The sequence below is a fragment of the Nycticebus coucang genome, chromosome 4 (genome assembly GCF_027406575.1).
Source record: "Nycticebus coucang isolate mNycCou1 chromosome 4, mNycCou1.pri, whole genome shotgun sequence".
Lineage (NCBI taxonomy): Eukaryota > Metazoa > Chordata > Mammalia > Primates > Lorisidae > Nycticebus > Nycticebus coucang.
In genome coordinates, this window is record NC_069783.1 from 40,971,207 (window position 1) to 41,259,564 (window position 288,358).

The following is a 288,358-nucleotide window of genomic DNA, read 5'->3' on the forward strand; positions in this document are numbered from 1 at the left end:
CTACTCCTTTGAGCCACAGACACTGCCCAGTGTTTTAGTTTTCATCATGTTTCTTTTTTTTTTTCCCATCATGTTTCTTATTTTGCCTCAGCTATGAGAAAAAATTTTTAACCCCAATAATGTGCATAAAGGACCATCACAAATGGTATCATTAGACAATCAAATCACAACTTTTTTTCTGAGGACACTTCCTACTCCTTCATAGACCTCAAACAGGGATCAGCAGTCCATAGCCATATTATCACAGACACTCTAAACAACCCACAACAGTAAGGAATCATCTTTGTGTTTATTATGCAGTGATAACTGGGAGTAGTTTGGAATGGATTGGCTTATTTATTTATTTATTTTTAGAGACAGAGTCTCACTTTATCGTCCTCAGTAGAGTACTGTAGCGTCACAGCTCACAGCAACCTCTAACTCCTGGGCTTAGGTGATTCTCTTGTCTCAGCCTCCCGAGTAGCTGGGACTATAGGCACCTGCTACAATGCCCAGCTATTTTTTTTTTTTTTTTTTTGTGATTTTTGGCCGGGGCTGGGTTTGAACCCGCCACCTCCGGCATATGGGACCGGCGCCCTACTCCTTGAGCCACAGGTGCCGCCCATGCCCAGCTATTTTTTGTTGCAGTTTGTCCGGGGCCAGGTTGGAACCTGTCACCCTCTGTATATGGGGTCGGTGCCCTACTCACTGAGCTACCAGTGCCGCTCAGATTGGCTTCTTTTTTTTTTTTTTTTTTTTTGTAGAGACAGAGTTTCACTTTATGGCCCTCGGTAGAGTGCCGTGGCCTCACACAGCTCACAGCAACCTCCAACTCCCGGGCCCAAGCGATTCTCCTGCCTCAGCCTCCCGAGTAGCTGGGACTACAGGCGCCCACCACAACACCCGGCTATTTTTTGGTTGCAGTTTGGCCGGGGTTGGGTTTGAACCCGTCACCCTCGGTATATGGGGCCGGCGCCTTACCGACTGAGCCACAGGCGCCGCCCTCAGATTGGCTTCTTTAAAGAAAATTATTGCGTTGTGGTGGGCGCCTGTAGTCCCAGCTACTAGGGAGGCTGAGGCAAGAGAATAGCTTGAGCCCAGGAGTTGGAGGTTGCTGTGAGCTGTGTGAGGCCACGGCACTCTATCGAGGGCCATAAAGTGAGACTCTGTCCCTACAAAAAAAAAAAAGAAAATTATTTGTGTCCGGGTGTGGTGGCTCACACCTGTAATCCTAGCACTCTGGGAGGCTGAGGTGGGTAGATTGCTTGAGCTCATGAGTTGAAGACCAGGCTGAGCAAAAGCGAGACCCCGCCTTTACTAAAAATAGAAAAACTGAGGCAAGAGGATCGCTTGAGCCCAAGAGTTAGAGGTTGCTCTTATGAGCTATAATGCCAGGGCACTCTACCCAGGGACAGCTTGAGACCGTCTCACTAAAAAAGAAAAAAAAAGTTATTTGTGTTCATTTAGGTGATAGACAGCTAAGATTTAACTTTATTGTTGTTTTTGTTTCTGTGAGGGTATGAAGGCCATGAAAGAGGTTGCATAGGGAATTAGCTTGGGAAAATAACCATTTTAAGACTTTAGGTAAGCAAGGCAGTGCTCTTGGCTCAAGCCTATAATCCTAGCACTCTGGGAGGCGGAGGTAGGAGGATCTCTTGAGCTCAGACCAGCCTGAGCAACAGGGAAAATTAGGTGGGCATTATGGTGGGTGTCTGTGGTCCCAGCTACAGGTGAGGCTGAGGTAAGGAGGAATGTTTATACCTAGCAGTTTGAGGTTGCTGTGAGTTAGGCTGATGTCAGGGAACTCCAGCCTGGGGCAAGAGACTGAGACTGTCTCAAGACAAAAAAAAGCTTTAGGCACTTAACTAGTTAATCGTCCATCAACACTAAGCCCATTGACAGTAACTCCTCTGGAGGTGGGGGTGGTGGTAGATGTGAAGGGTAAGGCCATGTTCCTCCGTGGACAAAGCAAGCCTCCCTCCTCCTGAAGGTCTTTTCCCATAAAAGCAGTGTATGTAAGGGCTGTCTAAAGGGAAGGCCTTTGTCTTGGTGCAGGGAAGTTGGTTCCCCTCAGCCCAGGTTTGGGGTGAAAAATAGTGCAGTTGGAAGGGAGCCATTTTTTCTAACTCTTAACTCCAGCTGGATCCCTGACGGGGTGGGGGGGGCGGGGGCGGAGGGAAGGAAAGCACTTAGAATCTTCCTGCAGGATCTGGGGCCGTCACATTAGCCTCCCCAGAGCAATGTTTCCTCCTGCCTGCGCGTGCATCCCACAGTTTGCAAAGGGACTGGCGCTGGCATACTTGGGGTCACAAACACTGCAGTTCCCCAGGGACATAAGCAAGGAGCGAGGACCTGTCTCAGGGCGGGCAGGTGATGGGGTGCCCTGGGAGGCGCTCCAGAGAGGCTGAGCCCTAACTCCCATCCCACTTTTTTTTTTTTTACTAACCATTATACTAGCAAGGACATCCCACTTGTTTAGGAGCCGCAGGTCCGCATTTGCAAGTGCAGGCCTCCAATTAGAACAGGACCCTATTCCCAAGACCCTCTACTTCCCGCAAGGCCCCACAACCTGCACCCCTCTTCCCCTCAATTCCTGCTGGCCCAGCGGCGCTCCGGTCCCCCGCGAAGCCCACTTCGCTCGCCCAGCTGGGGGCAGCACCAGCCCCCACCCGTTGGTTTCCCCTCCCCTTCAATTCCCCTCCCCTCGTCCCCTCCTTTCCCTCCCCTCCCCCCCGTGGCGAGGTGGCGGTGGCGGCGGCGGCGGCGGCAGCGGCAGCGGGAGCGGCGGTCGAGGCTGAGGCTGAGGAGGCGGCGGCGGGCGGGGCTCGACTCGGGCTCCGCGGGCGGGCGGGCGGACATGGCGGCCAACATGTACCGGGTCGGAGGTAGGAAGGCTTAGCCCGACCCGGCCCGTGGGGGAGCGGGCTCCGGGAGCTGGGGGTCGGGGCGAGCGCACGCCAACTGCCCGGAGCCGCGGGCGCCCGAGATGAGGGCGCAGGGGGCGGGGGCGCCGGGGCCCGCAGAGGGGCCGGGACTCCCCACCCCCACCCTTCCCCCTCCCCCGCGGTGGCCCGCAAGGGGCCGGGGCCCACCGACGCCCTCACACCCAGCCCAGTTTCCAAGGCCAGGCCTGTACTTGGGGGTATGAATTATTAGATGCCCCCCTCCATGAAACCCCTGTGGGGGTAGGGCCCGTCGAGACGCTCTAACTGGGTGGCCTTTCCCTTGCGTGACTTCTAGGCAGTGGGGGCTGGAGAGGCTGGGGGGACATCCCCCTCTACTCCTCCCCTCAGTGGGACTGTGGGGTGGGGGTGGGGGCGGGGGCGATGGGGGCCTTGCCTAGGCCAGCTGGCGAGGCCAGTTCTTAGGGCCAGGGCCCTGCACCTCCCTTCCTCGCCCCCTTCCGTGTCTTGTCCAGCCCCCCCCAAGAATTGGGCTTAGGAAGGTCAGGGAAACGCAGCCAGAGGTGGGGAGTTGAGCTCTGCCTGGACGTTTGCTCTCCTGTCTGCCTCCTTCCCAGCCTTCTGCAGAAGAGAAATAAGGTCAAACAAACTTTCTCCCTACTCACGACGCCCTCCTCCCTCTTTCCTGGTAAAATAATAATTCAGATAAGTGGCGTGTTTGTGTGTGAGACTGGCTCTTCCTTCTCTGCTCATTAGCCGAGCTTCTGATGGAAGGTGGTAGGAATGGCCTGGCTAAATGAGGCCACTTTGCGGGAGAGAGCCGGGAATGAGCCACTAAGATCTAGACAACAACAATGCAGTCCAGCCTCTCCAATAAACACACAGTGGGAAGTTTCCAGTGATCCTGTTTGAGAAGAGGAAGTACAACACTTGGAAAATTTTTATCCTTTTTGTTGAAAGCCTGAAGCAATTGCTTTATAATAAATGAGACCCACAGTTGATCTGGATTAAATATGGTAGTTAAAAGGGTAAAAAAGATCTACTATCACCCCTAGAGCACTTTGTCTCAGAAAGTGACCGCTCCCCTCCTTTTCCTTCATCTTCCCAGATAGACTGTGCAAAAGTATGTCTGCCTTCTTCCTGTCACCTGCTCTGTTCACCTGATATATTTTTTTAACCTAGTGATTGAAATGGAGTTTGAGCTGTTAAGCCTTATATGCTTTGAATTTGTCTTAGGTCAATCATTTTGTGGGAGAGGCACACTCTAGGGCAAATTGGATTGGAGGGAAAAGATGTAGGAGTAGTTAAAGTACAGAAGACACATGTTCAGTGAGCCCTGATTACTTGATATGAGAACTGTTGTTTTGTTACTAAACAAATGGCATATTGGGACAAAAGTCTAGGAGAACTTGATAAAACATTAATTGAAATGAAAATGTCAGGAAAATAAAGGTCTGTGAATAGCAGGCATATGAGAGAATATATTGTTTGCTTTTACCAGTGAATGAATTATAAGCTTAATTTTGAAAGTGAACCGCCTAGCATACAAAGTCGTAGATTGACAAATGTGAACTTTTTGTTGAACAAAAAGTTGAAAAGATTAAATTCTGTATTTTAATTATAGATTATGTCTACTTTGAGAATTCCTCCAGCAACCCCTACCTAATCAGAAGGATAGAAGAACTCAACAAGGTATACAAATTATAAAATAATTTGTTTTCCATTGAAGGGTAATTTGGTAAAGGCATAAGAAGTGATTTAACTTTAAGCCCCAGGCTCTCTGAAAGTAGAGATTTCAGATTAGAGAGCTATCCAAGAATCTGAGTATTTTTCTGTGTTTTATAATTATATTTTACTCTCTGATATTAAATATTATTGTTGAATTTATTTATTTATTTATGCATTTGTTTTTAGAAAGAGTCTCATTCTGTTGCTCTGGGTAGAGTGCCCTGGCATCATAGATCACAGCAACCTCAAACTCTTGAGCTCAAGCGATCCTTTTGCCTCATTCGCCCAAGAAGCTGCGAGTACAGGCGCCCTCCATCCACGATGCCTAGTAATTTTTTTTTTTTTTTTGTAGCGACAGAGTTTCACTTTATGGCCCTCGGTAGAGTGCCATGCCATGGTTCACAGCAACCTCCAGCTCCTGGGCTTAAGCGATTCTCTTGCCTCAGCCTCCCAAGTAGCTGGGACTACAGGCGCCCACCACAGCGCCCGGCTATTTTTTTGTTGCAGTTCAGCCGGGGCTGGGTTTGAACCTGCCACCCTCAGTATATGGGGCCGGCACCTTACCAACTGAGCCACAGGTGCCGTCCGATGCCTAGCAATTTTTATGGGGGGGTCTCACTCTTGCTCAGGCTGGTCTTGAGCTCCTTTTTTTTTGAGACAGAGTCTTACTATGTTGCCCTCGGTAGAGTGCTGTGACATCACAGCTCACAGCAATCTCAAACTCTTGGGCTTAAGTGATTCTCTTGCCTCAGCCTCCTAAGTAGCTGGGACTACATGTGCCTGTCACAATGCCTAGCTATTTTTTCTTGTTGCAGTTGTCATTTTTTTCTTTTTTTAATTTCACCAACATCAGCAAAGATGAGAGTGCAGTTCTCATTGTTTTGCAGGCCTGGTCTAGGTTTGAACCCACCAGCTCAGGTGTATTCGGCTGGCACCCTAGCTGCTGAGCTATAGGCGCAGAGCCATGGTCTTGAACTCTTGCGCTCAAGCAATCCATCTGTCTTGGCCTCCCAGAGTGCTAGGATTACAGGCCCGAACCACCGCCCCTAGCCTGTTTTTTTTTTTTGAGACAGAATTTCACTTTGTTGACTTGGGTAGAGTGTCTGGTGTCATAGCTCATAGCAACCTCAAACTCCTGGGCTTAAGCGATTCACTTGTCTCAGCCTCCGGAATAGCTGGGAGTATAGGCATCTGCCACAGTGTCTGGCTACTTTTTAGAAATGGGGTCTTGCTTTTGCTCAGGCCGGTCTTGAACTCAAGCAATTCACCCACCTCCTGCTCCCAGAGTGTTAGGATTATAGGCGTGAGCCACTGTGCCCCACCCCCTGGCTTGTTATTGAATATTTTTATTTTATTTTATTATTTTTTTTCTTTTTAGAGACAGAGTCTCATTTTATTGCCCTTGGTAGAGTGGTGTGGTGTTACAGCTCACAGCAACCTCCAACTCCTGGGCTTAGGCGGTTCTCTTGCCTTAGCCTCCTGAGTAGCTGGGACTATATTGAATATATTTTATTTATTTATTTTTGCAGTTTTTGGCCGGAGCTGGGTATGAACCTGCCACCTTGGCATATGGGTCCCGCGCCCTACTCCTTTGAGCCACAGGTGCCGCCCTATATTGAATATATTTTAAAGTGCGGATTTCTTCAAATTGCTCTGAGCCTCTCAAAGAGTAGGTCAGGTCACTTCTGTAACTCAGTTTCTTTTTACATTTAGAGTCATAATGTATATTTTTCCCTTTCTAGTTAATATTTTCTTTTTTTTTTTTTTTTTTTTTGTGTTTTTTGGCCGAGGCTGGGTTTGAAACCACCACCTCCAGCATATGGGACTGGTGCCCTATCCCTTTGAGCCACAGGCGCCACCCTCTAGTTAATATTTTCATCTTCTAGCTTTAGAAGGAGTAAGCTGGGTTTAAACCCACCTATAACCTGTTAGCAAAAAAAAAGTAAGCCGGGGAATATAACCTTTTTGAGGAGATAGCATCTCACTCTGCCACCCTGGGAAGAGTGCTCTGGTGTGTCCTATCTCATAGCAACCTCAAACTCTTGGGCTTGAGCAGTCCTCCTGCCTCAGACCCCAGAAGAGCGGAGACCACAGGTACCTGTCACTGTGCCCAGCTGGTTTTTCTATTTTTAATAGAGATGGAGTCCTGCTCTTGTTCAGGCCTGTCTTAAACTCCTAAGCGCAAGCTATCCACTTGCCTTATCCATTTATCCTCCCAAAGTGCTAGGATTATAGCATAAGGCACCTCGGCCACCCAATCCTTTTTTTGTTAAGAGACAGGTTTTGTTCTGTCACCCAAGACTACAATGGTGCGATTATAGCTCACTATAACCTTGAACTCCTAGTCTCAAGCAGTCCTCCCACCTTAATCTCTCAAATAGCTGCCACAGGCATGTGGCACCACCACAGGCTAATTTAAAATTTCTTTGTAGAGATGGTGTCTCACTGTGTTTCCCAGGTCAGTCTTAAACTCTTGGCAGCAAGTGATCTTCCTACCTTGGCTTCCCAAGGTGCTGAGATAACAGGTGTGAGCCATTAGATCAGACCAAGAATATAGTAATGAAGGGAATTTGTAAAATTCAGGACCAGGCTTACTAAGAAGGATACAGTTTAGTAAAATGTAGATTTGTATCATTGGTTCAAGTAAAATAAAACTTTTTTTTTTTTGGTGAGAGTCTCACTCTATTGGGGGTTACTGTCCCATGTCATCAACCTAGTTCACAGCAACTTCCAACTCCTAGGTTCAAGCAGTCCTCTTGCCTCAGCCTCAGGAGTAGTATTTGGGACTATAGGCTCCCACCATAATGCCCAGTTATTTTTTCTATTTTTTTTTTTTTTTAGAGACAAAGTCTCACTTTATGGCCCTCGGTAGAGTGCCGTGGCCTCACCCAGCTCACAGCAACCTCCAACTCCTGGGCTTAAGCGATTCTCTTGCCTCAGCCTCCCGAGTAGCTGTGACTACAGGTGCCCGCCACAACGCCCGGCTATTTTTTTGTTGCAGTTTGGCCAGGGCTGGGTTTGAACCCGCCACCCTCGGCATGTGGGGCCAGCACCCTACTCACTGAGCCACAGGTGCCGCCCTCAAGTGATTCTCTTGACTCAGCTTCCTCAGTAGCTAGAATTACAGGAACCTGCCACAACACAGCTGATTTTTCTATTTTTAGTAAAGACAGGGTCTTGTTCTTGCTAAGTCTGGTCTTGAACTGCTGAGTTCAACCAGTTCACTTGCCTCAGCCTCCTGGAGTGCTAGGATTACAGACATGAGCCACTATACCCAGTCCCTATTCATTTTTTTTTTTTTTTTTTAAGTATTTCACCAGGGTAAGCCTGGGTATATGTAGTAAATAACACACTTTCTAAGTCTGGGGTAGAAACAGACATGAATATGAGGTTGACTGATAAGGATCTAGAACTTAAGAAAAACTCATTATTGGGCTCGGTGCCATGGCTAACGCCTGTAATCCTATCACTTTTTTTTTTTTTTTTGGTAGAGACAGAGTCTCACTTTATCACCCTTGGTAGATGCCATGGTGTTACACAGCTCACAGCAGCCTCCAACTCCTGGACTTAGGTGGATTCTCTTGCCTCAGCCTCCTGAGTAGCTGGGACTACAGGCACCCACCACAACACCCGGCTATTTTTTTGTTGCAGTTTGGCTGGGCTGGGTTTGAACCTACGACCCTCAGTATATGGGGCTGGCACCCTACCCACTGAGCCACAGGCACTGCCCAATCCTATCACTATTATGGGAGGTTGAGGCGGGTGGATTGCCTGAGCTCATGAGTTCGAGACCAGCCTGAGCCAGAGCGAGACCCCATCTCTGAAAAATAGCTGGGCGTTGTGGCAGTCACCTATAGTCCTAGCTACTCAGGAGGCTGAGGTAAGAGAATTGTTAAAACCCAGGAGTTTGAGGTTGCTGTGAGCTGTGACACCATGGTACTCTACTGAGGGTGACAAAATGAGACTGTGTCTCAAAAAAAAAAAAAAAAAGAGAAACTCAGTATTGGGATATTTTAGTAAATGTGTTGACAGAATAGAATAATTTTTTTTTTTTTTTTTTTTTTGTAGAGACAGAGTCTCACTTTATGGCCCTCGGTTGAGTGCCGTGGCCTCACACAGCTCACAGCATCCTCCAACTCCTGGGCTCAAGCGACTCTCTTGCCTCAGCCTCCCGAGCAGCTGGGACCATAGGCGCCCGCCACAACGCCCGGCTATTTTTTGGTTGCAGTTTGGCCGGGGCCGGGTTTGAACCTGCCACCCTCGGTATATGGGGCCGGCACCCCACCGACTGAGCCACAGGCGCCGCCCAGAATAGAATAATTTTTTTATATATTTATAGACAGTCTGACTTTATTGCCCTCGATAGAGTACTGTAGCGTCACATCTCACAGCAACCTCCAACTTCTGGGTTTAGGCGATCCTCTTATCTCAGCTTCCGGAGTAGCTGGGACTACAGGTGCCTGCCACAATGCCCGGCTATTTTTTTGTTGCAGTTTGGCTGGGGCTGGGTTCAAACCCACCACCCTTGGTATATGGGGCCTCTGCCCTACTCACTGAGCACAGGCGCTGGCCCAGAACAGGTATTTTATTTTATTTTATTTTATTTTTTTTGGCCGGGGCTGGGCTTGAACCCGCCACCTCCGGCATATGGGACCGGCGCCCTACCCGTTGAGCCACAGGCGCCGCCCAGGTATTTTATTTTATTTATTTATTTATTTATTTATTTATTTTCAGACAGAGTCTTATTATGTCGCCCTTGGTAGAGTGCTGTGGCATCACAGCTCTTAGCAACCTCAAACTCCTGGGCTCAAGCGGATTCTCTTGCCTCATCCTCCCAAGTAGCTGGGACTACAGGCGCTCTCCACAATGCCTGGCCATTTTTTTGTTGTAGCTGTCACTGTTGTCTGGCAGGCCTGGGTTGGGTTTGAACCTCCTAGCTCCGGTGTATGTGGCTGGCACCCTAGCCGCTGAGCTATAGGCTCTGAGCCAGAATAGATATTTTAGAGCAGTGCTTCTCAACCTGTGGGTTGAGACCCACAGGAACTGTATTAAAGGGTTGTGGCAATTAGGAAGGTTGAGGACTACTGTGTTAGAGGGTGCACCTTAAATAGAGAAAAGACCAAAGGAAAGAAATTAATGTTCATTGTGGCTCTTCATACCTTTCCAACTTTTCCCTCTAGCACCGCAGACAGGTCTGTGTGTCTTTGGGGCTAGAACTCCATAACGTCAGCATAGCTCACAGCAACCTCTCCTGAGCTCAAGAGATACTCCCCTCTTGGCCTCCTAGAGGGCTGGGATTAAAGACATGAATGAACCACTGCACCTGACCTCTTGTATATTGTTAAAAAAAAATGAGGGTTCTCACCTGTAATCCTAGCACTCATGGAGGCTGACACAGAAGGATCGCTTGAGCTCAGGATTTCAAGATCAGAGATGAGCCTGAGAAAGAGTGAGACCCCTGTCTCTGCTAAAAATAGAAAAATTAGCCAGGCCTTGTGGCAGGCCCTATAGTCCTAGTTCTACCTACTTGGGAAGCAGAGGCATTAGGATCACTCAAGCCCAAGGGTTTTTTTTTTTGTTTTTTTTGGGACAGAGCCTAAAGCTGTCGCCCTGGGTAGAGTACCGTGGCATCACAGCTCACAGCAACCTCCAACTCCTGGGCTCAAGTGATTCTCCTGTCTCCACCTCCCAAGTAGCTGGGACTACAGGTGCCCGCCACAACACCCGGCTATTTTTTTTGGTTGCAGCTATCATTGTTGTTTGGCAGGCCTGGGCTGGATTCAAACCCGCCAGCTCAGGTATATGTGGCTGGCACCTTAGCCGCTTGAGCCACAGGCGCCAAACCAAGCCCAAGAGTTTGAATTGCTGTTAGCTATGACACCAGGACACTACCCAGGTTGACAGAATGACACATTGTCTTGAAAAAAAAAAAAGAGGTGGTGCCTGTGGCCCAAAGGAGTAGGGCGCTGGCTCCATATACTGGAGGTGGTGGGTTCAAATCCAGCCCCGGCCAAAAACTGCAAAAGAAAAAAACAAAAAACAAAGAAAAAATAGAATTTAATTAGTTTGTGGAGCATTCTTATTGGAGGAACTTACTAGTGAGGCAGAAAAATGTCTCAAAACTCTTGCTTTGGTTTTTTCTTTGTTTGTTTATATATATATTTTTTTTTTTTTTGTAGAGACAGAGTCTCATTGTACCGCCCTCGGGTAGAGTGCCGTGGCGTCACAGGGCTCACAGCAACCTCCAGCTCTTGGGCTTATGTGATTCTCTTGCCTCAGCCTCCCGAGCAGCTGGGACTACAGGCACCCACCACAACGCCTGGCTATTTTTTTGTTGTTGCGGTTTGGCCAGGGCTGGGTTTGAACCCACCACCCTTGGCATATGGGGCCGGCGCCCTACTCACTGAGCCACAGGCGCTGCCCTGTTTATATATATTTTTTATTAATATTAAATCTTAGCTGCGTACATCAATGCGATCATGGGGCACCATACACTGGTTTTATAAACAGTTTGACACATTTTCATCACACTGGTTAACATAGCCTTCCTGGCATTTTCTTAGTTATTGTGTTAAGACAATTATATTCTACATTTACTAAGTTTCACATGTACCCTTGTAAGATGCACCACAGGTGTAATTTTGCTTTGGATTTTTAATGTCATTTTGTCTAAACATGATATGATAACAAACTTAAAGTCATTGATTGATTTCATGTAAATGGAAGGAAATATTGGCTTGTTCATTTAGCAGATTGTTGGATCTTTACTTCTGGAGGATGTATTTGATCACAATATTATGAAATATAGAAGCTTTTTGGTTAGGAATTTAATATGACTTCAATTTTAAGGGACAATATTTTTACAGGACTATTTCTATAGAATACTGCTGCTGAACATCATAAAATTGACTAATTTCTTGCGGCCCATATATATTCTTATTTTTTTATATTTGAATATACCTGTAAGCCCAGAAAAATTCTGAACTCATTCTCAGCTTTGTTTGAATATGGAAATCACAATAGCATTTTATTGTAATCTGTGTGTTTTTACAAAGAACTTTGTAGTGAATGATTGACCTTCTTGAAAGCCCTTAGAATTCTTAGGAAATAGGAGAGTATGAGCCTGGGCCTAGCTGCAATAAATTACAATCTAACTGAATATTGATTGTATTCTATTTTTTTTTTTTTTTTGAGATAGAGTCTTAAGCTGTTGCACTGGGTAGAGTGCTGTGGCCTCATAGCTCACAGCAACCTCAAACTCCTGGGCTTAAGCGATTCTCTTGCCTTAGCCTTCCAAGTAGCTGGGGCTACAGGTGTTTACCACAATGCCTATTAGCTAAGGCTATTTTTTGGTTATAGTTTTCCTTGTTGTATGGCGGGCCTGGGCTGCATTCGAACCCGCCAGCTCCCGTGTATGTGGCTAGCGCCCTAGCCACTGAGCTGCAGGCACCGAGCCTATTGATTGTAGACGGTACTCAAATAGGTGGTTCTGCGTTCATAACTCAAGCCTTTTAATACTTTTTTAGATGTGGATGTAAACTAAGTGCTACTAAGAATATTGACTGTTATGGATTTGTAGACACCCTTGGGATGGGGAGTGCTTTTCCAGGTCATCTGGTACATTCTGCATGATAGCTGTTCTGCAGTACAGAGCTTCACCATCAACCGAACATAGGATGTTTAGAGGAAGACTGGGTAATTTCACAGTTAGTCTGTGATTTTTAGGAATGGGTTTGGAGAATGTATGTTTAAGTGTCTTAAGTAAATCATGTTTGTTTTTAACAGTTTTAGGGATTAGTTTCCTCCTTTTCTTTTTTTTTTTGAGATAAAATTTCACTCTGTGGCCCTGAGTACGGTGGAATCATGGTAGCTCACAGCAACCTCTAGCTCTTGGGCTCAAGCTATCCTTTTGCCTCAGTTTTTCTGTTTTTAGTAGAGACAGGGTCTCACTCTTTTTTTTTTTTTGTAGAGACGGAGTCTTACTTTACTGCCCTCGGTAGAGTGCCATGGTGTCACACGGCTCACAGAAACCTCCAGCTCTTGGGATTACGTGATTCTCTTGCCTCAGCCTCCCAAGCCTCTGGGACTACAGGCGCCCGCCACAGTGCCCGGCTATTTTTTTGTTGCAGTTTGGTCGGGGCTGGGTTTGAACCCGCCACCCTCAGTATATGGGGCTGGCGCCCTACTCACTGAGCCACAGGCGCCACCCAGAGTCTCACTCTTGATCAGGCTGGACTTGAACTCCTGAGCTCAAGCAATCCACCTGCCTGGGCCTCCCAGAGTTGCTAGGATTATAGGCCTGAGATGCCACATGTGATCAAGGGATTAATTTCTTAAAGTTAATCAGAGTTGGCTTGGTGCCTGTGGCTTAAGCCGCTAAGGCGCCAGCCACATACACCTGAGCTGGCGGGTTTGAATCCAGCCTGGCCCACCAAACAGTTATAGCTGCAAAAAAAAAAAAAAAAAAAAAATAGCCTGGCATTGTGGCTGGCACCCATGGTTCCAGCTACTCCGGAGGCTGAGGCAGGAGAATTGCCTAAGCCCAAGAGCTGGAGGTTGCTGTGAATGAGACGCCTCGGCGCTCTACCGAGGGCGACAAAATGAAACTCTGTCTCTAAAAAAAAAAAAGAATGACCTTATAATTATGTTGCATCTAGTTTTGCTTTATGAACTATTTGACTTCAAAATTCAGTACCAATGACATTATTTTTCCTATTTCATAGACTGCAAGTGGCAACGTGGAAGCAAAAGTGGTGTGCTTTTATAGAAGACGTGATATTTCCAACACGCTTATAATGCTTGCAGACAAGCATGCTAGTAAGTTTTCCTTTTCTTGGATTAAAATATGTTTGTCTTGTGTTTTTTTTTTTTTTTTTTTTAGGGACAGAGTCTCACTTTATTGCCCTTGGTAGAGTGCTGTGGCGTCACAGCTCACAACCTCCTCCTGTGCTTAGGCGATTCTCTTGCCTCAGCCTCCCAAGTAGCTGGGACCACAGGTGCCTGCCACAACACCCGGCTGTCTTGTGTTTTTTACGATGAGGAAAAATACTTTTTGTTACCCAAAGCTTTTTGCTTGTCCAGTTATCTTTTTCTTTTTTTTTTTTCAATTTATCTTTTTCATATTTATTTATTTATTTATTTACTTTTTGAGCAGTGTCTCATCTCACTCTGTTGCCCAGGCTAGGGTGCTGTGTAGCAACTGCAGACTCCTCAGTTCAAGTGATTTTGTTTCAGCCTCTTGAGTATCTGGGACTAAAGGTGCCAGCCAGAATGCCCTGCTAATTTTTTTATTTTTAGTAGAGATAGGGTTTACTATAGCTTGGGGTGGTCTAAAATTCCTAAACTGAAATGATTCTCCAGCCTTATCTTTTCAGAGTACTAGGATTAGAGGTACAAGCCACCATGTCTGGCATAGTAGGCGAATTTTAAAGAATTTGCAATTCTCCTATCAATTAAAAAAAAAAAAATAAGGCTCAGTGCCTGTTCAGTGGCTAGGGCACCAGCCACATACACCAGAGCTGGCAGGTTCAGACCAACCCAGGCCTGCCAAGCAACAGTGCCAATTATAACCAAAAAAATAACCAGGCATTGTGGCGGGCGCCTGTAGTCCCAGCTACTTGGGAGGCTAAGGCAAGAAAGTCGCTTAAGCCCAAGAGTTTGAGGTTGCTGTGAGCTGTGAGGCAAGGGCACTCTATTAATAGAGGGTGACATAGTAACACTCTGTCGCAAAAAAAAAAAAAAAAAAAAGGCTGGGTGTAGTGACTTATCTCTGTAGTCCCACCAATTTGAGAGGTTTATTATGGAGGATCTTATTTTATTTTTTATTTTATTTTTGTAGATTTTGGCTGGGGCCGGGTTTGAACCTGCCACCTCCAGTATATGGAGATAGCACCCAACTCCTTGAGCCACAGGTGCTGCCCCTATTATGGAGGATCCTGAGCCCAGGAGACCAGTCTGGGCAACATAGCAAGACCTTGTCTTTATAAAAAAATTAAAAAATTGACCGGGTGTGGTGGCTCACACCTACAATCTAGCATTCTGGGTTGCCGAGGTGGGTGGATTGCTTGAACTCACAGGTTCGAGACCAGCCTGAGCAAAAATTGAGACCCTGTCTCTACTAAAAATAGAAAAACTGAGGCAAGAGGATCGCTTGAGTCCAAGAGTTTGAGGTTGCTATGAACTATGTTGCCATGGCACTCCTACCGAGGCCAACAGCTTGAGACTCTTGTCTCAGAAGAAAAAAAAAAAATAAAAAAATAAAAAAATTTAGCCAGGCATAGTGGCATGCCTGTAGTCCTAGCAACTCTGGAGGCTCAGGCAGGAGGATTGTTTAATCCTGGGTGTTTCAGGTTACAGTGACCTGTGATTCTACACTCTGGCCTGGGTAACAGATCAAGACCCTCTGTCAATAATAACAGCAAAAGGGTGGTGCCTGTGGCTCAACGGAGTAGGGCGCCAGCCCCATATGCAAGAGGTGGCGGGTTCAAACCCAGCCCTGGCCAAAAACTGCAAAAAAAATAAAATAAAATAAAAAATAATAATAACAACGATAGGGTGGCACCTGTGGCTCAGTGAGTAGGGCGCTGGCCCCATATACTGAGGGTGGTAGGTTTGAACCGGTCCCAGCCAAATTGTACCAAAAAAATAGCGGGGCGTTGTGGCAGGTGCCTGTAGTCCCAGCTACTCGGGAGACTGAGGCAAGAGAATCGCCTAAGCCCCAAAGCTAGAGGTTGCTGTGAGCTGTGATGCCACAGTGCTCAACTGAGGGCGACAAAGCGTGTTCTGTCTCTAAAAAAAAAAAAAAATACACATAGCAAAATACCCAATATACTCACATACATATAGAAAAGAAAGCTGTTTTGCAGGTGGGAGGACTGCTTGAGCTCAGGAGTTTGAGACTAGCCTGCAGAAGAGCAAGATTCTGTCTCTACTAAAAGTAGAAAAAATTAGCTGGGCATGGTGATGCAGGCCTATAGTTCAGCTACTCGGGAGGCTGATACAGGAGGTCCGCTGGATCCCAGGAGTTAGAGGTTGCTGTGAGCTATTATGCCATGGCACTCTACCAGGACAACTGAATGAGACTCTGTCTCAGGAAAAAAAAGAAAAGATGATGGCCTTTTTCAAATCAGAGAAAAGTGCCAAAAATATACAAGTAAATACCTTTATTCAGGTTCAAGGATTGTTAACATTTTGTCCCATTGGCTTTACCATTCTCTACATCATATATTCATAAGCTATATAGGGTGCCAAACTAATGTATGTACATTTCATTTTATTTTATTTATTTATTTATTTTGAGACAGAATCTCAGGCTGTCTCTCTGGGTAGAGTACTGTCGCATCATAGCTCACAGCAGCCTCCACTTCGGGCTCAAGCAATCCTCTTGCCTCAGTTTCTCTATTTTTAGCAGAGACGGGGTCTTGCTTTTGCTCAGGCTGGTCTCGAACTCATGAGCTCAAGCAATCCACCCACCTTGCTTCCCAGAGTGCTGGGATTATAGGTGTGAGGCAGTGCACCTGGTCATATATATACATTTTAAAAAAGGAAACTATTAAAATTATACTAATACATACTGATAATAAAAGATAAATACAAGTCATGTTTGGCTCTTGCAATTACAAAGGATACTTAAAGTTGTTACCATCAGCATCCAGACATTTCTGATTACGGCAAACTACTACTTGAGCACCGTTAACCAAAGTGTAGACTAGTATTGTGGCTGCAATCTGTTTCAATTTTTTTGTGAAGAACTACTTGTGTAACCAGTTTTCTATGGTACACCACATTTCTTTTTTTTTTGAGACACAGTCTTACTTTGTCACCCTCGGTAGAGTGCCATGACATCAGCTCACAGCAGCCTGCAGCTCTTGGAAGTAGGCAGTTCTCTTGCCTCAGCCTCCCAAATAGCTGGGACCACAGGTGCCCGCCACAACGCCTGGCTATTTTTTGTTGCAGTTTGTCCAGGGTCGGGCTCAAACTCGCCACCCTCAGTATATGTGGCCGGTGCCCTACTCACTGAGCCACAGGCGCCTCTTGGTATGCCAAATCTTTAAGGTCCTCCATAGATAGAAGTTAAGGGGTATTAAATCAGGAGAACATGGGGGAGACTCAGCCACACTTCTGTCTGTTTCTTATCCCTTGTCCTGGCAAATTCTCATCAAGGTAAGCTCTCACATCTCAGCAGTGTACATAATAATCTTGGGATGAAAATTTTTTTTTTTTTTTTTTAAGAATGTGTCCTATGCTTATTCTGGTAGCTCCTGTCTCAGGTGCACATTGTTTGATAGACTTCTGTAGTGAGTGTGTAAACTGTTCCAATACTGTACTAGAAGAAACAGCATTGTGGCGGCGCCTGTGGCTCAGTCGGTAAGGCGCCGGCTCCATATACCGAGGGTGGCGGGTTCAAACCCGGCCCCGGCTGAACTGCAACCAAAAAATAGCCGGGCGTTGTGGCAGGCGCCTATAGTCCCAGCTACTCGGGAGGCTGAGGCAGGAGAATCGCTTGGGCCCAGGAGTTGGAGGTTGCTGTGAGCTGTATGATGCCGTGGCACTCTACCAAGGGCCATAAAGTGAAACTCTGTCTCTAAAAAAAAAAAAGAAACAGCATTGTGGTTTTTTTTTTTTTTTTTTTTTTTTTTTTTTTGCAGTTTTTGGCTGGGGCCTGGTTTGAACCCACCACCTCCAGTATATGGGGCTGGCGCCCTACTCCTTTGAGCCACAGGCACCGCACAACAGTATTGTTTTCTTTTTGCTGTGAGAAGCCCCCATGTGTCTCAAACTTAACGTGAATACATGCAGTTAGGCATGTTGGAGGTTCTCTCGCATTCTCCTCTGTTGTTAACATTTCCACAATATTCTCAAATTTCTTTTTTTTTTTTTGTTTTTTTTTGTAGAGACAGAATCTCACTTTATGGCCCTTGGTAGAGTGCCGTGGCCTCACACAGCTCACAGCAACCTCCAACTCCTGGGCTTAAGCGATTCTCCTGCCTCAGCCTCCCGAGCAGCTGGGACTACAGGCGCCCGCCACAACACCCGGCTATTTTTTGGTTGCAGTTCAGCCGGGGCCGGGTTTGAACCCGCCACCCTCGGTATATGGGGCCGGCGCCTTACCGACTGAGCCACAGGCGCCGCCCAATAGTCTCAAATTTCAAATAGCACATCAAAATGATTTTATGTTCCTCCAATGACAATTGTGCTTCTGCCATTTTCTTTGATTATTTGTGGCATGGTGATGCTAATATTCATTTGATTAATATCAACTTTTGAGTGAATGTCATACTACACATTGTTACTATAATTGAATTCAACTTTAAAAAGTAATACATATTGGCTCAGCACCTGTAGTGCAGTGGTTATGGTGCCAGCCACATGCATCAAGGGTGGCGGGTTCGAACCCAGCCCTGGCCAAGCTAAACAACAATGACAACTGCAACCAAAAAGGAAAAGGAATAGCCGGGCATTGTGGTGGGCACCTGTAATCCTAGCTGCTTGGAAGGCTGAAGCAAGATCGCTTAAGCCTAAGAGTTTGAGGTTGCTATGAGCTGTGATGCCACGGCACTCTACCTACCATGACAGCTTGAGACTCTGTCTCAAAAAAAAAAAAAAAAAGAGAAGTAATACATAGATAACATTGCTTAAAATGTGTATACATTTTTTTGGTACCTCTTGCACATATACATATTTATTTATTTATTTATTTATTTATTTTTTGTGGTTTTTGGCCGGGGCTGGGTTTGAACCTGCTACCTCCGGCATATGGGACTGGCGCCCTACTCCTTGAGCCACAGGCACCGCCCTACATATTTATTTTTTCTGAATGATTTGAGACCGAGTTGGAGTCTTGTGTGATTTTTCTCTAAATGGAAAAGGAAATTCTATTCCATAACCACAATACACTAAACTAGTCAGGAAATTTAATGCTTACAAAAAACTATTATCTTTTGCACATTCTGTATTCAAATTTCATCAGTTGTCTCCCAACAGTGCTCTTTTTCTTCCACGCTTTTTTTTTTTTTTTTTTGAGAAAGAGTCTCACTTTGTCATCCTTGGTAGAGTGCCGTGGTGTCATACAGGTCACAGCAACCTCAAACTCTTGGACTTAAGCGATTCTCTTGCCTCAGCCTCCCAAGTAGCTGGGACTACAGGTGCCCGCCAGCATGTCCGGCTATTTTTGATGATGTTGTTGCCATTGTTGTTTAGCAGGCCTGGGCTGGATTTGAGCCCACCAGCCTGGGTTTATGTGGCCGGCACCCTACCCACTGAGCTATGGACCCCACCCTTTTTTTTTTTTTTTTTAATATTACTTTTTTCTTTCTGGAACAACCCCTTCCAAATGCACTAACAGTGTTCTTTATTGCTGTATATCTTTTCAGACACTATCAGATCAAATCCAGGCTCATGTATTGCATTTAATTGTCATATCTCAAGTGGGCAAGGTGGTTCATTCATGTAATCCCAGCACTCTGGGAGGTCCAGGTGGGAGGGTTGCTCGAGGCCAGGAGTTCAAGACCAGCTTGAGCAAGAGCAAGACTGTTTTTCAAAAAAATAGCTGGGTTGGGCAAGCTGGTGCTCACCTATAGTCCTGGCTACTCTGGAGGCTGAAGGAGGATAATTGCTTGAGCTCAGGAGTTTGAGGTAGCAAGGAGCTATTATGGTGCCACTGCACTTTAGCCTGGGTGATGGATGATGGAGGGAGATCTTATTTTAAAAATGGAAACAAAACAAAAAACTCAAAGCAACCTCAAATAATTTTGCTATCTCCTTTATATGGAGCAGTCCTCAGGCTTTGTGTTTCTTTTTGTTTGTTTTTTTTTAGGCAGAGTCTCAAGCTGTCACCTTGGGTAGCTATGGTGTCATAGCTCACAGCATCCTCTAACTCTTGGGCTTAAGTGATCCTCTTACTCAGTTTTTCTATTTTTAGTAGAAACGGGGTTGCTTTTTGCTCAGCTGGTCTGAAACTCATGAGCTCAAGCAATCTGCTCACCTTGGCCTCCCAGAGTGCTAGGATTACAGGCGTGAGCCACCTTACCTGGCCAGCCTTTGTGATTTTTGACCTTGACCTTTGAAGAAAACAGGTCATTTTCATGAATTTATCTCAGTTTGGTTTTATGTAATGTTTCTCATGATTAGATTCAGTTTAATATTTTTTTGTGGTGATGGCAGAGATGTTGACGTTGGAATGTTAGTGTATTTTATATGAGCACATAATTGGGTCTGTCCTAATATTGGTGATGTTCGATTTGAAGAGGTGGGGTTAAGGTGGGGTCCCTTTGTAGTTGATAGTTATTTTGGGGGAGATACTTGCTAACTATGTATATACCTTTTTCTTGGCCGAATATTAACCCATGTATTTTAGCATCTATTGATCACTATGTATTTTAGTATCTATTGATCACCTATTTATTTTTGAGACAGAGTCTCACTACGTCACCCTTGAGAATGCCTTGATGTCACAGCTCACAGCAATCTCAAACTCTTGGGTTGAAGTGATTCTCTTGCCTCAGCCTCCCAAATAGCTGGGGACTATAGGCACCCACTACAATGCCTGGCTATTTTTTTTGTTGCAGTTGTCATTCGCCACCTCAGGTGTATGTGGCTGTCGCCTTAGCTGCTTGAGCCACAGGTGCCGAGCCACTGATACTCAGTTCTTATCACATCCTGGTCTGAGTCATTATGCTCTTATAAAATGACATTCCTTCCTATTAGAAGTTTTTTCTTGGGTGGCGCCTGTGGCTCAAGGAGTAGGGCGCCGGTCCCATATGCCAGAGGTGGTGGGTTCAAACCCAGCCTTGGCCAAAAACCACAAAAAAAAAAAAAAAAAAAAAGAAGTTTTTTCTTTTTTTAGAGACAGAGTCTCATTTTGTCGCCCTTGGTAGAGTACCATGGCTACTTGGGAGGCTGAGACAAGATGATTGCTGAGCCCAAGGGTTTGAGGCTGCTGTGAGCTATGATACCATGGCACTCTAGCCAGGGTGACAGTGAGACTCTATCTTAAAAAAAAAAGAAAGAAAGAAAGAAAAAAGCTTTGATGTGAAAGAGCATGTTGAGAACTTCAGATTTTGAAATTTATGTAATATATAGAGTGTTTAATATGTTAATGGGTCTTTTGACTGAAAGGGGATTTTTATGAAAGAACTTGTACCTTTTTGAAGAATAGAACTAGGAATCGTATCCAATGTACTCAGCCCTACTATGAAACTAATTTATAGTTTTCATATGAAAGCTATAACCCAACTATAACCTAAGAATATGGGGAAATGGGAAAGGGAGAGAAGGGAGGATGGGCGGAGGGAGGGTAATTGGTGGGACCACATCTAGGGTGCATCTTACAAGGGTACATGTGAAACTTACTTACTAAATGTAGCATATAAATGTCTTAACACAATAACTAAGAAAAAGCCAGGAAAGCTATGTTAACCAGGGTGATGAAAATTTGTCAAATGGTATATAAAACCAGTGTATGGTGGAAAAAAAAAAAGAAATAGGAATCGTGATTGTTGCTTTGAAGTACTGAAATTGTACATTTTGAGAATTGGATGTTTTGAATACATCTGCTCTGTTCTTTCTGGCTTTCATTCCTGGTTTTGGCACTGAGTACATTCAGAGTGCTCTGTGTTCTTTAATTTTGGGGACATGGTGTTGATCATCCTTCTAGACACCCTGCATCTTGTTTATGGTTGTTGTGCCTAGCCTTAAATTTCCTAGGGAACTCTGAAGAGTAGTCAGACTACCAGTTGTTTTGTTTAATAATTTGGTTGATTGAAAAGAACCTGTAGTGGTTATAAAACATGATCCCCTAAATAATTGGCATTCCTTCTAATGAGAGGTAAGGTCTCTGTCTTTTCCACTTGGTTCTGGGTAGGGTTGTAATCAACAGTGAGGTGGGAAGTAAAGGGGATGTGGCTTCCAAGGCTAAGTCATAGTAGACTGTAGAGTTTATTATGCCTGATTTTGTAAGGTTAGCTCCCATGGTGTCCCTGTTTAGGATTTAGCCACCATGCTGTGAGAAGACCAGGCAATATGGAGGGACCATGTGTATGTGCTATGTATGGTTGGTAGACCTGGCTGAGCCCAGGTGCCAGACATGTGGATGAAGGAGCTGCCAAATGATCCAACCCTAGCTCTTTGAGACTTTGGTTGAGAACACAGGGGTCCTCAAACTGTGGCCCGTGGGCCACATGCGGTGGTGTGATTGTATTTGTTCCCCTTTTGTTTTTTTACTTCAAAATAAGATGTGTGCAGTGTGCATAGGAATTTGTTCATAGTTTTTTTTTTTTGTAGAGACAGAGTCTCACTTTATAGCCCTCGGCAGAGTGCCGTGGCGTCACACAACTCACAGCAACCTCCAACTCCTGGGCTTCAGCGATTCTCTTGCCTCAGCCTCCCAAGTAGCTGGGACTACAGGCACCCGCCACAATGCCCGGCTATTTTTTGGTTGCAGTTCAGCCGGGGCCAGGTTTGAACCCGCCACCCTCGGTATATGGGGCTGGCGCCTTACCGACTGAGCCACAGGCGCCACCCCATAGTTTTTTTTTTTAAACTATAGTCTAGTCCTCCAACGGTCTGAGGGACAGTGAACAGGCCCCCTGTTTAAAAAGTTTGAGGACCCCTGTATTAAGGAGTAAAGACAAGACTTACAGGCAGCGCCTGTGGCTTAGTGGGTAGTGGCCAGCCCCATATACCCAGGGTGGCTGGTTCGGACCCAGCCTGGGCCAAACTTCAACAAAAAAATAGCCAGGCACTGTGGCAGGTGCCTGTAGTCCCAGCTATTCGGGAGGCTGAGGCAGGAGAATCGCTTGGCCCCAGGAGTTAGAGGTTGCTGTGAGCTGTGTGATGCCACGGCACTCTACCGAGGGCGATAAACTGAGACTCTGTCTCTAAAAAAAAAAAAAAAAAAAAAAAAGACTTGAGTTCGAGTGACCTTGCCTCCGTCTCCCAAGTAGCTCCCAACTAACCAGCAGGTACCATGAGACCAAGCTAGATTTTTTTTGTTGTTGTTTAGTAGGCTCGGACCAAGTTCCAATTCAATAGTGCTTCAGTGTATGTGGCTGGTGCCCTAATCACCGAGCTACAAGCGCCCAGCCCACCATCCCTTTTTTTTTTTGGCAGTTTTTTTGACCAGGGCTGGGTTTGAACCCGCCACCTCCGACATATGGGGCCTGGGGCTGGCGCCCTACTCCTTTGAGCTACAGGTGCCACCCCACCAAGCTAGTTTTTTTTTTTTTTTTCTGCTTTTAGTAGAGATGGAGTCTTTATTTTAACTCCTGAGGTCAGGCAATACAGCTGGCTCAGCCTCCCCAGAGTGCTAGGATTACAGATATGAGCCAGCTTGCCTGGTCTGTGTCTCTGTTTTCATATTGCATGGCTGGATACTTTTGGGACAGCCTTCATATATGTCAGTATATACTGAAGGCTCAATGTATAGTTGACAACACAATTATGAAATATGCAAGATAAAACCCTAATTTTGAAACAAATATATGAAAATAACATTTCATAGATATTTATGTGTATTTATATATATATGTGCTTGTGGTATGCAGGTATGGATTCTACAAAATGAGAGCTGTTAAAAATAAAGAGTAAATGGGTGGCGGCTGTGGCTCAAGGAGTAGGGTGCTGGCCCCATACACTGGAGGTGGTGGGTTCAAACCTGGCCCTGGCCAAAAACTGCAAAAAAAAAAAAAAAAAGTAATTAGAATAAGAAAGTGTTTTTGATAATTTAAAAAAAATGTACAGTAAAATAAAACAATGAATAGAAGGGCTGAATAATAATGACACTAATATGAAAATTTAAAAATTTTGGAAATATCTCATAGTATAGAACAAGAAGACAAGTAAGAAGTATGGTAGGCCAGGTGCAGTGACTCACACCTATAATCCTAGCACTCTGGGAGGATGAGGCAGTTGGATTGCCTGAGCTCACAGGTTTGTGACCTGCCTGAGCAAGTGCCATACCCCCGTCTCTAAAAATAGCAGGGCATTGTGCAGGTGCCTGTAGTACCAGTTACTCAGGAGGTGGGTTGCTTGAGCCCAAGAGTTTGAGGTTGCTGTGAGCTATGATGCCACGGCACTCCACTGAGGGCAACACAGAGAGACTCTGTCTCATTCAAAAAAAACACAGAGGCATAAAGCACTTACCTGCAATGATCACCCCTGTGTAATAAGAAGGAGGTCTTAGCATAGGGCAGGTGAAAGACAGCTCCAAGGCAGTCTTGCCTCAGGATTACACCTGTAATCCTAGCACTCTGGAAGGCCAAGGTAGGTGGATTGCCCCTGAGCTCAGAGATTCGAGACCAGGTCTGCCACTACAAAAAAAAAAAAAAAAAAAAAAGCCGGGCGCAGTGGTGGGTGTCTGTAGTCCCAGCTTCAGCAGGAGGCTGAAGTGTGAGGATTGCTTGAGCCCAGGAGTCTAAGGTTGCTGTGAGCTATGATGTCATAGCACTCTGCAGGGGTGACGAAGTAAGACTCAGTCTTGGAAAAAAAACAAAAGAAATGGGCGGCACCTGTGGCTCAAAGTGATAGGGTGCCGATCCCATATGCTGGAGGTGTGGTGGGTTCAAACCCAGCCCTGGCCAAAAACCACACACACATACATTAAATACATAAATAAATAATCAATTAAAAAACAACAACAACAAAAATTAAAAAAAAAAACCCCAAACAAAAGAAATATGATAGATAGAGGGCTGCCCATTGTTCAGTGGTTAGGGGGCCGGCCACATAATCCAGTGCTGGTGGGTTCGAACCTGGCCTGGGCCGCTAAACAAAAACCAGGCATTGTGGTGGGTGCCTGTAGTCCCAGCTACCAGGGAGGCTGAGCCAAGAGAATGACTTGAGCCCAAGAGTTTGAGGTTGCTGTGAGCTATGAGACTACAGCACTCTACCGAGGGTGACAAAGTGAGACAATTAAAAAAAAAAAAGAAATATGATCGATAAGACTCTTAGGTAGATGGTGCAAGGTGCCTCATGCCTGTAATCCTAGCACTTTGGGAGGCCAAGGCAAATGGATTGCTTGAGCTCAGTAGCTCTAGAACAGCCTAAACAAGAACGAGACCCTTGTTCCTATTAAAAATAGAAAAACTAATTGGGTGTGGTAGCAGGCACCTGTAGTCCCAGCTACTTGGGAGGCTGAGGCAAGAGAATTGCCTAAGCTTAGGAGCTGGAGGTTGCTGTGAGCTATGATGATGTAGGATTACAGGCATGACCCACCATGCTCGGCCAGAAACTCTTGTCTTAAGAAAAAAACAGCATTTGGCTTCTGGACATATCTTCTAAAACTTTTTTTTTTAAAAAACAAAATCTTTAATCTCAGGTAGTTTTATTTTATTCTTAATTTTTTTGTACTCATGGTAGCGTGCCCACACGGATCACAGCAATGTCCAACTCCTGGGCTTGGGTGATTCTCTTGCCTCAGCCTCCCGAGTAGCTGGGACTACAGACGCTGGCCACAACACCTGGGTATTATTTTGTTGCAGTACTGTGGGGCTGGCGCCCTACCGACTGAGCCACAGGCACCCCCCAGTTTTATTTTATTTTTTTAAATTAAAAAAAATTATTTTTGCAGTTTTGGCCTGGGCTGGGTTTGAACGCGCCACCTGCAGCATATGGGGCCAGCGCACTACTCCTTTGAGCCACAGGCACCGCCCTCAGATAGTTTTAAAAGATAGGTCCAGAAGCCATAAGCTGTTTGGGCTTTTTTGTTTGTTTTTTATTTTTGAAAAAGAGTGCCATAGTCTCAGCCTAGGTCACAGCAACCTCAGACTCCTGGACTCAAGCTATCCTCCTGCCTCAGCAGCTACCCAGGTAGCTGTGATTACATCTGGCTAATTTTTCTATTTTTAGTAGGGAATGCATCTTGAGTTTTGTTTAGGCTTGTCTTGAACTCCTGAGCTCAAGCAATCCTCAGTCCTTGGCCTCCCAGAGTGCTAGATTATAGGTATGAGTGGTGGCACCCTGAATTCTTTTTTTTTTTTTTTTTTGGTAGAGACAGAGTCTCACTGTACCACCCTTGGGTAGAGTGCCGTGGCGTCACACGGCTCACAGCAACCTCTAACTCTTGGGCTTACGCGATTCTCTTGCCTCAGCCTCCCGAGCAGCTGGGACTACAGGCGCCCGCCACAACGCCCAGCTATTTTTTTTGTTGTTGTTGTTGCAGTTTGGCCGGGGCTGGGTTTGAACCTGCCACCCTCGGCATATGGGGCCGGCGCCCTATATGGCCCTATACTGAGCCATAGGCGCCGCCTGCACCCTGAATTCTTTTGAAATTTGTATATATAGTTGTGTATATTTTTATAATAGTTTATTCCTTTTTATGACTGACTAGGATCCTGCTATATGACTACATCAGAAATTTTCCATTTACCTGTTGATGGAGATTTTAGTCATTTCCATTTTGGGCTATTATGAATAAACCTTATACTTTTTTTTTTTTTGTAGAGACAGAGTCTCACTTTATCGCCCTTGGTAGAGTGCTCTGGCGTCACAGCTCACAGCAACCTCCAACTCCTGGGCTTAGGCGATTCTCTTGCCTCAGCCTCTGAATAGCTGGGATTATAGGCACCCACCACAACGTCCGGCTACTTTTTTTTTTTTTTGAGACAGAGTCTCACTTTATTACCCTGGGTAGAGTGCTGTGGCATCACAGTTCACAGCAACCTCTACCTCTTGGGCTTAGGCAATTCTCTTGCCTCAGCCTCCTACGTAGCTGGGACTACCGGTGCCTGCCATAACACCTGGCTATTTTTTGTTGCAGTTTGGTTGGGCTGGGTCTGAACCTGACGCCCTTGGTATGTGGGGCCGGCGCCCTACTCAGTGAGCCACAAGTATCACCTAACCTTTGGATTTCTGCAGTATCAGTTGTAATGTCTCCTCGTTTATCTCTGATTTTGCCTATTTTGGTCTTTTTTTGATTGTTCTTAGTGTAGCTTAGAGATTTGTCATTTTGCTTATCTTTTCAAAGTTCCCACTTTTTGTTTTGTGGCTCTTTTGTATCATTTTTGTTTCATTTCCATTTAATTTGGTTGTGATTTTTATTATTTCTTTTCTTTTTTTTTTTTTGTAGAGACAGAGTCTCACTTTATGGCCCTCGGTAGAGTGCCGTGGCCTCACACAGCTCACAGCAACCTCCAACTCCTGGGCTTAAGCGATTCTCTTGCCTCAGCCTCCCGAGCAGCTGGGACTACAGGCGCCCGCCACAATGCCCGGCTATGTTTTGGTTGCAGTTTGGCCGGGGCCGGGTTTGAACCCGCCACCCTCGGTATATGGGGCCGGCGCCTTACCGACTGAGCCACAGGCGCCACCCTATTATTTCTTTTCTAATTATTTTGGGTTTGTTCTTGTTTTTCTAGTTCTTTGACCATAATTAGATTGTTTACTTGAAGGTTTTCTACTTTTTGTATTTCGGCACTTAATTGCTATAAATTGTTCCTCTTGCTACTGCCTTTTCTGTTTCCTGTAGGTTGTGATAACTTGTTTTCATTTTCATTTGTTCTGAGAATTTTTTTTTTTTTTTTTTTGAGACAGACCCTCAAGCTGTGGCCCTGGGTAGTGTGCTGTGCCATCACAGCTCACAGCAACTTCCAACTCCTGGGTTCAAGCGATTCTCCTGCCTCTGCCTCTCTGACTACAGGTTCCCACCACAACACCTGGCTATTTTTTGGTTGCAGCCGTCATTGTTTGGCGGGCCAAGCTAGATTTGAACCCTAGATTTGAACCCGCCACCTCAGGTGTATGTGGCTGGCACCTTAGCCCCTTGAACCACAGGCACCAAGCCTTTTTTTTTTTTTTTTTTTTTTTGAGAGAAAGTCTCATTTTGTTGGCCAGGCTAGAGTACCATGGTGTTGTCCTAGCTAATAGCAACCTTAAACTCCAGGATTCAAGTCATCCTCCTGTCTTAGCCTCCCAAGTATCTGGGACTTCAGGTGCCCATCACAATTCTTGGCTTATTTTTCTGTTTTTAGTAGACATGGGGTTCTCACTCTTGCTCAGGTAGGTCTTTCCTTTTTTTTTTGGTTTTTGGCCGGGGCTAGGTTTGAACCCGCCACCTCCGGCATATGGGACCGGCGCCCTACTCCTTGAGCCACAGGCACCGCCCAGATCTTTCCTTCTGAGCTCAAGGGATCCTCCCACCTTGGACTCCCAGAGTGCTAGGATTATAGGTGTGAGCCGTTGCTCCCAGCCTGTTCTTAGAAATTTTAAATTTTGTCTTTAATATCTTCATTGACCCACTAGTCATGCAGGAATATATTGTTTAATTGCCATATGTTTATATAGTTTCTAGTGTTCCTGTTATTAATGTCTAGGTTTATTTTGTTGTAGTCAGGGAAAATTCTTGATATGATTTCACGTTACTTTTTTATTTTTTATTTTTTTTGACACAGAGTTTCACTTTTTCACCCTCTGTAGAGTGCTTGGCTTCATAGCTCACAGCAACCTCCAGCTGTGAGCTATGACTATAGGCACCCTCCACAACGCCCAGCTATTTTTTGTTATAGTTTGACGGGGGCCAGGTTTGAACCTGCCACCCTCAGTATATGGGGCCAGTGTCCTACTCAGCCATGGGCGCCACCCTTTTTTTTTTTTTTTTAATTTGGCCGGGGCTGGGTTTGAACCCGCCACCTCCGGCATATGGGACCGGCGCCCTACCCACTGAGCCACAGGCGCCGCCCTTTTTTTTTTTTTTTTAATTTGGAAATCTAGGTTTGATCTTTTTTTTTTTTTTGTTTTGTTTTGTTTTTTTTTGGCCGGGGCTGGGTTTGAACCCGCCACCTCCGGCATATGGGACCGGCGCCCTACCCACTGAGCCACAGGCGCCGCCCTTTTTTTTTTTTTTTAATTTGGAAATCTAGGTTTGATCTTTTTTTTGTTTGTTGTTTTTTGTTTTTTTTTGGCCGGGGCTGGGTTTGAACCCACCACCTTCGGCATACGGGACTGGCGCTCTACCCCTTTGAGCCACAGGCGCCACCCTTTTTTTTTTTAATTTTTAAAGACTTTTTGTGGTGGCTCAGGCCTGTAATCCCAGCACTCTGGGAGGCTGAGGTGGGTGGATTGCCTGAGCTCATAGGTTCAAGCCAAGGTTCAAGACCAGCCTGAACCAAAGCAAGTCCTCATCTCTAGAAATAGCTGGGTGTGGCTTGGAGTTCATAGCACAGTGGTTACAGTGCCAGCCACAATCACCAAGAGTGGCGGGTTCAACCCGGCCGGGCCAGCTAAACAACTGCAACAAAAAGTAGCTGGTGGCGTTGTGGCAGGCACCTGAAGTCCCAAGCAGCTTGGGAGGCTGAGGCAAGAGAATTGCTTAAGCCCGAGAGTTTGAGGTTGCTGTCAGTTACAATGTCACAGCACTCTGCTGAGGGCCACAAAGTGAGATTCAGTCTCAAAAAAAAGACTTGTTTTTCCTTTTTTTGGCCTTTATTCAAATTGATATGAGGGTACAATATTTAGGTTACATTGTTCTCACTTCTAGGGTAAAGTTCCATTTGTAGAAGAGCCCTTCACCCAGGTGGCATATTATACGCTCTCCCAGTGTGCACAGTAGGTGAGATCCCGCCTCCTGCCCTCCCTCCTTCCGCCATACGTCTTCCCCTGCCCTCCCGCTTCCCTCTACTCCTGACCTGGACTATCATATTGCTTTATTGTTCTTGGGAATATGTAATTGTTTATATATTGATTTCATATTAGTATGGAGTGCATTGAATATTTATCTTTCCATTCTGGTGATAATTTACTAAGAAGAATGTATTTCTGGGCGGTGCCTGTGGCTCAGTGAGCAGGGCGCTGGCCCCATATGCCGAGGGTGGCGGGTTCAAACCCAGCCCCGGCCAAAACTGCAACAACAAAAAAAAATAGCCGGGCGTTGTGGCGGGCGCCTGTAGTCCCAGCTACTCAGGAGGCTGAGGCAAGAGAATCGTCTGAGCCCAGGAGTTGGAGGTTGCTGTGAGCTGTGTGATGCCACCGCACTCTACCGAGGGCAATAAAGTGAAACTCTGTCTCTACAAAAAAAAAAAAAAAAAAAAAGAATGTATTTCTATTTTATTTATTTATTTATTGCTCTCAGTAGAGTGTTGTGGCATCATAGCTCACAGCAACCTCAGACTCTTGTGCTTAAGCATTCTCCTGCGTCATCTTCCCAAATAGCTGGGACTACAGGCACCCACCTGGGCTGTGTTCAAACCCACCAGCCCTGGTGTATGTTGGCAGCACCATAGCTGCTGTGCTACTATGTATTTAAACTCCATCCAGGTAAATGAAAAAGATGTAAAGTCTTCCTCTTATTTAATGGCTAAATAATATTCCATGATATACATATACCACAGTTTGTTGATCATTCATGGGTTGATGGGCCCTTAGGTTGCTTCCACAGCTTGGCAGTTATGAATTGAGCCACAATAAACATTCTAGTGCAAAAGTCTTCGTTGTAAAATGATTTTTGTTATTCTCGGTAGATACCTAATAATGGGATAACAGGGTCAAATGGAAGGTGGTCTATATTTAGGATTCTTTGAGGATTCTTCATACTTCTGTCTGGAAGGGCTGTATTAGAAGTGTTCCCTTCTCTCCACATTCACGCCAGCATCTCGTGTTTTGGGACTTTTTTTTTTTGAGACAGAGTCTAATTATGTCACCCTCAGTAGAGTGCTATGGTATCACAGCTCACATCAACCTGAAACTCTTTGGCTTGAGCAATTGATTCTCTCTCTCTCTGTTTTTTTTTTTGTAGAGACAGAGTCTCACTGTACTGCCCTCGGTAGAGTGCCTTGGCGTCACACGGCTCACAGCAACCTCTAACTCCTGGGCTTAAGCGATTCTCTTGCCTCAGCCTCCCAAGCAGCTGGGACTACAGGTGCCCGCCACAACGCCCGGCTATTTTTTTTTCCTTTTTCTTTGTTGCAGTTCGGCTGGGGCTGGGTTTGAACCCACCACCCTCGGCATGTGGGGCCGGCGCCCTACTCACTGAGCCACAGGCGCCACCTGTGATTGATTCTCTTGCCTCAGCTTCGCAAGAACCTGGGACTACAGGCGCCCGCCAGAGCACCTAGCTAGTTTTTTTTCTTTTTTTTAGACAGAGTCTCACTTCATTACCCTCGGTAGAGTGCTGTGCTGTCACAGCTCACAGCAACCTCCAGCTCTTGGGCTTAGGCAATTCTCTTGCCTCAATCTCCCAGGAAGCTGGGACTATAGGTGCCCTACACAATGCCCTGCTATTTTTTTGTTGCAGCTTGGCCGGGGCCGGGTTTGAAACCACCACCCTCGGTATATGAGGCCGGCGCCCTACTCACTGAGCCACAGGTGCCGCCCTGGCTATTTTTTTTTTTGTTGTTGTTGTTGTTGTAGTTGTCATTGTTGTTTAACAGACCTGGGCCAGGTTTGAACCCTTCAGCTCTGGTGTATGTGGCCAGCACCCTAACCACTGAGCTATGTGTGCCAAGACATGTTTTGTGACTTTGTGATGTGGGCTAATCTTGCTGGGGTTAGGTGATATCTTAGAATGGTTTTGATTTGCTTAAAGACTTGTTTTGTGGCCTAATATATGGTCTAGAGAATGATCAATGGGCTGAAAAAAAGAATGTGCATTTTTAATTTTTTTTGTAGAGACAGAATCTCATTTTATTGCCCTCTGTAGAGTGCTGTGTTATCACCCTGCTCACAGCAACCTCCAACTCCTGGGCTTAGGCGATTCTCTTGCCTCAGCCTCCTGAGTAGCTGGGACTACAGGTGCATGCCACAATGCCCGGCTATTTTTTTATTTTATTATTTTATTTTGTTGTTGCAGTTTGGCCCAACCTGCCACTAGGGCATATGGGGCCTGCACCTTACCCACTGAGCCATAGGCACTGCCCGCATTTTTTCTGTTTTTGAGACAGTCTTACTTTGTCGTCCTCGGTAGAGTGCTATAGTGTCACAGCTCACAGCAACCTCTAAGTCTTGGGCTTAATCTACCCTATTGCTTCAGCCTCCCAAGTAGCTGGGATTATAGGCGCCCACCACAACGCCTGGCTGTTTTTTGTTGCAGTTGCCACTGCTGTTTTAGCTGTCCGAGGCTGGGCTTGAACCCGCCACCCTCGGTATATGGGGCCAGCACTCTACCTTCTGAGCCACAGGCGCTGCCCATTTTGTTTTTTTTTTTTGTGCCAGAGTTTCACTTTGTCACCCTTGTCCCTGGGTAGGGTGCGCTGGACTCATAACTAATAGCAACTTCAAACTCCTGGGCTCAAATTATTCTCCTGCCTTGGCCTCTCCTGTAGCTAGGACTATCGGCACCCGCCACAATGCTCGGCTAGTTTATCTATTTTTAGTAGAGACGGTCTGGATCTTGCTCAGGTGGTCTTGAACCCTTGAGTTCAAGCAGTCCACCCACCTTGGCCTCTCAGAGTGCTAGGATTGTAGGTGTGAGCCACTGTTCCTGGCCAAGAATGTGTATTGTACAACTGTTGGGTGCAGCAGTCTGTAAATCTCTGTTAGGTCGTTGAGGTCTTTTGCAAAAATTAAGTCCTTTTTTTTTTTTAAATGTAAGATGGGGAGTGAGAAGGTTTAGGTTTTCTTTTTTTGTTTTTGGAGAAATATTCTTTGTTTCTGTGGGTAGAGTGTAATGTTATCGAAGCTTGTAACCTCAAATTCCTCGCTAAAGCTAATGTCTTGTCTTAGCTTCCTGGTAGCTAGAACGACAGGCACATGCTGGCTAATTTTTCTATTTTTAGTAGAGAAAGGGTGAAGCTTTTGCTCAGACTGGTTTCAACCTCCTGAGCTCAAGCAATGCTCTTGCCTTGGCCTCTCAGAGTGCTAGAATTACAGGGATAAGCCACTATGCCTGGCCTTAAGTCTTTATTTCTTTGCTGGTTTTCTGTGTGGATGATGTGTCCCATACTGAAAATGGAATGTTGAGTTCTCCACTGATTATTGTATTGGGGTGTCTCTCTCTTTTGAGCTTTGATAATTCAGAGTCTTCAGAATTGATCACCTTCCTACACTGACCACCTTCTTAAATTGACCTAATTTGACCAGACATGCACCCTTCCATACACCGTTAAGTTTGTTACAATCCCTATGTTGTAGACTTATGTAAGTTCTACTGTATTTGCTTTATAGTATATCGGGTTGTTCCAGTGCTGGGTGCATATCTACTTAGAATTGTTATAGCCTCTGAGAGAATTAATGCCTTTATTGCTATAAAAAGATCTTTTTGTCTTTTTTTGTTGTTGTGACAGAGACACACAGCTGTTGCCCTGGGTAGAGTGCTGTGACGCCATGGCACTCACAGCAACCTCAAACTCTTAGGCTCAAACAATTCTCTTGCCCCAGCCTCCCAGGTAGCTGGGACTACAGGCGCCGGTGACAACGCCCAGCTATTTTTTTGTTGTTGTTGCAGTTTGGCCGGGGCTGGGTTCAAACCCACCACGCTCAGCATATGGGGCTGGCGCCTACTCACTGAACCACAGGCGCTGCCCAGATCTTTTTGTCCTTTTTTACAGTTTCTGTCTGGAAGTCTGTTTTATCTGATAGAAACATAGCTATTCCTGATTTTTGCTGGTTTTCATTTGCATGGGATATCTTTTTCCATTCTTTTCTTTTCAGTCCGTGTGTGTACAAAGGGCCTGGCATTTTCCCCATCTCTTGCTTCCTTTCTTGACATGTCTTCTCTGCACTCTCTGGCTCCCCTTTGCCTTCCACCACAAGCAGAAGCAGCCTGAGGCCTCCACCAGACTGGGATATCAATTTTGAACTTTCCACCCATTAAAATTGAGAGCCAAATCTTTTTTCTTTATAAATTATCCACCCTTGGGTATTCCTTTATAACAGCACAAAATGGACTAAGACACAGGATCTTGCTTTTTTCATGTTTATCTTGGCTATCCTGCCAAACCCATACGTGCTTTTCTTTTTTTTTGAGACAGAGTTTCACTAAGTCTCCCTCGGTAGTGTGCCATGGTGTCACAGCTCACAGCAACCTCAAACTCTTGGGCTTAAGCCATTCTCTAGCCTCATCCTTCCAATTAGCTGGAACTACAGGCACCCACCACAACGCCCGGCTATTTTTGTTGTTGTTGGTGTTGTAGTAGTTGTCATTGTTGTTTAGTGGGCCCAGGCTGGGTTCCAACCTGCCAGCCCCTGTGTATGTGGCCAGCGCCCTAACCACTGAGCTGTGGGTGTTGAGCCCCCCTACGTTATTTTCATGGCTGCAAGGTATTTCACATATTGATGTCCTGCAATTTGACTGTTATGTTTTGGTAGAGGAATAGATTGTTTTTCCCTTTCAGGAAAAGAGGAATATTAGGATCCTCCTCTCCCTTCCCCTTCCTTCCCCTTCTTTTTTTTGAAGCAGAGTCTTGCTCTGTTGCTATGGACAGCATGGATTGGCATCACTGTATCTCACTGCAACCTAAAACTCCTGGGCTTAAGTGATCCTCCTCCCTCAGCCTCTGAATGTTTGGGACTACAGGTGTGCTCACATAATTTTTCTATTTTTAATAGAGATGGCATCTCATTCTTGCTCAGACTGGTCCCGAACTCCTGAGCTCAAGGGATCCTCCCACCTTGGCCTCCCATAGTGCTAGGGTTATAGGCATGAATGAACCACTGTGCCTACCCTGGGATTAGGATCTTCTGCTGTCAAATAAGTTCTATAGAGTACCGTCATTTATCACAAATGATGTAGAAATCTACATATATCTAAACATAAAAAGGTTGCCGTGAAAATACTATAAAAGATGAAAATGAAACACTTGTAAGGTCACTTACCATGAAAGAAGTTTGCAGGACTCAATGTTCATGAGTCATCAAGTGATGAGTAAATGTCTAGTCCTGGGACATTACTGTATACCACCGTAGACTTTATAAAAAACTATACACTCACACACTCAGGCTACACTAAATGAATACTTTTTTTTTTTTTTTTGTAGAGACAGAGTCTCACTGTACCGCCCTCAGGTAGAGTGCCGTGGCGTCACACGGCTCACAGCAACCTCTAACTCTCGGGCTTATGCGATTCTCTTGCCTCAGCCTCCCGAGTAGCTGGGACTACAGGTGCCCACCACAATGCCCGGCTATTTTTTTTTTTTGTTACAGTTTGGCCGGGGCCGGGTTTGAACCTGCCACCCTCGGCATATGGGGCCGGCGCCCTACTCACTGAGCCACAGGCGCCGCCCACATTTTTGTTTTTTCAATAATAAATTCCCTTTAGCTTACTATGACTTTTTTACTTTGTAAACTTTTTATTTTTTACTTTTTATTTTTTTCGAGACAGTCTCCTTCAATCACCCTGTTGTTGAATGCTGTCTGATGTCATAGCTCACAGCTTCTTCAAACTCTTGGGCTCAAGCAGTCTTCTCTTGTCTCAGCCTCCCAAGTAGCTAAGACTACAGGCACCCGCCACTATGCCTGGCTAGTTTGTCTGTTTTGCAGACAAGGGGTGTTGCTTTGCTCAGGCAATCCACCTGCCTTAGCCTAGGATTACAGGTAAATTACTGTGCCCGGTCAACTTCAATATTTTTTTTTTTTTGGCCGGGGCTGGGTTTGAACCCGCCACCTCCGGCATATGGGACCGGCGCCCTACCCGCTGAGCCACAGGCGCCGCCCAACTTCAATATTTTTTAATAACTTTTTTGCTCTCTTTAAATAACAACTTAAAATAGAAATACATTATATAGCTATACAAAAATATTTTCTTTTTATCTATATTTTGTGTGTTTTTTATTTTGAGACAGAGCCTCAAGCTGTTGCCCTGGGTAGAGTGCTGTGGCCTCACAGCTCACAGCAACTTCCAACTCCTGGGCTCAAGTGATTCTCCTGCCTCTGCCTCCCAAGTAGCTGGGACCACAGGCACCCGCCACAACGCCCAGCTATTTTTTGGTTGCAGCCGTCATTGTTGTTTGGTGGGCCTGGGCTGGATTCCAACCCGCCAGCTCAGGTGTATGTGGCTGGTGCCTTAGCTGCTTGAGCCACAGGCGCCGAGCCTGATTCTTACTTTCATTCTGTCCTTGGTAAACAATTTTTATGACTTTCAGTTTTCAAGCAGGCTAAAGCTTTGAAAAACATTATGTCCTGTAGTATGATATGGCCCATTTTTCTTATTTAATAATTCATACACCATATAACTCAACAACTGTACAGTTGTAGATTTGAGATCAGTTAGTAGTTTGAATATCTGAAAAATGCTTTAGTGAATATCGTAGTAGATACTGTATACTGTCTCATGTACTTTTCTCCTTTGGTGGAATGAACAGATCATAAAGCATGTATAGTTTTGCAGTTTTTGGCCAGGGCTGGGTTTGAACCCTCTACCTCCAGTATATGGGGCCCGCACCCTTCTCCTTTGGGCCACAGGCACCGTCCCGAACATGTATAGTTTTTAAAGATTTTAAAATGCAGGTTGCCAAAGAACCTTCTAGAAAGTGTGTGTCAATTTTCCTTTCTTACTTTGCTATAATTTACTTTTCTCCTGTATTTCCTTTTGTTTTTTTTATAGTTTTAGATTTAACATTTATTTATTTTTAGTTTTTTTATTTAACTATTTAAATACATGAGAGTTACAGATCCTTTCCTCCTCCCCCCCCTTTTTTGGTGGTGTATGTATTTACAGTTGTTATAGCCATATTTGTTGAAAAGGCTATTCCTTAGCCGGGCGTTGTGGTGGGCGCCTGTAGTCCCAGCTACACGGGAGGCTGAGGCAGGAGAATCTCTTGAGCCCGGGAGTTGGAGGTTGCTGTGAGCTGTGTAAGGCCTTGGCACTCTACCGGAGGGCCGTAAAGTGAGACTCTTATCTCTACAAAAAAAAGAAAAAAAAGAAAAGGCTATTCCTCCTCCTGTTGCTATAGTGCCTGTGTCAAATCAGTTGATCAAATATGTGTGAGTTTATACTGACTTTCTGTTCTGTTCTATTGATTCATTTGTCTTTTTGCCAGTGGCATACTTTATTATAGTTTTCTGATACTTAAAGCCAAGTCATGTTAGTGCTGTAAGAGTCTTGCTCTGTCGCCCAGGCTCCTCCTGGATTCCTGGCCTTGAATGATCCTCCTGCCTTGTCTTCCCCAAATTCTAGGATTACCACCATTCTTAGCCAGCCTTGAACTTTGTTTTTCAGGTTTTTCTGGTTGTTGCAGGTCGTTTGCATTTCTGTGTGAATTTTACAAAAGCTTTCCACTTTCTTTGTTTTTTTTTTATTTTTTTGAGATAGAGTCTCACTTTGTTGTCCCCTGGTAGAGCACTCTGGTGTCATAGCTCACAGCAGCCTCAGACTCTTGGGATCTGGGACTTCAGGTGTATACCACAATGCCTGGGTTTTTTTTTTTTTTTTTTTTTGAGGTAGAGGTTCTTTGTCGCCCTTGGTAGAGTGCCATGATGTCACAGCTCACAGCAACCTCGAACTCTTGGGCTTAAGCGATTCTCTCTCTGTCTCTCTCTCTTTTTTTTTTTTTTTTAAGAGACAGAGTCTTACTTTATTGCCCTCGGTAGAGTGCTGTGGTGTCACAGCTCACAGCAACCTCCAACTCCTGGGCTTAGGCGATTCTCTTGCCTCAGGCTCCCGAGGAGCTGGGACTACAGGTGCCCACTACAACGCCTGAATATTTTTTGATTATAGTTGTCATTGTTGTTTAGCCAGCTCCAGTGTGTGTGGCCGGCACCTTAACCACTGAATATGGGCATCCAGCCACACCTGGCTATTTTTAGAGACAGGGTTTTGTTCTGGCTCAGGTTGGTCTCAATCTCATGAGCTCAGGCAGTCCACCCTCTTCAGCCTCCTAGAGTGCTGGGATTACTGGCGTTAGCTACCCTTCCCAGCCCTGCTTGTCACTTTCTATTTTTTTTTTTTTTTTGAGACAGAGTAAGACTCTCTCTCAGGCTAGAGTATAGTGGCATCATCATAGGTCCCTGAAACCTGAAATAGTGATTTTCCTGCCTCAGTCTTCCAAGTGAACCACCAATCCCAGCTCATTTTTTATTTAAAGAAAAGCCTGTTGGAATTTGGATTGAGATTTTGTATAATCCATTGTTCAACATCTTTTTTTTAATTTTTGGGACAGCGTCTTATGCTGTTGCCCCAGGCTAGAGTGCCTTTTTCTCAGCCTCGCGCACAGCAACTTCAAACTCTTGAGTTCAAGCAATCCTTCTGCCTCAGCCTCCCAAGTAGCTGGGACCACAAATATCTGCCACACCACCTGGCTAATTTTTAGTGGAGACAGGGTCTGGCTCTTGCTCAGGCTGGTCTTGAATTCCTGAGCTCAAGGAATCATCCCTCCTTGGCCTCCCACAATACTAGGATTACCAGTGTGAGCCACTGCATCTGGCTGAGAATTGACGTGTTAACAATATTGAATCTTTAGCTGGTCATGTTGATGTATGACTATAGTCCAAGTTGTTACTCAGGAGGCTGAAGGCAGAGGATTGCTTGCACACAGGAATTCTGGGCTATAGCACGTTTTACCAGTTGGGTTTCTGCACTAAGTTCCTCATCAATGTGGTGACCTCATGTGTGTGTGGGGGGGACACTAGTTTCCCTAAGGAGGCGTAGAAAGGCCCAGGTCAAAAACAGAACAGGTATAAATTCAATTGCTGATTACTAATGGAATTCTGCCTGTGAACAGCCTGGGCCACATAGTCAGATTGTGTATCTCTAAAATAAAATAGGGTATGGTGGCTAATGCCTATAGTCCTAGCATTCTGGGGGGCCAAGGCAAGAGGATCACTTGAGCTTAGGAATTCCTTATCAGCTGAGTAGGAGTGAGACTCCACCTCTACTAAAACTTGCAAAATTAGCGGGGTATTGGTGAGAGGCACCTGTTGTCCCACCTACTCAGGAGGCAGGGGAGGCCTCCTTCCTAGGAGGATCACTTGAACCCAGAAATTTGAATTGTCATGAGGTAGGCTGATGCTTATGGCACTCTAACCTGGGCAACAGAGTGAGACTCTGTCTAAAAATAGTAAGCAAGAAAAATAAAAAATAAAATGGAAAATGAATCAACAAAACCCCAATTTTGAGCCACCCGACCCAAGAACGCAGTATATCTTTCAATGACTTATTTAATACATGAACTCAATGATAACATCCTTTTTTTCTCTTCCTTTCTTTCTTTCTGTCTTTTTTTTTTTGCAGTTTTGGCTGGGGCTGGGTTTGAACCCATCACCTCCGGCATATCGGCATATGGGGCCAGCACCCTACTCCTTTGAGCCAGAGGCGCCGCCCCATTTTTTTTTTTTTTTTTTTGAGACAGAATCTCAAGCTGTCACCCAGGGTAGAATACTATGATGTCAAAGCTCACAGCAACCTCAATCTCTTGGGAGTAAGTGATTCACTTGCCTCAGCCTCCCAAGTAGCTGGGACTACAGGCGCCCACCACAACGTCCGGCTATTTTTGTTGCAGTTGTCATTGTTGGTTAGCTGTCCCAGGCCGGGGTTCAAACCTGCCAACTTTAGTGTATGTGGCTGGCGCCATAACCACTGTGCTACAGGCACCGAGCCATAAAATCCTTTTTTATTGCTAAGTAGGAGAACTCCCAATGATTTATTCCTTTTTATTACTGAGTAGCATTCCATTGTTGGATATACTAATTTGTTTATACAATTATCTGTTGCTGAACATTTCTGTTATGTCCAGGTTTTGGCTGTTACTACTACATTGCTGTGAATATATATATATTTTTTTTTGTGGTTTTTTTTTTTGGCTGGGGCTGGGTTTGAACCCGCCACCTCCGGCATATGGGACCGGCGCCCTACCCGCTGAGCCACAGGCGCCGCCCTGCTGTGAATATTTAATAAGACTTTGTATGGACATACATTTCTTCTCTATTCTGTTTGAGTGGAAACTGTCAGGATGGTTTTATCATTTTACATTCCTGTCATCAGTGTAGGATAGTTCAGGTTTCTTCAAATCTTGGCACAAACTTAGTATGATCTGTCTTTTTAATTTTAGGCATTCTAATGGTGTATACCAGACGTTGTAAACTTTTTTTTTTGAATCCTGTGTATTTTTGTGTTTTTATAAATCAACTTGAACTTTGTTCTGGGATGCAGTTAAGTTACTTAGAAACAGCCGGATCTATGGTTGTTGGATCCATGATTTGTTAAGTGAGTGTGGAACAGCACTTACTCCAGGGCTTAATTATTCTCTGGTGCTGAGGCAAGACTTTTCTGTGTACTCTACCTAGTATACCATGACTGTGAGTTTTCCCACTGTGGCTGTTGGAGAACAAGTAGTGTTCACAGTCCTGTGTGAACACTGGGCACTGTGTATTCCAATTATTTCCAGTGATTATTTCTCTGGCCTCTTGTAGTTTCTTACCTGGCACATGCATTCCCCTCCTGTGTGTGAGAAGCACCTTCCGCACGTTTCCTGGTGTCCTCTCCATCCGCTCTTTGTTCTCTGGTCTCTATCTTCTGACCTCTACTGGCTTTCATTTCTCTGTTTTGTCAGCTTTATTTCCTCAACTCAGGAATTCTAGGCACTGCCTCAGTTTCTGCTCCCTGCACTGTTAGCTGGAAATTTTTTCAAGGTAGTAAGCCGAGCTGGTATTAGGGCTTGCCTCATTTGTTTTCCATTTTTCAAGGATCACTGTTCTTCATTGCCTGGTGTCCAGTAGTCTAGTAGCATTCCAATGTTGAGAAAATTGATATTTCATGTATTTTGCCTGCTTTTAAATTATCTACATATCTACATAATTTTGGTTGTTTTAGATAGGAGAGTATATCTTGTCCTGTTACTTCATTTGGCTGACACAGAAATCCATCGTGTTTAAAAATTTTTACATCAAAAAAAGTTTTTATATGAAAATATAGTGGGATGGCTAAAAGTGGTCAGTAACTGTTCTCATATATACACATTTATGTTGTTGGTGGCAGTGAGTTTTTTTTTTTTTTGAGACAAGATCTGTCTCTGTCATGCTGGGGGTAAATGCCATAGCATCAGCCTAGCTCACAGCAACCTTCAAGTCCTGGGTTCAAGTTGATCGATCCTCTTGTCTCAGCTTCCTGAGTAGCTGGGACTATAGATGCCCACCAGAGTGCCTGGCTAACTTTTCTTTTTTTTTTTTTTTTTTTTGAGACAGAGTCACTTTGTCCCTTTTGGTAGAGTGCTGTGGCATCATAGCAACCTCATACTTTTGGGCTCAAGCAATCCTCTTCCCTTAGTTTTTTATTTTTAGTAGAGACAGGGGCTCACTCCTTTTTTTTTTTTTTTGTAGAGACAGAGTCTCACTTTATTACCCTTGGTAGAGTGCCGTTCTTTTGCCTCAGCCTCCCGAGTAGCTGGGACTACAGGCGCCCACCACACCACCTGGCTAATTTTTGTTGCAATTTGGCCCAGGCCTGGTTTGAAGCAGCCACCTTTGGTATATGGGGCCGGCGCCCTATCCACTGAGCCACAGGTGCTGCCCAGGGGCTCACTCTTGATCAGGCTGGTCTTGAACTCGTGAGCTCAAGCAATCCACCTGCCTCAGTCTCCAATTTTTCTATTTTTAGTAGAGACGTTGTCTTGCTCTTGTTCAGGCTGGTCTTGAACTCCTGAGCTCAAGCAGTCTACCTGACTTGGCCACCCAGAGTGCTGGGATTACAGGTGTGAGCCACTGTACCTGGCTGTGTTTATATTTATATTGCTTTCACTCAGATCGAGATGGAGAAACCTTCTAATATGCGTATAGTTTTCCTTGTGTCCCTTCCTGCTCCTTACCACTCTCTTCTTCCCGTGGCAATCACTATTCTCATACCTCTTTCCCTTTATTACTTTTTCCTCGTCTTTAACATTATGTGGATGGAGTACTTGGAGTATTTGTGTTTTCTCACCTGACCTTTCTCCAGTCAGCATGCATGTCTGTGGGATTCATGTTTCCTATGTATCACTTGTTGTTCTCTTTTCTTTTCTTTTTTTTTTTTTGAGACAGAGCCTCACTTTGTGGCCCTCGGTAGATGCTGTGGCATCACAGCTCACAGCAACCTCAAACTCCTGGGCTTAGGTGATTCTCTTGCCTCAGCCTCCTGAGTAGCTGGGACTAGAGGTGCCCGCGCCAACACCTGGCTATTTTTAGAGATGGGGTCCTGCTCTTGTTCAGGCTGGTCTTGAACCTGTGAGCTCAGGCAATCTATCCACCTCGGTTGACCTCTCAGAGTGCTAGGATTACATGTGTGAGCCACCATGCCCCGCCCTCTTTAAAAAATTTTTAATAGGGCGGCATCTGTGGCTCAAGGAGTAGGGTGCTGGCCCAATATGCCAGAGGTGGTGGGTTTAAACCCAGCCCCAGCCAGAAACTGGAAAAAAAAAATTAAAAAATATAATAATTGAGCCTGATGAATGTTGGCTTTAAAAAAATTTTTTTTTTTTTTTAAATAGATGAACAAATACATGCGCACACAAGAGAAAAACTCAAACTCAAGTTGGAGGGAGAAGAGAGAGAGGAAGAGGGAGGGAGATTGGTGTGCACTCTCCTAGCAGGTACAATGTAAGGGTACATGGCACACCTCCTGGGTAAGGGACACACCTGTAAGAAACGCTCTACCTAACAGATGCAAGCAATGTAACCTAATTGTTTGTACCCGCCTCTTTTTTTTTTTTTTTTTTTTGAGACAGAGCCTCAAGCTGTTGCCCTGGGTTGAGTGCTGTGGCATCACAGCTGACAGCAATCTTTAACTTCTGGGCTTATAGGCGCCCGCCACAACGCCCAGCTATTTTTTGGTTGTAGTTGTCATTGTTGTTTGGCGGGCCTGGGCTGGATTCGAACCCGCCAGTTCTGCTGTATGTGGCTGGTGCCTTAGCTGCTTAAGCTACAGGCACTGAACCTGTTTCCTCTTTTTAGTCTGAAATTAATAAAAATAATTTTTTTTTTACTCAGGACTTCATTGTTTTAGATCAGTTTGAGGTCCACAGGAAAATTCAGAGTAAAATATAGAACTATACCACCTTCCCTACTCCGTTCTCTGTTTCCTTTCTGGTATCAGCAGACATAACCGTTGTTTCCTCAGATAAGCCTCTGATGGTTCACTGTCAAGCTGGGCTGGTATTCTCAGTCATACTTTTGGAGCACCCCAGGTAATTTTTTTTTTTTTGAGACAGAGCCTCAAGCTGTTGCCCTGGGTAGAGTGCCATGGCGTCACAGCTCACAGCAACGTCTAGCTCCTAGGCTCAAGCGATTCTCCTGCCTCCACCTCCCAAGTAGCTGGGACTACAGGCACCTGCCACAACGCCGGGCTATTTTTTGGTTGCTGCCATTATTGTTGTTTGGCCGGCCCAGGCTGGATTCAAACCCACCAGCTCTGGTGTATGTGGCTGGTGCCTTAGCCTCTTGAGCCACAGGAGCTGAGCCCCCAGGTAGTTGTTTTTTTTTTTTTTTTTTGAGACAGAGCCTCAACCTGTTGTCCTGGGTAGAGTGCTCTGGCATCACAGCTCACGGCAAACTCCAACTCCTGGGCTTAAGTGATTCTCTTGCCTCAGCCTCCCAAGTAGCTGGGACTATAGGCGCTTGCCACAACACCTGGCCCTTTTTTTTTGGTTGCAGTTGTCATTGTTGTTTGGCAGGCCCGGGCTGGATTTGAACCTGCCAGCTCTGGTGTATGTGGCTGGCACCTTAGCTGCTTGAGCCACAGGCGCCAAGTCCCCTAGGTAGTTTTACAGTACTTATTACACTTGAAAGTATATATTCTTCTCTGGAGTCCAGGATGAACTGTGATCACAATCAGGGCAGGACCTTTATGTCTTCCTTTTTTTTTTGCAGTTTTTGGCCAGGGCTGGGTTTGAACCTGCCACTTCCGGCATATGGGGCTGGCGCCCTATTCTGTTGAGCCACAGGCACCGCCCTATGTCTTTCTTTTAAATTGCCCCAGAACTCATGGCAGGACAGATTGCTAGGAGATACATAATCCATGAATGTTTACTTTTTATGTGAATAGGGTTCGGGGGTGTTTATCAAAGCTGAGGAGTAATCTAAGTTGTATTTTAGGAAGATGTGACTACTGTGTTAAATGAATTTGAGAAGATGGTGCTCTGTTAGTGCTAGATAATATTGGTTATATTCTTTTATTTTGTTTCTTAAGTTTTGACATTTTTTTTCTTGTTTCTTAAGTTTTAAAATTAATAGGAAATGGTAATTTGCATGGTGGCACATTGAGATTGTTTAAAATTCCAGATGGACTTCAAATTTATTATAAGACTGGGCAGCTTTTGCCAGATGCAGTGTTATTTGAATAAGTGTAAAGCAGAAATAGCTTAAATTTCTGATGGGACCTTAACTTGTCATAGAATAACGTATGAGTTATTGTATCTCACAATGTGAAAATAATATTTCTGTGACCATTTCTTTCTTTTTTCCTTTTTGAAATACATAGACCACATTTTATTTATTCATTGATCAGTTATTAGGTTTTTCCACTTTTTTTGGCTATCATGAATATTGCTGCTATGTTTTGTATGAACATATGTCCTTAATTCTCTTGGGTATATACCTAGAACTGTGACCATTTCTTTTTTTTTTTTTTTGTGACCATTTCTTAAAGCCAATAAAGTAAAAACTCTTGCTTTCAGCCAATTTTTGTTTTCTTGTTTGTGGCAGATTTTCAGTGGAAGTTTCTTCTGCGTATGTCAGTGGTTCCTTAAATCTTTTCAAGAAGTCTTTTTCAAGAAGTCTGTGAGGTCAAAACAATTATATTAATAATACGAAGCTATCATTTAATTGTTTTACAGCTGATTCTTTCATGAGTATATTGCAGTTTTCCAGAGGCTGCATGACTTTCGATGACGTTTTTGCTCTCTGAGCTAATGTGTAATGTATGTTTGTTGTTTTCTGTAGACCTCATTTTTCTAGTTTCCTCTCCCCTCTTCTTTTTGGGAAGACAAGGCAACTGTTGCCCAGGCTAGAGTGCAGTGGCATGATGATAGCTCACAATAGGCTCCTTGACTCAAGTGATCCTCCTGCCTTAGCCTCCTGAGTAACTGGGACTACAGGTGTGTCCACCACACCTGATTAAATTTTCTTTCTTTCCTTTTTTTTATTGGAAAGAGTCTCACTCTGTTGTTCTAGGCCGAGTGCTGTGGTATCATTATAGCTCACAGCAACCTCAAACTTTTGGGCTTAAGCGATTCTCTTGTCTCAGCCTCCAGAGTAGCTGGGATTACAGGCATCTGTCACAACACTGAGCTAATTTTTCTATTTTTTAGTAGAGATGGGGTCTTGTTCTTTTTTTATTTTGAAACAGAGTCTCACTTTGTTGCCCCCAGTAGAGTGCTGTGGCATCATAGCTTACAGCAGCTACTGATTCTTGGGCTCAAGTAATTATTATTATTATTATTGTTTTTTTGAACAGACTCCCTATGTCACTCTGGGTAGAGTGCTGTGGCGTCACAGCTCACAGCAACCTCAAACTCTTGGGCTTAAGTGATTCTTTTGCGTCAGCCTCCCCAATAGTTGGAACTACAGGCACCTACCACAATGCCTGGCTATTTTTTTTTGTTGCAGTTGTCATTGTTGATCGTTGTTTAGCAGGCCCTGGGCCGGGTTGGTACCTGCCTGCCTTGGTGTGTGTGGCTGGCGCCCTAACCACTGAGCATGGGTGCCGAGCTGTGCTCAAGCAATTCTCTTCCCTCAGCCTTCCCCAGTCCCCTTACCTGGGACTATAGGTGCCTGCTACAATGCCTATTTTTTTTTTTGAAACAGAGTCTCACTATGTCACCCTCCGTAGAGTGCCATGGCGTTATACCTCATAGCAACCTCAAACTCTTGGGCTTAAGGGATTCTATTGCCTCAGCCTCCCAAGTAGCCGGGACTATAGGCTGCTGCAACGTCCTGCAGTTTTTTTGTTGTTGTTGTTGTAGTTGTCATTATTGTTTGGCAGGCCCGGGCCAGGTTCAGACCTGCCAGCTCCGGTGTATGTGGCCGCTACCCTAGCTGCTGAGTACAGGTGCTGAGCCTCTTTCTTTCTTACGAGGTAGAGTTGCGTTACATCAATACTGAGCTATTTTCAGCATGATACTATGCCTTCAGATATTTGGATACTTGTTATATTCATCTATAGACAAATATTTTTACCACCTGCTTTTCTGTATGGGCTGTATCAGCTATCATTTGATGTCTGGGAGTGATATTTCATTAAAATTCAGACCTAAAGGTGCTTGAAGACTTTCCTCCTCCCTACTGCTTCCCTTCCCCAAACTAACTCATGGGAACTATCATTTTGATCTGTTATGAAAAATACAGTACAATCTCTGTAAGTTGACCATCCAAGGATCTTTAACAAACTGGTCAACATATGGAGGTGGTCAACATAAGGAACTGAGCTTACTATACTGAATGAACATACACACGGTGTATGTCTGGTCTCTGAAAATTAGGTCGCATAAGGAGGTGATCAGTGCAGAGGTCATCAGCTATGGAGGTTCTCCGCTACCCGTTTCTAAGTACCTAGAATGAGCAATAGTGATTCTTTCTTTTTTCCTTTTTTTTTTTTTAGAGACAGAGTCTCACTTTATCAACCTCAGTAGGAGTGTCGTGGCATCACAGCTCATAGTAACCTCCAGCTCTGGTCTAAGCCGATTCTCTTGCCTCAGCCTCCTGAGGAGCTGGGACTACAGGCGCCTGCCACAACACCCGGCTATTTTTTTCTTGTTGCTGTTTGGCGGGGGCCGGGTTCAAACCACCACCCTCTGTATATGGGGCTGGTGCCTGACTCACTGAGCCACAGATGCCGCCCAATAGTGACTCTTTTCATGGCTCCTGTCTCCATGGGTTGCCAACTCTGACGTTGTCATCACATACTCAATTTCTACAACTCTGACTGAGTCCCTCATTGTGACCTACTTCTGAGACTAATCTCCCATATCTCACAGATGGATACTCAGGTGTTCCAGACTGCTCAGCTAGTTGGATTTCTACTCTAACCCTGTTTCCTGTACATCGTTACTGCTAGCCTTATCATATCTCTTCCCAGCCTGCATATGCAAGGTGTTCACTGTGTTTTGAGGGCCGTGGCTTCTTTCTTATCCTGCATTCGATAACTTTGAAATATGTAGAAGCCTTGTGGGTCATGCATTATATGTCATGTAGAACTAAAACAGAAGATACAAGTATAGTGATACATCTCTGTTTAAAATTTCAAATAATGGTGGTGCCTGTGGCTCAAAGGAGTAGGGCCTGGCCCCATATGCCGGAGGTGGTAGGTTCAAACCCAGCCCTGGCCAAAAACTGCAAAAAAAAAAAAAAAAATTCAAATAATGCCTTTGTACAGTTTCCTTCTGTATTCTTTCTCCCCTTTCTGACCCGAGTGCCTTTATCATTAATAAACTATGTGTACTGAACCTTTTCCAACTGCAGAGAATACGCAGAAAGTAATTTGTTGGTGTTCAATATCTTCTTCACTATGTAGCACTCAACTTCTACTTAATAACTTTAGAAGATTAAAAAAAAAAAAACTTCAGAAGATAGCAATGTGGTGTTCCATGCAGCTTGGTAAATGGTTTATAAACATTCTGGAAGACTTCTGTGGTGGCATGTGCCTACTGTAGTCTCAGCTACTCAGGAGGCTGAGGTGGGAGGATTATTTGAGCTCAGGAGTTTAAAGCTATCCCGGGCAACATATGAACACCCTGATTCTTAAAAAATTATAAAGGAATTATGATGTATGTGGGGTTTTTTCGTTTGTTTGTTTTTGGCCAGGGCTGCCACCTCCGGTATATGGGGCCGGCACCCTACTCCTTTGAGCGACAGGCGCTGCCCAATGTATGTGACTTTTGATGATGATAGTTTTATTTGGTCTTTTACAAATTTTCCATGTCTAAATACTATTTTTTTCACTGTCGTTTAATTTTTGTTTTTCTTTTTGCAGTTTTTTGCCGGGGCTGGATTGAACCTGCCACCTCCGGCATATGGGGCCAGCACCCTACTCTTTTGAGCACAGGTGCTGCCCTGTTTAATGTTTTTAGGACATTAGTGGAGTGGAACTCAGTGATTCCTGCTTAGAAGCCAGTGTAAATTTATAGAAATGTGTAAATGACATTTAACTAGTGAATTTAAAAACCTGGGATATTTGTAGTGATCTTGATAATGACAGATGTTATTGTGGTGATTTCTACCTTTGGTTAGGTTGGACTTCTGAAACCAAGGCATTGTACAAGAAAGTAGGATTTACTGTTGTTACCATTACTTACAGTTTGTTGCTGCTTTAGCTCTGTAGGATGTGCCTTAGAATTCAGTTAGCTGTGTCTTACAGACTAACAATTTGTCATCTCCTAATTAGGTAAAGAGCATAATTTTATAGGTGGTATTTTTCTAGTGCTGATATTGCCAATACAGCTATAACTTTATTGATTTCTACTGGTGAAATGTTATTAAACCTGCAAGTAAATGGCTCTGTTAGTGCCATATTTCTCTTTGAGTAGTTCATTAAAGAGAACATTCAAAGAATTTTAAATTGCTTCTTCTTTCCTTGAGCTAGTCTTTTTTCTAAATTACTTTTTAAAGGTTTGTTTTTAATTTAGGTTTAAAACTTTTTTTTTTTTTTTTTGAGACAGAGTCTCATTATTTCACCTCAGTAGAGGTGTCACAGCTCACAGCAACCTCAAACTCTTGAACTTAGGAGTTTAAGACCAGCCTGAGCAAAAGCGAGACCCCGTCTCCTAAAAATAAATAGCCAGGCATGTGGCAAGTGCCCGTAGTCCCGGTTACCTGGAAGGCTGAGGCATGAAAGATCACTTGAACCCAAAAGTTTAAGGTTCTATGAGTTATGATGCCACAGCACTCTAGCGACTAAATAAGACTCTTGTCTCAAAAAAAAAAAAGATATTTTCAAATTTGATAACAAATGAAAAGCTAATAGAACTGGAGTCTCATTATGTTGCCCTCGGTAGAGTGCTGTGGCGTCACAGCTCACACCAACCTCAAAACTCCTCAGCCTCCCAAGTAGCTGGGACTACAGGTGCCCGGCACAATGTCCAGCTATTTTTTGTTGCAGTTGTCATTGTTGTTTAGCTGGCCTGGTCTGGGTTTGAACCAACCAGTCTCGGTGCTTGTGGTGTGACTGGTGCTGTAACTACTGTGCACGGTGCCAGCCTAGTTTTAAAACTTTGAAAGTAGAAAATATCTACTCATTACCCACATACAATTAAAAAAGAAATGCTGAGCGGTGCCTGTGGCTCAGTGAGTAGGGCGCCGGCCCCATATGCCGAGGGTGGCGGTTCAAACCCAGCCCCGGCCAAACTGCAACAACAACAACAAAAAATAGCCGGGTATTGTGGCGGGCGCCTGTAGTCCCAGCTACTCGGGAGGCTTAGGCAAGAGAATCGCGTAAGCCCAAGAGTTAGAGGTTGCTGTGAGCCGGTGACGCCACGGCACTCTACCGAGGGCAGTACAGTGAGACTGTCTCTACAAAAAAAAAAAAAAAAAGAAATGCTATTATGAGGGGGATTATATTTGATAAAATCTCTTATGTGATCCTAGGTCCTGAAATAAGAAAATATAGAATTTGTGGCTGGGTGCCAGTGACCCATACCTGTAATCCTAGCACTTTGGGAGGCCAGTGTGGGAGGATTTCTTGAGCCTGGAGTTGAGGTTACTGTGGACTATGATCACACCACTGTATTCCAGCCTGGGTAACAGACTAAGACCCTATCTCAAAAAAAAGAAAAAAAAAATCTTCCAACTTTGTCTCCTGACTTTTCCATTTCTTCTTCCAGCCCTGCTCCCAAAGGCAGACACTTTGAATTGTTTCTTCTTAGTAACTCTCTTCTTCATTTCTGTTTCCAGCTCTGTGGATAGTGCCTGATTTGGTGGTCTAATAAATACTGTTTGAATGAGGAAAAGATGTTCTTTGTTCTCAGACTTGTTTACTATACAGTTTTAGGTTGAACGTCATTTTTGCTTTTTGCATTTTGTGTGTTGCTATTCATAGATTCCATTCTGATTCTAGTTTCTTTGCATATGGCTTATTTTTTGTTTCTGTAAACTGTTCCTCTCCCCTGCCAGTAGCAAGGTGGAGTTAGGAAGTAACATTATGTAAACTTTTGTGATCTTCTTTTTTTTGTTTTTAATTTTTATTTATTTACTTATTTTTGCAGTTTTTGACCAGGGTCGGGTTTGAACCTGCCACCCTGGGTACATGGGACCAGTGCCCTACTCCCTGAGCCACAGGCGCCACCCGTGATCTTCTTATGTTATCACTTTTTTTTTTTTTTTAATGAGAAAGTCTAGGATATCCATCTCTTGCTCTTTTTTTTGTTGTTGTTGCAGTTTTAGTCAGGGCTGGGTTTAAACCCACCACCCTTAGTATATGGGGCTGGTGCCCTACCCACTGAGCCTATCACTTTTTATTTAATTAATTAATTTATTATTTTGGAGATAATCTCTCTTTGTTACTCTCGATAGAGTGCAGTGTGTCATAGCTCACAGCAACCTCAAACTTTTGGGCTCAAGAGTTTTTTTTTCTTTGCAGTTTGGTCAGGACCGGATTTGAACCTGTCACCCTCAGTATATGAGGCTGACGCTCACTGAGCCACAGGCGCCGCTCATGTTATCACTTTTTATTTAATGAACTTATTATTTTGGAGATACAACCTCAAACTTTTGGGCTCAACAGATTTTTTTTTTTTTTTTTTTTGTAGATACAGAGTCTCATTTTATCGCCCTCGGAAGAGTGCCTTAGCGTCAAAGCTCACAGCAACCTCCAGCTCTTGGGCTTAGGCGATTCTCTTGCCTCAGCCTCCCGAGTAGCTGGGACTACAGGCACCCGCCACAATGCCCGGCTATTTTTTTTGTTGTAGTTTGGCTGGGGCCGGGTTTGAACCTGTCATCCTTCGTATAAGGGGCTTGTGCCCTACCCACTGAGGCACAGGCGCTGCCTGGGCTCACGAGTTTATTGCCTCAACCTCCTGAGTAGGCTGGGGCTATAAGCACCTGCCACAATGTCCAGCTACTTTTAGTGGTAGGGTCTTACTCTTGCTCAGACTGGTGTCTGTGGGCTCAGACAATCCACCTGCCTTGGCCTCCCAGAGTGTTAGGATTATAGGTACAAGCCACTGCGCCAGTCTGTTACCACTTTTTAAAAAATTTAGTATCTTGGGGGATTTGTGGAGACTAATCTCATTCAGTGAAGGGGTATTTTCTTGAAATTTCTCAATCAGTGAGGGGGAATTTTCTTGAGACTTTTTTGTTCGTTTTTTTTTTTTGCAGTTTTTGGCCGGGGCTGGGTTTGAACCCGCCACCTCTGGCATATGGGGCCAGCGCCCTACTCCTTTGAGCCACAGGCGCCGCCCGAGACTTTTCTTTGATAAGTCTTTGCTTCTCACCTTTCCATTCCGATAAAAATGAAGGGAATCTGTTTTCTCTGTGCTTCATTCTGAAACTTTTATTACTGGTATGTTAGACTTCATGAATTATTATTTGATTTTTTTTTTTTAATCTCTTGATTTCAACTATTACACTTTTGCTTTGTGTTGTAATTTCTGGGAGATTTCCTTACCATTACCTTTCAGTCTCTACCAGTTCTATTAGTTTTTTATTTGTGTTATCAAATTTGAAAATTCCCTTTTTTTGAGACAGAGTCTTATTTAGTCGCTAGAGTGCTGTGGCATGATAACTCACAGAACCTAACTCTTGGGCTAAGGTGATCCTCTTGCCTCAGCCTTCCAGGTAACTGGGACTATAGGCACCTGCCACATGCCTGACTATTTATTTTTAAGAGATGGGGTCTCGCTTTTGCTCAGGCTGGTCTTAAACTCCTGAGCTCAAGCAGTCTATCCGCATTGGCTTCCCAGAGTGTTATTACAAGGCGTGAGCCACCATACCTGGCCCAAATTTGAAAATACCTTATTTCTTGTTTTTTACTATTTCTTTGTTAAATGTACAGGGTGTTCTCAAGGTTGCCCATGAAGTAGCCATATATAGGAAAAATGGGAAATTGTGGCTAAATGTATCTTTAATTACAAAATATTCATTACAGGGCGGCGCCTGTGGCTGAGTGAGTAGGGTGCTTGCCCCATATGCCGAGGGTGGCGGGTTCAAACCCAGCCCCGGCCAAACTGCAACAAAAAAATAGCTGGGCGTTATGGCGGGCGCCTGTAGTCCCAGCTACTTGGGAGGCTGAGGCAAGAGAATCGCGTAAGCCCAAGAGCTAGAGGTTGCTGTGAGCCGTGTGACGCCACGGCACTCTACCCTAGGGCGGTACAGTGACACTCTGTCTCTACAAAAACAAACAAACAAACAAAAAAACAAAATATTCGTTACAAACTTTTACAAAAAGGTGGCCAACAAGTAGATTATATATATATATATATTTTTTAAGACAGTCTCATTCTGTCACCCTGGGTAGAGTGCCATGGTGTCATAGCTCACAGCAACCTAAAATTCTTGGGCTCAAGTGATCCTCCTGCCCTAGCCTCCCCAGTAGCTGGGACTACCGGCACCTGCCACAACAGGTTGGCTATTTTTAGAGGTAGATTCTCGCTCTGGTTCAGGCTGGTCTCAAACTTGTGAGCACAGGCAATCCACCCACCTGACCCTCTCAGAGTGCTAGGATTCCTGGCTTACGTAGACAATATTTCATGAATATTTTGTAAAATTTCTCATTTTCCCTATGTATGGCTACTTCTTGGGCAACCTTTGGGACACCCTGTAATATTTTGGGATTCATTTATTCTGTTGTGTATATATAGGTTTTTAACCCTTTTCAAATTCTTCACCTTATTCATCTTTTTCTGGTAGTACTTGGTACCTTCAAGGGCTAAATTAGTAGAGGTTTTGTGCCTGCCTTCTTGATGGAGTTCCTCTCTGGACACATAGGTTATCTCTTCTCTTTGTTAAGTGTTTTTCTTTTTTTTCTGAACATTTACTTTTGATCTTCTAAACTTTTAGGGTGACAGGTTGAAATTATTTCTTTGTGGCTTTGATTTTTGTTGTCATTGAAATGTTGATACCTTTTTTTTGAGACAGAGTCTCAAGCTGTCGCCCTAGGTAGAGTGCTGTGGTGTCACAGCTCACAGCAACCTCCAAATCTTGGGCTTAAGAGAGTCTCTTGCTTCAGTCTCCCAAGTAGCTGAGACTACAGGCGGCTGCCACAACACCTGGTTATTTTTTGGTTGTAATTGTCATTGTTGTTTGGCAGGCCCGGGCTGGATTCCAGTCTGCCAGCTCTGGTGTATGTGGCTGGTGCCCTAGCCACTTGAACTACAGCCACTGAGCCGATACTTTCTTTTTTTTTTTTATAGAGATTGAGTTTCACTTTATTGCCCTTGGTAGAGTGCCGTGGAGTCACACAGCTCACAGCAACCTCCAACTCCTGGGCTTAAGCGATTCTCCTGCCTCAGCCTCCGGAGCAGCCGGGACTACAGGCGCCCGCCACAACGCCCGGCTATTTTTTGGTTGCAGTTTGGCCGGGGCCGGGTCTGAACCCGCCACTCTCGGCATATGGGGCCGGCGCCCCACCGACTGAGCCACAGGCGCCGCCCTAGATACTTTTTTTTAAAAATAAAGGTAGAGTCTGGCTCTGTTGCCCCAAGTGGTCCATTCATACACATATCTGCAATCTCAAACTTGTGGGCTCAGGTGATCCTTCTGCCTCCGTGTCTTGTGCAGGTGTGTGCCATTGTGCCTGGCTAATTTTTTTAAAGATGGGGGTTTTGCTATGTTCCTCAGGCTGGTCTTGAACTCCTGGCCTGAAGCAGTCCTCCCAGCTGGGCATCCCAAAGTGTTGGGATTATAGGCGTCAGCCTCTGTACCTGGCAATTTAATACACTTTGACATCTTGGGATGCTTTTATTGGAAGAAGAAAAATATATACATACACTCTATCTGCCATTTAAGAAATAAATTTTTTTATGTCTTTGTATTGTTTGTGGTAAATCTATTTTTCTAACGTTTAGAGCAATTTTATTTTATCAATATTATTATTTTTTGGAGACAGAGTCTCACTTTGTCGCCCCTGGTAGAGTACCTTGGTGTCATAGCTCATAGCAACCTCAGATTCTTGGGCTCAAGTGATTCTCTTCTTCATCCTCCCAAGTAATGGGACTATACGCGTCTACCACAGTGCCAGGGTATTTTTTAGAGATGGGGGTCTTGCTCATGCTTAGGCAGGTCTTGAACCTGTGAGCTCATAGCAATCTACCCATCTCGGCCTCAGAATGCTAGGATTACAGGCGTGAGCCACCACACCCAGCCCTATTATTATTATTTTAATCTAGGCAAGGTCTTGCTCTGTCACTCAGGCTAGAATGCAGTGGCATCATTGTAACTTACTGCAACTTCAAACTCTTGGACTTAAGCGGTCCTCCTGCTTCAGTCTCATTCTGAATAGCTGGGACTGCAGGTACATGCCATATCTGGCTAATTTTTTTGTTACGTATCTTTTTTCCTTCCTTCCTCCCTCCCTCCCTTCCTTCCTTTCTTCCTTCCTTTTTTTTTTTTTGAGACAGAGTCTCATTTTCTTGCCCTGGGTAGAGTGCTGTGACATCATAGCTCACAGACATCTCAAACTCTTGGGGGTGAAGCAATTCTCTTGCCTCAGCCTCCCGAGTAGCTGAAACTATAGGCATGTGCCACAACGCCCAGCTTTTTTTAGAGATAGGGTCTAGTTCTTCTCTCTCTTGCGCAGGCTGGTCTCTAACTCCTGAGCTCAGGCAATCTACTCGCCTCGGCCTCTCAGAGTTCTGGGATTACATATGGCCTCCCAGAGTTCTGGGATTACAGATGAGCCACCATGCCTGGCCAGGTCTCAGTGTTTTTTTTCTTTTTTTGAAGTTTTTGGCCGGGAGCCAGGTTTGAACTCGCCATCTCTGGCATATGGGGCTGGCACTCTACTCACTGAGCCACAGGCACTGTCCCCAGGTTTCACTCTTGACTTGTGCTCAGGTTGGTCTGCAGCTACTGAGCTCAAGTTATCCATCCATCAGTCTCGGCCTCCCAGAGTGCTAGCTAGGATTAAAGGCTTGAGCCAATGTATTCGACCTTTTATTGCGTATCATGTTAAGTTGGAGTTTTTCTTCTTCTTTTTTTTTTTTTTTGTAGAGACAGAGTTTCACTTTATTGCCCTCCAGTAGAGTGCCGTGGCGTCACACGGCTCACAACAACCTCCAACTCCTGGGCTTAGGAGATTCTCCTGCCTCAGCCTCCCGAGCAGCTGGGACTACAGGCGCCCACCACAACGCCCGGCTATTTTTTGGTTGCAGTTTGGTCGGGGCTGGGTTTGAACCCGCCACCCTCGGCATATGGGGCCGGCGCCCTACTCACTGAGCCACAGGCGCCGCCCGTTTTTCTTCTTCTTTTGAGACCCTGATAAATTTATGGTTGTAATTGATTCGATGACCATAATATGTAAATTTAAATTTGATTAGTTTGAAGAAAATAATGAAATGATGATTTGGTATAACTTAATGTTCAATAAATAATGTGCTTTATAATAAAGAATTCTTTCAATCTCATTTATATAGAAGAAATTGAGGAAGAATCTGAAACAACAGTTGAGCCGGACTTGACTGATAAACAGAAACATCAATTGAAACACAGGGAACTCTTTTTGTCACGCCAATATGAATCTTTGCCTGCAACACATATCAGGTAAGAAGTTTTTAGATGTTTTTTTTTTTTGGCCGGGGATGGGTTTGAACCTGCCACCTCCGGCATATGGGACCGGCGCCCTACTCCTTGAGCCACAGGCGCCGCCCAGAAGTTTTTAGATGTTAATGTAAAGTCAGTAATAGTGTGACCAAAAAGTTAAAATTAAATGAACATTTTCTCTTGAAGCATTTTCCAAACTTTCCTCAGGTTCTTGCTTAGATTAGTTTACTAAAGGCTTCATAATAGAATTTTATCCTGGACATTTATTTATTTATTTTTTATCCTGGACATTTATAATGTATGTTAGTATATTAAAGCTCTGCAAAAGTTCTCCAATATATTTCAACAGGTGACTTCTGAGGGCCAATGGAAAAAAAAAACCTGCAGTAAAGTAACCTTTTTCTTCTTCTTCTTCTTTTTTTTGAGACAGAGTTTCACTTTGTCACCCTTGGTGTAGAGTGCTGTGGCATCACAGCTCACAGCAATCTCCAACTCTTGGGTTTAAGCAACTCTCTTGCTTCAGCCTCCCAAGTAGCAGGGACTACAGGTCTCCTCCACAACACCCGGCTATTTTTAGAGAGGAGGTTCCTTTCTGGCTCAAGCTGGGCACTCTCCTGAGCTCAGGCAATCCACCCGCCTTAGCCTGGCCTCCCAGAGTGCTAGGATTATAGGTGTGAGCCGCTGCACCCGGCCTCTAAAGTAACCATTTTAACTTTGTTTTATTCTTTTTTTTTTTTGTAGAGACAGAGTTTCACTTTATGGCTCTAGGTAGAGTGCCATGGCATCACACAGCTCACAGCAACCTCCAACTCTTGGGCTTAAGCGATTCTCTTGCCTCAGCCTCCCGAGTAGCTAGGACTACAGGCGCCCGCCACAACACCCGGCTATTTTTTTGTTGCAGTTCGGCCTGGGCCGGGTTTGAACCCGCCACCCTTGGTATATGGGGCTGGCACCTTACCGACTGAGCCACAGGTGCCGCCCCTGTGTTATTCTTAACATTCCCAGTTTATTTGAATATCTGTTAGCATCCTATAGAGTAGTGTCCAGAAGATACCATTTTGGGAAATGCTGCATTTTTAGAGAGTCTGAGAAAATGATATAGTCATTAATAATAATTGAAAGGTTAGAACCCAAAGTATGGTTCCCACGCACTAGTGGTGCTTGATGTCATAGCATATATGGCTTTTTAGTTTTGAGGATTTCTGGGACAAAAACTTCACGTTCTTTATTATTCTATTGATATTGGACCTATGCATTGATAGGATACAAAAGTGAAAAAAACTAGCCCCTAGTTTGTTGTTTTGGGGATTGTGAAGGTAAAGTGATGGTTTTTTATGATCTATTGGTGGTGATAAACTTAAGCATAAGTACGGTTGAAGTATTTTTCAGTGCAGTCTATAATAGGTGTAGCATCTTGGAGATACAATAACGTTTGAGCTCAAAGACAGGTGGATTCTCACCTTGGTCAGGAAAGCTTCAGAAAGGAGTTGACATTTACACAGCCTTGATGCCAGTGTGGGGCACAGGTCAGGTGAAGGTTAACAGGGGAGCATTGGGTGTTTTCAGGGAAAAGCATGTGACCAGGGTAGTGTTTGTGTATGGGTGAAAGCGATGTTTCAGTCCTCTCAGGTTTAAGAAAGCTCCTCAGCTTTTGTGCATAATCTCTATCTCTTTTATCCACCTCTCTACTGGTCATAATGTTTGTAAAAACTGTTTATATGTATACAGAAATAAAATGTACCAACAGTTTGCTCCCTCCTCTTTAGTTCACAGTGTTGGGATTGATGCTAGCCTGCCTTTCTGCATACAGACACATTCATTTCTACTTCCATTCCACCCCCACTCCCAGAACCTTTAGACATAACTTCTTTTTCTCAGAAATGGACCCAGAGTTCTTCCATGGCAGGAAGTATAATGACAAAGCTACTGGAAATAATTTTTCTCCAAATCTTTCTAGAATTAACTTGATCTTGTTCTTTTTGAATAGTTAATATCACTTGCCTTAGTTTTTTTTATACTGTGCTAGAGTTAGCATATTCTATGTGCCTTAAGTCCTTTTCTAGAAGAAAATAATAGGACCGGGCGGCACCTGTGGCTCAAGGAGTAGGGTGCCGGTCCCATATGCTGGAGGAGGCAGGTTCAAACCCAGCCCCGGCCAAAAAAAAAAAAAAAAAAAAGAAAATAATAGGACCAGGTAATGGGGGGACAGTCGTTTTACCCATTAAAAGAAAGAAACAGTCTTTTCACCCACTTCTCCAGAAAGAAAACAAAAAGAAAATTATGGTACATTAATAATTTTTGCTCAAAGAAATAGAACATATGGGCTTGGCGCCTGTGGCTCAAGTAGTTAAGGCGCCAGCCACATACACCTGGGCTGGCGGGTTTGAATCTAGCCCGGGCCCACCAAACAACAATGACGGCTGCAACCAAAAAATAGCTGGGCGTTGTCGGTGAGTGCCTGTAGTCCGAGCTACTTGGGAGGCAGAGCCAGGAGAATCACTTGAGCCCAAGAGTTGGAGGTTGCTGTGAGCTGTGATGCCACAGCACTCTATCTAGGGCGACAGCTTGAGGCTCTGTCTCAAAAAAAAAAAAAAAAAGAAATAGAACATATGAAAGCATATTTTGGATTTTTCTTTTTTTTTTTTTTGTTTTAGAGACAGAGTTTTACTTTGTTACCCTCGGTAGAGTGCCACGGCATCACAGCTCACAGCAACGTCCAGCTCTTGGGCTTAGGCTAGCAGTTCTCAGACTGTGGGTCTTGACCTACAGGAACTGTATTAAAAGACCCGTGGCATTAGGAAGGTTGAGAACCACTGGCTTAGGCGATTCTCTTGGCCTCAGCCTCCTGAGTAGCTGGGACCACAGGCACCCTCCACAACGCCTAGCTATTTTTTTGTTGCAGTTTGACTGGGGGTTTGAACCTGCCACCCTTGGTATATGGGGCTGGCACCCTACTCACTGAGCCACAGGTGCTGCCTGAGATTTTTCTTAAAGTTATGTGTAACTAATAAATGCTAAAGAGCCAGATGCATTTATTATTTAATTGGGAGTTCTAGAATATAAAGATTCATTTTAAGCTCAAGAAGTTATGTGGCTAATCACAAGAACCTTGCCAGAAGAAGAATCTGACAAATGGTTTTAAAAATGCATCCAAAACATGCAAGTATATTTTTAATTTACCCTTCTGATAGCTTGGAATCTGTTTACAACTAACGTTGGTTTCCTTTAACAGATTGCCCAGAATGGAAAAACTCCTGGTATATTTTTTATCTTCCATAAGGATTGAGAAAGTATATTAAAATATAATTATCAAGGCACTCCTGTGTTCAACATAGAAATTACATAGTATCCATGATCATTCAGTTGCTTTTGAATATACTTCCTGTATATATGTGTATTCTAGTTTAGGGGGCTTACTAAATACTTGATAAGAACATAAGGCCCCAATTTATAAATTTAAGGAATTTACCAGGTGGTAATTCTTTTGAATTATGATGAAGAGACATAGACATGTGGGGCTTTTTGTTTTTGTTTTTCCCAGGTTGAGAGGGAATAGTGCAGAGCCCCATTTTTTTCATCTCTGCTCTCAGTTTTAAACAGCTGAATGGAGTTAGGGGCAGTCTCTGGCCAAGGCACGGAGCTGTGCTAACCAGCCCACATGCTGATGTAGAACAAGTGCACATTGGAGTGGTCTTGACATTTTGCTAATGTTAAAGTCATGCCCTGTCTGTTTCTGCTTTAAGAGGAGAAAATTACTGAAGCCCCATTGTTCTTTGGCAGCAACGAGGGATAATTTGGTGAATACTGACTTTTTCAACTCAGGGACCATTATCAAGTGCCCAGAATTTCCTTGGTGCTACACGGAACATGGGAGAAAAGTGACTGGGGCATTCTTGAAGTCCTTTGTAGTCTGTGAACTGTAATATTCAACTGGATGCTTCTGATTGTAGTGGGGGTAGAGAGGAGAGAGAGAGATAGATTTGACAATACCCGAGACTATTCTGTGTAATTAGTGATTCACCTTTTTGAGTTAAACAGGGCTTTAGCAGTGAGAATCTCTTTGGGACCTTTTTTGGGGGAAAGGAGAGAGACAGCGTGTTTCATTCATGAAATGAATGAAAACACGTTCAGAATGAGATGGGTCATTTAGTAATATACTATATCCTACAAACAGTACAAAGCACTGGTAAAATTTATATATATATATATTTATTTTTTGAGGCAGAGTCTCACTACTGTTTTTGGTAGAGTGCTGTGGCATCACAGCTCACAGTAACCTCAAACACTTGGGCTCAAGTGATTCTCTTGCCTCAGCCTTGCATGTAGCTGGGACTGTAGCGTCTCACTACGTCACTTTGGGTAGAGTGCTGTGACGTCACAGCTCACAGCAACCTCAAACACTTGGGCTCAAGTGATTCTCTTGCCTCAGCCTCTCGAGTAACTGGGACTCAGCCCCAAGTAGCTGAGACTATAGGGGCCTGCGAGATGTCTTGCTCTGTTTCAGGCTGGTCTCAAACCTGTGAGCTTAGGCAATCCACCTGCTTAGGCCTTCCTGAGTGCTAGGATTACAGGCCTGAGCCATCCTTGCCTGGCCCTATTTACATTCATTGTTATCCCTTCTTTGCCTGACAATATGATTTGTTCAGATGAAAAGGTGATTGGTGGAAATCTGAAAACTCCTACATTAATTATTAATATCATTGATAGCAGACCCTTTTCTAAGTTAGGGGAATATAGATGAAATATTTTCGTTATGAAATACTAAATGATCTTCAAGAATTATTGTCTTTATATTCCCCACATAGCATATTCTTATATGCCCATTTTGCTGTTTTCTTAGCATTAGTACATATTTATTTATTTATTTTTTTGAGACCGAGTCTCACTATGTCACCTTCGGTAGAATGCCATGGCACCACAGCTCACAGCAACCTCGAACTCTCAGGCTTAGGCGATTTTCTTGCCTCAGCCTCCCAAGTAGCTGGGACTATAGGTGACCACCACAACACCAAATATTTTTTGGTTATAGTTGTCATTGTTGTTTAGCTGGCCCAGGCTGGATTCGAATCTTCCAGCCTCCGTGTATGTGGCTGACACCATAACCACTGTTCTACAGGCACCAAACCAGCATTAGTACACATTAAAATTTATTTTCTGAGGCCGGGTGCAGTGGCTTATGGCAGTAATCCTAGCACTCTGGGAGGCTGAGGCAGGTGGATTACTTGAGCTCAGGAGTTCAAGATCAGCCTGAATAAGAGGGAGACACCATCTGTACTGAAAACAGAAAAACTTACCTGGGCATTGTGACAGGTGTCTGTTGTCCCAACTACTTGGGAGGCTGAGACAAGAGGAATGCTTGAGCCCAAGAGTTTGAGGTTGCTGTGAGTTATCCCGCTACAGCACTCAACCCCAAGCTGACAAAGTAAGACTGTGTCTCAAAAATAAAAAATAAAAAAATTATTTTCTGATAATGAAAGCAATATGTTCTCTCTCTCTCACATATGTTCACACAGTTAAAAGCCGTATGTCCAGCTGCTTTTTTCTTTTCTAATCACAGATACGATTAGATTTTTGGCTATGTGTTGCTGGCCACATGTAGAGTGGTGAAGGAGCTAGATATTTACGTGTAGTCTGTAATGTTAAATAATGTTTATTCTTCAGTGCAACTGTTGCCAACTTTGCTCTTTCTAGGTTAGTTCATCAACATTTAAATATGTTAGGAATATTATTGCAAAATGAATGCATTAGAATGGTAAGAGAAGAGAAGAGTTAAATAAATGCTGCAGAAATTTCATTCTTTAGGAGTTGACAACCCAGCCTGATAGATTTGATACAGATGAAGGAGCAGAATGAAATTTGAGTAAGAATAGTTACAGAGAAAGAACACCCAGGCAAAAAACGAACCCATTGTCATTGTCTTTGGATAGACAAAGATTTATTATTATTATTTTTTTGAGTCAAGAGTCTTACTATGTTGCCCTCGGTAGAGTGCTATGGCATCATAGCTCACAGCAATCTCAAACTCTTGGGCTCAATAAATCCTCTTGACTTAAGTCTCCTGAGTAGCTGGGACTATCGGTGCTTCCCACCATGCCTGGCTATATTTTAGAGACAGGGTCTCGCTCTTGCTCAGGCTAGTCTCTAACTCCTAGGCTCAGCTAATCCACCCACCTCAGCCTCCCAAGTAGCTGGGACTCCCAAACTCTTCAGTTTAAGTGATTCTCTTGCCTCAGCCTCCCAAGTAGCTGGGACTACAGGCGCCAGCCACAACACCCGGCTATTTTTATTTTGGTTGTAGTTGTCATTGTTGTTTGGCAGGCCTGGGCTGGATTCAAACCTGCTAGCTCTGGTGTATGTGGCTGGCACCCTAGATGCTGAGCTACAGGTGCCGAGTCAGACAAAGATTTCTTAAGATTATAAAGATATTCCTCTGTGTTTTCTTCTAGAAGCTTTACTGTTCTACTTTTTATATCTGTTTTGTGTATATGGTGTATATATTTCAGTTAGAAAACAGAATTTAAAAAGATATCATTTATGTTATCATTCAACATCAAACACTTAGGAATGAATCTAAAGAAAGATATGTGGGCGGCGCCTGTGGTTCAGTCGGTAGGGCGCTGGCCCCATATACCGAGGGTGGTGGGTTCAAACCCGGCCCCGGCCAAACTGCAACCAAGAGATGGCCGGGCGTGTGGCGGGCGCCTGTAGTCCCAGCTACTCGGGAGGCTGAGGCAAGAGAATCGCTTAAGCCCAGGAGTTGGAGGTTGCTGTGAGCTGTGTGACGCCATGGCACTCTACCGAGGGCCATAAAGTGAGACTCTGTCTCTACAAAAAAAAAAAAAAAAAAGAAAGATATGTAAAACTTCCACATACCAACTGTAAAGGGCTGCTGAAAGGATTAAAAGCTTTCTTAAATGCAGGATATGTTATGCCAATATATTAATTCCCCCCAAATTGACCCAAAGATTGAATATAGTTCAAAATAAAATGTCAGCAGAGTTGTATGTGTGTAAATTGAGTAGCTGGTTCTAGAATTTATGGAAATGGGAAGGATAAACAGCAATGAAAAGAAATGTTTCTCAAAGTAATGTATACCTGGGTATCCCCCCAGATTCTTTCAGTGGGTTTGTGAAATCAGGGCTGTTTTCGTAATAGTAAGATGCTGTTTCCTCTTTTCCAGAGTTGATTTGGCACTACTGATCCCACAGCACAGATCGCTGTCAGTGCTGCTATTCTGTGCTGGTAGCTGTTTTGCTCTACAGTGCTGCACAGTCACAGTTTAAAATAAAAAATATTCCACTTAAGTATGTTCTTGACAAAGCAGTGTAATTTATTAATTTTAATAAATCTTTCTTTTTTATTTTGATTTAGCGTCTCACTTTGTCACCCTCGGTAGAGTGCTATGACATCATAACTTACAGCAACCTCAAACTCTTGGGCTGAAGCGATTCTCTTGCCTCAGCCTCCCGAGTAGCTGGGACTACAGGCACCTGCCACAATGTCCGACTATTTTTGGCCATGGGGTTTTGCTCTTGCTCAAGCTGGTTTGGAACCCGTGAGCTCAGGCAGTCCACTCGCCTCAGCCTCCTAGATTGCTAAGATTCCAGGCGTGAGCCACCACGCCCACCAATTTCAATAAAACTTGATCCTTCTTTTTAATTTGAGATAAAATCCTTATAACTCTAAATTAACCATTAACCATCATAAGTGTATAATTTAGTGGCATTCAGTACATCAACAGTGTGCACAACCATTGCCCCTGTCTTTACTACCTTCTTTCAAGAGATCACACATCTTGGCTGTGCGGGTTAGCTTGTACCTGTAATTCCAGCACACTGGGAGTCTGAGGCGGGTGGATTGCCTGAGCCTAGGAGTTAGAGACTAGCCTGAGCAAGAGCGAGACCCCGTCTCTAAAATATAGCCAGGCATGGTGGGGGGTCGCCTATAGTCCCAGCTACTCAGGAAACTTGAGTCAAGAGGATTTATTGAGCCCAAGAGTTTGAGGTTTGCTGTGAGCTATGATGCCACAGCACTCTACCCAGGGCAACAGAGTAAACTCTGTCTCACAAAAAAATAAAAACATCAGCCAGTTACTGTTATGAAAGGAGATAGTGGTATCAAGTGAAAGATTTTTCCCTTTTTTATTCTTCTTTGATAGTTGCTTTCATATTTGTTATTAAATCTTCAAAATCATAGTCTCTTTAGTGCTTTCCATATTCAGAAGCAGAATGAGCTTCCTAAAACACTGCTTGTCAATCATTTTTCTTCCCCAAATCTATTCATCTATCACATTAAGCCCAAACATCTTTTTCTTTGTTTTCATTTCCCTACCTACTCGAACAGATGTTACAGTTTTTTGTGTGTGTCTCCTTTTAATTTTTATTAAACATCTGTTAAAGCAGTTTTAACAATAGAAAAATAAATCTTTGAATAAAAATGTTTAAAGATTTTCCGGTTTCTTTATACTCTTTCTCCTTCTCCGTTTTATAATTTAAAGACCAATAAAATCATATCCTTTCATTTATGTAGGCAATCTTTTTGTTTTGTTTGTTTCTTAAAGAGAGAATCTTGCTTAGGCTAGAGCACAATGGCCACATCATAACTCACTGCAGTCTCTTAACTCCCGAGCTAAAGCAATCTTCCCACCTTTGCCTCTGCGAGTGCTAGGATTACATGCGTGAATCACCCAGGCCCAGCCTTATGTAGATAATCTTAAATGCTTGTTGTTGCCAACATTTATTTAAGAAAATTGTAGTTCATTAATTCCACAATGTAGAGTGATGGTTCTCAACTAGGGATGATTTTGTATCATAGTTTTCATTAGAACGATTGAATATGGGGGTGGTGGTGCTATTATTATCTTGTGGGCAGAGGCCAGGGCTGCTGCTATACATCCACCGTGCCGAGGACAGCCTCCACAGCAAACAATTACCTGGCCTAAAACGTCAGTGTTGGCAAAATTGAGAAGACCTGTTGTCGGGTCATCATTAGTAATCCTTGCTCCCTTGGTGTAGTATTCATACACATTTGTGCACGGTATCTCGTTAGATGACAGTGAGGTACAGTGCACAAATGACTACTTTGCTTAGGCATATGATGTTTGTTAGGCATATGATGTTGGTTTATTTTATTTTAAAAATAAAATAAATTTTTGGGGCGGCGCCTGTGGCTCAGTCGGTAAGGCGCCGGCCCCATATACCGAGGGTGGCGGGTTCAAACCTGGCCCCGGCCAAACTGCAACCAAAAAACAGCCGGGCGTTGTGGCGGTTGCCTGTAGTCCCAGCTGCTCGGGAGGCTGAGGCAAGAGAATCGCTTAAGCCCAGGAGTTGGAGGCTGCTGTGAGCTGTGTGAGGCCACGGCACTCTACTGAGGGCCATAAAGTGAGACTCTTGTCTCTACAAAAAAAAAAATAAATAAAATAAAATTTATTTTTATTATTTATCTTTCTGGGACAGTCTCACTCTGTTGCCCTTGGTAGAGTGCTGTGGAGTCCTAACTTACAGCAACATCAAACTCCTGGGCTCAAGGGATTAATTCTCTTGTTTCAGCCTTTTGAGTACCTGGATCTATAGGTACCTGCCACAGCACCCAGCTAGACAGAGTCTCGCTCTTGGTCAGGCTGGTCTCAAATTCCTGAGCTCAGTCAATCCACTGGGTCAGCCTCGCAAAGTGCTAGGATTACAGGCGTGAGCTACCACACCTGGCCTTCTCTCTCTTTTTTTTTCTTTTTGAGGCAGTCTCACTTTGTCACCCTCGGTAGAGTGCTGTGGTGTCACAACTCATAGCAACCTCCAACTCTTGGGCTTAAGCAATTCTCTTGCCTCAGCCTCCCAAGTAGCTGGACTACAGGAACCCACCACAACGTCCGGCTATTTTTTTTTTTTGCAATTGTCATTGTTGTTTAGCCAGCCAGGCCCTGTTTTGAACCAGCCAGTCTCAGTGTATGTGGCCGGCGCTGTAAGAACTGTGCTATAGGCTCTGAACCCTATTATTTTTTATTAATAACACCAAGTATATGTATATATAGCTTTCTAATAATATCCAAAGCAATCATAGGCTTGATTCCTCCTCTGTACTCATTCTGAACCCCTGTGATAGTGGTTTCTGCATTTATATCATTCTTATTTTGCTACTTTTTTTTAAGTTTTAGAAATTTCTCTTTGCTTCCTCTGCCTTCCGTATTTCCTTTGCCTTGTGTTTTCAGTATTATCACAGCTTTAATTTACTTAATAACCAACCTTTGTGTTTGAGAAACATGCAGTTGTTCCCCATATATCCTTTCTTGTATAACTTTTTGTTTTCTTTGGAGTTAATAATTGTTTTGCCTTTTTATTAGTCTTTTAAAATGTAAAAATTTTTAATCATTGCATATCTGAAAATGTTTCTGACATTTAGCTGATACTTTGTTAGGCATGTGATGTTGTTTTAGAAATTATATACCATCAAAATTTGGACTGTTTCTCCAAACAGTTGGAGGTTGCTGTGAGCTATGATGCCCCAGCACTCTACCGAGAGCAACATGGTGAGACTGTGTCTCAAAAAAAAAAAGATCTAATACTCTGGAATCATTTTATTTTATTTTTATTTTTTATTTTTTCGAGACTGAGTCCTACTATGTCATCTTTGATAGAGTGCTATGGTGTCACAGCTCACAGCAACCTCCAACTCTTGGGCTTAAGTGATTCTCTTGCCTCAGCCTCCCAAGTAGCTGGGACTACAGGCACCTGCCACAACACCCGGCTATTTTTGGTTGTAATTGTCATTGTTGTTCAGCAAGCCTGGGCCTGGTTCAAACCCACCATCTTCAATGTATGTTGCCAGTACCCTACTCATGAGCTATAGGTGCCAAGCCATCAAAAACTTTTTTTTTTTGTAGAGACAAAGAGTCTTACTTTATCACCCTCTGTAGAGTGCTGTGCTGTCACAGCTCACAGCAACCTCCAATTCCTGGGCTTAAGCAATTCTCTTGCCTCAGCCTCCCGACTAGGTGGGACTACAGGTGCCTGCCACAACGCCTGGCTATTTTTTGGTTGCAGTTTGGCCGGGGCTAGGTTTGAACCCACCACCCTGGGTATATGGGGCCAGCACCCCACCCACTGAGCCATAGGTGCTGCCCCAATCAAAAACTTTTTGAAAGAATTGTGAGAAAGTCTATTTTCCTTACATCAATTCTGTATTTCTTTGTTGTTCTGTGTATAAAAGCAGTATGAATGGACTGGAGGTTATCTTTTTTTGGGTTGTAGTCTGTTATATGCTTCGTATCATGTTTGGGTATCTTTATTCGTTAAGGTTTAAGAGACACAATTAGGTCCATTGGAAGAGACACAATTAGGTCCATTGCTTGAGGCTCAGTATAAATCAATGGGGATATCTATATTTAGAATTTGATAATAGTTCCTTTAGGTTGGGGTTAGCTTAAAATTCATCACGTTTTTGTCTTTTAGCCAAGATTTGTTTGGCATAAAGGAAACCAAGGCTTTAAATCTCTTTTAAAAACACTTTTTTTAAAAAAAGGTTTTTTTTTTTTTTGTTTGTTTGTTTGTTTGTTTTTTTGCAGTTTTTGGCCTGGGCTGGGTTTGAACCTGCCACCTCCGGCATATGGAGCCAGCGCTCTACTGTTGAGCCATAGGCGCCACCCTAAAAACACTTTTTATCAACAACTCTTGGCATGGCAGTACATATGTTAATTACATATTCATATTTACTTCACAAAATAACCTCTTACTTTGTTAGCTGCTAATATATGTACATGAAAATTTTTTTTTTTTTTTTTTTGTAGAGACAGAGTCTCACTTTACTGCCCTCGGTAGAGTGCCATGGCCTCACACAGCTCACAGCAACCTCCAACTCCTGGGCTTAAGCGATTCTCTTGCCTCAGCCTCCCGAGTAGCTGGAACTACAGGCGCCCGCCACAACGCCCGGCTATTTTTTTTTTTGGTTGCAGTTTGGCCGGGGCTGGGTTTGAACCCACCACCCTCGGTATATGGGGCCGGCGCCTTACTGACTGAGCCACAGGCGCCGCCCTGTACATGAAAATTTTAAGCATTAGCTTTTCCTTTTTTATTTGGGTAAAAGTACAATATAGCCATGTTAAGGAAAATTTAAAAATTAAAGTCACCTATTTATTATCCTCTCATGTTTGCATAAAAACTACATTCCCCCAAACAATTTAAATTTCAGTGTAACCAGCATTTCCTTATCTCTTAATATAATTATGAAAATGAGGATTTGATATTTTAGTTTAAATCTTTTTGTCCTTTAAAATCATTTGGGGGGGGCGGCGCCTGTGGCTCAGTCGGTGGGGCGCCGGCCCCATATACCGAGGGTGGCGGGTTCAGGCCCAGCCCCGGCCAAACTGCAACCAAAAAAAAAATAGCCGGGCGTTGTGGCGGGCGCCTGTGGTCCCAGCTGCTCGGGAGGCTGAGGCAAGAGAATCGCTTGAGCCCAGGAGTTGGAGGTTGCTGTGAGCTGTGTGAGGCCACGGCACTCTACCGAGGGCCATAAAGTGAGACTCTGTCTCTACAAAAAAAAAAAAAAAAAAAAAAAAAAAAAAAAAAATCATTTGGGGGAGACTATGTTACTTGTTTATATGAATTTTCACTGTCTGTTAATCCTTAATATTCAAGCGGCTTTTAAAGACAGTGGTATCTGCAAGTTTGTGTACAGTGGTGTTTACAATGAGTTGATCAAAACCAGTTACAGATTTCTTTGTTTCCTCTTCAGTTTCACTGCTTCGCTTGACTAGCCTTGAAAAAAGAAACAGTGGTCTCTGCAAAAGGTTTTGTTTCAGGTGGCGCCTGTGGCTCAAGGAGTAGGGCGCTGGCCCCATATACCAGGGGTGGCGGGTTCAAGCCCAGCTCAACCAAAACTAAAAAAAAAAAGAAGAGTTTTGTTTCTTCTAGGTGATTAAGTATTGAAAATATTGCTTTGTCAGCTCTGATTGAAGGGAAAAAAAGTAAATGAAAACTATTTTTAGCAACCCCACTTATTACTTAAGCATGTTTCATATGTGAGCACGTGGTCATGGCAGTGATAGATGTATGTGCTAATGGCAACAGCAATTTCCCTGCTTGTAGGTCTGTCCTTTGTAAGAGCACATTAGGTAACTGTTGACTTTGAATGTTGTTATGTGTGCTAAAGTAATGGTAATTTTTCTGCTTCATTAATATACATGAATAAAATATATTAGCAAAACAGAAAACCTTTATAACTCCTGGTAACCAAATTAGAAATATGTTAGAATAATATGGAAATAGGGCGGCGCCTGTGGCTCAAGGATTCGGGCTCCAGTTCCATATGCCGAAGGTGGCGGGTTCAAACCTAGCCCTGGCCAAAAACCACAAAAAAAAAAAAAATAATAATAATAATAATATGGAAATAGCAAATGTTTATGAGAAAGCATTCTTAAGTGAAAACCTATTGTAATTATGAGAAGATGTTTTTATGAGGAGAATTTTTAAAATTTAAGGGGTATGGAGTTGTAAAATGGTTAGAAAAACTAATTTTTGACCTATGTGTTACCATTCTTTCTTTGGTATTTTATTTTGCTTTTGGTAATTATTTCCTATGAATTATATTTCACTATGGTAATTCAGACTTTTCCAGCTTTGTATGTATTTGTTTTCACATACTGGCTTTTTGAGGCATATTGTGACTTTTGTTTAGAAAATCAAATGTTTTTATTTTTATTTATGTTTTTGTGGAAGACCCATTTCATGTGAATGCTGAAGGCCTGGACAGGGTGGGGAGTGTCCAGGAGTTGGGGAGGCAGGCAGGTGGCTGCGTTACAGGCCCACACCTGGCCTCAGGAGGGGTGCCGGGCTGTAGAGGCTGGCCCAAGCAGGCAGATCTACCAACAGCCAACCTTTGAGAATGTGTCTAAGCCAGCGGGTGAGTGCCTATGCTAGAGCCTGACCCAGGGAGGCAGAGTGGAGGCCTGGTTGAGGACTCCTGGGACCTAGAGCCTGGCATCACTGTGGGGGCCTTTTGAGCTGCTGCTGGAACTCAAGGTGTGTCTGCTCCTGGAGGTGGGAGTGCAGGTGGTCCTTCTTCCCCTCCAGGTGGTCCAGACAGGAATTGATCTGGTCCAACATGGAGTTGATGATGGCATATTTTGCTTCCCCTAAGCCAGTGGTGTTCTTAACCTTCCTAGTGCTATGATGTATTTTCACAAGTCACGGGTTGAGAACTGCTGCCCTAAACCATCTTCCTCGGTTTCCACCACCGTCAGCATGCCCATGTCCCCTTGGGTCCTAGCATTGCAAGCTCGGGTGCTACAAAGTCCGCACGCTGATGGAACATGATGACTGTTGCCCCGAAAGGTTGATGGAACGTGGGGTCAGAAGCCAGAAAATCAAATGTTTTTATGATACTGTGATCTTACCGGTATCTATAGTCTGAATAATCTGTCATAATTCTCCTGTCACGTTTGTAGCTGTATTAAATTTTTCAAGCTGATGAGGATCATTTTGAAAGTGCTTGTCATAAATTTCTCTACCTGAATAACTTTAATTTTTTTCAGAGTCTAGTTAAGCTTTCATAAAATAGACATTTGTTTCCAAACTCAGATTCAAGGCAAATGCTGTCAGACTTTAAGCCCATGAATCGTAGATCTTTAATTTTGCCCCTTGCTCTATAGAAGTTCCTTGTGTTTAAATTTTAATTAGTCCCTTTTACCTCTCTTTTTGGAGACAGTCTTGCCCCATTGCCTGACCTAAGAATGCAGCAGCTTCTTCGTAGCTCACTGAAGCCCTGAGTTTCTGGGCTGATGCAATCCTCCTGCCTCAACCTCCTAAATACCTGGAACTATAGTTGTGTGCCATCCTCTTCACTAATTTTATTTTTTCATAGAAATGGGCCTTTACCTAATTCTATATGCAATCAGCACATTGTACCCCATAAATGCATTAATGTATACATGATCTATGTGTTTATTATTTAATAAAAAAAAAAAAAAAGAAAGAAATGGTGCTTTGCTATGATTCCCAGGCTGGTCTCAAACTCCTAACCTCAACTGATCCTTCTTATCCTCCCCTAAGTGCTAGGAAAACAGGTGTCAGCTACTGCACCTAGCCATTAACTAGTCTTTAGCGTAATTTCATTAAAGGTAAATTAGTTGCGGGTGGCGCCTGTGGCTCAGTCGGTAGGGCGCCGGCCCCATATACCGAGGGTGGTGGGTTCAAACCCGGCCCCGGCCAAACTGCAACCAAAAAATAGCCGGGCGTTGTGGCGGGCGCCTGTAGTCCCAGCTACTCGGGAGGCTGAGGCAAGAGAATCGCTTAAGCCCAGGAGTTGGAGGTTGCTGTGAGCTGTGTGAGGCCACGGCACTCTACCGAGGGCCATAAAGTGAGACTCTGTCTCTACAAAAAAAAAAAAAAAAAAAAAAAAGGTAAATTAGTTGCATCCTCATAATTCATACATATCCAGCAATGGCTACTTAAAAATTCTGGACACTATATTATTTACTAGTTTGTATAGTTTGTTGTCATCTGAAGATCCCTTGTATAATGTAAAATTACTTTGTAATATCTGTTTATAGATTCAGAAACTGATTCTTAGCCTGCAGGTCTTATTGCACTTTTTTTTTCCCTTGAATAATTAGGAAATACATAGACGTGTTCTATGTTATACAGATTTATTATTGACACAATTCCTCCCAATAGGCTAGCGTATTAATAAGTAAATTTGTAGGTTACTCAATACCAGCGTTATAAAGCAGATCTAATTAGTCTTAATATATGCATTTAAATGTTTTCCCAACTGCTATCTCGTTTCTTTTCTTTTTTTTTTTTGAGACAGAGTCTTATTTTGTCGCCTTTGGTAGAGTGCGGTGGCATCACTGCTCATAGCAACCTCCATCTCTTGGGCTTAAGTGATTCTCTTGCCTCAGCCTCCCAAGTGGCTGGGACTACAGGCACCTGCCACAATGCCCGGCTGTGTTTTGTTGCAGTTGTCATTGTTATTTAGCAGGCCCAGGCTGGATTTGAACCCACCAGCCTCAGTGTATGTGGCTGGCACCATAACCACAGTGCTACGGTGCTGCGTCCTGCCATCTACTTTCTTAGCACCACTTCCATGTTTTGAGTATGCCAACACTGGGAAGATGAAAGTAGTCTTTCTTACCTTTTTTTTTTTTTTCTCTTTCTACAGGGGAAAATGCAGTGTTGCTCTTCTGAATGAGACAGAATCAGTATTATCGTATCTTGATAAAGAGGTAATTCACAACCATACTTGTCTTCCATTTATTTCACATGAAGCCTGTTCCTTCAAATTTAATTCTTTTGTATCAAAGTATTATTGCACCATTATAGCAGTATTCTACCAAAACGACAGTGACTAGAATGAACTTGGGTAATTTTATTTTTCTGGTTAACTGAGACAAGATTTAACAGAAACTTCTGGGTCTGTTTTTCATTTGGTAATGAAAGACTTTATAACGTCTTTGTATATATAACTTTATACTTTATATATATATATATATATATATATATTTTTTTTTTTTTTTTTTGTAGAGACAGAGTCTCACTGTACCGCCCTGGGGTAGAGTGCCGTGGCATCACACGGCTCACAGCAACCTCTAACTCTTGGGCTTACGCAATTCTCTGGCCTCAGCCTCCCGAGCAGCTGGGATTACAGGCGCCCGCCACAACGCCCGGCTATATATATATTTTTTTTAAGACAGAGTCTTACTTTGTCACCCTCGGTAGAGTGCTGTGGTGTCACAGCTCACAAAAACTTCCAGCTTTTGGGTTTAGGCGATTTTCTTGCCTCAACCTCCTGAGTAGCTGGGGCTATAGGTACCTGCCACAGTGCCCGGCTATTTTTTGTTGTTGTTGCAGTTTGGCTGGGGTCAGGTATGAACCTGCCACCTTCGGTATGTGGGGCTGGCGCCCTATTTACTGAGCCACAGGTGCCGCCATAGCACATGATTTTTTTGATAATTAATAAATATTTTCAGCTTTATGAGATTAATATTTTAGTATAATTGGTTCCCTTTTTGTTTTTGTTCTTTAAATAAATGGTTTCCAGATGAGATTTTTCCATTGGCTATTTGCTTTCTTTTCTGGACTCTTAGCTTTTTTTTTTTTTTTTTTTGTCATTTAAAAATGTTTTTCTTGAAACCTCAATTAACATATGTAACAGGTTGATGGGCGGCGCCTGTGGCTCAGTGAGTAGGGCGCTGGCCCCATATGCCGAGAGTGGCGGGTTCAAACCCAGCCCCGGCCAAACTGCAACAAAAAAATAGCCGGGCATTGTGGCGGGCGCCTGTGGTCCCAGCTGCTTGGGAGGCTGAGGCAGGAGAATCGCGTAAGCCCAAGAGTTAGAGGTTGCTGTGAGCCGTGTGACGCCACGGCACTCTACCCGAGGGCGGTACAGTGAGACTCTGTCTCTACAAAAAAAAAAAAAAAAAACATATGTAACAGGTTGAATTACAGGACATATTTCACTGAAAGGAGGAAAGTCTTATTAATAGAATATTACATGTTGTGCATAGTTTTAGGTGACCTTTAAAGCATTATCATTTGTATTACATGAAAAATATTTAATTTATTTTATATTTGAGACAGAGTTGCCCTCAACTAGAGTGCTGTAACATCACAGCTTACAGCAACCTCAAACTCTTGGTTCCAGTGATTCTGTTGCCTTAGCCTCTGAAGTAGCTAGGATTACAGGCGCCTGCTACAATGCCCAGCTGTTTTTAGAGATGGGGTCTCACACTGGCTCAGGCTGGTCTCGACCTTGTGAGCTCGGGCAATCCACTCTCCTTGGCCTCCCAAGTGTTGACATTATTTGCATGAGGCAATGTACCCGGCCCTAAGTATTTTTTTTTTTTTTTTTTAAGAATTAAAGGGATACATTTCTTTTTAAAAATACAGTTCGTACTATGCCCAAGGATCATCCTTTTATCTCTAGTGAGGAAAACATTAGAAAACCTAATGAAGAAAGCCAAAAGGAAAATAATATATCTAAGGCAGAAAAAAGGTTAATAGTCTTTTTTTTTTTTTTTTTTTTTTTGAGAGTCTCACTTTGTCACCCTGGGTAGAGTGCCGTTGCATCATAGCCCACAGCAACCTCAAACTCTTGGGCTCAAGTGATTCTCTTGCCTCAGCCTCCTGAGTAGCTAGAACTACAGACACCCTCCACAATGTCCAGCTATTTTTTTTAGAGACGGGGTCTTACTCGTGCTCAGGTTAGTCTTGAATCTGTGAGCTCAGGCAATCCACCCGCCTCAGCCTCCCAGAGTGCTAGGATTATAGGCGTGAGCCACCACACCCGGCAAGGTTGGTAGTTTCTACTTATTTTTGTGAAAGTTAGAAGCTAGGTCTTTGTAATTAGTCTGTACAACAGACTATGAATAATTATAATATGTAGAAATTAGTGTTAGTTCACAGAAGCAGAAATAAAAAGGTAAAACATTCAGTTTCATTGTATCTTCTCCATGTATTTGACCTTTTTTTTTTTTTTTTTTTGAGACAGCCTTAAGCTGTTGCCCTGGGTACAGTACCATGGCATTATAGCTCACAGCAACCTCCAACTCCTGGGCTTAAGAGATTTTCTTCCCTCAGCCTCCCAAGTAGCTGGGACTACAGGTGCCCACCACAACGCCCGACTATTTTTTGGTTGCAGTTGTCATTGTTATTTGGCAGGCCTGGGCTGGATTCGAACCTACCACCTCTGATATATGTGGCTGGTGCCTTAGCCACTTGAGCTACAGGCACTAAGCCAGTATCTTTGACTGTAAAAGAGGAATTCAGGAAAAAAAAATCATTTTCTTCTAAATTGTTGTTAGCAATTTGTATATGCTAAGACCTTCAGTAGGTGAAGATCTATAGAATTTTTCAAGTGCCAGTAAATCTTAACCACTTGATTTTTAACCTCTTCAATTTTTGGTATGAATATTGATTTTTGCCAGCATATTTAAGGATACGTGTATGCACTGAAGGACCAGTTTAGGAAAAATAAAACTGTATTATATACTTCATTCAATTTGAAAAACTTTTTTGTGATTTGCTATCTGTTGATTTTTTTTTTTTTTTGAGCTGGAGTCTCACTGTTGCTGGGGCCAGAATGCGGTGGAGTATCATAGTTCATTGCAACCTCAAACTCCTCGGCTCAAGTAATTCTGCTGCCTCAACTTCCAGAGAGCTGGAACTATAGGCACTGGCCACCACACCTAAGCTAGGGGTTCTCACTCTTGCTCAGGCTGCTCTCAAACTCCTGATCTCTAGTAATCTTCCTCCCTTAGCCTCCCAACTTTCTGGGATTACAGACAGGAGCCACCCCTGTAGGCCCCTGTTAGCTACATTATTATAAGAACATTGTTGAGAACTCTGTTCTGGCTTGGTACATTGGAGCCGGTGGGTTCGAATCCAGCCTAGACCTGCCAAACAACAATGACAGCTACAACAGCAAAAAAAAAAAAAAAAGCCGGGCATTGGGGTAGGCGCCTGTAGTCCCAGCTACTTGGGAGGCTGAGGCAAGAGAATCACTTAAGCTCAAGAGTTGGAGGTTGTTGTGAGCTGTGACACTAGGGCACTCTACCCAGGGTGACAGCTTGAGACTCTGTCTCAAAAAAAAAGAGAAATCTGCTCTGTTTTTTAGTTATTGAAATGTTGAATTGGCATAGTTGAAGAGATAACCCAAAGAGCCACTCTAAGGATTATCCTTAATTTTCAACTCTCTGTGTTCTTGAAATTGGCCTATCTAACCATTTATGGAACTTTTTCTTCTTCTTTTTTTTTTTTTAATTTAATTTTTTATTTTTTTGAGACAGAGTCTCAACTTTGTCGCCCTCGGTAGAGTGCTGTGGCATCTCAGCTCACAACAATTTGTAATTCCTGGGCTTAGACCACAGGTGGCTGGCACAACGCCTGGCTTTTTTTTGTTGCAGTTTGGCCGGGGCCGGGTTTCAACCCACCGCTCTTGGTATATGGGGCCGGCACCCTACTCACTGAACCACAGGCGCTGCCCTTTCTTCTGCTTTTTTAAACTTCTCTTATAAAGTACATATTTTGAATTTTTCCACATCAGTACGTACAGATCTAAGGATTTAAAGCAAATTGTGTGGCCTAATCAATCATCTCATTTCATTTTGCTATAGAGTATGGCAAAGTCTTATTTTTATTAAAGTACCACACTATGGTCTGTTTTATAGATTAAAAGTGACCCAGTGTAATTCTACTGGTTAAATCTGATGGTGAGCCAGTGCAGCGGTAGTACACTTTAGTGTTCATATCTACAAAGCAAAATAGACAAGAAAACCAAACAATTTTGATTATATAGTGATCACCCCCTATAACTTTGTTGAGCAGGTTAGGTAATACATATTTACAGATTTTTTTATTTTCTTTAGATAACATTTCCTTAGATAAATTGTCATACATTGGTAGACTTTTTAATAGTTTTACTTTTAAAACTTTTCTCCTGACAGGGACCAATGATTAAAATAAGGCATATAATTTCTCAGTGGATGGAATAACTTTTTCCCCCTTTCTCCCATCACAGTATGTAGGAACTCCCAAAAGGAGAGAGCTTTATTGTTTGAAACATTATCTCTTTTTTGCCTCTTGCTTGGCTGGGTCTAGGTAACGTGCTGATGAATAGGCCCTTCCAGGATATAGTAGAGGATTTTATGGTAGGTAACCTTTGGGAACATCGTGGAAACAGAAGAAAGGGTTTTTCTGGTTGAAATGGCCTTCTGAGGTTACATAGAATTTAACAAAGGACTAGTGGCCAAGTCATTTTATCCAGTAGGCTTTGCAACTAGAGAATTTAAACTTCTTATGGACCATTAGAACGTTTGGTGTGTGTGCTGCTGGTGGCAGTGGATATAGGTAAATTTATATATTTGTCTATATACACATGTATGCTTCAGAATGTAAAGGAAAACTATAGAATTATAATTAATAAATGGTTAATTCTGTACATAGTGATATTATTAAACTGCATGTAAGTTCAACTCTTGCATGGTATAATGTGAGATGTGTGTATCTTTTAATATTTTGAATAAAATATGTGATGAATACTTTAAAAGTAAGAGTGCCTGGTATCCATGCAGGTACCTTTACTGTTTGGTGTGGAGATTTGAAATTTAGAAGATGACTTGATATTACAAGTCTTATCTCTGAGTTATGGTTTCATTTTGCTTGCTTTTAGAAATTCTGTTTTAGAGAGTAAGTTTTCTTTTAGACTAAAACACATAATAAAACTTTATAATCTACTTTATTTGAAGATTATTTCTTTTGGCTTGATTTTATTGTGTGCTGTTTTACATGATGACAATAACATAATGCTCTCATTAAAGTTTTATAAATTTATTTACCAGAATGAAATTTCATATACTGTCTGAAGCTTTAATGTTTCATTATTGTGACATCAACTTTATTGCTTTATAAAAATCAGAAAGAATTAAAATTTACCTAGATTTTTTCCCCATTTTTTTCAGGATACCTTTTTCTACTCATTGGTCTATGACCCCTCATTGAAAACACTGTTAGCTGACAAAGGTGAAATCAGAGTAGGACCAAGATATCAAGCAGACATTCCAGAAATGCTCGTGGAAGGTACGTTTCTCTTTGGGTTTGTAGTCCTTTGAAAACAAATGTATCTTGAAAGTCAAATATTCTTATACTTATGTGGAAGAAGCAACTTTGAGGGGAAATTTTAAAAGTTATAAGCACGTCCAATTTTAGTATAGGCATACCCCATTTTATTGTATTTCACTGTATTGTACTTTACAGATCTTTAGTTTTTTTGAAAATGGAAGGGTGTGGCAACCTTGGGTCAAGCAAGTCTGTTAGAGCTATTTTTCTACCAGCATGTGCTCACATGTGTTTTTTGTCACATTTCAGGTGATTTCAGTCTTTTTCACTATTTGGGTATCTGTTACAGTAGTCTTTGATGTTGCTGTGATAATTATTTTGTGGCACAAATGAACCATGTCCATATAAGATGGCAAACATAATTGATACAGATTTTGTGTGTTCTGACTATTCCACCAACCAGCCATTCCCCGTATTCCTCCTTTGCCTTGGGCCTCCCTGTTTCCTGAGACACAACAGTATTGAGATTAGGCCAGTAACAACGCTGAAGTGGGACTCTTTAAGTCAGCAGTTCTCAATCTGTGAGTTGCGACCCACAGCAAGTGTATTAAAGGGTTGCCGCATTAGGAAGGTTGAGAACCACTGCTTTAAGTGTTCAGTTGAACTGAAGAGTCACATGTCTCTCACTTGAAATCAAAAACTAGAAATGAAGAAATAGTGAAGAAGACATGTTGAAAGCCAATGTAGGCTGAGAGGTAGGCCTCTTACACCAAATAGCCAAGTCGTGAATGCAAAGGAAAAATTTTTTTTTGCTTTGTTTTCTTTTGTTGAGACATAGTCTCACTATGTCGCCTTTGGTAGAGTGCTGTAGCATCACAGCTCACAGCAACCTCAAACTCTTGGGCTTAGTGATTCTCTTGCCTCAGCCTCCCAAGTAGCTGGGACTACAGGTGCCTGCCACAACCTCTGGCTAGTTTTTTAGAAATGAGGATGTCGCTCTTGCTCAGGCTTGTCTCGAACGTGTGAGCTTGGGTCAATCCACTCACCTCGGCTTCCCTGAGGGCTGGGATTATAAGTGTGAGGTATGTCCCCCACCCTTCTTCCCTCTCCCCGTTTGCTCATTTCCCTACCCCATCCCTCTTGTATTAGTTCATCTGCTGCATTCATTTTAGAATAGAGTACATTAGATTCTTGCTTTTCTATTCTTGTGATGCCTTACTAAGAAGAATGTGTTCCACCTCCATCCAGGTTAATACAAAAGATGTAAAAGTCTCCATCTTTTTTAATGGCTGAATGGTATTCCATGTGGCTGGGCTAAGTGGTTAGGGCGCCAACCACCACATGCTCCAGAGCTGGTGGGTTCAGACCCGCCCCGGGCCTGCTAACCAAAAAAAACCCAGCCAGGCAAGGTGGTGGGTGCCTGTCTGTATTCTCAGCTACTTGGAAGGCTGAGGAATCGCTTAAGCGCAAGAGTTTGAGGTTGCTGTGAGCTGTGACGCCAGGGCACTCTACTGAGTGTGACAAAGTGAAACTCTGTCTCAAAAAAAAAAGTATTCCATGGTATACACATACCACAACTTGTTAATCCATTCCTGGTTGGTGGGTATTTAGGCTGTTTCCACATTTTGGCAGTTGTAAATTGAGCGGCGATAATTTAGTGCAAATGTCCCTATGATAAAATGACTTTTTTTCTTCTGGGTAGATGCCTAGTTATGGGATTACAGAATCAAATGGGAGATCTAATTTGAGTTCTTTGAGGTTTCAACATGCTTCCTTTGAAAAAGGTTGTATTAGTTTGCATTCCCACCAGCAGTTTAAAAGTGTCCCTTCTCTCCACATCCACGCCAGTGTCTGCAGCTTTGAGACTTTATGATATGGGCCATTCTCACTGGGGTTAGATGATACCTCAGGGTAGTTTTGAATTTTTTTTTTTTTGCAGTTTTTGGCCATGGCCAGGTTTGAACCCACCACCTCCAGCATATGGGGCCGGTGCCCTACTCCTTTGAGCCCACAGGCACCACCCAGGGTAGTTTTGATTTGCATTTCTCTGATGATTAGGGATGATGAGCATTTTTTCATGTTTGTTAGCCTTCGTGTGTCTTCTTTAGGGAAGGTTCTATTCATCTTTCTTGCCCAGTGACATATGGGATTATTTGGTCTTTTTTTGTTGATTAATTAGAGTTCTGTATAAGTCCTTGTTAATCAAGTTTTTGTCTGATTCATAATATGCAAATATCTTTTCTCATTCTCAAAGTTGTCTGTTTGCTTTGGTTGTTGTTTCCTTAGCTGTTCAGAAGCTTTTCAGTTTAAGTCCCATTTGTTTCTTTTTGTTGTTGTTGCAATTGCCACAGTAATCTTCATAAAATCTTTCCGCAGGCCAATATCTTCAAGTTTTTCCTAACACTTTCTTTGAGGATTTTTGTTGTTTCATGCCTTAGATTTAAATATTTTATCCATCTTGAATCAATTTTTGTAGGTGGTGAAAGGTGCAGGTCCAGTTTTAGTCATTATACATGTGGTTATCCACTTCTCCCAGCACCAATTATTAAATAGGAATTCTTTTCCCCAGTGTATTTTCTTCTTTGGTTTATCAAAGATCAGGTGCTGTAAGATGTTAGTTTCATTTCATGGTTTTTCTATTGGGTTTCATCTGTCAATGGCTCTGTTTTTGTGTCATGCTGTTTTGATTACCGTAGTATAGTGGAAAGTCTGGTAGAGTGATACCCCCCGGCTTTGTTTGTATTACCAAGAATTGTCTTGGCTGTATGGGGTTTCTTCTGGTTCCATACAAAACAAAGAATTATTTTTTTCAATGCTTGAAAGTATGATGATGTTATTTTAATGGGGATTGCATTGAATCTGTAGATTACTCTGGGTAGTGTAGACATTTTCACAATGTTGGTTCTTCCCAGCCATGAGCATGGTATGTTCTTCCATTTGTTAATATCTTCTGCTTTCTTTTCTTAGGCTTTCCTAATTTTCTTTGTAGAGGTCCTTCACTTCTTTTGTTAGATATATTCCAGGTATTTTATATTTTTTGAAGCTACTTTGAAGGGAATTGTGTCCTCAGATAGCTTCTCATCTTGGCTGTTACTGGCATATACAAAGGCAACTGATTTTATATACTGAGACCTTGCTGTATTTTTTGATCACTTCCAGGAGCCTTGTGGTTGAGTCTTTGGGGTTCCGTAAGTATAAGATCATATCAACAGAAAAGAGCAAGAGTTTGACCTCCTCTGCACCCATTTGGATTCCCTTTATTTCCTTGTCTTCCCTGATTGTATTGGCTAGAAGTTCCAACACTACATTGAATAGAAATGGCGTTAGAGGACAACCTTGTCTGGTCCCAGTTCTAAGTGGAAAATCTTTCAGTTTTACTCCATTCAGTATAATATTCGCTGTGGGTTTGTCCTAGATGTTTTCCATCAGATTAAGAAATGTGTTGCTTATGCTTATATTCTTAATTGTTCTAATTAGAAAAGGATGCTGAATTTTATCAAATGCTTTTTTTGCATCTATTGGGAGGATCATAAGGTCTTTGTTTTTGCCTTTGTTGATATGGTGAATTAAGTTTATGGTCTTGTGTATTTTTTTATTATTTATTTATTTATTTGCAGTTTTTGGCTGGGGTTGGGTTTGAACCTGTTACCTTCGGTATATGGGGCCGGTGCCCTCGGGTTTGAACCTGCTACCTCCGGTATATGGGGCCTGTGCCCCTACTCCTTTGAGCCACAGGAGCCACCCAGTGGATTATTATTTTTTTTAATGTGTTACTGTAATCTATTGGCTAGGATTTTGTTCAGAATTTTTACATCTATATTCATTAGTGAGATTGATCTGAAATTCTCCTTTTTAGTTGGGTCTTTTCCTGATTTTGTTATCCCGGTGATGTTAGCTTCATAGAATGTGTTGGGCAAGATTCCTTCCTTCTCAATTTTTTGGGAATAATTTCTGCAGTATAGGTATAAGCTCTTTGAAGGTTTGATAGAATTCTGGTGTGAAGACATCTGGACCAGGGCTTTTTTCCTTTGGGAGATTTTTCATTGTTTCTTCGATCTCAGTTCTTGAAATTGGTCTGTTCAAGATATCTATTTCTTCTCAATTAAGTCTAGGGAGAGGGTTTGAGTTCAGGTATTGATCCATTTCCTCCACATTGTCAAATTTCTGGGCATAGAGTTTCTTGTAGACTCAGAGATGATCTCTTGCATGTCTGTGACATCTGTTGTTATTTCCCCTTTATTGTTTCTGATTGAGATTATTAGAAATTTTACTTCACTGTTTCTGGTTAATCTGGCCAAAGTTTTTTTTTTTTATTTTGTAGTGACAGTCTTATTTTATCGCCTTTGGTAGAGTGCTGTGGCATCACAACTCACAGCAACCTCCAGCTCCTGGACTTAGGTGATTCTCTTGCCTCAGCCTCCCAAGTAGCTGGGACTACAGGCCCCTGCCACAGCGCCTGGCTACTTTTTTGTTGTAATTTGGGCGGGGCTGGGTTTGAACCTGCCACCCTCAGTATATGGGGCCAGCACCCTTCCCACTGAGCCACAGGCACCACCCAAATCTGGCCAAAGTTTTATCAATTTTTATTTATTATTTCACAAAACCAACTTTTTGTTTTGTTAATTTTCTGGATGATAACTTTTGTTTTTAATTTCCTTAATCTCGGATTGAATTTTGGTTATTTCTGTCCTTGTGCTGGGTTTGGAATTTTGGTTACTTCTGTCCTTGTGCTGGGTTTGGAATTAGATTAGATTGTTTTTCTTTTTCCAATTCTGTAAGATGGTTTGTGAGTTTGTTGATACACTCTCTTTCTGTTTTTCTAATGTAGGCCTCTAGTGTGATAAATTTCCCTCTTCAGACTGCTTTTGCTATATCCTACAGGTTTTGCTAACTTGTCTCTTCATTATTGTTATAAACGATTTTCACTTTTATTTCTTCCTGAACCCAAATGTCACTCAACGTAAGATTGTTTAATTTTCAAGTCTTTGTGTGGGGATGAACATTTTTGTTGGAGTCAAGTTCCACCTTTATTGCCTTGTGGTCTGAGAAGATCCAAGGTATAATTTCTATTCTTTTAATTTTGCTGAGGTTCAATTTGTATTTTAGGATGTGGTTGATTTTGGAGTACCTACCGTGGACTGATGAGAAAAGTGTATTTTCCTTAGTTTTGGGATTATGGGGGTCTGTATAAGTCTCTACTCCCATTTGTTCTAGGGTCACTTTTAAGTCCTTTGTATGTTTAGTTTCTGTTTAGAGGATCTGTCCAGTTCTGTCAGAAGGGCGTTAAAGTCCCGAGCTATTATGGTGTTATGGGATATCATATTGCTTAGACCCATCAAGTTCTATTTCATAAATAGGGGAGCATTTAAGTTGGGTGCATAAATATTTAAAATTGAAATGTCTTCTTGTTGTATTGTTCCTTTGCCCAGTATAAAGTCATCTTTATCTTTCTCTCTCTTCACATTAGTTGCTTTAAATTCACTTGTATGTGAAAATTAGATTGCAATCCTTCCTTTCTTCTGATTTTCATTTGCTTGAAATATTATTTTCCATTCCTTAACCCTGAGTCTTGATTTGTCCTTCAAAGCTAGATATGTCTCCTGGACACAGCATATGGATGGCTTATGTGTTTTTAATCATTCGGTGAGTCTGTGCCTCTTCAGTTCTTCCGTGGGGAATTCAGTCTATTGACTTTTTTTTTTTTTTTTTGACTGGGGCTGGGTTTGAACCCACCACCTCTGGTATTTGGTGCCGATGCCTTACTCCTTGAGCCACAGGCACCGCGCATTCCATTGACTTTTACTGAGAGAATTGTTAAGTGTGGCAGAGTTCTATGTATCTTATTTTGTGAAAGTTCAATGTGTAGTTTTAACCTTCGTGCCATTGTGGAAGCTATGTTTTCACCTTTAGCTTCTGGGTGTTTACTTTGTTGGTGGTCCATTGTGGTGGTCAGTGTTGAGAATAGGTCTAAGTATTTCCTGTAGATCTGTTCTTGTTGTGGTAAATTTCCTCAGTGCTTGTACATCTGCAAAAGATTTGATTTCTCCATCAATTTTGATGCTTAGTTTAGCAGGATACAGAATTCTGGGCTGAAAATTGTTTTGTTAAAGAATGTTGAAGTGGATGACCATGCTCTTCTGGCTTGGAAAGTTTCAGTTGCAAAGTCTGCTGTGATCCTAATGGCTCTGCCTCTGTACGTCAGCTGGCGCTTACTCCTGGCTGCTTGGAGAATTTTTTCTTTTATCTTGATTTTGGACAGGTTTATTATAATGTGTCTTTGAGAGGCTCTGTTTGAGTTGAGATGACCCGGAGTTCGATATCCATCTGAAAGGAGTTTGTCGGGGTCTTTGAATCGGGTAAAACTTAGGAAGTTTTCTTTTATGATGGTCTCCAGTAGGGCTTGCATTTGGGAATCCCTATTATTGGTACATTTGAACATTTCATGGAGTCTCATGGTTCTTAAAGTTCCTTCCTTAATCATGTGGACCTGGTGGCATATCCTTCTGTCTCCTTACACCTGGAAATAGCTAGGATATAAATGGCTTTCTGCTTTCTGTCTTTTCTTTTCTCCTTCTTAAACTACCTGGGTCAACTCAAAAACTTTATCTTCTAGTTCTGAGATTCTTTATTCTCCTTGGTGTAACCTATTTTTCATACTTTCTACTTCATCTTTACATTCCATGATTGTCTCCTTCATTTCCTTATGCTCTGCCATATCCTTTCTATATTCTCCATATCTCTTGTCTGATTTTTGGTTTTGTTTTCCTGTTTTCTTGTCCATTCCTTTTATTGTCTTTATCATCCATATTTTAAATTCCCTTTCTGTCAAGTTCATTAATTCTTTTTATTTTTTATTTATTTTTTATTTTTATTTTTTCCAGTTTCTGGCCAGGGCTAGGTTTGAACCCACCACCTCCGGCATATGGGGCCGGCGCCTCACTCCCTTGAGCCACAGGTGCTGCCAGTTCATTAATTCTTTATAGGTGGAGTCTTTTGCAGTAGCTACCCCATGGTACCTTGGGAGAGTTACTCTGTTTTGGTTTCTCCGGTTGCCTGAAGTTTTCTGTTGGTTCCTCCTCATATTTTCTTTCCTCTGTTCACCTCCTTATCCTCCTTTTCCCTTCTCACTGCCTCCTTGTTTCAACCACAAGTCTTTGTTGTTGATGATAGTATGTTGAAATATGTTGCCAGACACCAGGTGGCGTTGTGAGTTTTTTAGGAGACAGAGAGCACAGCCAACAACCTCTATGGTTCTTATTCCAAACTTAGTTGTCTTCAGTGATTCCCTTATTGTTTTCTCAGAATTCAGACCTTTCCTGGTTGGGATCTGAAAGCTCACAAGAATCATTCAGGGACAGGTATGACGTGCTTGCTGACACTAGCTCCTGTTGGGTATGGGTGTCCCTCAGCCTGTCCCAAGAGTGGTATTCTGATCCTGGCAGGCGAAATTAAGATAGTGGTGCTTTGGGTTCCTGCTGAGACCATCTCACGACCTTCCCACAGTGGCAGACCTTCTCAGTATGGTTGCCTCACCAGCCACCAAAGATCTGGTTGGTGTATACTGTTCAAGTCTGCCCACTGTGCCAAGCTTTCCACTCAATGTGTAGCTTCCCTCAAGTACTGAAAACTCCAGAAAGGCTTCCTCCCATCCAGGACCTCTGTGAGGGGTGGGGCATCCGATTTCAGCTGATTGCATTCACTTGCCTAATTCTTCAGATTTCCACTGCTCTGAATCATACACTGTATCCAGCTCACCACCACCTCACTGCACTCTCTGAGCTTTGACTCTGGGTAAGGTCTCTGCGCCAGGTGATATTGGCTTCTCTCTTTTCCTCCAGTCATTCTAGGAGAGTTCAGCTGAGTGATCCGTCTTGATCCATCCCTGTGTTTTTGAAGTTTTTGTTCTATTCTATTGCTCTGATACCTCACTTTTAATTATACAAGAATGGTAGTATGTGTTAATTAATGTCTGGGAAGCCTAGTGCCTTCTCATAGTTCTTACTTTTCAGTGTTTTCCCACCTATTGCTGCATGATATTTTTTTCCAAATGAACTTTACAAACAACTTGACTAGGACCTGGAAAAAGCCTCCTTTGTATTTTAGGGTTGCACTTACTTTTTAAGCTAATCTTATAGAGAACAGGCATTTTGATGATGGTGGAGGGTCCTAACCAGAAATTAGGAATGTCATTCCCTTTCTTCAAGATTACTTTGGGTATTGTGGGAGTGGGTGTTGTCTTTAAATGTGGTTTCAGTCATATAGTTTATAAATGTTTCTTATTTCTTTTTATATTTTATGACTTGTTAGCCTTTGGGGTAACTGTTCATCTTCAGTAACAAAAAACACCAGATTTATAGATTTTAGAGAAAACTACCAATTTTTCATCATAAATCTACAAGTTGTTTTAGACACTTATTTCATCCTGAAGCATGTAGGATATTCATCCTTCTCTTCCATCCTTTTTGTTTATTCCTGCTTTTCTTTTTCCGTCCCTCCCTCCCTTCCTTTTTTTTTGACAGTCTATCATTTTGTCACCTTCAGTAGAGTACTGTGGAATCATAGCTCACAGAAACCTTACTCTTGGGCTCAAGTGATCCTCTTGCCTCAGCCTTCTAAGTATCTGAGACTACAGGCGCCTGCCACAATACCCACCTATTTTTAGAGATGGGGTTTCGATTTTGCTCAGGCTGGTCTTGAACTCATGAGCTCAGAAAGTCTACCAGATGCTGCCTCCCAGAGTTGCTTACAGGCATGACCCACTATGCCTGGCCCTCCTCTTCATTTTTCTAAATAATTTTTTTTGGGGAGTGTAACAGGGAGGCCAACACGTAAAAGTAGACTTGAAAAATATGGACACTCTCATCACAGAAACTTCCATACATTTCCATGTAGAAAAAGTATCATATCCAAGAACAGATGTTTAGGGCAGCCATCGTGGCTTATGCATATAATCCCAGCACTCTGGGAGGCTGAGGTGGGTGCATTGTTTGAGTTCAGGAGTTTCAGATCAGCCTGAGCAAGAGCAAGACCCCGTCTCTGCTAAAAATAAAAACTAGCTAGGCATTGTGACAGGTGCCTGTAGTCCCAACTATTTGGGAAGCTGAGTCATGAGGATCATTTGAAGTCAGGAGTTTTGAGGTTGCTGTAAACTAGGCTGATGCCACAGCACTCTACTGAGGGCGATAGAGTGAGACTCAGTCTCAACAAAAGAAAAAAACAAAGAACAGGTGTTTAGGACTTACTAACTCTTTGAAACTCTTGAGTGGGCATATTTTGACAGTGGTCAGATTCTAATTTGCATTGGCAGGTGATGTGGAGCTGGAGTTAATATCTTGGGTGTTGGTGGCGGAAGCAGTTTCGTGCAGATATGTTACAGGCTTGTTTTCTTTGTGAACATATCTTGGTGTATTCTAGGAGATTGTTGTGGCATTTGTCTCACTAGAAAATAAATCTTTTTGTGTCCTTTGCATTTTTAAACCTATTTATGTCTACTTACCACCCAACAAACCCTACACATCTGAAAAAATGAGTTTGTAAATGAAGTCAAGTTTTGAAATTTTTTTGAGATTTTAATTTTTTTATGGTTAGCATTTTAATAAGTGTATTTCAATTTACAATATTTTTTCAATATAAAAAATATTAAGACTGGGGCGACGCCTGTGGCTCTGTGGGTAGGGCTCTGGCTCCATATACTGAGGGTGGTGGTTTCAAACCCGGCCCCAGACAAACTGCAACAAAAAATAGCTGGGCATTGTGGAGGGCGCCTATAGTCCCAGCTACTTGGGAGGCTGAGGCAAGAGAATCACCTAAGCCCAGGAGTTGGAGGTTGCTGTGAGCTGTGATGCCACGGCACTCTTCCAAGGGCGATAAAATGAGACTCTGTCTCTAAAAATATATATATGTATATTAAGGCTGTTCATGAGATTGGACATTTAAATCAATAGAACAGAGTAGAGAATGCAGAAATACATCAGCATGTATTTAAGCAAAAAGCGATGGAACAATTGGCTATCTGTATATTTTAAACAAAGAACCTTTGCCCTTATCTCACATCATACACAAAAATGAACTTGAAATGAATCACCTATCTAAATGTAAAAGCTTAGGCCAGGCGTAGTGGCTCATGCCTATAATCCTAGCACACTCAGAGGCCAAGGCGAGAGGATCCCTTATGCTCAGGAGTTCAAGAACAGCCTGAGCAAGAGTCAGACCCTGCTTCTACAAAAAAAAAAAAAAAAAAAATTTAGCCTGTTGTGGGAGTTTGTACCTGTAGTCTCAGTTACTCAAGAGGCTGAGGCAGGATGATTGCTTGAACGCAGGAATATAAGGTTGCTGTGAGCTGTGATGCTGCTACAGAGTGAGACTATGTCTAAAACAACAAAAAAAAGCTTAAATTATAAAATCTTCTACATGAAAATTTAGGGGAATATCTATCTTCATGACCCCAGAGTAGGCAGATTTCTTAGGAAGAACACAAAAAGCATGGACCATTAGAAACAATCTTTGATGAACTGACCTTTATCAAAATTAAAATGTTTGCTCTTGAAAAGACACTGATACAGCAATGCGAAGACAAGCCACAACTGGGGGAAAGTATTTGTAGCACATACATTTGACAAATGATTTGTATCCAGACTATGTAAGTATTTACACAGCTTCATAATTAGAAAGTACTCAATCTAGTACTATTTAGTACTATTTGTAAAAATAGGCAAAGGTAGCTGGGCGTTGTGGCAGGTGCCTGTAGTCCTAGCTACTTGGGAGGACGAGGCAAGAGAATTGCTTAAGTTCAAGAGTTTGAGGTTGCTGTGAGCTGTGATGCCATGACACTCTACCGAGGGCAATATAATGAGACTTTGATTGCTGAAGTTCAAGATTTTGAGGTTGCTGTGAGCTGTGACGCCATGACACTCTACCGAGGGCAATATAATGAGACTTTGTCTCACCAAAAAAAAAAAAAAAAAAAAAGATAGGCAAAGGATTTCTTTTTTTTTTTCCCTGAGACAGAGCTTCAAGCTGTCGCCCTGCGTAGAGTGCTATGGCATCACAGCTCATAGCAACCTCCAATTCCTGTGCTCAAGAGATTCTCCTGCCTCCGCTTCCCAAGTAGCTGGTACGACAGGCGCCTGCCACAATACCCGACTATTTTTTTTTTTTTTTTTTGCAGTTTTTGGTCGGGGCTGGGTTTGAACATGCCACCTCTGGCATAGGGGGCTGGTGCCCTACTCCTTTGAGCCACAGGCGCTGCCCCCTGGCTATTTTTTGGTTGCAGCCATCATTGTTGTTTGGTGGGCTCGGGCTGGATTCAAGCCCACCAGCTCAGGTGTATGTGGCTGGCACCTTAGCCACTTGAGTCACAGGCGCCGTGCTAGGCAAATAATTTGTTTTTTTTTGGCCGGGGCTGGGTTTGAACCCACCACCTCCGGCATATGGGACCGGCGCCCTACCCGCTGAGCCACAGGCGCCGCCCGGCAAAGAATTTCTTAACAGAGCTTCACAGAAGATATACAAAGGGCTGATAGCACATACAAATATTTTTTAATATCGTAAGTCATCGGGGAAATGCACATTGAAACTCTGATGAGATACCACTAGCTAAAAATTAAAAACCTCATAATATTAATTTAAATACTGGCAAAGATGTTGAGCAACTGGAATTCTTATTTAGTGCTGGTAGAAATGTCATATGGTACAGGTACTTCGGAAGACTATTTGACAATTTCTTATAACATTAAACGTGTATTCACTACATGTATATGATCTAGCAGTTCCACTCCTAGATTTTTATCCAAAGACTTATACAAAAATATATGTTTTATTCATAATAGCCCAAAATGGAAATGTCTAAAATATCCGTCGACAGATCGATGGAAATATTGTGATATAGTGGTTTGATAGGTTACCAGTTAGTCATAAAAAGGAATAAACTTTTACAATAGTACACACAACCACATGAATGAATTTCAAAAGCATCATTCTAAAGCAAAGGAAGCAGACAAGACAAGGCACGGTGACTCATGTGTAATCTAGCACTCTGAAAAACGGAAGCAGAAGGATTGCTTGAGCTCAGGAGTCTGAGACCAGCCTGCACAAGAGCGAGACCATTCTCTACTAGAAGTTATCCAAGCCTCGTGGTACTCACATATAGTCCCAGCTACTTGAGAGGCTAAGGCAGGAGGCTGGTTGGAATACAGGAGTTGAGGTATCGGTGAGCTGTGGTGATGCCAGTAGGTGTTACCGGGGGCGACACAGCGAGACTCTCATTTAACAAAAAAGATGTGGGCAAAGGGTTTACAAATGTCTTTCCTTTTCTGCTTGAGAATTTGACTTTTAGTTAACTCTGTAGTTATATTTCCAGGTAAGCAGATAAAGGTAGAATGTCATTCTAAAGGTAGAATGTCAAGTATGTGACCAGGCAGTAGTGCTTATGATGACAGTTACTTTTGTTGATAGGGTGTGTGTGGTCAGGAAGAATTGTAATTGAACTATGAATGCTTGACAGGATGCTGCCACTCTGGGCTTCCTGGGGGGGCAGTGGCTCTTAAGATGGAAGACTCTGGAAGCTACACCTATGGAATTGTCATCAGACACAGCGGCTTCTGTGAAACATAAGATTTGGAAACCAGGGTGACTCCTGCCCTGCCTGAGAGGGATCTTATCTCCTTGTTGGTAGCTATCATCTAGGGTCCAAAGCTGTAACATTATGAGGGGCTTGTGCATTAGATAGACTAGTACAAGAAAATGAGAACCTTATTTTGCTGTGGGTCATTTGGGGGAATCCCAAGCTCAGTTTGGCGATCAAGACTTAGGTGGGCCTCCACATTGCGAGGTTTACCACAGGCTTGGCAAGGCAGCAGCCACTGTGAAAGGCTGGTCTCACCTCCCACTCCTTCCTCTGGGTGTTCAGCTTCCTGCCCCAAAGCTCTGTCCCTAGCCCATCAGGATCCACACCCCAAACTTTTGAGATTTTAAAATCTTTCATTGACTTTGAGTAAACCACCTAGAGAATTTTTCCATAGAAAAAGGCATTGTATATGGGAAGTTTTGAATTACTATTTAAATATATTTTATATAATACTGGAAGTTTTTTTTTTAGAGACAAAGAGTCTCACTTTGTTGCCCTTGGTAGAGTGCTGTGGCGTTACAGCTCACAGCAACCTCCAGCTCTTGGGCTTAGGTGATTCTCTTGCCTCAGCCTCCCAAGTAGCTGGAACTACAGGCAACTGCCACAATGCTTGGCTATTTTTGTTGCAGTTTGGCCAGGGCTGGGTTCGAACCCGCCACCCTCAAGTGTATGGGGCTGGCGCCCTACTCACTGAGTCACAGGTGCTGCCCATAATACTGGAATTTAATAAAGCTATTTTATATGTTGCATTTAAAATTTTAACTGTTAAAAAAGTATTGTATTATTAAATTAAAATTACTCTGAATTCACAGATTTGGATGCACAACTTGGCTGTAATGATTTTTTTTTTTTTTTTTGGAGACAGTCTCACTTTGTCGCCCTCTGTAGAGTGCGGTGGCATCCTCACAGCTCATAGCAACTGCAAACTCTTTGAACTCAAGTGATTCTCTTGCCCCAGCTTCTGGAGTAGCTGGGACTACAGTCACCCACCACAATGCCCTGCTGTTTTTTAGAGATGGAGTCTTACTCTTGCTCAGGCTGATCTTGAACTCCTGAGCTCAGGCAATCGACCCATCTCTGGCCTCTCAGCGTGCTGGGACTATAGGCGTGAGCCACAGTTCAGGGCTTGTTCTGTTTTTTTTTTTTTTTGTAGAGACAGAGTCTCACTGTACTGCCCTCAGGTAGAGTGCTGTGGCGTCACACAGCTCACAGCAACCTCCAGCTCTTGGGCTTACGCGATTCTCTTGCCTCAGCCTCCCGAGCAGCTGGGACTACAGGCGCCCGCCACAATGCCCGGCTAGTTTTTTGTTGCAGTTTGGCCAGGGCTGGGTTTGAACCCGCCACCCTCGGCATATGGGGCCGGCACCCTACTCACTGAGCCACAGGCGCCGCCGTGTTCTGTTTTTTTTAAGGGACAGAATTTTGCTCTGTCCCCTGACTGGAGTGCAATAGTTTGGATTGCAACTCTCTGCAGCCTGGAACTGCTGGGCTCCATTGATCTTCCTGCTTCAGCCTCTTCATTAGCTAGGATTACAGGCACGTGCTACCATGCCTGGCTAATTTTCTTCTCCTTTCCTCCTCTCCCCTCTCTCTCCTTCCCTCCCCTCCTTTTCCCTTCTTTTTTTGGTATAGAAAGAGTCTCTTTATGTTGCCCAGGCTGATCTTGAACTCCTGGGCTCAAGTGATCCTCCTATCTCAGCCCTCCTAGTAGCTGGGACTACAGGTTCATGCTATCATGGCTGTCTTTTTTTTTTTTTTTTTTTTTTGTTTTGTGTAGAGGTAGGTTTTTACTGTCTTACCCAGGCTGGTCTTAACCCTCTGACCTCCAGCTATCCTCCAGTCTCTACCTCTCAAAATGCTGGAATTACAGACATGATCTGTAACTAGCCTGATTTTTCTTTTTTTTTTTTTTTTTTTTGTTGCAGTTTGGCCAGGGCTGCGTTTGAACCTGCCACCCTCGGTACATGGGGCCGGCGCCCTGCTCACTGAGCCACAGGCGCTGCCCCTTAGCCTGATTTTTTAATAACATGATGGATGCTAATCAATTTGAGATCATCAGCCAGTAACAATTGTATAAATAAATACCAATTGCAATCATGTAGAATAGTAATTCTCAAATACTCTCTGGCTATTTTGCACCTCCCTCCCCCCCCCCCCCGCCCCGGGACATAAGATAATGTGTAGACATTTTTGCTTGTCACAACTGTTAGAGGAAGTAGAGGCAGGAAGCAGAGGGGGACATGCTACCAACCTCTGGTTGGTAGAGAGTGGGGATGCTGCCAAGGAGCTTATAATACACAGGAAATATTTAACCCAAAGTGCCAATAGTGCTTAGATTGAGAAACCCTGCTGAAAAGGGTTCCTTAGGACAAAGTATCCAATAAATGTTAGTTAATATTTATATAACTATAAGACTATTTAAATTTTCAGATATAAATTTTTTTTTTTTTTTTTTTTGTAGAGACAGAGTTTCACTTTATTGCCCTCGGTAGAGTGCCGTGGCATCACACAGCTCACAGCAACCTCCAACTCCTGGGCTTAGGTGATTCTCCTGCCTCAGCCTCCCGAGTAGCTGGGGCTACAGGCGCCCGCCACAACACCCGGCTATTTTTTTTTTGTTGTTGTTGTTGTTGCAGTTTGGCTGGGGCTGGGTTTGAACCCGCCACCCTCGGTATATGGGGCCGGTGCCCTGCTCACTAAGCCACAGGCGCCGCCCCAGATATAAATTTTTATATGATCTAATCTCTTTCTAGGTTTTTTTTTTTTTTTTTGTAGAGACAGAGTCTCACTGTACCGCCCTCGGGTAGAGTGCCGTGGCATCACATGGCTCACAGCAACCTCTAATTCTTGGGCTTACGTGATTCTCCTGCCTCAGCCTCCCGAGCAGCTGGGACTACAGGCGCCCGCCACAACGCCCGGCTATTTTTTTGTTGCAGTTTGGCCGGGGCTGGGTTTGAACCCGCCACCCTCGGCATATGGGGCCGGCGCCCTACTCACTGAGCCACAGGCACTGCCCTCTTTCTAGGTTTTTGATAGTGTTTGTTCTTTTTTTTATTGAGACAGTCTTATTTTGTCGCTCTCAGTTGACTGCTGTGCGTCATAGCTCACAGCAACCTCAAACTCTTGGGCTGAAGTGATCCTCTTGTTTTAGCCTCCCAAGTAGCTGGGACTACAGGTGTCTGCCACAATGCCCAGCTCTTTCTTTTTTTAGAGATGGGGGCTCACTCTAGCTCAGGCTGGTCTCAAACTCCTGAGTTCCAGCAAATCTTCCTGTCTTGGCTTCCCCTAATGCTCAGATTATAGACTAGAGCCACCACGCCCCACCTAAAGAGCATCTTTTTTTTTTTGTAGAGACAGAGTCTCACTTTGTTGTCCTCAGTAGAGTGTCATGGCATCACACAGCTCACAGCAACCTCCAGCTCTTGGGCCCAGGCAATTTTCCTGACTCAGCCTCCCGAGTAGCTGGGACTACACGCGCCTGCCACAATGCCCGGCTATTTTTTGTTATTGTTGCAGTTCGGCCAGTCTGAACCTGCCACCCTTGGTATATGGGGCCGGCATCCTACCCACTGAGCCACAGGCACCGCCCTAAAGAGCATCCTTTTTAAAACTCAAAATAGAAACTTCACAGTCTCTTAAGAGCAATACATTTAATACAAATTCACAAGATTTTAAATGAAAAACATAAATTATTCATGTTACAGGTTTTCGGTCTTCCTTAGACAACAGAAAAAACATGGTACTTGTGTTGCATGTTTTAACAAGAAGAATGTGAAATCTCATTTTGACAAGGACAGGTTAAAAAAAATAAAACCAACTTGGAAATACTCCAGCATCAGTAAACTTCCTTAAGTACAAACTATTGGTTGGGCTTAGGGACATGTGAAAACAAACTGTCCCTGACCCACCCCCCCTTCATTTTATGTTCGACTGTTTTAAATTCCCTGCTCTCTTCTACTCTGGGACTCATGCAGCTGCCTTCCCTTTCAAATACATGAAACGCTACAGTTCTTCTCTACCTAAAATTTCAACAAAAATTGTAAATATTTAGAGATGTATCACTGAACAGTAACTAGTACGACATGCTAACAACAGCAGCAACCAAAAGCCAACTTATTCTATGAATGTTCTGAAAGGGGGGGGCTAGGATTAGGTGAAATTTATTTTCACTTTCATCCTTTCATTCGTGCATGTGTACCTCTTCTTTAAAACTAGTTGAAATTTACAGGGTAGTGGGAAAACAGAGAATACGTGTCATTCACCTCACTTTAGTTTTAGCACACAGGCATTGTGCCCAGATGTTAGGATAAGGAATAAAGACTCCAAGAAATGCCCCAAACATTAATTATAAATGGATGACTATATTATTGAGGACTGTATGATAGCATGGAAAATATTTAAGTTATAAAGTTAAAAGAAAAAGTATATATATATCAATGTATACTTTAAAAGAATAATGCCTCCGTGTTGCATGAAACCTAGTCAGGCCTGAGAATTAGAACAAATTTTATTTCTAATTTTCTAGGAAAGGGCCTCTGGGATGACAGTTTCAGAGAACCTTAGTTTTTCAGAGGATTTTTTTTTTTTCTTTTTTGGAGACAGAGTCTCACTATGTTGCCCTTGGTAGAGTACTATGGCATCACAGCTCACAGCAACCTCAAACTCTTGGTCTTAAGTGATTCTATTGCCTGTGTCTCCCAAGTAGCTGGGACCACAACGCCCACCTATTTTTGTTGTTGTTGTTGAATTGTCATTGTTGTTTAGCTGGACTGGGCCGGGTTCTGACCCGCCACTCTCAGTGTATGTGGCTGGTTCCACAACCACTGTGCTACCAGCGCTGAGCCATTTTCAGAACATTTGAACATTTTGTAGTAAAGGTACTTATTATTTTCTAGAAATTTTAAAATATGGTTGGAGGGTTAGGGCTAATAACCTTTAAAATCATTGCTGGTTTGCATGCGTGCACTACCATGTCCAGCTAGTTTTCCTACTTTTAGTAGAGATGCTCTACTCTTGCTCTTTTTTTAAATTTATTTTTTATTTTTATTTTTATTTATTTTTTATTGTTGGGGATTCATTAATGTAAAAGAAACCAGGTTACACTGATTGCATTTGCTAGGTGAAGTCCCTCTTACTATTGTGTCTTGCCCCCAAAAGGTATGGCACACACCAAGGCCCCACCCCCTTTCTCCTTCCCTCTCTCTGCTCTTCCTTTTCCAACCCCTCCCCCCTTCTCTCTCTCTCTGCTCTCCCCTTCCCCCACCATGTCCTTAATTGTCCTCATATTAAAATTGAATACATAGGATTCATGCTTCTCCATTCTTGTGAAGCTTTACTAAGAATCATGTGTTCCACTTCCACCCAGGTTAATACAAAGGATGTAAAGTCTCCATTTTTTTTAATGGCTGAATAGTATTCCATGGTATACATATACCACACCTTGTTAATCCATTCCTGGGTTGGTGGGCATTTTGGCTGTTTCCACATTTTGGCGATTGTAAATTGAGCTGTAATAAACAGTCTAATGCAAGTGTCCTTATGATAAAAGGAGTTTTTTCCTTCTGGGTAGATGCCCAGTAATGGGATTGCAGGATCAAATGGGAGGTCTAGCTTGAGTTTTTTGAGGGTTCTCCATACTTCCTTCCAAAAGGGTTGTACTAGTTTGCAGTCCCACCAGCAGTGTAAAAGTGTTCCCTTTTCTCCACATCCACACCAGCATCTGCAGTTTTGAGATTTTGTGATGTGGGCCATTCTCATTGGGGTTAGATGGTATCTGAGGGTGATTTTGATTTGCATTTCTCTAATAAATAGGGATGATGAGCATTTTTTCATATGTTTGCTAGCCATTTGTCTGTCTTCTTTAGAGAAGGTTCTATTCGTGTCTCTTGCCCATTGATATATGGGATTGTTGGCTTTTTTCATGTGGATTAATTTGAGTTCTCTATAGATCCTAGTTATCAAGCTTTTGTCTGATTGAAAATATGCAAATATCCTTTCCCATTGTGTAGGTTGTCTATTTGCTTTGGTTGTTGTCTCCTTAGCTGTACAGAAGCTTTTCAGTTTAATGAAGTCCCATTTGTTTATTTTTGTTGTTGTTACAATTGCCATGGCAGTCTTCTCCATGAAGTCTTTCCCCAGGCCAAATATCTTCCAGTGATTTTCCTATGCTTTCTTCGAGGATTTTTATTTTATGCCTTAAATTTAAGTCCTTTATCCATGTTGACTCAATTTTTGTGAGTGGAGAAAGGTGTGGGTCCAGTTTCAGTCTTTTACATGTGGATATCCAGTTCTCCCAGCACCATTTATTGAATAGGGAGTGTTTCCCCCAAGGTCTGATCTTGTTTGGTTTATCGAAGATTAGATGGTTGTAAGATGTTAGTTTCATTTCCTGGTTTTCTATTCGATTCCACATGTCTATGTGTCTGTTTTTGTGTCAGTACCATGCTGTCTTGACCACTATGGCTTTGTAGTACAGCCTAACATTTGGTATGGTGATGCCCCAGCTTTATTTTTATTATCAAGAACTGCCTTACCTATACGGGGTTTGTTTGTTTTGGTTCCATACAAAACGCAGAATCATTTTTTCCAAATCTTGAAAGCACAATGTTGGTATTTTAATAGGAATGGCATTGAATAGGTAGATTGCTTTGGGAAGTATAGACATTTTAACAATGTTGACTCTTCCCAGCCATGATCATGGTATGCTCTTCCATTTGTTAATATCGTCTGCTATTTCCTTTGTGAAGATTTCATAATTTCTTTATAGAGGTCCTTCACCTCCTTTGTTAGGTATATTCTTAGGTATTTCATTTTTATTGAAGCTATGGTGAAGGTAGTCATGCCCTTAATTAGCCTCTCATCTTGACTGTTATTGACATATATAAAGGCAACTGATTTGTGGACCTCGATTTTATTTCCTGAGACAGTACTGTGCTTTTTTTATGACTTCTAGGACTCTTGTGGTTGAGTCTTTGGGGTTCTCTAAGTATAAGGTCATGTCATCAGCAAAGAGGGAGAGTTTGACCTCCTCTGATCCTAATTTGGATTCCCTTTATTTCCTTGTCTTGCCTAATTGTATTGGCTAAAACTTCTAGCACTATGTTGAAAAGTAATGGTGACAGAGGACAACCTTGTCTGGTTCCAGTTCTTTTTTTTTTTTTTTGGCCGGGGCTGGGCTTGAACCCGCCACCTCCGGCATATGGGACCGGCGCCCTACACGTTGAGCCACAGGCGCCGCCCTGGTTCCAGTTCTAAGAGGAAAAGCTTTCAGTTTTACTCCATTCAATAAAATATTAGCTGTGGGTTTGTCATAGATAGCTTTGATCAGTTTGAAAAATGTGCCACCTATGCCTATACTCTTCAGTGTTCTAACTAGAAAAGGATGTGGGTTCGAATGCTTTTTCTGCATCTATTGCAAGGATCATATGGTATTTATTTTTCCTTCTGTTAATATGGTGAATAACGTTTATGGATTTGCGTATGTTAAACCAGCCTTGCATCCCTGGGATGAAATCTCCTTGATCATGATGAATGACTTTTTTGAGATAAGCTGTAATCTGTTGGCTAGGATTTCGTTGAGAATTTTTGCATCTATATTCATTAAGGAATTTGGTCTGAAATTCTCCTTTTTAGTTGGGTCTTTTCCTGGTTTTGTTATCAGAGTGATGTTTGCTTCGTAGAACGTGTTGGGGAAGATTCCTTTCGCCTCAATTTTTAGGAATAATTTCTGCAGTATGGGAATAAGCTCTTCCTTGAAGGTTTGATAGAATTCTAGTGTTGAAGCCATCCGGATCAGGGCATTTTTTTTGTTGGAAGCTTTTTTATTGTTTCTTTAATCTCAGTGCATGAAATTGGTCTGTTCAGAGCTCTATTTCTTCCTGGCTAAGTCTAGGGAGAGAGTGTGATTCCAAATATTGATCCATTTCCTTCACATTGTCAAATTTCTGGGCATAGAGTTTCTGGTAGTATTCAGAGATGATCTTTTGTATATTTGTGGCATCAGTTGTTATTTCCCCTTTATCATTTCTTTTTCTTTTTTTTTTTTTTTTTTTTTTTTTTGTGGTTTTTGGCCGGGGCTGGGTTTGAACCCGCCACCTCCGGCTTATGGGACTGGCGCCCTACTCCTTGAGCCACACGCGCTGCCCAAATTTTTTTTTTGTGCCCTTTATCATTTCTGATTGAGGTTACTAGAGATTTTACTTTTCTATTTCTAGTTAGTCTGGCCAAGGGTTTATATCTATTTTATTTATTTTTTTAAAAAACCAACTCTTTGTTTCATTAATTTTCTGAGTGATTCTTTTGTTTTCAATTTCATTCATCTCTGATTTAAATTTGGAGGTTTATTTTCTTCTGCTGAGTTTAGGCTTAGATTGTTCTTCTTTTTACAATTCCATAAGATGGCTTGTGAGTTTTTGATGTGCTCTCTTTCTGTTTTTCGAATGTAGGCATCTAAAGCAGTAAATTTTCCTCAAAACTGGTTTTGCAGTATCCCACAGGTTTTAGTAGCTTGTATTGTCATTGTTCTTTGCTCAAGGAAGTTAGCGATTTCCTGTTTTATTTCTTCCTGCACCCATCTGTTATTCAACAGAAGGTTGTTTAATTTCCATGCCTTTGTGTAGGGTTGAACGTTTTTGTTGGAGTTGAATTCCACCTTTAGTGCCTTGTGGTCTGAGAAGATACAAGGTAAAATTTCAATTCTTTTGATTCTATTGATGTTTGTTTTGTGTCCTGGGATGTGATCAATTTTGGAGAATGTTCCATGGGGCGATGAGAAGAATGTATATTCTTTTTTTTTTTTTTTACTGTTATTTGCATTTATTTTATGTTGCATCTATTCCCGTGCCATAAGTTTTTGTTTCTTCAGTTTCTTCTGGGATATCTTTTTCTTCTGTGCTATCTCTTCTTCTGGTTTGGGAACAATCTGTTCCTTTTCAGTAAGGATCATCTCAATGTGGCAGGGGGAGCTCATGTATGGGTTAATGTGACCATGAGCTCTGTAAGTTCGGCGACGCATCTTGGGTGCTTTGTTCACTTGGATATGCTCAATGACCAGAGAATCTACATCTAAACCCTTAAGTTCAGCATTACTCTCTGCATTTTTAAGCATATGCAGCAAAAATTCAGCACTCTTTTTGGGCCACCGACCCTGTGTCCAGCCCCACTGTTTGGCCTGGGCACACCTACCAACTCCACCATTATAACGTCGGAATGGTACACATTGTTTCTTTAAGGTGACATCCTTCAGATACTTGGTGGCTTTTCGTATATGCATACCCTTGATGGCCTGGGCAGTTTCACGTGTGTTCTTAAAGTGAACACGAAGATTTGAGCCTCTTGACTTGCATGACTTTGTGGGGTTTTCTGGGTCAAGTGAATAGCGAACCATTTTCACAGATCACCTCAGGCCGCTTAGGGGAAGAGCAAGAATGTATATTCTTTATCTTTGGGATGGAGTGTTCTATACACATCAAGCACAGTTGTTCTAGGGTCTCATTTAAGTCCTTTATATCTTTGTTTAATTTCTGTTTAGAGGATCTGTCCAGCTCCATAAGAGGAGTGTTGAAGTCCCCTGTTATTATGGTATTATAGGATATCATATGGCTCAGACTGAGTAAGGTCTGTTTCAAAAATCTGGGAGCGGGCGGCGCCTGTGGCTCAGTCAGTAAGGCGCCGGCCATATACCAAGGGTGGTGGGTTGAAACCCTGCCCCAGCCAAACTACAACCAAAATATAGCCGGGCGTTGTGGTGGGCGCCTGTAGTCCCAGCTACTCGGGAGGCTGAGGCAAGAGAATCGCTTAAGCCCAGGAGTTGGAGGTTGCTGTGAGCTGTGTGAGGCCACAGCACTCTACCGAGGGCCATAAAGTGAGACTCTGTCTCTACAAAAAAAAAAAAAAATCTGGGAGCATTTAAATTGGGTGTATAAATATTCAGATTTGAAACGTCGTCTTGTTGTATTTTTCCCTTGACCAATATAAAGTGACCATCTTTGTCTTTTTTGACTTGCTTTAAATCCACATGTATCTTCAACTCTTCTTTTCTTCTGAGTTCCGTTTGCCTGAAAAATTGTCTTTCAACCCTTAACTCAGAGTTTTAATTTGTCTTTTGAAGCCAGGTGTGTTTCCTGCAGACAGCAAATGGATGGCTTGTGTTTTTTAATCCAGTCAGCCAGTCTCTGCCTCTTCAGTGGGGAATTCTAGCTATTAACATTTATTGATATAATTGATAAGTATGGTAGTGTTCTATTCATCTTATTTTGTGAGAGTCCATTGCTTAGTTTTATCTTTTTCATCACTGTGGAAGCTAGGTTCTGTCCATTAATTGCTGAGTTCTTACTTTGCTGTTGATCCATTTTGATGGTCAGTGTGCAGAGCAGGTTGAAGTATTTCCTGTAGAGCTGGTCTTGTTGTGGCGAATTTCCTCAATGTTTGTATTTCTGTAAATGATTTGATTTCTCTGTCAATTTTAAAGCTTAACTTAGCAGGATAGAGAATTCTGGGCTGGAAATTGTTCTGTTTAAGTGGATTAAAGGTAGATGACTATTGTCTTCTTGCTTGGAAAGGTTCTTTAGAGAAGTCTGCAGTCACCCTCATGGATTTGCCCCTGTAGGTCAACTGGCGCTTATTCCTGGCAGCTTGAAGAGTCTTTTCTTTTGTCTTGACTTTGGACAGGTTCATCACAATGTGTCTTGGAGTAGCTCTGTTAGAGTTGAGGCAACCTGGGGTCCGATATCCTTCTGAAAGGAGTGTGTCCGAATCTTTGGTGATATTTGGGAAATTTTCATTTATAATATTTTCTTGTATGGCTTCCATTCCCCTGGGGCATTCTTCTTCCCCTTCTGGGATTCCTATAACTTGTATGTTTGAATGCTTCATAAAGTCCCATAATTCTGTCAGTGAACGTTCTGCTTTCTCTCTTTTGCTTTCTGCCTCTTTAACTGAGTTAACTCATGAGCTTTGTCCTCTACCTCTGAAATTCTTTCTTCTGCATGGTCTAACCTGTTGCTGATACTTTCCATTGCATCTTTAAGTTCTCTAATTAACTGCTTCAGTTCCTTTAGCTCGCTATATCCTTTCTATATTCTTCATATCGTTCATCTCTTATTTGATTCTGTTTTTGGATTTCCTTTTGGTTATTTTCCACTTTATCAGCTGTTTCCTTCATTGTTTCCATCATTTACTTCATTATTTTCATCATGTGTATTCTAAATTCCCTTTCTGTCATTCCTAACATTTTTTTATAGGTGGAATCCTCTGCAGTAGCTACCTCATGGTCCCTTGAGGGGGTTGCTGTGGACTGGTTTTTCATGTTGCCAGGAATTTTCTACTGATTCTTCCTCATGAGTGATTTCTTTTATCTATTTCCTTGCCCTAATTTTCCTTTCACTTTCTCTTGGTCTTTAGGTTGCCATGCCTCTGGAGTAGTGTTTCGATGAGTCCTTTTGGTACAGGACTCATCAGAAGGATGAGAAGGTTGAAGAGCAAGAAGGGAAAAAAGAAAGAAAAAAAAAAAAAGGAAAAAGGAGAAAGGGAGAAGGGGTGGGAAAAAGGGAATATTGACAAAAAGAAGAGGGGCACAGAAAGAGGGAGACAGAGCAATATAGGTGTAGAGTAGGGTACTTTGACCCAACCTTAAAAAGCCTCCAACCTCTGGGGGTGCTGGGTTGGGTAGTTCCCTTGAGGTCAGCAGCTCTTTGCTAGCCTGTTCGGACACAGTACTCCACCTCCACCAAGTAGAGAAAAAGACTAAAATGCTATAAATTAAACCAAAACAATCAAAAAGAAAACTTTACGGGATACAATTGGGGGGGAAAACCAAAAAAATTGGGGTAGAAACACTAGCAAAAAAGAAGTTCTAATTGTTGAAAAAGGCAACAATGGGAAATTATATTTAAACTAGAAAAATGAAGAAAGGAAAGGAAAAGAAGAAAAGAAAAATCTATAGGGAAAATGTTGAAATTAAAAAAATACAACAACAACAACAATAATAACAACCAAAAAAAAAAAAAAAACCCCAAAACAAAGCAGTATATATCTCTTGCCGAATATCGTCTGGGCAACAGGTGATCTTCTGTGGTATGAGATTTTAATCGTGATGCTGATATGCCTGTACGAGATGAAGACTGGAGGCTTCTGCTGATTCTCAAACCCGGCAGGGTGGAGAGCCTAAAGTGCAGACCCTAAATCTCTTCTCAGCCCACGTAAAAGGCACATTAAGCTGGTAAACTTGGCTAAGCAGAAGCTTTCACAGGAAAGTGCTTGTCACTGGGATCACTCCTGAAGTGGCTTTGTACTTAACCAGTGTGCCAAAATCTATCTCGTTTATGCCCCTGAGGGCTAAGGCTGCAAGGGGTGTCAGGCCCTGCCTTCAGGTTGCTCAGTCACTAGATTACTAGCTCCGGCCCAATCCTTGCTCTGTGACCCTGAGAGTGGAACTTGCCAGAGCACTTCTCGCACAATGGCTCCATGCAGCCCACAGCTGAATGCTATTAGTTCCATCTGCTCAGTGGCTCAGTCTCGGGCCCTAGACAATGCTTAAAGTTCTCCGCTCTCTTGCCCAGGTTCTCCCAAGGTAGTTCAACTGAGTGCCAAGTCCAAGAAACCAAAGCAGCTCACGCGTAAGGCCTTACCAGTTTGCAATCTCACTGCCGCTGTACTTACAGCTGCCAGTGGGATTAGACCGAACAAACGCAAGCAACCACTTGCCAGTTTTCCACTGCTTTTGTCTTCCTCCTGGCATCTAGAAGTCTCTCGCTGACTCCCTGTGTCCTCATAGGGATGTTTATGGGCAGATCCTACCAGAGATGCCTGAAGTCTTGTCTCCAGACTCACCATGATCAGTTGCAAGGAAGCTGTTACTCGGCCACTGTCTTGCTCCTCCTCGGGGTCTTGCTTATGCTCAGGCTTGTCTTGAACTCCTGAGCTCAGGCAATGTACCTGCCTGGGCTTTCCAGAGTGCTGGGATTATATGCATGAGCCACCGTCACTGGCCATGCCTCATTACTTCTGAGTAGACTTTTAGAGAAGTTTGGTATATTTCTCTGTCACCATCAGGTATCTCTTCAGAGCAATGATATAGCATTGCTATGGTATATACGGAATTTGAAGCTTGGTTTTGGTCTTGTCGTTCCCTTACTTAAAACCCAGGGTTACTCATTAACCTCCAGATAAATTCTGTTCAGAAAATCTATGGAGGATCTTCAGTAATACAGTCATAACCCACTTGTCTTAGCTATCTTCTCTCATTTTCCTTGAAGTATTCCAGACAGAATGAGCTACTTTTCTTCATCACACTTTAATTCTCCCAGGGACTAGGTTTGTGTTCTCATTTCTTTCTTTTTTTTTTTTTTTTTTTGTAGAGACAGAGTCTGAGCTTATCGCCCTCGGTAGAGTGCCGTGGCGTCACACAGCTCACAGCAACCTCCAAATCCTTGGGCTTAGGCGATTCTCTTGACTCAGCCTCCCAAGTAGCTGGGACTACAGGCACCCGCCACAACGCCCGGCTATTTTTTGGTTGTTGCTGTTTGGCCGGGGCTGGGTTTGAACCCGCCACCCTCGGCATATGGGGCCGGCACCCTACCTGCTGAGCCACAGGCGCCGCCCCTCATTTCTTTTTTTTTTGGCCAGGGCTGGGTTTGAACCCGCCACCTCTGGTATATGGGGCCGGCGCCCTACTCCTTTGAGCCACAAAGTCCTTTCTCCTGCCAGCACTTTCCTACCCTTCAATTCTCAGCAGAAATGCCACTTCCTTCATGTTGCTGTTTCCTGGATAGCCTGAAATGATTTCCCCGATCCTTGGATTCTTACAGCTATCTTTGTCTTTTGTGACATTTGTTTCTTTTGTTTACATCATTAGATATTTATGCGTAAGTTTTATCATAGTTTAAGGGTCTGTGGCAGTGGTGCTTTATTTTCATCTTTGTGTCGCTTAACAGAGGGCATAGTGCCCTCACACATAGAAGTACGCTGAGAAAAATGTTAATAACTAAATGAAGATACCATACAGTTGCTTTTGTTCTGTTATCATTAGTGTTCATGTTACAAGGTGTTGGATATCTGCCTCGAAAGAATGTTCCAAAACTATGAACATTTATCTTACATTCAAACATTTCTAATGCTCAGGTGACCGATTGTTATTAACCATATGAGGCAGTATGCCTTGTGAGTAACAGGACTCCATTTCATTTGTTTTTGGACAGGAGAATCAGATGAGAGGGAACAGTCAAAATTAGAAGTGAAAGTTTGGGACCCAAATAGCCCACTTACGGATCGACAGATTGACCAGTTTTTAGTTGTAGCACGGTGAGTATATCCATTTAGTAAGAAATGTCTTTTCTATGTATAAAAGAATTTATAGGTATTTGCACATTCCTTTCCTTGTATTCTGCTTTTCCACCATTGCTTGTATTATTCTTTTTCTAGTTATGTGAGAAAACTTAATATATAATACCACTTTCTAAATAATATGGTTTACTATCATTAATTTCTGTTCTAAGTGAACAGAAACCTATTTCTGATAAAGAAAATGGAAGAAATTTCATTTCTGAAATCTCATATATTTAATGGAAGCAGTCCTCTCCTTTACTTTAGACATGAATTATTCAGGTATCATTAAGTATAGGGAGTCCTAAAAGTTGCCATATAGACATAATGAAAATGGGAAATTATAGTCAAATGTACCTTTATTTACAAAATATTTTTTCTTTTTTACTTTTTTTTTTTATTTGTGATTTTTTTTGGCTGGGGCTGGGTTTGAACCCACCACCCCCAGCATATGGGACCGGCGCCCTACTCCTCGAGCCACAGGCGCCGCCCCTTTTTTACCTTTTTTTTTTGATAGCATCTCCTGAGTCACCCTTGGTAGAGTGCTGTGATGTCACAGCTCACAGCAACCTCAACTTCTTGGACTTAAGCAATTCTCTTATCTCAGCCTCCCAAGTAGTTGGGACAGGCACCTGCTATAACCCTGGCTATTTTTGTTGTTGGTGTAGTTGTCATTGTTGTTTGTCAGGCCCAGGCCGGGTTTGAGCCCACCAGCCCCAGTGTGTGTGGCCAGCGCCCTAGCCACTGAGTAACAGGCACCGAGCCCACAAAATATTCTTATAAAACTTTATAAAACATTTCTCTACATGTTGCTATATAAATATAAAGTATATACAATAAAATATATGAGTTTGTTTATTTTTTATATTTATGGCAACCTTTGGGACACCTTGTTTATGCTGCTTGAATCTCTCACTGTGTCCATGTGTGTGAAAGGCCTGTTGCTAAGCGCAGAGCTTTCCTTTGCCATCTTTCAGCTTGGCTGCCTGGCTGCCTTCCTTCTTTCCTCTTCTTCTTTTCTGAGAAAATGAATGGGGCATAATTTTATTTTTATTTTTTCAATGTAATAGTAAATGATACTCATGGGGAAAGTGACCACGAAACAGAAAGTAATTGAAATTACCATAGCATTGTAATAGTGGACAAATTGAAAAAGACCTAAGGTCTTCATTTAATAGAGTATTTACTTTATAACAATTAAATGAATGAATTAGAACTATATGTAGTAAGCAGATAATTTGAAAAGATAATATCTTGAGGGTAGGCTCACCACTATAGCACAGTGGTTACAGCATCAGCCACATGTACCAAGGTTGGTTGGTTTGAACCCAGCCTGGGCCAGCTAAACAACAATGATAACTGCAACAACAACAGCAAAAAAATAGCTGGGCATTGTAGCAGGTGCCTGTAGTCCCTGCTACTTGGGAGGCTGAGACAAGAGAATTGCTTAAGCCCAAGAGTTGGAGGTTGCTGTGAGCAGTGATGGCATGACACTCTACCAAGGATGACATCGTGAAACTCTGTCTCCAAAAAAAAAAAAAAGTATATGTGTATATATATTTTGAGGGTATATACAGTATGATAATTTGTGTTTACAGAGCAGTCATTTATGAAAAATTCTACAATGCACAAAACAATGCTTTATTTCATTATTGGATTTTTTAAAGTTACATTAATGGATATATAGATATATAGGGGACTTTAACCAAATTTGCATATTTCTTTTTGGCAAAATGTTAAAATCAGTAGATCTGGACAGTATATACGTGGGCCTTCAGTATGTTATTCTCTGATTTCTTTTTCTTCCTTTTCTTTCTTTCTTTTTTTTTTTTTTAAGACAAAGGGAGTCTTGCTCTTTTGCCCTGGGTTAGAGTGTCATGGCATCAGCCTAGCTCACAGCAACCCCAAACTCCTGGGTTCAAGCTATCCTCTTGCCTCAGCTTCCCGAGTAGCTGGGTCTACTACAGGTGCCCACCACAATGCCAGGCTAATTTTTTCTTTTTCTTGTTTTTTTTGAGGCAGAGTCTCACTCTGCCACCCTGGGGTTGAGTGCCGTGGTGTTGTACCTCCCAGCAATCTCAAACTCTTTGGCTCAAACTCTTTGGCTCAAGCAAACCTCATGCCTCAGCTTCAAAAGTAGCTGTGACTACAGGCATCTGCCACAACGCTCAGCTAATTTTCTATTTTTAGTAGAGACAGGGTCTTGCTCTTGCACAGGATTGTGTTGAACTCCAGAGCTCAAGCAATCTGCCTGCCTCGGCCTCCCACAGTGCTAGGATTGCAGGTGTGAGCCACCACCCCCAGCCTTAATTTTTGGTAATTTTAGTAAGTAGGGGGGTGGGTGTCTCTCTCTTGCTCAGGCTTGTCTTCAGCTCCTGAGCTGAAGGGATCCTCTACCATGGCCTCACAGAGTGATAGGATTTCAGGCGTGAGCCACCTCAACTGGATGATTCTCTGATTTTCTCTTGAATTATTTTTATAATACAATGGAAAAAATAGTTTTAGCTTATTCTTACATGACACTCTGAATTGTCATACTTTCAGTGGGTGGCCAGACACTGGGACTCTAGAGCCCTCACTCAGCAAGCACTAAGCAACTGGACGCATACCCTCGATGTACATTGTTGGGGAGTGGCCATTCACTTGAGTAGAGGAGACTGAAGATTGAGCAGTGAAATGAATTGTTGGAACTCTTGGCCTAGATGCCTCAGATGGGTTTTTCGATTGCGGATTATTTAGGAGACATTTCAGTTTTCAAGTCTGATTTGCATTCTACTTTTTCTTTTCCTTGATTTTGAAAGGCTATATGTTTTCTTTTCCCTTGAAACCAACATGAGGGATACCAAGGAATTGATCCCTGGTTTATTTCTATTTTCAATGTTTGCTTTAAAAAAACCTAAAAACATATTAAGGCCGTAGTCAAATGCTGCTGACTGTCCTGCAGAATGGCTAAAAAAGACAGTTCTGTGAATTGGTGAAGATGTGGAACAACTAGCAGACTCGTATCCTGCTGGTGTGAGTGTAAATTGGTACGGCTTCTTTGGAAAATGATTTGATATCCCAGTCTGACATATACATCTCCTAAGTTTCACTCCTAAATTTATACCTGGCAGAAATGTATACACCATTGGGCCAAATGGTATGTATACAAATGGCATTCGTGGCATTGTTCATAGCAGCCCCAGACTAGAAGCAACATGAAATGTCAGTCAACAGTAGATGTAACGGTGGGGAATTGTACGAAGGAATGCTCCGTAGCGGGTTAGACGAGTGAACACAGCTGTGTTCACCAACATGGATGAGTATACAAGCATCATTTCGAATAGAGGAAACTGATCCTAAAGAAAGGGTGTCTGTACTGTGATCCTATTTGAGCACCACTCATCTGTGGGGGTAGAATCCAGGATGGCATCTCCCTCTGGGAATGAGTATGAGGAGCCTCCTGGGAGGCTGGTCATGTTCTTTCTTGGCTTGGATGTTGGTGACATGAATGTGTTCACTTTGTGATAACTAAATCACTATACATTGTATGCTTTTCTGCAAGTGTGTTATATTTTCAGTGAAATGCTTTTAAAGATGTCTTCCTCGGCCAATGTATAAAATAGGAGCAGTAAGCAATAAATCTTATCTTCATTTTTTGCTATACCTCTTGGGTTAGGGATCCTTACATAGAGGAAGACCTTCTAAATCATGAAAGAAAAATCAGCATTGTGATAATTTTTCTTAAATGGGATTTTAGTAGAAGTCTGTCTTGTTTTGAATCATCACATGAAGGGTAGTTAATAATATTTCATAGAAAAATGTTGCTGAGATTTCATAATTTGGGCTAGAACTTGCTAAGACAAGCTACAGCTGACTGACTTTTTATTTTTTTTGAGCCAATTTGGATACAAATGGTTTATTCCATGGCATTTTATATTAGATCTTCCTTTTCCTTCTTTTTGCCCACATGAACTATTTTTTCCTTGATTTAATTACAAGGACCGATTTATGGTATACTGACTTGTCAATTATTAAATCTTCTGGAAAGAAAATACTTTTTATTTGATATTTGATTCCCAATCATCCAATAGCTTGTTTTGCTTTTTCTTTTATGGTTTTTCACTCCTTACGCAAATATGTTTTTTTAATATAAAAAAAACAGGCTTAATTTTTTCTTACTGTGTTTATTCAGTGCTGTTGGAACATTTGCTAGAGCCCTTGACTGCAGCAGTTCTGTGAGGCAGCCTAGTTTGCATATGAGTGCCGCTGCCGCTTCCCGGGACATCACCTTGGTAAGACACTCTTTGGAATTTTGGAATTATTTACCTTTCTACTACTTTTTAATTATTAAGCCATTGTAGCAATACTGTAGACCTAGGATCTTTCTTGCTATTAGCCCTATTGACTGCTAGATTTATTTGACTTGACTATAATTGGCTAACTGGGTTCCTGAGTCACTTTTCTGTTTGTGTGCTAAGGGAAGAACCATTGTTCCTTGGAGCAGATGTGAAATGGCAAAACGATATTTTGTGGAGGATATGATTTACCATACTGGTTGATCTATTTTTAATCTTTGTTTTTTTTTTTTTTTAAAGACAAAATCTCACTCTGTTGCCCAGGCTAGAGTACCATGGTATTAGGCTAGCTCACAGTAACCTCAAAGTCCTGGGTTCAAGCAATCCACTTGCCTCAGCCATAGGTGAGACTACAGGCCCCACCATGATACCCGGCTAATTTTTCTATTTTTAATAGAGATGGGGTATTGCTCTTGCTTAGGGTGGTCTCAAACTCCTGAGATCAAGCAACCCTCCTGACTCTGCTTCCCAGGATACAAGGATTACAGATGTAAACCGCTGTGCTCAGATCCACAGATGCTTGTGCTAGCAAAATCCCTATCTCCCTACCTTGTGGTGTTCCTTTCAGGGGGTAGTGAGGACTGTGTTTGCTTATCTATGGTGGCGGATATTATGAAAAGTATGCATTGGACATGCCTCCCCTTCCCTCCATCAACTTTTTGCTACTGCTGTGTATTTGATGTCTGGCCCAGATCAACTCTTCTTTCAGTGTGCAGCAGAGAAAGAAAAAGGTTGGGCACTCTGCGAATTAACTCTGTCCCGTGAGTAATGGAAAATTTGTGTGTTATGTCTTTGCATGTTCATGGTGAAGCAGTTGCTCTGGCACAGTACTGTCATCTACTGTCATGCAACCCGTATTGTGTTAATAGTATTACACTTTCCCACTAGGCGGACATTTTAGTATTACAGTTAGCTAAGGGCACTATAGTATAACCAAAGCAGCTCTAAAGCAGTCAGGGGCCACTTTGAGTGGTGGTTTTAAGACAAGAAAGTGCTGAGGCACCCAAGGAAGTGCATAACACTCCTCCCCCACACTTCTGGGTACCTGCTTAATTTATTTTGGAATGATGTTACTGAACACTCAAGGCTAGCACAATGTTTCTTTTATGTGGTGGGAAACCTGCACTTTTCCCTCACCAGCTTGGGGAACATGGCATGACCTTTTCTCTATAGAAAATTAAGAAATTAGGCCAGGCATGGTGGTTCACTCCTGTAACCCAGCACTCTGGGAGGCCAAGGCAAGTGGATTGCTTGAGCTCATGAGTTCAAGATCAGCCTGAGCAAGAGTGAGATGCCATCTCTACTAAAAATAGAAAAACTGAGGCAAGAGGATCTCTTGAGCCCAAGAGTTGGAGGTTGCTGTGAGCTATGATGATGCCATGGCACTCAACCAAGGGCCAGACTCTTTCTCAAGAAAAAAAAAAAGAAAATTAAGAAATTAGCTGGTTATTGTGGTATATACCTGTATTCCCAGCTACTTGGGAGGCTGAGGCAAGAGGATTACTTGAGCTCAGGAGTTTGAGGAGGAGTTTGTGATGATGTAATTGCAGCAAGGCTCTGCCTCAAATGAGTATTTTACTACAGCAGCAAGAGTATAGATCTATAGATGTCATGTTTATAAGAACTTCCCAGAACTCAGTGGAATCTAATTAACTACCTACTTTTGTATAGTTTTCTCTCTTATTTTTTCATTTTTGAGATAGAGTTTCACTTTGTCATCCTTCGTAGTGTGCCATGACATCATAGCAATTTAAAATTCTTGGGCTCAAGTGATTCTTATGCCTCAGCCTCCCAAGTAGCTGGGACTAGAAGGCACCTGCCATGATCCCTGAGTATTTTTAGGATTGAGGTCTTGCTCTAGCTCAGGTTGGTCTCAAACTTCTGAGCTTAAGCAATCCACCTGCCTCAGCCTTCCAGAGTAAGTTTTTCCTTTGTAAAGAGATTTTTTTTTCCTAATTCTAATACTAATGTATGCTTATTATGAAAAACTGAAAAATAGTTACAGCAATAGTCTCCTTCCCACCCAAGCTTTGTTCTCTATACCCAGAGCAGAATGTTCTTACTATTTCATTGTTTCTACTTAGTGTTTTTGGTGCACTGTAAACAATAGCAAATTACAGAGTAGTACAGAAGATAATGTAATATTCCACATAACGCCACCTAAAGAAAATGTTAATATTTTATTTCTTCAGATTTAAATACTTCAACCATTAAAGCCAATGTTGAAGTCACTAATATTCTCTGTGGCACTCTATTCTTCTTTACCTCTGCCTTCTGTCCAGAGACAGCTAATATAATAATGAATCTAGTCTGTGTTTTTATAGTTCTCCTATGTATTTATGTATCCAGAAACAACATAAACATTGTTTTAAATATGCTTAACTTTACTGTGTAGCATTTGCCATTTGCCTGTTACTGAGATCCAGCCATGTTAGTAAGTACCCCTAGTCTCAGCACCTGTAGCTCAGCAGCTAGGGTGCCAGCCACATACACCAGGGCTGGTGGGTTTGAACCCAGCCCCAGCCTGCCAAACAAGAATGACGACGACGACAACAACAACAAAAAATAGCCGTGCACTGTGGTGGGCACCCATAGTCCCAGCTACTTGGGAGGCTGAGGTAAGAGAATTGCTTAAACCCAAGAGTTTGAGATTGCTGTGAGCTATGATGCCACAGCGCTCTACCAAGGGTGATATAGTGAGACTCTGTCTCAAAAAATAAATAAATAAAAATAAGTACCCCTAGTTCATTCATTTCAACTGTTTTTTGTTTTTCTTTAAATCATAGCTGTGTATATTGATATGATCATGGGGCATCATTCACTAGCTTCACAGACCATTTACCAAGTTTCACATATACCCTTGTAAGATGCACCACTGGTGTAATCCCACCAATCCCCTTCCCACTACCCACCTCCTCCCTCCCCTCCCTTTCCCCCTTCCCCCTATTCTTTTTTTTTTTTATTATTATTTTTTTTGTAGAGACAGAGTCTCACTTTATGGCCCTCGGTAGAGTGCCGTGGCCTCACACAGCTCACAGCAACCTCCAACTCCTGGGCTTCAGCGATTCTCTTGCCTCAGCCTCCGAAGTAGCTGGGACTACAGGTGCCCGCCACAACGCCCGGCTATTTTTTGGTTGCAGTTTGGCCGGGGCCGGGTTTGAACCCGTCACCCTAGGTGTATGGGGCTGGCACCCTACCGACTGAGCCACAGGCGCCGCCCACCCTTCCCCCTATTCTTAGGTTGTAACTGGGTTATAGCTTTCATGTGAAAACACTAGTTTCATAGTATTTCAACTGTTTTGTAGTATTTGTAATACTCTTGCACATTAACACCACATTATTTGTATATTCTGTTACCAGTGAACATCTGTAATGCTTTAAACAGTTTTCTTTTGCTAGTACCCATAACGCTGCATTGGAAGTTCCAGCATATGTCCCTTTGTGAGCATATGTGTGAGTTTTTTAGGGTATAACTGTAGTGGTAATACTCATTCATAGGGTAGGGCTCATTTAGAATTAGACTACATGTAGCCATATTTTTCTGTACACTATGGTAGAAGTGTGTAGTCCCAGAAGCAGTTACTGAGGGTTCTCTTTTCTTCATTTCTTTACATTATCCTCAACACTTGGTATTTTTAGACTTTTTAATGTTTGCCAGTCTGATGCTTTTTCATTTTAATTAATATTTTCCCAGTTACTTAGAGTGGTTGAGCATAAAGCATATTTTCATGTGTTTACTACCTCTTCAGGTTTTCTCTTCTTTGGATTTTAGATTAGCCTTTGTCCTTCACTTGTATTATTATTTTCTTTTCTTTTCTTTTTCTTTCTTTTTTTTTTGATGAAAACATTTCATTTTTTTTTTAGTAAGTCTTTTGTACATAGATCATAAATACATTTATACCATTTTCAATGTGTTGATTATTTGTACAAATTGGAGTGCTTACATCATACTAATCAACATAGCTTTCCCCTCATTTACCCAATTATAGCATTAGGACATTTGTGTTCTACCCATGATACATCCAACTTGCACTTGCAATGTGCTCCATGGGTGTGGTCCCCCTACTATCCCCTACTACCTCTCCCACTCCCTCCCCTCCCCCTCCCTCTCCTTCCCTCCTTCATATGAGGCTAAAGTTGTATTTCATTTTTCATATGCAAGTGTGAGTGATTATAAATTGGCTTCACAGTAGTACTGAGTACATTGGATACTTTTTTTTTGTGTTATTATTTTCTTAAAATTGAGTTTTCTTTTTTTCTTCCTGGCTTAAAACAATAGAGATTTATTGTCTCACAGTTCTGGAGACCAAAAGTCCAAATTCCAAGTGTCAGCAGGACCTTGTTACCTCTGAAACTTTCCGGGGTGGATCCTCCCCATGCTGCCTTTGGTGGTTTGCTGGCATCTTGTGTTCATAGTGCTGCACAACTCTAGTCACTCTGTTTTACACAGTGTTTTCCCACATCCTATTTTTTTCTAGTAGCTTTTACATTTTATTCATATTTAAAATCTGAAGATCTATCTGGAATTTTGTGAGTAGAGTAAGATAGGGATCCAATTTTTATATGTGTAATTGTTTCAATTCCTTATAATGAATTTGTTCTTCATGATTTGTAATGCCCTACTAGCATGTTGTAAGGCCCTTGATAATTAATTAATACTTAGGTCTGCTATTGGGCTTTTTTTTTTTTTTTTTTTTTTGTAGAGGCAGAGTCTTACTTTATCACCCTCGGTAGAGTGCCGTGGCATCACACAGCTCACAGCAACCTTCAACTCCTGGGCTTAGGCGATTCTCTTGCCTCAGCCTCCCGTGTAGCTTGCTATTGGGCTTTGAATCTGTTCTCCTCTGTATCGTTAATCTGTTTATTCCCCCTTTGAGCACCATATTTTGATCGCTGATAAGACAAGTCTCTTGAGAACTTTCTTTTTAACATGGTTAAGGTCATTTAAAACAAGTTTTATACCCTTTCGCCTGCAATGTTTTCTTTAACTATATAAGGAAAACATTTATAGGAAGCTGGAAAGTTTTTTCATAATACTAGGTCATCTTCCTTTGTTTAGATCAGTGGTTCTCAACCTTCCTAATGCTGCGACCCTTTAATACAGTTCCTGTGGGTTGCGACTCAGAGGTTGAGACGTGCTGGTTTAGATAAATTTATTTAACCAGTCCCTTTAACACTGTTCAGAAGGGAGATAATGCTTCCCAGATTGAAACTCTGGACGTGATCCTTGTTGTAGTAGCAGATTCCCTCTGACCTGTCTAAGGAGTGAGAGTGGACAAGCTTGTCCTGATATGGTACAGAGCTCTTGTATCAACTCAGGATCTCACGCAGCTGGGCTGACTTCCGGAAGGTGGGTTTTTGGTTGGAGAGCATACGTGTGGGCTGTTGGTTACCTGCTGCAACAACTCTCTGCTTCCCACTGCTGGTGCTTGTGTGAGACAGCAAGTGAATTTCATTTGGGCAGACTTAAAGACTGGCTATTTCTTTTGTGAGGGAAGGCTATTTACACAAAAAGAATTTTAAAAGAAAAAAAAAGAATTTTAAAGAGGGTACCAGTATACCCCAATATATTAAATACATTTTATGTGTATTTTCCATAATACTTGGCTATTGTGCTGCTTCTAGGAAAAATTACCTCTATACCTTCTAGCGTTTTTATCTCTACTATTTGTTCCTAGTAGTGTTTAGTGATTTGGAAGTCACTTTTGTATCACATGTATTATTTTAAGTTATTTATTATTAACTATTTTTTTTTAAGCAGAAGTTGTTTCAAAGGCTCAAGAAATTATACTTTGTTATCTTTGTGTAGCTGGCTTCAGAAATAGGATTGAAATCTTCTCTGGGTTTTTACTGAGAAGTTCTCTCTCCTCTACCAGGTTACCACCCATCTGCTTCAATCTTGTTAAAATGGCTTGGATTTAAATATCATTATTGTTGTCTTTCTTTGATTAGGTAGCACTAAAGACAATACTTTTGTCTGCAACGTTTAGTTAGATGTCTTGGTTTCTTATTCAAACTACTCTCAATTCAGCTTTACTTAGACCAGCGGTTCTCAACCTGTGGGTCACAACCCCGTTGGGGGTCGAATGACCGTTTCACAGGAGTCACCTAAATAATCCTGCATATCAGATATTTACATTATGATTCATAATAGTAGCAAAATTGCAGTTATGAAGTAGCAACAAAAATAATTTTATGTCACCACAACATGAGCAACTATCTTAAAGGGTCACAGCATTAGGAAGGTTGAGGACCACTGACTTAGACTTTAAGATCCTGAGGCATTTCTGTGAATATGAGTGGGTATGGTTAAAATCAATTATTAATAATTTGAATATGCAAGATTTGTGGATTATTTACCAAAAAGAACATATGAAAGGTCGACAGGTTGTTTTGTGCCATTAAGTGCAAACAGATTCACATTCGATTGAATTTGACAAGTCACGTTCCTACCTTTCCTTTAGTGTTTATGATCTTGTATTGATCACTTTAGTGCCTTTCTCCTTAGGTGGCCAACCATGAATCTGAAGCCCTCATACTGCAGAGGACAGAGAGGGCAGGGTTGTGGAACTTTGGGAAACTCATAGCACTTCCTAGGTGATTTTTTTTTTTTTTTTTACTTTCCTCTGAAAGTGCTGAAAAGGCTTTCACCACTCATAATCGGACATCTGTTTATCCAAGATAACATATGCCATTTATTAAATCACTAGTAATATTTCAGAAGCAAGTAGACCATTGCTAGCTCTGGCATCTTTTTGAATTTTTTTTTTTTTTTTTTTTATTGTTGGGGATTCATTGAGGGTACAATAAGCCAGGTTACACTGATTGCAATTGTTAGGTAAAGTCCCTCTTGCAATCATGTCTTGCCCCCATAAAGTGTGACACACACCATCTTTTTGAAATTTGTTATGAATAAAGCCAAATGGTGAATTTCCAACACTGCTAATCTAACATGTATAAGTTTCATCATTGTTTAAAACATTGAAGCCATGAAAGCTTTGTAGATTTCACCCTTGTTTTATTAAAATGTAAAGTATATTTTGCTTGGGTGTGGTGGCTCATGTCTATAATCCCAGCCCTTTGGGAGGCAGAGCTGGAAGGAATGCTTGAGGCCCAGAATTCAAGACCAGCCTGGGCAACAGGGCAAGATATTGACCTTGTCCTTAACCAAAAAAAAAAAAAAAGAAAGAAAGAAAAGAAAAGTATATTTTGAACAATATGCAAAGAAAAAAGTCAATGTACAATACTTACATTGATTCTCTCCTCCCTTCCATGGGAACACAATTCCTCAGAACAGTGGAAATCCTGAATTGGTTAATAAGTGGAAGTATGTGGAAACTCTAGCCTGTGATTCCCTGTCTGGTGGTGTTGGCCAGAATAAGATCTGCACCCTCCTGGCTTGTATAGCAGTGTCATGAGCATTATTAGGGAGTTCTTGCTGGAAAAAAGCCTCAGTCCTGGAAAAATATAGGTACTGGCTTTTCTCTTTTGCCTAGACTCAGAGGACTAATTAATTGGGGGAGGGGGTAAGAATAAAAGAAAAGGAGGTTTTTGAGTTGTTTGTGGTGTTAGATATCTTCTAGGATAGATTATTTTACAGGTAATGAGCCCAAGGCACAGAAAGTAAGGTAACTGTGTAAGGACTCCCGTTTAATTAGTGACAGAATCAGGACTAGAAACCTAGGTTTCCTGATGCCAAGTCTGATTCTAAGGAAGGTCAGACCGTGTTGATTTGGTAGGGAGGAAACTGCATCCCGGAACACCTCTCATTTCTGTATCAGATCCCGTTTTGCTGTCTCCCACCTTCTATCTTAGTGGCTTTTAATTGCATGTAGGTAAAATCCCAGATCATTACTGTAGTCAGCAAGACCATGGAGTTTTAACTGGCCTCTGTCTATTATCCCTTTGCCCACACACTCTTCTCTGTGCCCTCTCGGCTCCAGCCAGGCTGACCCTTCCTTTGGCTCCACAGTCTGTGTCCTACCACAGGACTTCTGCAGGTTTATTAGCTCCCTGTGCCCACATCTTCTCATGGGCCCACATAGTTAATTCTGATTTTTTTTCTTCAAATCATGGCATCAGGTTAGGGCAGGTTACTTTGTGATGTGCTTATGCAGAGAGCCAGGTGTGTAATTAAACATTCATTTTGTGATTATACTAATTCTCTCCCCTCTTCACTCTCTTCTTAGCAGCTTGTAACATGCATTAGTATAGTAACTTTGTATCTGTTTTTCTTCATCATTGAATCTCCATCACCAACCATAGTACCTCACAACACACACACACACACATACAAACACTCGCCAAATATCTGGAAATGAATAAGTTAGTTTCTTCTGGGAAATAGGTTCTTATTGTAGTACAATGGTTCTCAACCTGTGGGTCACGACCCACAGAAACTGTATTGAAGGGCCACAGCATTAGGAAGGTTGAGAACCACTGTAATGTAGTAGGTCTTTGGAGTATGTTTTTTTCTATTCCTTTGTTTTAACATTCTAATACATTTCATCATAGAGATTGAAGTATATTTGAATTCTAATTTCATTGTCTCACCACAACTGTACACACACACATTCTGAAGACTGTGAACTGTAGAAAGGTTTAAACATATGATGCACCTTTTAAAAGAGAGAGAGGCAGAGACAGAGTTTCGCAGGTTATGGCTGTGTAGCCCAGGCTAGACTTTAACTCCTAGTCTCAAGTGATCCTCCCAAGTAGGTGAGACTACAGGTATATGCCACTGTGCCCAGCTATGATGCATTGTTTTTTATTTTTATTTATTTATTTGTTTGTTTGTTTTTTGAGACAGAGTCTCAAGCTGTCGCCCTGGGTACTGTGGCGTCACAGCTCACAGCAACCTCAGACTCTTGGGCTTTAAGTGGTTCTCTTGCCTCAGCCTCCCAAGTAGCTGGAACTGCAGGCACCTGCCACAATGCCCAGCTATTTTTTTTGTTGTTGCAATTGTCATTGTTGTTTTCACAGGCCCGGACTGGGTTTGAACCTGCCAGCCCTCATGTATGTGGCAGGCACCCTACCCACTGAGTTATGGGCACTACCTGATGAATTATTTTTCAATGTAGTAAAATATACTTAACATAAAATTTACTATTTTAACCATTTTAAAGTTTTTAAAGTAGATTCACTCCTTACTACGCTCTCAACCTTCCTAATGCCACAACCCTTTAATACAGTCCAAAGGGTTTGTGACCCACAGGTTGAGAACCGCTGCCTTAGTATTATTAAGTAGATTCAGTCTACTTAATTTACCAGATTTAGTAAATTCACATTGTTACATAACCATCACCACCATCCATCTCTAGAACTTTTTGTCTTCCTATATGGAAAACTCAATACCCATTAAACTCTAACTCCTCATTTCCCCTTGGCCTCTAGTATCTGGCAAATATCCTTCTACTTTCTCTGAGTTTGCCTACTCTGCATCATGTAAGTAGAACGAATGTCCTTTTGTCTGTGGCTTATTTTCACTTAGCATATCTTCAAGGTTTATTCATTTTGGACTTTGTGTCAAAATTTTCTTCCCTGTTAATGCTGAGTAATAGACCATTGTACGTATATACCATGTTTTATCTATCAGTAGACATTTGAATTGCTGCTATCTTTTGGCTATTGTGAATAATGCTGCTATGCACAAGGGTATACAAATGGATGTTTTTGATTCTTTAGTTTTCTTCCCTCTAGATTTTTAGCTTATATATGATTGATGTAGCTTTATGCAAGTTCCTTAACATGCTGATGTCTGAGTCTCCTCATCTACAGTGGAAATAGTAATAAAACATACTTGGTTTGCTTCAGGAGGGTTATGAATGGAAAAGGAGGAAAGGCAGGAATAGAAGAAGGAACTCTGTGAGTTGCTGATGCATGCAACCAAGGATGGGAACTTGGTGGGACTACAGTGGCTCCCCAGAACAGGGACTGTTGGAGCATGCCTTGGGGCTCTTTCTTAGGCTCTTGGGTCCTGTGAGGGTCTTAGAGCTCTCTGCCATTGGCAGCCCAGTTTGGCTGGAAAACAGTTGACTTACTCAGCAGTTTAGGTACCTTAATTTAAGGTGGTGTTCACAAACACTGGGCTCCTTTGGCTTGTGTAGCCCCGTGGAGACCCTCTCATCACTGGAAGAGAAAGCAGGCAGCACCTCTGAGTCCTGAGCAAGACTTCTGGCCCCCCCTTTCCAGCCTTGAGAAGGTCTGCTTCTGAGTTCCCACAGGACATCAACTTGAGGATTGAATGAGATGAAACTGTAAAGTGTTCAGAGTAGCGTCTGCCTCAGTGCCAGAGCTGAGTATTAGTTATTATTGTGGATGATGATGATGCATTTGTCTTCTCTCACCCCAGTCGCGATTGAGTTTCATTTACTTATGATTTTATAGCTTTATTGATTGTCTGAAAGGAGTTTTATCCTGCCACATTTACTGTCATTTTAGCAGATTATCAAATTTGAATATGGTCATTAGTCTGTGATTAAACATACTTTTTAATATTATTACAAGGAAGTCACTGTAATATTTAAAGTAGTTGAACAAAGGATGTTTCCTTTTAGATGATAATTTCCTTAAACCATGCTATAATTTTTACAGTACAATTTTTCCCATCAAGAATAACATAGACAAAACAATTTATTTTCCAGATTAAAGAAAGTTGATTTAAAATAGCCGGGCATTGTGGCGGGCGCCTGTAGTCCCAGCTCCTCGGGAGGCTGAGGCAAGAGAATCGCGTAAGCCCAAGAGTTAGAGTTGCTGTGAGCCGTGTGACGCCACGGCACTCTACCCGAGGGCGGTACAGTGAGACTCTGTCTCTACCAAAAAAAAAAAAAGAAAGTTGATTTAATCCAAAATAATTTTATTCTTCAGATATCAACTCTTTGTAATCATGTATTTCATTCTTTTCACTTGTGAGTTTCAGGGCCTTGTGAGTACCGGGAATTTGAGAATAGTTTAGAAGCCACAGCAGAAATCTCTTGATTAACATTTTTGGTATCAACTTATATTAGAATTCTAGCCTTCAAAATTAACCTAAAGTTGATGGGAATTCATATAACTTAAACTCAATCTTACAAAACCTATATGATTTATGGGTACCATTTGTATTTCTAAGACTATAAAATCAGAATAAGTACTAATGGACTACCACTGCGGTAAAAAATACAAAACATGAAATTTTCTTTCCTGCTAAATGCATCGTGAAGGCAATAGTCTACATCAGGCACACTTGTTTTTGTCTGATGATCTATATTACAGATGAGCGTAGAGAGGTTGTGAACTGCCCTAAGATAATTGTGTGTGTTTCTTTTTATCCATCTTGTTCTTTGAAATCAAAGCTTTAATGAGTATCTTTTTTTTTTCTCTTTTTGGTAAGTACAGTCTGTTAAGTTTGTCTCCTATGAATTTAATACTAATGTAGGAAACAACATTAAAAGCACTGTAAATTTGAACTTGGAGGGGATCTGAAAAAAATTTTAATAACTTTATCTAGGTTTATTGGTGAAGAGACTTAGATTTGCAAGTGTGTATTAATGAAGGCTTGTGGTTATGATTTCTTAAAAATTATCTTTGTAATTTGACATACTACTGAAATGGTACAAAGACTTCTTGAGTTCCCTTCATCCAGATTCCTCAGTTGTTAGTATTTTACCACATACACATTTTTTCTCTTGAAAATTATAAGGCAAAATTATAACAAATTTAGCTTTAAAATCTAATTGGCTTCTACTTATTCTATCTGTAAAATAGAATGAGTATTCCAGTGAGCTGAGCAGAGGAGGTTGACCTTATAGACAGAAAAGGGATGAAAAAAAGCAGGAAGTTGTTCATTGTTTCGAAGTTACTTTCCTTATAGGGTTGGGAGGACTTCCTTATCATGCCTGCTCAGGCAAACTGGACCCTTTCCATTAGGTTGTTGTGAATTCCCTTTTAATTTCGATTGCAGTTACTTAGCACTGAGCACAAATGATTGCATTCTGGTCTGGTCTTTCTGGTCTGGTCTGTTGGGGCCTACCATAGGACCTCAGTCCAAAATAATGTCATTTGGCTGAGTGCCATAGCTTATGCCTAGAATCCTAATATAGGATTAGGGAGGCCAAGGCAGAAGGACCCCTTGAGCTCAGGAGTTGGAGACTACTCTGAGGTAGATCAAGACCCTGTTTTTACTAAAAATAGAAAAGTTGCCTGGGTGTCATGGTGGGGCTGTAGTCCCAGCTACTTGGAAGGCTGAGGCAGGAGGATTGCTTGAGACCAGGAGTTTGAGGTTGCTATGAGCTGAGCTGACTCCATGGCATTCTAGGCTGGGGCAATAAAGTGAGATTCTATTGGGTGTGGGGTGGGAAATCACCCCAAAATAATCATCCCATAAATAATATATATTATAATTTCTGAATAATTAGAGAGTAAGTTTCAGAATGGAGGTCCATCTACTGCTAAATATTTGTGGGCATATTTCCTAAAAACAAACAAAAAACAAAAAACAAGGCTGTTCTCTTTTATAACCATAGCTCAATAGTTAGACTCAGGATGTTAACATTGCTATGGTACTATTATCTAATATAGAGGCTTTATTCAGATTTGCTAGTTGGCCCAATATTGTCCTTTATTGCAAAAGAAAATAATTCTTCTGGCCCATGATCTCCATGTGAGTCACTTATGTACGACATTTGGTGGTTATTTATCCTTTAACCTCGAACAGTCCCTAAATCTATGATTGTCTTTCATGACTATGGCATTTTGAAAGAATACAGGCCATTTATTTCATAGAATATTCTTCAATTTGGTTTGCAGTAATAATTTGATTTGTAATTAGAATGGGTTTTTTGGGGCAGCGCCTGTGGCTCAAAGGAGTAAGGTGCCGGCTCCATATGCTGGAGGTGGTGGGTTCAAACCCAGCCTGGGCCAAAAATTGCGAAAAAATAAAATAAATAAATAAATAGAATGGATTTTTCGTACACTAAGACCATTTGGTTGGTTATGTGAGTCTAGGAGATTATACATTTCCCTGTAAGTTTCAAATTTATTAACATTAACTTTATATATATATTTTTTTTTTCTTTTTTTTTTTAAGAGATAGAGTCTCACTTTATCACCTTCGATACAGTGTTGTGGCATCATAGCTCACAGCAACCTCCAACTCCTGGGCCTAGGCGATTCTCTTGCCTCAGCCTCCTGAGTAGCTGGGACTACAGGCGCCTGCCACAATGCCTGGCTATTTTTTGTTGCAGTTTGGCTGGGGCTGGGTTTGAACCCGCTACCCTCGGTATATGGGGCTGGCATCCTACCCACTGAGCCACAGGTACCACCCAACTTTTTATACTTTTTACTTTTTTATACTTTTTAATTGAACAATTGTTACAAATAGCTTTTCTTTACTATTCTTATTTGTACATACGATTTCTCATTTTTTTCTTGATAGTTTTGCCTAAGATTTCTTTCTCATTAGTTGTCTAAAAGAATGAGATTGAGGGCCATGTGTAGTGGCTCACACCTGTAATCCTAGCACTCTGGGAGGCTGAGTTGGGTGGATTGCTTGAGTTCAAGAGTGAGACCCCTGTCTCTACTAAAAAAATAGAGAAACTAAGCAGGCATTGTGTCAGGAGCCTGTGGTTCCAGCTCTTTGAGCAGCTGAGGTTGCTGTGAGCTATAATGCCATAGCACTCTACCTAGGCCAACAGAGTGAGACTGTCTCAAAAAAAAGAAAGAGACTGAAATTTTTCTTTACTTTTATGTTTTCTAGAGTACTTGTTTACTCTGTATTTACTTTTCTTCTGATTTTTCCCTGTTTTTTTTTTTTTTTTTTGCAGTTTTTGGCTGGGGCTGGGTTTGAACCCACCACCTCCAGCATATATGGGGTTAGTGCCCTACTCCTTTGAGCCACAGGCGCTGCCCACCTGATGTTCTTTTTCCAGCTTTTTACGACTTTTTTCTTTCATTCATCAGTTTTCACTTCTGCTCTTTTTATTTTATTTTATTTATTTTTTGTGGAAACAGAGTCTCACTCAGTTGCCCTGGAGTTGAATGCACTGGCATCATAGCTCACAGCAACCTCAAACTCCTGGGCTCAAGTGGTTCTCTTGAGTCAGCTTCCTGAGTGACTGGGACTGGGGCATCCACCACAATGCCCGGCTATATTTTAGAGACCGGGTCTCACTCTTGGTCAGGCTGGATTCTGCTCTTTTTAATTATACATGTTTAAGATTGTAAATGACCCTCTAATTACCTTCTTGGCTATAACTCTTACATTCTGCTATATATTATTTTCATTATCATTTTGTTCTAAGTATTTTCTTATTTACTTTGTAATTTTTAGTTCTACCTGTGAGTCAATTTCTAAGGAAATGAAGTTCATATGCTTTTTTTTTTGGAGACAGTCTCACTCTCTTATCTTAGGCTAGAGTGCCATGGCATCACCCTAGCTCAGAGCATCTTCAAACTTTCGGGCTCAAGCAATCCGCTTGCCCCAGCTTCCTGAGTAGCTGAGACTAAAGACACTCGCTACAATGCCCAGCTAATTTTTCTACTTTTTTTTTTTTTTTTTTTGAGACAGTCTCATTATGTTACCCTGGGTAGAATGCTGTAGCATCACAGCTCACAGCAACCTCAAACTCTTGGGCTTAAGCGATTCTCTTGCCTCAGCCTCCCAAGTAGCTGGGACTACAAATGCTTGCCACAACGCCTGGCTATTTTTGTTGTAGTTGTTACTGTTGTTTGGCAGGCCTGGGCTGGATTTAAGCCTGCCAGCTCCAGTGTATGTGGCTGGTGCCCTAGCCGCTGATCTACAGGCGCTAAGCCTATACCTTCTTTTTTCTTTTTTTTGAGACAGAGTCTTACTATGGTGCCCTCAGTAGAGTGCTTTGGCATCACAGCTCACAGCGACCTCAAACTCTTGGGCTTAAGTGATTCTCTTGCCTCAGCCTCCCAAGTGGCTGGGACTACAGGTGTCCACCACAACACCCAGCTACTTTTTTTGTTGCTTTGTTGTATAGTTGTCATTGTTGTTTGGCAGGCCTGGGCCGGGTTCGAACCTAGCAGCCCCAGTGTATGTGGCCAGCACCCTAACCGCTGAGCTACAGGCACCCAGCCAACCTCTCATACTTTCTTTCCAGAGATGATAGCCTCTCCTCGCTATATTGGTTGTTCTTTACTGTCTTCATATAGTGATTTTTTTTTTTTTTTTTTGTAGAGACAGAGTCTCACTTTATCACCCTCGGTAGAGTGCCGTGGCCTCACACAGCTCACAGCAACCTCCAACTCCTGGGCTTAAGCGATTCTCTTGCCTCAGCCTCCCGAGTAGCTGGGACTACAGGCACCCGCCACAACGCCCAGCTATTTTTTGGTTTGCAGTTCAGCCGGGGCCGGGTTTGAACCCGCCACCCTCGGTATATGGGGCCGGCGCCCTACCAACTGAGCCACAGGCGCCGCCCCATATAGTGATTTTTATGTGTTTTTGTGGTTTGTGACTAGAATCACAACCAGGGAGCAAGACATCTAGGGCCACAAGGTCCATTACCTATATTCTTGAGCTTTCTTGAGCTAATAAACAAAAGGTATGACATGTACATACAGGAATATGGCTCATGCTGTCATGTAGGTTAATTTGAGTGAATGACAACTTGTCTTAACTAATTCGTTGAAGATGAATGGTTTTGTTTTTGGTATGTATTCAACAAAAATTGAGGTTGATTCATGAGAGTTTATATTCACCTTCTGATTGGAAAAAGCCACATGTTTATTAATTTTTAAATAAGTGTGATGTTCTGTATGGCATAAGTTGTACAGGAGGTATACATGTGAAGTTTGTATAAAGTGGTAGCAGCTGATTAGTACAGATTGTCACTGACTTATGATGGTTCCACTTAAAATTTTTTGACAGAGTTGATCAGAATATTCTCTATATTTTCAGCTTATGATCTTCCACAGATTTTTTTTTTTTTTTCTTTTGGCCGGGGCTGGGTTTGAACCTGCCACCTCCGGCATATGGGACCGGCGCCCTACTCCTTGAGCCACAGGCGCCGCCCTTCAGCTTATGATCTTATGGTCAGCCTCCAGTGTATCTATTTGAATGTATCCCATTATAAGTTAAGAAGCATCTGTAGTTTGTATTGAATATAGTATGTTGTATCAGTTAGCTGTTGTCATAATAATGTTGCGTGTTGCAGGTTGGGTTCTCTAAGAACCAGATTCTTTTTTGAAACAATTTTGTTGTTGATAGCAGTGAGCTAGCATCATAGCTCACTGCATCCTCAAACTTCTGGGTGCAAGCCATACTCCTGCTCCAGCCTCTGGAGCAGCTGCAAGTACAGGCACCCACCATAACACCCAGCTGATTTTTCTGTTTTTTTTTTTTTTTTTTGTGGAGTTAGGGTCTCGCTGCTTTCAGACTAAAGGATCCTCCTGCCTTGCCCTATAGAATGCTAGGATTACAGGTGTGTACCACTGCTCCCAGCTTTAAGAACCAGATTCTGATGGTGATTTTCATGCAGGAAGCTCATTAGGGAGTATCCTTGGTATCAACACCTATGCAAGAGAAGAGAAGGAAGTAGGAAGTTAGTGGGAGAAGGTGGGCTATGACACTGTCTGAATAAATGCCTCAGTTGATTCAATGCAGTACATAGAGAGTTGTCCCAAATCAAGATGGAAGGTCAGCCTTCAGACCCCTGCATGATTTGGTGCAGGCTGTCTGATGAACTTTGGGTAATAAACCTTTGTTAAATTGAGATAACACTATAGACAACCAACAACTGAGGACTATCTGCGCATAGCACTTTTGACCAACCACCAGGTGAATTAAGTTGATTATTCTTATAGAGAACGACACAATAGCCATTACATTGCCCCAAATTTCAGTGACTTATAACGACAAGCATTAATTTCTCATCAGAGGGTTGTCTAGGATTCTGCTGAACTAGTCTGGACTTATGTAGGTTGCCAAGCTACAGATCTGTTTATTTTTCATCCTCTCTGGACAAAAGTCAGTAGCACAAGACAGCAAGGCCAGAATGTTTAAACACATGTCAAGGCTTGGTTATGTCATATGCCTTAATATCCTATTGGCCAACTAAGTCACATGGCCAAACCCAGCATCACAGGGTAGAACACCTGTGGAGGTCCAGAGGAGGGAGTGAATACTTGCCTAACAATAGTCCCATCCCCTGTAGTGTGACTCTGTTTAATGAACCAAAGATGAGAATTCCGCTGCCAAGATTTCCTTGTCAGTCTTTCTCCTAAAATATTTCTATTTGTCATCTCCATCTGTTATGAATAAGATGAAATGTGACAACACCTTCACTGCTTTTTGGCAGAGAGAACAGCTTGTGCTGCTGGGTTCTTAGGATTTTTAAAATTTAGATTTGAATGGATTTTGCAGTGTGTATCTGTATCTCAATTGCAAAGATGCTATCTTTGCACAGTATTTATCTGGAGGGAAGACTTTTAAGTTTTTTGTACTTAGTTTAAAATTTTTTTTTCTTATTTTAAATTGAAATATACATGCAGTAATGCATATAGAGTGCCCTGTACTTTGTACACAGCTTATAATTTTTTATGTGTGTGTATATCTATGTAACTACAATCAGATCTACATGAAGAACATTCCCAGTGCTTCAGAAGCTTCCCTTAGTTGTACTCCTCCTCCTGAGGTAATCACTATTCTGATTCCTCTCACAATTGATCAGTTGTTTCTTATGCAGAGAGAATGGGGACCAAAGACTCCATTCTTGGTGAAGGAAAGCACCCCCAGAAAAAGAAGAAAATTAAAAAATGTCATTGGGTACCAAATATCAGGGTCCTGCCCCAGGAACAGGGTCTGCTAAGGCCTCTGGAACTGGCGGTGACCAACTGAAGAAATATAGAGTTAGAAACAATGGTAAAGAAAGAGACCAGAGACAGAGAGTAGAATTAAAAGTGGGAGCTCAGGGTCCATTGCCTATTTGTGGGATTCTGGCAGTTGCACCGAGAGTTTGCTCCACTCTGCTCTTATTGAAGTCTATTTGCTCAGAGGGTAAGTTGAGGGAGGGAACAAAGATGCCAGCAGTTTCTCTGATTGAGCATATCAACTCCCATTATTATTATTAACCTTAAGGGTAGCCTAGAGAAATCTGAAATCTGAGCCTCGTATTGGGAGAGCCTCCCCTTGAGATCATACGCACAGATTTCTGGGGAGGTGTTAAACTCTGCTAATTCCCTGTGGAGTAAAACGTCACTGGTGTTAATCTCCTCTGAGGAATTGATGGGAGGGAGGAATTTTCCTCCCATCACCACCACAGAGGATCTTCCTCTGCAATCAGGGATTAGCTCTTCTGCCCTTATCTCAGGGCTTGAGCTACTCCCTTGATCTCTGCCCCAGGCAAATGCAAATTTCCACAATGGGTATCTGCTTTGCCTGTTTACTAGGCAGGAGATGACCTAGTTAATGTGTTTTTCTAGACCTTGTCGTAGCCTCTTCTATGACCATTTTTTCCTCAGAGTGTTCACAGACCCAGCAGGGGTATTTGTAGGCTATGTCCCCAACAGGCTAGAATTTCAGAAAAGGCAGAAAGCTTGCTAGCGATGGCTAGCTTAAATGTAAACTAGCTGACTTTTCTTTGTTCCAACTCACTCAGCTTACTTTTTAATTTTCCTCTTATTCTGGGTTGCTTTCCTTTGCCAAGAATGGGGTCTTCAGTCCCCATTCTCCCTGCATCTTTTATCTAACTTGTCTGGATTTTCAAGTTTTTATTATGTGACTGGTAAACCATAAATCATTGGTTATATGTCAAAGTACTGCGTTCTTTCTTAGCTTATTTCCTTTATTTAGCTACATTTTTAAATTGGATTTTATCTCTTCTATTGTAAAAACCATTTTATGTTTTACTTAAAGCTTTCAAGGGTGGGTTAGACTATGTATTAATAAAAGTCCATTCAAAAGAAACTTCTGTGTGTGTCAGAAAGATGGGATTAATATAGACTTCTAGCTCATAGTGTGATCTGATTTCCTTTGTGAAGTTGATCGTCAATTTTAGCAGAACTGTTTCCCGGGAATTGTACAGTATACACACTTGATGGTATGTTTACTTTCTACACATACTGATTGGTACTGTGCTGTCATCTGGGCTGTGGTATACAAGTGGGCTTTAGAGGTTTCATGTCTCCTGGTCAGCTATAAGTCTGATCTTTTCTTTCCCATTTGGGGCACAATACAAGAGCTCTTCTTCCAAAAGTAAATGCTTCTGGCTTGGTGCCTGTACCTCAACAGCTATGGCACCGGCCACATATACCAGGGCTGGCGGATTCAAACCCAGACCAGGCTGCCAAACAACTACAACAAAAAAATAGCCAGGCACTGTGGCAGGTGCCTATAATCCTAGCTACTTGGGACACTGAGGCAAGAGAATCACTTGAACCCAGGAATTTGAGGTTGATGTGAGCTGTGATACCATGGCACACTAACCAGGGCAATATAGTGAGACTCAGTCTGGAAAAAAAAAACAGAACCTTTGAAACAACTATATTATCACTTAAAATTTTTGTCACAATCACTTAATAAATGCTAAGATATTACTTTGGTTCTTTAAAGTCTTATTAGATACTAGCCCATATCATTAAAGTACCTATAAGAAAAGTCTTCCATTAAAAAACTTAAAGTCCATTAATGCTTTGAGTTATTGGTATAATATCAGCTGAAAGAAATGCATTTAATTCCATGACTTTTGTTTTAAAGTACCTGTTAATTATAAAAATTAATTTTATCTCTTGAGGAATTTCAGTGTCATAGCTAATTTGCATGAATATTTTGTTTGTTTGTTTATTTTGGGGAGACAGAGTATTGCTCTGTTGCCCTGGCTAGAGTGCAATGGCATTATCATAGCTCACTGCAAACTCAGACTTCTGGGCTCAAGCTGTCTTCCTGCCTAAGCCTCCCAAGTAGCTGGAAAGACAGATGCCAGCCACCACACTCAGCTATTTTTTCTGTTTTTAGTAGAGATGGGGCTTGCTCTTTCTCAGAAGGTCTCAAATTCTTGAGCTCAAGCAGTCCTCCCACCTTGGCCTCCAGAGTGCTAAGATCGCAGGCGTGAGCCACTGCACATGCTGTAATTTACAAAATTGTTAATTTTTAAATGCTATTTAATCTTTTAATTTTTTTATCCTAAATTTAGCAAACAAAAAAATGGTTGGGTATTGTGGTGGGCACCTGTAGTCCCAGCTACTCAGGAGGCTGAGGCAAGAGAATTGCCTAGGCCTAGGAGTTGGAGGTTGCAGTGAGCTGTGACGCCACAGCACTCTACCAAGGACGGTAAAGTGAGACTCTGTCTCTTAAAAAAAACAAAAACTGGGTGGGGCCTTGGTGTGTGTCACACTTTATGGGGGCAAGACATGATTGCAAGAGGGACTTTACCTAACAATTGCAATCAGTGTAACCTGGCTTATTGTACCCTCAATGAATCCCCAACAATAAAAAAAAAATAATAATTTAAAAAATAATAAATAAATGGAGATGACAACAGAGGAAAAAAAAACTGTTAATGGAAATAAGTTACTAGTTGAACGGATTCCTACATGCTGTTGGTCTTTATTATCATTTTCATATATCACTTATTAAAAATCAGAAATTACAGTAGTCCTCCTTAACCACAGGGATGTGTTCCAAGACCCCTCAGTGAATGCCTGCAACTGCAGATGGTACCAAACCCTCCACACACTATGTTTCTTCCCATATACCACACAATGAAGTTTATGAATTGGACACAGTAAGAGATTAACAGCAACAATGATTATAGAACTATGATAAAAGTTACAGTATGGTGACTCTCTCTCTGTGTCTGTCTCAAAGTAGCTTATTGGACTTGATTCACCTGTTTATAAACTGCAGTTGGCAGTGAGTAACTGAAACCACAGAAAGCAAAATCAGGGACAAGTTAGATGAATGCAATCAGAGATGATGTAAAAGTCTATAGAAGTATATACTATAGCCAAGCTGCAAGGTTTGTCTAGTAGTTTAGCTGTAGAGATTAACTAGTTCTGAAATTTGCAGAATACAAGCAAAGAGTCACAATCAGTTCTAACAATTTTTCAACCCCATCTGAGAAGAAAATCACTTGAAAGTTGAAAGTTATTGTCTATGGTTATGACATATAACAGCAAAAGACTACACATGGTCAGTGGCCTATGCTATGATTAAAACTAAGAAATTGACCATGAAATTTCTTGCTTTATTTTGTAGAATCCAATGGTTTATGTGTGATATTAACCCATGTTGAAGCAGTTTGGTACTGTCCCTAAACATATCTGTGTGTTCTGAATACTACTTTGGGCTCTGTGAAAAAATTCATGTCTTTGCCTTTACTTAATATCTTAGTTAATTTCTCACAATGCATACAAATTTTATTTATTTATTTATTTATTTTGTAGAGACAGAGTTTCACTTTATGGTCCTCGGTAGAGTGCCATGGCATCACATAGCTCACAGCAACCTCCAACTCCTGGGCTTAAGCGATTCTCTTGCCTCAGCCTCCCAAGTAGCTGGGACTACAGGTGCCCTCCACAACACCTGGCTATTTTTTTGTTGCAGTTCGGCCGGGGCCGGGTTTGAACCCGCCACCCTCGGTATATGGGGCTGGCACCTTACCGACTGAGCCACAGGTGCCTCCCATTGCATACATATTTTAAATGCATGCTTTTGCTGCTAATTTTTCCTTAATAAATATTAGCTGATATTTGAGCTTATTTTATATCCTTGTACCAGTAGGGAATGTTCCACCATCCCCTGGAAGACATTTAGGGATCACTTAAAAGTGAAAAATTCTGTTTATACAAATGAGTATGAAATGTTTTACTATTTAAAGATCTTTCATATGCATTCTCATTTGATCCTCACAACAAGTTTATGAGGTAGGCAGCACAGATACTCTTCTCATTTAGCAGAAGAGAAAAGTCAATCTCAGAGCAGTTAACTGATGTCCCCAATGTTCTACAGTTAGTAAATAATTTGTATTAATGTCAGTCTTCAGCCTAAAAATTCAGCACCAGTTTTCTCTTGTACTTACCTTACCTGCTTCACAGAAATAATAAAGATAAAGTGAATTCAAGGCTAGACAAATACTTTGGTGTAAGTACAAGTTGTACTTAACAAGTATAATTTTCCATGATATGTGGCTCATTCCCCTCCTCTCATCCCAGCTTTTGCATGAGCCCAATTATATATTACCTCTGTTCTATGCTCAGCTAAGTAAAGCAGGAAGAACAGTGTGATCCCATTTGAGGTTACATAAATTGCAATCAGGGTTACTGCTATTATTCTGCCAATTGAAAAACAACACAGGAAGGCCCGTGAGCAACTAGGATACACTAAAGCATGGAGCAAAACAAGGCCAGATTATCAGATAACATGTGGTTGCATAGAAGGAAAAGTCTGGTGTCAGAATTCAAACTGGTAGACATAGTTACCTAAGGCAAAGTAGTGGCAAAGACGAGTTATATTCTGCATTATATAAACAAGAGCAGACGATTCATGGTATCCCTGCAAAAGCATCTTGTGTCACACAGATCTCTCCAGCTGCCTACAGGGGGTATAAATAACAGTGTCATCTTCATTTTAAAGAATGACTGGATAGGGTGGTACCTGTGGCTCAAGGAGTAGGGCACCAGCCCCACATGCCGGAGGTGGCGGGTTCAAACCCGCTGGCCCTAGCCAAAAACTGAGCAACAACAAAAAAAGAATGACTGGATAAATAGATTTTTTTTTTCAAGTTGAAAAAAAATGAAGAATGATTATACCCGTGCTCATATCCTGAACTAACAAAGTAGCCCATGCTAAACTCCCTTAGACAAAATAAAACCAGCACCATAATTCCCAATCAAACTAATAAACAGAGTGCCTTTTTAGGTAAGGAATCTGATGTTTGTGTTTAGCTTTTTTCTTTTTTCTAGTTTACTTTGAATTCTTCTTGTTTAAGACCCAAAGAAAGTTATGTTGAGTTTTTATTGGTGATTCTAAGTACGTTTGTTTAGAACAATTAAAGTGTGATAGGTGAATGTAACATACTAAAAGAGTTCTATATTATCTGTTCAGAAAAAATATAATATAAAAACTGTTTACATTATACAAAACCACTTTTCTGTGTCTTTTCCACTGAAAAGAATTCTATTCACACTTCTGAGGTAGTTCACAATGAGCAATCTTTGCTTTCGGTTTCTCATTTTCTTCTATAATAGTTTCGTATTTCTCTTTCTTTTCTGTGAATTCTAAGTGAAGAATTCTGTTTCTGGGTTTTCTGGAGCAGGAGCTCCTAAGTGAATTTTTAAAAAATCCAAACCACTACCAACACACACCGCAGTCCACGTGTCTAGCAGCCCAGACTTTTCCGGGTACCTCTGGACCTGCACATGCCTTGAGTTGACAGCTTTGTAATGGTCATAGGGACCGCTACAGTGGCTTAGCTGGTGCCCGAGACCTTGACTGGCGGGCTTGGAGCAGCATTGCTCATGCCAAAAGCCAAATTCTTGAGAGATCTTTATTGCACAGAAGCAAAACTATCCCCATTTGTGATATTTTAAAAAAATAGGAGATATTTTGTGTAAAAGGTGTAAGTAAGACTTGATGTTCGTGTATTAGAAGATCAGGGTGGTGGGAGGGAAGACAACAGAACTGGTTCTCACTTGGCCAAGGATTTGATCACTTTGCCAATCAAATCTTCATGATACTCACGAGCTTATCTGGGACACATGCAGAGCTGACGGTCCTCTTTTGCAGTTTTCCTGATGCACATTCAAGTGTATGTACATGTTATGAACGAATTCTCTCCAGTAGAAAAAAAAAACTGAAGGATTTTGAAAACTGCAGAAGTCATGCAGTTTTAGAAACTAGTTTAATCATTGCTTTAATTGGATGAAATGCTTTTTAAATATGTTAGATAGAAAGTATTTTTATAAAAAGCTGATTATATGTCCTAATTGATCTATCTTTTCTCCTTTCGTGTTATTCTTTAGATCACTCTTCTTTAAGATGTATTAATATACAAAGCCCACTCTGGCCTAGCTGTTCCAAGCAAAGCTGGTCATTTATTCTTTTTTTTTTTTTTTTAAAGAGACAGAGTCTCACTTTATCGCCATCGGTAGAGTGCCATTGCGTCGCAGCTCACAGCAACCTCCAACTCCTGGGCTTAAGTGATTCTCTTGCCTCAGCATCCCAAGTAGCTGGGACTATAGGCACCCGCCAGAACACCCAGCTATTTGTTGCAGTTTGGCCAGAGCCTGGCTCAAACCCGCCACCCTTGGTATATAGGGCCAGTGCTCTACCCATTGAACCACAGGCACCGCTCTGGTCATTTATTCTTGGTGTTCCAAAATCTCAGCCAAGTTAACCATATTTAACATGGATATGTACTTTGTTTTGTCTATTCATTATGTGTATATAAATACTCTTTTGTCATAACCATCATACTCTTATTTCCTCTCTCATTCTTAGTATATACTCTTCTCTTAATCCAACCTGAAAATAATTTTTGTCACTCTCTGATGCATAATCTATGTGTTTTTTTCTGGTCTAGGATGGCTATGCCTACCTTGCACAATAAAGTGACTTGAGTATTTTTGACCAAAGGGTGGTGAAATTTACTGGGTTGCCATTTTAATAATTTGAGGTCCTATAACAAATCTTTATGATTAGGTTGTCATAACAAACGGATGCATTTTAAAAAACAAAAACACATACCTTAACTGAGTCAGGAGGATTGCTTGAGCCAGGAGTTGGAAACTAGCCTTCACAACATAGTGAGGCTTATCTCTACAGAAAATAGAAAAATTAGCCAGATATGGGGGCATATGCTTGTAGTCCCAGGTAATAGGGCAGCTGAGGCAGGAAGACTGCCTTAGCCTAGGAGTTTGAAGTTGCAGTGAGCTATGATGACACCACTGCACTCTAGCTTGGGAAACAGAGGAAGACTCTGTCTTAAAAATAAAATATGTACCTTAAAAAGTACAAGCAGACATTTTCTTAAAGGAATAGCTGATATTTTAAATGTTTAATAATCTGTTTAAATTTTTCTTAATTGTTTTATTTAAAAAATACTTCCTAAATATATTAAGTACATCAGACATTTAGTATTTTTCTTCTAAAATAATCTAATAAATTTTCATTTCTAGCTGATATTTTATGTTCATTTTGTTTCCTTTCTTTAGTTTCATGCTATGGATACATTGTATAGACACAGCTATGATTTGAGCAGTGCCATCAGTGTCTTAGTACCACTTGGAGGACCTGTTTTATGCAGAGATGAAATGGAAGAATGGTCAGCTTCAGAAGCTAGTTTATTTGAAGAGGCACTGGAAAAATATGGCAAAGACTTCAATGACATACGTCAAGACTTTGTAAGTAGAAAATTGTGAATAAAATAAAATGTTGTGGAGGGTATATTTTACCTGTTTTAGATATCTGATAAATCTTACAGTTTTTATTTAGCAAGCCTATGACTTGGTAATTTCTGTCTGCTTACAAGAGAATGAAGGCTAGTCTTTTATTTTATTTTTTTTAAATTAATTAATTAATTTATTTTTTTGTAGAGACAGAGTTTCACTTTATCGCCCTCGGTAGAGTGCCGTGGCGTCACACAGCTCACAGCAACCTCCAACTCCTGGGCTTAGGCGATTCTCTTGCCTCAGCCTCCCAAGTAGCTGGGACTACAGGCGCCAGCCACAACGCCCGGCTATTTTTTTGTTGCAGTTTGGCCTGGGCTGGTTTTGAACCCGCCACCCTCGGTACATGGGGCCGGCGCCCTGCTCACTGAGCCACAGGCGCCACCCAAAGGCTAGTCTTGTAAAGAGAGAAATTGTTAGTTGTTCTGGGGAGTAGTCCTTGTCTCCAACAACAACAAATAATTCCCTAGCTTAATGGAGATATAAGTGACAAATAAAAATTGCACATATTCGTTCACTTTATACATTTTCCATCTTTGACTTTTATCCTGCTTACTTTTTTTATTATTAAAAAAAAAACAAAAAACAAACAAAAAAAAAAAACAATTTCCCTGGCTCGGCACCCGTAGCTCAGCAGTTAGGGTGCCAATCACATACACCGAGGCTGGCAGGTTCGAACCCGGCCCACGCCTGCTAAAAACAACAATGACAAACACAACAAAAAAATAGCCGGGCGTTGTGGTGGGTGCTTGTAGTCCCAGGTAGTTGGGAGGCTGAGGCAAGAGTATCACTTAAGCCCAAGAGTTTGAGGTTGCTGTGAACTGTGACACCACAGCATTCTACCAAGGGCAATATAGGGAGATTCTGTCTCAAAAAAAACAAAACGTTTTTCCCCATCTTACTTGAGGTATAATTAATAAAAATTGATACATTCAAGGTGTACGATGTGATGATGTAAATATGCATTGTGAAATCATTACCACAATTAAATTAACACAGTCATTACCACACTTAGTTACCCAATGAGTGTATGTGAGTGTTGAGGACACTACTCTCCCAGTTTTAAATACTAGGTGATCTGTCTACTATATTTTGTACTTACTTTTTTCTTTGTATTTGTGGGTTTGCTGTCTTTAGTTACACTTCTGATCTCTTTCAAATGACAGAATTTCTGGTTGAGAAGTTTATAAATAGTTTTCTATGGGAGTCATCTTTTTATTTTTAAGAGACAGTCTCACTTTATGGCCTTCGATAGAGTGCCGTGGCATCACAGCTCACATCAACCTCCCACTTCTGGGCTTAGGCAATTCTCTTGCCTCAGCCTCCCAAGTAGCTGGGACTGCAGGCACCCACCACAATGGCCAGCTTTTTGTTGTTGTTGTTGTTGTTGTTACAGTTTGGCTGGGGCTGGGTTCAAACCCGTCACCCTCCATATATGGGGCTGGCGCCCTACCCACTGAGCCACAGGCACCACCCCATCTTTTGTTTTTTAATGATGAAAAATAGAATTTTTATGGATTATTGTATATTTGATGTTAGCCAATATCCTGCTTTTTATGTTGCATCTTTTGTGAATTATTTCTGGCACAAAATTATTACGTATCAATATATGTTGATACATTAATTCCAAATATAGTAGTTAAAGCTGTTAGTTTCACTGATATTTGTTCTTTTGGCAAAACTTCATTTATATCCAAATTGTTATATGCCATGATTTCAATTTGTAGTATGTACAGCTGAGAATTTAAAATGCATTCATGGTATTTAGGTTCAGATGGTCCCAATAACATAACAGAAAAATGTTATTAATATAGCAGTTATTAATATAATAGAGCTGTGTCGTTACATAGAAATTGTAAGAACCAAACCTAAAGACAAAAATCTGTAGGCCTGATAAAAGAATAGAAGGTATGAAACACTTTCCCCTGCACTGAGTGTGACACCCTCATTTGATGTTCTGTTGATGTTTATTGAACACCTGTAACATGCCAGTCCCTCAGGTAGGCACTAGGTATACGACAGAAATTTAATGTGGTCTGCACTTCAGGGAATTAGTTCAGAGTCAAAATCAAGAGATTTAAAAGAGAATATACCCACATAAAATAAAGATATAATTATTTATGTCCATGGATGAACAAGTATTATGAGAGTATTGGGAAGAATTGGTTGTGCCAGTCAGATTGGGAGAGGTTTTGTAAAGTTAACTGACATTGTAGCTGGATGTCTGATGTAAAGGGAGAAAACTGCAGATTGCAAAGTATAAATTGAGGCATAGAACTGGCAGCTAGCATTTGTGGGTGCTTAACATAATACTGTAGACAACCGTGAACACTAGGGTGGTGCAATACTTTGGAAATAGAGGCTGACTTTGGTATGAGGTAAAATTACTGTATGAAAATGAGTATAGCAGACTCTGTGCCTGGAGCTCAGTAGTTAGGGCGCTGGCCACATACATTGGGGCTAGTGGGTTCAAACCCAGCCTGGGCCTGCTAAACACCAATGACAACTACAACAATAACAATAATAATAACAACAAATAGCAGGGCGTTGTGGTGGGCACCTGTAGTCCCCAGCTACTTGAGAGGCTGAGACAAGAAAATCATATAAACCCAAAAATTTGAGGTTGCCAGCCCGGCGCCTGTAGCTCAAGCAGCTAAAGCTCCAGCCACATACTTCTGAGCTGGTGGGTTTGAATCCAGCCTGGGCCCGCTAAACAACAATGACAGCTGCAACCAAAAAAAAGCTGGGCGTTGTGGCAGGCTATGCCTGTAGTCCCAGCTACTTGGGAGGCAGAGGCAGGAGAATCGCTTGAGCCCAGGAGTTGGAGGTTGCTGTGAGCTGTGATTTCACAGCACTCTACCCAGGATCAATTCTTACACATTTGTACCTAGGTTTGTCTTTTGTTCTACTCTTGCTTGTTTGAATAGAAAACTTACTGAAACTTTTCAGTACTAGGGAATGTGAAAAAAGCAGACTTTTAGACTGAGCCTCCAAGCAATGACTCTGAAAGTCACAGTTTAGAATGGGCCAAGTAAGGATACAGCTGTTGCCACTATGATTCGAAACATACCTCCTAATTTGGGACATTGCCATTCTACCTCTAGCTCCAAGATGCTCTGTCTCTGCCTTGATCCCTACCAGCAGAGTACTTTTAGTACCAAATCTAGCTCTATTGCCAGTGTTTCTATGGTGGAACCCAAATTATGTCCAATAGCTTAAACACAAAGGGGTCTGAGAAATTTGGATTTTATTTTACTTTATTATTTATTTATTTATTTTGAGGTAGGGTCTCATCCCGTTGCCCAGGCTGGAGTGCAGTGGCATCATTATAACTCATTGTCGCCTCCAACTCCTGGGCTTAAGTGAATCCTTAGGCCTCAGCCTTTCGAGTACCTGGGACTATAGGTGTGCACCATTAGACTAATTACATTTTTTTGTAGAGACAGGGTCTTGCTTATTGCCCTAGGTGATATTGAACTCCTAGGTTTAAGCAATCCTCCTTCCGTGGCTTCCCAAAGTACTAGGATTTCAGGTATGAGCCATCAAACCTAGCTGAAACGTGGATTTTAACTCTGCAGACTGCTCCCTGGAACGTTGGTAGTTGCTCATTAGGTTTGTTGTACTTTGGAAATTGCAATTGGCCACCAATGTCATAAAACTTAATGTAAACAAGGTAGAATGTCAGGATGTTTACTACGCAAAGGGTTTTGTGTTTTTTGTAGTGTGGGGTATTTTTAAATTTATTATCCCTCTCTTTCCCCCATTGTAAAAGTAATATAAATCTAGTAGATGACAAAATATTGTGACATGGATTTTGAAGAAGTGTTCTATTAGAAATTACCTGGTAGTATACATAACAAAAATGGTCTTAGACTTCCTCTTTTCCAACACTTGACCTTTACCTGAGAACTGAGCAACTGTGTCAGAATCGCCAGTTTATAAAGTTCTGTCTCATCTCACTGCCCCCAAATAATAATTATTTTCTACTTCTAACATACTGGTTTTCTCATGTAAATGTAAATTGTGAGTTTGTATATATAAAAACATATTGAGTACATATTCAGATACATAGATTTTTTTTTATGCTTAGTATTTAGTGATTATGTTATTAATTATAATTCAACTTATTTTAATATTTATACACAGTAAAATTCACTTGTGTAGTTCTATATGTTTTTATAAATGCATATTTGTGTAACCATCACCACTATCAAGATACTGTCCATTATCAACATCCCTCTCCCTGAGGCCTCCCCCTTTACAGTTAATCCCTGCCCCAGCCCTCATCCCTAGCAACCACTGACTTACTCTCCATGCTTATGGTTTTGTTTTTTTCTGAATGCTGTGCAAGTAGTATCTTAAGTAATGTATAACCTTTTACTTTTTGGCTTCTTTTGCATAATATGTAGTATAATGTGTTTGGTACTCATTAATGTTGCATGTATTGGTAGTTAGTTTTCATTACTTAGTAGTATTCCATTATGTGAATGTACCACAGTTTATTCATTTACTTATTGAAGAGTATTTAAGTTGCACCTAGTTTTTGATGAGTGTGGAGAAAGTTGCTATAAACATTTATATTCTGTTTTTAGTGTGAACATAAGTTTTTCTTATGTCTGTGTAACTTCTAAGAAACTGTGTTAGCTTTGTAACATTTGTGTGGCTAAGCTGAACTACCTTTTCCAAAATTGCTTTCCCATTAGGGTGGACCACAAGAAACATTCAGGATTTAGAGAGCAGAAATGAAGCAGTAGGCAATTTTTGCAGCTCAAACATGTTCTCACCTTCTTGGCATGAGGCAGTAGTAGGACTACAATGGCTTCATCTTCTGCAGGATCCTCCTTTGGCTTCTATGACTTCAGGGCAAGGGGTTTAAGTGTATGTGTGTGCGTGGGTCTGTTTAGCATCGTGAAGAAAGGCTGTGGCATCCAGAGGACCCCATACCATCAGGTCAAAGGCAGTAATTCCTGATAAGGGGTTTTCTTGTTCCTGTGGGCTTTAAATTGTTCTGGCTCTCCCACTTTACATCCAGCCTCCCCTCCTGCTGGTTTTGTGCATTCTAAACTCTGGTATTAGATACAAAGACAGTCTTACAGAGACTGTTTAATTAGCTTCTGGAATTACATGAGGTTAACTCCTTGTAACAAATTTTTTATTAAAAATAAAGATTAAAAAGGTGGTGCCATAGCTCAGTGGCACATATACCCAGGCTGGCGGATTTGAACCCAGCCCAAGCCAGCTAAATAACAATGACAACCGCAACAACAAAACAAAAAAAGATAAAAAGTAAGTAAATTATTATGTCTTAATGGTCTTGTTTCTCAATTGAATCCTGACTGATAAACTTTTTCAAAGCAGCTGTGACCTTTTGCATTCCACCTAGCAAAATATGATTTATTTCAGTTGCTCTGAACCCTTTCTAGCACTTGTTTTTGTCATTTTTTAAAAGCCATTCAAATAGGTTTATAATAACATCTTGTTTTAATTTGCATTTTCCCAAAGACTAATGACGTTGAGCTTATTTTCATGCATTTCATTGCCATCCTGTGTCTTTGATGTGAAAGATGTATGTGCATATATTTTGTTCATTTAAAAATTGGGTTATTTACTTCTTGTTGATTTTGAAAGTTCTTTATATATTTTGGATTCAAGATTTTTGTCACATTTTCTTCCCTGGTGCAGTATTTATTTTGTATTCTTCTCCTTTGTTAATCTTATGCAATAGTTATGTTAATAGTAGGTTATTATTATTTTTTTTTGGAGCTCCTTTGAGACTTATCTACATAGATAGTCATGTTATCTGCGAATAAAGACAGCTTTTTTATTTCCCTTCAGTGTGCCTCTTTATTTCTTTTTCTTGCCATATAGCACTGGCTGAGATCGCCTATATAATGTTGGTAAAAGCTGGTAAGAGGACATCCTTTCCTTGTTCCTGATCTTAGGAGGGAATCATTCATTCTTTTATTTATTCTTTCATTTACGTGTGAGATCAGCTGTAGGGTTTTTTGAGTATGCCTTTTATTGACTTGAGCAAATTTCCTCTGTTTTCATTTTCTGAGAATTTTTGTCATGAATGGATTTTGAACTTTTCAGGATGTATTTATGTATCAATTGCAATCTTAGGGTTTTTCTTTTTTGTCTCTTGATATGGTGAATTACATTGATTAACTTCTTTATTGTTGAACCAACCTGTGTTTCTTTTTGTCTATTCTATTTGGTCATGAAGTTTATTTTAATACAGTGCTAGATTTGATTTGTCAATATTTTGTTAAGGATTTTTGCTTTACTTATTTTCTTAAATTGACATAAATTATATAGATATGCATATATCTTAATGAGGAATACTGCTCTTTAGCTTTCCTTTCTTGTAATATATTTGGTTTTATTTCAGATCAATGCTGGCTTCTTAGAATGAGGTGGGAATTGTTCCCTTATGTTATGTTTTCTGAACTGTGTAGACTTATTATTCCTTAAATGTTTGGTAGAATTCCCTAATGAACTCATCTCTCTTTTTGTTGGAAGATTTTAAAAACTGTGAAATCATTTTATTTAACAGAAACATATTTTATATTTTTACCTCTTACTGAGTGAAGTGTGGTAGTTTGTGTCTTTCAAGGATTTGTTCATTTTATCTTTAGTTTTCTCCCTTATTATTATAAAGTTCTTCATAATATGAGTTTATAATGTTCTCACTTTATCTTTTTAAGGTCTGTGGAATGAATCTGGTTTTTCTGCACTCTCTCAGTTCTGATTTATGTCTTCTCTCTCTTTTTTTTTCTTGATCAGTCTGGTGAGGAGTTATCAATTTTATTGAATTTTGCCTTGAACAAGCTTTTGGTTGGATTGACTTTTCTTTATTTTCTGTTGTACTGATTTCTGCTTATGTCTTTGTTATTTCCTCTCTTCCCATTACTTTAGACTTAATTGCTTTTTCTTTTTCTACTGCTTTTTTAAGATTGAAGCTTAGATCATTTATTTGAAACTTTTCTTTCATTGTAAGCATTTATTGGTAGTAAAGCTGACAATAAATTCCTCTTTGTTTGAAAAACCTTACTGATTCCTTTAAAAAGATATTACATTTTTATAGAATTCCCTTTTTTCTTTTCCACTGCAGTACCCTTAAGATGTCTCTCTATCTGGCATACTAATGAAAAGTTGCTTTTATGTAATGTTTCTTTGTCTTTAAGATTTTCTTTTTACTTTTAGTTCTGTGTCTAGGCATGTCTTTGAAATTATTCTACTTAACAATTCTCTAAGCTTTCTAGACCTGTATGTTTTTAAATTTTTGAATAATTCTTAGTTTTATTTTAAAATATTCTTCTTCCTTCTTCCTCCCTCCCTATTTTCCTCCTTCCCTTCCTTTCTTTTTGTAGAGACAGGGTCTTGTTATGTTGCCCAAGCTGTTTTTGACCTCCTAGCCTCAACATCCCACATTGCTGGGATTATGAAGTGTGAACCATTATGCCCAGCTCTTAAATATTTTGTTGTTGTTGTTGTTGCAGTTTTTGGCCAGGGCTAGGTTTGAACCTGCCACCCTTGGTATATGGGGTCATCGCCTTACCCACTGAGCCACAGGCGCCGCCCCGAGCTCTTATTTTTCTTTCTCTCTTCTCTCCTTGTAGGACTCCCAATTACATATTTTTACATTATTTAATATTTTCCCCCAGTTCATTGGTGCTCTTTTTGTTTTCACTCGTATTTTTGTTTGTATTTTTACGTATTCATTTATTTATTTATTTATTTAGACAGAGTCTTACTGTGTCACCCTGGGTAGAAGGCTGTGGTGTCATTGCTCACAGCAACCTTAAACTCCTGGGCTTAAGTGATCCTCTTGCCTCAGCTTCTGGAGTAGCTGGGACTATAGGTGCCTGCCATGATGCCCAGCTAATTTTTCTATTGTTGGTGGAGAGGAGTGGAGTGGGGGGGCAGGGGTCGAATTCCTGAGTTCAGGCAATCTTCCCACCTTGGCCTCCCAGGGAGCTAGGATTACAAGCATGAGCCACAGAACCCAGTCTGTTTATTTAGTTTGAGACAGAATCTCACTCTTGCCCTGGGTAGAGTGCTGTGGCATCAGAGCTCCCAGCAACCTCAAACTCCTGGAGTTTTTTTGTTTGTTTTTTAATTAAATCATAGCTGTGTACATTAATGTGATCATGGGGCACCACAAACTCCTGGGTTTAAGTGATCTTTTTGCCTCAGCCTCCCTAGGAGTTGAGACTGCAAGTGCCCGCTGCAACACCCTGCTTAGTTTTTCTATTTTTCAGTAGAATTGGGGTCTCACTCTTGCTCAGACTGGTTTCAAACTCCTGAGCTCAGGCAATCTACCTGTCGTGACATCCCAGTGTGATCGTTCATATTTTAGTTTGTACAATCCTCTAGCACACTAATTCTTGACCAGTATAATGATAAATGCTTCAAAGGAATTCTTCAAATATGATGTCATGTTTTTCTTTTCATATATATGTTTATATATAAATATGATTTGTATTTTGTTTTGTAGTTGTTGTTTGTATGTGGTTGGCGCCCTAGCCACTGAGCTATGGGTACTGAGCCAAATCTTTTTTTTTTTTTTTTTTTTTGTAGAGACAGAGTCTCATCCCATTGCCCTTGGTAGAGTGCTGTGGCATCACACAGCTCACAGCAACCTCCAATTCCTGAGCTAAGGTGATTCTCCTGCCCCAGCCCCCCGAGTAGCTGGGACCACAGGTGCCCACCCCAATGCCCGGTCATACTTTTTTTGTTGCAGTTTGGCCAGGGGTGGGCTTGAACCTGCCACCCTTGGTATATGGGGCCAGCACCCTATCCACTGAGCCATGGGCACTGCCCATGATTTGTATTTTTTAAGAATTGAGATAAGTGGGCACAGTGTGTTGGCTCATGCCTGTAATTGTAGCAATCTGGGAGGCTGAGGCAGCTGGATTGCTTGAGCTCAGGAGTTCAAAACCAGCCCGAGCAAGAGCAAGACCCTCTGTCTACTAAAAATAGAAATATTAGATGGGTGTGGTGGCACACACTTGTAGTCTTAGCTACTTGGGAGGCTGAGGCAAGGGGATTGCTCAAGCCCAAGAGTTTGAGGTTTCTGTAAGCTACGAGAACACAGCATTCTACCCAGGGCAACAGAGTAAGACTGTCTCAAAAAAAAAAAAAAAATAATAATAATAATAATGACTTGCTGTGTTGCCCAAGCTAGAGTAGAGCAGTTATTCATAGTTGCAGTCATAGTGCACTATAGCCTTTAACTCCTGGGCTCAGGCAATCCTCCTGTCAGCCTCTAGAGTATTTGCCATAGTGCCTGGTTTTAATGTTTATATTTTGTGCTTTTTAATCTCTGTTGAAATTCTCCATCTTATTCATGCATGCTATCTACCTTTTTAACTACCTCCTTTAATATATTAATTATAGTTATTTTAAAGTTATTTCTAACATTTGGGCTCATATTGAGGTCTGAGTCTGTTGACTACTTTATTTTTATTTTATTTTATTTTATTTATTTCTTTTTTGAGACAGTTTCACTCTGTTGGAGTGCTGAGGCATTTACCTAAGCTCACAGCAACATCAGACTCTTGGGTTCAGTGATCCTGAGTGGCTGGGACTACAGGTGCCTGCCACAATGCCTGGCTAGTTATTCTACTTTCAGTAGAGATGGGGTTGGGGTGGGGTGCTGTCACTCTTGCTCAGGCTAGTCTGAAACTCCTGAGCTTAGGCAATCCTTCTGCCTTGGCCCCCCAGAGTGGTAGGATTACAGGCATGAGCTACCATGTCTAGCCTGTGGACTACTTATTTCAAATAATATATGAGACATTTATTTTCTTGCCTTTTCATATGTCTTTTGATTTTGATCAAGTGTAGAATACTTGTATAAACAACAGAGACTGAGTTAAATAGTATTTATATTAAACAACGAGCATCTTATATCTCTTTTTAAGCCAGTGGTTCTCAACCTTCCCCATGCTGCAACCCTTTAATACTACAGTTCCTGTTGGTTGTGACCCATAGGTTGAGAACCGTTGTTTAAGTCATTAGTGTGGGCGTTTGAGTCCCTCTAGACATTAAGTTCTGCCAGGTTGGATTTTATTGTTCTAGTTATCTTGTAGGAACGCCTAAAATTTCATGTGTTGCCTTGACATTTTGAGCCTGCTGGGGGCTCCAGAGTCTGTGGGTTGACAGATATGCCCTGCACCCAGTAGGAAAGTTCCCCTACTTGATTAGTTCCCTGAGCATCCCACCCAATTCATAGCCTAATGAGTTTCACTTCCCTGCCAGCCTGCAGAATTATTTAAACAAGCCAGCCACATCCTCCAGTGAGAGTCTTCTGCAGGAACCAAGGGACACCTTACCTTTTTGTTGCTTCTAAGCCTCACAACTATCTGTACCTCTATTGCTGGCTCACTCTGTCCCTTGTGGCCTCCTGGTGGGCTGTATCTTCTTCTGAGCTGTGAGTTTATGTGACTAGTAAACTGTTACCATTCTCATCTGTTTGGTCCCATGTGCTGTGTCTATCCACCATGATTGGGTGGCTAATCCTCACCAATAGGATGAATAGGAGGTGAACAACCTCAGACTTCAAATTCTTATATATGCTTAATGTGGGTCCTGAAATGTTGAAGGCGTCCCCCCCACTCCACCCCAACCTCAGCAGCCCTTCCACTACAGAGAGCCTGTGTAAGAGTTCTTGGCTCCAGAACTATTAACAGCCTCCTAGCTTTACTCCAGCAAATAGATGTCTTGTGTACCATCCTTTCTATCTCTGCTTAATTCAGTTCTGAATTTTGGTCTTAAACACATGCATCTGATTGGCAGAGATAAATCACAAGGGACTTTAGAAATATCATGTTTGGCTTTCTGGCTGTTGCAGTATGGGAAAATGAACTAGATACAAGGAAAGGATAATGAGCAAGCCCATAATTGAAGACAACAGAATCCATTTGACTGAATTAGTTTAAACAGAATGAAATTTATTACAGGGTGTTAGAAGGCTGTTGGGTCCTCCAGGAGGGCCAGGAATCCAGGTTTAGATGCTTCACAGCCAGAAGTAGTGATGCCTAGAACTCAGCCTGCTCCTGCAATGGCACCATTCTAGCAGAAAGCCCACTACAGCATCTGCTGCCTCCATCACCATTCTTGCTTAGTTCTCGCTCCACCTTGATCTTGTCAATCATTCCCTACATACCTAGAATCTATTCTTAGAACATTGTTCTTGGTCTAACCACTTTTATATTGGCCAGAGTGCTTTTGATTACAGTTGAAATAAACAATCTCTCCTTCCACTCAAAGTGGTGAACCAGATGTTCATCTTAATGTTCTGCCCTCTCAGAGGATCTCCTTCTTCACTGGTGCTTCAGAGCCACTCCTGCATAGGACAAAATTGCTAGAACAGTATCATTCTAGTTGGTGTCAGCATAGCAGGCAAAGTCATCTGCTACATTCAGATTTTTACCTCGTCAGTGGATGTATCGGGGAACTTTCAAAAGTTCAAGGAACGCTTCTGAAGCCAAAAATGAGAGTTGAGAGAGAAATTATACTGCCTCAGAGTAGACATGCTGGGACATGTAACTTGCGCCTTCATGACCTACCACTTCTCCTTGATAAGAGAGTCCTGGTGTTAGTCATAGCCGATTACGACTATGGATGTGATAAAATATGGCTCACGATGAAACTCCATGTTACCAGTCACTTTTGCTCCCCTTTCTCAGGTTTCCTGGTAAATGCATGCTGGAGCCTAATTCTCAAAAGAAGGATAATTGATAGGAGCTCTGAGCTTGCCTAAGAACCCTAGGAGACATGCCATGACTATCCTATGAGGTCTTACTGAAGGCTGTTTACACTATCTTTGAGACACTTGCAACTCCATTAGATGAACACATTGGATTTGAGAAAACTTTGGCATCAGCTGCAATCAGATGCCAGTGCTTTGAATCTGGTCCTGTAAAGAGCCCACATTTGTAACTACTGTTGAAGTTGCTACCCAATTAAGCTTAAAAGCTTAAAATGATTCCTTTTCTTTAAGGTCTATCTGTTTTCTCTTTAGACCAAACAAGTGTGAGTTAAATGGGGAGTTGACAGGAATGACGTGGATGTTGTCCATGTGGGTCACAGGCACACCCCGGAGCTGCAGTAGAGTCTGGACTGTACCATTTTAGCTCTGTAATCCTTACCATTCTTCAGGCCCCGCTAGATGGGAGTCAGAGTGAAAGTTGTGACTAAGAGATTGTGTTATCAGTCATTCATGTCATTGTCAAGTTTGATCTGCCCTCATTTGCATCTTGGATAACTTAGGCTCCCCCTTTGTGGGGGGGGGGCATATGGAATGTGCATATTCTCTGGTTGTTAATCTCATAAGTAGGAGTTTATTCAGCCTTTTGTGAATTTATGGAAAACAGCAAGCTTCATATAGCTTCCTATAGGAAGCTTACTTGGCTTTGTTCTTTTTCAGAGATTTAGGTTTTTATTCATTTTATTTATAACAAAACAGATCAACAAAGAGTAGTTTTGAGAAAAACCATGCCAGAGACCAAATGACACCCAATGATAGTTGACATCTCTGGAAGTTAAAGTAACTCAGGCTAAGGCTGCTTAAATATAATTTCTAAAATTGCGCTGCAGCCCCCATCCATAACTTGAGATCTTTTCTGAGTAAGTCATAATGTTATCAATCATAATGTTTATAATTTTTAAAAAAAGTAGGGCGGCGCCTGTGGCTCAAGGAGTAGGGCGCCGGTTCCATATGCCGGAGGTGGCCGGTTCAAACCCAGTCCCGGCCAAAAAAAAAAGAAAAGAAAAGTAGGAGATGAGAAATGGGATATGTTGTATTTGTGTAACTTACTGAATATACCTTGTCTGGGGTACCTTTTGCTAAGAATTAATTTCAGTTTTCTCCAACATTTCTTCTAGAATGAATCTTCCATGTGGATATTACTTTATTATTTTTAAAAAGTAGTGTTAAAGGATAACATTTTCTGTAGTAGCATGTTTTATTATCATGTATTACATGTTAACATATAGCATATGTCATGTTAATATTCTTCAGCTCCCTTGGAAATCACTGACTAGCATCATTGAATATTATTACATGTGGAAAACTACTGACAGATATGTGCAGCAGGTAATGTTCTCATAAAACTACAAATATGATTGCATTAAGGTGAACTTTATATTTTTAATATTTCTTAGTGTACTAATTTTAAATTTGCTTTGTTTTCTTTACCTTCTCTATACTGTTTTAACTACAAGACTTCATATCTTTAGGTTATTATTATTTTAGTCTTAGTATTTTCTTAAATTCATTATGATAAATATTTTAGAAAGATAATAAGGAAAGAAACCACTAGAGAGACATTATTTTCCTTGTATGTGACTAATGTTTCATCTCTTTATTAGTGTGGTTGATGGATATTGCCAAAGATGTGATGCCAGCATGAACCTCTTGAACAAGTTGTTTTTATAAAGGATTGAAAAGTTAGACCAATACCATCAACTATATAATTTGAGATATTTTTAGAAATCTTCTGAAACTTTCGTACATAACATTAGTGTGAATATGTTTCCTAAGTCTTTGAGCTTAACTGTAGTAGTTAGTCTTACTAGTTTGGTATTTTGGTACTCTACATAAGCTTTTTCTAAATTATTTCTAAAACTAAGAAATGATTTAACTTTTGAATCCTCTTCAAATTCTCTAAATTCAGTTAACTCTGTCACTTATTTGGAATAATAATACTACCTTTGGGAAAAGAACATTTTCCTGAAATTACCTTAGTCATTTTGTTTTATATTCTTATGGTCAGAACTATAAAGAAAGCAAATAAATATATTTAATGCAGACATTATTTTTTCTAACTCTGTATGTTGCACGGTGGCAAGTGTTAGATGCTGTAAAAATACTGTAGTGAGTTTTTGAGGTCATGAAGTAGTAAATAGATACTCATGGCTTGTTAAAAATTTTTCTCCAACATTTCTTCAACATAATATAGAGTTCAAAAAGTGCTTACTTCAAGTAGCTTAGGTAGGTTTCCATATAGATTGGAAACCTGTGTTGAGTCAAAAAAGAGTCTCTAAAGATGGTAGAGATGATAGCATTGAGGATCCTTGAGAATTTGATAATATTCTTTCTAAAAATTCCAGTTCTGAAAGTTTCAAGTTGTCCCACTAAGTCAGGGGTCCTCAAACTGCGGCCCGCGGGCCACATGCAGCAGTGTGACTGTATTTGTTCCCGCTTTGTTTTTTTTACTTCAAAATAAGATATGTGCAGTGTGCATAGGAATTTGTTCATAGTTTTTTTGTTTTGTTTTTTTTAACTGTAGTCCGGCCCTCCAACAGTCTGAGGGATAGTGAACTGGCCCCCTGTTTAAAAAGTTTGAGGACACCTGCTAGGTGTTTTTGTTTTCTCCTCATTGAGAAAATGGAAGACAGTCTTATATTCTAGTTTGTCTTATTTTTGGACGTTGACCATATGTCACTTTCTTTCTCTGTTTGCCTTTGTTATTGTGCTGATCAGCGTCTAGTTTTAGTTGTATAATCACCTTCCCATTCCTTTCTCTGCATTTGGCTCATAACTGGTTCCAGTGAAATTTTATGAGTTCAGCTAAGATTTATACTTTATTGCATATCTCCCAGTATTTCAGGAAAATTTAAGCCCAGTATTTACGACTTATTTAATTCTACTTGGGATAGCTACTCTATTTCTATTGCATGGATTTTGGTAATAAATCATCTTTGAACATTTTTCTAAATGCAAAGGTTATACAGTTTTTTTCTTCCATAAAGGCAATTAAGAAATAAGTAGAAGCTAAATTAGAAAAGTAAAAATGGTTACTTTAAAAGTTTTATTCACTCATGAAGGAATGGGAAATGAAGTTGCTCATTTCTGTATTTTTTTGAATCCGTCTAAAATGTTATTAATACTTATGTGTATATGCCATAGTGACTTTTCCTAGGTGTTACTGCAGTTTAAGAATATGTATATAAAAGAAAAATTTGTCTAGAGCTGGCAACTTTTGAATTATGATTAATATTTATTGTGAATTTTTTTAAGACAATGAAGTGGTAATAATTATTAGGCATTGCATGTAAAATATTCTGTCCATCTTTTGAATTAGAAACGTCTAAAAGCAGCAGAAGCTGAGAGTAAACTCAAACAAGTGTACATCCCAACTTAGTAAGTAACTGAAATCTTTAAAACTATTTGTCATAGTCTTAATTCTGTTATTTACAAGCATCTTTTTTTGTTTGTTTCAGACAAATTTGTATTTCTTCATCTTTCTTCTTTTGCAAAGCACAACACTTGCTTTCTATTGTGCCACTGCAATGATTTTTTTTTTTTTTTTAAGAAAGAAAAGGGGGGGTGCAGGCATTATGTAATCCTAACACTTTGGGAGGCTGAGGCAGGATTGCTTGGGGCCAGGAGTTCAAGAACATCTTGGGCAAGAGTAAGACCCCGTCTTTACTGAAAATAGAAAAATTATCCAGGTGTTGAGGCAGGTGCCTATAGTCTCAGCTACTCAGGACTCTGAGACAGGAGTATGGCTTGAGCCCAGGAGTTTGAGGTTACAGTGAACTATGATGACCCTAGTGTATTCTACCCAGGGGAACACAGTGCTGTCTCAAAAAATAAATATATAAAAGAAATAAAAAGGGGCTAGTACAAGAAAACTCAAATAGACCAACATAAGGACTAGAAGAAAAATGCTGTGTTCTGTACTTCTATCAAAGCTACAGGGAAAGTGTCAGAAAACTAACATGTGAAACTTCATTACAGCGAATGTGTTTCAGAAAGCTAGCAACTTTTGAAACATCTACCTTAAAGGTATAGAATCAGTTTTGTTTAGGTAATATATATTGCCTTTTGCGATTTGTTGTTTTTTTGGCCGAGGATTTTATATTGTTTTCTTTGTTCTTATGGTAATTAGAACTGTACTTTGTAAGTGATAAAGGAGAGAGTGCAGTTGTTTCAGGTGTCTAACATTCTGTCGTTATTATCCTTTGGATTTAGAAATCACTGTCATGTCAAAGTGAATGTCACTTTTCCATTTGTTATAAATGAATTATACCCATTTGCTGAAATCTTCAGGGTTTGATCCTTCATTTATTTAGGAAAAATTATTTTACTGAGCACCATACATAGTGCTACCCTAGATTCTTTTGGGACTAAAATGAAATTTATTACAGAATTCAATATGCTGCTCTAAGATTTTCTACTCTTTGAGCTAAGTACAGTTGTTTTACACCTAACCTTTTCTTTACAGAATTTTGATATTTTACATAATGTGTTTTTATATGTATATAGAAGACCTCATGGATATAGGAGATCTTTCTTATTGATCTTTTACCTCGAAGCCAACAAGTCTGGTTCAATAAAATGTAATTTATAAGGTTCATGATTTTTATGCAGTGCTATAATATCCCTTCTACAGAAAGGTTTCTAGTTCTTTTAAATTAAAATTACATGTTTTTACTTTACTAATTTATAAGAGATTCACTCCCAAAAGAAAATACTGTTGCAACTCATGTTGCAAGGATACCAGCTTTCTTGCACTTTATGGTGCTACCTCCATGATAAAAACAAAAAATGTGCATTTAACCAATTTTAACCAAGTAACTTAGATAATTGTTTTTCCTCAGTCTTATGTTGACTTTGGGATCTTGATCTAAGTAAACAATGGACTGCAAGTGAAATCTATTTATTTATTTATTTTTATTTTTTTGCAGTTTTTGGCCGGGGCTGGGTTTGAACCCGCCACCTCCGGCATATGGGACCGGCGCCCTACCCCTTGAGCCACAGGCGCCGCCCTGCAAGTGAAATCTGACCTACTACCTTTTTTATAAAAAAGTTATATTGGAACACAAATGTGCTGGGTTTTTTCCATTTTATGTTTTATTTCATTTAATTTTATGATAGTCTCGTTCTGTGTGTTGGTGTGATCATAGCTCACGCCAACCTCAAACTCCTGGGCTCCAGCAATCCTGCCTCAGCCTCATGAGTAGTTTGGACTATACGTGCCTGACATGATGCCTGGCTAATTTTTCTATTTTAATAGAGACTGAGTCTCGACTCTTGCCCAGCCTGGTCTCTAACTCTTGAGTTCCAAGCAATCCACCTATCTCAGCCTCCCAAAGTGCTAGGATTACAGGCGTGAGCCACCACGCCCAGCCTCATTTTTTTATGTATTATCTAAACCTGCTTTCATGCTACAATGTAGAGTTCAGTGGTTGGGATAAGGATGATGTTACCTGCAAATCTTAGAACACTTTCTGTAATCTGTCCTCTACAAAAATAAATTTTTCGACCCCTAAACTAACTGAATGACTTTTGGAGAGCAAGACAATTTCTAAGATTAGTGCTTTTAAGAAAGTAATTATATATATAGATAGAAGATAACATAGCTGAATTACTGAGTTAGATAAGAAACTATTCTTTGAAGAATTTCCAAACTAACTCTAAATAAAATGTTTTAATAAACAAATAATAGATCCAGAATTATTTTTGCTAATGTTTTTTGAGCTCATCAGCCTCTTATAATCAAAGTACTCTTGGAAGCAGAGGGGTTTAGACACCAGGAGGCTGTACTCTGGAGCTTACATTCTACTGTGAGACAGATGGTGAACAGCTGTAAATCATGCAGTGTAGTGAGTACTTTGATGGAGAAGAATAGCTTTTGTGAGAGTTGATGTTGGGAGTAGAGATTCAGTTGACAGTATCAGAAAAGATTCCTTGATAAAATGAGTGTGAGTGCACGTTGGAGAAAGAGGAATTAACTAGGTAAACAGGCTAGTGGGATCCTGAGATGGGAAAAGTTGGAGCATAGTTGAGGAGCAAAGAAAGGCAATGTGGCTGGTGTAAAAAGACAGTGTGGGCATGAGCCATGAGAAGCTGGTGCTGGTGTGTAGACTAGAGCCAAGCATTTGTCCATCTGATGAACAGTTGAATGGATTTTAAATAAGGAAGAGTTGTGATCACATTAGTACTTTATGATCGCTGGCTATATGGTTTGGGGAAAGGAGAGTAAGAGTAGATGGAGGGAGACCAGTCAGAAAGTTCTTGGAGAGGAGAGATGACATTAACTTGACCTGGAAAATGTCAGTATTTGGAGCTGTTGACTTGTATGGCAGTGGCTTGTGTGGATCAGGCTGGATCCCAGGTTTCTGGCTGGCAGTTAGATGGATTGCCATTCTACTCATCAAACTCAGAAATGATGGCAGAGAATCCGGTTAGGTCATTTTGAGTCTACTTTATCCAAAAAGAGGTGTTAGATATGCTGTCAACATATATTGGATATAGTGGTCTCAAAGGAAAAATGTCTGAGCTAGAGATACAAATTAATTGTGTTTGAAGCCACACATAAAATTCAAGAAAAGAGTCTTGAATAAAGCCTTGAATAAGTTGAGTATTTATAGAACAGCTAGAATATGATAGCTAAGAAAAAGTAGCCTAGTGAGTGTTGTATCACAGAATATAAGAGAGGAAGAGGAGCGTTTCAAGGAGAGAGAGACTAACAATGTTAGGTGCTGGTGAAAGATAGCCATGGAATTTAGCAACATGGAGATCACCGGTGATCTTTAATGTAGTGATGCATATAAGCCAAGGAAGTACAGACAGTAGAGAAATAAAGATAAGCTCGAGCAAGAGCAAACTCTTAGATTTGTGGGGTAAGTTGGGGCAAAGTAATAGAGTTTTGTTTGTTTTAATTTTTATTTTTAATTATTATGGGTACATAATATTTGTATATATAGTAGAATTTTTATAAGTGGTTATAAAGGGGTCCAGGAAAGAGAATCAAGTGTACAAACAAACTTCTCAAGAGGGCAAGAGGGGTAGAATCTGGAGCACAGATGAAGTGAAGGAAGGTTTGGGCATTAGATAAAGGAAAGCCTATTTCATTTATTGTATCTTCCTGCTTTTTAAAGAGACAGGGTCTCACTGTGTTGCCTCCTGGGCTGGCCTTGAACTGCTGGAGACAAACGATCCTCCTGCCTTAGCCTCCTGAGTAGCTGGTACTATAGGCATACACCACTTTGCCTGGCCTTAGCACATATTTTGTCCTGGGTTATATGTTAGAAATTTTTATATGCTTGGGAAATTTCGTGCTTTTCATTTCATTTCAAGGGGTGATCATTTTCCATTTATATGTAGTAGATTTTTTTTAAAAGATAGAAAATATTAAATAATCCCGGGATCTTGGTCACTCTAAATCACCACTTTTCATTTTGTACATTTCCAGCTGAAAACTATGAGAAACATTTTGTCTGATTTAAAATGTGTTCTAAAAATCAATTTGTCTTCAAAATACATTCCTGACACAGGTTAGAAGTGTAAATAATAACCCTGTTGTACAGAATATGAACCTCAGTGTATACACAGATTAAATAATTTCTTCTGGTGGTGGTGGTGGTGGTTGGGGTGTTACCTAATAGTTACAGTAATAATGCCCCAAAGAAATCTTAAAGTCTTTGTTGTCAGGCCACACCAATTTTACACAGTGGGCTTTGACTGATAAATGGAATTGTGGAAACAGGAAACCCTTGAGCCAACTCTCTGAGACTTCAAGTATCCTTTTTTGGGGGGTGAGGGGGAGACAAAGTCTCATTTTACTTTGTCACCCTCGGTAGAGTACTATGGCGTCATAGCTCAGCAACCTCCAGCTCTCAGGCTTAAGCACTTCTCTTACCTCAGCTTCCCAAGTAGCTGGGACTATAGGTGTCTGCCACAATGCCCAGATATTTTTTTTTTTAGAGACGGGCTCTAACTCTTGCTCAAGCTGGTCTCAAACGTATGAGCTCTGGCAGTCCACCTGCCTTGGCCTTCCAGAGTGCCAGGATTACAGATGTGATCCACCGCACCTAACCGAGATTTCAGGTATCTTGATAGTTGAGAGATCTCATTGCTTCAAGCAATCCATTCATTTCTAATAAATAATTTCCTGATTTATTTTACTTATTTTTGGGCGGTGCCTGTGGCTCAAAGGGGTAGGGTACCGGCCCCATATGCCAGAGGTGGCAGGGTTCAAACCCAGCCCCAGCCAAAAACTGCAAAAAAAAAAAAAAGTGGACTTTTCATACCTATTGAAAGCTCTATCTGGGCAGAGACTTTTGTTTATTAAACATTGGAAAAATATATGTTAAATGAATTATGAACTTATTGAGAACATACTGTGTGCACCTGTGCTGTATTCTTGGGCATGGCTTTTAAGGAGAAAAGTTAGCCTCATTTGCATAGGAAATACCAAGGTAAACTGAGCTATATTAGTTTCTAAGGAATTAAGGATTATTGACTTAGTCTCTGAGAAATTTACACATAGACTTGTGGTAGATGTTTCTTTTTCCCTCCTAGAAATATTTTCTTAGAAAAACCTCAAAATATTGTCATTGGTTTTCCTAACATCAAATGCTGTGTAGTTTTACTCATAAAATTGCACACATAATAGAAATAATCATCATGAGTGCCCAGAAAGAAGCTCCTGAAATGCTAACTGACCTGGCCTAGTGCTATGGCTCACGATTGTAATCCCAGCACTCCGGGAGGCCAAGGCAGGTGGATTGTCTGAGCTCAGGAGTTCAAGACCTGAGCAAGAGCAAGACCCTGTTTCTACTAAAAACAAAAAAAAAACGAGCCAGGTGTCGTGGAGGATGACTGTTAATTAGTCCCAGCTACTCAGGAGTCAGAGGTAAGAGGATCACTTGAGCCCAAGAGTTTGAGGTTGCTGAACTATGATGCCATGACACTACCTAGGGCAACAGAGTGAGACTCTGTCTCCAAAAAAAAAAAACAAGTGCTTGCTGACCCATAGAGAGAGGTCCTGTTGAATCCTGCTGTATTTCTGTTCAACATGTTGCTTCTGTGCAGCAAAACAGCAGGAATAGGACAGTGGCTTTCTCTAAATGCAGCCACACTGCCTTTAGCTTAATTTATTTGATCCCCCTCCAAATTATTTTTATTTTCTCAGGAGAATTTATGCTAAGTGATAAAGCTTAATAACTTGTCTCTTTCTTAATAACTTGTCAGGGAGTGCACTAAAGAAATTGTGGACAGAGAAGAGATTCAGCTATATTTATTTTGTGAGTGTCAGGAATAAGAGATTGGGTTCTACATAGCTTTTATAAGATGAGTGTGGTTTGGGTTTATTTTAACACCTGGCTTTTACCAATGTATTTCTTCAATAAGCATTTTTAAATATTTATTTTATGTTTAGTTAAGATAAATTACATTAATAATGAGATACAGAGCTTTTTGCCATATTTTACAAATCATTTTTTATTACCTCACCTTACATTTCATTGAAAGCAGCAAACCAAATCCCAACCAAATATCCACCAGCAACAGCAAGCCTGGTGCTGTGAATGGAGCCGTGGGGGCCGCGTTCCAGCCTCAGAATCCCCTTTTAGGGCGAGCCTGTGAGAGCTGCTATGGTAAGTGTTCTCCAGCAGGACTTTATTTTCCTCCTTTGAGGCCTGTCATGGTCGGTTAAATATAGAGAACTGTTGTGGCACTTTGGCGTGGAAATTGTTGAACAGGTACATGAGGTCAGTATAGTGCACTGCAGAGGGCAGAAGAGCCTCTCCACAGCATGAGTGGATACCACCCATACCTTCTGCCTGGAGCAGAGGGGCCATTCACTGCACATTTACTTGACCACATGTTGAACTTAGGCATTGGGTTCCTTTGATTTGCTCCTGTGGTTTGTTGAGTATTCCTTAGCAATGTTTGCTAAACTGTGTTCAGAGTTATATTAGTTTCATGTAAACAGGTTCTGTGATACATACCATATTCCTTTTGGAGTTTCTCAGTATATCTTAGCAAATGAAAGCTCCAAATAATTCTGTAAGAAAGACTTGTGTGTGGGTCACCACGTTCCTTCAGGACTCCAGTTTGGGAGATACTATTCTATATTTGCTGTTAGCCTCAGGGCCCCAGTGCATTTATCTGTGCTGGTAGTATAATAATTTGCCCTGGGAATGAAAAGTGGTTGGTGAGATGAACCATTAGATAGTTAACATATTTTATATGTAAAAAAAAAAAAACAACAAAATTATACATCTGTTAATGGGGCCTTAGTGACCCTATCATCTATGTTTCCTGTCAGTCAAGGTGGCCTGGAGTAGGAGAGGGAAGGAAACTAGTGTTCATTAAAAGTCTACTTGGTGCTGACTTTGGCTCTGAGCAGCTCTTTGTGGATAGATGTGGCTACTGCCGTGAGCACGTAGGGATGAGAGACAGTGTAACTTTGTTCCATACTCCACAATAAGCTTCAGCATTAGAAAAAGCTTTAAAAAAACAAATCATGATTCTCTCTCCTGATCTCAAGGAAGGTATGAGCCAGAGATTGCTCACTTTATGGAAATGGTACATGGGGAATTTGTTCAACCATTTTCTACACCATGGGAGCACATTAGGAAAAATTAGACTCTTTTTGTCAATGGTGGCACCTGTAGCTCAGTGGGTAGGGCACCGGCCACATACACTGAGGCTGATGGATCGAATCCGGCCTGGGCCAGCTAAAACAACAATGACAACTGCAACGAAAAAAAAAATAGTTGGGTGTTGTGGCGGGTGCCTGTAGTCCCAATTACTTGGGAGGCTAAGGCAAGAGAATTGCTTAAGCCCAAGGGTTTGAGGTTGTTGTGAGCTGTGATACCATGGCACTCTACCCCAGAGCAACAGCTTGAGACTCTGTCTTAGAAAAAAAAAAAAAAGATTAAAAAGATTATTTTTGTCAAGATTGATTTTACATGGATAGCCTCATAAATGCCCTTGAATTGGGAGTTCTTAAATTTTGAAATTCATACATATAAATAAAAATAAAAAGAATCCTGCATCCAAAAGGTAGTGTCTTAATTGCTCTTATTTTTGAGGTGTAAACCCCTTTCATACTCTAATATATTCCTTGATTTATTCTTTTATTTTTATGTGTGCATGATGAATAAGCTATTTTGATTTTATAGATCCTTAGATCACTAAATAATCTTCATAAAATATATTTTAGTATAATATGCACATAAGGTTAATTTTTATAGTAAGAGAATTGATTATTTTCTATTTATCAAATGATTCTTCAACTGAATTTGGATTATTTAAGGAGAAAGGCATTTATTGCTTATTAAAATGACATCATGATTAATTTGAGAGTAAAAATGTATATTTTAATATAAATAAAATTTTGTATTCAGAATTTAAAATACATCCATGTCTTGATATTTAGGAGTCTTAAAATCTGTATTTATACAAAACAACTGACTTGTTTTATTATTTGTTTTAAATCATTAAGAGCAAAGGTTTTTAGGCTTCTACTTGTAAGAAATCCTCCAAAAATAACAAAAATTATTACCAATAAACTAAATGGATTCTTGCATATAATGGTCATTCTGTTTTTGACTTTAGTTTGGGAAGTGTTAGTTGACATCCTGACTTTTGAGGATTTTGATCTGACGAAGGTAACTTATAGATCAGGAGAAGAATACTGTAAGACAAACTTAGAGAACTATAATAATTTTTCTGTGCCTCATTAACTTAATATTTCAACATCGATGTTTTCCGTTTGGAAACTTTGGATCCATTGTGGGTATACTTTACATGTCATATATCAGTAGTTGAAATTACAAAACAAAAACTAACACAGGCTTGCAGTGTTCAGCCTAGAAGTATTTAATCAACTGAGTTCTAGGTGTTAGGCATGTGATATCAACTGCACATGCTCACTTGGTATGGATTTGTATTTTTAAAAGGTATTCCATTTTTAAAGAGAGACATTAAAATAAATAGTCTGTCTATTGTTTAAAGTAAAGGAATGGAAACCAGTTACCTGTTTTCACTAGATTCCTGACTTTATTAATAACACTGAACACCTGAAATAGACTCCAGGAGGTGGGGATATTTTGAACCATAGGTTTGGAAGCCTGGATTCAGATGGGTTTTTTTGTTTTTTGTTTTTGGAAACAGTCTTACTCACCCTCAGTAGAGTGTCGTAGCATCATAGCTCACAGCAACCTCCAACTCTTGGGCTGAAGTGATTCTCTTGCCTCAGCCTCCCAAATAGCTGGGACTACAGGCGCCCGCCACAATGCTTGGCTATTTTATTTAAAGATGGGGTCTCACTCTTGCTCAGACTGGTCTCGAACCCATGAGGTCAGGCAGTCCACCTGCTTCGGTCTCCCAGAGTGCTAGGATTACAGGCATGAGTGGCCACGCCCAGCCTTGGATTCATATTTTAAACACAAATAATGATAATAATATCCTTCTGAGCACTTATTTTCAGAAATGTTTATTATGTACATTTATATAGAGAGAGTATTTTTTTGTTTTTGAGACAGAGTCTCACTATGTTGCCCTCAGTAGAGTGCTATAGCATCACAGCTCGCAGCAACCTCAAACTCTTGGGCTTAAGCGATTCTCTTGCCTCAGCCTCCCAAGTAGCTGGGATTACAGGTGCCCGCCAAAATGCCCGGCTATTTTTTGTTGCAGTTGTCATTTTTTAACTGGCCCAGGCTGAGTTTGAACCTGCCACCCTTCATGTATGTGGCTGGTGCCGAGCCGAGAGTATTTTTATATAGGGTATTTTAATTAACAAAAACTGCTCAGCATCACAGTGCATAATATAAAATGATTCACCTTATAACTTTTCTTAATAGTTACCACAAGTATTTGATACGTAATAGAAATAAATGGTTTAGTGAATTCTGATTATTAAAAAATGCAGGTATATACTATCATGTTTGGTTTGTAAGCTAGGAAAAGAAAAATAACATTGTATCGTATACAATGGCTATAAAGATGGCTTTTAAACATTTGATTATATTGATGTTACAAATTACATAGTAGTGTTCTTTGTTTTTTTTCTTATTTTTCCTTCCATCTTTAGCTACACAGTCACACCAGTGGTATTCTTGGGGCCCACCTAATATGCAGTGTAGATTATGTGCAATTTGTTGGCTTTATTGGAAAAAATATGGAGGCCTGAAAATGCCCACTCAGTCAGAAGAAGAGAAGTTGTCTCCCAGCCCAAATACAGAGGTATGTGACTAGTCATTTTAGTGTTGGGAAGTGTCATGTTTTTCAATGGGTTATTCCTTGAAAACACGAGTATAATATAGGATAATTTAAAAATTAACAAGGGTATTTGTATAGCTAATAAACATAGCAACACCATATTCAGGGCTGATGAGAGAGGAATGGGAAGAAATGAATTGTTGTAGGTATTCAGAATATTGGTCTTGTGAGATCCTTCAGACAAAAGAACAATGTATGTAGGAGTTGTTAGCGTAAGTAGAGAGTTTACTAATTAAATGTTTGTCTTAATTGCTGTTGAAAACAATTTGTAAATTTTACGTACGGTTGAAAATGTGTCTTATTCTGTAACGTAATAAATAAAAATTGAGCATATTTTTCTCCCCCCGGCTTTTGTGGAGGGACAAAAATTATGGACCCAATCTTGAGGTAGACCATTGAAATACAATTTTGGTAAACTCCTCACAGATTGAAGATGCCAAGCAGCTTTCTCTACCAGGAGGCCGCTACTCTTTTTCAGTGATGGATCTCAGGACTTCTTAATATTTTAAAAAAGCAACAAGCAAAAACAATAAACCTAGTGAACCCCCTTGGCAGTTTTCTAATTGCTGTGACTGTGATTTTGGATTATTATACAAAAGTACAGTATTACATCCCATTGCCTCCAATCCTGCCCCCCTTTATTTTTAGTTTCAAAATATAAAGGGGACACAGATATTTCAGGTTATGTGGATTGCTTTTGTAGTGCTTGAGTTCTTGGTGTAGGTGTGCCTATCACTCAAATAGTGTTCCTTGTACCCATTAGGTAGATTTTTGCCTCTCCCTGCCTCCCTCCTCCCCCCTGGTTGATTTCCACTGAGTTTGACTCCCTCTGTGCACATGCCTGCTCATCGGTTAGTTCCAATTTAATAGTGAGTACGTGTGGTGTTCATTTTTCCATTCTTGAGATAACTTCACTTAGGAGAATGATCTCTAGTACCATCCACATTGCTGCAAAGGGTATTAATTCATCTGTTTTATGACTGAGTAGTTCTCCGTGGTATATATCTACCACATTTTATTAATCCACTCATAGATTGATGGATACTTGAGTCGATTTCACATCTTTGCAATTGTGAATTGTGCTGCAATAAACGTCAAGTTCAAAGTGTCTTTTTGATGGAAAGTTTCCATTTTTATTGGGTAGATAGCCAGTAGTGGGATGGAGTGGTAGGTCTACTTTCATTGTTCTTTTGTACTTCTCACCTCCTTCCCCAAAGTTCACACTTTTTAACTTTCTCTTTTAGGGTCAGGGTAATAAGTTACACACACATACATATATTTGGAAGATTTAAAAATTACACTTCTTTCTAAGCACAATGCAAACAGTAACATATTTTGGCAAGTTCTAATCTTTAAGTGTTGGTTGGTTTCTGATTTTGCAGGATCCCCGAGTTAGAAGTCACGTGTCCCGCCAGGCAATGCAGGGGATGCCAGTCCGAAACACCGGGAGTCCAAAGTCTGCAGTGAAGACCCGCCAAGCTTTCTTCCTTCATACTACATATTTCACAAAATTTGCTCGTCAGGTCTGCAAAAATACCCTCCGGCTGCGGCAGGCAGCAAGACGGCCGTTTGTTGCTATTAATTACGCTGCCATTAGGGCAGAATGTAAGATGCTTTTAAATTCTTAACCATATATGTTGTGCTTTTGGCCATTTTCACACTTTTCTTCTCTCTCTCTCTCTCTCTTTTTGTTTGTTTGCAATAAACATAAGTTCTGTATACAGCCTTTTATTTGATTTATTTTTTTAACATTGTTTTTGTCTGCTGCCATTGATACCATGCCAACCTGAAAAAACAAAACAAAACACTAAAACCTCGTAAATTTATCAGAGAGTAGTACTCAGTAAAAAAATGGTGGGAAGTAAGCCTATCCAGTGGGATTTTGTGATGGAACTGCCTAAAGATCCCTATTGGAGCACTTTTACCTATTAGGTAGTGCCAGGGTATAGCCCATAACCTTGGTGTTATAATGAAACTCCATAATTGAGATAGATAGCCCTGTCTTATTTGCGTTCAGTAGATTTAAATAAAATTTGCCAATTTGATTAGAAGTTGTATGTCTTTGTAAATCTCTTTTCCCATAAGCCTTTTATAGTTGTCATATAACATGGAAATTCACAGTGCACCGTAACAAATGCTATATTTATTAGAAGGTTTAGTAACTTATAAATAAATTTTAAAGTCATCTTTGGGTGAATTTTTTAAAGTACACATTTAGTTTTATAAGCTAACATGTAAATTTATGGTTGAGCAGTCTTTCTATTTGTTCAGTTTGGTTTCCATTTCATAATCACGTCTTATATATATCACATAACATTTACATGACTCAGTGTTCTTATTTTAACACGTTCAGTCTTGCTTGTGTTTCATATAAATTTTCTTTTGTTAAAACAAAGGTCATATGTACCAATGAATTGTGGATTGTTCCGTTATTATCATGTCTTTGAAAATGTGTCCATGATTTGTTTGTTAGCTCTCAGGTCCCATTCCAGGCTAGCATGTTAAAGCAGTGCAACTTTTTCCCCTAAGGGATGAGAAAACTTGCTGTCTGGCTTTTCAGATGCTTTTTCTTTATCTCTGAGATAAAGAGATGCTCCATTATGATTCAAAGAAGGTGTCTATAAAAGGAGTGATGACTGAAAATAAATGTTTTGTTCCTAATGATAATTTTTATAACAGCTGAAAGGCTTTAAAATTTCTAGGTCTAAGCTGAATAACAAGAAGAAAAGTGCTTTGTAAAGGGAATGGAAGTTGGTAGCAATGTTAGAGTTCCATGGAAGGGAAATTAACTACATTAAATGCATGTATATTTGAGAATTTAGGCTTATATGTAAGTTTTGTGGTAGCATTTCTGAGTTTATGGACTTAAGCTATCACTTACATATTTATTTAAAGGACCTGGAAAGTAAATAAATTCTTTCAAACAGTCCAATTGATTTAAAAGACATACATTTTTGTATAATTTCTTTAAGTAAAAAGAATAATAAAACGATTGAGAAGAAGAGTAAATGAAATTCTTCCATTAAAATTGGCCAAGATCAGGTGTCACCTTTTTATCCTTTCCTATGAATGGAAAAGAAATCACCAAACCTGGTGGCACCTGTGGCTCAGTGAAAAAGGGCGCCAGCCCCATATACCGAGGGTGGCAGGTTCAAACCTAGCCCCGGCCAAACTGCAACAAAAAAATAGCCAGGCATTGTGGCTGGCACCTATAGTCCCAGCTACTCGGGAGGCTGAGGCAAGAGAATCGCCTAAGCCCAAGAGCTGGAGGTTGCTGTGAGCTGTGACACCACGGCACTCTACCAAGGGCAACAAAATGAGACTCTGTCTCTTAAAAAAAATTCACCAACCTAATTGGCTGCTGAGGAAACTCAATGTTTTCTGTTAATTTTCAGTCAATATGTACATCATCTTTATTTTCATTATTCAATGGAGTTTTCTCTATTACCTCATTCTGATTTTTCTCCCCTCAATTAAGGGCCATGCTGCTATAAAAGGATAAAAATCACCTATGTTACAAGCATATAGATTATTTTGTATTTAACTTCATCAATCGTTGAATTTTACATGTGGAATCAGATTTTTTTAATTAAATCATAGCTGTGTACATTAATGTAGTCATGGGGTACAATGTGCTGGTTTTATATACAATTTGAAATATTTTCATCGCACTGGTTAACGTAGCCTTCATGACATTTTCTTAGTTATTGTGTTAAGACATTTATATTCTACATTTAGTAAGTTTCACATGTACCCCTGTAAGATGCACCATAGGTGTGCTCCAATTAATTACCCTCCTCCACTCATCCTCCCCACTCCCTTTCCCCCTTCCCCTTTCCCCATATTTTGGGCTATAATTGGGTTGTAGCTTTCATATGAAAGCTATAAATTAGTTTCATAGTAGGGCTGAGTACATTGGATACTTTTTCTTCCCTTCTTGAGATACTTTGCTAAGAAGAATATGCTTCTTAGAAAAGTAGAATCAGATTCTTAAAATAATTCTACCTTGAGGTTGTCTTTTTGTAGTTTTTGGCCAGGGCTGGGTTTGAACCTGCCACTTCCGGCATATGGGGCCAGTGCCCTACTCCTTTGAGCGACAGGCGCTGCCCTGTTTTTTGTTTTTGTTTTTTTGACACAGAGTCTTACTATGTTGCCCTTGGTACAGTGTTGTGGCGTCACAGCTCACAGGAACCTCAAACTCTTGGGCTTAAGCGATTCTCTTGCCTCAGCCTCCCAAGTAGCTGGGACTACAGGCACCCACCACAACGCCTGGCTATTTTTTTGTTGCAGTTGTTCAGCTGGCCCAGGCCGGGTTCAACCCCGCCACCCTCAGTGTATGTGGCTGGCTCCATAACCACTATGCTACATGCACTGAGCCTTTACCTTGAGTTTTAAAATGATAGTGTTTTAGCAGCCATCTACTCAAATTATTTTTTTTCCAACAAACAACTGATGAACTCTGAATTAGTGTTAATTGATTATTGCATCATCATCTTTCTTATATGTGCCTGTTACAACCTCTTCTCCATATCCCTTGATTGTGGCTTGTTAGTGAGATTAAATGTTAATAACCTGATGTCTACAGGCAACCATGCCTGTGGTCCACTAGGAGTGTATAGGTCTATTTTCAGTAAGCTTTCCCTGGTTTCTCAAAAGCAGTGTTTATCTCCCAGCCCACTTGCCAAACAGGTTCAGAACCACTATGAAGCAGTGTGACAACTTTCAGATCAGTAGGCGTTTGTAATTCTAAAAATATTGCTGGATCAATAGTTTTAATTAGTGCATTTTAGAATACTGTATCATTTGGAAAGTAAAGACTTACGAGGTAATTCCTGTGGAGAGGAAATTGGTTTTGGTTACAGCTATAGTCTTTGGACTTTATTTTCATTGAGAAACCTGTATTGAGGCATACAGTCATATAGCAGAAGGGGAAATCTTTACATATGCATAAGAATCTCAAATATATATGAAGTAATGACATTTGTGGGAGGGGAAAGTGGGAGACTGAAGGAAAGGGGTGGGAAGGAGATTTACCAGTGCTTCATCCTTTAAAAATTTTTCAATTTGAACCATGGGAATACATTTTCTATCTTCAAAAATTATTTAAAAAGGGAAACGTATGGTATGACCAACGTGTCTAAAGATATATACATGTAAGATATATATAGGAAAAAATTATTTCTTAAAACCAGTTTTCCCAAATGCCTAATATTTAGTTTAATAATAAACTTTATATGTGAATATGTAAGTCCATGGCAAAAGTTACTGATAATTAATTAAATGCCTGAGCCAGTTTCACCATGTAGGTAGTACTTAAAAATGAATTGGTTAAGGCTGGGCATGGTGGCTCCCAGCAGTAACCCTAGCACTTTGGAAGACTGAGATGGGAGGATCCCTTGAGCTCAGGAGTTCAAGACTGGTCTGAGCAACAGTGAGACCACATCTCTCTACAAATAGAAAAGTTAGTCGGGCCTTGTGGTGCGTGCCTTTATTTAGTCCCAGTTACTTGGGAGTGTGAGGCAGGAAGATTGCTTAAACCCAGGCATTTGAAGTTGCTGTGAGCTAGACTGATGCTGTGGCACTCTAGCTTGGGGCAATTAAAAAAAAAAGATTAGTAGACCAAAAACCCAAAACATTGCATAAAGAAAAGTTTTGTGTTCTTGACGAGATTTATTGCCCAACAGTAAGTCTGCAGCACAAAATCAAGTGTAGATGTCCTGGATCTTCTCCTCCTTGGTGCCCTAATCCCTAGTAAGATCGCTGAAGTGAGCTAATGGTGTTCCTCCTTGTTGTCCCTGGCAGACATTAATTCTGAGTTGTGCAGATGATTTCATCAGTCTACAAAATCATGCAGATACTTGATGAGCACAGGATTATCATTACTTGAGATTCAAGACCCTCGTAGGTTAGATGTACATGTATTAGCATTGTTTCACAGATGAAACCAAAGTCCCTAGAAATGTAGATCCAAATGATTTTACCACTACCTTGGCAGCGTTCGTGGTTAAGTGGTGTAAGTTGATAACACACTAGATTTGAATGGCAGCAGTATTTGCCAGTATGAAGTTATTTGGGAGACACCTGGAGCTAATTTTCTGTATGCTAAATTCAACTTTGGAAGCATCCCAAGACTACATGAGAAATTTGTTTTATATTTCATGCAGTTTTCCAGAGATTTCTCAGAAAAGTGACCATTAATAATAGCATATGCTTTTCTAAAACTTTAAGCTTGAAACATTGGGAGAGAACAATTTGGGTTTGCTTCTTTTGTTTTTTTGGTAGAGAGCTTATTTTTAGTAAAAATTTCTTTTTTAATAGATAATTCAAATTTTTATTTTTAATAGACTGTTATGGTAGTATAAGCATTTTGTGTGTGTATGTTTTTTTGTTTTTGTTTTTGTTTTTTTTTGCAGATGGGTTTGAAGGTGGGTTTGAACCCACCACCTAGGGTATATGGGGCCAGCGCCCTACTCTGTTCTGAGCCACAGGCACTGCCCTGTTTTGTTTTTGAGACAGTCTCACTTTGTCAGCCCAGATAGAATGCCCTGGCGTCATGGCTCACAGCAACCGCCAACTCTTGGGCTCAAGTATTTCTCTTGCCTCGGCCTCCCAAGTAGCTGGGACTACAGGCGCTGACCACAACGCCCACCTATTTTTAGAGACGGGGGTCTCATTCTTGCTCTGGCTGGTCTCGAACCCATGAGCTCAGGCAATCTATCCACTTTGGCATCCCAGAGTGCTAGGATTACAGGCGTGCGCCACCACGCCCAGTGGTATAAGCATTATGGTTACATGCATTACTTTTATATAGTTTAAGGTTATAATTGTGTCCATCCCCTAAATTTTTCTAAAAGTACAAAAGTATTTACAAATCTCACCACCTTACTCATTCCAGATTTACCCTCTTTAGAGGCAACCATTATCATCTTAAGTAACCAAAGGTATTCTATGTATCTGTAAGGATCTAAGGTGCATTCTTTGTTTTTATACAAATGTTAACATACTACCTATATAGGAAGGTTTCTATATTTTGCATCTTTTTGTTACTTTTACCAGTTCATTGAGAGTTACTTCCTTTTTTTTTACTCAGCTACATCATAGTCTATTTGTGCCATAATTTAATGAGTGTCCTAATTAAAAGTATTTAATTATTTCCAGTCATTTTCTATTACAAATAATGTTGCAACCCATATCCAGGTAACATTGTAAGGGATGTGTGTTACAAGATAGATCTCTAAAAGTAAAAGTCAGGGTCAAGAAGTGTGCAGTTTCAATTTTTGTAGTCATTACTCAGCCTCAGAAAAACTCTACTTTGTTCTCCTACCCACAATGTCTACTGAATCCCTGTTTCTCTAGATACAACCTTGCCAACAGTGTTAGCCATCTCTGAAACCCTCGACTAATTGACAAGTGGTGTAAGTTTTATTAACTCATCTTGAATATGTATATTGAAAGCTATTTTTATTTCCTTTTTTTGTCCATTGTTTTTGTCCTTGACTTAATTTTGTTAGATATAAGTCTTACTGACTTGTGGGAACTTTTTATATTTTAACAAAGTTAGGTCTTGAACTGTCATATATGATGCAAATGTTTCCCCCCACCTTTTTTTTTTTTTTTTGAGACTCACTATGTTGCCCTCAGTAGAGTGCTGTGATGTCACAGCTCACAGTAACCTCTAACTCTTGGGCTTAAGCGATTCTCCTGCCTCAGCCTCTCAAATAGCTGGGACTTCAGGCGCCTGCCACAACGCCTGGCTATTTTTTGTTGTAGTTGTCATTATTGTTTAGCAGGCCCAGACAAGGTTTGAACCAGGTATGTGGCCAGCACTGTAACCACTGAGCTATAGGCGCCAAGCCTGTTTCCCCCTTTTTTGTCTTTGACTTTATTTTATATTTGCCAGGCAGATTTTTTTTGAAACCTAGTTGAATATACCTAAAAACAATTTTATGGTACCTAGGTTTTGTGTCTTGTTTACAAATGCCATTATAGTTCTATAAAAAAATTCTATTGATGGTTTTATTTTGACAGGGATCTTGAAAGCGTATGTAAGATGCTTTTGTGAATTTTAATTCAGTGTATGTATTTTGTGTTGTTTCTATCTTACTTCCAAAACACTGCAGGAGAATAGCCACGAGTTACCAGAAAGTAATAGCATTTTTCTAGGTTTACCTCAAGGAAATATATAGATCATCCTCTAGGAAGCTAAAGAAATGTCCCTGTGCCCTGTCATGAAACTTAAGTGTTCTCCCCCTCTCTGGGCAGATTCTGACTTTTTCTGGGTTCTTTGGGTATTTCTCAGGTTGCTTTATTATTATTATTATTTTCTTTTGAGACAGAGTCTCACTATGTCGCCCTTGATAGAGTGCGGTGACTGGTCATAGCTCACTGCAACTTCAGACTCTTGGGCTTAAGTGATTCTCTTGCCTCAGCCTTCCAAGTAGCTGGGACTACAGGTGCCTGCCACAATGCCCAGCTATTTTTTTGTTGTAGTTGTCACTGTTGTTTTAGCTGGCCTGGGCTGGGTTTGAACCGGCAAGTCCCAGTGTATGTGGCTGGTACCCTACCCACTGAGCTACAGGTGCTGCCCTCAGGTTGCTTTCTTTATCTGTGCATTTCAAATACTTACCTCTCTGAGTGAGTATAGTTAGGTAAGTAATATAGAAGCAAGGCTGTTTGGTCTGGCCTTGAGTACACACTTGGATTCCTTCTAGCCCACTCAAGTGTGGGCCAGATAATCCTGTTTGTGATCATTCCCTTAGGGCAGACTATATTTTTCCTACTGAATAGCTGCAACTTTCCTGATGTTAAAAATTGACCAGTAACCTTAGCACCTTTTGTTCTAATTTCTTCATAGTTGAGACTGACAGTTCTTGCCACCAAGTAATTTCTTCAATATATAATAAGGATGAGTAAAATCTAGATCTTTCTAAAGAGCTTTGATCTCCCTTGCAGAGTGCTTTGTAATGTAAATTGTCAGTTGGAACATTGCAGAATTAATCTTACCAATTTAGTGTCTTTGGATATCTGTTGACCCCTTTGATTGATTTGTTGGTTTTTATCAAGGGTAATAGTCATGTCCATCCTTCACGGACATGTATCGACAGATTTCCTTTGGGCCTTATAGACTAGAATAAAGAGCAAAGTTAATCTTATCACTAGTAATCCAGTAATTGCTTTTGTCCGGGACACGGAGGAAATAATGAGATAATTCATTCAAGCCTTATTTTATTAATAGAGAAGAAAGAAAATTTTCTCTTGTCCTTATTCCAAGTATAATTTGAATTCCAGGTGAATTAATAATATTAGCATGAAATTATATAGTAGTAACTCTTAGTGATTTGACTTGTGTTTATCCTTGCAGGATTTGGTTTGGGTTACTGCCTGTTGTTTATTTAGATTACTCCTCCAAAATATACTTACTACATTTCTGCCTGTATCTTCACTATTATTCAAATACAGGTGAAAAGCTTCATACTCTTATGAGCTAATATTCTTCTCACAGTATCTTACTATCCTGACCGATGTGTGAAGTGTGAAATGCTCTGCACCCAGGTAACCTTTTAAATCTCAGTGCTAATGACATCATAGTAGGATATCAGGAATGGAAAACCAGTGATAAAACCAAATAAGCCATTATAACCCAAGGAGGCTCTTATCTAACAACTGAGTTTCACCAAGATAGGTTAAGACATCTCTCTGGGGACCTACTCTATCTAGATCAGGGATGGCCAAGTGTATCCATTATCAGCTGTCATTTTTCTTCAGTGTCAGATTAGTCTTCTATTAGGACTGATTCCACCTCCTCCTTATGAGCATTTTTCTACTATAGTGTAGAAATGCTTTGGCTACAAAGGAAGTGTGTTAATTTCAGTTTTCAGATGGGCACACACAGGAAGTGTGAGTGTGTAGATACGTGTTAGCTATATGCACATGGAGTGAGAATTCTTCATGTAAATCCCTCATTCAGCAATTGGGAACCAGAAGCAGTTTTCTCAACCCCCAAAGGAAATTGTGCAGGAATCTGGTGGCTGTTTTGCATTGTTTTCTACTTGCACCTTTTATTTCTGCGGAGTGTGTGGTCTAGGTAGAGAAATCTGCCTCATTGGTTGTCTCCATGTTTCTTTCTCTCCTCAGATGCAGACAGACATGCCGAGCTATCTGGAAGTCCACTGAAAAGCAAAAGCACTAGGAAACCTTTGGCATGTATCATTGGGTATTTAGGTGGGTATTTTTTTAATAGAGAAAGAACTCCAAGAGCAATTTCTGAATATTACAGACATTTGGCCATTCTAAATGGACATGTGTAATCTAAATTAAAACCTTTCAAATAACTGAAATTGGAAACCTTCAAATACACAGTTTACAGTTTATTTTGTTTTAGAAACTTTATCACCAGCATACAGTTACGGTATATGTTTATATTTCCCCAAAAAAATCATTGAATAAAACTGTAATGTTATTCATGGAAATAAATACAGGTTAAGTAAAAAGAAGGAAATGAAAAGCATTCATTTATTACTTAGGATGAATATTCTTAATATTTTTTTAGATCTTTCCACTATTTCTAACCCATTTCACCTGTCCCTTTAAAGAGAGAATTGGTTTATTTACTTTTCTTTCTTTCTTTCTTTCTTTCTTTCTTTCTTTCTTTCTTTCTTTTTTGAGACAGAATCTCACAGTCTCATTTTGTCAGTCCTGATAGAGTACTGTGGCATCATAGCTCATGGCAACCTCATCGTCTTGGGCTCAAGCGATTCTCTTGCCTCAGCCTCCCAAGAAGCTGGGATTACAGGTGCCCCCCATAATACCTGACTATTTTTAGAGGTGGGGTCTCGCTCTAGCTCAGGCTGATTTCGAATTCGTGAGCTCGGGCAATCTACCCACCTTGGCCTCCCAGAGTGTTGAGATTACGGGCTTGAGACAAAGCACCTGGTCTTGTCTTGTCTTTTCTTTTCTTTCTTTTTTTTTTTTTAAAAAAAGATCAGACTGATTTTTAACCTACCATAAAAATATTTATAGTTTTGGTATACTTAAGGTTACTTTGAAAGGGAAGCATTTATATTGCCTTGTGGTTTTTATCATGCCATCTAACTCTGAAATCTCGAAAGGTAATGATTCCATTTACATGTTGAATTTTCTTTCTTTCTTTCTTTCTTTCTTTTTCTAATTTTTTTTTTTTTTTTTTTGCAGTTTTTGGCTGGGGCTGGGTTTGAACCCGCCACCTCCAGTATATGGGGCCAGCACCCTACTCCTTGAGCCGCAAGCGCTGCCCATACATGTTGGACTTTCACAATTAAGACTAGTATAAGACCAGGCACTGTGGCCCATGCCTGTAATCCTCACTCTTTGAGGCTGAGGTAGGAGGATTGCTTAAGATCAGGAGTTCAAGATCAGCCTGAGAAAAAGAGTGAGGATCCAACTATGTAAAAAAATAAAAAAAAAATAGCTGGGTGCTGTGGCATGTACCTATAGTCCCAGCTACTTGGGATGCTCAGGCAGGAGGATCACTTGAGCCCAAGAGTTTGACGCTGCAGTGAGCTATGATGATGTCATAGCTCAGAGGAACAGAGTGAGACTGTGTCAAGGAAAGAAGAGAAGAAGGGAAAGGAAAAGGGAAAGGAGAGGAGCGGATAGCAGAAGAGAAGAGTGTAACATACTTTGCAATAAATTTTTTTAAAACAAAGTTTTAAAATAAATAACTTACAAAATAATAGTTACTCACAGAAGCAAGAATGGCATGTTTTCTTGCTTCTAATAATTTTTTTATTTTCTCGGTGAGATAATGTACTCAGAGTTGCTTTGTCAGAAAGATTTATAATTATGAAGTGTTCAGACTTCAGACATCCAATCTTTTAAAAATCAAAGTGTAACCTTGAATTTGATATATTATTTGGTCCTTACCAGAGTGTCCCAGGAGTCAGAAGCTCAAAGCCCCCTCTTTGATGCTATTCTGTCATCTTGTTTCTTGTTTTATTCCTCAAGGGCTAAACAGTTCCTTTGGTATCCCTTGAAAATACTACATGGTTTTCATAGGCATGGCCTAGGTCATGGTGGTAATGACCTTGAAGATTGAAGATTGCTGTCTGTACATCCTGGTAGGATTAACTACTGGAAATCCCTTCCTACCTTACAAGATACAGTTTCTGATTATAAAAAATAGAGTATAACATTGCCTATTGGACTTTCCATAGATAATGGTTTGTTCCTTCTGTGGGCAAAGTGGTCTCTATACCCACCAGATAAGCTTAAAACTGTGCTGTCCTTAATAGCTGAACTACATTCTTACACAGCATATTTCTGAGTGTTTTTGTATGTTCAAGATGCTATACTAAATGATCTGGGAAACACCAGGGTAAATAAGAACTTTGACCTCAAAAAATCTTAGTTTAGTGGGAAAAGCACACAGATAAGAAGAGTAAAACAAAACAGGATGGAGCTGGAACATATTCTTCTTAGTAAAGTATCTCAAGAATGGAAGAAAAAGTATCCAATGTACTCAGCCCTACTATGAAACTAATTTATGGCTTTCATATGAAAGCTATAACCCAGTTATAACCTAAGAATATGGGGAGAGGAAGGGGAGGGAGGGGGGAGGATGGGCGGAGGGAGGGTGATTGGTGGGATTACACCTGCGGTGCATCTTACAGGGGTACATGTGAAACTTAGTAAATGTAGAATATAAATGTCTTAATGCAATAACTAAGAAAATGCCAGGAAGGCTATGTTAACCAGTGTGATGAAAATGTGTCAAACTGTTTATAAAACCAGTGTATGGTGCCCCATTAATGATCACATTAATGTACACAGCTATGATTTAATAATAAAAAAAAGAAGAATAAAACAATGGATTAGATCGTATCAAAGAATTATGTATAGGTAACTTGCATTGAGCACTTGGAGGAAGTAATAATTATTTCTTATGAGTGTTAGGGCACCCTCCCTAAAGAAAGTAATTGTTAATCTCAGCATGGAAAGATCTGTAGGATTTAAATGGATGGAAAAATAGAAAAAGAATATTTTCTTCCATCATCATGCTAAGAGAATAAGATGAAAAAAGGCTTCAATGAGTCCCAGGGACCTGAATGCAGGTTGTCTGATCTGGATGGAGCATAGCATGTGGTTATAATGAACCATGATGTTTGACAAACCTCCAATACCATATTGGAAAAAAGAAATCACAATTTGGGGAGTAGCAGTTAAATTATGTATAAATTTTGACAAGTATAGGATTTTGACCAGAGTAAGATGTAGTAATTCCAACAATCCCAATGGCTGTTCCTAAATTTCAGTAAATAAGGCGAGAAGGTAAGAAGTCAAAGTCGCTTGTATGTAGTGGGCATGCTGGTCAATGATTCAGAATCAGTGAGCTGGGTAAGCTTTGTTAAAAAGGTTGCCTAGTATTAGGAATAGACTGAGGTACTTACATCCACTTCCTCCAATGTTGCAGTTTCTATCTACAGTGAGTATAAGTAGTTCTGGGCTAGGTAGCTGAGGACAGTATACTTCACTTAAACTTGCAAATGTTATAAATACGGTGCAGGTTGTGATACATCCTTGCTCAAAATGTTTCTTCTCTTGACTATTGTATTTGACTTGGGTTTCAGATTTAATCTATATCAAAATGTTCTAGGCTGTGAGTAATTGACCCTAGTCCCGTAACTATTCACAGAACCAGAGAAGGAATCCTGTTTTTACAGAAAGGTCAAAGACCAGACATAGTGTCTGATTTGACAGAGCACAGAGTTGTTTTTTTCCTGAGGCTACCTCTCCAGATAACCTTTTGATTTCTAACATCTTGAAGAGTCAGATGCCTTATTCCCTTAATAAATCTCATGTTATAAGTGACCTTCTGAAGTGGCTTTTTTTTTTTTAACTTATATTTACAATCTGGGGCTCAGAGCTCCAGCCAGCAGCTTACTTGATAAGCAAAGCCATGGCAACAACAACACTTGGAGCTGATTCATTATGCAAGTCGGTAGCTGGCTCATAAGGAACTGACTCTCAGCTCATTAAGAAATAAGATGTGTGCTTATTAGCCAATGTAAGTGCACACAGAGATTTATAATGTCATGTTCTGAGTTGAGAAACCTTTCTTCCCTGTCAGAGATCCATCCTGCGAAGAAACCTAATGTAATTCGATCTACACCAAGCCTGCAAACCCCAAGTACCAAGCGGATGCTAACCACGCCGAATCATACATCTCTGAGCATTCTGGGGAAAAGAAACTACAGTCATCACAATGGTCTGGATGGTATGTAAGCCCAGGAATTCCAGGGGCTGTACACATAGCCCTGGGCTCATCTTTGCTCAGGTGTATCTGCCATGTCCAAGAATGTCGTACCAACAGGGTCTTCTCCATGATTGATCTATATGTGTGGTAGGGGAATAAGGGGGAAGACTGCTACTTGCCACATTCTGCCTTTTTTTTTTTTTTTTGCAGTTTTTGGCCAGGGCTGGGTTTGAACCCACCACCTCTGGCATATGGGGCTGGCGCCCTACTCCTTTGAGCCACAGGCAGTGCCCTACTTGCCACATTCTGCCAAGGGGTATTTCTCCATCTCGTCAGGAGATCCTTTTCTGTTCACATCTCCTATTGGGAGGCTGGTTTGGAGATGGAGTCTGTTTAGCAGGTTGCTTCTCCTGGGTAATCATGTTCTTGCAGTGATGCACACTCACTGCTCATGTACGTTTTCTTGAGCAGAAGTAATTATTTTGCTTTCTATCTGAGACATCAGTATTCTCTGGAGGTTCTTCAGTATTCTGTGGCTCATTCTGAATTTGGCATTTGTCCCCTACTTCTTTCACCTTATAAATTTTTTTAATTGCTCAAGAGTGCTACAAGCCATTAACAGAATTGCCTGGGTGATGTCCTAAATGCAGAAATAATAATTTGTTTGAAATGGAAAAACAGAAATACCACCTCTCATCCAAAGTACTTCTCTTGGGCTCAGCCATATAATGACTCTTCAGGTGAAATTGGATTATCTTCCCATTTGGACAGTAAACACAACTATAATAAATCATCCAGGCAGTATAGAGTGTTCATTTCAATAGCTCTGGAGTTGTTTGGGTGTTGGCTTTTATTTATGAATAAAACTCTCTAGGCTTTTTGTGCCTTATGGAACTCTTAAATTCCTCCAGTGACAGTAAACTATTTATAATGAGGCGCTACAGCAAGGATGCAGAATAGACCTTCTAATAATAATTTCCCATGGTCATTTTCCTTCAGTATGGCTTTTGGTGGTCATAGTCACGTCAAAAACAAGAAAAAGATTGAGGGTGAGGAGTTGTTTGCATTTACAGCGTATCCATGGTTTTCAAGAATGTAGCTATACAGCAGACTTGCAGAAACACTTCTTGTTAATGAGAACACTACCTGTCCTTGCCATAATATGCCTGAAGTCTAAACAGCAGAATACCAAGGAAGAGTTGTGTTAAAATGTGAAGATTGAGGCTCGGCACCTATGGCTCAAGTGGCTAAGGCGCCAGCCACATACACTGAGCTGGCGGGTTCGTATCCAGCTCGGGCCCGCCAAACAGCAATGATGGCTGCAACCAAAAAAATGTGAAGGTTGATTTCTTTCCAGCTTCTCCTTGTCCACAGCTCAGATGCAGGCTTAAGTGGAACCTTGGAATTTTTCTTTTCCATCTTGTCACCGCTCCCTGGACTTTCTAGTTGTATACTCCTGCTAGAGAAAACATAAAGTAAGTTCTGATTCACACACACACACACACACATGCATACATATATGTAACATTCTTTATGGTGAAAAGACTGTCCTTGTGACTGATACTGGGAGAGCAGCTTTCTGGTAGCTTCTTCCCTTCACACCCTGTGGTCATTCTGGACCACAGTCTTGGCCCTATGTTATATTCTTGCTCAATATGATGGACGCCTGTTTCCTGGGAATGTCTTTTAAAAGCCACCTTGTAGTGTTCTCTCTCTAGGCCTGGTTTGTCCTGTTTCCCTCTGGATGAATGCTGCTGCAAGACCATTGCTTCTCTGCTCTGAACAAGAGGAATGGACAGGACACACAGGACGAGACTGAGACCATCAGGCTTTGGGGGGGGAAGAGACTTAGCTGCTGAAACACTTCTTTCTTTTCTTTTCTTTTTTTTATTATTAAAAAACACTTTTCTCTTTAGGACCCATTTGCCTTTGTTGTCCTGCATGGTATGGAGAGAAAGATGGAAGACATGTGCCTGGCACTGTGCTAACTCCCTTACTGTGTTATTTCATTTAATTCAGACAACAAGAAATTCTGGGGTCAGGGAATTTATTTTGCATACCCTTGCATCTTTATGCCCAGCACAGTACCTGGTACTTAGTAGGTGCTCAGTTTATATTGTACAAATGGAAGAGATTAGAAAAAGTGAGACACTGAGAAGCGAATTAAAGTTTCCAGAGTTACCAGGTACAGATGGATTGGAATTCCTGTGTGACTGATGTCAGTCTTTTTTTCTTTTCTTTTGAGTCAGAGTCTCAAGCTGTTGCCCTGGGTAGAGTGCCGTTGCATCAGAGCTCACAGCAACCTCCAACTCCTGGGCTCAAGCAATCCTCTTGCCTCGGTTTTTCTATTTTAGTAGAGATGGGGGTCTCAGTTTTGCTCAGGCTGGTCTAGAACTTATGAGGTCAAGCAATCCACCTGCCTCAGCCTCCCAGAGTGCTGGGATTATAGGCATGAGCTACCATGCCTGGCTGATTTCAGAATCTTTTGATTTAACCACTGTTTATAAATTAAGTTGTGGCTCCCAAACATGCTTTGTTAAGTTCTATCTAATTTAATCATTAAAATAATTAAATTGTTTTAATAGCTAATTTAATATAAGAAATCAATGTGGCAGATACTGGAGGACATATTAGGCAAACAGGGAACGTGTGTGGGGCACAGGAAACAGCCAAGCACTCCTCGGGTTGGGAGAACACAAGTAAGGAGTTGGGATTATCACAGCCTTGGGGGAAGGTGCTGCTGGTGCAGGCATCTCTCAGGAGGTTTCATCAGGCTGGTTCTGGAACAAACTGCTGCTGCTACCAGGGGTGATGCTGACAGGAACTGGAAGGAGCAGGTGCCCTCTCCCTCCGTCAGTCCCGTTGGCCTCCCTCTACGACCCTCTTCTGGTGTAGCAGGGAGGCTGACAGCAAAGGAGAAATGTGTTGTAAACTCCCACCCAGTTCCAGGGCCAAGAAGCAGAGAGAGGTCGGATGGGTGAGAGAAACAATTAGAAAGTGCCCATTTTTGTGTATTACTGACAGATCTTTTCCTTATGTTAAGGGGCCTGTTTTTTATTTCCTCAGAATACAGGATCTAAACAAACCTGAGTTTCCAAGATGAATTCAAAGTACTGGGGAAAATGTTTGGCTAATAGTGAGTTTTCATAGGATGATTATTACCATCATGTGCTGAATAGGTAGATACAAACTCATGGGAAAGCCTTGCCCTGTGTGATGCAGTAATAAAATCAATTATCACTGCTACTTAATTAACAGCATGTCAGACAGATGAGCACACCAAACAGAGGATATTGATGGACAGAAGTAATTTAACTAGAAACAAAACCTGGTTCCACTGACATGTTCAGGTCTTCAGCTTTAAGGTGTCCCGTCACCCTCAGGGGTTTGCCGCCTCCGCTTACTCACCCTCCACCTTTGCATTGCAGTTCTTGATGATTAGAAAAGAATCTCTAGATTTCTATTAGCAGAAAGAATTTTGCCTGGCTTTTTTTTTTTTTTTTTTAACGATAGAGGATTTCTTTTTCACCTCCCTGAAAGTTAATGTTTTTTTCTTTTTTTGAGACGGACCCTCACTATGTTGCCCTGGGTAGAGCGCCATGGCGTCACAGCAACCTCAAACTCTTGAGCTCAAGTGAGTCCCTTGCTTCAGCCTCCTTTGTAGCTGAGCCCCAGTGCATGTGGCTGGTGCCCTAACCGCTAAGCTACAGGCGCCGAGCCAAAGTTAATATTTTTTAATCTGACTTTGGAGAAGGCCCTTTAAAGGCCCTAGTATGGCTGGGGACAGGGAGTCAGCCTTCTCTGTGCTCTGGTAGGTAACCTCGTTGTCACACACAGATTCTGTAATCACCCTAATAGACCTTAAACTCTGAGGATGAAGATGGAATCTGCATACATAAGAAGCCAAGTCAGTTCAAGGAGTCAGTAATGATAGGGAGAAAGAAGTTCAGAATTACAGACCTACACAGTGCCCTGTCAGTCTCCCCACACTTCAGTCTTTCCCCTTAAGCTTTTGGCCTAGCACGTGTGCCATGTGCCATCTTGGTGGCTTCCAAATCCCGTCTCCTCCACTTCTTCTATCATGGACATTTTTATTGTCAGCAAACCAAATACCAAGGGGCAGGCCCTGAGATAAGTTCAGTAGCTTTGTTCTTAAGTTGAATTTGTATGTAAGTTGGAACAGGTACATTTACCTATTATATTCATAATAGCCCTTGTTCATAAGTGTAAGTTGTATGTCAGATGTTTGTAACTGGGGGACTTACTGTACCATTTATAAGTTCAAGTTGTACGTGAGACAGATGTTTATAACTTAGGGACTGCCTGTATTACAGGCCTACTTGGTTGATTCCCAGTGGCTCTGAGTAGGGAAGGCCCTGGGGTCACTAGGGATGAGAGCCATTACTAGAAAACTGTTCCGTGTCTGAGAGCCCGAAAGAGAGAGCAGCAGGGGAGATAGAATTTGTCTGTTCCATGGGGTAAAAAAAAAGAACATCTGAGTGTTTGGAGTCAGATGGGATTAACTTCTTATTTCTTTGATTGCTTTTTATGTAACTTTGGGTGAATCACATGGTTTCTTTATACCAGTTTTCTCCTCTGTAAATCTGTAAAGTACAGATTACATTTGCCTTACAGAATTGATGTAAGGATTGAAATATTTCATGTGCTTTCCTTCACTTCTTCTTTGAACACTTGATGAGGTTGGTGTTATAACCTGCATTTTAATAATAAAAAAAAAAAAAAAATGAAAGCTCAGAGACCTTAAAGGATTTGCCCATAGGCACAGCTAGGAAGTATTAGAGATGGGATTTAAACTCCAAATCTAGTGGAGTTTTCCTCCACCAAAGGAATAAAGACCCAGATCATGTGTTGCATGCAGCATATACAGGCATACCTTGGAGATATGCGAATTTGGTTCCAGACCACTGCAATAAAGTGACTCACATAAAGTTTTTGGTTTCCCAGTGCATATAAAAGTTATGTTTTCACTATAATCTATTAGGTGCAATAGCATTATGTATAAAAAGACAAAATACATACCTCACCTTAACTTTAAAATTTGTTGTTGCTAAAATATGCTAATGGTTATCATTTGCCATCAGCAGATTGTAATCTTTTTGCTGGCAGAGAGTCTTTCCTGGTTGTTAATGACTGCTGACTGATCTGGGTGGTGATTGCTAAAGGCTGGGGTAACTGGCAATTTCATAAAATAAGACAACAACGAAGTTTGCCATATCAATTTACTTTTCCTTTCATGAAAGATTTCTCCATAACATGGCCATGCTGTTTGATAGGATTTTACCCATAATAGAACTTTTATTCAAAATCAGAATCCTTTCAAACCCTGCTACTTTATCAACTAAGTTGATGTAATATTTAAAATACTTTGTTATGAAAAAAAAATAAATAAAATACTTTGTTATGGCTGGGTGCAGTGCCTCACACCTGAAATCCTAGCACTTTGGGAGGCCAAGGTGGTGGACTGCTTGAGCTCAGGAGTTTGAGACCAGTCTGAGCAAGAATGAGACCCTGTCTTGAAAAAAAAAAAAAAAATAACCAGGTGTTGTTGGGGGTGCCTGGAGTACCAGCTACTTGGGAGGCTGAGACAAGAGAATTGCTTGAGCCCAAGAGTTTGAGGTTGCTATGAGCTGACACCACGGAACTCTACTGAGGGTGACAGAGTGCCTCAAAAAAAAAATAATAAAAAATAAATTTTTAAAAATAAAATACTTTGTGGTCATTTTGACAACATTCACAGCATCTTCACTAGAAGTAGATCCCATTTCAACAAACCACTTTCTTTTTTTCTGAGACAGAGTCTCAAGCTATTGCCCTGGGTAGTGTGCTAGATGGCATCTTCTTCCCTAACAAAGCTGTTTTCTTTACACTGAAAATCGGTCGGTTTGTGCAGCCACCTTCATCAATGATCTTAGCTGGATCCTCTGGATAATTTGATAATAGCTTCTTCATTAGCATTTGCTGCTTCACCTTGCACTTCTGTGCTATAGAGACATCTTCTTTCCTTAAACCTCATGAACCAAACTCTGTTAGCTTCACTTCTACAGCTTTACCTCTCTCAGCTTTTTTTTATTTTTTTTTTTTTAATTTCGCCGGGGCTGGGTTTGAACCCACCACCTCCGGCATATGGGACCGGCGCCCTACCCGCTGAGCCACAGGCGCCACCCTCTCTCAGCTTTTATAGAATTGAAGGGAGCCAGAGCCTTGCTCTTGATGAGGCTTTGGCTTAAGGGAATGTTAGAGCTGGTTTGATCTATCCAGGCCACTAAGACTTTTTTTTTTTTTTTTAATAACAAAGTTTATTTTGTTTCTTTTTTTTGTAGAGACAGAGTCTCACTTTATGGCCCTTGGTAGAGTGCCGTGGCCTCACACAGCTCACAGCAACCTCCAACTCCTGGGCTTAAGCGATTCTCCTGCCTCAGCCTCCCGAGTAGCTGGGACCACAGGCAACCGCCACAACGCCCGGCTATTTTTTTTTTTTGGTTGCAGTTTGGCCGGGGCCGGGCTCGAACCCGCCACCCTCGGTATATGGGGCCGGCGCCCTACTCACTGAGCCACAGGCGCCGCCCCAAGACTTTCTATCAGCAATAAAGCTGTTTCACTTTCTAAAAAAAAAAAAAGCTGTTTCACTTTCTTATCATTTGTGTATTCACTATAGTAGCACTTTCAATTTCCTTTATGATCTTTTCCTTTGCATCCACAACTTGGCTGTTTGGCGCAAGAGACCTAGCTTTAAAAGCCCATCTCAGGCTCGGCATCTGTGGCTCAAGTGGCTAATGCGCCAGCCACATACACCTGAGCTGGCAGGTTCGTACCCAGCCCAGGCCTGCCAAACAACAAGGATGGCTGCAACCAAAAAATAGCCGAGCATTGTGGCAGGTGCCTGTAGTCCCAGCTACTTGGCAGGAGAATCACTGGAGCCCAGGAGTTGGAGGTTGCTGTGAGCTGTGATGCCACAGCACTCAACCTAGGGCAACAGCTTGAGGCTCTGTCTCAAAAAAAAAAAAAAAAAAAATTTAAAAGCCCATCTCAGCTTTTGACATGTCTTCCTCACTAAGCTTCATCATTTCTACCTTTTGATTTAGAGTGAGAGATGTGCAACTCTTTCTTTCATTTGAACACTTATAAACTATTGTTATTAATTGGCCTAATTTCAGTATTGCTGCTTTTCAGGAAATAGGCCCCAGGAGAGGGAGAGGAGGGAGAACAGCTGGTTGGTGGAGCTGTCAGAACACACTTAACATTTATCAATTAAGTTTGCTGTAATACTTGGGTGTGGTCTGTGGTCCCAAAATAATTACAGTAGTGACATTAAAGATCACCATAACGGATAAATAATGAAAAAATTTGAAATACAATGAGAATTACCAAAATGGGACACAGAGACGTAAAGTGAGCTGTGCTGCTGGAAAGATGGCACCGGGGCCTTGCTTGCAGGATGGTTAAATGAGCATTGTTTTCAACTTAAAGTCACCAGCTGCATTAGCCTCTAATGAAGGAGTCAGCCTGTCTTTTGAAGCTTTGAAGCCACGTGTTGACTTTTTCTCCCTCTGAGACTTGCCACAGCCTTCAATTTGAAGAAAAAACAGTGTCTGCAAAGTACAATAAAGTGAAGCTCAGTGAAGTAAGGGACACCTGTACATGGGAGATGTTTATGTTTTCTGTGTATAGGAGATGGGTGTATGTTTGCAAATGTATAGAAAATATAATGGGTGTTTTTCTTTGTTCAAACTATGAAGTTTAAGCCATCATTTTCAAATAAAAGCCTTTCACCTCTATTTCCTACCTGTGTAAAGCTCATCTGCCCGTATCATATCCCCTTCTTTTCTGGAAGTTGGGGCATAAGAGTTATATTAGTGTTAGGGAGAGAAGAAAAAAGAAAGGAGAAAAATTTCATAGAATCACTTAAAGGTGAAATGTGTTTAAATCAAATTATATATATTTCCAGCATAGTCTTCTGACTCATAGTACGTATTCATTAAATGTTAAGGTTCTACCTCCACCTTATAGAATCGTTTCTATCAAAGTTTTATTTAGAAAGTTGCTATGATAACAACCTAAGTTATATGTGAATTGTATGTGAATAAAATGTCAATACCTTCCTTATAACTATATTTATTTCTTACCTAAAAATACGATTTTCAAAAAATGACTCATGGATTTGCTTGAGGGTAAATGGGAATGCTCCAATGTATATCTGTACATTAGGGGGCCCAGTATCTATAAAGAGAGATTGCCTTTGATTAAGTTATTTCAAGGCACATTAAAGAGAAGAAATTAGGTTTATAGAGAGGGCTCACTCAGCTTCCTGTAAGCTCCTATAATTAGAGCTCCTACGGCAGAGGAGATAGAACATCATGATCTTGACACAGTGGAATCTTTTTCAGAGTGAAGGCTGAATCAGAAAACATTCAGGGAGGAGAGAGAAGGGGGGCTATATGGTCAGCTGGAAAATCTTCATTCTACTCCACAGGGACAAGGTGCTTCCCTGCTATCTCTCAGTCTTTTTTATTTTTATTTTTTAATTGAGACAGTCTCACTGTGTCACCCTGGAATTGAGTGCCGTGGTGTCATAGTTCACAGCAACCTCAAACTCTTGGGCTTGAGCAATTCCCAGCTTCCTGAGAAACTGGGACTACAGGTGCCCACCACAACGCCTGGCTAGTCCTTTAGAGATGGGGTCTTGCTCATGCTTAGGCTGATTTCGAACTCCCAAGCTCAAGCAATCCACCTCCGTTTGCTTCTTAAGAGTGCTAGGATTACAGGCTTGAGTCACCAAGCCTGGCCTGTATCTCTCAGTCTTTATCAGATGAGGATCTTGAGAAAAATTTTTGCTTGTGAAGTGATACAGATCATAGGCCAGAGATGCTCTTAATCTTTTTCAAAGAATATGTGGCTTTTATCCCAAGGATATGGAAACAGAACTGAGTGTGTCAGGGAAACCAAAGCAACAAGCTCAGAAGAGAGGTAAATTTTCACTGGGACAGAGTGAGGACGTCTGAGCCAGAGAAAGTGATGAATTACGCAATGAAGCCCCTTTTAATCTGCTCTTCTCTGGCTTATTTCCTCTGGGGCAAGTGAGTACACTATAAATCTAGTTATTTTTCTTATTTATTTTCTGCATTGAATAATATCATTTTTCTAATTTGCCCATGAAGAGGGTATTTAATGTGGATGCCTTTGTAAGTACAATATTATGATCTAGAGTGTAAAGATTGTCCTTTTGATGACTTGTTTCTGAAATCAGTGATTCAGCAATTCCAACTGTTGGCATCCCAGCCCTGGGAAATGGGTGATGGTGAGAGCCATTATACCACTGAGCCAGCTCTGAGAATGCATCTGCTGTCTTCACAAATTCCAGTAAAAATAGACTGCCAGGGACAGCTGATGGCACTTCTAGGCATGCTTAGGCCCAGGCTGCCTTCTGTTGCAAGTTTTATGCCATTTCAAAAGACTACAGTTTTTTTTTTGTTATCTTCTAAAACCTGGTTTAAACATCAAATCTACCTAGACTCACCTCTGTTCTCCCTTGTCTCAAGGCGTAATATCATAATCTGGTTAAATATATTTAGAAAACCTTTGAGGTTTTAAAAAATTATTTTATAAAGTACTATTATGGCCCCAGGGTTTATTGAATGTGAAGCAATATAGCAGAGTATGTTGTATCGAGAAGGTTTCTGGACTATTGAAGCATTGTCTGAGGGCAGTGGATGGTCTCTCAGCCTATGGACCTGAGAGGGTAGGAGCTATCGAAGAAGACAGACCCACATTCATTAGGCATGAGTAGTTAACAATTTGGTGTTTTGGAATATTTTGGAAAGATGCCAAATTGGCTACTCCTGGGTTCTGGGTTTACTAGTATCACAGTTTCTCCCAGAGAGTACTTCTGTCTTCTCCTAAGAGAAACACTGGTGTGGGAGCCCGTAAGGGTCCTAGACTTGAGACCTTTTCAGCAATGTGTAGGTCCTAGAAGAGTTACAAAAGTCTGTGGTAGTTACTTAAGGGTTCTCAGCTGGGTGGGTTAGCACTGACCTCCTTAATCTGTATCTCACTGTATCTATAGGTGTCATTACAGGAAACCAGCCTTTTAAAACCAATTGTCCCTAGGTTTACCCATTCTCCTTGAGGCAGAGGGTGACCTCTGAGAAGGAAAGTGACACTCTGATTTGAGAACTCCTTTCAGGCTTTTTTTTTGGTGGAGGGGGGCCTCTGGGTAGATGTTTTAGAAAGGAAAAAGAGGAAGAGAGCAAGGGAGGAGATTAAGGTCCCTGAGAAGAGGACTTGGCTTAAAAGAGGTTTGAGGCATCTATCAAAAGAGCAGGCACAATTGTCTGAGAAAGCCTCTGGGATATCAGAATAGTAATAGATCTTAATGCCCCAGGGAAGTAAAGACCAACCTCAGAAACCAATTGATTTTGGCATCCCTTTGCGCAACCTCTGTGGCTCCTGGTGAGGAAGTGAGGAGAAGCCTTCTGAATCTTTAGAGTCCCCAGGGCATTGGAAATGGAAGGATTTGTCACAGGCTGTTTGTTTTGGAAACCCCCACTGAGTTCATTTTAAGCTTCTCAACCCTGTTCATTGTTATTTTCTTTACCTGTTTTCCCTTCCAAATGATTGAACAGTCTTTAAGCTCAGAAAACATCTGAGTTACAATCTATGCATATTCCTCTCTCAGCAAAATATTTATTTTTATCAGCAACTATTTATATATAAATGAATATGAAAAGTGATTAATGTAAAACTAAGCTGCAGACGTGAAGATAATTTTATTAGATGAAGGTTCCCAAATAAGATATCTGAGAAGACCCTTATCACAATATTCTGATTGCACTTCACTGAGTGAGCCCCTCTGTGGCAGTCAGGGAGCAAGACTGAGGGGGAGTCTTAGGGAAATAAGGGCTGATCACATTTAAAACATCTGGGCCCGACTCTAAGCAAAAAACATGGGCAGGATGTTGTTTGAACCTCCTGACCTGGCCCTCTGATTTTGATGTTTTTCTGTAGCTTTCCATTTCTGTGTCTTTACTGTCTGAGAGACTGTCTCAATTTTATATTCCAACCACGTCTGTTTTTCCTTTTGTAAGTTTTTGCCTCATATATTTTTAGATTCTGTTATTGAGTATGTATGTAGTTTGGGTTTTCATGTCCTTTTGACCTTTTATCACTATGAAATGGTCCTCTTTATCTCTGTGTCTTAAATTATACTTTGTCTGATAATACGGCACACTAGTTTTCTTTTTCTTTTTTTAAATTTCAAATTAATACCAGGATACAAATTTTCAGGTTACATTGTTTTCACTTCTAAGGTAAAGTTCAAGTTGTAGCTGAGCCCTTTACCCAGGGGGCGGAACACCCTCTTTTTTTCTTTTTTGTGGCAGGGTCTTACTCTGTCATCCAGGCTGGAGTGCAATGGCACAGTCAAAGCTTATAGCAGCTTTGAACTCCTGGGCTGATGCCATCTTCCCACCTCAGCCTTCCAAATAGCTGGGACTTCAGGCAGGCACCACCACACCTGGTTCATTTTATTTTCATTTTTTTATTTTTTGAGACAGAGTCTTACTTTGTCACACTTGGTAGAGTGCCCTGGTGTCATAGCTCACATCAACCTCAAACTTTTGGGCTCAAGCAATTCTCTTGCCTCAGCCTCCCAAGTAGCTGGGGCTACAGGTGCCCACCACAACGCATGGCTAGTTTTAGAGACAGGGTCTTGCTCTTGCTCAGGCTGGTCTTGAACCCATGAGCTCAGGCAATCTACCTGCCTCGGCCTCCCAGAGTGCTAGGATTACAGGTGTGAGCCACCACATCCAGCCCACCTGGTTTATTTAAAAAAAAAAATTTTTTTTTTTGAGAGATAGGGTCTCACTGTATTGCCCAGGTTGGTCTCAAACTCTGGTCTCTGATCCTCACACCTCAGCCTCCCAAAGAGCCACTGCACCCAGCTCTGGTTTTCTTTTTTCCTCCTTGTTTGGGGGGTTTTATAAGTGAAATTTTCTCTAGTTTAATTAACCTTGAAATGGAATGATTCTTTTTTGTTTGTTTGTTTGTTTGTTTTGAGACAGAGCCTCAAGCTGTCACCCTGGGTAGAGTGCCGTGGCGCTCCAGCTCACAACAACCTCTAACTCCTGGGCGCAAGCTAGTCTCCTGCCTCCGCCTCCCAAGTAGCTGGGACTACAGGTGCCCACCACAACGCCCAGCTATTTTTTGGTTGCAGCTGTCATTGTTGTTTGGCAGGCCTGGGCTGGATTTGAACCCACCAGCTCAGATGTATGTGGCTGGCGCCTTAGCCGCTTGAGTCACAGGCGCCGAGCTGGAATGATTTTTTTTTTTAAATTTTTTTGAGACAGACTTTCACTTTGTTGTGGCATCACAGCTCACAGCAATCTCAAATGCTTGGGCTTAAGCAATTCTCTTGTCTTAGCCTCCCAAGTAACTGGGACTATAGGCACCTGCCACAATGCCTGGCTATTTTTTGTTTGTTTGTTTGTTCAGCAGGCCCAGGCCAGGTTTGAACCCACCAGCCCCAGAGAATGTGGCCGGCATCTTAACCACTGAGCTATGGGCACACACCCCCCACACACACACACATACCCCAGAGAAATAGAATGATTCTTAAAGCTTCTCTAAAGCCAGCATATGTTATTCCAGCACAGATTTTTAAAACCCTGTTCTGAGGGGAAAAAATACATTCAAAGTTTTTTGGGTTTTTTTTTTTTTTTTTCTATTTTTTCACTTGACAACAATCAGCATAGAAGACTTCTTTGAGTGTGTGAGTTTTGTTTTTGTTTTTGTTTGCCCACATACCAAGCAAGCAGTCAGTCCTGTAGCGGACATCAGCTGGGTGTCCTCCAGTTCAGTTCTGACACTATCTATCTGGAAAGAGCATCAGATCCCACAGGTGGAGGGCTCAGTCCCACAAGATTGCTTCCCATTTCCAATGCCAATCGCAAGCTCCCGGTTGTTTTGCCTGTGCTGTGACTAGCTAGCTGTAAATCAGGGATCCCATAACTCCCTCCCTGGGTTTGAATAATTTGCTAGAGCAGCTCACAGTACTCCAGGAAACATTTATCTTTACCAGCTTATTTAAAGGATATTACAAAGGATATAGATGAGGAGAAGCATCGGGAAACTGGAAGGGGCTTGGAGCTTTCACGCCCTCCTAGGTGCACCACCCTCCAGGAACCCCCACATGTTTAGCTATCTGGAAGCTCTCCAAACCCTGTTCCCTTATGGGGCTTATGGAGACGTCATTGAATTGGCATGATTGACAGCCATGTAGAAATGTGATCAGACAAAAAAGAGTCTGGGCTACTACTGAGTGAGGAAACCCAGCAAGGCCTGTTCAGGTTCTTCACATCTCTGTGCAGCATTTCTTCCTCCAGGGTGTGAGGCAGGACCCTTCTGAAATGAGGATCTATGGCCTATGACCAGGTAAGGTAAGTCAAAGCTCCAAGACAGAAAGGCGTGGAAACATTATAATGGAGTATATTTTTAGTTTCTAAGACCTTCCCTGGAGAGAAAAATGGAGCAAGTGAAAGGAGGGCAGGTGGAGAGCAGAGCAAGAGATTTTCTTTTCTGAGGCCTAAGAATGTCCATTATAACCAGGGCTGATAGAATTATGAGCCAGGAACTGTGGTGTGGGTAAAAACTATATATACACGTGTGTATGTAGCAGTCTGGAAGCTCTCCAAACCCTGTCCCCTTATGGGGCTTATGGAGACGTCATTGAATCGGCATGATTGACAACCATGTAGAAAGTATATATATACACGTGTGTGTGAGAATCACACTATAAAGCCATTTTATTACCATTTCTTTTTTTAAATCGCTTTATTAAGGAATCATTGTCATTCAGTAAACTATTATATTTTAAACATAATAATTGAATAAGTTGTTTTTTCTTTTTGTTTTTTATGTGGGTTTTTATTTTTGTTGTTAAGACAAAGTCTCATTCTGTTGCCTAGGCTAGAGTGCCATGGTGTCATACTTCACAGTAACCTCAAACTTCTGGGGTTCAAGCAATCTTCCCGCACCAGTCTCCTGAATAGCTGGGACTCAGGCACCCACCACAGTGCCCAGCTAATTTGATAAGTTTGGAAATGGTATACCCAAGAAGGAACCATCAGCACAATCCAGATAATAAACTTATCTATCGCTCCCAAAAGTTTTCTTGAACCCCTCTATAATCTTTTTTTTTTTTTTTTTTTGCAGTTTTTGACCGGGGCTGGGTTTGAACCCGCCACCTCTCCCGCATATGGGGCTGGCGCCCTACTCCGTTGAGCCACAGGCTCTGCCCACCCCTCTATAATCTTCACTCTCACCCCTCCATATCTCCCCTACTTCTCTCTCACCCTCCATATCTCCCATACCTCATCTTCAAGTGACTACTGAGGTGATTTTTTTTTTTTTTTTTTTTTTTGTAGAGACAGAGTCTCACTTTATGGCCTTCAGTAGAGTGCCCTGGCCTCACACGGCTCACAGCAACCTCCAACTCCTGGGCTTAAGTGATTCTCTTGCCTCAGCCTCCCGAGTAGCTGGGACTACAGGCGCCCGCCACAACGCCCGGCTATTTTTTGGTTGCAGTTTGGCCGGGGCCGGGTTTGAACCCACCACCTTCGGTATATGGGGCCGGCGCCCTACCGACTGAGCCACAGGCGCTGCCCGAGGTGATTTTTTTGTTTGTTTTGCCTCTATTTCTTTTCTTTTCTTTTTTTTTTTTGGAGACAGAGTCTCACTTTGTTGCCCTTGGTAGTGTGCCGTAGTGTCATAGCTCACAGCAACCTCCAACTCTTGGGCTTAAGCCATTCTCTTGCCTCAGCCTCCCAAGTAGCTGGGACTACAGGCACCCGCCACAATGCCCAGCTATTTTTTGGTTGCAGCCGTCATTGTTGTTTGGTGGGCCCAGGCTGGATTCAAACACACCAGCTCAGGTGTCCGTGGCTGGTGCCTTAGCCGCTTGAACCACAGGCACCAAGCCCCAACAAATTTTTTATTTTAGATTTTGTACTTTTCAATTTTAGGATTTCCATTTAGTTCCTTTATATTTCTCCAAAATATACCATCTTTCATTCATTATATCCATCTTTTTGTATAGATTTTTTAAACATATTTATAGTAAATAGCTTAAGTTCATATCTGCTAATTCTAACATTTGAATTATCCATTAATCTTTTTTTTTTTTTTTTAGAGACAGAGTCTTACTTTATCACCCTCGGTAGAGTACTGTGGCATCACAGCTCACAGCAACCTCCAACTCCTGGACTTAGGCGATTCTCTTGCCTTAGCCTCCCAAGTAGCTGGGACTACAGGCGCCCACCGCTACGCCCGGCTATTTTTTGTTGCAGTTTGCCTGGGGCCAGGTTCGAACCCACCACCCTCAGTATACGGGGGCTGGCGCCCTACCCTGAGCCACAAGCACCTCCTCCATTAATCTTTCATTGGCTGTTTTTTCTTTTGAATATGGGTTGCATTTTCTTCTCCTGTCTAATAATATTTAATTTTTTTTGCTGTTTTTGGCCAGGGCGGGTTTGAACCCACCACCTCCGGTACATGGGGCCAGCGCCCTACTCCTTGAGCCACAGGCGCCGCCCTATTTAAAAAAATTTTTTTAATGAATACTGGTCAGTGTGGATGATAAGTTGTAGAAACTCTGATTCTCTGTAATTTTCCTCTGCAGAATCTTAATTTTTGCCCTAGTAAGTTGTTAAATTGACAGATCACTTTGATCCTGCTGAGACTTGGTTTAAAGCTTTATTAAGGATCGTCTCTTTTAATTTTGCCCTTAGTCCTCTGGGATTTCAGTAGGAAGAACACGTTCTTTACTAGACTCCTCTAACTTGGCAGAATTTGAATTCTGTCTTCCTAGCATCAGACTGCTGCTGGAGCTGCTGCTCAGCAGTGTGAGATTTGCAGCTGATGTTGTCAACTGCGTTCATGGAAATCTCAGCCTCTGCTTGCATAGTTCAGAAATCAGCAAATGGTTTGAGGAGAGTTTGTATGAATATTTTGGATCCCCGCTTCTGCCTCCTTCCTTTGCCTCCTTCCATTTCCAACTGCACTGGCAGCCTCAACACTGCCCTCTGGTTTTCAGCATAGTTAGACTGCAGCTTTCCGCCTGTGCTGTATTCCTCATGTGTGGAAGTGCTCAGGGGGGAAGCCAGTTAAGAAGACTGGCTCTTGCCTTTTCTCACATTTTTCTAGGGCCATAACCCTTTCAGTTTTCACCTGATTTTGGTTGCTCTCCAGTGCTTCCAAATAGCTTTTTCGTATTTTATCCAAAGCTGTTACTGGCTGGAGATTTAGTCTAGTCTAAGTTAGCCTCCCACCACAGGAAGCAGAATTCTTCTGCCCTTCTAGGGGGGATCCCCTCTTGGTTCTCTCAATTATAAAAAAACCAACACCGTATTATTTATGTTTCTTGGATACTGTATCTTTTCTTCTCTGCGGATATTAATTATAGTGTTGTTTTTTAATTTTTCCTCTTTATGAATAGTCTATTTCTTCAAAATTGTATTCCTTTATTTATTTGTTTTGGTCTTGAACTTTTATGTTAGAGGCTTTTCCTGGTGCCCTATGTTGCCTCTGTCTTAATGCTTAAGAGTGGGAGACCTAAAGTTAGACCAAAAGCTCTGCTCTTGTGCTGTGGGCAGACGTGGAGTGTGTTTCACAGTAGAGGGATCAGGTTGGGGTGATTGTTGGGTGTCAGCATCTTTAGGTCTTTTCTTTACAGAGATAGTCATATTCCGGGAGCAGTTTCTTCCTCTCTCTTTTTTTTAGAGGGTAAAGATTTGCTAACCTGTGTTCTGGGAGCTTCAGGGGGAGAAAACGGGAGGCTCACTGTTTATTTGATCCCTCTGTTTTGGAATTGGAAGCCCTGTCCTCAGCTGTGCTTAGTATCTGGTGTCCACTAGGCCTGAGATACAAAGTTTTGTCCTTTTCAGAGAATAACCATCTAGACTGGTGGGAGGTAGACAGTTGTCCAGGGCTAGAGAGTCAGGAGATCTCCTAAGGATTCAGCTACTTCTCAAACAGCCTCTAACTAATCTTTGATTCACTTCCCCTTTCCCAATTCCAGAGGTATCTGGTGTCATTTCATGAGCCCTTTGAGGATTCTTTGAACAAATTGAGTTCTCAGCTTTCCACAAAGCCAGCTTCAAGTCTGTCTTTCTTGAGTACATAGTCTGTTATCACTCATTTATCTGCTTCCCAGCTTCTAAAAGCCTGATGGTTTTATCTCTGATTTTTCAGAAGGGAAGGAAACTAACTCAGAAGCCAGCAGCTAGAAACCTTAAAGTTTGCTTTCATTGCAATGGTAGATTAGAGTGCAGAGTCTCTGAATCAGTGGATTCCAGGGACTTCCAAGTAGTCAAATTATTAGGGAAAATTTTGCAAAACACAAAATAAATGCTTCTGAATCAGGATAAGTATATATAAAAGTGGCAAATGTAAATCAATGCATTTGAGAATAAATAAACAAAAAGGGGGACATTTTGGGCTACATCGTGGCCTAGGAAGGAGACCGAGAATTGGTATAGACCTTTTCTTGGGGTCCGCTGTCTTTGCTGCAGTGCTGGACCCCTGCTTGTGGTCTTATTCCTTGCTTCACGGAAATGCAGGAGGGCTGGGGAAGCTCTGGGCAGGAGAGAATGGAGTGATAGCCTTATAAGGGCAGGTGGTAAAGCACAAGCTGTAGCCCAGAAGGCAGAGAGATGACATATCTCAACTTTTTAAAAATCATTGCCAGTATGGAAAAGGCAGGTGGGAGCCTGTACATCAGAGGCTGAGATGTTAGGAGGAGGGGGTTGCTTCTGAAACTGAAGCAGGTAAGTTTAGCACAAATAAAAGCATAATTTATCATGGCAGGTCAAAACCTTAGGAAAGCATTGCAAGTGGCTGTTCTGGTAGGTGGTTTAATTCCACACGGATTTGGACAAATGAATGACAGAGTCCTCCCACTCCCTTATAAAAAAAAGGGAGAGAGTAGCCAGGCGTTGTGGTGGGTGCCTATAGCCCCAGCTACTTGGGAGGCTGAGGCAAGAGAATCGCTTAAGCCCAAGAGTTTGAGGTTGCTGTGAGCTATGACACCATGGCACTCCACCTAGGGTGACAGCTTGAGACTGTCTAAAAAAAAAAAAAAAGAAAGGAGAGGGAGGCTGCTAAGAGATGCTGATACATACACAACCTTTAATGGAGACACTGAAGGGGACAAGGTGCTCTTACTAGGCTATTAGCAGCATACTGGGCTGGATGGAGAATGGGCATCTTGGGGTGCTAGGAAAAACTTGACCTGAATTAAGAAAATGTGGATTCCATGCCTGACTCTACAACTTTCTCACTGTATGACCTTGAGCAAGTTCCTAACCTCTCTGTCCCTCCTAAGGTTCAGGTAAAGGTCAAACAAGGCAGTTATATAACTTAGAGTAGGTTCAATGAAGCAAAGGTTATCCTGATTCCTTAACTTAGTTTATCTGGGTCTTAATTTCACTCAATTTACTGAGCCCATATCAAATGCCAGGCTGTGCACATGTATCTTCCCTATTCTAGAAAGGCTCTGCTCCATCTTGCAGCCCTTCCTCAGCATGGTACGAGGCCGTGAGCGTCCCTGGGTCCTTTCCTGTCTACAGAGGTGGCAAAGAGAGAGTATTTGGGAGAGAGTATTTGGGCCTCTTACCCATCCCAGCTAACAACCACGACTTCCCTCCTAACAACCAAACAGAAGGTTTCACAATGGTCTGACCAATAGGACAGGTGGTGATGATACGGTTTGAAGCCCACTTCTGCTTTTCATTTACTCATTTCTGTTTAGAGTCTCCAGATGCCCATCTTGGGACAGGAGAGGTGAAGGTTTTAGGAAAAATGCAGGGAGGGGCATAGGAATAGTTCCGGACACTGTAACACTGTGGGAGATAGGGTTCACTCCTCTTCCACAAAAAATTCGTTCATAGCCTGTGAGTGCTCACATCATTATGATGACCTCAGTCTCACAACTGGGCCTCCTCCCAGCCAGCCATGTTCCCCGTTTCTTCATATCTGTCAGAGGAGTCCCCTTGCCTGGTGTGCTGTGGAGCCTTGCCAGTGACCACAAAACCTGCCTGTCCTAAATCCAGCTTTTAAGATCCTTCATTATGATTCATGTACTTTTTAGGCCTCAATTAGTCTTTCCCTTTGGTCCGGCCTTAAGCTACAGGATGAGCTTCCATCTGAATTAGTGCTCAGCTGCCTCACGTGGTGATGCTGGTGGGAGCGCGGAGCCAGTCCTCCCTCTCATCTCGCCTCCACTATTGGGACTCATTTAACATGGCCCCTGTTTCTTCCCTTTTCCAGAACTCACATGCTGTGTGTCAGACTAAGCCATCCCTGTTTCATCCTACAATCCGGACTTGCTAAACAGTCCTGCTGGCGTTCACAGTCGTGCCTGGGAAGGAGGCAGCCCCACTTGCAGGACTTTTCGGCGGAGGTCTCTATGCCTGTGCCCCGTGGAGCAGGGGGAGAACCTGCAGGAGTGCGTGTCCCCAAAGCTGTGTCTCGTGCAGGAACCAGTGGCACCTCACTTTCTTCTCAGCGGGACCTGGCTGAGAACCAAGGGGCTGAGGGAGCCACTCTGCCGCCTCCCTTCTGCAGTGGCTCCCTGAGCAGTGGGGCTGCTGCAAGCCCCGAGCCATCGCTGCCCTGCATGTGCCAGCTCAGCTGTCTTGTGCTGTGTAGTTCTGTACAGGAGGGAAATGGCATCTTTCTGAATGGGTTTTTCTTGAGGAATGTGCCAGTGTTGATGCAGTTCATGTTATTTCCCTAGCCTTGCTGTTGCCATCACTTGGCTTATGCCTTTTTTTAATGGGGAAATTTTGCTCTTACCCCTTGCATCCTGTATTTGCTCCCCCTCTCCCACTTCCTACAAGATCCAGAATTACCTGAGGTTCTGACAAAAGATAATCATCTGTGGGGAGCCTGTTAACTCTTACCATCATTTGCATTTTGTCATTGGAGAGGTGCGGGTGTTCTGCTTGGTCCCAGACAACTCCAAGAGCAGGTGTTAAATGTGCCAACGTGTGGATCACTGTGATGAGCCGTTTGCTCACTGCTCTGTTCCCTCACAGCCAAACCAGCCAAGGAGGAACTGCAGCCAAGGGCCCTGCCACAAATCACCTAGTTTTATTTTGAGCAGGTAGAATCTGCCTGGCCGAGGGTTGTGGAGAGAAAGGACTATGTTTGCAGGTATGAGTCTGTGTAAATGACTCACGACCCCCACCCCTCCAGCACTAGGCCCCAGGAGACCTGCCTGCTCCCCTGGCTTGGGCTCTTCCTGTTTCCTGCCTGGCTTCAGCACAGCCCTTGGTGATATCACAGGTAGCCAGCGTGCAGCTTCAGGGATGAGAATAACTCTGTGCCCAATGAGCTTCCCAGGCAGGTGTGAGTCTGGCCCCTCCCCTGCCCTCTGTTTGCAGAGACAGGCTTCAGGGGACCAGGTCATAGCACTGTGAAAGACAACTGGCGTCTGACCTTGCAGCCATCTCTGGGGTTACTGGGAGGCAGCTGGATGGCTGACATGAGGTGCCCAAACAGCCAGGTTGTTGCAGGATAGAGTGGCTACAATTGGATTGACCTCCCCACCCCCTGGGATGAGTGAGGTGTCACAGAAATGATAATGCTCTAAACGCCTGTGTCTTTGGAGGCTGGGCTCCACCCAGTGGAGAAGATGTGATGTGTGACAGTAGAGGGCAGTGCTCCAGCCACCTTGTCCTATTTCAGTTCTGCAGACATCTTGGGTTCTCTTCTGGGGAGGCGTTGGTTCTCATTTGAGGCTTCTGCAGGGATGGCTGGGGGACTTTTCCACCATTGATGGCTCTTGGAACTGTGCCGGTCTGGGCCTGGGGCCCCCTGAGGGTGCTGGTCAGAGGCACTCAGTGAAATGGCAGAGTCACAGACATCTTACGGGGTTCCCACGGCGGTGGTGGGGGGTCCCTTCATAAAAGACCCAGAAGAGGAGACAGTTGGCTCTGCATGTTACACATCATGGGTGGTATTACCTCTTTGTTTATTTATTTTTGAGACAGAGCCCCACCCTGGGTAGAGTGCCATGGCATCACAGCTCACAGCAACCTCAAACTCCTGGGCCTAAGTGATTCTCTTGCCTCAGCCTCCCAAGTAGCTGGGACTACAGGCACTTACCATAACACCTGGCTATTTTTTGGTTGTAGTTGTCATTATTGTTTGGCATGTCTGGGCTGGATTCGAACCCGCCAGCTCTGGTGTATGTGGCTGGTGCCTAGGCCACTTCAGGTACAGACGCCGAGCCACCTTTCTAAAGAAAAAGACACAGGGAAGCTGTGTATGCCCTGCTCTGGATTTATTCTCACGTGTGGGTATAGAAGGTGAAATGATTCCCTCACTCTTTCATTTTCCTCTCTGAGCCCCCATTAAGTGGTGATTGTTGACTATGGAAACTATTAGCCGCCCATGACTTTGCTGCCAGGCTCATTCTCTCTACCTGTCTCCTTCATCCCCTCTCGCCCAGGCCCAGGACATCTGGAGACTGGGGCCAGGCCAGGTCTGCAGGAGGAGCAGGGAGCCCCTCGCTCCCAGTTGGCATTCAGCCATGGGGGGAGGGCAGCTCATTTTGAGCCACATGTACCAAGAAGGCTCTTCTCTCCCCTTGATAATGAAAGCTCCTGGTTTTGCAGTCCCATCCTCCTAGGAAGATGATGTTGACTAAGATCTTATGCTCTCACTTCATCTCTGGAAGCTCCTCCAGCGTTCTGACAGAATCCTCCAGGAAATGGAGGAAAGATGCTAATTATTTTTAATATTTAGTGATTCTTTTAAATTTCAGATTAAAATGAGGATACAAATGATTAGGTTGCATCATTTGTGTCTCTAAGGAAGCCTTTGCTATTCTGAACATTTGATGGTGAGAGGATTTCTCACCCCCGTCCTGAGGCTGTAGTATCACTGTTGTGTGTTGGGGGCATGTCACCATAGTCCAGGGAGCATGGACATGCAGACTCTGAGCAGCCAACAGCAGGTACTCCAGGGTGCTGTGCTCCCTTGGGCGAAGACCCCTCCCTGGTCTTCTCAGCCAGTGCCTGCCACCTCTCATCTCTCAAAGGTGCACAAGAGAGGAGGATGAGCTGGAGGCTGGTGCCGGAGCTCGTTGGCGTGCCTCTCACGCTTCTGCCTTGTCCACAGCCCGGTTTCCATCACCCAAGGCTCAAGGAAAGTAGAAATCCCCATAGGTTTTTAAACAGAGGGCTTTATTCCAGAGGTTTGTGTAACATAGAAACAAGAAGAGCTGAGAAGCAAAACAAGAGTGAGATGGGGAATGGCAACAGGGGGTGGCCACTACCCCAGGCTGCCTGGCACAGTGAGAAGGCCAGTCAGGGGTGGGGGACCTGTGGCACAGAGGGCCCAGCTGGGTGGAGTTAGAGCCATTAGGAGCCGGGAATCCTATAAGACATGTCCCCTAGGCAGTGGGGGGATGACAAGTAACCCACAGGGTCAGAGCAGAACAGGAATCCGAGGGCAAGAGACCAAGCTGTGTGTGACCTCAGTCTGCTCAGTGCTGTGGCTGAGCCTGGTGGTCATGTCTCACTGCTGTCCTAGATGTGGCGAGGCTGGACAGAGGAGCTGCCCCTTTGAGTTTTCATAGATTGTGCTGTACTCTGCCTGGAGAGGAAAGTGCTTTGGGGAAGGAGGGGAAAGTCCTTCTTCTTCACCATTGTCCCTGTTTTCCTTTGGGGGAGTTGATTGGCCCTTCCTCTCAGGAAGCCACACCCCAGTTTTCTGTCCACCGTCCTGCTCCTCTCCACCATGTCACTGCCAGAGAGCAAGAACCCAGAGCGTGAGGTGGTGCTAGTGAGCGTTCCCCGAGTGTGGTTTCACAGTGTGGACTGTCTATAAGGAGATGCCATCTGCTAATCAGTTTGTATCATGTTTCTAATAAATTCCTGGAAATGATGCCTGCTTTAATGCTGGTCTTTTCTAGGTATACACACCCCCCAAGGGCCAGACAGGAGGTCCTTGTCTCAGGGGCTCGTCCCCTTGCCTTGCTCTGAGGGTCATGGGAGGTAATAGGCTAGGCCAGTTAGTCAGTGTGACCCCAGCCACACTGAGACTCGCAAGCCTTTCCCCAGGATCTGCATCTTTTTCTGCAGTCTCCTAAGCTACATCCTGAGGACATGGAGATTTTGTGAGAGGTCACCCCAAAGGTGACCTTTGACCCTGTGCCCTCAGACGTGGAGGTATGACAAGCAGTAGGCAAATTTTTTTTTAATAAATGAAAGCATAGCTATCTTTTTTAATTTATTTATTGTTTTGGATTCATTGAGGGTACAAAGAATTAGTTTACACTGATTGCATTTGTTAAAGTCCCTCTTCTAATTGTGGACAGTGTGTGCTCAGGATGGTGTGCCGAGAGAGGTGGCTGTGTCCTCACACAGGCCTCCTCTGTTTACCTGTTCGTGGAGACGCTGCCTCGGTTGCTGCGCCAGGGCCGTTACAGGAGAAGGTGCAGTGTGGCTCTCTTGGCACCCCTGCCAGCCCGTGTCTGTGAAGTACATGTGCTCCATGTTTGCTGGCCTTTGTGAGAGATTAAAAAAAAATGAAAAGAAGACACAGTTTCTTTTTTTTTTTTTTGTAGAGACAGAGTCTCACTGTACCGCCCTTGGGTAGAGTGCCATGGCGTCACACGGCTCACAGCAACCTCCAACTCCTGGGCTTAAGCGATTCTCTTGCCTCAGCCTCCTGAGCAGCTGGGACTACAGGCGCCTGCCACAACGCCCGGCTAGTTTTTGGTTGCAGTTTGGCCGGGGCCGGGTTTGAACCTGCCACCCTCAGCATATGGGGCCGGCGCCCTACTCACTGAGCCACAGGCGCCGTCCAAGACACAGTTTCTTTTAAGAGTTTCCTTGGAGAAGCAAGACACACATATACACAAAACACACATGAAGTTACTTGAGAAGAGAAAATGGAATTAAGGTTGTGTTGATATGTGTAGGAGTTCTGGAGTAGGGGGTCTGTATGGCTGGACTAGTGTTCAGGAAAGGGTTTGTGGAAGCAGGGGTTCCTCTCAAGGTGGAGCATAGTACCCTCACTTCTGCTAAGGTGTCACATGGCTCTTGGCAACTTTTTTTTTTTTTTTTTTGTAGAGACAGAGTCTCACTTTATGGCCCTCGGTAGAGTGCCGTGGCCTCACACAGCTCACAGCAACCTCTAACTCCTGGGCTTAAGCGATTCTCTTGCCTCAGCCTCCCGAGTAGCTGGGACTACAGGCGTCCACCACAACGCCCGGCTATTTTTTTTGTTGCAGTTTGGCCGGGGCCGGGTTTGAACCCGCCACCCTCGGTATATGGGGCCAGCGCCTTACCGACTGAGCCACAGGCGCTGCCCGGCTCTTGGCAACTTTTAAAGACGTTTTATCCAGACTCAAAATATCACCTCCCTCGCTCTGGAAGCTCCTCTATAGCTCAAAGGGTTGATGCCCTACTTCTCAGAGAGGACAAACCCTAAGCTCCATGCCAGGACTGCATTTTTGTGGCCAGATTTCCTAGGAGGGTTTTTTGCTCCCCCAGCATCATCTCCCCCATCCCCTTCTGAGTTTTACCTTCTGTTCATTCTGATCCTGCTCCTAGCTGCAGGTTTCTCTGGAGGGACGCACACGACTTGCAGGGACTCCTGCACCACTCTAAGCTGCTTGCCTGGTGGCCCTTTATATGTTCTTCTTGGGACTTGTTTTCTTATCCTGAAACAACTGTTCCAATCCTTTGTCACTTCCTAAGCCCTCACCTAACAGCCAAGGCTTGTAAGAATCCCTTCCGCTTTCTTCCCTTCACTCCCAGACCTACTGAAAAGTGCCATTCCCTCAGCCTGAGGAAGTGTCCTTCTACCTCCAAGGGCAGACCTCCTGCCACCGTGCCCTGGCTTCATCCTCCTACTCCTTAGGGCCTTGCAGTAGAGTATCCTGACTCCAGTCAGACTGGCACTTAGCTCTGTGATCTTGGGCAAATTATTCAACCTCTCTGTGCCTCAGACTTTTCATCTATTAAATGGGATGGTAATAGCCGGGCGCAGTGGCTCAGACCTGTAATCCCAGCACTATGGGAGGCCAAGGCAGGCAGATTGCCAGAGCTCAGGAATTCAAGACCAGCCTGAGCAAGAGTGAGACCCCATCTCTAAAAATAGCCAGGCACTGTGGTAGGCACCTGTAGTCTCAGCTACTCGGGAAGCTGAGGCAAGAGAATCACTTGAGCCCAAGAGTTTGAGGTTGCTGTGAGCTATGATGCCACAGTACTCAACTCCAGGACAATTGAGTGGGACTCTGTGTCCAGAAAAAAGGTGGGGGGGATGATAATAATATCTACTTCATAGGACTAAAGAGATCTGTGTGTGTAAAACACTTCAACAGGGCCTGGCACACACAGTGTTTATTGTTGCCGCACCATCACTCTGCACCCCCTTACATTTACCATCTCCCTTCTCCTATCACTGTATTTAAATCACTCCATCCAATCCACAGAATAATAGAACAGTCATATCACCAGAACATCTCCCCTCCTTAGCTTCACCTGAAGCTATTGTCTTATCTCCCTTTACTGGCAATTTGTTGAAAGAGGGAAGAGTTATCCCCATTACTTCAAATCTCAATTATTCTGCAACCCATTATAGTACTTTACAGCTTCCATTCTGCCCCTGCCTAGCCACTCACTGAAATTGGTATCAATAAAGTCACTAATGACCTTCTAATTGCCAGACCTAACACTTTGCCTAGTCCTCGTATTTGAGCTTTCTTGAGCGTTTGGAGCTGTTGTCAGCATATTAATTTAATTCATTCATTACACCAGAGCCATGCTAAGGAACATGCAGATATCACTCAGTTATATTCAGATTTTTTTCAACAAAGATAATTTCAGATACAGCAGTAGTCACTACTTGTGTACCACTTTCCATTTTCTTTCATCTCAGAAGCAAGCATTCTTTTCAATTTAATGTTTATTATCCCAATCTGTATGTATGAATCTATAACTAATAGAAAATGTTTTGCATATTATTCAATTTCATACAAATGACAACCTATCACTTCTTGAAAAGCTTTTTAAAAAATAGTACCAGGCAATGCATTGTCAATCCACAGTGTCCACCCAGGGCGTTAATTGACCAGACAGTGTCAGACATGCACTTTACTTTTCAGATCAACTTTCTTCAGCATCTAATTAGGAAACACTTTGAAAATGCTCTATTCTTGCATGAGGCACTTTACAGACTGTCCAGGTATTTTATGTTTGGCTTTTACCTTCATAAAAGATGGCTTTATTCTGTTCTTTTTAATGGGCAATCTCTTTGCCCAAAGAGATTGCCTTGACTTCTTTGTGCTCTTTTTTTTTTTCCTGGCTGCAGTCCTGGTTTTCTTCCTACTTAAAGGGTTTTTTGCCTGAGCCCTTCCTTGCTGCACATGTCCCTTACTTACAGGGACATTTTAAAGGATGTTCCTTGGTTCTCTTCACTCTCTCACTGGATGACGCCATCCCTTCCCATAACCTCAACTCACCATGGCAAGTGGGACATCCTGAATCCTTTCTTTAGCCACCACACCTGCTCTGACACTACATCTTCAGGGTGTCCCCAGGCCCACAGTCATGTGCCCTCAGCTGCTCCTTTCCCTTCTGGCCCTCTCTGCTTTCTGCCACTGCCCTTCCTCAGGCTCTTGCTTGGAATATAGATGATCCCTACTTAGGTCGTTTCCACATCCCCTCTCCTCGCCAGCCCCTCCACACTGTTACCAGAGTAACTGATAAAAATGCAAAGCTGTGGGGAGTGAGGTGGCTCACACCTGTAATCCTAACACTCTGGGAGGCCAAGGCAGGTGGATTGCTCCTCGAGCTTGGGAGTTCTTGCCTGAGCAAGAGTGAGACCCCATGTGGCTCAAAGGAGTAGGGCGCCAGCCCCATATGCTGGAGGTGGTGGGTTCAAACCCAGCCCGGGCCAAAAACTGCAAAAAAAAAAAAAGGGTGGCTGGGCGGCGCCTGTGGCTCAGTCAGTAAGGTGCCGGCCCCATATACCGAGGGTGGCGGGTTCAAACCCGGCCCCGGCCAAACTGCAACCAAAAAATAGCCGGGCGTTGTGGCAGGCGTCTGTAGTCCCAGCTACTGGGGAGGCTGAGGCAAGAGAATCGCTTAGGCCCAGGAGTTGGAGGTTGCTGTGAGCTGTGTGAGGCCACGGCACTCTACCAAGGGCCATAAAGTGAGACTCTGTCTCTACAAAAAAAAAAAAAAAAAAAAAGGGTGGCGTCTGTGGCTCAGTGAGTAGGACACCGGTCCCATATACCAAGGGTGGCGGGTTCAAACCCAGCCCTGGATGAACTGCAATCAAAAAATAGCCGGGCGTTGTGGCGGGCGCCTGTAGTCCCAGCTGCTCGGGAGGCTGAGGCAGGAGAATCGCGGAAGCCCAAGAGCTAGAGGTTGCTGTGAGTCCTGTGACATCATGGCACTCTACCGAATGCGGTAAAGTGAGACTCTGTCTCTACGAAAAAAAAAAAAATAGCCAGTGTTGTGGCGGATGCCTGTAGTCCCAGCTACTTGGGAGGCTGAGGCAAGAGAATCACTTGAGCCCAACAGTCTGAGGTTGCTGTGAGCTATAATGCCACAGCACACTACCCAGGATGACAAAGTGAGACTCTGTCTCAAAAAAAAAAAAAAAAAAGCAAAGCTGGTCATGATCTTGGAGATACAAGTCTCGTGCACATGCTCCTTCCCTGCCATGTTGGGTTGTCCGTGGCATTGACCCAGGTTCCAGCTTTGACATCAGGACCTCCTTGGTCTGGACTTGCCTTGCCTGCCTGTCCCCAAAATATGTGCTAGGCTTTCTCCTCTCTTCCTCAATGACCTCCCACTCCCCTGCGCACCAAGTCATCTAACACCTCTGCACCCTGTTTGTGCTCTTCCTCCCCTACGTCCTCATCCTCCCAGATCCAGCTCAGAGGCATCCCCTCTCTGCCACCTTGGGCACAGCTGACTCTTCTGGCCTTCTGTGCTCTCAGGGTGCATTCCCACCTAAATTGAATCCATTTGCATGGTAGGCAAGTCTGTCTCCTCTGGGATCATCCTGGAGCGGCTCAAGGTCAGAGTGTTGTCTGCGTCTGTGGCTCAGTGTCTGGCTAGTGGGGGTGCCAGTGAGTACCGGGCCACTTAGTGACTGTTGGTCCAGCCCTAGCCCTGCCTGCTCACCCCCTTGCTCAGGAGTCCCTGGAGTAAAGTAATGCATGCCATTTGATCTTCCCTCAGGGGTGAAAGCAGTTATGTTAGAAGAAGAGAAAAAAGAAAGGTAGAAGGTGCTGCCCCAAATTCACATGAAACAGTGTGGCCCACCCCAGGGACCCAAATGCTGTTTAGAACCCAAATGTAGGAAACGGGGTCTCTACTCAGCCTGCCCCCCGCTCACCGTAACCACCATGGGCACTACCCTCCCATCTGTAGAAAACCCTGCATTTAAATACAGTTTTCTTTCTCCTTGTCTTCTCCTTTCTTAATCCTTCCCCCCTTCACGTAACAAGTTACCTGCCTCACCTGGTGTTCTAGAAGATACAGTAGAACCTCCACAGTTGACCACCTCTCTATACTGACCACCTCCTTAGTTGACCTAATTTTCACAGACTGGACATGCACCAAATGTACACATCAGTACAGCAGGCCTAGTTCTTTATGTTGACCACTCTGTATACTGACTGGTTTGTTACAGTCCCTTGAGTGGTCAACTTACAGAGGTTCAACCATGGTAATTTCCATCTTTAGCCCCTGGAGTTAAATAAGGGCCAGGATCGCTGATGGAGAAATAAATTCAGAGAAGGGTACATTGGATTGGCGCCACGGCTAGGACCAGGGAGTCCTACCTCCATGCAGGAGGAGCATGGAGGCAGCCCGAAGCCCTGCTTCCTGAGGAAACATGGCCCGGCTTGCCCATGAGGGAGCAGTCCTCAACTTCCAGATGAGAGGCAAGGAGGATCCAGACCAAGCTAGGCGTGTGGGCCAAAATCCTGTGGCCAGCATCTACCCTGAGGCCCCTCAAGGGTGGCCTGTGCCCCCTCAGTGGGGAAAGATGGGTGCAGGAAAGTCTGTGAGCCGCTGGGAATAGCGGTCACTTCTACCTCATGGCAGGTGGCTGGAGGTGGAGGAGTGAGCCCAGTTGCTGCAGGACGCAGGAAGGGTCCAGGGAAGAGGAGAGGGCCCATGGAGCAGCCCTGAACCTAGTTGGGCACGTCCAGGGGTAGAGGCACTAGAGGAAAGGCACTGGACTGGCCCCAAGTGTTGGTGCCTTCGGTGGGGCTCCAGGAGAAAGTGCCGCTCAGCCCCCACCTTGGGGAGTGCCCGACTCAGGCTTGGCCCTGCCTCCCCATGGTGGCAGAGGGTGTGAGAAACAGAGGTCCCCAGGGTGGAAAAGGGAGTGGAGGGGGGGGAAAGCCTGTGAGGAGCAGAGAGGCAGATGGACGCCCAGGAGCGCGCCAGCACCTCAATGGGTTTCTGAGAGCAGAAAGGGAAATGGGGCACAAATAGCCAGTGAAGATGATACTCTCCCTGATACTAGCTGTCTTCCACTCTACTCCTTGATACCACCCTCCTTGGCTGTGGGCAGCACTCCTGGGCTTTCACTTCCATTCCTGATGACTCTTAGCAGAGGGAGTGCATCCTGTCCATAAGATGAGAGGGTTGGACTGAGTGGATTAACACTCCAAAGGGAGTTAGGGAGAGGGGATTAGGTCCCCATCATCGAACCCTGCATCCAGGCCCAGGAAAGCAGTTCTGCTGTCAGGACACTCAGGGCTTCCCAGGAGTGCCCTGGGGAAGTGGCTGCCAGCTTTCCCACCCTGTCCCCATTTTTCCCTTTCACCTTGGGGTGTTCACTTCAATTCCTATTGACCCATTCCCAGGTTGGGCCCAAAGACATTTATTTCCTTAGAACACCTGAGACGGGTCTGCATTTAAAGCGGAAGTTTATTAGTACTGAGTGGGACAAACTGGAGAGCACAGAAAATGCTGCTTTCCAATTTCTAAAGCAAGACTTTGTTCTGACAGTGGTTGTGCCCTGGACCCTGGGACTGGACAGCTGTGAGGCCTTTGTCTGAGTAGGTGTCCCAGGGCTCCCTGCCTGTCTCTGCCTGGTACCGTGCTCTCTCCCCACTCTGGGAGCGTGTCATCCAGGATGCACTGTAAGGGAAGGCAGCTTTCTCTCCTGCCCTCTGGTCCTACCACTGCCTTGGCCTGACCACTCACTGGTCTGCTGATCTCCCTCATCCCTCCAGGCCAGACCTGGGCAGTCCTTGCCCCTGTGGTGCTGCTGCCCTGCCCTCAATCCTCAAAGGGCCTTCCTTTTTCAGGAGAACTCCTGCTGCAGCTTCTGTGTGGTCTCCCCCTTCCTAGAGGCCTCCAGCAGTGCCACTGCCACCATGGAGAGGGCTGGTAGGTGCCCTCATTGCTCAGTGGGCCCAGCAGGGCCAGTTCTGGTGGAGAAAGTGGGACCAGAGAAGGAGTAGAGCATGGGCCCAGGATGCTGATGGGAAGGTGAAGGTCAGGGAACGGTAGGAGAGCCTCGAGCAGATGTTCAGGGAGTGGCAGGTGGACAGCCAGAAGCTGTGCCAAAGATGATGCTGGGCAAGAAGATGGTGTAGACAGCCACCACCATAGCCAGCATGCACAGAGCCTTCTGTGCACCTGCCTGCCCAGGCTATGGGGCCAGATGGTAGCCCTGAGGCTCACCATGGCAAAGGATGTGTGCCAGCAGCAGGAAGCATTCCAGCGTGTACTGTGCCTGGTACCAGTGGAGTGGGCAAGGGTGCTGTGCCCAGCCTGCAGCTGAGGCAGGAGTGGCTGGAATAAGTGGTCAAGCAGAATGACCATTGAGCAGGATGCCCCCCAGGAGCCCCGGCCACCTGGGTGGATGCCCCCACCAAGGCCCGGCTCAGTATGGGGTGCTACACCACCTTCCCCTAGCAGTTGAGCATGATGGTTGTGGGGAAGACGACACTGGCCATGCAGTTGCTGGACATCATGATCATGGTGACCTTACAGGCAGCAGCCCCTCACCAGCAGGTCTCATGGAGGAAGCAGTAATCCATGCGAGTGGTGGCTGATGATCAAGAGAAAGCTGGCAATGACTGGGCTGACCAGAAATACCATGTGGGATGTCCAGGACCTTGTGTGGGAGCAGAAGATGAAGAAGGCCAGGCTGGTCCCCGCCAGGCCCAGGACAGACTCCCTGCCCAGGATTAGTGCCAGGAAGGCAGACACCAGAGGGAAAAGCTGGGATGGCAGGGAGGCCAGGCGTCACCAGAGGGCCCTCACACAGTGGAGAAGGCAGAGGGAGGGGAGGAGAGTACCGGAGGGGGAGAGCTCAGGGTATGAAATTCCATGGTCTGCTTGGGCTACGGACCTGAGAAAAGGTTCTGGAGTCTTCTTACCCTGCATGAGTGTTCAGGGCGAAGTAGGATGAGTGTCACTCTCAGCTGGCCACCACAATGACACAACAGCCTGGGGTTTTCATCTTAGTAGCCACTGAGCAGCACCCAGCATTCCTGTTGCAGGCAAAGGGGAACTCTGGAGGCCTGCTTCCCCTTTCCTTCCCTGCCTGTCCCCTTCCCTCCCTCCCTCCCTCCCCTGGATACTGAATGACCTCCACATGAGCCTGGGGGATGGGGGATGGGGTGGTGTCCTTGGTAGAGGAGGAGCAGAGTTCAGTAGGAGTGAGAGGGAACTCCAGAGTGAAGTGGGAGGAAAGTCCAGCCAAGTGGGGGGAGGGGGTTGTGCCCTTGGCAGAGGATGGCTCTCAGGATTGTGCAGACCTCGGTGGACACCCTCCTACTCCCCCCATTATATATACAGGCAGCGGGGGCGGGGAGGGCACCTCCCTGCCCCCACCAGCTCTGGCTGCAGGGACTGTGGGGGCCTACAGGACCTTGACTTTGGAGAGGTAGGTGGGGAGTCTTTTGAGAACCCCGGTCCTGCTACTGGCCTTGAGGGAGCCAGGCCCATTTGTGCTTTGCCTGCTGCAGCTCGGCCCCAGTGGCTCTCAGATTCCTTATGGTTCTGAAGTCTGTGGTGGTCCTAAGTCCGCGGATGTGATGAGGTAGGTCCCACAGCAGAGGGCACCCCTGCCAAGTTCCCACTGCCATGGCTTGAGGACGGGAGGCTCCTCTCCCCAAACAGACAATCCTGACAGTCCTGAATTTCCTGTCTGTGGCTTCCATGGCTCCTTGTCCTCCCACTGCCCCATCCCCCCACAGCATTCTTTTTTTTGCAGTTTGGCTGGTGCTGGGTTTGAACCCACCACCCTCGGCATATGGGGTCGGCGCCCTACTCACTGAGCCCAGAGTGGGGAGCAGGAGGCCCGGGCTGGTCTGGCAAGGTACGAGCCTTGCTGTGTCACTGTAAGGTGCTCTCCTGAGCCTGTGGGCCTGGTCCCATGGGTAGAAAGGAGGGCCACCGGGAACAGCAAGGCAAGGGGGACTCTGGCTCCAGGCTCCAAGGCCTGACTCCCCCTTGCCCTGCCAGCTGCCTGGGGTCGGTGTCTGCCATATGCTGCCTACTCTGCCCAGCCCTCCAGGGTTCAGGTATCACAGCCCCTGGCCCCGCTTCCCTGCCTTGGGCTGTAACCATGGGAAAAGCAGGGTGAAGTAACCCAGTCTGAGTTTGAATACAGATGAGCCTTGTTTGGAAACAGAGCTGCCTGATTTCCTCTTTTTTTTTTTTTTTTTTGAGACAGAGTCTCACTATGTGGCCCTTGGTAGAGTGCCATAGTGTCACAGCTCACAGCAACCTCAAACTCTTGGGCTTAAGCAATTCTCTTGCCTCAGCCTCCTGAGTAGCTGGGATTACAGGTGCCCACCACAAAGCCCATCTCTTTTGTTCTTGTTGTTGTTGTTGTCATTGTTGTTTGGCAGGCCTGGGCTGGGTTTGAACCTGCCAGCCTTGGTATATGTGACCAGCACTGTAGCCGCTGAGCTACAGGCACCGAGCCAGAGCTGCTTGATTTCTAAACCTCTCTGGTCCTCATCTGTACAAATGGGTGCTGCCACGTTCTTGGAGAGCTATGAGAATAAAATGAGAAAATGTATGTAAAAACTTCTAGGGGATTCCTGGCACAGAGCTGGTGTGTAGAAAAATAGATCTAAATTTCATTGTTTTCTATCTGGAATTAGGCCTGCCCTTGGTACTAGGGTAAACTCTTCCTGTGGCTACCTATGCTGACCCGGGGACCTTTCTGGAAAGTTCTGTGCTCTCTTCTCAAATCCTGCACAGAGCAACATCGCGCCGCAGCCCAGCTCTGCCAAGACTCTGCCCCAGCTGCCCCCAACCTTTTGCATTTGGAGGAGGCTGACGTTTTTTCTTTGGTTGTAGGAGAGGAAAGCCTGTAGAGGGTAGAGGGGTGGGTGAAGGTCCTGGCATCCCTTCCAGCAAAGTCAGGTCCTCTGCCCACCAGTCGGGTGTGTCAAGACAGTGAGCTGCCAGGTTGGGATTGGCAGAGACAGGCTTCCAGCTTTCTTTTCAAGCTCTTTTCTAGAGGAAGCATAGACTCTAAGCAGGTACCTATTCTGTCTAGATCCAGCTTCAGTCACTCCCACGTGCACACCCACATTGACTCTTCACTGAAGCCCCAGGAAGTCAAGCCCATGTGAGTTCCACATTCTCATCTCTGTCCACTGCTGCCCCTGGGGCCCCCAGCACTCTGGACCCCCTTAGCAGGCCCAGGGAGACTTCCCCAGTCTTTGGACACGGTGCTTGCACATGGTGGGGGCAGCAGGGGCCATGAGGCCAGACCCCGGCCTCCTCTGCTTCCAAGCTCCTGTCACAGCTAAGTAGCCCCCGCCAACCCACTGCTCCCAGTGGTTATCTGTAGGTGAGGGGGAGCTGTATTTTTATGTATTTCTATGTTTTTTGGTTTTTTTGCAGTGTTTGGCCAGGGCTGGGTTTGAACCTGTCACCTCCGCTTTATGGGGCCAGCACCCTACTCCTTTGAGCCACAGGTGCCGCCCTATTTCTATGTTTTCTATAGTTAGCATAGATTACTTCTGCTATTGGGGGGAAAAAATCAACAGATGCTGTTTTTTAAAGGTTAAGTAAAAAATAGTAAATGGGAATAGAGAAAAGAGGCAGAGAGATGTTATCAGCTGTCTCTGTAGGACCAGATACAGGAGCATATGTGGATTGGGTCACACACAGTGACGATGCCCATCCACACTCAACAATAGACCCTGGGGCCCAACACCCCAGACACACCACACAGTCACAGGGGAACATCCGGGGTGGCCACCGATGGCAGTCTGTGTGCGAGCAGACCCACAGGGGTTCATTCTCAGGGAGCTTTTATTGAGGCCCTTTTTAGTGGAGGCAAGTGCCGCACTGAGCCTGTGGGGACAGAGGGCTGGAGCAGCTGCTGGGCCACAGGGAGCAGACCACCTGGTGGGACCGGGCACAGTGGACTGAGGCTGTTAGAGGAGAAGAGAGCCACCAGTCCCCAGGAGGCCGGCATCTGGGCTGAAAATAGCAGAAGGATGGATGACAGTGATGTCCAGGGCCTGGCAAGGGGGACCTTGTGCTGTGCACAGAGAAGCGGCAGGGCTGAGGAGAGTTATCTGGTAGTCAGGGTGCTCTAGGTGGTGCCCAGGTATGCCCATGGCTGCCGCAGGCCCACAGCAAGAGGGTCACTCCAGGGGCTTCTTGTGGGCAGGGTCCTGGGTCACAGACAGGGCCACAGAGCCTGGTGCTCGCTCCCAGGCATACCTGTGCAGACACAGACGAGCCAGACAAGGTGGGCTCTGAGGATCCCAGGGAAAGGAAGGTGGGCCCACATTGGGGGAAGTCCTCCCTAGGGTGCACTCACGAAGTCCCAGCTGGCACCAGGAGGCTGTCATCAGGGGTCAGGCTCAGATGCTGTCCCTCCATTGTCACCACGGAGGAGCCCTCCTGAGAAAGAGGGGCAGGAGAATCAATGGAGGCAGCTGGACCTCCACACCTGTTTAATGTGTCCCGGGGCATTCCTTGGCAAGGAGGCCCAGGGAGCCAGTCCCACAGGGGCATCCAAGGCCCAGGACAGTCTGATCTCCTTGGAGATTATGCCACCCTGTTCCAGGGACCCCACTTGCCAGCTGCCACAGCCACACATCCACATCCTGTCTCAGGCCTTTGCTGCTGCCTTGTCCGTGGGCGAGCACCTGGTGGGACAGGAAAATTTCTGGTGCTTCTTGCCCCACATGACAGACAGTCTGGACCTGGTCTCCAGATACTAGGCCTGCATGGGGCAGGAGCAGATCTCATAATAGCCCCAGTCAACACAAGGGCATGCAGAGGAAGGCTCCTGTCTGCATGTTAACTCGGGACGGCACCTGGTTGTTCACATACACATGCACATGCACCTGTCATCCCCCTGATGCATGCTCACATGAAGGCATGCCCACCAGAGCACAGAGGGACACACTTGCATCAGCTTCCTAGAGGTGCCTGCCTCCTGTCTGTGAGACGTGACAAGTTTGGCCTCAGGAGAGGGAGGAACAAGGAGAGCTTGGCTGAGGCCTCTCTGGCATGCATCAGCCTGGGAGCCTGTAGCTGCTCTATGGGGTGTGCGCCTGCTGGCCCAGAGTGGGAGCCAGTGGGTCTTAGGGTAAATTGAAGCAGGTAGGAGCAGGGATATGAAGGGGTGGGATGCAGGGCCCTGTGGCCAGTGCTGGCTGAGGGATGCTATATGTTGGGTAGAAGGGACTTCATGATGTGCCTGCTCTGTACCCAAAGGCAATAGGCCAGGCCTTTAAGGGAGGCCTATATCTATGAACATCCCTCCACGGGCTGACTAATTCAAACTGCACCAGGTGGGCCAAACTGTATGAGTAAAGCACAAATGAACACCAGCTTCCTCCTCCCGAGCCCTCCGCATCCTGCCCCCACACTCTGTACCAATTGAGCTTTTTGAAACACCACTTGGGCCTCATCATTCTGCTGCTTCAACCCTTGGATGGAGCCCTGTTGTCTCTAGGGCAGGTCCTCTCCCTTTGCCCAGCCCAGCAGCCCACTTTACCCAACCCTCACTCCCAAATAACTCTCTCCCTTCTGGCTTCTAAGGCTGTGACTAGTCAGAGGCTCAGGAATTCCTAGCAATGGGGAAACTACAGACTCAGAAAGCTATCAGTGGATGGGGCAACCCCATACTCTGAGAGCAAAGAAGGATTGCTTGGGACCACATGGCCTCCTTGGACTTCCACTCATAGCAAAGCTAGGGAGGAAACAGGAAGGCCTATGCTCACTTGTGCATGCCTGTGTGTCTGTGAGATTAGTTCCTATTTTCTGGGGCTGTTGCTGGATGGATGCCCTAGGTGGCCCATAGCCACATTACCTTGGTCTCATAGGTGTCCCCAAACGGGCTGAGGGGTGTACCCATCTGCAGCTCCCTGCGGTGGCCATCCAGCCAGGCCTCCAGGGACATGGGCTCCATGATGGATCGTGGGTTCAGAGGGAATGGTGGCTCCTTGGGCAACTGGTCTGTACCGCAACAGGGCTACGGTCAGTGTCCCCGGGGCCCAGCCCCAGTGGGCCCAGTTCCTAGGGGACCCAGCTCTCTTTCTTTTTTTTTGTGGCCTGGGCTAGGTTTGAACCCACCACCTCCAGCATATGGGATGGGCGCCCTACTCCTTGAGCCACAGGCGCTGCCCGGGACCCAGCTCTCAAAGCATTGGAATAGCCTTTGCATCCAGCTCAATGACCAAGCAGCCATGTGTGTCACATGGGGTACCATTTGGTGCCATCTTCTCAATATCCTGACTACTGGAGAGAGTATTTAAAACAGACTCCTTGGTACTCTGGGCCAAGATGCATCCTACTCTGGGAAAGGAGGGAGGGGGAGGGAAAGGTGGTTCCCAGGGGTCTCACCAGGGATGGGCTTTCCTGTTCTATACTGCTCAGAGTTGAAGAACCTGCAGGGACAAGCAGTGGGGAGAAGTGGTGAGCATTCCCACTGGAGTGGCAGTGAGGCACACACACACACACACACACACACACACACCACATTCACACTCTTGGGTGCAGGGCCCTTGCATACAACTTGTTTATCTGCCATCCTTTCCCTCCCAGCTCCATGGAGCAGCCCCTCTCCCCTCCCCAGGGGTCTCTCCAGCCCTGCTCCCCCCACCCCGGCACTGGGAGGGGAGGCTCTCTCGAGCCCCAGGACAGCAGGGGTAGGGCTGGAGGCTCACTCCTGGATGATGGGGATCAACTGCGTGCCAAGGTCCTTGCAGTGGAACCACTTCTCAAACAGGACATCCACAGTGTCCCCCACGTAGTACCTGCCAGAGTAGAGGACAAGCAACCCTGCTTCCCATCTGGGTGGCTTCAGGGCAAGCTCACTTGGGCCTGGCTCTGCAGAGTCAGTGCTCCATCACTTGCCCCTGGTCTTCCATACAAGGGCCCCCAAAGTGGGAGGGCTGTTACACACAACACTCGCACAGGTCTTTCGGCTCCCAAACCAGGCCATTCACAGAGCACATAGAACACTGAGTTCAGAGAACAGTGGTTTCACAGCTCAGGGGTTTCACAGCCTGTAAAGGCAGAAGCAGGCTAGACTCAAGATAGCCTGCTTCAGACAGCATGTAATCCCAGTGTCTTTGTTTTTTCCAGAGAGAAAGCTGAGGCTAAGCCTGCAACTAGGGCCAGCAGCTGGATACTCTGATAGGCTATGGTACTCTAGGTCAGAGGACACAGAAACTCAGAAGCAAACATGTGGAAGATTTCCCTCACATAAGGGGGTCTTCTCCTTTTAGGGTCATGATTGCCTTTGAGAAATGAAGCAAAGCTTTGGACCTTTTCTCTGGGGGAGGGCCCCAGGCATGGAGGCATAGCTCCGATACATCTCAGCTCCTCTCCTGGCCTGAGGAGTACCTGGCAGACTGGGCTGTGCCCCAGGCCCATGTGCCTGCAGCACATGGCAGGTGCCAGGAACATCTGTTAGATGAATGCCTGATCTCAGAGCCAGGCTAGTGCTCTTCAGCCCCTACCAGAAAAAGGAATCTGCACCTCTGATGGGAGTTGGCTTACAAACACAGTGCATACACCCACCTGTCGGCCTGAATTCTATCTTGGGATGGAGCTTCATAACTGGACTGCAATACCCTCCAGGAATTGCCTTCAGAATGGTATTTTAATGTTGAATTCCTGGCTTTTATTAAAGGTCAAAAGCAGCCAGGTGAAATCCGTTATTGAATTTGCTGTAAAATGTTATTGAGGGCACCATCCTCTCCATCAAAGACTCCCTATATAAATCCCCTTGCAAGAAATTTCTTTTAGAATTTAAGGCCAGGTCTCACCTAATGTGCACAATGTAAGGGTCAAGAGCTCAACCACAACTTGAACTAAACCTAAGAAATGCAGGGTGGCGCCTGTGGCTCAAGGAGTAGGGCGCCAGTCCCATATGCTGGAGGTGGCGGGTTCAAACCCAGCCCTGGCCAAAAAACCAAAAAAAAAAAAAGAGAGAGAAAAGAAGTTTAAAAAAAAAAAAAGAAAGAAATGCAAACAACGTAACATAATCATTCATACCCTCATATCAATCTGAAATTTAAAAAAATTTAAAGCCAGGTATATGTCCCTACAACAGACTATTTTGTAGTAGATTATTATATAGTCATTGTGTTTTCTGCAAAGATTTAATAGTATGAAAAATACTCATGAATTTAAGTAAAAAAAGTAACTCACAGCTATGCATTCAGTAAGACCCACTGTTGTCAGGTATAGGTAAGCATAGAAAAAAGACAAGATAGAAGTTTAGGAGCATCATCAGGTTTAATTGGTGGCATGACAATTCTTTTTCATTTTCCCTTTGCTATTATTTTGTTTCCTTGACATATAATTCACATACCATAAAATTTACCCTTTTAGTGATAAATAATTTTAATTTTGGTGAGTTTGCATCCCTATGCTTTTCCAGATGTTGAGAATAAACATATATGGTTCCAGTAATTAGAAAAAGAAAGCATTTTTAAAATACCTACATAACAGAAAATGTGAGCCAAAGTATCCTGATCTAGTAACTTTATGGAAAACTTAAATTTTCTTTTCTTTTCTTTTGTTTTTTATTTTGAGACAGAGTCTCACTTTGTCACCCTTGGTAGAGTGCTGTGGCATCATAGCTTACAGCAACCTCAAACTCTTGGGTTTAAGCGATTCTCGTGCCTCAGTCTCCTGAGTAGCTGGGACTACAGGCAGGCCACAAAGCCCGGCTAATTTTAGAGACGGGGGTCTCGCTCTTTCTCAGGCTGGTCTGGAACCTGTGAGCTCATGCAATCCACTCACCTTAGTCTCTAGGAGTGCTAGGATTACATGTGGAGCCATCACACCTGGCCCCAAACTTAAATTTTCTAAATTAAAAAAAAAAACACAAAAAGTCTAGCTTTTGGAAAAATCTCTGTTCCTCTGAGGTATAGGCCGCTTGCTCTTTACAGAGAATAATAATCAGGTGACTTGTCAGAACTAGATGGGAACCGCGGCTAGAGAACCCGTGTCTACGTGGGGCCTGTGTTGCTTCACGCTCCTCTCTAAGTTTGTACTGTGCTGGCCTAACTCCATGTTTCTCCGTAATGCAGAGCTACCAAGTGCAGCTCTAGCGGTTTAACATCTCTATGTGCAGTTTCTTCGTCTGTAAAGTGCAGACGATAACAGTACCTACCCTGCGGGATAGTTGGGAGCATTAAATGGATGAATACACACAAAGCCCTGAGCCAAGTGCCTGGCACAAAGCGACGTCTATCCAGACGTCAGTGCCTGTTGTGGAATGAGCTGGAGTATAGAAGTCAAGGGAGGTGCTGGCTGAGACTCTAAACCGGGGAGAAGCAGCAGCTGGGGCAGGGGGATCCCACCTTGGCACCCCTCTCCCTCACTTTCTGCATCCTGCCCCTCCCAGCAGGCCTCCCGCAGAAAGCACAGGTGATTCCAGCCAGCAGGTCATCGGGCTGAGTGGGGTCCCAGGGCGCCCCAGAGAACAGAACCCACTGTACCCTGTCCCTCCCCATCAGCCAGTAAATGCAGGATCTGTATCTCCTCCACTGCGAAGCCCTCCCACCCTCCACCCTCTCTGTGGCCCTCTCCAGGATCCTTGCTGGTGTGGTTTGGAATTGCTCCCTGCTGCTGTAGCTCCCCACCCACAGGGCGCACTTACCTGAGCCCATCTAGCTCGGTTTCCAGCCGCTTCCGCTCAATCACCAGTCCCATGGTGTTGGCAAACCTTTGCGGGGAGTGGGGCACCCTGGCTGGCAGGAGGAATATCTACAGTGGTGGAGACAAGGTGCCCGGCAAGAAACCTCAGTACCCAGCATCCCATGGGGCACTGCTTGTCCACCCTGTCGGGCTATGCTGAGAACTGGGCATCCTAGAGGAGGAAGTGCCCGAGGACAGCAGGAAAGGCAGGGAGGATAAGACCTCAGATAGGGGCAGGCCCTGTGCACAGGGTGGGTTCCAGCTTCATCTCTCCGGTCCCCTGGGGTCCCGCCTCACCTCTCCTTGCCGAATGACTACATCCCGGTGTTTCCCTCGCTCCAGGACACGGAGAACCATGTCCCCCTCCAGCTGGTAAAACACCTGTAGGACAGTGAAGCGGCTTAGACCCTCCCCACTCCCCCATGTAGGTCTTTGGCCACTGCCCAGGCCCCAACTTCTATCTAAGAAACCTCAGGAACTTTCTGAAGGCCTGGAAGTTTATGAGCAGCTCCAGCACTCCTGTCCTGAGGCCCCTGCCTGCCTGACGCATGCCACCAACGAGAGTGCTGGGAACATACACAGGGATCACATCTTGAACACACAAGTGCTGATCTAAGTGCCCAGGATGCCCCAGGGCTTGGAGGCAGGAGCCAGATGAGATAGATGCTCACTGGAGAATTCAGGACCCAGCAGCCAGGTAAGGGGAAACACCAATTTACTGTGTGCCAGTGACCGTGCCAAGCACTTTCCTATCAGAAACCTTCAAAACAATTTCCAAGGCTATTGTTAGTCACATTCTGCAGAAGAGAATGAAGGAAAACTGAGCCACAGAGGGTAAAGCTACTCGCCCAAGATCACACAGCTTAGTCTTGGAGCTATAGCTTGGGCTCCAGTCTGTGTGTGGTTCTGGAGCCTGTGTTGGTTCCTCTGGCCAGGGTGACACCCTGGCACGGGGAAGGGCAGCGGAGGTCGCAGTATAAATGGTGGACTTGATGATCCCGGCGGCCTGGGGAGGTCTGGGGGATATGGGGGAAGGGAGCACATCCTTCCTTCACTCTCCAGGGGGCTTCTACTCCTTAATTCCTATTCCATCCAAGGTTCCTAATTAACGTGTTTTCTGAGATCACCTTATGGAATTGGGAGGAGGCGGAGAAGGCAGACACATTTTTCTCATCACTGGTCACACACTGCACAGTGTTAAAAACCCCAGCCGAATGTTGAAGGGTTGTTATTCACGGCTTTTAAAGAGAAATCAAGCTGAGCTCAAGGAAACCAGAGAAATGTGGCTCTGCAGTCTGCATGAGGCACAGACTGACGCGACCCCTGTGAGGGGCAATTTGCAGCCAGGAAGCATCTTGACAGCTCACACCCCACAGGGGCTGTAGGCTTTCTTAGGATGCAGGGCCTTCAGGGCTAAAACCAGGGAAGTTCTGGGTGAATCAAGGCAGCTGGTTACTGTACAACACTGACCCAGTAACTCTGTCTCAAGAATGTGACCTCAGTTAATGAGAAATGTCCTTACATACAAGGCAGTTTTATTGCAGTGCTTAGTTAAAAGCCCACGGCTTAGGCTGGGTGCAGTGGCTCACGTACCTCTAATCCTCGCACTCTGGGAGGCTGAGGCAGGTGGATTGCCTGTGCTCAGGAACTTGAGACCAGCCTGAGCAAGAGTGAGATCTCTTCTCTACTAAAAAATAGAAAAACTAGCTGGGCATGGTGGCGGGCACCTATAGTCCCAGCTATTTGGGAGGCTGAGGCAGGAGGATCACTTGATCCCAAGAGTTTAAGGTTGTAATGAGCCATGGCATTCTACCCAGGGTGACGGAGTGAGATTGTCTCAAAAAAAAAAAAAAAAGCCCATGGCTCTGCCAGGTTGCTGTGTGCACTTGGTCAATTCAGTTAGCCTTTCTGAGCCTCAGTTTCCTCATCTGTAAAAATGACAGGATGTTGCGGTACACATATGTACTCAGCACATAGTAAGCATTCGATAAACCTCTACCTATTAATAGTGATGATAGGAATAACAAAAATGCTAATAATAATATGGGAAATGCAAATATTTGATGGTTGATTCAAAATATGAAACATTATACAGCCATTAAATACTATGGTTTTGAATAACTTAACAAAATAGGAAAAAGGAAAATGGTAAAGTTATGTTAAGGAAAGATTAAAAACTATACTCAGCTGGGTTTTCATTATGCAGTGTGCATGTGTGAACAGCAGCATGGTTCCTCGACCCCACTCCCCCACCCCCGGGGTGAGATTAGGAACGGAGTAAACACTTTTCTTTTTATATTTCTCATGTTTTCTATAATGAACGGTATTTACCTTCATTGTTAAAAATAACCAATAAACATTATGGTTCCTTATAGGGAACAATTCAGTGTGCTCCCTCTCCCTTCCAGGAGTGTGTGTGTGTGTTTAGTGAGTATGAATCTGGGATCCTTTCATGGTGGGCGAAGAGAGGAGGGGCCCACAGAGTTCTGGGGAGGGGGCCATAGCCCTTAGGCTCTGCAAACATCAGGGAAAGTTGGGAGGGGGAGTCTGAGTGATCTCTGGGCCAGATTCAAACCTTTCTGGGCATGCTACAAGGTATTAGCCACCATCAAACACAAATATAAGAAGGAAGCAGAAGGGTGGCGCCCGTGGCTCAGTGAGTAGGGCACCAGCCCCATATACGGAGGGTGGTGGGTTCAAACCTGGCCCTGGCCAAACTGCAACAACAACAACAACAAAAATAGCCAGGCATTGTGGAGGGAGCCTGTAGTCCCAGTCCTAACTACTCGGGAGGCTGAGGCAAGACAATCGCTTAAGCCCAAGAGTTGGAGGTTGCTGTGAGCTGTGATGCCACACACAGCACTCTACCAAGGGCGACAAAGTGAGACTCTGTCTCAAATAAAAAAAAAAAGAAGGAAGTAGAATGCCCTATGGGGTGGGGCAGGCCTGGCCAGGGGCTGAGGTAGAGATCACTGAACAGCAGAAAATCACAGAGCAGCTGTGGGCAATTCAAAAGGAATTATTCTGTTTGGAAGCCTGGGGCTAGCTAGAAGATTACTTGCAGGCTCAAGAAGATATTGGATAGAATCCGGCTTCCTCCTTGACCTGGAAAGGCCATTCAGACAGGCAGGTGGAGAGGTGATGGGGGACAGAGGCCAGGACATCAACCAGGAGAATTTGGCTCAGTAAGAGGCATGATTTGAACCCAGGTTTCAGTTGGGTGAGGACAGGTGGGGCAGGGAGGATACTGACTCTCCACCCTGAGGCTGCCCAGGGCCTGTGGTAAGTATTACACTCACTCTGCACAACCTGACTGAGGCTGGGACCCAGCTGACACCCAGACACCTGAGAGTCCCTCCAGAGGGAGCATCCCGAGCAGGCCAGTCCTCATCTCTCAGCCACAAGCTGAGTTGGGGCACATTCAGCTGGGCCCTCAGTGGGTGCTCATCCCCCGTGCGCAGCCTGGAGAGACTTCCAGATGGGACACAGCAGAGGTGGCAGGGGGTAAAGGAGGGGTGGGGGGGAAAGGAAGCCCAGAGAGATGGCCCGGAGACTAGGGCTGAAAGAAGGTGCAAGCCTCTGGAAGGAGAGCTGGCTGTGGCCAACAGGCAAACACTCCAGCAGCTGTGTCTCCCCACTGTGGACACTTCAAATCTGCCCCTGTTTTCTCTTTGTGGTTTTGGATTTTCCTATTGATTTTTTTCCACAGAGGAAAATAGTCTCCAGTGAGGTGTGTTTAAGAGAAGGGGGTGGCTGGGAGAGGTGTGGGCCCTGGAGGTGTGAGAGGTGAGGGCGTGGTGGGCTCTGCCCAACCTGGGAGCACCTAGAGCCCCTCCACCAGCCTGCGCTGCCCTGAGCACCCTGCACACACACTGGGTGCCCAGAGAATACCTCTTGAATGAGCCACTCCCCCAAACTTGCTGCAGCCGCACCGTGGCAAGGAGTCTGCTGAGCCAGGTAGGCTCTGGATCTTGAACCCACAGAATCAGAGATCCCCAAGATGACAGGACCCATCTATTACTGACCCTTTTCCACCAGAAGGTCTGTCTGTGTCTTTCCTTAGGGGCTCACCTTTCTCTTTTAATTTTACTTTTGTTTATTTACTTTTGGGTGGGTAAGAAGAGAAACACAAGTCAAAATTCAAGGTACAAAAGGGTATTCAGTGCAACACCCTTTCACCTGCCTCCCCCACAGCTCCTAGCAACTCACACCTTCTGCAGCCTCCACTTAAGGAGGGAACCACACAGCCCCAACCTCTCCCTCAGCCCCAGGCCCTCACCCACGCCCACCTCCTTGTTCCTCCTCCCGCCTCCCCTCCCCGCCTCCCCTTTCCCATTCCCCCAACAGCCTGGAAAACAGGAGAGGCAACTGTCCAGAGAACCTGCTTGGGTCTCATTTTGGAGGTTCATGTGCATGTCAGGTTTAGGGGAGGAGACCAGGGGACCTGAGCACGGATAACCCCTCTATCTACCCAGGTGAGGATGCCACTAGACCCTGTCTCACCAGCAGGAGCTGGGCTACTCCCTGGGGCTCCCTGGCAGAGAGGCTGGCTCTAAGGTGTCGCTGAGGGCCCATCATCTGAGGCAGAAGTGCCCCCTTCACCCACCATGTGTCTACCCCTCTCCAGCCCATAATCTCTAGCCCTGGTGTGAGAAATGCCCCTCCTGGGGGGCTGCCTGCAAGCTCACCTCTTCACCCTCCTCGATGTGGTAGTCCTTCCTGCTGTTGGGACCCCCGACGAACATGATTTTGAGCTGTTTCTGGTGCCTGCAGTGGACGAGAGGGAGAAGTCCTGAGCTGTGTCTTAGGAGGAGAGGAAAGGGGCCTGGGGGGCTGGAAGCGAGTCTGAGTACCCCCAGGAGAAGGAGCAGGGCTGTGTCTGTGTCACTGTCCCTGTTCCCCCGACTCTTATGCCAGCACATACCTGGGCGCACCTAAGTGTGTGTGTGTCTGGGATTATGTGTGTGTGTGCATGGGTGTGTAGGTCTCTCTTTGTGTGTCCCCCACCTCCTCTGACTCAGCAAGAGGCACAGCCTGGTGGTGGATCTATCCTTACATCAACCTCTGGGCTGTGCTCGAGATGTCTCATGATAGGATGTGCTGGAGCTGGAGGCTGAGACCATGACAGCATAGAGGCTGCCTGTATTGATGACGACAGTGTGGGACGGCAGGGGAGGGGTTGTGGGGGATCTGAGCACTCAAACCTAGATTGGTGAGTCCTTGCTGACTGTCTTCTCCGGTGGGATGTTTTTCAGCATAGGATGGGGGCATGGAACTAGAAGGGAAGCTATGATCTCTTCCCTTTCCTTTCTGGGAGGCTGAGCCCAGTAAGCAAGAAACAACTTCCAGCATGCCCTGGTATTTTTTGTTTGTTGTCTTTTTTGAGACAGAGTGTCACTCTGTTGCCCTTGGTAGAATGCTGTGGTGTCACAGCTCACAGCAACCTCTAACTCTTGGGCTCAAGTGATTCTCTTGCCTCAGCCTCCCAAGTAGCTGGGACTACAGGTACCTGCCACAACCCCCCGGCTATTTTTTTTGTTGCAGTTCTTTAGCTAGCCCAGGCTGGGTTCGAGCCTGCCACCTTTGGTGTATGTGGCTGGTGCCGTAACCACTGTGCTACAGGCACCGAGCTTATTTTTTAAGAGATGGCGGTCTCCCTGTGTTGCCCAGCCTGGCCCAGAACTCCTGGGCTCAAATGATCCTCCCATCTCTGCCTCCTGAGTAGTTGGAATCACAGGCACACCATTATGCCCAGTTTATGAGTTTAAATAAATTAAAAGTTGCATAGAGCTACAAGGAGTGGGGAAAAGCTGTGAGGTACTTGGCTGAGAGGCAGGGTGCAGACTGGATGCACTGGGGGTCTTGGTGGTGATCAGGTCGTCTTGGGGAGTGATGGTGAGAAGTCTGCATTAGGCGCAGGATTAGCCAAGGAGTTTGGTCTTGGCCTGAAGGGTGGCATGGAGCCTCAAAAGTCTTTTTTTTTTTAGTCAACTTCACTGAGATGTAATGCAGGTACATATGGAAAATCCTGGAACAAGTTCTTTCAAAAACTGTTTCAACCAACCAGTCGGAATGCATTAGCCAGGAGTCACTCCTCTGCCCAAGCCCCTCTAGCAGCTTCTCATGGTGGGTGGGTGGGGGAGTTATGGGCTGAATTGTGTCCCTCCTTCCCAAATTCATAGGTTGAAGTTCTAACTCTCAGTACTGTAGAATGTGATCGTATTTGGAAACAGGATCCTGGAGATGTAATCAGCTGAGTTAGAATGAGGTTATGCTGGCGTAGAGTGGGCCCCAGTCTTCTGTGACTGCTGTTCTCTTAGAGGGGAATATGGACTCAGACATGTGAACAGGAAGAAGGCCTTGAGTTGGTAGTAGAGATCAGCATGATCAGTAGAAGGAACACTAGCAAGGCCAGCAAACCCTCAGAAGCTGGGGGACAGGCCTGGGACAGAGTGTCCACACAGCTCTAGCGAACAACCCCCAGGCACAACACCAGAGCCCTTTCTCTGCCCTGCGGCCTGCCTGTCTGCCTGTTTGCCTCCACTCCCTGCTTGTTGATACTTATTTGCTGCCTTCTCCCACCAGACGTCAGTTCCAAAAGGAAGTGGATTTTGTTAGTTTCCTCCTTTATCCTCAGTGTCCAGAATAGTGTGTAGTAGGTGCTCAGTGAACATCTGTTGAATAAATAAAAGAAGGTCCTGGAGCTGACCAGATGGCATCAGAACAGTGGCTGTGAGCTGGAGAGGAGCAGATGGAGGTGAGAGACCATCAGGAGAAGGAATCGGCGGACTAAGAATGAGACTGCAGACAGGGACACGGTGGGGAAAGGAGGCACAGGATGGTAGAGTGGGAGGTGACGGCAGTGGTAGAGGAGATCTCAGGAGAGATACTGTTAGCCATGGAAGTATTGCACCGTGACCAAGAGCAGGTGTGGACTTTGTGGTCACACCGTTCCACAGGCTTGCGTCTGGAGTCTGCCCCATACTAGCTCTGTGACAGTGGGAAAGCTGCTGATTAACATCTTACTGCATGGGGATACTGTGAGAATCACAGGTGGAGAGGTAGGGTGGAAAGACTATGCAAAAACATAGGGGCTCTAACACAGTTGTCCTTGGAGGCTGGGAGAGGTGGCCAATTTCCCAGAATTCTTGGGAAAATTGGAGGGAGGTGGAGTGGAAAGCGGTGGGGGCTGGGGTGGGGGGAGGGAAATGGCTCAGGACTCTGACCAGAATCCTGGCCTGACAAAGTGTTAGCCATTGCAGCTGTCTAGTTTGAGGTGCCACCCCACTGGCCATGTCCTGTGGGCACAGCAAACATGGGGAACGTGAGCCTGCATCTGGGGGCCACATGAAACCCAGCCATGGAGCTGAGGGAAGGGGAGGGAGGTGATGGGGTCCCGGGTAGGGCCTGGTATGGGTGCTTGCAAAGAGAGATCCCAGAAAGAAAAATAAATCAAGATCCTCCCAAAGAAGCTGGTCCTCTGAGTTCCCCTTTGCTTACAGCTTCCTGGACAGGGTTGGGGTGTATGATTTGGCTGTCCCCAGACCTAGATTCTACTGTAATTCTGGGGCATTGAAAAGCACCCTCCCCAAACTTACTTTTACTAAGGGGTAAGGAGCTGGTTGGGGGCTGGATAACTGTTTCTCAGCCCCGAAGGGAGGGGTCCGTCCTGCCATCTCATGTCCCACCACTTCAGAGTCACCTCAGCCTTCCTCAGAAGGCAAAGCCACAGTGCTCAACTCGAGTCACCAGAAAGAGGAACTGACCGAGGATGGAGGAACCGAACAGTCTGTTGTCATCCTCGCCCGCAGACACCATGAGAGTGAGCATCTGGGCAGAGGACCAAGAGCAGGAGAGAAGGATGCAGATGGCGGAGGAGAGGACAGGTGGGGAGCAGTGGGGGTGTCTGGGACTCACATGAGCTTGTTGCAGACCGGGGGCACGAAACAGGCCCGGTTCTCCTCCACCCACGTCCGCACCGGCACAGGCCGCTGCATGGCCGGCGGGGAGCCTCTTCTGCCTTCTGGTGGCCGAGTCGTCCCCGCCAGGTGGTTGAAGGCCCGCGGCCCCGCCCCGCCGCCTGCGGGCCGCCCCATTAATCCGCATCCGTAGTTTCAAAGGGCGGAGCAACCCCCCACCCCCCTCGGCACCGCGGTGGCTGTCGTGGGGCCCTGAGCTTCCGCCCCTCTCGGACTTTGACCAGACCTGGCCCTTGCCCTCGGGGGATCCGGCGGCCTGCGCCCCCCGCTTCTCCAGGGCCGGAGCTCAGCCTTCCCGCCGCCCTGTCCACTCCACCAGCGTCCCGGGGAAGCCCTGCACACCGCACCGAGGTGGGAGCCGGACACAGGGTGCAGGCCCTTCCTGGTCACTTGTGCCCGGGGAACCAAGGGACGCGCTCCATAATACGGCAGTGGAGAAAACGCGGGTTTGGAAACCGGAGTGCCTGAGTATATGCTGCTGGCACTGGATTAAAGCCTCAGTTTTCTCATCTGGAAAATGGGGATGACAGCATAGTCACTCAGGGCTGCCGTGCGCGTGGAACGAAAAGATGTCCAGCGGCTGCCACAGGCCCTGATTAATGTTAGTGTCCTCTGCTTTCACAGAGGACAGAGGACAGAGGTCCGGGCAGAGGCCCCACACGTATTGAGTGCAGCTGGCTCTGCTCTTTCTTGCGAGAGAAGCAGTTGTGGGCTCAGGGCTGCGGGAGCGAGCCCGCGGTGCAAAGCAGGGAGGGCGGAGCCAACCCCCAGGGGGACACTACGCTTAGCACCGACGTGGTAGGGGACACAGCCGAGGTGTCTGGATTGTTCTGAGCTCTTTACACGTCTTAGGAACATGGCTCACATGCAACTGAGGCAGACAAGGACCTCAACGTCCTAGTCCTCAGGAATCTCGGTGGGGGGGGGGCGTGGAGTGAGCAAACTGCAGATGATTACAGCCCCGCAAGAGGGGCTCTAACGCAGTTATCCTTGGGGGCTGGGTCCTGAGTGTGCAGGACTCAGAATTTTTAGGAAAATTGGAAGGAGGTGGAGTGGGGAGTGGTAGGTGGGGGTGGGAGAAGGAAAATGGCCCAGGGCTCTGACACCGGAATCCTGGCTACAGAGTTGAAGAAACTCTACCCTCCTCCAACTCCTGCCCTTCCAGCTGGCTGGGCCCTCTCCCTGCAGCCTGGCTGGGCTGGCTTTCTCAGCATTTCAGACATATTGACTTCCCTGGTGCAAGCCAAGGTCAAAACCCAGACACATCCCAAGCAGGATTCCCACCCAGCTCAGTGGGACTCTCTTATTTCCTCCCTGCCTCCCACTTGTTTTTTCTTTTCTCTCTCCTTTTTAAAAAAATGTATTTATTTAGAACATTTTAGCTGAGCATTTCTTCCTAGAATATTGTTTAGCACTCACACCACCGTCTTTATTCTTCCCAACGACAAATAACCAGAGGAGATGTTAACCATGACACATGCGATATCAAAGATCTATGATGTGTTAGGTTTGCTTTGGATGTTTGTTAAATGGAGAGATGGTGGGTGGGTGGGTGAAGGCATGAATGAATTCACACTAAAAGGAAAAATAATGATTTCAGCCCGACAGATGTTCTATTACATAGTACAAAGGAAAAATGATAGTTACCCTGGATTTTATTGATGTAGTCAAATAACATGAATAATTGGGGCCACAAGTAGAATTTGGGGGGTCTGAATTATCCAGATTAAACCTATACATAGGCTAATCTACTGCTGTGTAATCACTACCCCAAATATGCCCTCTGGTTTGTGCTGTGGAGATAAAGTACCACCTCTGGTCTGCTCGGTTGGCAAGACTAGCTTGGGTGTTGGATATACCACTTGGGATTAGTTCAGGGAATAAACAGTTCCCATTTGATCTGTGTGTTCTGGCATTGTTGAATCTGAGCCATCTGGAATCCCTCTGGGTAGTGACCCTCAGGCCCCTCTGGTTTCTGGAGCTTAGGGCCCACCTTTCTCTTCTGCATGCAGAAGCTCGTTCACACCACAGACTCAGAGGCAAACTACATCGACCCTAGGATCTCAGCTTAATACCCGTCCTGCTTGCTGATGTCCTGCTCTGGCGTCCCCTGGACAGTGTGTGCATGCCCAGACACTGAGACCAGGAGATGCTTCTAGGCTTGGGTGAACCTGGCTGGTGACAACTATCTGATCCTTTAATTCTCCAATACCTAAACTAGTTGCTCCAACCAATCCCCTTCCCAGCCTACCTTGGTCTATCTTTGTCTGTCTCTGACTCCCAGTCTCTCTCACTTCCCCACCCTTTCATAAATTCAGCAGATATTGAAGAACAAAGAACTTGATGAGAATAAAAGGCCAGATTATGAACTGTACTGGTCATTTGGAAATCTAGGCTCTGGCTCTGCTGTCCCTTTAATTTGAATTATTTACAGGTCTGTTTAAAATTTTCTAGACATATGTTGGTGTTTTATTTGGCTATTTTTTTGGTTTTGTTTTTCTTTTTTCTTTTTTTTTGTGGTTTTTGGCCAAGGCTAGGTTTGAACCCACCACCTCCAGCATATGGGACCGGCGCCCTATCCCTTTGAGCCAGAGGCACCGCCCGGTTTTGTTTTTCATTTTCTAGTTTTATTACATTGTGGTGAAGGCGCTAAGGAAATTTCACTCCAAAATATGATTCCTTGGCATAAAGAATATTTTGAATTAAAAAGCCATTCGTGATCAGAAAGCACTGGCCTCTCTCCTATAAAACCTGAGTAACCTGATTTAGAATCAGAAGAGGCTGCTGACTTCCTTATTGCACAGGAATAGACCTGGCCCTAAGGTCTTTTGAAGCCTGTCTCTCAGGTTCATCCACAACGGGCGTCCTCAAACTGCAGCCCACGGGCCACATGAAGCAGTGTGAATTGTATTTGTTCCCATTTTGTTTTTTACTTCAAAATAAGATATGTACAGTGTGCATAGGAATTTGTTCATAGTTTTTTTTTTAAACTATAGTCCAGCCCTCCAACGGTCTGAGGGACCAGGGAATTGGCCCCCTGTTTAAAAAGTTTGAGGACCCCTGATCTACAATTCAGTTTGTTTCCACCCATCTACCTTCATCCCCTCTAGCAACCACTTGCTACACTGCTACAGGTATACTTTCCACACTCTCTCCCCTCCCTTCTAAAAGGCATCTTTAAAGGTCACTGACCATCAGGGAGACTTTGGGTAATCATTCTTGTGATTCCCCCCATGTGCACGGTATTTGAAATTAAACCTTTCTTTTATTAATCTACCACAATTGTGAGTTGATCTTTCAGCGAACCAACCAAAAAGAGAAGGACCGTGATTTCCTACAGTGGCAAGAGAATTATGGTCTGTGTTGTATTATTTGGGGATAAGGAGATTTTAATTTTTGCAGCTTAGTCTATGGTCAAGTTTTGTGAATGTGTTTTCTCTGCTTAGAATGCTGTTCTAAAGGTCAAGCTATTGTGTTACTCTGGTAGTCTTGATCCATTTTTTTTTGCAGTTTTTGGTGGGGCCGGGCTTGAACCCGCCACACCCAGTATATGGGGCTGGCACCCTATTCCTTGAGCCACAGGCGCCGCCTGATCCTTTTTTTTTTTTTTTTGAGACAGAGCCTCAAGCTGTTGCCCTGGATAGAGTACTGTAGCATCACAGCTCACAGCAACCTCCAACTCCTGGGCTCAAGCAATTCTCCTGCCTCCGCCTCCCAAGTAGCTGGGACTATAGGCGTCTGCCACAACACCCGGCTATTTTTTGGTTGCAGCTGTCATTGCTGTTTGGCGGGCCAGGCTGGATTCGAATCTGCCAGCTCAGGTGTATGTGGCTGGTGCCTTAGCTGCTACAGCCACAGGCACCCAGCCCTGATCCTTTTTTTTTTTTTTTTAAGTGGTTAATATTTTGGTTTCTAAGAGAGGTCCGTTTAATTCTTTTTTTTTTTTTTTGGCCGGGGCTGGGTTTGAACCCGCCACCTCCGGCATATGGGACTGGCGCCCTACTCCTTGAGCCACAGGCGCCACCCCGTTTAATTCTAATATTGGAATTTGGGGAGTCGATTTCTCTTTAAACTTTAACAGATTTAGCTTTACATATTTCAAATCTATGTTATTAGGTGAAAACATTTTCATAATTATTTTATTTTCTTGGCATAGTGTTTTTTTAATCACTAAGACATTTTGCCTCTTAGTTTCTTTTCACCTTGACTTCAACTTTGGTATTAATATTGCTACACATGCTTTGTGTGTTAGTATTTCCTAGATATGTTAAATTGACTTTTTAAAAAAGTCACAAAAACTCCTTCCCTCTCTGAATCTATACTCCTTGCAGGGTGACTTTGCCACTCTTCCATTAAGAGATGGAGTCTTTCCTAAGAAGAATGTGTTTCAACTCCATTTACACCACATAGGAGAAAAACTCAACTCAAGTTGAGGGGGGACAAGAGAGGGAGGAGAAGGGAGGAAGGGAGCACTGGTGTGCTCCCATTAATGGACACAATACAGGGGTGTATGGCACACCTTTTGGGTGCAGGAAACAACTACAAGAGGGACTCTACCTAGCAGATTCAAATATTGTGATCTGGTTGTTTATACCCTCACGTTAATCTGAAATTAAAAAAAAAAAAGACAGTGAGTCTTTTTTCCCCATCTTTTGAATCACTGCTGGCATTGTGACTGGCTTTGAATACGAAAGGCAGCATGACTTGGGACATCTAAGTCTAGTCCTCATCAGGTCTTGCCGCTGCTGATGTCGTCACCTGGAACACTGCTGCCACCATGTGCAGAAGGCTGCTCTAACAGCGTTGAAGATGAGAGAGCATAGAGAGCAGGACTGCCCAACAGCCGCACCAGCGTGGACGGCGTCTTGGAGGACTGGAGCTGCACCAGAGATCCTGGGAGACCGGCAGGCCTGCCCAATTGTCTCGGTTGTTACTTTAAGTAATTCAATTTGGGGGATGGGTCATTATACTACAGTGGATAACAGACACATGTGTATACATATGCCCATAACCTCTGTGTAATTTTATTTTATTTTATTTATTTATTTTGGAGACAGAGCCTCAAGTTGTCGTCCTGAGTAAAGTGCTGTGGCATCACAGCTCACAGCAACCTCCAACTCCTGGGCTTAAGCGATTCTCTTGCCTCAGCCTCCCAAGTAGCTGGGACTACAGGCGCCCGCCACAATGCATGGCTATTTTTTCGTTGTAGTTGTCACTGTTGTTTGGCAGGCCTGGGCTGGATTTGAACCCACAGCTCTGGTGTATGTGGCTGACACCTTAGCTGCTTGAGGTACAGGTGCCAAGCCTGTAATTTTATTTTAGATTTGTGTGTACAGCTTTCACGAATGGCATATAGCTGGAGTTTTAAAAAATCCAAACTGAGGGCGGCGCCTGTGGCTCAGTCGGTAGGGCGCCGGCCCCATATGCTGAGGGTGGCGGGTTCAAACCCGGCCCCGGCTGAACTGCAACCAAAAAATAGCTGGGTGTTGTGGCAGGCACCTGTAGTCCCAGCTACTCGGGAGGCCGAGGCAAGAGAATCGCTTAAGCCCAGGAGTTGGAGGTTGCTGTGAGCTGTGTGAGGCCACGGCACTCTACCGAGGGCAATAAAGTGAGACTCTGTCTCTACAAAAAAAAAAAAAAAAAAAATCCAAACTGATAGCTTGTAGTATCTAATGGGTGGACTCAAACCTTCCATATTTATTTAATTAATGATACTTAAATAAATTTGTACTTATTCTGACATCTTATAAAATTTTTGGTATTCTAGTCCCCATCTGTGTTAGTTTCTTGCAACTGCCATAAGAAATGACCACCAATTCAGGGGCTTAAAATAATGCAAATTTATCATCTTACAGTTCTGGAGGTGAGAAGTCTGAATAGGTCTTATGAGCTAAAATCAAGGTATTTTCAAAGCTGCATTAACTCCAGGGGCCCTAGGAAAGAGTGTTTGCTTGCCTTTTCTACCTTCTAGACGTCACCTGCAGTCCTTGGCTCAGGCTGCCTTCCTTCTTCATTAAGACCCATCATTTCCTCCTCTGCTTTTGGTTTGTTGTTGCATTTCCTCTCTGACCCTCCAACCTCCTTCTTTCCCTTATAAGAGTCTGTGTGATTACACTGGACCCCCCAGGTAATCCAAGATGAACCTTTCCCCTCAGACTCCTTAATTTAATCACACCTGCAGAATTCTCCTTTGTTATGTAAAGTAATATAGTCACAGATTCTAGGGATTAGGACATGGAGATTTTTGGCAGGGGTGGATGGGGAGAGGGTATTCAGTTGGCCACACATCCTTTCTCTTTGTCTCATCTTTTTTTGTTGTTTTTTCCCCTCTTTCCTAATCTATCAAAATGCTCATGACTGCAAGTAACAGAGGCCCCAGTTAGACAACAGTTTAACCAACAGAAAGTTTAAAGCAGGGGTCCTTAAACTGTGGCCTGCGGGCCACATGAGGCGGTGTGATTGTGTTTGTTCGTTTTGTTTTTGACTTCAAAATAAGATATGTGCAGCGTGCATAGGAATTTGTGCATTTTTTTTCCCATCATATCATACCAAAGTTTATTGATTATATCAAACAAAATCTCTGTAATGAAAAAGGCAAGTTGCATTCATAAAAGATGGCATTCATATTCATTTTAGAAAGCAACAACATAGATGTAAAAAATTGCTTAAGTGAAAAATGTAATATTGCAGTCTTGTTTTGCAAGCTGAAAAATGACTTTGTCAACATTTGCATAAAATCTGCACATTTATATACTGCATGTTATTAAAAAATTCCATCACTAAATTATATGAATTTTTGCAAGTTTAGGCTTACATTTATACTGTTGCTGGTGTTTATGTGGTAGGTATGGAATGAACGTTTTCAGTTTAGTAGGTAACATCCTCATGGACAACAGTGGTGAAGATTACAAGGACATTTTGCCAGATCAAAATTATTCAAATTATGGGCGTATTACCTCCTTCTCTGTCATAAGTAGAATGGTTAGATTGTAGTGCTTAGGAATAGTGAATGGCTTATTTCAAGTTTTCATCTGCTAACCTCATAGCTGATTTTTAGCTGTTTGATAAAATCTCTTTCACAAAGGAAAGCCAGGTCCCTCTCAAGGATTTAGTCCCTGCTATGACATAACATTGCCATTCTGAATTTGAGCTGCAGGGTAGTGTAATATGCAGCTGAGGCATAATTCCAAACCCCCCTCATCCTTCTTTCTGTAGGAAGTTTTATATGCAACTAGTTAAATGTTTACTATCCTAGATATTCTGATTATGTCAACTCCCCCATGGTTCTGAATTAAATAAACTTATTGTGGCTCTCTTGTTTGTATTCACAGTTGCTACGGTTCTTTTGTAAAACAATAACAATATAGCTATTAACAACTATAAGACAAGAACAACAACAACAAAATATCAAAAGCTTTCCTGGGTTAGACATTTTAGCTCTTTGGAATAGGCAAAGAATATAAAGCTGTTTTCAGCAGCTTATCTCAAATACAGGCTACCAGAACAGGGCACACTTAAGTAAGCTGTGACACGCAGAAATAATACTGATAGGTGAGAATAAACGAATAATCAAAAAGGATCAGAAATGACAGAATAGTTTCTGATAGCTTAAATTATGTCTTTTCTAGGATTTAAGAAAAATCACACCTAAACATTAACACAAAATATATGTGGAAGAATCAAGTGTGCCATATGGACTATATAAATATAGTGATACAGATTGAACTCCAACACTTTTCCAAATCAAGGTACAATATAAACATTAATAATAGTACAGGTACAGGCATGCCAGAAAGACAAACACAGATGAAAACTGATATGAAAATATTTTTTAAAGGCCATTTCAATCTAGCAGTCAAATGTGGTCATTATATCCAAAAAAGAAAAGATATTTCACATTTGTTTTTAAGTGAACTCATCAGAAGGCTAAAGCCTCCTTTTAGTTCAACAAGTTTCAGACTTTACCAACATCGATGTCATGGTTTAACATTAAACCATTGCCCTGGCCAAGTTATTTATGAAAGACAACAACATTCATGTTCACAGAGTCATGGCTCTACAGGCTGAACAACCATTTGGAAACAACCATCTTAATCCCTCCTCTTCCCAAATTGGCAAGTTTTAAAAAAGTGCTGCATATATCTGTTTGATCCACTGATAAGATTTATCCTTGTGTATATTCAAGTATTCCTTACATATGTTTGAAAAAATAATTTAAGATGATCATTCATCAGGAATGAGAAATGTTCCAAACAGCCCATTTCTTCTGCCAGGCAAAAAAAGTAATGTTAGCAAAATCTATTCATTCTCATTGTATAACTTCTACTTTATACTACTATATTTAAATCCATTCACAAAGTTATGGGTTAAAAGAGTACCCACTTAGTAGTTATATTAATCTATTGAAAGAATTATAAGTATTCTTGCTTCAACTTTCATATAATTCTTAACTTACAGCTTTGGCCATAAAGGCTACTTACAACAATGGTAAATAGTTATGGGAATCACTTGGTATTTCAATGAACATTTATTCTGAACCCTAGACATGAGAGTGATTTAGTTTGTTGCATATCGAGTATCCTGAGATGATAACTTTTGTAGTTTTCTTCATGCTTTCTTTTTTAGCTGTAACCACTGTTAATATGCTTGTAGGATAACAACATAGGCAGTTCAACATTCGGGTTCCTGGCACTTCTTCAACATTCTTTAATACTCTCAGGAGACTCTCAGGGAAAAGGCTGATAAATATGAGAAGAATTATGGCCAACCACATGGATACAGAAGACAGCATTTGAGCAAATACAAAATACATTCTCTGTTGCTTGAGAAAAGGCCAAATAATTCCTCCCCAGAAGAATGAGAAAAATACACAAAAGGCTAAAGAACCCCAAATCACAAAGTGATTTATCATGTCCAGAAACAAGTGTCCAAGGCGAGCTTCAGAGTTACAGTGAATACTAAGACTATAAAAACAATGGTTCCAACGTCCAGTTTCCATATACCTTTCCATTTTCTTCTAGGGATGTAATCTGAAAAAGAAAATAAGTCCCAGAGAAGAACACTGTCCCTTCAAAGGCAGCCAGAAATGTCCAATATAAGAAGGGTCCCAACTGCAACATGGCATTGCCAGAAATTTTCATATATAATCGGGGGTCTGAGGTCAGAGTCTCAATGTTGATGTGCTGTTCCAGTAAACTATAGGCCAAGATGGGCAGGGATGTGAAGCAAATATTGTACATTGTAAGATAAGCAGCATCATAAAGTGGCTGTTGTGAGAATCCACAGAAGAACTGGTACAAAAATTGTGGCAAAATGAAACAAAGGTTCTTATAGAAGGAATACTGTACAAGGTGTTCTATTCTCACATAATATAGATGTCCATGAGCCAATAGCAGTTTCTTTAAATGTTTAAACTTTGGAACAGAATAATCGCTATTCCTGGCTGCTTGGCGACCTTCTTTGCCTTTAATACCTATTCCCTTGGGATTCCAAGATCATACTAACATCATTGGCAGCATCACCTATCAACAGAGTTATTGGGCTACCTTTCAAATTCTTCACCATTCTGACGATCTGGGCTTTCTGTAATGGTGCCATCCGGCAGCAGAGCACTGCAGTACACGTCATACAAATTGGTAGGAAAGTATTTTTATAATTGTTTGAACTAGAATCTTGGCTAGAATTTAGTATGAGTGACAACATGGAGCCATCAATGATTAATCCATATTCCTGATGTTCTGTCCATGCTTTTTTAAGGCTTCTGGTATTTTTAGGGAATTCATGCAGCAACTTTTTCCGATATTCAATCAACAATTCATGTAATCAATCGTCTTTCTATTCACTTTCTTCAATAGTTTTTGTGGTCAGTTCCAAGAGTTCAGTGTTGGTTTGGAAAAGGCGACAGGCATAACATGCGGATATGGCTGTCTCCATCTTGTCCCCAGTAAGCACCCAGACTTTCAGGCCTGCGGCATGTAGAGCTTCAATGGTCTCTGCAGCTTCATCTTGTAGCTTGTCTTCCACTGCAGTGGCTCCAATTAAATTCATGTTTGTCTCAATTTCATCAATGATCTTTTCCATTTTTTCTTCTCTGTCTTGTAAGGCCATTTTTGCCTCCAAGAGCTGTCTGTTAATTGTTTCATAATCATCTGGAGCAATTTCTTTGAAGGCCACACAGAGTGTCTGATACCCCTCCATTCCATTACGTTCCACATGGACTTTAGTTAATTCAATTTCATGATTTTGCACCCTGGGGAAAACTGCTGAGTCTGCTCCTTTACAAAATAGAAGTATGTCTCCTTCTTGAGTCTTCACAATTACACTCATGCGTCGGCGAACGGAATCAAAGTTTAAGATGTGAAGAAGTTCATACTCTTCTATTTCTTTTCTTTGGTTCTCTATTCTCATTTGTCCATTCTGATTTCCTAAAAATGTGAACCCGTACTTTTTAGCTCCTTTCACCAAAGCTATTTCATCTGGTGAAGAGGAGATATAAGTTAATTCAGCTGATTCTGTAGCTGCATCAACAGCATCATTCGTTTTAATTTCTACTGTATGACATAAGCACAAGGCATGCAGAAAGAGTTCTTCTCGATTCTTTTTTATTTTTTTCCAGTGACCTCTGAACTCTTTATTGGTATAAGGGCACGCCACTCTACTGCCTCAGTGTCTCAGAACTTTGGTGTCATTGGTCTCAGACACCACTTTGCCGTCCACTATCCTGCACGTGGTGGTCTTTTGGATGGTTTGCATGGAGTTGCTGCTGTCCAGGGCATCACGGAGGTTGAAGTCCTCCCTGTCTTCCAGCAGGTGGCAGTAGGTAGTGATCTCAGCCTCTAGCTTGACCTTGATGTTCAGTAGTGCCTCATACTCCTGGGCCTGGCGCTGCCCCTCTGCCCGGGTCTGTGGCAGCTCTGACTCCAAATGCAGCAGGACCCAACTAAGTTGCTCCATCTGCATGGTGTAGCAGGCCTCCACCTCCCTCAGGCTGTCCTCCAACCTGGACTTCTGATTTCTCATGGAGTCCAGTTCGATCTCCAAGGACTGTACTGTACACATCAGCTCTGGGAGCATTGTCTTAGCAGCTCCGACCTCAGCAAACCGTGAGGTGACCACTGAGGTGCTCTCCTCCATCTGCTGGGACCAGGTCTTGACCTGGTTCTTCGTGGTTCTTCTGAGCCAGTTCGTCATACCGGGTCCACGTGTCTGCCATGATCTTGCTCAGGTCCTGGGATTTGGGAGCATCTACCTCCACAGTCAACCCAGAGCTGGCAATCTGGGCTCGTAGGACTTTTACTTCCTCCTCGTGGTTCTTCTTCACGAAGAGCAGCTCCTCCTTGAGAGCCTCAATCTCTGACTCCAGCTGCAGTCGAGTGACATTGGTGTCATCAATGACCTTGCAGAGTCCATGGATGTCGCTCTCCACAGATTGGCACATGGCCAGTTCTGTCTCATACTTGACTCTAAAGTCATCAGCAGCAAGACGGGCATTGTCAATCTGCAGAATGATGCGGGCATTGTCCACAGAATTTGCAAAGATCTGAGCCTCAGGTCCTCGAGGGTCTTGAAGTAATGAGCACAGTCTCTGACCTGGGGCCCTGTCTTCTCCAGGTGTTCCCGGATTTTGCTCTCCAGCCTCCGATTATCGGTCTCCAGGTTCCTCACTCTGTCCAGGTAGGAGGCCAGGCGGTCATTCAGTTCTTGCATGGTCTCCTTCTCAGTCTGGATGCCCCCTATTCCTGCTAGACCCCCAGCCATCCCCGTGGCCAGGCCCCCGGACTCCCAGCCGCCCTGGAAGCTGGTGGAGCAGGACATGGAGATCCGGGAGCCCAAGCCCCTGGTGCCTGCATAGGCGCTGGCTGCTCTGCTGGCGGGCCGGACACTGTAGCTGGGCGCCTGGACTGAGCCCAGGGACTGGTAATTGCTGGAGAAAGTAGTGGAACAAGTAGTGAAGGACATGATGTCTGAAGAGGAAAGAACAAAACTCAGGCGAGCTGGTGTTCTTCTCGATTCTTATCTGCTTTGTCAAAATATGTTAAAGGTCCATCAGTTTGAGATAATCCATCAATCTCTTCAGTTCCACCTTTATATTTGTGTCCATCTATACAGCATTCAATGAATTCCATGCTGTTTTCAGTGAGTGTTCCAGTTTTATCTGTAAATACATAATCCACCTGACCAAGTTCTTCAGTAAGGTCTGATGTTTTTACCAGGGCTCCTTCACTAATTTCTTCATCATAAAAGTCCTTATCCCATGAGATGAAGAATGAGCCCAAGAATTTCTGCATTTCTACTGTGACGTACATGGAGACAGGAATGATAAAGTTGAATAGAACCATAAATGACAGGAAGTCAGTGAACATTTTCAAAACCTTCAAAGTCTCCCGCTCTTTCTGAGTCTTTAGGCTATACCAAAGTTCATCATTGTGTGGGTTACTTTGCCAAACATATTTTAGAGTAGTGCATACTGCAGCTTTGGTCAGTAAGATAAATAACTATACAATCAGGAAGGCATTAATAGATTTTTCAACAGCAGAATGTTTCTGAGATTTCCCTTGTTAGTTCAAAGCCATTTTGGTTTCCATTCCAGTGTAAACAGCAACTCCATGTATCTTCTTAGTATTTTTTAGTGTAGCTCCTTTCAGCAAGAGATTTTCAGGTCCCAAAGACCTGGCAACAGCTTCAAGACTATTACTATAGATATTGATTCACCCAACAAACTTGTAGAGGTCAGGTTGACGTTCAATTGTTGCTCAGAGAGCATCAATGGATTCAGCTGTACACAGTGCAGTGGTATCTCGTTCTGCATAATGTGTCCTGCAATTGGATTCCCCATCAAGACTGGCTGTGGTGACATAACAGGTTCCATCAGTGGTGCAAGATGATAGAAGAATAAGATCACAGGGAAAGGTTTCATTTGCCTCTACTTCTACTACATCACCAACCTTGATTTTTTCACTTTCTTTCTTTACTCGCTTTGCATTTTCAATAATGTAAACAGTGCTCTTGTTGACTTAATTGTCAGTTGTGTCTCAGCCAATCCTCATATCCCTGCTTGATGGCTGTAACAGTTATAACAAAGAAAAGTGGAAGCCCACTGGTAACTGGGCTAGTTGACGTATCTACTGTGACCTGTACAAGGAAAATGATGAGAAAATAAAAATTTGCAATTCTTCTAAACTGTTCAAATAAATTCTTGGGAGGAAGTTCCAAAGTGTATACTTAGATGAGACTATTCTATTATCACAAAATCTTTGTGCAATGTAAGGTTCTGTTTCTGAAAGTGGACGGTTGCCAACAAACACTGTACTTATACCAACTCGTTTCTCTTCTCCAGCACAAAAACGATTAAAGCTCCGGCGGAACATCGCGTCGAAGGCTGCCGGGCGCTGAGCTGGGCTCTACTGGGCTGTCTGAAAAGGCGCCGTCCGCAAAACACTGCGGCGTGGGCCCGTGGCGCAAAGCGGCCAGCGAGGCGGGCTGCCCGGCCACCCGCCCGCCGCCTGCCCTCGTCGGCTCGCCCCGCTCCCCGCCCCCGGCCGCCCGCGCCCTCCCGCCCGCGGCTCCCGCCCCGCCTCGCTCGCTGCCCGCCCCCAGCCCGCCAGTCTCTCATCTGGCCCCAGCTTCGCCGGCCGGTCGCTCCCGCGGCAGACCGCTGAGAAGGCGAGCCCGGCGCGCCGGGGAGGGATGGCGGAGGGGCGCCCCAATCTCTCCGCCAGCGCCGGGCTCGGCACCCCGCTGTCTACACTCTGCCCAGGCGGGGCGCCACCGCCCGCGTCCCCGCGGGCCTCCGCAGCCGTCCCGCTCCGGACGCGGGGAACCCTCCCGAGGCACCCCGCGCCTCACCTCGCCTCAGCCCGACACTACTCCCCTGTCACGGTCGGGAGCCGCCGCTTCCCTCGCCCCGGCCCTAATTCGGCCGCCGCGCCGCTTCGAACCCTCCTCAGTCCGCGGCAGCCGCGCTGCCCCGCGCGCTGATCCCACACTCGGGCTCGGGAGCCTCGCTGCGCCGAGACGGCTGGGCTCCCGGCTTCCTGGGGGGGGAGGAGCTGGTCTCTTGAGAGAGTGGGGACCAGCGAGGCTTTGGGAGACCCCAACGCGGGCGGGGCGCGGGCGGGAGATTAGTTATAAAAGCCGACCCCTCCTCATCTCCAAAGGCGGGGGTCTTCCCACTACTCTCGCTTAGATTTGCTGCGCTTCCACCTACGCGGCTTGCCTCAGCCTCCCAAATAGTTGAGACTGTAGGAGCCTGCTATTTTTAGAGACAGGGTCTCTATCTTGCTCATGCTGGTCTCAAACTCCTGAGCTCGGGCAATCCACTTGCCTTGGCCTCCTAGAGGGCTAGGATTACAGGCGTGAGCCACTGTGCCCAGTCAGTTGGTTTTTTTTTTTTTTCCTTTTTTGACACAGAGTCTCAAGCTGTTGCCCTGAGTAGTGTGCTGTAGCGTCATAGCTCACAGCAACCTCCAACTAGGGCTCAAGTGATCCTCTTGCCTCAGTTTTTCTATTTTTTTCCATTAAAAAATCATTTTATTAGTTGCTATAACAAATTACTGCAAATCTGGTGGTGATGATAGTTTTTCTATTTTTAGTAGAGACCGGAGTCTCACTTTTGCTCAGAATGGTCTCCAACTCGTGAGCTCAAGCAGTCCACCCGCCTCGGCCCCCCAGAGTGCTGGGATTACAGGCGTGAGCACTGTGCCTGGCCTTGATTAGGTTTTCTTTGATCCATTTCACTTTTACTTTCTATTCCTATATGTCAAGTAGTTATTCTTCAAGTACATAATATATGTAAACTTGTAGATTTCTAATAATATAAATGTTAATCAGTATTTATACACACTCCTGAACAAGGCAAGAATAAGGGAGTCTGAGAAAACTTTAACCTCCTTCTGGAATTCCCTGGTGGCAACTTCCCTGCCGTAATATAAAGATTAGTGCTCAAAAAAATTTTTTTTTCTTTTATTGAGACAGAGTCTTACTTTGTCGCCCTTGGTAGAATGCTGTGGCATCATATTTCACAGCAACCTCCAACTCCTAGGCTCAAGTGATTCTCTTGCCTCAGCCTCCCTATTAGCTGGGACTACAGGCGTGCTTAAAATTTTTATACAACAATATTTAGATATGCCAGTATGGTTTTCTATTATATTAGCTAACTATCACTTCTGATGTCTCATTACTTTTCCTGGATTCATTCTTTGTGTGTGTGTTTATCCTCAGATCTGTGAAAGTCTTGGCTGTTTTTTAAAAAACATTGTTTCTTATCTGTCCTCTGTATTATTAATATCAACTTCTGGAATTCTTCTAATGAATATTGAATGTCGGGGTCTTATCTCCATATCATTTAACTTTTTCTTCTTTCCCCCCATCTTTCTTTGTTCTGCATTCTGGAAATGTTCTGATGCTTTATCTTCCAGTTTACTGTTTGTTTGTTTTTTCTTTTTGTTTAATTGATATATTCTATTCAGCTCATGAATAGAATAGATGATTCTATTCAGCTTATCTGCTGAGTTTTACGTTTCAATAGATTTATATTTATGAAGTTTCTAATTGGTTTCTTCTCACACCTGTCTGTCTTTATCTCATGGATTCTCCTTTGTATCTTCAAGGAAATTATTTTAAAACAAGACCTTTATATTAGTGACGATAATATGAGCTGCTGTAGCAAGAATTAAAAGCAAATTACAAAACACCTCAAACTCAGTGGTTTAACCCAGTGGAAGTTCCCTTCTCATCCCTCAGTGGTTTAACCCCAGTGGAAGGGTCCATGGGGAGGTAGCATGGTTCCCACAGCCACTTGGGGACCTAATTTGACAGAAGCAGACAGAGGAGCTTGTCTCCTTCATCATGTAACTTCCAAAATTGCCCTGGATAGTGACAGCCAGAGGGCCAAAAGGGGGATAGAGAGAGTGGAGGTACTTGTGGACCGGGCCTAGCCAGCATGGTGTGCACCATTCTGTTCACTTTCCATTGTGAATCCAGTCACAGGGTCTCACCGCACTTCAGGGAAGTCTATGTTCCCAGGAGGAAAGCAAAGCAGACTTGGTGAAGAATTGCCAGTTTTTGCCACATAGTACCATTCTTCTGGGTCTGTTGTGTCTCTTAGGTACATCTTTCAACTCTGGTCTCTTTTTTACTTTTTTTGCAGTTTTTGGCTGGGGCCAGGTTTGAACCCGCCACCTCCGGTATACCGGGCCAGTACCCTACTCCTTGAGCCACAGGCACCACCCTCTGGTCTCTTTTTTGATAGTACTGGCTTTTCTCAAAAGTTGGCCTTGTGCAAAGTCATCCTTATGGTTAACAATCCCTGGTGGACTGTTGGCTGTTTCTGTGTGCCTGCTTGGGGAAGAGGCAGGAGTTGCTCTCCGTGCTATTTTCAGAGGGTCGGGGAAAGGCAAGAGCTGCTACCAGGTAGGGCATCTCAGTACCTAGTCTTCTGGGCTTGGGCACTCTAGTGCCTCCTGCGTGGTCCAAGCCACCCCAGAACACTGCCCTGTCTCTCCGTTTTAAACTCTCACATTCTTGGCTCCCTACTGTCTGGACTAGAAAACCCATCACAGTTGCCTGGGCCATGCTGGGGGTCCACGAGGTCCCTATGCTTCAGTGCTTCTCTTCAGCTAGTAACGCTAGCAGTCATTCCGGGGTTCTCCTACATCTTCAGCCCCTTGAGTATGAAGCATCTTCTACTGTTCCCAGCACCCCTGGAGACACCCTACCCCGGGCTCCCCTGTGTGTCCCAGGCTGCAGCTTCTTTCTTTAACCTCATCTTGTCTTCTCTAGGCATCCCTAGTAGTTTCAAGTCCTCAGATTCCTTGCAATTCTAGGTCCAATAAGGGCCCCTCTTTTTGTGTTCCCATGTATTTCTGGATTTTATATTTATGCCCTTCATTTACTAGATTTAGTGTTTAACACTGAAAGAAGATCATTTCCCAAAACGACTGCACCATTTTACCTTCCCCCCAGCCATGTGTGAAGGTTCTGATTTTTCCACATCCTTGCCAATATTTGTATTGTTTGTCTTTTGGGGCCTCGGCACTCTTATACTCTCAATCATATACTCATTTCTGGGAAATCAACAGAAGCTGTTGAGAAGCTGTTGATGTCTCAGCCTGCTACTCACCACTACTTTCCTTAGCCCGTACTCTCTTCAAGTAATCGGAGAGGAATGACTTCTCCTTGGAGAGGATCAGAGTATAGTGTGAAGTCTGAGAGTAATTCTTAGACACTAAAGTTTGGGAACAACTGAGCTAACAGAACTACCAAAGAAAACAACAAAAGTAAAGTCTATATGGCAGATGCCTGGACATTGGCCTATTTGTGCTTAAGATTACTCTCACATTTCTGGGTGAATAGAGGATGGGTGGTTTATTCTCAAAAGTTTCCTGTTTGCCCTCAGGCTCACTATGTTTGACATGATACCGAGCCCCTTGCCTCTCAGTTCCAAACTTGCTTTCTATCCTCTGCCTGATGCTGGGACTGAGCCTGCATACTCCAGCTGGTGCTATGTTCCACTCTTCCCAAGCAAGGTCATGGAGGGAGCCTGCACAGAGGGAGGGGGAAGAGGGGACCAGTTCTTTCTTTTAGCAGTTTCTAAATCCAGTCTGAAGTTTTCCTGGTACATGCAGAATCAGCTTTAAAGTGGCCCTACCACTTTTTTTCAGAGGTCTTCTTCCAGCTTCTAAGTTTTTTTTTTTTTTGAGACAGAGTCTCACTCTGTTGCTGGGCTAGAGTGTTGTGCCATCAGCTTAGCTCACAGCAACCTCAAATTCCTGGGCTCAAGTGATCCTCCTGCTTCAGTCTCCTAAGTACCTAGGACTACAATGTGTGTGCCACAACAACCAGCTAATTTTTTTTTCTATTTTTAGTAGAGACGAGGTCTCATTCTTGCTCAGGCTGGTTTCAAACTCCTGAGCTCAAGCAATCCACCTGCCTTGGCCTCCCAGAGTGCTGGGATTACAGGTGTGAGCCCTGCACCCAGCCCCAACTTCTAAGTTTTTTTTTTTGAGACTGTCACCCACAGAGTGCTGTGGCATCACAACTCACAGCAACCTCAAACTCTTGCGCTTCAGCGATTCTCTTGCCTCAGCCTCCCAAGCAGCTGGGACTATGTGCACCCACCACAATGCCCAGGTACTTTTTTCTTGCAGTTGTTTAGCTGGCCTGGGCCGAGTTTGAACCTGCCACCCTCGGTGTATCTGGCTGGCGCAGTAACCACTGTGCATGGGCGCTGAGCCACAACGTCTAAGTTTTAATGATTCTACTTCTTCCATTTTTTTCCCTCAGCCCTAGGTGGGTAGCTACTTATTCTTGCAGTTGCAACTTATGTGTGATACCACACATTTTTTGTTGTTGTTGTTTGTTTTTCAGTTAACTATTATTATTATTATTTTTTTGAGACAGAGTCTCACTTTGTTGCCCCTGGCAGAGTGCCGTGGTATCATATCTCACAGCAACCTCAGACTCCTGGGCTCAAGCAATTCTCTTGCTTCAGTCTCCTGAGTAGCTGGGACTACAGGTGCCCGCCACAATGCTCGGTTATTTTTTTAGAGACATAGTCTTGCTCTACCTCAGGCTGGTCTTAAACTCATGAGCTTAGGTGATCTGCCCATCTCAGTCTCCCATTCAGTTAACTATTTAAACATTTTAAACCCAGTTAACAACTAGTTAACAATTCTCTGTATTACATTCTTTCTGTTAAATAACTTTCATAGCTTTTCTCACTTGACTGATTCTGTTTTTGTAAGCTTAATTCTCTATTATAACAGATTTGTTTATGGTTGTGATTTGTATCTCAGGAAGGGTTAGTTAGGTTCTAAGATCAGGGCATCAAAGATTATAATAAAAGTGGTTGGTCCTCCAATGCACTGCCTCCTTAATGGAGGCAACAAAATCGGCTGTGGCCCTGGAAGGGAGCCAACTATCCCCACAAAGCTGCTGCTGCGTGGGGCAGGGCAGCTGAAGAGAAAGGCCTCATCTGACTGTGGTCAGCGTCAGCTCTTCAGGGCTCTCTGCAAGTAGGACAGAAAGTTTATGTCTTCTGCTTACCTCAAAGACAGGAAGTCCCTCCAGGAGATACTCAAAGGCCAGCTCTATGTTGGGCTTTCAGTAGAGTTTATATAACTGCTCCATTTCCATTTTCTCCTGCTCCAGGGCCGCTGAGTTCTCCCTCTAAGCCTTACTGTCTTCCTTTAATGAAGATATTCCACAACTCCCTGGTCCTTTTTCCTTCTTTTTGCCCGGGGCCACTGAATGCTACTGTCTCTCTTCCAATCACCGTGTCTTAGCCATCCCCTACTCCAGGATCCTGTGGCAGCTCTCTCAGTCTTCCTGGCATGGATCCCGGATGCCTTGGGAGGGGAGTGGACATGTGTGGGCCCTTAGGAATCCAGGGTACTGTTAGCAGTGGCTGTGCTTGATATTTTTTGTGGCTGGGTGTGTTGGAGGGATTCACACCTACTACCTATGATCGAAGGATTTAAGAAAAAGAGTGACTTGCCCAAAATCATTTAGCCATTCCCACAAATTAAAAAAAAAAGGACCAAAACCCAGAAAACAAAAAGACAACAAACAGAAAAAACTCCAACAAAACAATGGGCAAGGCTGGATGTGGTGGCTCACGCCTATTATCCCAGCACTTGGGAGGCTGAGGCGGGTGGATTGCCTGAGCTCACAGGTTTGAGACCAGCCTGAGCCAGAGCAAGACCTCGTCTTAACTCTACAAAGGGTGACAAGTGTGACTCTGTCTCAAAAAAAAAAAAAAAGGCTCAGGGCTCGTAGCACAGTGGTTACAGCCCTGAGGCTGGCGGGTTCAAACCCAGCCTGGGCCAGGTAAACAACAATGACAACTGCAACAAAAAATAGCCAGTGTTGTGGTGTGTGCTTGTAGTCCCAGCTACTTCGGAGGCTAAGGAAAGAGAATCGCTTAAGCCCAAGAGTTTGAGGTTGCTGTGAGCTGTGACACCACAGCACTCTACCAAGGGCAACACAGTGAGACTGTCTCAAAAAAAATGAACAAATATTTCATGAAGATGTATGTCAAAGAATGCTCAACATCATTAGCTCTCATGGAGCTACAAATTAAATCTATAATGATACTATTACACACCAAGTAGAATGGCTGACTTGACAGTCTGGCAGCAGCAAGTATTACCAAAGATGTGGAGAACTGGAACACTCGACATTACCGGTGAGGGTATAAAGTAGCTCAATTACTGCCAAAAAGGGTCTGGCAGTTTCTTATAAAAGTAAACACAGGATTTCATCAAAATAAAAACTTTTATGCATTAAAGGACACTATCAAGAGACTGAAAAGAAGGCCAGGCGCAGTGGCTCACGCCTGTAATCCCAGCACTTGGGAGGCCAAGGTGGGTGGATTGACTGAGCTCACAAGTTCCAGATCAGCCTGATCAAAAGTGAGACCTCATCTCTAAAAATAGCCCGTGTTGTGGCGGGCACCTGCAGTCCCAGCTACTCGGGAGGCTGAGGCAAGAGGATGCTTGAGCATAAGAGTTTGAGGTTGCTGTGAGCTATGACCCCATGGCACTCTACCACGGGTGACAAAGTGAGACTCTGTCTCAAAAAAAAAAAAAGAGAGAGAGGGAGAGAGAGTGAAAAGGTAACCTGAATAATGGCAGAAAATATTTGCAAATCATGTATCTGATAAGGAGTTAATATCCAGAATATAAAAAAGAGCTCCTAAAACTCAGCAAGAAAAATCCCAATCTAACTTAATAAATTGGCAAAAGTCTAGAATAGACAATTCTCCAAAGAAGACATATCAATGGCCAAGAAACACAGAAAAAGATGCTAATATCATTATTAGGGAAATGCAAATTAAACTCACAATGAGATACCACTTCATATCCACGAAGATGGTTATTATTAAAAACAATAGCAAAAACAACAAAAACAAAAACCTAAACAGAAAATTACAGTTGTTGGCAAAAAATGGGGAGAAATTGGAATGCTTGTGCATTGTCAGTGGGAATGTGAAATGGTGCAGCTGCTGTGGAAAATAGTATGTGATTTATTTAAAAACTAAACATAGATTAACTGTATCTTCCAGCAACTCCACTTTTTAGATATATACCCATGACAATGAAAAGCAGGAACTCAGAAATTTGTATACCAATGTTCATAGCAACATTATTCACAATAGCCATAAGATAGAACATACCCAGATGTCCATTGTCAGATGGATGTATCAAAAACTGGTAGATGGAAAAAAAAAATCTGTAAAAAAAAAAACAAACAAACTGGTAGATGGGGCAGCGCCTGTGGCTCAGTAGATAGGGCGACGACCCCATATCCCGAGGGTGGTGGGTTTGAAGTTGGCCCTGGCCAAAATGCAACAAAAAAGAAAAAAAAACTGGTATATGAATATAATGAAATATTATTCAGACTTGAAAAGGAATAAAGTTTTGATACATGCTACAACATTGATATACCTTAAAATATTATGCTAAGTAAAATAACATATATGTAAGAGGATGAATAGTAGATGATTCCACTTATATGAATACCTAGATTTGTCACATTTGTAGAAGTAGAAGGTAGAATACTGAGGGTGCTCTGGGAGAGGAGAGAATGGGGAATTATTGCTTAATGGGTATAGAGTTTCAGGCTGGGATGATGAAAAAGTTGTGGAGATGAATAGTGGTGATGATTTCGCAATGATGTGAATGTATTTATTGCTACTAAATTATATGCTTAAAATGGTTAAAATGGTAAATTTTATGTTCTGCATATTTTATCACAATAAAAAAATGATAGGTTGGGCGTGGTGGCTCACGCCTGAAATCCTACCACTTGGGGAGGCCGGGGAGTGTGGATCACATGAACTCAGGGGATCGAGACCAGATTGAGCAAGAGTGAGATCCTGTCTCTACTAAAATTAGAAAAACTAGCCAGGCGTTGCAGTGGGCACCTATAGTCTCAGCTACTTGGAGGCTGAGGCAAGAGGACCACTTGAGCACAAGCATTTGAGGTTACCGTGAACTCTGATGCCATGGCTGTCTACCCAGGTTGACAGTAAGACTTTGTCTCAAAAAAATAAAAATAAAAAATTATAGTCATGGCTAGGTGCGGTGGCTCACACTTGTAATCTTAGCATTCTGGGAGGCCAAGCTGGGAGGATTGCTGGAGCTCAGGAGTTTGAGACCAGCCTGAGTAAAAGTGAGACCCTGTTTCTGCTAAAACCAGAAAAATTAGCTGGGCATTGTGGCAGGTGTAGTCCCAGCTACTCTGGAGGCTGAGGCAGGAGGATCCCTTGAGCCCTGGAGTTTGAGGTTGCTGTGTACTCGGTTGATGGCACAGCACTCTAGCCAGAGCAACAGAGTGAGACTCTGTTTAAAAATAAAAAAATAAAAAAAAGATATAGTGGTGACAGTTGTAAAACATCTTTAGTAAATGTACTAAATGTCACTAAATTGTACAATTTAAAAATGGTTAAAATGGTAAATTTTATGTTATATTTCCACAATAAAAAACTACTGAAAACAGGGTGGCGCCTGTGGCCTAGTGAGTAGGGTGCCGGCCCCACATACTGAGGGTGGCGGGTTCAAACCTGGCCCCGGACAAACTGCAACAAAAAAATAGCCAGGCGTTGTAGTGGGTGCCTATAGTCCCAGCTACTTGGGAGGCTGAGGCAAGAGAATCGCTTAAGCCCAAGAGCTGGAGATTGCTGTGAACTGTGACGCTACGGCACTCTACCGAGGGCCACAAAGTGAGACACCGGCTCAAAAAACAAACAACAAAAAACCTACTGAAAGCAAAGAAACTATACATAAACCTATCTTATGACTTAGCAACTCCACTCCTGTATTTGCCCAAGAAAAATAAAAGTAAAAATACTGTGCAAATATGCTTTTAGCAGTTTTATTCATAATAGTACCAAAAGGAAAGAGCTCAAGATGTCAACCAACAGGAGAATGGCTCAGCCCACTGTGGCACATTTGTGGAAGTCACACAACCATCGTTGCTTGAATGCGGCCATGAATGTAGGATATCTTACTCCAATTCCTTATCTTTCTCTAGCCCCACGAGGTGGGCTCTCCTACTTACTCTGAATGCTTGCCCTAAGGACCATCCTGAATTTAATGAAACCCTAGTGCTCCGTGGCTGCTTCTGTTAAGACTCTTCCTCCTCTCAAAGGAAGTCCAATCATTGCCTGTGCTGTGGACTCTAAGACCTGCCTTTCTGAGTCTGGCCCATTAGGTTGGGGTCCAACCCTTGCCAGGACTGACAGAGGAACCCCACCCCCCAGCAGGAGGCAGTCAAGGCATACCTGGGCCCTAGTTCTCATCTCTGGAGCAGTCATAGTTCTAGAGTTAGGTCCCTTTGGCCACCACCACGCAGGTCTCTTTGAGCTTGCTGAGTGTCTCTCTTGAGACCCCTGAGATGCATAATTCTCAAAGCGAGGCACACTCACTACTTTCCACCAGGTGGCAAAAAGAGTGATCTACTCTTTATAGACTTAAGGGACGGATCCTTCAGATCTGCCCTGTACCACGTGCTTAGGTAAATGATACAACCCTACTCTGCCTCACGTTCCTCATCTGTGAGAGAAAAATAATAATGCTACTGGAGTTGTGAGGATTCAATTGGTCAATAAGGTGTAAAATTATTGAAGCAATGCCAGGTACATGAAATACATCATGTAAGTGTGTTATTTTTACCCACCTACCTCCATGTTCTCTGTGATCTTTGATGGATTTTGTTCTCAAACTAGGAGTGAAAATAAATAACGAATGTGAGGTGGGATTTCACCTAATGTGCACATTGTGAGGGTGTATAACACACGTCCCCCTTCCCCCAGGTGAGGGGCTCTTCTACAAATGGAACTTTACCCTGGAAGTGAGACTAATGTAACCTAAATATTGTACCCTCATATTAATTTGAATAAAGTTAAAAAAAAGAAAATAAATAATGAATGCATCAGCTAGGATCCAGTCAGGAGGCAAACTCCACCAGTAATCTGAACAGGGAAAATTCGATGCAAAGAAGTATTAACTGGTAAAAAGGGATTAATTATTAAGAGAGGTAGATAGAACTCTAAAGATTACAGGACTAACGGACAAAGGGAGCGTGACCACTCTCTTTAGGGCTGACATGGAGAAGATGAGGAAAGGTGAGCAGAAAGCAGTAGCTCTCAAGAGGATAAATGATTAAAAACGTACATCTGAGCTGGGTGCAGTGGCTCACGCCTGTAATCCTAGCAGGATTACAGGGGAGGGTGAGGCAGTGGATTGTCTGAGCTCACGAGTTCAAGACCAGCCTGAGCAAAAATCAAGACTCTCTCTCTACTAAAAATAGAAAAACTGAGGCAAGAGGATTGCTTGAGCCCAAAACTTGGAGGTTGCTGTGAACTGTGATGCCACAGCACTCAACCTTGGGTGACAGTTTGAGACTCTGTCTCAAAAACAAAAAAAGAAAAAAAAAAGTACATCTGAGTATGTCCAAAAGACCTATCTTAATAAGTACAGAATAGGCCAGGCACAGTGGCTCATGCCTGTAATCCTAGCACTCTGGGAGACCAAGGGGGGGTGGATTGCCTGAGTAAGACTAAGACCCCATGTCTACTAAAAATAGAAAAATTAGCTGGGCATTGTGGCAGGTTCCTGTAGTCCCAGCTACTCTGGAGGCTGAGGCGGGAGGATCCCTTGAGCCCTGGAATTTGAGGTTCCTATGAACTAAGCTGATTGCACTGCACTCTACCTAGGGCGACAGAGTGAGACTCTGCCTCAAAAACAAACAAACAACAAAAAAAACAGAATAAAAATTCTCATTCTGGGCAGCGTCTGTGGCTCAGTGAGTAGGGTGCCAACCCCATACACCGAGGGTGGCAGGTTCGAACCTGGCCCCAGCCCAACTGCAACAACAACAACAAAAAATAGCCGGGTGTTGTGGTGGGCACCTGTAGTCCCAGCTACTCGGGAGGCTGAGGCAAGAGAATCACCTAAGTCCAAGAGCTGGAGGTTGCTGTGAGCTGTGATGCCACAGCACTCTACATAGGGCAACAAAGTGACATTCTTGTCTCAAAAAAAAAAAAATCTCATTCTATGAAGGTACTGTGTCATAGTTAAAATGATAGCATTTAAAAAATAGTAAATAAAATAAATAACGGGCTCGGCATCTGCAGCTCAAGGCGCCAGCCACATACACGAGAGTTGGTGGGTTTGAATCCAGCCCGGGCCTGCCAAACAACAATGACAACTACAACCAAAAAATAGCTGGACATTTTGGCAGGCACCTGTAGTCCCGGCTACTTGGGAGGCTGAGGCAAGAGAATCGCTTAAGCCCAGGAATTGGAGGTTGCCGTGAGCTGTGATGCCACAGCACTCTACCCAGGGCAACAGCTTGAGGCTCTGTCTCAAAATAAATAAATAAAATAACAGTACACTTTACAATCTAGGGCATCTTAGATTTGATGAAATGTAGTGTGTTTGTTCACAAGTGTGGTGTTTCTATAGGAGAGGATCCTAGAAACTGCTGGGTCAAAGATATATGCATTTGACACTTTGATAGATTCTGCTAAACTGTCTTAAAAACAAAACTAGTGTCCATTCCCCCACATTCTCATCAACTCTGTATATTACCAGTCTTGTACATTTTTCTCGTCAGACTGGTTCTCACCACTTCTTCGTTTTGGCTTTAATCCAGAGTGAAGGGATCTGTGTGCCTTCAAATTATCATCATGCTCCACTCTATGTGTAATTGGTTCAAATCCTGCATCACATGTCCCTAGGGCTTGGACCTTGGGACCCATGTATCCTTCTTCTCCTAAGGGAAAATTAAGGGTCATTTCCCCGCGTTGTACTAGTGAGGATCATGGACTATCTGTGTCCTCTGAAGACACTGCCAAACATAGGGGAGTCTGAAAGGTGTTCGAGATTTACACCCTTACAGGTGGCAGTGGTATCTTTAAAATTCTTATTTAGAAAAATAATTGTTAAACTCATTCTTAGGACTCCATCTCCCTCACCCACAATTAAAATGGAGTCACCTTGGGAGTCCCTGAAGGCATGTCTTCATACACAGCGGCTCAAGTGGTTCTTCACGTGGGTTTTGACTACTCTGCAGCAACATTTTAAAAGTCATATGCTGCTTAATATATTCCCATAATGAAATGCTGGCTAAAAATACAAATTATAAAAGGTTTACTGAAATAAAGTAAATGAGAACCATAAAATGATAATTCTACAATTTTGAATCAAGATAATCTTCATTCACTAGACCCACGAATAGCATTCAGCTGATCAAAATGTCTCTATGACTCATCATGATCTCTCTTGTATATCAGAAACCAAAGTCGTAGAGAGAAAATATAGTAACTATTATTCAGTTTGGCCTTTCATTAGTAGAAATAAAGACCAACCATCCACATACCATGCAGAATGTAGAATGGTACTTGCATATAGGGGCATGAACACTTCTGTTTTATGTGGTTGTTTTATTTATTTTTTTGAGACAGAGTCTCAATTGTCACACTCAGTAGAGTGCTGTGGCATCATAGCTCACAGCAACCTCCTGCACTTGGGCTTAAGCAATTCTCTTGCCTAAGCCACCTAAGTAGCTGGGACTATAGGCCCCTGACACAAGGCCCGGCTATTTTTAGAGAGGGGAGTCTTGATCTTGCTTTGGCTGGTCTTGAACTCATGAGCTCAAGCAATCCGCTGGCCTTGGCCTTCCAGAGTGCTAGGATTACAGGCATGAGCCACTGCTCCCAGCTGTTCTATGTCATTTAGACATAAAAACATGAAAGTAATAAAAATAAACCAGTTTTTTAAAAGTACAAAAGGCATAAATCCCAAACATTCATTTAGGAAAGCAGTTGTTTGTCTATTTTTAATGCTATAATGAGTCATAACGTTTCAGGCATTTTTTTTTTTTTTTTTTTTGAGAAAAGTAGCTGCAGAAGCCTTTACTTATCAATTCAGTACAGGTTAATCACTGTAAATATGACATTTTATTATGCACATTTTCTTTATTTTTTCTTCTCTTCTTTATCTCAAGTTTCATGCATTTTAATATACATTTGTCCCAATACCACATATGATGTTATTTTAAAAGTTAATTTGTTAACAATGGATACTTTCCCCTTACATAATTAATTAATTAATTAATTTTTTAAAAAAGTGCTTCCGGGACTCTGCTGACAGTCATCTTGAGTTGTGCCACACTTATAAAGGTGTTTGTTTCATATGGTGAAAGGATCATTGTTGCTTTTTTTTTTTCTTTGAGACAGAGTCTCACTCTGTCGTCCTGGGTATCCAGGTAGAGTTTCCTGGTGTCATAGCTCATAGCAACTTCAAACTCCTGGGCTCAAGCAATCCTCTTGTCTCAGCCTCCCAAGTAGCTGGGACTACAGTTGCCTGACACAATGCCTGGCTAATTTTTCTATTTTAGTAGAGACAGGGTCTGGCTCTGGCTCAGGCTGGTCTCAAACTCCTGAGCTCAAGGGGTCCACCGGCCTTGGCCTCCCAGAGTGCTAGGATTATAGGCGTGAGCCACTGTGCCTGGTTACACAATTAATTTAAAGTAAATTAAACATTTTGCAATACTTGGCAAGTGGGAAAAAGTTGAGACCAATCTTTTTATAACATAGGTTTTACTAGCTAGGAACAGTGGATGACACCTATAATCCCAGCACTCTGGGAAGCTGAGGTGGGTAGATTGCCTGAGCTCACAGGTTCGAGACCAGCCTGAGCAAGAGTGAGACCTCTTCTCTAAAAATAACCCGCCATTGTGGCAGGCGCCTGTAGTCCCAGGTACTCTGGAGGCTGAGACAAGAAAATTGCTTAAGCCCAAGAGTTTGAGGTTGCTGTGAGCTGTGACGCCACAGCACTCTATTGAGAGTGACAAAGTGAGGCTGTCTCAAAAAACAAACCAAAAACATAGGTTTTACTGTTTTAAAGTTATACACAGATCTAAAAGAAGTTTTATTTTATTTAAAAATCACTTCTTTATTATACATTAAAATGAGTCTGAGATGCTGGCATGAGTATACATGGTGAAAAGGGTTCTCCAGTCAAGATAGGCTGGAAAGCTTTTCTCTCTGGTCTAGATTCCTCAAGTAATAGGTGAGTAAATTAAGGCCCAGAGAGGCTAAGATCTATTTACTGTCTCTTAGACCTTAAGAGGATCACAGCTAAGACTTCCAATTCATTGTTCCTTAGAGGCACTCTGGATGAGTCAAGTGATTTGCAGGTCCCAGGATCCCACACCCTCACCAGACTCAATGTGGCCTTGTGGCCTCATTATACTCCTCATTAATGTCCCAATTTCCATGGGGGCTAAGCTATTCAAGTTCCTTTTATGAGGTGCTGGCTTCTCCTTGTGCATAGTAGGACATCAGTCATTATCTGCTGAACCAATGAAGGAATGGATGCATGAATGAGGGGAGTGAGAAGGGAAACTGGACCAAAGGTCAGCTCTTTTGCTCATGATGCACCAGGGGCGTTCTGCCTCAGGAGGGAGGAGGCGCAGAGCCTGCAAAGGCTTCTGGATTTGAGAAGACACTGTGTATACCTCTACAACTTATTTATTTCTTATTTACTAGGAAATTAACTCCTTTCAACTGAGGGGGAAAAAAGTTATCCCCATCTTACAGCAAACCATGCATTTACCTTTTGAGCCTGTTTCAACTTTTGCGAGAACTTTTTTTTTTTGGGGGGGGGAACTTTTATTATAAAGGACCAGTTTCTGCTGCACCTGACTTATCCTGGCCTTGTCCACACGTTCCAGAGACTCCTGATACTAGCATACTGTAAAAAGCCTTGCATCCCAACCCCCTGCCTGGTTTCTGATAGATCTTGCAGGGTGTTGACCATCCCTTTTCTGAGCTTCTGAGTCTCAATGTGTGCCTCTTCGTTTACCAAACCATCTGGACATTGTCTTGCCTGGCTCCTCTCTTGGGGTGAATAATCCAGCCTGCACATGGCATTGAGCTTCCTAGAAACCTTCGGGAGGTCTCTGCCTTACAGAGTCTGTTGCTGCCTCCTGATCACTTTAACCTCTTCTGCTTGAATCTCAAGACCTTCTACAGTCTAGTACCATCCTATTGTTTGACATTCGGCACCCTATCACAACCTGTCTCTGTGGCCAAGTCACCGTCAAGGTGTTTACATGCACGACCTTCATTCTGCCCATTGCTGGTTCTCTACCTATTGCCATAATCATTCTGCTGTTTGTTCTTGTGGCTGTCCTAGGACAGCAAAGGTCACCAAACAAGGTGACTAACATGCCAACTGGTGCTCAGCAGACAACCAAGATGAGTGAGACCCATCTGAAGAAAGAGACAGAGGGGGCACTTTGTGGAGCTGGCTGCTGCTGCCCTCCCAGGAAGATGCAGGTCCCTAGCACTACACAGGCACAGTGCAAGGGCTGAGAAAAGTGTTTAAATTTTAATTTCTTTTGAGATGAGAAGAAAAATAAATATAGTAATAATGAATATAACAATAAATTCTGTATGACATACTCATTTTTATATCATTGCAATGGTCAAGTATAATTTTTTTAAGTTTTTTTTTTACACAGTCTCACTTTGTTGCCCTTGGTAGAATGCTGTGGCATCATAGCTCACAGCAACCTCAAACACTTGCTTGGGGTCAAGCAATTCTCTTGTCTCAGCCTCCCCAAGCTGGCACTACAGGTGCCTGCCACAATGCCCTGCTTTTTTTTAGAGACAGGGTCTTGCTCTTGTTCAGGTTGGTCTCAAACTCATCAGCTCAAGCAATCCACCTGCCTCAGCCTTCCAGAGTGCTAGGATTATAGGCATGAGCCACTGCACCCAGCTTCTTTCTTTTTTAAAAATTTCAGGTTAATGTGAGGGTACAAACCCACAATATTTGAATGTTAGATAGAGTCCCTTTTGTAGTTATGTCCTGCACCCAAAAGGTGTGCCATACACCCCTACAATGTGCCCATTCATTGGCAGCACCCCCAAACCCTCCTTGAATTGAAATGAGTCTTTCTTAGATGTGGCCATGAGTTAGATCACCTACTGCTTTCATATTAGTATTGAGTACATTGGATATCTGTTTTTTCATTCTTGTGATACTTTACTAAGAAGAATGTGTTTCAACCCCATCCAGGTCAATACAAAAGATGTAAAGTTCCTGCTCTGCACCTGTGGCACAGTGGTTACAGCCCTGGCCACACGAACCGAGGTTGGTGGGTTCGAACCCAGCCCGGGCCTGCTAAATAACGAGAACTGCAACAACAAAAAACAGTCAGGCGTTGTGGAGGGCACCTGTTGTCCCAGCTACTTGGGAGACTGAGGCAGAGAATCGCTTAAGTCCAAGAGTTTGAGGTTGCTGTGAGCTGTGACAGCATGGCATTCTACCAAGGGTGACATAGTGAGACTTTGTCTCAAAAAAAAAAAAAAAAAAAGATGTGAAGTCACCATCTTTTTATGATTGAATAGCATTCCATGGTATACATATGCCACAGTTTGTTAATCCATTCCTGAGTTGATGGGCATTTAGGTTGTTTCCACCTCGTGGTAATTGTAAATGGAGTTGTGATAAACAATCTAGTGTATATGTCATTATGATAAAATGATTTTTTTTTTCTTCTGGGTAGATGGCTAGTAGTAGGATCTCATCTATCACTGGGCAAGAGACATAACAGAACTTTCTCTGAGGAATGGCTAACAAACATGAAAAAATACTCATCATCTCTAATCATCGAAGAAATGCAAATCAAAACCAGGTGATACCTCAGGGTATCCCACATCATAATGTCTCAAAGTTGCAGATGTTGGTGTGGATGTGGAGAGAGGGATCACTTATACACTGTTGGTAGGATTGCAAACTAATGCAACCTCTTTGGAAAGAATAATGGAGAATCCTCAAAAACTCAAATTAGACCCTGCAATTCCACTACTAGGCATTTACCCAGAAAAGTTTTCTTTCTTTTTAAAAGGATGAAACAAAAGTGCCTATGAGTAGGACAGTCATAATTCAAGAGCAAAGTTTAGATTTCCTTGTTGTTTTGTCTATTTAAATGCATATCCAGGTATCTGCATGAGATCTCTTGCTTTGGAAATTAGTGTAAAGTTAAACATTCTGTGACCCAACAAAACACGCAGGGTGTAGGCCGCAACCTCTCAAAAGCCCAGTTTATCTTCGTGTTCTAGGAATACCAGCGGCTTGACAGGATTTGGGGACACGCCTCCCGTCGGGAGCTCCAGAGCACCCACTAGGACCGGACTCGGAGCTGCAGAAAACCTGACAGTACGAAAAGGCCCGGGGCCACGCCCCTGCCCGCCTGCTCTGGGAAAGTCGGTCGCCGCCCCTGGCCACCCGGGCCCAGCACCCGCGGCGGGGACGCGCTCACGGACCTTCAGCTCCAGCGGACCGTCCCACTGCCAGGTCCGCGGGGAATCGGTCCGGCCTCCTCGCTGACTTCCCAACCCGGGGCGTGGGACTGCGAGCGGCAGGGAGCCGAGGCCGCCCGGCCGGCCCCACTCCCGGTCCGCGTCCCTGCCGCGGCTAAGCCCGCCCGCCGGCTCCTGTGGGCTGCCCCCTCCCCTCGCGGGCCGCTCCCGGGAGGCGAAACCCACAGGACGCGGCTGGGGTGTCGGGCCGCTCCTCCTACGGCGCTGCCCAAGGCAGCGGGAGGTGCTCTCTGCATGGCCCAGTGGCCCTTCCGTCACGCCATGCGAACTGACCCCCGATCTCGCAGAAGCGAATATCTATTCGCTGTCTTCCCCATGTTCTTCGGCTGGGGGCGGCCGCAGCCGTGTGCCCCGCCCCAAGTTGAGTAAGGCTCGTGCCTGGGCCCGCTCCCGCCAAGCCGCGCGCGGCGGACGCGCATGCTCCGCCGAGGCCCGCACAGGCCTGAGCATACCCTGATAGATCCTTCGCGAGGCCGGTTCAGCGGAGCTCCAGTGGCGCAATCGGTTAGCGCGCGGTACTTATACAGCAGTACATGCCGAGCAATGCCGAGGTTGTGAGTTCGAGCCTCACCTGGAGCACGAATCTTTTGGATGTCGGCATTTCCTTTTATGTTACTCCTTGCCGAGGGAGTTAGTCTCTCTTACTCTTAAGGCTTCTCTGTTTCTGTTCCTAACTGCTCTGCTGCTTGTCTTGCTCGGCCGCAGGCAGGAAGCAGCGGAACCTGCTTCCCCGTGGCACTTCATACCCGTTTTCCAAGCTACTTGTTTCCCCGGATCAACAGGCAGCCGCTCCAACTCGGGTATCTACCTTCTGCTCCCTCCTCGTCCTTCTTCTTTGGCGGGTCCTTTAACCGCCAGGCCCGGGCCACAGATCTGCAGGTGCGGACCGGAGGTGTCGGGCGCTGCACGGTGGTGGTGGTGGTGAGGCCCCGGCTGGGCGCGGGGTCGACTATCCCAGACGCTTCACTCCACAGATGGAGCCGGAGCTCCCTGCGCCGGATGAGGCCCCGGGGCCAGGCCGCGGCCCCTCGCCCCAGGGCGGGGCCCGAGCACCGCCGACCACTCTGGCAGCTGGGGCCCGAGGCCCGGCGCGGGGGCGCGAGTGGAGCTGTGGGGCGATCCCGAGCGGGCTGGGCTAGTAATACCGCGTAACTAGTAATACCGAGCTCTGGCCCCCTCCCTCTGGTCTGCAGAGACCCCCTAGACTGCGAGCCCGCCTCCCTCCCCCAGACACCCCGCCCTCCCCGGGCAGATTTGCAGAGTTTGGGGAAAAGTGCCGGGGCGTTTTCCCTCCCAGTGCCGCGCCCCTTCTCCCTGCCGTCAGTGTACACTGGTGGGATTAGCGGGCAGGCCGGGGAGGAGACGTTTTCTAGGGCCACCGAGTGGCGGGTCACGTATCCCAGTTCGGAAGTTCTCTCGGGGGGCAGGAAGTCATGCCAAGTGGTGGGTGGACGCGCCCTGCCCCAAGTCGCCAGGAGATGTGGGCAAAGCCCGAGCTAGTTTAGTTGGGGGGACTTCCGAACATGGTCTGTCAAAAGGGCGGTTTGTTACTGTTTTTGTGGACCTGAGAGTTCGTTTATTCTGGATGGAACTACTACCCGGACCGGTGATACAGGGTTCCCTCTCCCCCTTGGGGGCTGGACTGGGAACCCCCCATATTTCCTACGCCTGGGCAATTTCAAGTGAGCCACCAGGCCTCGTCTAAAGGGAATGCCCTGTCCTTTTGCCCGGAGCTGGGGGTAAGGAGGACAATTATTAACAAGCTCATTAACTTTGAAAAGGTGTCTCCCCCTTCTACCCAGTCCTGGCCAAATTTAATTCTCAAGACCTTATACCCCTAGACCACAGAACCCTCGTGGAGACTTCCCACTTGGGTCTTCCCCTCTGCCAGAAGTCTGGTGCCCTTCCTTCCATCACTTTATCTAATAAACCCTGTCTTATCACTGATCTCTGTGGTCAGTGGGTTGTTTCTCCAAATCCCCCAAAGGACCTACTGCAGAAAGAAATTCTGTCCACACCAATGAAAAGGAAGACCTAGACACTTCAAAGGAAGAGGATGGAGGATGGTGTCTTGTTGGTCTCCTCAGCCAACAGCCACAACTTTCAGATGCTCTCACCCGCCCCAACCCCAGATTCAGATCCTGGAACCCCTCGCCCGCTGAGGTGTGGGAAATGCACCTTCCTCGCCCAGGCCTGGCCCCCCTTTGTGCCCAGAGCCAGGAGGTCGCCAGTGGCTCAGAGACGCAGGGGATGGTGGTGAGACATCCCTGCCCTTGAGCCAAAATCCAGCCCATGGCTGGAAAGAAATAAAATCTACAGCTAGCTAAAAAAAAAAAAAAAAAAAAAAAGGTTTATCTTCTTAAAAAAAAAAAAAGTAGCTTTATTAAGATATAATTCACATACCATACTATTCACCCATTTAAAGTGTATGACTGATTGGCTTGTAGTATATTCACAGATCCATGCAACCATTACCACAGTCAATTTTCAAACATTTTCATCCAACTCAAGAAGCCTTTTATCCTTTAGTTATTATCCTCCCAGCCTGCTGCCCTTGCCTCCAGGGCCCAGTGCCCTCCTCTCCAAGCAACTACTAATCTATTATTTGTCTCTGTAGATTTCCCTTCTCTGGACCTTTATATGAACAGAAACATAGGTTGTGCAGTCTTTGGTGATTGGCCTTTTTCACTTAAACCGTTTTTAAGATTTATCTACATTGTACCATGTATCATTACTTCATTTCTTCTTATCACTGAATAACAATTCCAAAATGGATTATTTCCATTTTTGAATAATGGAGAAAAGTTGGCATTTTCAGAAGAAAATTTCCTGAAAACTGCTTTTTAATAAATTTATTTTATTTCAGATTGATATAATGGTATAAACAGTTAGGTTGCATTGTTTGTGTTTGGTAAGTAGAGTCCAAGTTGTGGTTGAGCCCTACACCCAGGAGTTGTGCCATGTACGCTTACATTGTGCCAGTTTGGTGGTAGCACATCCAACACCCTCCCTATTTTCCTCTCCCTCCTTACCCTTCCTCCCTCCCCCTCATTTGAATGTAGTTGTGTTTTTCTCTCATGTGGAAATAATAGTTGTTTGTTGGTTTCATCTTAGTATTGAGCACATTGGATACTTGCTTTTCCATTTTTTTAATGCTTTGCTTAGGAGGATGTCATCCAAATCAGTCCAGGTAAGTACAAAAGATATAAAGTCTCCATTTTTTTTATGGCTGAATGGTATTCCATGGTGTATATATATACCACAGTTTATTTATCCATTCACAGGTTGATGGGCACTTAGGTTGATTCTACATCTGGGAGATTGTGAATTGAGCTGTGATAAACATTGTAGTGCAAATGTCCTTTTGTAATTTTTAAAGTAATTTTTTTCTTCTGGGTAGATACCTAAGTAATGGGATTGTGGGGTCAAATGGAACTTTCCATACTTCTTTCCAAAGAAGCTGTACTAGCTTGCAATCTCACCAGCAGTGTAAAAGTGTTCCCTTCTCTCCACAATTGCACCAACATCTTGCAGTTTTGGTATGAGAATTTATTTTTAAATGTACAAAACATAAAAGTGATAAGACTTGTCAAGTGCAAGTTTTTGAGCTTTAGAGATTACTCACAGACCACCAGACTTCTGAGAGCTGAGCACAGAACAGGTTTCCTACCTGGACAAAATAAATGAATGAAAGATCATTCTGTCCAGCCTCCTATCTGAGGAATCCCTTCTACAAAACTTCAGTTTCTATTTGAAAACTGCTAGCATCAGAATTTCATTTCCTCTCAAGGCAACCCATTTCATTTTTTGATAACTCTCATTGTTAGAATGTTTTTCTTTTTTAAAATTTATTTTTATCCTTTTTTTTTTTTTTTTAGAGACAGAGTCTCACTTTATTACCCTTGGTAGAGTGCCGTGGCATCACAGCTCACAGCAACCTCCAACTCCTGGGTTTAGGGGATTCTCTTGCTTCAGCCTCCTGAGTAGCTGGGACTACAGGCACCTACCACAATGCCGGGCTATTTTTTTTGTTGCAGTTTGGCTGGGGCTGGGTTTGAACCCACCACCCTTGGTATATGGGGCCGGTGCCCTACTCACTGAGCCCCATTGCTTACCACAGATCCCTGTCCCTGTTCCGACCTGCCAGCCCTGGTGTGTGTGGCCGGCGTCTGTTCTTAAATATTGTTTCTGTGAGCTGGTGCCCATAGCTCAGTGGTTAGGGCTCCGGCCACATACACCAGGGCTGGCAGGTTCAAACAGGGACAGGGATCTGTGGTAAGCAATGGGACCACTTAACCACTTACCTCTATCCTATTTTTCTCTATAGTTATAATAATGGAGCCTAATAATTTTGATACCCATCAGCCTGTAAAAGTGCATAGTGCCACTGCTTACCTCCAGGTCACAGGTAAGAGGCTGCTGGAGAATGAACTTTATTTAATCTCCTGGGCTCCAAAGAAGGAGCCAAAGGGAATTTTAAGAGGCTTTTGAACCTGTTCTGTATCCTCTCCTTTTCTCTAGTTGAGAGCTGAGCAAAGAGGTAGCACCCAGAGGTCCTGGGGTCCCCCAAAATGGTTCTGACCCCAGGGCACTGGAGGACCTTCTGAAAATACATGCTCTCCCAGCTCTTTTACTATCTTCTCCTCTCTTCCATGGTCCCATACTTTTTCTATTTATCTCTGTAGACCCCTGCTGCTTTTCTCTCCTTGTAGTTTGCATGTTTTGTTTGAATGTTGGTAAAGGATTGTTTTATATATTTAGTTAAGTTTGTACCAGCTTATTCTGGTATTTTTCAGATGTTGTAAGTGTGTTTCAGATACTGTAGATGTGTTGTAAGGTCCTTTTTATTGCCTTTCATTACAAAATTAAATTCAGTTGGCTTTTTGCATGTTTGAGCAAAAAAGCTGAACCGTGTTAACAGAGACCTAGCAGTTGACTCCAAACAAAGGGCAAAATGACTCCCCTACATGGCTGCTCTGGGTGACCAGGAGCCTATGAAGAGAAGCCTGGGTCAATCCCCCAAGGCAAAAATAGCCCTAAACCCTAGGCTATAGTTCAATCTTTTCTTCAAAGTAAAAAAGGAAAGAAAGAAAACCTTTAAACACGAAGACAGGCAAGTAAAATGACCCTGGTATTTGATTTTTTCTGGTCTATTGGTGTAAATTGGAAAGTTGAAAATACGTCCATGTTTTTCTAACATTTCTGCTAGTTTTAACTAATTCTTTTTTTTTTTTTTTTTGTAGAGATAGAGTTTCACTTTACTGCCCTCGGTAGAGTGCCGTGGCATCACACGGCTCACAGCAACCTCCAGCTCTTGGGCTTACGTGATTCTCTTGCCTCAGCCTCCCCAGCAGCTGGGACTACAGGCACCCACCACAACGCCCGGCTATTTTTTTGTTGCAGTTTGGCCGGGGCTGGGTTTGAACCCGCCACCCTCGGTATATGGGGCCGGCGCCCTACTCACTGAGCCACAGGCCCCACCCTAGTTGTAACTAATTCTCTTGGCATTTTTATTTATTTATTTATTTATTTTTATTAAACCATAGCTGTGTACATTAGTATGATCGTGGGGCACCATACACTTGGTTCATAGATCGTTTGACACATTTTCATCACATTAGTTAACATAGCTTTTGTAGGATTTTCTTAGTTATTTTGCTAAGACCTTTACATTCCACATTTACTAGGATTCACATATACCCTTGTAAGATGCACCGCAGGTGTAATCCCATTAATCCCCCTCCTTCCTCCTCCCTCCCCCCTCCCCTCCCTTTCCCCTTTCTCCCTATTCTTAGGTTGTAACTGGGTTATAGCTTTCATGTGAAGGTCCTACATTAGTTTCATAATAAGGGTGAGTACATTGGATACTTTTTCTTCCATTCTTGAGACACTTTACTAAGAAGAATATGTTCCAGCTCCATCCATGTAAACATGAAAGAGGTAAAGTCTCCATCTTTCTTTAAGGCTGCATAATATTCCATGGTGTACATATACCACAATTTATTAATCCATTCGTGGATCGATGGGCACTTGGGCTTTTTCCATAACTTAGCAATTATGAATAGGGCTGCAATAAATATTCTGATACAAATATCTTTGTTATGGTGTGATTTTTGGTCTTCTGGGTATATGCCCAGTAGGGGGATTACAGGATTGAATGGCAGATCTATTTTTAGATCTCTAAGTGTTCTCCATATCTCTTTCTAAAAGGAATGTATTAATTTGCATTCCCACCAGCAGTGCAAAAGTGTTCCCTTTTCTCCACATCCACGCCAACATCTCTGGTCTTGGGATTTTGTGATATAGGCTAGTCTCACTGGAGTTAGATGATATCTCAAAGTAGTTTTGATTTGCATTTCTCTGTTGTAACTAATTCTAATGCAAAAATTTCAAAGTGTCTCTCAAACCTGATTTGTTACTGAGTTTAATTATAGGTGCCCTGGGCAGCAACCACTGTAGCTCAGTGGGTAGGGTGCCATCTACATACATCCAGGCTGGAGGGTTTGAACCCAGTGCAGGCCAGCTAAACAACAAAGGCAACTGCAACAAAAAAATAGCTGGACGTTTTAGTGGGCGCCTGTAGTCCGAGCTACTTGGGAGGCTGAGGCAAGAGAATCATTTAAGTCCAAGAGTTTGAGGTTGCTGTGAGCTGTGACGCCATAGTACTCTACTGAGGGCAACATGGTGAGACTCTGTCTCAAAAACAAGACAACAAAAAACCAAATTATTGTTGCCTTGCTAACTTCCAGGGAAGAGAAAGAGATTGGAAAACATAGCATTTAAGACCTGCTCATGATAGAAAGCCTATTTCCTTTGTTACTGTGAATTTAGAAAAAGTTTGTAAAAATTATAAAGGGTTACACATGCAAGCACCGTGCTGAGGTGGGGCTCATCCCCATTTTGATTAACAGGCATATACTTAACGGCAGGTCAGAAAGGGGCAGAACTTGCATATGTATTAGGTGGGACCAGGCTCCCAGATACCTGATTTCTCAGGCTGTGCTGCGGTCATGTAATAAGCACCGGACAGCCTGAGGGTACAAAGTGCTACACTGGTAATTGTGGATAAATCCAGACAAGTGCAGGGGCTGAGGAGGCCACTGTCCTCAGGAATTCTTCCCCAAGCATTGGAAGGACGCTTCCTTTTGTTTGGCTGGAAGGCTTCCTGGGTTGGTCAGAGGATGCTTTGACAACCCAGGAACACAGAGAGTAGAACTGATTAAAGCGCTGGACATTTATTCTTTCCCACAGATGGGTAACACATTCTCTTGCCAAGAGAATACCCCGCGGGGCTGTATTCTGAAGCACTGGGACCTGTTTGATCCCCAGACACTGAAAAAAGAATGTATGGTTTTCTTCTGCACCCAGGCCTGGTCTCACTATCAACTTGACAATGGTGAACAATGGCCACCAGAGGGTACTCTAAATTATGATACCATTTTTCATTTAGGTATTTTTTATAAACAAGAAGGGAAGTAGTCTGAAGTGCCCTATATGTAAGCTTTCTTTTTTCTCAGGGGCAACCCCCAACTGTGTAAAACCTGTCAGATAGATTCAGCTCTCCTGGCTGTAATAACTTCCTGAAATTACAAAGGATTCTTGAGAGAGGCGTTGTCACCACCTAGTTCAAACCTGATATCTACTTCTCCCACACTTTTCTCCGTGCTTTAGAAACCCCAGAGAAGAAGTCTGTTCCAAGAGTTTCTTCTGTTCCTGTTGGGACACCTAGAAAGCAACTGATTCCTTCTTTGTGTCCCTTGGTTGAGGCTGAGGGTGGTGAAAGGGGAAAGGTGTGAGTAGTCCCTCCATTTTCTCTAGAAATTTGAAAACAAATTAAGGTTGATTTGGGAAAATTTTCTGATGAACCAAATCAGTACACAGATGTCCTCCAAAGTTTAGGACAAAGCCTTGACCATTCTTGGAGAGATGCAATGCTACCCCTAGATCAAACTTTAACTTTTAATGAGAAAAATGAAGTCTTGGATGAGGCTAAGAAGTGGGGTGATTTGTGGTTCATGTCTAATACTCATAGCAGCATGTCTTCTGAGGAAAGGGACAGATACCCCACTGGAAGACAGGCAGTTCCCTTTGAGGATCCCGAATGGGACCCTGAGAAACAAGGTGACTGGTGGCATAAACATTTTCTGACATGTATCCTGGAAGGTTTACATCAATCCAAGAAAAAGCCTATGAATTATTCTAAGTTGTTTACTATTTACCAGGAGGAAAATGAAGGTCCCTCAGCCTTTCTTGGGCAGCTTAGGGAGTCGATGAGAACACACACTCAGTTCACACTCGACTCCTTAGAGGGTCAAATTATTTTAAAAGATAAATTTATCATTCAGGTATCAATGGCATATCGAATGTCTGAGCCCCAGACATTTGAAGAAAACTCCAGCAATTGGCTCTAGGCCTGGATCATAACCTGGAGAATCTTCTTAAAAAGGCCACAGCCATGTTTTATAAACGAGATCAGGAGGAAGAGGAGAAAAGAGAAAGAAGGAATAAAAAAAGAATGACAACTCTAGTAATGGGATTCTGACAAACAGGCACCCTTCAGGGGCAGAGGAAAGCCAGAGGAGCCAGGAACAAGTGTTTCTAATGTGGTCAAACTGGCCACTTCAAGAGAGATTTACCCCTCCCCACTGTCCCAGCAGCACCACCTGCTGGGCAAGCCACCTGTCCCCTGTCCAGAATGCAAGAGTGAGCACTGGAGGGCAGCCTGTCCTCAGAGGCGAAGGCCTTTTAGGACAGTGACCCCATCAGCCCGCAAACTGGACTGAGGGTCCCTGAGGCGGAGTCTCATGGCTCCAGCTTGTGTCATCAACACTCAAGAGCCCTGGGTGTGCCTCATAGTGGAGGGCCAGGAGACATAATTTCTTCTGGACACTGGAGCAACCTTTTCTGTACTCCTCTCTAACCCCTGGTCTTCTGTCCTCTAAATCTGTAACTATACAGGGGATGTCTGGAAAGCTGGTTACCAAATCTTTCTCTTAGTCTTTAACCTGCAATTGGGGTGACTGGCTGTTCTCTGATACCTTCCTAATCATGCCTGAAAGTCCTGCTCCCCTTTTGTGGAGGGACACACTAACTAAAGTGGGAACAAGCATTTATATGAATATGGGACAAGAACCTATACGATGCCTTCCCTTATTAGAGACAGAAATTAACCCAGAAGTGTGGGCTATGGAAGGACAGGTGGGAAGAACAAGATGTGCTCAACCAGTCCAAAATTAAGTTAGAAAATCCCACCATCTATCCCCCATCTAATCAAAAACAATCTCTAAAAGCAGAAGCTAAGAATGGGCTATTACCCATAATACAGAATCTAAAAGCAATAGAATTTTTTTTTTTTTTTTTTTGAGGAAGAATTATATTGCCCTTGGTAGAGTGCCGTGGCATCACAGCTCTCAGCAACCTCAAACTCTTGGGCTTAAGTGATTGTCTTGCCTCAGCCTCCCAAGTAGCTAGGACTATAGGCATCTGCCGCAATGTCATTGTTTTTTGGTTGCAGTTGTCATTGTTGTTTAGCAGGTCCGGGCCAGGTTTGAACCCACCAACTCTGGTCTATGTGGTTGGCGCCCTAGCTGCTGAGCTACAGGCGCTGACAGAAATTATTACTACCTTGCAGTAGTCCATATAACACTCCTGTTCTAGGAGTGCCAAAGCCAAATGGAACTTGGAGACTAGTACAAGACCTCTGCATTATAAATGAAGCAGTCATTCCTCTCCATCCTATAGTTCCCAATCTGTATGCTTTATTATCTCAAATCCCTGAAAAAGCTGCCTGTTCCACAGTCCTAGCCTTTTTTTGCATTTCTCTTAATGAGAATTCCAATACCTTTTTGTTTTTGAACACCTCTCTGACTCTAACACTCAGCTGTAGTGGACTGTTTTACCTTAGGGATTTAGGAATAGCCCTCACTTGTTTGCAAAAGCCTTAGTTCAAGACTTGAGTTGTTTTTCTCACATCCCACGGTGACTCTTATTTAGTATGTAGATGACCTTCTTTTGGGAGCACCAGATACCACAAAGCTACCCAAGCTCTATTAAACTTTCTAGCTGATTGTGGGTATAAAGTTTCCAAGGCTAAAGCTCAATTGTATGTGTCTGAAGTGCACTATGTAGGTCTCCAACTTTCACAAGGAAAGAGAGCCTTGGGTAAAGAAAGAATAGAAACAATATTGGCTCACCCTAAACCTTGAACTCTCAGCTTTGAGGCTTTTTGCAGACTCTGGATTCCTAGATATAGTGAAATATCTAGACCACTCTATTCTTTAATTAAAAATGCTCAAAAAGAGTGCCTGGTCACTCTAGAATGGGAACCAGAAACAGATAAGACATTCCCACAGTTGAAAAATGCTCTTTTACAGGACCCTGCTTTAAGTCTTCCTATTGGACCACGATTTAATCTACATATTACAAAGTGGACTGGAATTGCCCTGGGAATTTTGTCTTAATACCAGAGTCCAGTTTTACAACCTGTAGCTTATCTTAGTAAAGAATTGACACTGTGACCAGGGAACGGCCACACTGTCTATGGGTTGTAGCAACTATAGCCCTCTTAACCCCAGAAGCAACTAAGCTAACTTTAGGAAGAGACCTAATTATTTACACTTCTCATGATCTTACTGAACCTTTAAATTCAAAAAGCAATCTTTGGTTATCAAATAACTGCCTTCTTAAATAGCAAGCCTTATTACTAGAAGGACTGGTACTACAATTACACACTTTGAATCCTGCCACTTTCCGGTCTGAATCCAGTGAGGAAATAGGGCATGATTGCCAACAAATTATGGCACAGACCTATGTAGCTAGAGAAGACTTACAAGAAACTCCTCTACCCAATCCAGACATGGTTTTGTATCCAGATAGAAGTTCTTTCAGAGAACAAGAAACTCGCAAAGCAGGCTATGCTGTAGTTACTCAGTATGCTGTGATTGAGAGTGGGTCTCTCTCTTCAGGAACCAGAGCGCAATTAGCTGAGCTAATAGCTTTAACCGTGCTTTAGAAGTTGGGAGAGACAAATGAGTCAGTATATACACTGACTCAAAATATGCCTTCCTCATTTTACAGGCCCATGCTGCCATGTGGAAGGAAGGACAATACCTAACTTCCAATGGTTCACCTGTAAAATATCATCCTGAAATAGACAGGTTGTTACAAGCTGTTCTTGCCCCACAAGAAGTTGCAGTTATTTATTGTAAGGGACACCAAAAAACCTTAGATGATATTTCTGAAGGCAACCAACTTGCCGATAAAGAGGCTAAAATGGCAGCAGAGAAGGGAAAAATTCCCCTGTGGCACCCCTCATTTGGGAGGGATCACTTGAGAATCATGCACTGCAATATACCCCAAAAGAAAAGGAATGGGTTTTATCCAGAGACTATTTACTACTTCCATCAGTCTGGCTACAAAATACAAGTGGACTTTTGCTATTACCTGCTGCAAGTCAATGGAAAATACTTAAAACTTTACATCAGTCTTTTCATTTTGGCACTGAAAGTATCTATCAATTGGCTAAAGCTCTCTTTAATGGGAGAACTTATTTAAAACCATAAAAAGGTAATAAGGATTTATGAGGCATGTCAGAGAAACTGAAAGACTTGGGGCAGAACCCCCCACTCAGCCCGGAGCTCTGACCACCCCAATCAACCGCAAGAGTTGTCTTTTGATGCAAAAACGCAAGAGGATTTTTATTCCTGTATACGGGGACTTGATTCACAACTCTTTTAGGAGCCGAGAAGTGGTCACATTCTCATGGTAATATTTTCTTTCAAAACAATCCTTCAAATCACTATCTAGCTCCCCCAGGTATACAAAACAAAGTAAATATCCAGGTGAAGATTGGCAAATAGATTTCGCTCATCTCCCTAAGATATGTGGTATACAATATTTGCTGGTATTTGTGGATACTTTTACTAATTGGGTTGAAGCATTCCTTTGCAGGACAGAAAAGGCCCAGGAAGTTGTAAAGGCTTTAGTATATGAGATTATTCCGAGGTTTGGACTCCTTCAGAGTTTGCAAAGTAATTATAGGCCAGCCTTCAAAGCAGCTATTACAGGGAATATCTAAAGCCCTGGGCATAAAATATCATCTACGCTGTTCCTGGAGGCCCCAATCCTTTGAGAAGGTAAGAAAAATGAATGATAAAATCAAAGGACAGTTACAAAAGCTAACCCGAGAGACTCATCTCCCTTGGACTAAATTACCTTCCATTGTTCTCCTTAGAATAAGAAATTTACCTCAGAAACTTGGTTGTAGCCCATTTGAATTATTATATGGAAGGCCCTTTCTAACTAATGATTTATTATTAGATCAAGAAACTACAGAATTAGTAAAACATATTACTTCTTTGATAAATTTCAACAAATCCTTAAAAACCTCCCAACTGTATTTTCACATTGAACACTAAAAGAGCTTTTCTCTCCTGGAGATCTGGTTATGATCAAAACTCTTCCCTCTGGGCGGTTCCTGTGGTTCAAAGGGGTAGGGCGCTGGCCCCATATGCCGGAGGTGGTGGGTTCAAACCCAGCCCCGGCCAAAAACTACAAAAAAAAAAAAAAAAAACCACCAAAAAAACTCTTCCCTCCAATTCATCTTTCCTGACCCCAAGTTAGGAGGGTCCTTTTTCTTTTCTTTTCCTTTTTTTTTTTTTTAATGGGTGTGATTTATTTATTTATTTAATTATTTTTTTGTTGTTGCGGATTTTGTCCGGGGCTGGGCTTGAACCTGCCACCTCCGGGGCCAGCGCCCTACTCCTTTGAGCCACAGGCACCACCATATTTATTTATTTTTTTGAGACAGAGTCTTACTTTGTCACCATCAGTAGAGTGCTGTGGCATCATAGTTCACAGCAACCTCTAACTCTTGGGCTCAAGTGATTCTCCTGCCTCAGCCTCCTGAGTAGCTGGGACTACAGGTGCCTGCCACAACGCCAGGTTATTTGTAGAGACAGGGTCTCACTCTTGCTTAGGCTGGTATCAAACCTATTAGCTCAGGGCAATCCACCTGCCTCAGCCTCCCAGAGTGCTAGGATTATAATTGTGAGCCACCACACCTGGCCAGAGTCCCATTTCCATTATCTTATCTTTTTCTATAGCTGCTGAAGTTATGGGAATAGATTCCTGGAATAGATTCCTACATCATTCATGAGTAAAATCCTGGAACCTACCACCCCCTACAGAAGCAGACCATGAAGAGAATCAACCACAGTCCACCTACACTTGTGAGCCCAAAGAAAATTTGAAGTTATTATTTAGAAGACAGCAAGGAAAGTGTTAATATGGTTTTCTTTTTCTTTCTTTCTTTCCTTCTTTCTTTTCTTTTCTTTTTTGAGACAGAGCATCAAGCTGTTGCCCTGGGTAGAGTGCTGTGCCATCACAGCTTGCAGTACCTCCAACTCCTGGGCTTAAGGGATTCTCCTGCCTCCGCCTCCCAAGTAGCTGGGACTATAGGTGCCCACTACGGCACCCGGCTATTTTTTGGTTGCAGCTGTCCTTGTTTGGTGGGCATGGGCTGTATTCGAACCCACCAGTTCAGGTGTATGTGGCTGGCACCTTAGCAGCTTGAACCACAGGCGCCAAGCCAATATAGTTTTCTTTTAATATCACTGACTTTTGTTATTTACAACCTGACAATGACACTGTAATTAACCCCCTCCTCTCACTGTTCTACCCTTGCCTTTTAACTTGCTAATCAGATTTGTGTTTTTCAAAGGACAGTTACAAAAGCTAACTTAACAGACTCACCTCCCTTGGACTAAATTACTTTCTATTGTTCAAGACAGTAAAGATTGGTTTCAGTCCAAGACCTATTTCTATTTACAGACCACTGGATCGCCTTCCCTCTGAAGAACCTCCTTTTATCATCACCCGATTCACAGGAAGCAGTTAGACTAAATCTTCCTCCTTTTTCCCTAACAGCAGTTGGAGTTTCTACTGGGAGAGGTAGAATTGATAACGGGCGGGAGGCACCCCAGCCAGCCCTGTCGGAGCTGAGGGGAGGATCAGCTGTCTCTGCCCTGGGGGTGTTGGTGCAGTGGCAGCTTGTAGAGGAACCACTGGGTTGGAGGATGGTGGGTGCAGGAGGCTCCAGTGGCCCAAGGGGCCAGAGGATTGCTGTGGGGGACGCCTCCAGGCTGCCAGCTCAGGGAGTACTGTGGTGTCTCCCCCAGCCTTTGTCTCCCTACCCTTGAACTTACTGCTGAGCAAGGAAACCCCCATTTCCCAGACCTGGTCAATTTCATGTAAGTTTCTTAGGCCTGGGAAACAGAGGGATTGTATCCATTCATTTGTTGGACTCTATATATATATCCTCAGACAAAGAACCTAGCCAGAGAGAAGATTTTTTCTGACTTGGGCCTTTGGTGCTTTTTCTCTGTAATCTTTTCTGTAAAATAGGTCCTGTCTTACCACTCATCTGTGGTCTGTGGATTCGTTCTTTGAATTCCCAAGACCAAGGACCTACTGAAGAAGAAATTCTGGTATCAATTATGAGACGAACAAACAAGGGAGGAAGATTGAAGTAATAGCTGAACAGCCTAAAGGGAAGCCGCCTGATACGTGCCAGGGTGACATTAGCTTTGGTTGAAGATGGCTCATCAAAGCTATAGGTGACACAGAGCTGGAAAGGAGTGCAGACGCAGTGAAATTTGGAGGAAAAGTACAGCCAATCTGGTTTAATAGAAATTTAATAGAAATAATGGCAAGTCTATGTTCAGTTCAAAGTTCCATGTGTAGGATGGAATTGACAATTGTTTGCATATGAAAGACGTGGAGCTTTGAAATGTGTGCATCCTCAGCTGTGCCAGCCCGCAGAGTGACCCAGCTGCTAAGAATGTCAACCAATTATTAATGCATTATTTCATAATGCATTACAGGGTGTGGTGTCAGGGACTACAAAACAGCCATCTGTAGAATAAATCTAGCCTGCAGACAAGTTTTGTTTGACTTTCCAGTACTGACTGGCAAAGCGTTTACATTTTTAAAGAATCATTTGCCTACATATTGGGAGATTTCAGAGAAATGCCCAGATTTCTGGTTTATAATGAAAAATCAGAAGTCCAGTCATCTGGAACCCTTACTCCTACGTGGCAACACTGGTTCCCCTCTTTTGGATTTGTATGTGGCCTTTGGTTTGCCACCATCCCTGCCACTCTCCATTAATCTCCACCACAGAGGTAGGTGCCAGCTGCCACTGACTGGCTGGATTGCTTCGCTTTTTCTCTACCTCTGATTGATTTCGCTTGTTTATACCCTACAGACATTGAGTATATGGTCTCTGGATGAATGAAAGGAGGGGACATTCCTGTTGAATTCTCAGTGGTCACATAAAGAGCACTGTGATCTACGTGAACAGGCTCATTTAAAATGCAACAAAGTCAAACCAAAGCCCAGTTCTTTCTTATGGAAAATTTCAAACACAGTGCAAAAGTAGAATAGTATAGTTAACTCCCATGCAGACACTTTAAACAACTTTCAACATAGTTTTCATATCTCGCCTTCCCATAACATTTGCCTCTACCCTTGGAATATTTTAAAGGAAATTCCAGACATGGTTTTATTTGACTTATAAATACTGCAGGATGTATACTCAACAGATAACCACTTAAAGAAAAAAGCATAACCTCAGTGTAATTATTATGCTCAACTAGAGTAATAACAATTACTTAGCACCATCTCATACCTATTCTGCATTCAGATTTCAACACTTATCCTTGAAAGGTATTTTAACAGTTGGTTTGTTTGAACCCAGATCCAAATTAGTTCTACACTTTGACTTGATCGGTCTATTTTTTAAGTCTCTTTTAATCTATACCAATTCCTTCTCTTCTAAGTCCCTTTTATGACATTTTTTTGTTGTTGACCTGTAGCATTTCCCACAAAATTTGGCTAATTGCATCCTCAAAGCCTCTTTTAACATGTTCTTTAATCTCTAATGGCAATTAAATCTAGAAGCTTGGTAATGCTCAGATTTTTTTCTCCATAAATATATTCTATTTATTTTTTATTAAATCATAAACACGTAGATCATGTATAAATTAATGCATTTACGGGGTACAATGTGCTGATTTCATATAGAATTAGGAATGCTTACATCACACTGGTTAATATATACCTCATCTCATTTACTTTCTGTGTTAAGACATTTATACTCTATACTAATAGATCCAACATGTGCCCTTGCATTATGCACCATAGGTGTGACCCCACCATTCACCCTCCCTCGATCTGACCTCCCCAGAAATATATTCTAGATGTTATTGTGCACTATTGCATTGCAACAGAAAGTACATAAAGTCAGGTTGTCCCATATTTAGGGATGTTAATTTTGATTGGTGATTTTAAATGTGGTCAACCTACTCTATCCATTATAAAATTCTTTATCAGCCTCTAACCTAACATTTTAGCAACGACTGGTGATTTTTGTCTAGATCTCTTATTTTCTATTGAGGATTATACAAGATTATACAATGCTGCTTTTCTATTACCCTCTCTGCATTTATGACTATGGTTCTATAAAAAAAATCCCTCTTCTCTTTTCTGAAAGCACAAATAAAATGGGAAGACTGGATAATTGCTTGATTCTTTCTCTTTTTAACCAGTCTTTATAATGAGTTGATGCTCTAATAATTTCTAAAAGCAACCAGTTTTCAATTTTAGAGTGTTTTTGAATAATAGTTTATGTGCAATGAACTGCATTGATAGTGTTTAGTAGTTTTTCATGTGCTTATTAGACATTCATATGTCTTCTTTCTCAAACTCTGTGTTCAAATGTTTTGTTCATTCAAATGGTGCCTACAAACCATGTAGTTGGGACTATAGGTATGCACCACCATGCCCGGATATTCAGGTTATCTATTTATTTATTTTTAATTTTATTTTAATTTGCTATAGCTTCTGGAGCAGGATACCTATTTATTCTTGAGTAAACTTTGGTATTTGTGTCTTTCAAAAAATTTGTCTATTTCATTTGATTGGTTGATTTATTGGCATAAAATTATTCATAATATCCCTTTCTTATCTTTTTTTATTATCTATAAGAACTATAGTAATGTCCCCTCTCTAATTGCTTATATTGGTAATTTGTGTCTTTATTATTTTTTTTTCTGACCCGTTTGGCTAGTGATTTTTACTTTTATTTTTCAAAGGATTAGTTTTGTTTTCATTGATTTTTCACTGTTATTTTTCTGGTTTTTATTTTATTAATTTTTTTGTCATCTTTATTATTTCTCTTGCTTACTTTGGTTTTCATTTCCTCTCCTTTTTCTGGTTTCTCATTTTTTTCTCTTTTTACATTTATTTTTAGTTATTAATTATTATTATTTTGAGACAGAGTCTTGCTCTGTTGCTCAGGCTAGAGTGCTGTGGTCTCAGCCTAGCTCACAGCAACATCAAACTCTTGGGTTCAAGGATTCTTCCTGCCTTACCCTCCGGAGTAGCTACAGGTGCATGCCACCACATCTGGCTACTTTTTCTATTTTTAGTAGAGATGGGATCTCGTTCTTGCTGAGGCTGGTCTCAAACTCCTGAGCTCAAGCAATCCTTCCAATCCTGCTTAGTATTATAGGCATGAACCACTGTGCCCAACCTTTTTCTAGTTTCTTTCTTTTTTTTTGGAGACAGAGTCTGAAGCTCCTGCCCTGGGTAGAGTACTGTGGTGTAACAGCTCACAGTGACCTGGAACTCTTGGGCTTAAGCGATTCTCTTGCCTCAGCCTCCCAAGTAGCTGGGACTACAGGCGCCCGTCACAATACCCAGCTATTTTTTTGTTGCTGTTGTCGTTGTTTTAGCAGGCCTAGGCCAGGTTCAAACCTGCCAGCTTCGGTGTATGTGGCTGGCACCCTACCCACTGAGCTACGGGCACTGCCCCTTTTTTAGTTTCTTTTTTTTTTTTTTTTGGCCGGGGCTGGGCTTGAACCCGCCACCTCCGGCATATGGGACCGGCGCCCTACCCGTTGAGCCACAGGCGCCGCCCCCTTTTTTAGTTTCTTAAGGAATAAGTTGAAATTATTGCTGTGACACCTTATTTTCTAATATAGGCACTTTAGTGCTATAAGTGTCCCTCTAAATAATGCTTAAGCTGACACTCACAAATTGTTATGTATTCATTTTCATTTAGTTCAAAATAATTTGTAATTTCCTTTTGATTTCCTCTTTGATTCATAGAATATTTAAAAATATGTAACTTAGTTCCTAAGTATTTTGGGATCTTTCAGCTACTTTTCTGGTATTGATTTCTGGTTTAATTCCACTGTGGTCAGAGCGCTCTTGAATCCTTTAAAATTTCTTGGACTTGTTTTATGGCCGAGGATATTGTCTAGCGTAGTAAACATTCTGATACACTTGAAAAAAACACGTACTGTGCTCTCTTCAGGCAGAGTATTCTATCAGTATCAGTTATACCAAGTTGGTGTATAGAACCGTGTTAAAAGCATTCTATAGCCTTGATTTTCTGTCTGCTTGTTCTATCTATAATTGAGAGAAGGGTATGAAAGTGACCAACTACAATATATTTGTCTATTCCCCTTTTGGGTTCTATCTTTTCCTATTTTACATACCGTGAGGCTCTGTTGTTGAGTGTGTAAATGGGATCAGCCATTTCTCCCAGGAACCTGGTTCCTTTTGTTGGAAACGTTATTTCCAGACCACAATCTGTGTGCTAGGGTTTCGTATTGCCACTCCATGGTTGCCATATTTTCTAGGATTTTTCAGTGGACAGAAATGTGTAGTGCTTATTTTTTTAAAAGAGAAAATAAAGCCTAAGTTTATGGTGGTATTTCCAATTCAAATTTAGGATTTCAAAATTCATGCCCTTTATATTTGGATCTCTTTTCTCTTGTCCTGAAAATATTATTCCTTTATGACTTTTATATAATTAGTTACTTATTTGCATTATCCTACTATGTATATATATATATATATATACACACACACATACACACTTCAAGATATAATACCAATATTATATCTAATGATAAAAATATGAAATGTCATTTAAGACTTCTTTATGGTAATTTTTGTTCCTAGTCTATTCAAAATACAGTATTCAAAATACTGTGTTTTGAAGTCAAAATTATTTTTCTACAAATGACTATGTTACCAACTTGTTAGACAGTGAATGCCGTTTAAGTCAGCTCGTTTTACATTTTTAGGGCTCGCTTTTCTTTCTTTTGGCTTATTTATTTAAAACATTTGCATGCTTCTAAGTCAAAACTATAAATCAGGAAATGTAGCCTATATTCTTTCCCACTCCATCTTATTTTCTTTTTCCTCTCTATTGGTAATCATTTTAAAATTACCTTTTGGCATATCCTCCCATTGTTTATTTTTAAAAAATGTAGTAAATATATACATGTTTGTTTTCGAATTTCTCCCTTCTTATTCAGAAGCTGTTCTAGTCTGATCGACTTCTAATGGTATAGTTCTGAAGATTATTTCTAAATTGCAACTCGGAGCCTCCCCACTCGACTGCAGCTACATTGTACTCTGTGGGGATATACCAGGATATACCACCCTTAGTCCCCCACTGATGAGCGCTGGACTTTTGTAGGTAGTGTGGAGGAGAAGAGGTTTCTTACATGTTTTGAATAGTTTGCTTCCATATCTTTGGGATGGAGTTTTTTTTTGTGTGTGTGTGTGTTTTTTTTTTTGGCCGGGGCTGGGTTTGAACCCGCCACTCTGGCATATGGGACCGGTGCCCTACTCCTTGAGCCACAGGCGCCGCCCAGTTTGGGATGGAGTTTTAGAAGTGGGGTTGCTGATCCAAGGGACCTCTATGGATACATCATTTTTCAGATATGTGAAATCACCCTTAAAGATGATTTCTGATGCAATAATCCATGAGCGTGGGGGCTCTAGAATCCACTTCATAAGAGTAATGATCGAAGGGCCTGGGCTGACTGATGCTAGATGAGGCAGGCAAATAAATGTTCTCATATTCCAGGCTGAATGTCTTTTCCTGAAAAATACTTAAGGAAGTGAGATTTACTGGGGTGTTGGATACAAAGCATGGCTGCCGGAGAGGTGCCCTAAAGAGAACCTTTGGTTTAGAGAAAACCCATGAGAGTCCCCACCCAACCCTGCCTGGTGATTCTAGCCTTTGGACTCTGTCCTCCTGTTTTTAGCTTAACCTATTTCTGTTCTCGTTCTCTCTCTCTTTTTTGAGATTGGATCTTGCTATGTTGCCCAGGTTGGTCTTGAACTCCTGAGCTCAAGGGATCACCTTGCCTTAGCAAAGTAGCAGGAACTACAGGCTCATGCCACCAAGCTAGGCTATGCTTTATCTTTAGTCTTACAATGTTTTAAGTCATTTTGAAAATCATCTTTTATTTAACTGATGATTTTTTATTATCTGAATGTTTCTTAATTATTCTTAAACTTAAAAAAATATTGTTTTGTTGTAACTATTTTATTCCTTTGAAAACTCTTTTGTCAGCTAGGCAAAGTGGCTCACATCTGCCATCTTAGCACTTCAGGAGGCTGAGGCAAATGATTGTTTAATACCAGGTGATTGAGACCAGCCTGAGCAAGAGTGAGAGCCCCATTTCTACAAAAGTTAGAAAAATTAGCCACGCATGGTACCATGAACCTGTAGGTCTAGGTACTCAGGAAGCTGAGGCAGGAGGATTGCTTGAGCCTAGGAGTTGGAGGCTGCAGTGAGCTATGATGATGCCACTACACTGTAGCACAGGAGACAGAGCAAGATCCTGTTTCAAAAAACAAAACAAAATAAAACAAAAAATACCTTCTTTCCTTTGGAAATTTTCATTTTACTCTTCCCTCTGTCCTTAATCTTTTATTGCCTTTTAACCTTCTTTTAACTTTTTCTTCTACATTTGTTTTTATGATACCTATTTTCTTCTTCTTTTTAACTGTAAAACTGAATTCTCTTTGTCTTCCTCTTGCTGGTTGAATGGCCCCTGGGAGTATAGGCAGGCAGTTGGGTCGAGGGTAGTGTATGCTCTGCTACTGGAAAGACTGCTAGAGTGAGGAACTTTCCTTCCTTATTTTGATTTGCTGCCTTTCCCCAGGAAATCCTTGATACCATAATCCCTGACCTTAATGATCCAGAAGACTAGATCCCCCTTTCTTTCTCATAGCAATAAGCCATCCATGGTGACTGCAGTTGAAACTCCAAGGAATATGGATCCTGGGGAAGAAAGGACTAAGGGTAGATTTTTGAGCTGCTTTCAAATACGTGTAAAGAAGGAAAACACATAGTATTACCCTGGAGAAAAGAACATGAACTTAGAATTAGAGCCCCTGGGTGATGACTACAAGGAAGCAAATTAAATTTTATTTTAAAAGTTAATTAATTCATTATTATTTTTTTGAGACAGTCTCATTCAGTTGCCCGGGCTAGACTGCTGTGGCCTCAGCCTAGCTCACAGCAATCTCAGACTCCTGGATTCAAAGGATCCTCCTGCCTCTGCCTCCCGAGTAGCTGGTACTACAGGCACCTGCCACAATGCCTGGAAAATTTTTCTGTTTTTAGTAGAGATGGGTTCTCCCTCTTGTCCAGACTGGTCTGGGACTTCTGAGCTCAAGTGATCCCCCCACCTCAGTCTCTCAGAGTGCTAGGATTATAATTATGAGTCATTAGGCCTGGTCTGAGTTTCTGATTCTAAAAACTAGCTTCACCCTTGCACTATCTGTGAGCCAAAGATACTTTTGTATGAGCCAGTTAGAGTTGGGTTTCTGTCACTTGCAAGCAGAAGGGGTCCTGATGAATGGAGTCATTATTGTGCAATGTAACATTTTAATTTGATGATCATTTTTTCAAATTTAAAAAAAAATTTTTTGGGGGGGTAGAAATGTGGTGGCCTCTGTTGTTCAGGCTGGCCTTGAACTTCTGGCCTCAAGCTATTCTCTTGCCTCGACTTCCAAAAGTGTCAGGATTATAGGTGTGAGCCACTATGCCCAGCCAATTTTTTAAATTTTCTTTCTTTTTTTTTTTTTTTGAGAGAGAGAGTCTCAAGCTGTCACCCTGGATTGAGTGCTGTGACATCATAGCTAACAGCAACCTCCAACTCTTGGGCTCAAGCGATCCTCTTGCCTCAGTTTTTTAATTTTTAGTAGAGACAGGGTCTCAAGTTTTGCTCAGGTTGGTCTTGAACTCATGAGCTCAAGCTATCCACCCACTATGGCTCCCCAGAGTCCTAGGATTACAGGCGTGAGGCACTGTGCCTGGCCAATTTTTAAAATGTCTTAACAAGAGTTCCTTTCAGGAGAAAAGACAGCATCCTTTCTGGCTAAACTAAAAATTACTGTAATCTTCCTATCTGTTAAATCGTCCTGGGGAAAAGTCAATGTGTCCTTCTCTGTGCTTTCGTGTGAAACCCGGCCCCTCCTTTGGCACTTTGCCATCTTTGTTTGCAGGTTGTGCAAACTCAACATGTTCAAAATTCACCTCTTGCTTTTTTTCCCCTCCCAAACTTGCTCCTCCTCTTTTGGACCACAAAATGGTCCTTTCATCCATTTACCTGGATTCTAACTAAAATATTCAGGAGACAGCTTTCATTGTGCCCTGCCACTCCTACCTACATCGAATCCATAGGCAAGTCCTGCATTTTCTTCAGTCTGTGTCCTGAATCCCCAGCTGCAGGCTCTGTCACGACCTGCTTGAACTATTGCAGTAGCCTCTACACAGGCTTCCACTTCTTGTCCCTCTCCACTTCCTTCACCACGCAGAATGCCAAAAGAACTTTTAATAACACAAATCAGATCCTGTCATTTCCTTGCTTAGTATCATCAATGGCTCTCCACCATCAATACTTGTGGAATAAAATAGCGAAGGGCTATGGTTGTCCAGAAGGCCCCCCTGCCCACCTCACCAGCCTCAGCCCTCTCTCTGCCCGGGCTCACTATGCTCTGGCAGCTCTTGTCTTCCTGGTCCTTGTTTCTGCGTTGGGGCCTCTGCAGTGGCCGTTCTTTCTCCAAGAACACCTGCCTTGGGGTCTTAGGGTGGCTGGCTGCTCAACCTTCAGGGCTCAAATATCACGTTCTCAGACACGCCTTTGAGCAGAGTCCATGCTCCACACTACCTTGCGCTGTCTTTTGCTTGTTATATTTACTATTAAGTTGGTTGGTTTACACGGTGCTAATTGTTTATCTTGAATCACTAGGATAAAAGTTTCTACTGTGCCAAACCAGTAGGTCCTCAACAAATATTGAGTGAGCGGATGAAAGAAAATAGAGAAGCCGCACATGGGCTTAAATTCCAAGGCTGGAGCGGCGCCTGTGGCTCAGTGAGTAGGGCGCCAGCCCCATATGCCGAGGGTGGCGGGTTCAAACCTAGCCCCGGCCAAACTGCAACAACAACAAAAAAAATAGCCGGGTGTTGTGGCGGGCGCCTGTAGTCCCAGCTGCTCGGGAGGCTGAGGCAAGAGAATCACGTAAGCCCAAGAGTTAGAGGTTGCTGTGAGCCATGTGACGCCACGGCACTCTACCGGAGGGCGGTACAGTGAGACTCTGTACACACACACACACACACTCCAAGGCTGAAATGAGAACACGGCCCAGTTGCTTCAGGACACACACACACACACACACACACACACACACACACACACACACACACACTCACTCTCTCTCTCTCTCTCTCTCTCCAAGGCTGAAATGAGAACACGGCCCAGTTGCTTCAGGTCTGCTTTGCAGGGTCAGGTGTGGAGCCTGGTGCCGAGGGAGGGCTTAGTATCATCACAGCGCGTGCGCCATGCCTCACCTCGGGGCTTACAGCCCAACTCAGGAGTAATGCTCACAACTAGGTGCACGTGGGAAACCACAGTCTGAGCGTGGCGGAACTGCGGCTCACAGGCATGGGTGGAGCCTGTTGCAGTGCAGATTCCTGGGTCACAGCCCCGGAGATTCTGCTCGCTAACCTTAGGAAGTCCTGGAGCTGGACTGTGAAGCAGGATGAGGGGCGGATGACCGCCTCATCCAGGGCTGCCGGAAACACCCCAGGTTCTAACCCTGAAATGCTCAGGTTCCAGAAAAATCCTCAGTCCCTAGCAAATCAGGTTGTTTACCCTAAACTGGAGGGGTTCAGAGAGGCAAATCATAGCTGAGGAGGTAGCTGGGAATGGCTTCTTGCAGGAGCCGAGGTAGAACAGTTTCTCATCCCGGGCTTTGGTTGCAGTGTTCTCATGGCCCTGCCTCTGAGCCAGGCCAGGTTCCCAGGCACCCAACCCAGACAGAAAGGAAAGGAAAGAAAAGCCTTGTTTCCTGAACACCTGTGGTGAGCCAGCCACTGCTCCGTGCCCTTTATTACCTAATTTATTCCTCGGCAGCCTTTTTATTACTCCCATTTTAGAGCTGGGACACTGAGGCTCAACGGGGTTATGTAATTGTCTAAGCTCAGACATCTATGAAACAGAGGAGATGGGAGTGACAACGTTCACCTGACTCAGAAGCCCTGGCCCTTTCTAGGTGTTGTGCTGTAGGAGGTTAGAAATGTGGCTGGGACCTGAGATTGACAGCTGTCCCTCAGCCCACAAGGATGGGGTTCTCTTGGGATCTAGGGAGGACCCCAGCAACTAGATAGTCAGCTGGTTCAGGACGTTTCTTTGGGCCAGCTGTGAGCTGTTGTCTGGAGGTGCAGACAGCTTTCTACCACTCGGTGGCGCTGTGACTCTGCCTCAGAAGGCCCTTAGCGCCTGAGCCGGGCAGGGTCGCCACAGGATCGCCGGTATTTCACCCGCAGCCTGCAAGGTAACCACCAGCCTGTCTGTAGGTTTCTGCCTCTCCTGGACTCTATTAGGACAAGAAGAGAGGGGAGAGATCTGGAGAGGAGGAGGCTTGGGCCAGTGCAGTCCTGTCAGAGAGGGTGACCATGAACGGAGAAAGGTCAGGGACTGCTGCCCTGGGAGAAATCAACTTTAACACAATGACTGATGGGTGCCACCATCCAGTGTGTGCAAAACACACCAGAAAAAGTAATGAGCTGCTCCTCCCTGGTGCATGTGGGTGGGAGGGGGCTTGAGCAGAGAAGAGATACTTTCTGTCCTGCAGACTGTTTTGGCCAAATGAAGGCTGGACGAGACAGGAGTAAAGAGGAGAGTCAGGAGTGCTGGCTGCCCAGCAGGAGGAGATGGCCCTGGTCATCTGCCCACCGAATGACTACAGGGCTTCTCCATCCCAGAGCACTCTGGCTGCACCTGCCATCTGGAGAAAGGACTCTGAGATACTAGCCCTCAGGAAATGGCTCTCTTTGTACCTGTTTTGTAGATAAGGGCTCAGAGGTGGGCCTCGGCCAGGACTCAGCCCTTCTAGAATCTCATCAAACAGCCACAACAGGCCAGAAGTGGTGGTGGCTCATGCCTGTAATCCTAGCACTCTGGGAGGCACATGTGGGAGGATTGCTTGTGGTCAGGAGTTCAAGAACAGCCTGAACAAAAGGAGACCCTGTCTCTACTAAAAATTGAAAAATTATCCAGCCATGGAACTAGGACCTAGAGTCCCACCTACTTGGGAGGCTGCAGCAGGAGGATCACTTGAACCCAGGAGCTTGAGGTTGCAGCAAGCTATGATGATGCCACTGGACTCCAGCCTGGGCAACAGATCAAGGGCCTGTCTGAAAAACAAACAAACAAACAAAACCCAAAACAATAACAACAACAACTATCAATAAGTTTTCCTCTAAGTTTTCTTCACAGCCCCCACCAGCACCTCATGGTAAGTAACTTGCTGTGTGTCCAACTGCTTAACAGGAGATGTGGCAGGCAGTGTTGAAGTCAGACCATAAAATGGTATCTGAACCCAAAGGCAACAGCTTTGTCTTTGTTTCTTAATGATTCCTGGAGCCTGCAGCTCCACAAGGCACCCTCTGCCCCTGAACGTGGAGGAGTTTATCAAAGACTATCTGAGAGCAGATTATGACAGAGGAAGATGGAGTGAAGGCGGTTTGGAGGATTCAGGAAAGAGGTGCTTGGTAGTGAGACCGAGAGCTGGAAGCTGAGGACAGGGCTGCGGCGGATCTACTGAATCACCTTCACAGGTATCCTTTCCTTATGTCTGAGAGCTGTAGCGGAAATTCCCCTTTGGAATTTATTTTTTAGTATTAAATTTTCATTCATCAACTGTTCAATGAGCTCAATTGAAATATTGTATTTGATTTATATTTAAAAAGTAATTTTTTTGTTTCATAGGCAATACATTCACATGTTAAAAAAACCAAAGGGATGGGCGGTGCCTGTGGCTCAAGGAGTAGGGCACCATATACTGGAGGTGGCAGGTTCAAACCTGGCCCTGGCCAAAAAAACTGCAAACAAAAACAAAAACAAAGGGTTCAGAATAAGTAGGCTTTTTCTGTTTAACATATGAACAAACAGACAATCTAATGCTCCCAACAGCTTGGAAAGTCATCCTGAGATCAGTTTGGTCTCTCATCCACCTCAGAGATGTTTTCATTAGTGACGTGATTAAGAGATGGAGCTGGGGGCTGATGTGGCCAGCTGAGGATGGTGTCTTTGCAGGCTAGTTGGCCTCCCCAGACCCCTGCCTGGCTCTGAACTGCCTGTCATTCCTCAGCACATGGCAGGTATCCACGGCAGCCAAGAGGGGCACGGGCCGCAGATCCTTCCTGCTTGGGAAGAGGGCCTGGGGGACCTAGGTTGGCCGTGGGGACCCAGGATGAGGGTGTGAAGACTCTGATCACAGTCTGGATGGCCTGTTCAGTTGGACCAAGGTGAAGGTGTCACAGGTCTTAGAAGTAAGTTTGTGGAATTTAGGTGATTCACAGCCTGTAAAGCAGGGAGTCCTGAGCACCAAGCCATACGAATCCAGACCCTGCAGCCTGGGACCTGGGGAGGCCATAGACTAAGAACTCTGACAGGGAATGAGGTGGGTCTGAGTGAGGCAGGCCCTTGTGGTGTGGAGGAGCCCATTTAATCAGGACAGGCATCCATCAGCAAAATTCTGGGCTCCGGTGATCCTCCTGCCTCAGCCTCCTGAGTAGCTGGGACTCCAGATGTGTGCCTCCACACCTGGCTAGTTTTTCTATTTTTAGTAGAGACAGGGTATTGCTCTTGCTCAGGCTGAGTGTGTTTGTAGAATGTATGAATCCTTAGGAAACAGAGTCACTATGCGCACATATCGAGCTCTCAGCCAGCATAGGTGCCATTGCCACCTGCTGCTGCAGTCCCAGTAGAAGGACGTGTACCCTGCCACCTTGCCTGCATGTTGGGCATGGTCCATAAACCTTTTCCATAGGGGGCCCCTTGCTTGCCAATAGACCTTGTCTGAGCTCTGAGGAGGGGACACAGCTCTTGACTGGGAGGCAGGAGACTGAGCACTGCCTTCAAGCTATCCCCAATCATGCGACCTCCAGCAGCATTCTGTTCTTTCTTGGGTATCAGTTTCTTCCTCCATAAAATGGGAGGATGCTCCTGCTCCAGCCAGCATGCTGGATGGAATAGGTAAGAAAACTGCCTTGGGAACAGGAGGGGGAATCATTCAGGTGCAAGGTATCCTGCTGTGTTTCTCAAGGCTAACGGAAAGTGTGTCCCACCAGGGCTGTGTCTCCTTGTGCCCCAGCAGGTGGCAGTGTCGACCTCTGCATGTGGGACGCTCCAGGCCTAGGCCCTTTTCCTGGACGCTCACAATGTGTAGTACCTTGGGCCAGTGGCCAGTGCTACACTCAGGTCACACCCCACATCCACACCTCCCCGGGCAGGAAGCGGGTGGGGAAGAGGGAATCTGAAGTGCCCTGGTTAGGGAGGGCCTGGAGAGAGAATCAAAACCTTGTTCCTCCCCTCCAAAAAGCCTAGGTAAGCCAGGAGGGAGGGGTCCACTGTGTGTGCACCTGAAGGCTGAAGGGAGATGTGGTTCCACACCACCTAGAGGAGGCACCTGGGGGAGCAGAGGGTCAGGACTCTGTCTCTGTTGGGATCATTGCCTTTAGTTGGAAAAGTCAGCTGGTATTTCAGTGGGGAAGTGGTGGTTCCTCTATTTTTGTGTGTGCAGCAGGGCCGAAAATTTAATTTATGATTTATCTGTGCAGAAAAAAAGTAAATTCCTTATTTATTAATCTACAATGAATCTGGCCTTTCTCCCAATCCTGGTCTGACGATTAGGTGAGAAAAACATTGAAATGTTCAACTTGATTTAAGTGTCATGGGACCAGACAGTTTAGCCTGTCTTGTTAAGTGATCTTAATTTCTCTTGGATAAAAGTGCTTAGTTCTCAGATTGCATTCCCAGCTTCTCCCCCTAGGATGGGGTTGGGTGTAGACAGACAAGAGCAGCTTGGGTGACGTTTTGCAAGAGGAAGGAGCTGAGATCTGGGGTGTGGTGCCTTCTGGTTTACCAGCAAGATCCCTTGTCTTCCCCAGCCACTGATCAATCTCCAAGCTGAGATGATGTAACTCATGGTGTAGTTCCGCCTGGTCTGGCAGATCAGTTTCATGGTGCCTGGGTCCCTCCTCTTCCATAGTGTCTCCTAGAAGTCCTGCTAGTTCACAGGTTGGCAGCCAGGCCCCATAGGAATGGATGTTGGCCTGAGAAGGCTGCCTTACCTGGGAGCCCTGGTGCTGGTGGCAGAGGCTGGATTGGTTTGAAGCAGCCTGGGACACCCCTTCTTCTCAGGGTCCCAGGAGGAGTCTGAGACCAGAGCCCCTCTCCTGGGGAAGGGTGAGTGGGCCAGATCCTACTGCTTGACTCTGTTTGTTAGCTTTCCTCCCAGGCCTCCTCCTGCCCCGTGCCCCGGCCAGGAAAGAGAGGACAGAAACTCCTCTTCTGGTCTGGGCATCCGTTATGTAAAACTTCCCTGTCTGACTAAGGAGGGAGAGACCCAGGAATCCAGAAAACATGTTCCCAAGAGAATAGCCAGGTCATAAGACTTTGGACCTGCAGCATATTCCTATTTTGCATGTCAGATGCCAAACATCCCCTCATTTTTTCTTCTGTGCGTTCTGCATATATAATCCTTAAGGCTATTCTCTCTTTAAGCAGGATGAATGCCTCAGGCCAATGAAGAAAAAGGTTATGTACTCATCAAGACAAAAGTGAAAAGCACATTCATAAATTTTCAGTTACCACCCTTTTATGCTTGCTATACCTGTTAACAACATTGGATAGATAATACAACCAAAGGAAACAGGTAAACACGGGGCCTTTATCCACAGGGGAAATCACTATCTTGCTGGAGTGAGACTCTGTCCTCCCAGGGAGGATACACAGAAGTCAGTGTCACTCAGCAAAAGAAAATGACGCATGGTGAAAACATGGCTTGGCTCAGCAGGACTCCTTCCTGAGCACAAGGACTCCCCAGAAGAGGCACTTAGCCTGGGTCCAAGCAAGACCAGGTCTTTCTTGGCAGGCTTGGAAGGAAGGCTGTGATTGGTGGGCTGCTGGTTTGCCCTTTCCTATGGGAGGAAAGATGATTCTGGTGATTCAAGCTTACAGGGAGCCTGGGGCCTGGGCTGTGTGTGTGATCTCCTGCCTTCCCTCAGCATTGAGCAGCAGGCAGACTATGGCACGAGCCCTCATCTCTCATTTGCGTCTCTCAGCAAGGGGGTCTCACTGGGCAGGTCTGAGACAGAAGGCCACACTCACAGGTACCTCTGCCACATGCGGCTGGACGTGTACTCAGCCATCGTATCTCTGTGTGGGTGTGTGTGTTTTCATGTGAATCCCTATAGAACTTTTACAGTCTTGCCTGACACAGTAGGTGCACAGTAAATACCAGATGTTGCCACGGGACACACAGCGACACTGACACCCAGTGTATATGTCCTCGCAATCAAAGACATCAGGGCACCCCTATACCATTACAGAGATGCACTTGAATCTACACTTGTTAGTTAACACATAAAAATTATAACTAACGCAGATTGGAAATTTACTACACTGTAGGCACTATTTTTAACAGTATAAAAAGGATTAAATAATGGGATCTTTATAACAACTGCATGAGGTAGGTATTGTTAGAAGAATGAATTGAGTCACAGAGAAGTCAACTCAAGATCACAGAGCTAGTAATTGGTAAACTCTGGGTTCAGAGCCAGGCCGTTTGGCCTCAGAGCCTGCACACACAACCCCCTGGCTAGGCTGCTTGCCATCTTGTTCATGGACACCCATCGTCTTGCACATGGGCTCAATCACGGACTTTCACAGAGGTGTGCGGAAACCTCTTACCTGCATTTCCACAGTTACAAGACCGGTGTGGAATCCCTGCACACTCAAGCTGAGCCAGAGGCTCTGAACCTTGTGGAAACTTCCAGCCTTCAGATGACTTGGGCTAGTTCTGATCCTGAAGCTGCTATAGTAGTTGCTGAGTTAACAACCCCTTCTCTTTTGGAGGCTGTAGGGATGAGGCCAGTCTTGTCTTCACCTTTGGTGGCTAAGCCACGTTTTGGGCTTCTTGAGGATCTTGGGATCCCTGGCCTCTTCCCCATGCCCTTGCGCCCTTGTCCATGAGTGCTGGATACTGCCTGTGGATGACTTGTCTTGTTTGCACTTTCCCAATTTTATCTCTCATTTCTTACCTTCATCTCAGGGCTGGGTGTCCCCCTGCTAGAAGCTGGGCCCAACTAGGCTTCCTGGGGACAGAGAGACAGGTCTGCGGACAGAGAGGGGAAGCAAGGAGCCTCAGCCAAGCCTTGATGTCCTACTATGGCCCCTGGCTGAGTGGACACTGGATTGGATGGGGGATTTGATCTGAGGCCTGGGTGGGGAAGAGCAGGGAGAGTCATAGTCTCAGAATGTGAGAAAGGACTGGCCAGAGGCCCAGTGAGTGGCTCTGAGGTGACAGGTAGGTTTCTCAGCCTCCCACTGCACACCTAGGCTCCTCTCTGGTCTTCTCTGGGTGGGTGGGTGGGGTGCCCAGGTGTTTCTTCTGGCCCTATTAAATGCCTTTTTGTTCTGGCTGCCATGGTCCTTCTAGCTCCTATTTTGGTCAGACACTTATTTTATTAGCTCTAGTGATAGCCACTCCCAGAGAAGAGTAGAAATGAAAGCATACAGACCACATGTCTAAATATTAAAAGTTATAAATGAAACTGACAAACTCAAACTATGTCTGTCCTTCAAATGTGATGTTTACTTTCACAATGATGAAATTAAAAATACCGGTACATACAAAACTATAATTTTTATACAACTAGAAGTGTGAAAAATATTGAAGACAACTGAATTTAATTATTACTGAGCACATCAGGGGTTCTGTTAATGCGCCAGTTAAGTTTGGATGAGTAATAGAATAAAGATGCTTGTAATTCATAAATTGGTATATATGTATTCTCTAAAATTTATTTTCTTGCTTAATTTTAGGAAAATTAGTACTCATGTTTTTTTTTTTTTTTTTTGTAGAGACAGAGTCTCACTGTACCGCCCTCGGGTAGAGTGCCGTGGCGTCACACAGCTCACAGCAACCTCTAACTCTTGGGCTTACGCGATTCTCTTGCCTCAGCCTCCCGAGCAGCTGCGACTACAGGCGCCTGCCACAACGCCCGACTATTTTTTGGTTGCAGTTTGGCCGGGGCTGGGTTTGAACCCGCCACCATCGGCATATGGGGCCAGCGCCCTACTCACTGAGCCACAGGCGCCGCCCAGTACTCATGTTTTTATAACAGAGAACTCAAAATTTGTGTTCTTTTGATAGTATTTATCTCAAGGGCTAAAAATAAAATCAAATTGTACGCAGAGTTGTGTCAGTTAACTATTGCTGCATAACACACTGCCGCAACCACTTGTGGTTCTGTGGGTTCACTGGGCTCAGCTGAGTGTCTCTTCTGCTGTTCTTGCCTGGGAATTCTCATGTAGTTGGGATTAGGTGGTGAATGGGACTGGAGTCACCAGGAGGCTCAAGTGGGATGCTGGACAGCTGGTCCTTTCTTTCCATGTAATCTCTGGACCTCTCTCTCCGGTAGAGTAGCTGGTTTTTCTAGTGGGGTGGCTGGACTTAAACATGGTGCTCAGGACTCCCAAAAGTGAGTATCTTAAAAGGGAGGAAGAGGAAGCCGCTTGTCCTCTTAATGGGTACATTAACAACTTGTGCAATGTACTTCACCCTGTTCCATTTGTTAACCTAAGTCAAGGTCAGCTCTGATTCACTGTGAGTAGACCACACAAGGAGTAAATACCAGGCGGTCTTGTTCACTGGAACCTTCTTTGGAAGGCCAGTAGCACAGTACTGGAGGTGGTGTGTGTTCTGGTAACAAACTAAAACCTGTGGCATTTGAGGACAGGTGGAGGGCAGAAGCTGAAGAACCTTGAGGAGAATGCTACTGAAGTCTTGAAACAGAGTGAAAAACTTACTGGATGCTGGAAAAAAAGGAGGCCTGAGATGGTCACTGGCAGAACTAAGTGAGGCTGTCACCTGCAGTGATGTGGGAAGTAGAAAGACATCTAATAAACTTATGAATCTGGCTGGGCCATTTCTAGGCAAAGCATTGGAAATACTAATTAGCTTCTTTTAGCTAACTCTGGTAAAGGGAAGGTAGAAATGAACTAAAGAAAGAACTGCTTAGGTTTTGAGCAGAATTTAGGAAATATGAGGAACCCAGAAGTGTTATTCCAGGCAGCAAAGGGCTCTTAAAGCAAGAATGGGGGCAGGGCAAAGAAAATCTAGGGTGCTGTCAAGTAAATTGTTGTTGCAGGCAAAGAGGAAGTCAAGGGTACAGCTTTAAGACCCTTTGTCAAGACCTTAGAAAAATTTAGGGGCATGCTTTGTAGACTGTTTAGATAGATAACAGGACATCTGTGACTCATTTATTTATTTATTTATTTATTTTTTGAGACTGAGTCTCAAGCTGTCGCCCTGGGTAGAGTGCCCTGGCGTCACAGCTCACAGCAACCTCAAACTCTTGGGTTTAAGCGATTCTCTTGCCTCAGCCTCCCAAGTAGCTGGGACTACAGGTGCCTGCCACAAAGCCTGACTATTTTTTTCTTGCAGTTGTCATTGTTGTTTAGCTGGCCCGGGCTGGATTCGAACCCAGTAGTGGCTGATGCCCTACCCACTGAGCTACCAGCACCGCCTGGCTTCTGTGACTCCTAAGGGTATACTTCTCAGATCCTCTCTGCTAGGCCATAGGACTTCAAAAAATCCCACAGCAGCCTCACGGGTGGCTTAAAGTAGAGACAGGACATTTTAGAAATAATGGGGATGTGGCATTTGTCTAATGTAGTAGGTTATAATGTGATATATAAGAAACACACAAATTTTAGAAAGAACTGTATCAAGTTGGATTGAAAGGGACAGAGATAGTTCAAAGTGAAAAAAGAAAAACCTATGTGTGGGCAGGAAGCAGGCTGAGAGTAGGCAGGTATTTGGCCACAGACACTGGTAATTTCTTTTTTTTTTTTTTGTACCACCCTTGGTAGAGTGCCGTGGCGTCACACGGCTCACAGCAACCTCTAACTCTTGGGCTTACGCGATTCTTTTGCCTCAGCCTCCCGAGCAGCTGGGACTATAGGTACCCGCCACAACGCCCGGCTATTTTTTTTTGTTGCAGTTTGGCCGGGGCTGGGTTTGAACCCGCCACCCTCGGCATATGGGGCCGGCGCCCCACTCACTGAGCCACAGGTGCTGCCCGACACTGGTAATTTCTTATGCAAAGGAAATTAAGAGTGTGGGCTGAAGAAAGTGACATTCTGGGAGGCTGAGGTGGGAGGATTGGTTGAGATTAGTAGTTCAAGACCAGCCTGAGCAAAAGTGAGAAAACATCTCTATAAAAAATAGAAAAATTAGCCTGGCATGGTGGTGCACGCCTATATTCCCAGCTACTCTGGAGGCTGAGGCAGGAGGATGACTTGAACTCAAGAGTTTGAGGCTACAGTGAGCTATGATGATGCCAGTGCACCTTTCTCAAAAACAAACAAACAAAAAAGTGGAGCCAACAGTCATGGATAACCCCTTCCAGAGAATAGAACCTGATGAAGAAACTGGTGACATTTGCTTGGTGACATGTACTTAGTTTGATTTTTCCTTTTTTTTGAATGGGTGGTCTGTTACAGTTATCCTGTGCCTGCCTCATTGTTAGGGGTGGGGGAAGATAATTGGTTTTTTGTTCACAGATCTTCAGATCAAAAAGAACCATTCCTAAGGGACCACACCTGAGGGGGTTTATTTGCACCTGGACCTGATTTAGATGTTGGGGTCCTAAATTTGGAGCCTTAGCCTGATGATTTAATGGCTAAGACCTGGAGGGCCTTGGAAGGCGAGTATATTTTGCACGTGGGAGCGATGTGATTCGTTGGGAGCCCAGAGGACAGAACTTGAGGTAGCTAGTCTTCAAAGTAGTCCCCAGTGAACCAACCTCCCGGTATTCATGACCTTAAGTCTGGGCTGCCTCTGTGATAGAAAAGAGTGACAGCGATGCTACATGTCTCCTTAGGACAGGGGCATAGGAAACCTTTTGGCTTCCACCTGGTTGATGCTCACTTGGGGTAAGCCAACCAGCACCTTAGAAGTCCGATTCTGGATGAATGCTGTGGCTCCCACCTGTAATCCTAGGACTTCGGAGGCTGAGGTGGGAAGATCCCTTGAGCTCTGGAGTTCAAGACCAGCCTGAGCAAGAATAAGAACCTGTCTCTACTAAAAAAGAAAAAACTAGCTGGGCATTATAGTGAGCACCTGTAGTCCCATCTACTTGGGAGGCTGAGGCAGAGGTTGGCTAGAACCCAGGAACAATGTTGCTGGGAACTATGATGCCATGGCACTCTAGCCTGAGCAACAGAGTGAGACTGTCTCAAAAAATTAAAAAGAATTTTAAAAAGAAGAAGCAGAAACTTACTATGAGGAAGCCCAGCTAGCCATGTCTATTCAGCCAGATTCCACTTGTTCCAACCATCCAGCTGAGGCTGCAGATACGAGAGTGAAGGTGCCGCCATCTGGATAGACAGTCCGACTGAGCCAGCATTGCTGCCATCTGACTGCAACCTTGTGAGAAACCTGCCCCCAAAGGCCATCATCAAGCCCAGTCAACCTATAGAACTGTGAGAAGTGAAAATAATTTCTTTTAAGCCATTAAGTTTCGGGGTTTGTTATGCAGCAATAGGTAACTGAAACAATGCAAAATATTGCATCTATTTTAATAAAAAATGCAAATCAAAGTACATTGTAAATGATCAAAGTTAAAATTACTTCTCATGTAAGTTTTAAAAGTTATTTTTCTTCAAAATCATTAAAATTAGAGAGCAGATATAACTATAACTCATAATTTTTATCTGATACATACACAATTTTAAAGAAAATATTCAATAAAGCTCAATTTCAAGGATTGAAAATTTAATGCGATCTTAGTAAACATTTTTAGTAAGAGTAAAATCATGCACAGTCGCAGCATTGTTCCTCATCTGTCTAGTTGCCAATGTAAAGAAGCAGTGTCATGCTCCATGTGTGCTACATCTTGACCTACGCGTGTGCAAATGTAGAGTAATGGATTATTTATACTGGAATGCTCCTCAGCTGGATATGCAACTGTAGCATATAGTGTGCTAATTTGTGAGTACCTCTGGAACCAGAGAGAGAAGCAAGAAGATGCCAGCTTGCCACGGTCGGGGTGCTCTGCGTAAGTTGCTTTCTTGCTCTGTGGGGGGAAGGATTTGATCGGTTAGTCTGTTTTTTCTCTTCCCTTAGCGCTCTCACCATTCAATCCTCCCTGCAATCCACAGCCACAGCAGTGACTGTTTCTGGTGTGAATAGCAGCCTAACCCACAAACTTTCACAGCATTTAGACACAGTCTCTTTTTGATTCAAGGACATAGCATGAAAGATGTGAAGCATTTCCCTGGGACCTGACAGGTGCAAGTTTAGGGTTAGAGATCAAGCTGTGCTCGTGCTCTAACTGGATACTGAGGTACAGAGGTATACACGTGTTCTTCTATGGTGTGTGTGTGCAGGTGTGCAGGCATCGCGTGTGTGAGAAATGTGTGCCCTCCCAAGTGTGAGACAGAACAGGGACCTCACTTGCCTATACCAAAGGCTAGTGCTGGCTGCAGCCACCCTGTGCTCTCTTTTGGTTCTTTTCTGGAGGACTCTGTGATCCTGGCCCTTGGAAAGATGTATTCTCTCTCTGACTTAGTTCTTTGGTTTGGAGCATATTTATAGTTAGTAGCCTGGAAAATTAGTTGGGACATTTTTAGCTATAAGTGACAGAAGACCAGTTCAAAACAGGTTGAGCAAAAAGGAAATATATTGCCTTCTACAATTAGGAAGTCCAAGGGAGAAGAGCC

General features: G+C 43.2%; 3 protein-coding genes, 1 non-coding gene and 2 pseudogenes across 8 annotated transcripts; 2 read left to right on the top strand and 4 right to left on the bottom strand.

The window, feature by feature from the left end:
* The first annotated feature begins 2,631 nt into the window (after positions 1–2,631).
* On the top strand, positions 2,632–192,854 carry MTA3 (metastasis associated 1 family member 3). 5 transcript variants are annotated; one of them, XM_053588513.1, is made up of 17 exons: positions 2,632–2,864; positions 4,507–4,574; positions 13,334–13,427; positions 54,992–55,118; positions 71,268–71,331; positions 76,564–76,681; positions 103,481–103,583; positions 107,779–107,878; positions 133,094–133,282; positions 146,355–146,429; positions 148,420–148,478; positions 154,599–154,723; positions 158,170–158,321; positions 159,740–159,962; positions 168,492–168,578; positions 172,462–172,608; positions 191,926–192,854. In XM_053588513.1, the coding sequence occupies exons 1-17, from the start codon at positions 2,837–2,839 to the stop codon at positions 191,949–191,951; spliced, it is 1,785 nt and encodes a 594-aa protein (XP_053444488.1). In that variant the 5' UTR covers positions 2,632–2,836; the 3' UTR covers positions 191,952–192,854. The 5 variants fall into 5 exon arrangements, with proteins under 5 accessions (XP_053444488.1, XP_053444489.1, XP_053444492.1 ...); XM_053588514.1 differs by having other exon boundaries at positions 2,749–2,864; positions 154,602–154,723; XM_053588516.1 differs by lacking the exon at positions 2,632–2,864 and adding an exon at positions 3,465–3,521.
* A 10,217-nt stretch (positions 192,855–203,071) lies between these two features.
* Positions 203,072–205,882, bottom strand: OXER1 (oxoeicosanoid receptor 1). The gene is given in 4 exon segments (XM_053589328.1): positions 203,072–203,714; positions 203,716–203,872; positions 203,875–204,107; positions 205,815–205,882. Coding segments are annotated over 4 exon segments (840 nt in total). The 3' UTR covers positions 203,072–203,332.
* Positions 205,883–206,757: 875 nt separating this feature from the next.
* HAAO (3-hydroxyanthranilate 3,4-dioxygenase) lies at positions 206,758–220,878 on the bottom strand. The gene is made up of 10 exons (XM_053589077.1): positions 220,722–220,878; positions 217,493–217,571; positions 213,102–213,185; positions 212,767–212,873; positions 209,816–209,905; positions 209,493–209,536; positions 208,960–209,105; positions 207,719–207,787; positions 207,457–207,539; positions 206,758–207,356 (listed from the first exon to the last, which is right to left on the bottom strand). Exons 1-10 carry the CDS (start codon positions 220,799–220,801, stop codon positions 207,278–207,280), a joined length of 861 nt encoding a protein of 286 aa, XP_053445052.1. The 5' UTR covers positions 220,802–220,878; the 3' UTR covers positions 206,758–207,277.
* Positions 220,879–229,327: 8,449 nt separating this feature from the next.
* Positions 229,328–231,394, bottom strand: LOC128583875 (phospholipid-transporting ATPase IG-like; annotated as a pseudogene).
* Positions 231,395–231,420: 26 nt separating this feature from the next.
* Positions 231,421–232,741, bottom strand: LOC128583876 (keratin, type I cytoskeletal 18-like; annotated as a pseudogene).
* Positions 232,742–252,668: 19,927 nt separating this feature from the next.
* TRNAI-UAU (transfer RNA isoleucine (anticodon UAU)) lies at positions 252,669–252,761 on the top strand. Its single transcript is given in 2 exon segments — positions 252,669–252,706; positions 252,726–252,761. It is a non-coding gene; the product is annotated as a tRNA-Ile (tRNA).
* Positions 252,762–288,358: the final 35,597 nt, after the last annotated feature.

Bases quoted from the DNA above. Each gene is read 5' to 3' on its own strand.
- HAAO (XM_053589077.1), bottom strand. From the start codon at position 220,801: ATGCAGCGGCCTGTGCCGGTGCGGACGTGGGTGGAGGAGAACCGGGCC. The intron at 209,106-209,492 runs GTGAGACCCCTG...GTTGCGGTACAG, and splicing joins AACAGGAAAGCCCATCCCTG to ACCAGTTGCCCAAGGAGCCA. The intron at 207,357-207,456 runs GTGAGTGCACCC...GTGTCTGCACAG, and splicing joins CTGGTGCCAGCTGGGACTTC to GTATGCCTGGGAGCGAGCAC.
- MTA3 (XM_053588513.1), top strand. From the start codon at position 2,837: ATGGCGGCCAACATGTACCGGGTCGGAG. The intron at 4,575-13,333 runs GTATACAAATTA...CCTATTTCATAG, and splicing joins GGATAGAAGAACTCAACAAG to ACTGCAAGTGGCAACGTGGA. The intron at 172,609-191,925 runs GTATGTAAGCCC...TCCCTTTTCCAG, and splicing joins TCATCACAATGGTCTGGATG to AACTCACATGCTGTGTGTCA.